Source organism: Vespula pensylvanica, chromosome 4, assembly GCF_014466175.1.
Source record: "Vespula pensylvanica isolate Volc-1 chromosome 4, ASM1446617v1, whole genome shotgun sequence".
NCBI classification, from domain to species: Eukaryota; Metazoa; Arthropoda; class Insecta; order Hymenoptera; family Vespidae; genus Vespula; species Vespula pensylvanica.
In genome coordinates this window covers 3098432-3386789 of record NC_057688.1, presented here as the reverse complement: position 1 = coordinate 3386789, position 288358 = coordinate 3098432, and the positions used below count along the sequence as shown (strand labels likewise).

Here is a 288358-nt window from a genome sequence, read left to right as displayed (position 1 = left end):
ATGAATACTAATTTCAAATTGAGACCGGCTACATTTCAGGGCCCCTCTATTTCTGAACAACGGCAAAACTCAAACTCGGCTTCTTGTCTCTCGTCAATTGTTTTCTTTCGCTTGATGTGAAAAAGAAAGAAGAATATGAAATGAAAGAGACAAGAAAAGTGAGAAATGAATATGCTTAATAATCTCGTTTGTCGATGTCAGTGATAGTTAGTTGGGTTAATCGTTGAGCGATTAATCACTTTTTAAAGTAGTTCAATATTTTACTTTTTTTTTACAAATTGATTAAGTTTATAAATTGTTAGCGACAATATATAATCAGATTTTGAAAAATGTTAAAAATTACCTAATATTAACTAATATTACACTCCAATCGAAATTGATCGTAAATGTATTTAAAAAACTTGGACTAAAAGTCAATTAAAAATAATTTTGTTAAAATCTTTCAATATGCATATGAAGGATGTGAAGAGAATCTGAAAAACTTCATATAATTCTTTGTATTTTCCATAGACCATTTATCTTATTATCGAATCTCCGTTTCTGAGACACCGACTTTGAACGCAACACGTGTAGGACACATGTTTCAGCAAATTCCAAAGATCGAATCGGTGGAAATTTATAGTCTCGACGAAAGCTCACTATCTCCGAGGTCAATGCAAATCGACCGAAAGTACCGCAATGAGTAAGAACGAAATCCAGTAAAATACTAAATTAATGACTACTGTTATCCGAACAAAGCAAGAAGGAATAAGAGAACATTTTACAAGTATTAAAGTATCTAACTACTACACATTTTTATTTGACGGTGAACTTTAGTCGTTAAATTCTTAAAGGATAAGTTTTAAGCCAATTCGTGTTCTGTTTGGCATAGAGAACGTTTTTATCTCTACAATATTCTGTCTTTCTTCTTTTTCTACTTTCTCCAAATCCCAAGATGAATTCTTAAAACATAATCGCAAGAACTTAACATATATGCATACTTTGTAAGTTCGTACAGATTTCAATTAGTAGTTAGACGAGTGAAGGTTATTTATTTTAAGTATTTTAAAGACGAAAGGTACAATTTCGTACGATTTTGGTTAAATGCCCAGGGAAATAATGTAAGTATTTATGTCGTATCGGTACCGTTATACTACTAGCTGTAAAAAATAAAAAAGAGGGGAAAAGAGAATTATAAGCGAATGCAATATGATATCACAAAGGCATATGGTTATCATAATTTCATTATAGTCATGCAGACAGTTGATGACAGTTGATGACATTGAATTTCGTATTTCTTCGTTAACGCTTAACGGTATATGCACACTCAGGAACGAAAATTAGGGACGTGCTGGTTACAATCATCATGTCGAGGTGATCATCGCAAGGTGTTTCGTCGAATTAACGCGAGTAGAAAATGATATAAGAGTGTATATGAGTTACTACATCGGATCACGTTTTTATGTACTCGTAATATATTTTTTATATCTTTATCTTTTCATTTCTGGTTAAGGATTTACAAACTTGGGATAATTAGCAATTAAATTGAAGGGAAAGTTGAAAATTTGAAAGTTGAGAATTTTCTTTGTGATCAAAATTTATTTGTTTCTTTCGTAATTATTGATTAATATCGTTGGAATAGATTTATCGATGACATCGATGACAAGAGTAATTTTAAAAATAAAGAAGAGTTCAAATTCAAATTAAAAAAAAAAAATATTTCTGTTTCAAGCAATGTTACCTTTAAGTTGCGCGTTTGTGGGAGCGCACACAGGCGTAACTAATCCTGCACATACAGAATTTATTCTATCAGACTTCATCGATTCATTTGTCTTGATATATTTCCTACAGTCGGCCGTTCAACTAGACACTTAAACGTAAACAGACACAATGATGGATACGTGATTAGATCAGAAACGTGTTTGTAATTTTTAGATATTGTAACACTTCTGGAGAGAAAAATTTATTATTTATATATTCTACGGAGATTATTTATACTAGAATTTAATTTACATTTTACAAGTTTTTATCTCTTATCTCTATTAAAATTAATTTCATTTCAAATGTTTCTACGTGAAACAAAAAAGAAAGAAAGCTTCTTAAATGTTCTCCCAAGACGAATTGCGTTGAGAATTGTGAGAATATCACTTGGATGCGGTTTAATCGGTCACGCGTACGTTCTCGTAAGTGGATCGAACTTGTTTTCGTGGATTGAATGGTGTTGCCGCCATTGCGGGCTCCGGCCAATTTTCTTGGCATTTGTAAATCATATTTCGAGATGGAAAGACGTAATGGTTATATACCAATTTACTATGTCATTAACAAAATGATCTGTATAAACATATTTGAATGCGTACGTGTATGTATGTATATATGTATGTATATATGCACAATTTGTGTTAGTAATGTCGTGGAAACAGTAATCATTCAAAAAGGAAACGGAATTGGAAAAAGAGAGCTAGAGAAATCTTCAAGTGAACTCTTACATTCCATGGCGATCAGAAAGTAGAGATTAGATAATTCTGATCAGAAATGTGGTGATAAATGCGTTCGTTTCAACGTTGAAGGTGAACGGCCCTTCTACTTCTCCTTCTTTGCCACCATGGTGCCGTTATATTTATGGACTTTTAATTAAGCGAAGACAAGTGAAAGCTTCCAGACGCGTGCAGCTCGCTCGTAATGTTTCCATGTATATATATAAATATACTTGGTTCCGAGTTATCTCGCATGCGGAAGGAACGTTTTGCGACGTCCTTTTTCAAATACTCTTTTTGAACTTTTTTTTATTAATACTCTATTTAGAGGTTCCCCAGTTAAAATAAACACGATCCGTATTTCGAATTTAAATTGTATATTACGATTTTAATTAACCGAGAATAATGTATTCTACGTTTAAAAAAATATCGAGTTTACGACTTTCCAAAATGAATTCGATTAATTTTTTGCACTGACTGCTTTAAGCTTCGACGATTTCATGGATATATTTATCAAATAAAGACACAAATCTCACTGGTAATCGAGGGATCACGAAAGAGTATGTAGAGAAGGGTTAATAAACAAAATGTTATCAAGAAAAAGTCAGGGAACGAAAAGGAGATGAAAGAAAAAGAAGATGAAGAAAAAGATAAAGAAAAAGAGTTAGAGAGAGAGAGAAGGAGAAAAAAAACTCGTCTGGAAACCTGCCGGCTTGTCGGTACCCTCGAGCAGTGCATTGCTAATTATGCAAAATAAATAAAGGCACGTGCACCGCACATTCTTACGCCCTCTCAGGTTCCCTTGTCCGAGCGATCGTCGCGCGCACGCGATTTCGACTCGTAATTACCAATCTCCCACGGTATACGAGAATTCTGTTTCGCTGTGCTACTCTCTTTCTCTCTCCCTTTCTTTCTTTTTCTTTTTCTTTTCCCTCTTTCTCTCTCTCTCTCCCTTTCTTTCTCTTTCTTTTTCTTGTGTTTTATCTTTTTTTATTGTTAGTTTTATACTTTTTTTCAGTTTCGTTTCTTCGCTTACATTACACTTACTTAATTCGCACTCAAAAGGGGCTTCCGTACTTGTTCGGTATTATTGGAAGCACAGACGTTTTATACGCACACGCTCGATTCTCTTTACGAAATGGAAATGCATAAAAAAGCCCAAAAGATTACACCTAGTTCCTTTCTCTCTTTTTTTTCCCTTTGATAATCTCTTGTATAGTAGTTCGAAGTAATTTAATTTTTTTTTTGTATAAGCCATCGATAACATGGAATCCATTTAATTTTATTACGGAACAAGAGAAGTACTGATTCAAAATAAGTACCCAAATGACTTTTAAATCGGATTTTGAATTGTCACGATACTTGATTTCGGAAATCGATTTTTCAGAAAATTCAATGAACTTTTAAATTTCAATCTTAGTTAATTAAAAAGAGAATTCGCGTACACGAGTATAGATTTTTCAACAAATAACTTTTTATGTATTAAACATTATTGCTTCAGAAACATGACTTATGTATAATGTACCACATGAAATTGCATCGTCCTCTTTTAAGTGAAATCGAGAATTGATAATTAAGACGTGCCGATACCGCAAAAAGTAGCGAAAGCGCTTGGTCGGTATCCTATTTTCCTTGCTATTAACACGAATAAAGCTGAGCCTGAATTCGAGTTCTTTCCGAAAAAGGATGTAGGGCAATTCTTGCGAATTGTTCACATAAAATCGAGTAAAAGAAAAATTCGAGTTAATACACGAATATATCTGTGCAGAAAACGGACGTAATGAAATAAGAAATAAGAAAATAAGAAATAAGAAAATAAGAAATAAGAATAAATAAGAAATAAGAAAGTGAACATGCTGAGGAATCACTCAGGGACGAAAAAACGAACTATTATTGTCCGATTTCTGCATTGCATCGTAATTAACACGTACTCTGTTTATTTGATACTATTTACATACTTTGTATTTATTTATAGTTTATTAAACAATAACGTAATAATTAAAAAATAAATTGATTTATGAAAATAATGGAAAACGTAAAGAAAAAAGTCTAATTATTTTATTCAGTCACATTTTTTTCAATTACAAATTTAATATTGATTATATTCTCTTCATCGGAAAATGTATTACCTTCGTTGTTTTAATATTATTGCTTTGATCGATCTTTCGTAAAAGCAGACGTTTCTATTTGACTTCTCTTTCTCTAACCTTGACTAGGTAACGCCCAATCTTCTAGATTTTAATCAACGATACTTATATATCCCGTAGAAATAGCTCAAAAAGTCGAAATTCCAAATTAATTCTCCCATTATAGTACCACTGACCCTGTTATTCGAATGAAAATAGTACAGCAAAATGGTATGTCATTTTGGCGGAAACCGCCCATCCCATGGCACACTCTACGTTTCCACGTAGTTACATCCATTTTTGATGGTTTCGTAATAGTTACGATCTAGTGTCATTATCGAATCTAGCGTCCTTCGAAAAGAAGCGAAATTCGTTTCGAAATCTTCGATTTAAGAAGAAATTATTTACGTATCCTATTCTATTGTCAAACAATCGTTTCAACGATAAATATTTTTCAATTATATTTAAAATTAACAACTTATCCTTATAATTAATTCAGATATCGAAATAAAATCGATCTCTATACGAAAACATGTTTTAGAAATATTATTAATCAACATTATACAACACTATTAATAATCTTCTTCATTGTACAGAAATTATTATATTAACATTTATTTATTTATTCATTCGTTTTTGTTTGACCGCAATAATCATAAAGCTGAAAAGTAGTTGAAACTTGCATACCGATCGTTTTGATTTATCTCATCCAGTATAATCTCTTATAGGTACGGAAGCATGCACGCGCATAAAAGGATTTAACTCGTGCCAGTTAGGTGTAAATTTGCATAAGCCCCGATTCGATCGACGTTCGCCTTTACGAACACCAGAACCAGATTACTCACGTTCAATTAAGCTAAGACAGCGAATGTTCTGCAAGGACGATCTATTTCTCTTATCCTTCTTTCTCATTCTGTCACTCTTCCTTTTTCTTTTTTCTACTTTAACCTAGTTTTCTTTTATTTATAAGTGACGAATTAGATCGCTCGATTAGTAGTTTCTTAAATCGGGTTAATATATATCTTCCACTCTTCTGATTAAATCATCTTTTCAAATATGATCGAGATAAATTAAACTTCTTTCAAGACATCAAAAAGACATAGATATCATAATTACAAAAAGAAAAAAAAAGAGAATATCAGTGCAGATTAATATACATAGATCTATGAATATACATTTACACTGCCTATTCCTTATTCCTCAATCAATAATATATAAATATCGAGATGGAACAATAGTTCTATCAAAATGATAATTGCTTTAAAATTACGATGATCACTGTCGAATGGTCACGGAAACGAAGAGATTTTTATTAAAAGTACTTTTAATAAAAACTTAAGAAGTATCTTTAAAAATCAAATATTTATGACTTTCTTTTTCTTAAAGTAATCTAATTAGAAAAACTTTTTATAATATGCAAAAATTGAGGAAAAGTTCTTTGCAATATACGAAATTAATACGGTAAGGACAAAGAACTTTTAAAGTAAAACCAATGACTTTCAATATATAAAAATGAATGATTATAAAATGTTTATAAGAATTTATTGATTATAAAGAAAGAGTAAGGGAGAATGAGAGAGAATAACGCGCAAGTTACTCGCAACTAAGTCGCAGGTAAAAAAGTGAACGGCGAAGAAGTGCGGCGAGGATGAAAAAAGAAGGGTAAAAAATAACTCGAGGGTGGATGGTGCACGAATTCTCAAAAGCCATCGCCCGATGCACCTGTACCCTGCACGGTTAGGTTCTGCACCTTTCGGTCTTCTTCTTCTTTTTCTTCTTCAATCTTATCTCTCCCTTTCTCTCTCTTATTCGTTTTCCTCTTCCATCGCCACCATATTCTTCTCCTCTTCTTCCTTCTTCGACCTTTTTCACTCGTCTTTTTTTTCTGTGCATTGCAACGCGTCTCAAGTTGCTTCTCCTGCTCCTTCTCCACCTTCTTTCTCCTTCTAAAAGAGAAACAGCTAGAGAGAAAGAGAGAGAGAAAGAGAGAGAGAAAGAGAGAGAGAGAGAGAGAGAGAGAGAGAGAGAGAGAGAGAAAGAGGGAGGGAGAAGCATCCTGCTCGAGGAGACGCGTGCCTGTCGTGCGCTTCTTCCTTCCCCCTACCATTCGGACCTCACTCCAACGATTCCGACTTGCACGCGAGCCAACCCCTCTCCGCATCTTCTTATCTTCCTTCAGGATAAACTTCGAAAGGAGGAAGGAGTTCCAAAGTAAAGTCTGCTTCTTTTATGTAGTTTAGCTTCCTCATACGTTTCCTTCATTATTTGCTCGTACTACTTGAACAATTACTAATCAACTAGTTGTTAATATATTTACATGTTTTTTACATAATTTGTTCAATAGAAATAATATTTATTTATTGCCCTTTATGCCATGTTATTATTGAAAACTTTTTTATTCAATTTTACCTATCGAATTTTAAACAGTTTACGAAAAGAATGGCATTGAAATCACTGAGAGGCCTGTAAGTAGCTTGTTACTCGAACGAGAAATTTTTTATAACTAATAAAACATAAACTTGAAAAATGCGGGATACAAAGTTCGTAAGTTTGGTACTCGCGAGTCGGTGAGAAAGGAGACACGCGGAAAGGAGGAGAAAACGAACGAACTGGACGCGAGGATGGTGGCCCGCGAAGAAGAAGAGGAAGAGGAGAACAAAAAGAGAGAAAGAGAGAGAGAGAAACAGAGAGAAAAGAAAAGGAGTTCGCCGTCAATGTTCGGTTCCCCCGCGGCAGCTTGGCAGCGACTAAATGATTTACCAAACAATAAATCCTTGCGAAGATACGATCGGACGCATCGCGGACTGAGCCTGGGAACGAAAAACGCACCGCGCCTACGTACGTGTGTACGTACGCCAACTCTCGTCTTCCCGATCGATTCTACGATTCGGCGACTCTCCTCTCTTCTTTCGAGTTACAAGTTTCTCAGGGAGCTTCGAATGAAAGTTTCATTCGGTATTTTCTTTGTTTCTTTGATAAGAAACATGATTTAACTTTTAAAGAGTATAAGAGTATAAGAATTTGTATCAATTAAATGATGATCTTATTCATGATTATTAATTATAACTATTTGAATATATTTATGATTATCTGAATGATTCTTATACATTATTTCTTTTTAACTTATAAGAAATAAATAATAATTTCTGCAATTTTATATGTATTAAATTAATATTATATTTTTATTGTTAAATGAGTTAATGACGAATATTATTCTTTTATCTTCTAATAAAATAAGTAATTTAAAAAGTCTGGCTTTTTTCAAAGTAGTTTCTTCATTGTATCAAATGTAAGCAGCGAATGATAATTGCTTCGAGAAGAGTTCGCAAATCGCTGCGAAAGAATTTTAAAGCGACGAAGCGATTGGCCCGAGACGTAATCGAACATTTCGAGAACACGGACTTGCTGAAATTTCGATGAAAAAAGTTTCGTTGGAATCTCTCAAAGATTAATGCCACGTGTTGCGAGAATAAGTATATCTCTTAATGCTTGAACGACTAAAAACTCGTCGGCACGATTCGCGAAGGTGATTTTTGATCGAACATGAGAAAGAAAGAGGCAGGCATTCAATGAATAAAAATAAAGAGTACGACCTGTTACCTACTCTTTGGTAATAAAATATTCTTTTTGATCAGTTTTGCATCATTAATTACGAAACAGAGCATTAAAATCTCCTAAAAAACTCATTACGACATCCTCAATTTTTCAGAATGTAAATTTGTTCTATGAAATGATATAGAAACTATTTTGTAACATATTCTAATTCCTTTCTTCCTTTTTTTTCTCTTTCTTTCACTTTACTTAACAATAGCAATTCATATTCGAATGAAAAATGATTTATGGTCACGTCATGGTAGAATGTTCGACGGAGGAAACGTTCACTCGTGTAACTCACCGAAAGATTTGTTATCTCTATCGCAGTTTGTTAGCATTCAAATTGTTTTATAAATGTTTGATTAAACATTAAAACGTTAATTTTTAAATTGCATTAAGGCGTTATACAGTAGATTTATATTTTTTAATTAATTATCTAATTTCAAAATAGATAATATTATTCTATCGAAAAATCGAATTATTATTATCATGAAAAGAAGGAATTAATTTATCATGTCTTTTTTTTCTTCTTCTACTGTATATCATTGCTGACATTTAAGTAGCATCAATAATGTTGAAAATACCATTACTGTCATCATTATGTCGTTACCATTGATCGTTAACGTACGATCAAATAAAGTATAGCGCAACGAAGATATACACTTATATATCGAGTAGCAATATTTCTTTTAGCATTTGACAACGATAGTCACAAACGATCCGAGAAATTGAATCATGCAAATCATAATAACCTGATTCGATCTATTCCTGATAAGAAACATAAGATAACTACTATAAAAATATACAAGAAAAAAGAATTTGTTTAAAATGCAATAAATAAACGAAAGCCAAAATAAGAATAAAACGAATAAAAAAGTTTTCAAATTCGGAAAGTAAGATAAAAACCTCGTTATTGTTTTTTAAATATTATTTCTAATATTAGATAAATATATTTATAACCCTAATACTTGATATAAATAAATTCGACGTTCCGTGGAAAGGACCAAGTCGTAGTACGACAGTATGTAGTACCTCTTCTCTGTTCGGACAAGATGTCCTGGAGGCACTAAATCAAGTTCATACCGTTTCTCTCGCGTACTCGAACGAGCTGCCCGTACTCGGCACCCTTCTCTTTCCGCGTGTGTACGCGTCAAGATCGCATACGCACCATGCGCACGACTCGAGCCGTCGCACTATATTGCTTGTTTCAGACTCGGATTTCGAGGGTGTATTCGGTCATTATGAAAATCGCGATTCTATGACGATCTCTCGAGGGACAATTATTTTATGGCGTACAACGAACAATTATATTTTTACAAATTGAATAATTTCGTACTAATAACGTTTTTAATTCATCTTAAGCAAAGAAAAATCAACTTTCGATGATAAATTTTTCTATATGAAATAATTTGTTTTTTTAATGAAATGTTAAATTTTTAAAGATTTAACCACACATAGGTGAACAATTTAATGAACGAACAAGACTTCATAGTAAATCATGAATCAGATTTAAAATTTACGAAGAAGCAATCAGAATTAAAAGAAAGAAAAAAATTTAGATTCGAAAAAAAACTTACAGTTGCGTTCTAAATAACGATATGATCACATTCATTACTTCTCGTTAACGAGATAAATGAAACAAAATCAGGTTGTCTCACTACTTGAAATAAAAATTAGTCTGAAGAGGAAATTACGTATCTTGAAAATTTTTGAATCCGTTCCTGTGTGCACCATGCGTCTACTTTGCACTCTGTAGGGTGCACTTCTCTCTCTCTCTCTCTCTCTCTCTCTCTTTCTGGAAGTAGTAGGGTTTCGTTTCATTCTCCCGGAGGCGTCTCTTCCTTGTTGCTTCCCTCAAAGGTCCATGCATCTAACTCCTCCCTTTTTTCTTGCAAACTCCGACGCGTCTCCTTCGTAAGAACCACCTCCACTTCTCTTTCTCTCTCTCTTTCTCTCCATTCATCCAGACGGCGTCGGATATCCCGCTCCCATTTCGTTTTACGTCTTTGTACGTCTTTGTACATAATGCTCTTTGTACGATCGCTGCCTGCAGCCACAGCAGCGCCGTTGCAACGGTGCTGGCGGTGCATCGCCATACATTCCTCCTTCCTTCTCTTTCTTCGTCTTCTTCTTCTCCTCCTTCTTCGCTATCTCCTACCTTTCCATCTCTTCCCTTCCAAAGAGTCGCTCCCTCTCGAAGGAGGATCTCGTTGCGTTCATTGACCTCAGAATGCCGATCATATGAACGCCTCTTAGAGCGTTTCGCGCACGTGGGTGGTTCGAATTCTCGCAAATATTGCCTTCCGAGTAGTGATATAGTTGAAAAGAGAGGATGTGAACTATGAGTAAGGGTTGAGACTGAATGAGTATTTACTGAGTTACGTTTGTGGAATCTTGCAAAGAATAACATCCGTATATATTTTTTGTCTACGAATGCATTTATATAGAATAAAAAAATTAAACCCTTATTTCTTTCTTAATAATTAAACACTAATTATTACTGTATCAATTATTATCAAATATACTGAATTTAACTATTAGTAAGAAACTTTTAAGTCAATGATGTTTTTCGAAAAGTTTCATTAAAATTTATAATGGTTTCTTTACGATCTATGAGCATAAAATTAATCAGATATGTCGTAGAAATGTCTAGACGAATAAAAAAAAGTAACAAACAATAACGTGATTATTGGACAACTGAAGTGTAAAAAGGGATCAGAAACAAGAGCCATTATCGAAGATCTACAATTACTACTTGATATTAAATTGATACGGAAAATTCTTCAACACTTTCTTGAAAAAAGTGAAAAGAAACTGAATGACGAGGCACGTGGGTCAGCTTATAAGATTGTACAAAATAACCTTAATAAGACTACAAACATACAACGTTTACTATATACAGTTAAAACGCATAGATGTTATATCATGAACATATAACGCTCTCAAATTAAATTCTTTAATATCTTTAATTCTCAAATAAAATTTCATCAACTGATTCTAATTTAATTAAATATAAAATTAATTATTACATTTATTTTGTAGATCTATTTATAAAGTAATACTATTTGCACCGGAATGAAACTTTTGTATTCGTCACTAATAAGAGGTAAGGATTGACAAATGATTTCATTTTATCTGGAAAATGTCCTCAATCATCATTTTCTGCAAAGCCTTAGATTTGACGCTGAGCTAAAGAAGGATAGTACGATGACAATGAAGTGGAAAATTCGTGAGCATGCTCGACGGATAAATGGCACGTTCCTTGCAGATTCCATTCTGCCATTCTGGTCCTTTCGAATGAAACGATTCTGAGCTGTGAGATCCAAATTAACTGAAGAGAGAAAGAGAAAGAAAGAGAAAGAGAGAGAGAGAGAGAGAGAGAGAGAAAGAAGGAGAGAGAAAGAGTGAAAGAAAAAGAGAAAAGTAGCGCGTGCGAAAGAGGCAGGTACAGTTTGTGGAGGACGAGCATTGACCATGAAAAGGACAACCGGTTACACGTACCTAAAAGGGAAGTGCCCAGCGCATTTTAATTCAAGCTTAGACTTCGTTAGCACCAAACGACGAACCCAGCACTATCGGGCCGAGGACGCTCTTCTCATCCTCGAGTTTTCATCAAAGCAACGAGCTGCTTACGCTTGGGATTAAAAGACCCGTGCGCCATTACCTTAATCTAGTTTTAATAGTTGTTAATCCTGCGAGGATTTACGGAACAGGATTTTCAGTTAGTCGTTATAGTGTATGCGAGTCGGTGTGTGTACTTCTTTTATACCTAGAGGATACTACAAAGCTATTTGGATTTATGCCTTGTAAAAGAAGTTTCTTTTTGAAAAGAAACATTAATTTTATCCTTGGTCAACGCCTTTAAGAAGAGTAATAATCGATGGTCAACGTAGCTCTTTTTTCGCTACACGGATTTTCTTTTAAATGTGGCGCGTGTACCATTTCGTCGGTGACTTTTCAAAAGAAGGAAATTCCAAACAGAATTTTTCTATTCTAAATATCTCGTAATCCTTCAGGATTGTTAGTAGCAAAAATTGGCCGAATGTTTCTTTCATATACGGAAACGACATGGGGATGTATTAAATGTAAAAATTTATGCGTGCTGTCAATGGGAAATAATAGTGTATTTCTTAGATTCATTGATAATTTCTTTATTCACAATATTTTTTTGACAATTTCTTATTAACAAGAATTATTTAATTATGTGCTTTAAAAGAAAAATTGATGGATTCGTTCATTTTACAAGTTATTGAGTTAACTATTCTTGATAACTGTATTACGTATGCTTTGTTGGATTCTTTTTTCTCTCTTTCTTTCTCTCTCTGTGTCGCTCTTCAAATAACAGACTCAACAAAGGAACTCACTTTCTCATTAAGCTTATTTCCTTATTTTTTTTCTTATCAACTGATTTAATGTTGTGTGTAACGATAGAAAGTTTATTCTTTCATACTTCTCATAAAAATATTTTTACATATGTATGCATAATGAAGTATCGATCTAATTTATTATTCTCGTATAACATTAACATTTCTAAATAATAAAAATTTCATTTGGTTATATAATAACGCATTATTAAATCCATCATGTGTAACGAAACATTTTCTTTTGTATCAACGATCACAATTTTCACGCTCGAAATAGAAATCCTACAATGTACAAGAAAATTAAAAAGAGAAAAAACTTAGTAGGAAAGTCATTGTCGGTTTTCCGTAACGCTTCATATCGACAAAATAAATAAATTAAGAAAGATATTTTCGCGGTTTGGTTGAACAAAAGATTTTTCGACGGTGAAATTGATTGTTTGACGCCTCTCTCGTCGGCTTTTCCAATCCTGGGATAAGAAAGTAATAGTACAATAAAGAAATCCAGTTTGGGGTAGGCGCGACTAATTCCCAGTACCTTGTCTAACGTATAAAGTTGATCATGAATGCTCCACATTGTTAACAAAATTGTTGAGCGAAGAAAAAGTGGATCATTGTTTAGATTTCAAAAGTAACAAGCAAATAAAAGGGGCGTTGTTAGCTGGGATGTGATACTCATTTAAAAGCCTACCCACTTTCCCGAGATGAACCAACTCGGCTACTCAGCACTATCGATTCAAGCGATTTTTTACGCGAAATAATTTTTGATAGACTCCCGTTGTCCTTTGTCAAAGCAACATTGTCTTCTACAAGATCAAAGTCCGACACCTGCACCCTTTTCAATCGTTTTATTAAACATCAATCCCTTTGGCGTGAACTCGCCGCACGAAATAAATCTTTCAATCACTTCTTTATATTTGGTTTTGTTGAAAAATTACTTTCTGAACAAGTTTCTACAAATCTTTGCTTTCTAATAGCTTTGCGGTATTGAAATTGAAAATATCTCATTTCGTAGTAATTCATAATACATTTTAGAACCGTAAAATTACTTCTAACCATATCTACTTCTATTATAAATCAGTGGAAAACCGCAACGCGATAAAAAGAGTGAAAACACGGAAAGAAAATTGCCCATTAAGAGATCATTTGTTCGAATTCAAAAAAGTAAAAAAGAAACTCAGATGCTGTTCGAATGCTGCTCATCCGCAGACCGTATTCTCTGAGCCATTTATCAAGGAAAAAGGAGAGATTCTCGTATCATCTTATACGATGACCACGCCCTTCTTCCGGCACCTCGATCTATCGGGTGCACTCGATTTTTGTAGATACTCGAAATTCGAAACTCCTCTACCTTTGCTTTTCTACTTCGTCTTCTCTTCTACTTTTTCACTTCTTCTTTTTTTTCTACCATCCACTCTCGTCTAGCCTATCCCTTTTAACGACGCCTCGCCACACCCCTTTGTCGGATGCCTCCGAGGTTAGAAGCATGGAAAATGAAAACGGCCTCTGCTTGGAAATCTATTTGCTCGAATATTTCTATGTTCCAACAATTTATTATTATCTTCTTAAGTTAATTTGTAACATTACGTGTTAATCGTATCGTACAAATTTCTATGACAATTTTTTAACGTAATAGTATTCGATATTGAAATAATATTCGTATTCGTTCTTATATCTTATTCTTATATATATATATATATATATATATATATATATATATATTACAATTGATAAGAAATGATAGAGAAACATTTCATTTTAAATAATTATTACGTCCTATATATAGATCAAAAGTAGATACAGCTGTGTACAATACAACAGTATACACAATTATAATTATAGTATTTTATATATGTATTATAACATTTTTAACAGTATTAACTATATTTTAACTGTATTAAAATTATAAAAAGATCAAAGAAATTGTATATACTTATACGCCTAGATAGCAGCAACCCGATGAACAATGCAGCATAGGGGCATCGAGTAGTTTACGGCGCTTAATGTATTCGATGTGTGCATCCAGGCGATGAAAAATGTTTAATTAAGATATTCAAATTGTTCTTCTACTCTCAGTTTTGTTGAATTATTTTCTTTAACGGAGAGTTTAGAATTTCTTCTGATGATAATAACGATAAATTTTACTATAAATTTTTTGAAAATTCCTAGAACGAAGGGAAAAATAAAATAGGAGAGAAGCATAATGAGAAAGAAAGAGAGAAAGATAAATAAAAAGGTGGAACTTATTCGATTTCTCGAAATTGTACCGATAATAGGATAATCAACGTTACGCAATTAACTCAATCGAGTCAGCATATAAATCATATTGAAATAATTCATAGATATCCACATCATTCTTCCTCAGTTGCATTCTTTTTTTCTCTTAAATAATAACGAAGAAAATAAATTTACGATAAGTATATATTATTTGTTATTTCACTGAGAGAAATTCCTAGAAACAAAATAATGCTTGGCATTTTTTCAAACATATATGTAAGACTTGCAATTACCACTTATATTCATACAATACCAAGAATAACATTCTATATAAATTTTATTTTAGGAACATTATACGTGTAATAATTTCACGGGACTCACACATAATATGCAAATATACGTATGTATATTCAGGAAAATCGTTATTAAAATATTTGGCAAAACTAAATTTCATAAAAATGAGATTGCCATTCAAATCTTATTTCAACATAAAATGTCTCGTGCTTAAAAATAAAGAAGAAAGAAGTAATCGTGGAAGGGTCGAGCTCTGAAACGTCTCGATCACGGAGGGCAACGGATCTCGAGTTACTAATTAAGACGCTGGTGGTTCCACGATTGTCTTGGAAACCAAATATCTTTCTCTCCCTACCGTTCGAGTGTTTGCGATTAAATCAGCGCGTCCGATCGAGCGAATTAAGTCCTCCGCGTGGGTGGACCCGACCTGAGAGAAGAACGAGAAAGATGAAGATTCATTCCGATTCGACTTCTCTCTGACTCTCTTTCTTTCTTTGTCTCTCTCACTTTTATAGTAAAGCATGAGCGTCGGCAGTGCCTCAAAGATGCGTGTCTATTATATAATCTCAGTAAATCGAAATATTTATCATTTTTTAAAGCAAATTTGCTTTAAATTATATATCGAATAAGTATTTTTATTTTGAACTCGTGTCAAATGTGTTTAGATATCACATAAGTAAATTGATATATCAATGATCGATGCTAACAATTTCGTATATTTCGTTTCATCGAATTTTTCGTTTCATTTTTTTAAGAATAATCAAAAAATAAAGCATAATGAGTGAATAATCGACTATTGAATCAAGTTTCTGTACCATATGAAACATTCGATATTTATCTGTTTAGACTCAATGATACTACTCTTAACATAGAAATGATTCCAAATTTTTTCTGTTTTTCTTACAACACTATCATCGTGTTTTCTACGATCATTTTCTTTCCTATTGTAGTTATAATATTTTTTCATAAATTTCTTTTCATGTAAATTTTCTGGAGAAAATTTTCGCCGAAGCTTAGAAGTCGACGCCAATGATTTGCACGCGTGTATGCGTGTTTACTCCTTAAGGTACCTTCTACGAGTCTCGTGCACAGGGCCACACGGCAGAGCTTTGTCTTGTAAATGAAGCCTCGCTGATTCGTATCCGGACGTTGATAAATACCCCCGCGGAGTGAGCAGCTCTCTCGCGAGGATTCGCTCTCGAAGTCGAGCTTATCCTTCCTCGGTAAAGTCTTTTCTCTTTCTCTTTTCCACTCCTCCTCCTCTTACTTGTCCATCCTTTCGTACCATCTTCCATTCAGAAAGAAAGGACGAATGATCCTGGTTCTACCGTGACTATCTCTGCGAGAATATCCACGGACAGCATCGTAGAAAAGAACGAGAGAAAAGTAACGGTGAGTAGCAGAGAAAGAAAAAGAAAAGAGGAAGAGAGAGAGAGAGAGAGAGAGAGAAAGAGAGAGAAAGGAACTCGTGGGAAAAGGGCTCGAGCTCGATCCTCGCCACCGATCTTCTTTCGTTCTCTCGTTCTATTCTATAGCGAATGGACTCCCGCCGTCCGTCATTGTTTCTTTCTTGTTTTACACTTGTATCGAAGAAGTTTCCCTTACCGACTTTCGCATGTACTACGTAATATATTACTGCTGCATGATAAAATAATAATGTAGCATCTGTGAAATAACATTTGATGATAAGATAAATTTCTTAAGATTGTAAAACTTAATACATTCCTTTCGTATTTTCATTTTTATTTTATCATGTTACGCAAAATTTAACAATATAAGTAAATTTTCTTTTTTTTTTTAGTTTCACGTGGTTACAAAAGAATTTAAAAGGCGAAATGAATAATTGAAAGTAACTCGTACCTATTCTCGAATACTATAGTATTGTATTGTTAAAAAATTGGTAATAAAAAAGTGGAGGTGGAAATAAATGAAGTTACGTTTCTAAGTAATAATTAACGTTGAGTGAAAGTTTCGTAGTTTCAATTTCGCATAAAATGCAAAATGATGGCAATTCAACGCGGAATTAAGGATAATTAGAAAAAAACGCGCAAACGAAGCATTACAACATCGCGAATATTTAATGGGAACGCTGTAAATACGTTGGAAATATTTTATGCAGTATATCAACATCGTTATATCACAATTTCTGTAGAAGTTCTTTAATTTATTTCATATTTCATTCAATATTCAATTGTCATCCAATAAGACATACTCCAATAGTTTTAACGAATATAACTTTTGCTAATTATCAATACCGATATATTTCATAATTTTTAAATGAATTTTCATTCACTCTATATTGATACGAGACTACTTGTATTTTTTCCGAAATTTTATTAATTACGATTGCAAGCCACCTGGCGAAATCGATCGCCACTGAAAGATAAATATAAACGATACATTGGTAGAAAAAAAGATAATGTATGGAGTTACAATCTTGTACGAACGACTACGGTCCATTTTTATGCAATAACTCACACATTGCAATTGTCGTAATGGATGACTCGTGCACATATTTTAAAAACTTGGCATGTTTAAATGTGAATCAAAGACATTCTATATTTCGCGTGGTAGAACGATTTTAAACATCGTAAGTAAAAGACAAAGAGAAAAACAGAGAGACAGTAAATAAATGAGCGAATTAAAAAAAAATGTAATTACCTTTTCCCATCGTGACACTAGCGAGGTCGCGTTTTTTTTCATGTACTTTTCGATTTTAATGAGTTTCAACGAGTAAACGGATTTCTCTTTTTGTCCTCTCACTCGTAATACCTTCTCTTTTTCCTTCTCTTTGTCTTCTTTCTTATTTTAGTAACAAGACGCAAGATGAAAAGATCGAATCATTTCCATCCATCCCCCATTTTATTTTTCTGAATTCCTTTGCGCAACTCGACCGGTTCGTCGATCATCGATAATGTAGGTACGTTCGTTAAGACCACTACTTGACAACGTCCCAAATTGGCCTGTAATCTCTTCAAGTGTTAAGAATTGAACACGTATAAGTGTATACTTCGTATCGATTCACGTAATATGTCCTCTGCTTTTTTTCCGGCAGAAATCGCCAACAACTTTTACTCGAAACTTCGTGCACGATGTTCAAGAAACAAGAATATGCATAAAGATGCACGTATACGTATATCTTTTACTTTCCAAAAATTTCACCGAAGATAAATCACTTTCGATGTCGCGAATCGTATGATACCGTCACGTCTTGACCCAATTAAATGTCTAATTTCGTCATAATTACTCCGAGTAGTGAAATTTTCTTTGCATTCGTTTATACATTTACAGCAAGAATACTTTAACGTAACATTTTTACAAACGAACCGAAAGAATGAATAACTACCTAGAATCTAAATGCGTTATCCTTTTATGGAACTCGAATGAGTTCAACTCACATAAGTGTAATGAGACTGTAAATGATCGCAAAAGGAGAAAAGACTGTTCTGACAAACGGAAGTTTATCGATGATCGTAGTGATCTATAGTAACGTCGCGTCGTCGAAACGAGATGGGAGAGAAGGTGAAAAAAAGAAGAAGCTAAAGAAGAAGAATATTTGAGAGGGGCGAGAGAGCAGGTTCCTCTCTCGGCGCTTTTAATGGCTTGGCCAATCGGCTTGCACCGGGCACGCGTCCTATAACCGACTTCTTCCTCGTCTCACGTACCTTTCGGCGAGAAGAAACACCAAAACTATACCAGAAAGACACTTCGTCGGAGGAGCAGGTGTATATGAAAACACAGGTGCCTCTTTCGAGCGCGTGTGCGTACGTCTTAAGACTATCGTACGGGTAAGAGAGAAAGAAAGAGAGAGAGAGAGAGAGAGAGAGAGAGAGAGAGAGAGAGAGAGAGAGAGAGAGAAAAAAAGAGACAGAAAGAAAGAGACAAAATAAGAGATAGAACGAGAAAAAAAAGACAGAGGAAATGAGTGAATAAAGAGAGAAGGAGAGAAAGAGAAAGAGGGAGAGAAAAAGAAAAAAGAAAGAGGGAGAAGAAATGTATGTGCCGATCAACTAACGCGTATAGTAACCCTCTTCGCAGGTCCAAGAAAAAAGCTGCATGAATAAAAAATCAGTTTATATAAATACAAACGGAGGTAGAAGAGTAGACTGCGATTCTCTCGCGCGAGAACTTTCGGGAGGGCGGACGCATCTTGGCTCGCGTCCCTCGCCAAGGAGAAAGACTCAGTCGGCTTTGAGTCGTTAGCGTAAAGAAGGCCCCATTAATAGGGTTCGTGCACTTTCGTCGCGTGTGCTTCCAAAGATAATGGCGTCGTCGTCGTTCGATGATACCGTCAATTATGCAATTTCACTCTCTGGGTGTTCGTTCGTTCCACGAATACGTTACATTCTTCCTTCCTCCTACTTTTTCTTTTTATTCTTTCTTTCTCTCTCCACCCCCACCCAAACCATGTTGGCTTTTCTTTTTCTTATTTGTGAACGCATGAAATCGCACCTGCTTTTATCCCGGATCGATCGTCGTTCGATTCACGATTCGAGTGGAACGAAAGGGAGTGAAGTAAAATTCTTTTAATTTTCGTTCGTTGTTTCGTCCAATTTTATCTTTTTTTCTTTTCTTATTCTTTTATTTTCTCCTTTCTTCATCGCGAAGAAAAATTTTCATCTTCGAAAGTTATTCGATTTTTCGTTTATCTGTATCTTTGTTTTTTTTTTTTTGCAATAACGACGATACGTTTTACGTCGAGTCTTTCTCCGCACGGAACGTTCATTTTCTAATTTCTCACGGTTCTCGAGCAGAAGGAGAGAAAAAAACGTTGGGCGAGGAAAGAGTGAACCTAACGAGGTTGTGTCCACCCACTTGGATGGAAAATCTCATCTCAAAAGGTAGCACCATTCTACGCTCTATAGTTAATCGTTTTCCTTCTCATAATAGCGACTTCTCTACCTCTTGATATTCGTTTAGTTTGATATTCGTTCACAGCGTTTTCTTCAAAGAAAAGCTGAAACTCTGCCTAGGGATATGAGGATTATTAACTGATTAATTTCCGACCAACTGCATTTTGTTGCCGTTTCATCAATATTCCATTTACGGAGAGGAAATTGAATCTTCGGCATCTCTTCTTGTACGAACTTTAACCTTCACTTAAAATATTATATGTTTAATAATAATGATTTCGGAATGTATTGATTCATCGTTAAAACATTATTTTGATGTATTGAAAAGTATTCTTTTATTATTACGAATCTTATCATCGATTTCAGTTGTATAAAATATTGTAAAACAATTTCGGATGAACTTTTCATATAAGAAATTCCCGAAGAAATTTTCCCACGGACCAGTCTTGAAAGCAACACGGTATCCTTTCTTTCAAAATCTCTTCGAATATCTATGACGCTCTTTCACGACTATTTGATATCCTCGACTAAAACCGATAATTTTTTAATTGCTCGCTGCTCACCTTCCAAAGACGCCGATGATGGTTTTCTCTTTTGCGGTCACGTTATCCAATAGAACGATCGTATCTATCTAAGAGAACGAAGATCAGCAGGATCTTGAAAACTAAATAAGCACCCTCGGCCATCTCCGATTTTACCAGGTCGATAACTAACCCGTACTTTCAAATTCCGCTCTGGTGATCGCTTTATACTGCTCCGAGTCTTTCCTCGACGATGTTCTAGCCTGCTTCGAATTCATCGTCGGCTTTTCTTAAAGAATAACAGTGTTAGTTTAATCGTGTCTTTTCTCTCAATCAAAAATGTTTCTTCTTTTCACCAAGCGATTGATAACGAATTTGATTAGAATTAAAAATAATTTTATCTTTAATTTTAATGAGATATACTTGAATTAATTTAAAATTAAATATTGCAAATATAGGATATTGAATGATCGTGGAAAATAGTGAGAAAGAATAAAATACGTAATATATCTAATGAATCGCTACTTTTTATTTACAAGCAGACTGTTTTTCGCGATATTCTTACTCCTATTTGGGATTTGGGATATGGTAATTTTACAATATGTAATTATTCACGCTTATACGAAAAATATTTATACAAATAAATATGAATAACTATTATTCATATATTCATATATAAAATTACATGAATAACAGTTATTCATAATCCACTCCACTTAAAAGTATTTACTTTTTTAAAAAATATGTATTGTAAAATGATCGAATGTCTGACGACAGGTTTATACTTTGAATAAAAAAAGATAGGTATGTATCAGCCCCATAGCGTCCCAACTAAGCGTCCCATAAATAGACTTGGTAAAAATAATGTTGTAGATCACGATCTTGTTACTAGACTACGATTCACAAATACATTTGATGATCCATAAACTACGTTAACGTTCAGAATAGAGAAAAAATATATTTTTTGGTTTCACCGACCGATGAATAAATTTTCATTTTCCTTTTGCTTCCTGGCAAGCAGCTCAACCACCCTCTATCCTGTGGATCTCTTTATTCGAAAGATTTCAACGATTCGTGAACCGACGAGGCGTGAATTTTCATGTGCTGACACAATAGCTTAGGGATAAAAATCAGAAGGCATTGGGTGAATGCCGATGGTGAACCCTTTAAAAGCATCATCCTAAGTTCGTAGAAGCATATAGTAACGGGGGTGAGGGATGCGGTTGAGGTGAGAATCGCTCGATCGGACGTGGGTACGACGGTTACCTCGTTCAATAGAAGTAAAGAAAGAGTTGAAGAAGCTGGAAAGCCTGGATCGGGTTGCGTCTCTCATGAAAAAAGGATCTTTCCATGTATCATGCTCTAGATTCTTTCTTTTTCGATCTCTTCAATTCTGTGCTTTTATTGGAAAAGAGAAAATCGATCAAAACGTCGAATTATGCTTGATGAAATTCTTTAAAAGATTTTCGCAATTTCAAATACATAGGTATCTATTCGTGATACGATCTAATTTTTGCACGATTAAGCTTGAATTTGTAAGAATAAAATTTGTTAATCAAAATTTCAATCTTGAATTCATTAATTCTTAAAATTAGTACGTCAATGAATTTTAAATAGAATTAATTTTTTTTTCTATATTCGACGATCAACATAAGATAGATGACAGTTATTCTTGAATTATATTGATATACACTGAATTGGATATTCATACATGATAAAAGTTTTATATGTACAATTTGTTCTGGAAAGAATGCTTATCTCTTCTTTTCATTGCGTGTTCTTTCTCCGTAAGAAAATGCAGTATAAAAAAAAAAATAGAGAGAACGATGCGAAAGAAGAAATCTCTTAAAATAAGAGAAAAATTAGGCTCTATGATAATTTGTTTGTGCGACAGCTGGCACGACGGTTGGTCGAGTCTGGCTCAACGTCGTAACGCAAAGTTTCTCACTCATCAGATAGCGCTACCCAACGTGTCCTCGTAGTTCCAGCACAAAAGCATACAAATTGCCACCTCGTGCAGGACAATACTACAGGACTGGCATCTTTGCTTCCTTCGGGAACCCCCTGCCATCGAATACGAGACCCGAATGCCACCAAACAACCCCGAACGGCCATGGAACATGCGTTTAAGTGCTTTGCTTTGCCATCGATATTATCGGACTACAACGGAAACTTTACTTCATAAAAATTAATATAATTCAGTCAGTTTAGATTATTTGTAATGAATATACTTGATCTTCAAGGAAGCGATACATAAGCAAGCAACTCGTCGAACTGCAGAATCAATCGTAAAAGATTATAAATATAATTGTTAAAATCTATACAGAAAGACTAATAATCATATTTACATTTATGTAGTACCGTAATAGTTGAGAATGTTCGTATACCAAAGTAAGAATATTACGATTTACCGGAGGTCGCCAGCTGTATTTATCGACTAGTATCGATAACACCTTTAGCAAGCATCACGAGACTGGCGAGTTCGGTGAAAGATTTCTTAAAAATACAAATATTATTTTTACCTAAGTTTTCCTAATATTCTGACAAAATCATGCGATAGTTGCTAGTTTTTTTTTATCCAATTACATCAAAAGATTTTTTTTTAGTTACAGAAGGCGAACAAATTCTAATTCGAAAATAAATTTGAGCATCCAACAAAACGATCGTTTTCGAGCGTATCTATCTCGTGAATTTGTGAGTCATTGTCGGCATCAGGGAATCCTTTGAAAAGTCTAAGTCGATCGAAAATATGCACCGCCCTTCGGTAGGGTCGATGAAAGAGCCGAAAGAGTTGTGTCAACAATGTGGATCTCTCGACTTTTGTTACCGGGAAAGGGAATGGAAGAAAAGGAAATAAAATAAAAGAGAAAGAGAGAACTTTGTAAACTGGCCGCTCTTCGTAGGGTTAACAGCTCGAGTCTTAGGACAAAAAGAGTTACTGAACTCTATTCAGTAGAGTACACGCATTTGATTAGTCGAATCGTGATACTTATACAATACAATACAAACACATTATATAGTCTGGATGGATAGACGGATCTTTTATTCTGATCTAAGTTAATTAACATATCACTCTCGCACAACGTTAAGATGACTTAATAATGAAAATAAATTAAGATGGGTAAGATTGTTTGTGAATGAGAAAAAGATAAGAAACCCATAAGTAAGAAGATTACACAAGATACATTCTCGTCTGACCGACCGACGAATAAATGCTTTCTTTTCTTCGGAGCGAATCGATCTAATATTTCGACATCATCGTAATGGAGATGAAATAAAAATAAGAACGGAGAGTAGATAACAAGACAAATATAACTAAATTCGAGCAAATGATCAAACTAATTTAAATAAATTATTGCGTACGTGATTCCTTCTATGAATCGTTTGATTCAACGGAAGAAACGAAGTACTCTCGACGTTTTCTCAAGTATTGAAGTATTAAATATTCATTACAAAGAAAGAGAGAGAGAGAGAAAGAGAGAGAGAGAGAGAGAGAAACAAGATAAATAGGAAAGATCGTTTAGGTCATTTGTACTGTCCACACGATGAAAAGCAACCAGTCATACATAAAGGACCCAGATAATGGAAACCCTCAAGTAAATTCCCTAGCCGCAAAGTACCCAAAAATTGTAACTGTGATCTTCGCTGTCGATTTAGAAGGATATAGAAGGACAGCAACAAGGAACAAGGCCAGCATATTACGTGAACTGACCGCTCGAGCAAAGAAAATGCGAGGTAAGGAAAGTGGGAAGTCAAGGGTCCGTGAAATCGATTTACTGATGTTCGATCGCGTTTTGCGATTTGTTCGGTCGACCAGTGACATCTGTGCTCTTTAAGATTAGAGAGAAAGAGATAAAGAGAACGATTTTTCGCATATGACATTGAATTATCCTCGTTTCTTTCTTTCTATCACAAACTGTCTCTTTCTCATCGTGGTCATTCCCTGGAATCCTTATGGCTTTTAATAGGATTTTGGGGACGAAAGTGGAGCTGCCAGCTGTCTCTCCTTCTCTTCGAGACTACGTACATCGATTCTCTCCTTTCGAACGAAATCTTCTGGTATTTAAAGAACTAACCCTTATGAAAACATTCTTCTCGAGAGTTCGTTTTTTTTTTGTAGTGTTTCATATGATCATATAACATCGGAATGAATGTACTTTGCAGAGATCTGAAGATTGTTTTGAAAAATTGTCGTAAGAAAAGAATATAAGAACATCATGGATTTATTTCTATCTATGGATTTTTTCTATTTATTTTTATCTTTTGAGCTATTGCTTTCTATAAAATATGCATTTAATGAGAAACACGAAATATTTTGTAACTTAATATTGTATATATAAACAATGAATATATAAAATTTCAATACAGTATATTCGTATAATATGGGCGAAATGTAACTTTACAATTTAAAAATAAGTTATAAAAAAGATACGTAAAGAAAGTATCCGTGATTCGATCTCATAGAATCTCAGCTTGGCTTCTTTTTCTTATTTTTTTCTTTTTTTTTTCAGTAACCACGTGCAGTAGATGCAAGGCAGATGCGCCCCCGCAAGCGAACAGCTGTACGATTGTCCATTTCGTTTCCACGTCCACTCGTTCATTCTCCAACGAAGGCTCCCCGAAAGATATGTGGATAAGGATCGACGGATCGAGAAAGAAAGATAGCGGGTGAGATACGGGGATAGATAAGGATAGCTCGACGGATAGAGGTAGCTGGATAGAGGCCGAAAGTGAAGAAGGAACATAAGCCGAAGTCTGAATGTAATTGTTAAAAATAATATATGTTTAACCCGGTATTCTTAAAATGTACTTACGTTAGATTAAACTGTTTCAAATGTTAAAAACAATGTTAGAAAATATCTTTATAAAAAATTGTTTCTAAATAAATTCTTTACATGAATACAACATTCATTAGATACACATCATTTAGTAGATAAATCCTACATTTTCGTGAAGTATCATCTATGATTTTTAAATTGCAATGATCAGAAATATTTTTAAAAAGAAGACTAATAAATATTTTTAATTTCTCTTCTTATTCTTTCATAAGACTCGAAGAAACGAAGTTTTTTAATGTTTCATTTGCGAGAATGATTGGAAGGGAGTTGAAGTTTTTACTAGCCACCTGGTCTGGCTCTCTCTCTTCTTTCTCTCTCTATCTGCGACTCATGGAATGGAGGGTGGTCGAAAGCGAACGAATCACGAAGGTGCCACGCGACCGTTCAGCATCGACAGTCGAAACGTAATAAAAATTGATTGAGAATCTTCCCCCGTCATCGATCCAGAAACATCTGGCCCTCCGAGCTATCGGTAATATGTAATCACTGCCGGCCGATGAACGAGAAGCCCACCGTAAGGCTTTTACCCAATACAACATTACTGTTCTTCTTTTGGTTCCTTTTGGCATCTAGCTTTGAACATACACTATTCTTAGGAGTTCCCTGCTTTGATGATATATTCACAAAATTTATGTTCACGCGTTTCAAGCATATAACAATTAGGTACAATATAAATATAGTAATCATTGACAGTTCCCTAATTGATGTATAAATTAATTATTGATTCGCAATGACAGAGTAAAAAATACAAAATTAATACAAAAATCAAATAAAATTAAGTTATATTTAATAGGTAGATATAATTCAACTTCACAAAAATTTTTTAGCTACTTTGACTATTTATCTATTTACAAATTACTCGAAAACGTTCGACTTGAGTTTTCAGTTCGCTTTATTTTGCATAGCTCGATGCTTTCACAGTAATTCGATAGTTTCTGTCGGAATTGTTCAGCTATGAAAATATTCGAAGGGGGTTACGTAACCCATTCATGCCAAGTGCGGCTTTTATAAGGCAAAACACGGACCCTTTCTGGAAGAAAACGTGTAGCACGTGCTCGAACACTTTCATCCCTTCTTCGACGTCCATCTGACAGCCGTTTTAAATCTTACCCTTAGCCCTATCCTGAACACAAACTTTTCATATATAGTAGAAGATCATGTCTAATGTATGAAAATGAAATGAATTAAATACAATAATTAGAAACCACGATAATTATCTTTTTTTTATTACTTTATTATTTTCTACGAATAAAAATTTTTAAAGACATAATAAATAGTTCTTAGCTCTTTTTGCCTAAAATACGTTAAAAACAAGTTATAATGCAAATAAGTTGTAAATAGTTCAACATTTTGGTCCGCATATTTTCACATCCTATTTGCATAGTAGTAAACGTCTGGCCATAATTCCTTGCTCTCATGATCTTTAATCCATAACAAAATTCTTTCAAAAGTTGTTTCAAAAGAAGAAGCTTATCTTACGAGAAGGATGAAATTTACTCGCTCGTTCACCCACAAACAGTCACTCCCGAAGGTTATCCGTAAAACGGATGCTCGTTCAACGTATGTACGTGCAACGTAAGCAAGTAGATGTAAATATATGTATATGTATATACGACCCACTTCGTTTTTGGTCCTAAATAAATTGTTGGACTTTTAGTCGGTACAAATATTGTCGCATCAATTAAAGCACCCGGTTTTGTCCCATGGGTATGTTCCTCTTTCGACCGTTTTTCCTTTACTTTATGGTCCCTTTCATTTACGAGCATGCGCTACCCTGTTTATATGAATGTGTTTCTATGTACGTGAATTTGTGCGTGTATGTGAATCTGTCACAATTTATACGATGCATTTATGTACATGTGTATATTATGTGTGTGTGTGTGTATAGGTATATGGTAACATCGTTTAAACTCACATCGGCGCCGTGACTTTTCAGACGACAAAATCTGTTTTCCGTCTCCTCACTTGCCTCAAATTTCATCTTCCTCTTCGTTACAAGTCATCCCCGTCGTTTTTCTCATAGATTAGTGCTCTTCCTCCTTTCTGTGCACACATCAAGGGTCCTCTTTCCGAATACTTCCGACGAAAAGGACACTCCCGCTAGTTTTAGTGGTCGCTAGGTAAAAGAAAAAGTGTGTATATACATATTTTTATTCGTTTTTCCACATTTTCTACACTTACTTCCTCCTTCCGGTTTTCTCGACATCCCTTCAAACGATCAGTCGCCATTTCCTATTCCATTAAATTCTCTAATTCCCACGTGACATTGTAAATAGTGAAATAAAATATATTGTTTCAAGATGAATGAAAATAAATTGAAGAAAAATAAAATGATTTAAAGTATTTTAACTTAACAAATGAAAAATATAGGAGTTCGAAACGATCCGGTCGATTCCAGGAAACAGAAGATCAATCAGTAGAATTTCTTTTCGTTGTCGTCGTCGTTGTTATCGGCGTCATCGTCAAATATACGTACATAATTCGATCCAATTATTGGAACGTAAACTATATTTAAGCCGGTGGGCTTCTGTAATGGCGCAAACCGCCGTAGACTGTTTCGATTGATCGAATACTATGGGTTCGCGCGTGGTACCGATCTCACGAAATATCGAACACCGAAAAAAAAAAAAATATAAAGGAAAGAAAAGAAAGAGAAAAAGAGGAAGTTCGAAATGGTATCGAGCAACCCTAGCCACGAGGGATCTCTTGTAATCGTCGAGCTCCACCGCAACGAGATCGCAATGGCCATCGAACTACATCGGAGATTCTCTCCAGAGGCACCTACCTTCATTTCAAAGGGGATGGCCCAGTAATAGCTTCTCGGGATATCGTGATCTCTAAATTTGAGCCCAAAGGCTAACAGGATAGCCATGGTGGTAGGCTGCAAGAGCCTTTTCTGGATTTACGAGCTAAAACGAAGCAAGCACACGAAACTGGTCACGTGGCTCTTCGATCCTTCTCCTCTTCTTCTTCTTCAACCCACCCTCGCAATCCTATCGTTTTCTTTGGCGTCAATAAATTCAAATTATTTCGTCCCTTTTTCGTCTCTCTCTTCTTATTTGTAATTCGTTGCAATCACATAGATATAATGACCTATTCTTAAATTATTAATGATTTTATTTTATTTATTCTTAGCATCTTTTATTATGTGAATATAGTTTTCATTTTTCCTTTTAATCTGTTTTCATTAATCCAAACTAGTTTATAAATCATCGTAAATTTAAGATATCATATGTCGTTTACTTATAATTAATACGTGTATATTTAATTATATATTTGATCATAAATATACTTTAATCTGTCTCTCTTTTTCTCTTTCCTTGCTTCCTTTTTATCGTTAGAAACGTTCCAGTCGTTCTCGACACACCGAAAACAATAATGCGTTAATCTATGGAACTTCATAAACGAGATTTTTTAATTGTTGGATAGCCATTCTTGAATTACGGTGAAATTGAAAATTTGTAAATAAGACGCGCTTCGTCGGTGCCTTTTGACGATTTTCATAAGATTTAGAGCGCAAAGCGTTCACACGTTTCCTCACGTATATAGATTTTTACGACATTATTGGAGGTCTACGCTCCGCCCCCGTGTTTTCCTGTTTTCTTTCCACTCTCTTCTCTTCGAAGCGAGACTTGAAATTCTTTTTTGTTTGTACAAGAAGTCGGAACTTTTTTAAACGCTATCTTTATAGTACGCTTTTTAACACCCCGCGTCCTCGATGATCGATATATCGCTGTGAAAGTGATTGAAAATTCAAAGTACAAAGAAAAGGCGGAAATAAAAGAATGTGGGTCGCACATGGTTAGTTAAAATAATAGATTGCAGAAGTATCATGGATAATTAAAAAAAAAAAAGCGTTCATTAAAAATATATCGTGACACAATTAAAACATTTTCCTTACAATTGAATAGTAACAAAATGTACAAAATATAAATCGCAAGATAGGAAATAGGAAACTTATAAAAAAGGAAGTCTAACTTTTAGAACTATTCCTCGAAAAGGCAATATTATGGGGCACGAGGAAACTACTCTATATCAAAGATTTTCAAAAGGTAATCTACGCGAATGCAATGATATCTTTAGCCCCGATTCGTTCCACGTCTTTAGTACTCAGAGATCGTTTCACCCTTCGGATTTAACGAAACGATCTCCGACGGGTCGGTTCTTTCCGGGCGTCTCGATAGACGATATGATTCGATGCTTACGCCCCGAAATGTGTCCCATAAAGCATCGAAGGTGAAGGCGCTCGTGAAGTATGAGCGTACGAGATGAGGATGGGAGAAGAGCAGAGAGAAGACTTAAAGCGAGTCGGTTGTCAGGAGGGATAACGGTTTTACCTGTGCACCAGTTTTCAGGGTTCACTCGACCTAGTCGGCTCCTCGATCACAGATATTTAGGGCAGGACCTCTCTTTCACCGCGACATCATTCAACGACTTTTCTACCTGCCTCCTCCTCTCCTTGCCACTCTCACTCGCTCTTGTCGGTCCCGAATGAGAGAGGAACCAGCGAGAAAACCCGATCCAGATACAACGGGTGACGAGAGAACACGAGAGCACCTTTGATATCTTTCGCTTTTCCAACAGTCATTGAATCGACTTCATTCTTGAGATTTTAATTTACACTACCTGTGTTTCTTTAAATTAAAATTGTTTATTAGAAGTTACTATTATTCTGCCAAATACCACAATCTTTTACTATAATCTCAATTAATTTTTCTCATTGATTTACTGATTTAGTTAGGACACCCTGTATACATGGATAATCCGCATACATAACTCGCACTTCGCCCATTTTTTCTATACTCGTACCTAAAGCCCATACTATAAATTCGTTACAAGAGCTTAGAGAAAGAGAGTCCGGAGAGGAAAAAACGATCTCTTTCCTCCCCTTATGGGCCGAAATGATTGCGGAGTTAGAATCAAGGCCTAATGCTATTCTATACTAACAATGCACGCGACAACAATGTCCTCTTTTTTCCGACCTGGATTTGTCCCTTTCGAACGAGTTTCATTCTCGACCTGCTACCTGCCAAATGTGAGTACTAGTAACCGTGACCCGTATTTTTTCGGAGGATGAGTACGAGTGCAAGAAAGTGGGAAGAAAAAAGAAAGAGAAAAGAAAAAGAAGCGCTTCGAAAAAGATCGTGGAATGCATAATTATCCTACAATCAATTTTTTCCTCGCCTTTTCTCTTCGCCTTCGAAAGAGATCGCAGTTTGTTTGAAAATTTGCATATATAAACGATCTCAGGTAAATACAAAATTTGCTGTGTAATTTGTATATCATTAATATCCTTAAATCGTATTCTATGAAAAGTTCTTCTTATGAGAATTTAATTCTTTCGCTTGATATAGAAAATCGACGAATATAATAAAGAAGATATATGAGGTTTAATGAACGATATTTTAAAACCTGTTGCAAAATTGCTTTCGTTGAAAAACAAAAGTGCTTTTATCCTTAAAGTCGACTCAATTCGTTCTTGAATTACGATTAATCGCAGAAGAGTTAAAATCTCTTTTATAAAAGATCAGCGGAACAAGGTGATCTTTACTTTATCCGAGATATCCTTACGCGACTTAATTTTCATCAAAATGGTACCTTGAAAAGTTGATGTGAATTAGCTCAATTGAGAAATGGCCAAATAAATTTTCGTCTGGCATACCTTTGTCATTTACTTCGATGTTTTATAATCGTCACGGTTATTTATTATTACACACGAGATTGGTACAACTTCTTTTTGTTAGCACCCGGAAGCGACGGATCGTCAAAATTACGTTCGATCATGTTAATAGCAGGTTCGCGGAGAGAACGGAAAGAAAGTCAAAAAGAATTTCGATCTTCTCCCTCATGGTTCATTCGGGGATAATTGCTTTTGATTTTGTGACAGACAGTTTCAGATCGCCTTTTGCCTTCTGGTATAAACAAGAAAAAGAACGATGAGAAAGTTTCTTTGGCGTTAAAATTCGACAAAAGTACTTCGGCGTTCTTTGAGATAGTCAATGGTTACATTTCCGGAGCTCTTAGCTCGAGAAGTTAGCTATTTAACTTGGATACTTTTAGTGGGAAGACGTGAGTCCTTCAAAAATTCCTCAAGAAGATCCTTGTTCGAATAGAGTAACACTCGATGGCTTTTCACGATCCCTATCTATTTATTTAATAATATCCCATATTTACGTTTAAATTACATTAGTATATATTTCTTACTTTTGCATTAATTGTTTTATATTAATTTAAAGATACTTTTTCTTGAACTTTTTTTTTTTTTGTAATTCTTTACGAAACCTACTTCTATTCAAAGCTTTCTTTTGACCATGCAACTTCATAGATACAGATGTTTCGAATTTTTGGCTAAATCCTTGTATCGGTTACCATGATAAAAATACGGACAGAAAAGAACAATGAAACGCAATGGAACGCGAAAACATTGGTAAAGATATCGCACGCGCTGTTCAATATCCCTAAACAGATTCCTAATTTTCAAAAGGCCCGTTGTTGAACCTTTTGAAGATATCGATTTCAGGGAAACTAGGAAACTAGGAAAAATTCGGTACATGAGCACGTTATTAGTTCGCATGCTGTGTTTATCCTCTGTGGTTTACGCCCGATCGTTTTAGAAAGCGAGACCGACGATTTTTTCTTCAAAACAAAAAAATAGATTTTTCGCTTGATTTTTCACTGTTTCCAAATCCATCGGCATCTGTTAAGTTTTCCTCTAGTTACAAGTAACACGATACGTTTTACTGTTCCCATTGCAAAAAACGGACGTCTTTGTGTTTTTTTTTGTGTCTATAATAAAATATATATAATTAAAGTTATTAATGTCATAACTTAATTGTTTATGATCTGTGCACAGAAACTATCAATTTGTCCAATCTACCAACTATTCATTTTTATAATTATGTATTATCGTAACATTACGTCTTTTACTTTCTGGAAAGAATAACTTTCTTTATTGGAATATGAATGTTATTCCAAAATTTGTATAATAAGATTTCCTAATAATGGAAAAAAAACTCAAAGAGAATTTCTGAAAATTAATATTTTTAGTGATATACCCGATTCCCCTTTCTTCTTTAATCTTTTTTCACTTAGGTGAAAGCGAGTACGAAAAAGACATAAAAATTTTTATTACTTACAGTAGCTAAGTTTCGAAAGCAAAAAATTCGTGCGAAAAAGCATGCCGTTGCCAAAGTCTTTTTTATTTGTTGTTTTGTACTTTACGATCGACGGCCCGCGAAAGAAATATCGCGGCCGCCTTCAAATCGTCGAGATTTTACTTGAGTTCGACCAAGTGAGAGAAACTATAACAAGCATACTCTTAATAAACGACAGATGGTCGAATGCTAATTAGAAAGAGTTTTTTCTTCGTTATTATTTTCCAAACGATCGTCATAAAACGGACAAGTAATTTGTAGTAAGAAATGAAAAATGAAGTCATAAACATGATCGACGTTGTACGCATCTGTTCTCGTACATGTACCTATTCTTTTATTCTTTTTATTTTGTAATATACTTAAATATATCAACTATTTCGTCATACAACAGCAACATTTATCATACAACAGCTTCGATACTTAATATGATTATGAAATCCTATGTTATCTAAAGACGTTGTCGTTTAAAGTTTCCCGATAGGATAATAGCGAAATTTCACATATTTCGCGTCGCAACTTCCACCTGCGAAATTTGCTTAACCGCCGGCAGAAACTCTTATATTTCGATTTAAAATTACACCTTTCTCATAATATATTGAGTATAAACATGTCTTTGCTTCCTTCATTATATCTAATGAGCAATTGTATTCAGTACTAATATTTCACTGATTATTACTGATTTACTAAACTGGCAATCGAAGAAATTCCCAAAAATATTATACAATAATTATATCTAATAAAAAAGAAGAGACATACTTCTACGTTTGACTGACGTGATATATGTTAATATAATTTTATAAAATTGTTGAGTAAATGATAGTCACTACTATTGACGTATATTCTCATTGCCGCTTACAAGGGACGTTGACGTTTGAGTTATACGATACTGCAATCAAGTGTTCGCCAAATAAAGTTCACTGATTGGTAAAAGCATACAATTAGAAGGCATCCCTCCATAATTATTATACATTTTTATGATATAGTATATCGTGATCATATTTGCTGGAATGTAAGAGAATGAAGAATAAAAAAGAAAAAAAAAGATAAGATGAAAATGAAGTCAGAAACCAAGTAGAAGCTTCTCAACCAATTCGCACCTTTCCTTTTGCATTATTCAATAATTATCGGTTCAGACGAGTTGAACGATCAATAAAACTCGATCGAGAAGAAAGAAAGAAGAGAAAAGACATGGAATTGAGAAAGTGGTTTCGTTGCAAATATTGTCGTCTTCGTGAATTGTTAACGAGCTTATTTTCGAAAGGGACCATCTCCGATGAGCTATCATCTTTTCAAATTATAACTTATTGCAAAGGATACTGCGTGATCGGCGTCAATCGACTTTACGTGGAATGCGAGAGTCGAGTAACGAGAAGAGGAGGGAGATACAGAGGAACAGAGAAAGAAAGAAAACCGAGAAAAAAGGGAAAGGAAAAGAAAATGAAAGGAAAAGAATGAAAGAAAAAGAAAGGGAAGAAAAAGGAAGAAAACGAAAGAAGACGGACGTAGAAGACGAAGAGAAGAAAGAAAAAGAAGAGAAAAAGGAAAAAAGAAAACGAAGAGAACGTCAAAAACGAAGAAGAAGCTCCCTGGTAAAATGTTCCTTGCGGCCGGGCACGATCTTGTGGCGAAAATAATGAAAGGGAACCGTGCCTCTTTTCTCTCTCTCTCTCTCTCTCTCTCTCTCTCTCTCTCTCTCTTTCTCTCTCTCTTTTCTCTATCTCTCTCTCTTTTTCTGTCTCCCTCCCTCTCTTTCCCTCTCTCTTTCTTTCGGCTCACTCACACTCTCGTGTTTGGTCTTCTCGAGAACGATTCGATCATGGCCGCGTACGTGCCTGTATTAACGCGTGTATTCGACCACCAAACGGTGGCGTGTGCGCGCGAGCACATTCACTCATACCAACTTGGAAGGCACACGACTCGTCTCGACGTAAACACATTTACACAGACACAAAGATGCACTCGAAGGTGCTCGCGAGCATGCGAGCGTTCGAGCACTCGAAGCAAGTCGCCCAGATAATTTGAAAGCGATCCGATCTTCTTGGGCAGCTGCCTGCCTTACGCGTAAAATATTCAAGAACTGGTCCCCTCTTACTTGCGTTAGTCGGTTTGTTAAGCAAGACGATGACGAAGACTCATCTTAAACTTAGCCGCCGATCGCACTTCTCTCTCTCTCTCTCTCTCTCTCTCTCTCTCTCTCTGTCTCTCTCTCTCTCTCTCTTTCTTTGTTTCTGTCTCTATCTGTCTGTCCATCTGTCTGTCTCTCTCTTCCATCCGATGTTAGTATAAATAAACGAAAATCATCTCACATTCGAGTATCGAGCCTAATACTTCGATCATTTCAACCACTTAAAATCCTCGTCTACGATCGAGATACAAGTAGATACCTTCTACTAATATCAACGATCTTCCTCGACCATGATCCTTGATTACTCGCGTGCGACACCCGGAATCATCGATCTCTTGTTTTTTGTTTCCCTTTCTTCTTTGTTCGTCGTTGTGGCACTTTAATGCGACGAACGAATTGGATCGTTCCTTCGAGGTAGAACGTGTATCAGCATTTTGTAATTACGATGTGGAACCTTAATGGGATCGATTAATCGACGAGCAGAAGAAAAATCTCATTGATTCGGTTATGGTTTTTCCTTTTGGTCTTCTTCGTTCGAAATGAGAGTGATAAAGATGATACGATATTCAAGTTGAGGAAGGTAAAGCTTCGTAACTGGTTGCGGATGAATGCCCGCGAGACGTTTCAAAAGGAACATTTCGAAATATCGTTGAAGTAATATATCGAAGTTGAAAATCTCGGCAGGCTTAACGATCTTTCCGAGAAATCAGCGTCTTTAATAAAAGCCAAGTACGCTTGTACTACATATGAATGACGAAATTAAGGGACTTCGGTTTGTAAAAGTAAAAGTCATTACGTGCTTGCGGCTTCGTCGATGTACATGTAAGAATTAACATATTCGAAAGAAACAAGGAAAAGAGAATTCGGAAAGGAGAAAAGAAAGAACGAAAAGTTCTCAAAGAAAATTTATATCGATCTTAACGATATCCATTTACCAATTTACCTTATCTACTTCATTAATCGTTCCACTGATATTCATTATACTTACAGGAATAATAAAGTTATAAACGATCTCGTAGTATAAAAACGGTAAGATGAGAGAATACGGTCCATAGGCTTCTGAACAAGTAATCCTATGGAATCGATTCATATTAAATTTTTGTAAAAAGAAAACGACGAAGGAAAAGATATCGGAAAGAGCTTCGCTATATTCACGAACAATTCGCTTTCTTCTCACGTTTCTATCAAGAATGCAACGTGGCGACGCGTCTTGTCGAGAACGTGCGAAGATCCGACGGCAAAATGTTTGACGAGGTAGTTTCTACAAGGTCGAATACGATCGAGCACATATTCAATGCGATGTAAAGTGTTCCGCGAAACGTTATGGCATGACAAGAAGGACGACTTAAGGAAGGATGATAGCGTGTCATAGTAGTTTCGTGTACTATGTAACTACGAGTTTTAACTCGCTTTATAAGTATATACAAATAAAACGTAACGAAAGTGAAATATATATAGCATTGAAGATGCGTGATCTTTCATACCGTGAAAAAATTTTTGCAACATTCAGGGGGAAGTATCGTTTATGCAGAACATCACGGTGAAAGGTATAATTCCTCTCACGGAGCGTGGAATCGAAATTCGCTACAACTGTGGCCCTTTCCCTTCCCATTTTCACGGACCACGAATCAGAGTATCTCGAATAATCGTCGTCATTTCTTCGTCTTTTCCTTTCTCTCACTTTCTCTCTTTCTCTCTCTTTCTCTCTCTCTCTCTTTCTCTATTTGCCTGTCTTTCTCATGGATATCCATTGATCCGAGAACTCAAATTTCGATCCCTTTTTCGGCCCTTTCGCGGTCAAGAAGAAAAAAGAGTTGCGGTTCGTCCAGGTGGTACCACCTACGTTAACTCGACAAATAGAATCGTTCGGCGAATTGACGTGCCGAGTCTCGAGAAACCCTTTTGCCTTAGCGGGTCCGACGATGACTGCAACATTTTTGAAACTTTCGATCTCTCCACCACCTTTTTCTCTCCTTCCCTTTTGCGTTTCCTCCGCCGGCTCGCTTTTCGATCTCGAATATCGACGCGCTTTGCATGCGTTTCTCACTACCCTTGTCTTCTTTTTTTGGTTTGAAAGAATACCCATTTGAGTCTTAGGTTATAAATAGTTCTTGGGTTTACACTGTAAACGATTCGACTCTGACTCGGAGAATTTTACAAGGTTTCTTTTCGACATCGGTAAAACTATGTAATATATTATATGATCAAATATAATGGAATACTTAATTATGTTATCATGATACCACAACATTGATATCGATAAAATAGAATAAATAATAAATAAGAAGAAATAATATTTTTAATTGTGTACCCCCAAATGTTGTGATTTTCTTTTCTAAAATAAATAATTTTCCCTTTCTAAATAAGAAATTAAATTTATCATATTTTTAAATTATACTAAATTATTCATTTAAGAGTATATCGTACATACTCTCAAACTGTTACTGCGATTTATCAAAATTTAAACCCAGACACAATTAATATACTCATTGTCTGCGAATACGACAACATAAAATTGGAGCCAAGAAAGTGTCCAGCTGAGCCAAATGGACTTCTCTGAACGGTGATTAAAGAAAAAGCGAATTTGTTTCGCGCCGTAGCCTGACGTTTCTCAGTAGTCTCTCGAAGACGCGCGCTCATTTCTCCCTGGGATTTCGATATCGAAAGCCGACCTCGATCTCTCGCGTTCTTTTATGCCGAGCAAGAGATCGAAAAAGGTAAAGGAAGAGGACGGGGACGAAGAGAAGATTCGGGCACGCCTTCCGCGATACACCGAGAAAAAGAGGATCCGAAAAGGTGGGTAAGAGGGTGGAGGAGAAAGGAGGAGGCTCAGTCATGCCAGTGCACGGTGAAATCAATTGATAATTACCTGAGACGGAAAGAATCCAGTAATTAATCTCGCGGTAGTTCGCATGCGGGACGCGTGATCTGTGCAAAACTCGCCTTTGCTGGATCCTTCTCTCTTTCTCCTCTCTCTCTCTCTCTCTCTTTCCTTTTCTTCCTTTTTTCTTCTCTTTTTTGTCATGGTAATTATTTATTTGATCGCCGCGTGGTGCCCGTAGACGGAGATCGATCGGAAGCACGCAAAAAAGCGCAGGATTCGTGCCATGTTACCGTACAATGTTACAGCACTACGTTACACTCTCAGATAGGCTTCTTTTCCTTTTGCTCACCGATCGATAACAACTTTTCATTATCCCCGTGTCGTATTTTCGAAGCTAATAAATCATACATGATGTTTTCGCCATTCGCCTTATTTTCTTTCATTCTTGATAATTATATCCGATTGATCGACTCATTGATCGTAAGAGAAGAGGCTCGTATTTTAATATTGATAATTCATACTTATGACGAATTGAAATTATTTTCTTTATTTCGCTTTTTTGTATGGGATTTTACGCTTTGCTTGCTGATGGAAGCATTTTTATCATGGTTATTTATATTTTAATGGAATGAAAATTAAAATGGATTAACAGGTTTTAATAAAATCTTAATTTAATTTATAGGCAATTCTATACATTATTAATTCTATATACTTAACAGATATGCCAACATTTAAAAGTAATTGATAACACTTTGCTTATTAAATAGAAATTAATTTTCTTGTATAATTAAAAAGAAGCAATACTTTTCTATTTTGATTGAGATCGAATAAAGGAAAAAGGTCATTTTGGTGCTATTTCATTTTCAATGGTTAGTCCTTTTCACCTGTATTTCAACCTTTAACGAGCCATTTTCGAGACGAGCCGCGGCTATATCCCGGGGTGAACGCGGCTAATTATTCACTGGCGTACCATTTCCTGCTGGAAAGTGGATTACGAGATCTTCCCTGGTGTGACGAGGAACGAAATGGAGAGAAGAACGAAAGAGAGAATGAGAGGGATAGAACGAGTCTGTTCGTTAATACCCATTACATGCTCCCGTAACCGTGTTTGCATACTCGCGAGCTGACTATACCAGCTATCGTTAGATTAACGAGGTGCATTAATTATTTTCACTCGCAGTATCATCTCTGGACACCCCATTGAGACTTCTTCTTCTCCACAGGACTCTTCTCATTCAAAAGGATCTCTTCGAGATCTACTATTTCTTCACGACCTTTGAAACTCGAAACTTGCCGTCTTCGTTCTTTCGAATGAATTTTTTCCGGACGACCGCGTCAAATATACATATATCGACGATTAATTGATTTTTCTTAATCTTTTACCTTTACCAATGGATAGATTATTCTTTTACGGATTTACATAAATAGTTTTTTACAAACATAGAATGTGTCAACTTTATGTATAAAAAAAAGATTAGAGTTTTGAAATTCATTTCTAAGAATTACATTGTCGAATTTATGTATAATTCTCTCTTTTGAGTCGATAGCTAAGAACGAGGCATATGTAAATAAATTAAAATAATTGTCCTTTTTAAAAATATAACTCTTTCCAATAATTTTTAAATATTTATAGCAAGAAACAAAATTTTGTTAGACGAAATTTAGTTGTATATCAAATATTTAAATATCCATGTGATTAAAACATATAACGTATTTCTAATTTTAAACTAAAAACGTTAATCTCTAAACTAAATTAAAAATGTTAATTTCCGAAAGATAATTCAACATTAACGTTTAATATTTAAACTCGGAATAAATTATGCGATTTTTATCGTCGAGCTTCAGTGTCTTTGATCACAAGAGATAAAGTTTATTCGCATCCTGCACATTCGTAAAAAACGAAGCAGGTAAAGGATGTCATTGTAGGACAAAGTAAAAGAAAAGAAAAAAGATGATATAACGGAACAAGGAATAGAAACGGGGATGCTACGAGATAATATAGAATTTCAGAAAGGGATGCAACATCACGCGTAGTAAAAAAAAAGGAAAACTCTTAGGTTTTTTTTTTCTTTCTAAGGTCTCTCCTCGATCGAGATCGTTCGGGGCCAGGTAAGAGGATCTAGAAACGCGAGTTTTGACAGGACGGTGATGCAATGATTTCCCGGTGAAACGAGGCGAGGGAGAACGGAAAAAATCGTGGATGAATAAAGAGAGAAGAAAAAGCGAAAAGAAAGAGTAGCGAGCCAGATGAAAACTTAATACGTTTCCGTTAGAGGCAGCTGAATGGTGGGAGCAGATCGATCTTTGTTTTCCTTGATATCCTCCATCCTCTGTATCCTGGAGGCCTCGATAAAAATCTACGAGACGTTTCTACGTGATCAACTTCGTGGGAGTTGTTCGGCGCATTCTAGTTTTCTATAGCATCATTAATTTTTTTACATTAAAGATACTCTATTAGATATTGTTATAACAATCAAATAAAATTTAGTAAGTTGATAAAATATTTCACCTGCTTTTTAAATAAAATTTTACATCTTTTGGAAAATTGACGGATAAAATAATACATATATTTACATAATAATGATAAATAATTACGTAAAAGAATAAATTACATTTGTGTCGATTTTGCATTTTAATGTCTAAAAGAAGACTTTTCACAGATCTTTTTTAAGAACATCCATAGCATATTTATGCTTAATTATTATTACCAAAAATATGCTCGAACTTATAGGAAATTATAAGTTCCTATTCAGAAATCATCTGCTAAAGAAAGCTCGGAGCATGAGAAAATCTCGGCCGACCTTCCATTTCCATATTTTCTCACGAAAGGAAGTGGCCTTTTACCCGGCTCTTGAACTATTCTATGGGTTTTGTAGACAGCGATTTCAGTATTCACGACGTCTCGTCGTTCACTTTAAGTTTCCAACTCGCGCAAAAGGGGAAACTGCGTATCTCGTCGGACATTGACACGCCGTTGACATTAATCGCCTAATTTTGCGTTTTCCCTTCTTTTTTTTCTCTCTTTCTCTCCTACTTATTGAAAACAGATACAAGCGGAAATTTATTTATCTATGTCCGAATCGTAGCTTTCGATTCGAATGAAAAAGATTATAATAGATACTCAAATTCAACAATTTAAATCTTATAAATAAATTAAAAAATTCTAATTCTTTGTTATATATAATTAAAATGTTCTTTTTGCTTAACAAAATTAAAGTAAATATAATATTTGCGTGAACATGTAAAAATAAATTATACAATATTAATAAAGAAATATACGACCAGATACAAAGCTATTCAAAGTGAATTATGCACAGATAACACAAAAGATTAATATGAATATTAAGAAAATTCAGAATTTTAAAAGATTGTAAAGAAACATTTGGAGCATTTAAAAGGTTAATTTCAAAGATATCTTATAGAAAATATTATTTCAAATTTCAAGTTAAAAAAAAAATTTAAGAAGAGCATAAAACAAATTTGTAGGAAAGAACGCGAGAAGGTAAGAAAGATAGAAGAAGATAGAGGGAGACGATAGAGGACGGAGACGACGCGTGAAAAGCAAACGATCGCGTAGAAAAAGATAAGAGGGAGAGGAAACTGACTTGCGTCTCGACATAAGACGCGTGGCAAGGTGTCGCGACGGAGGAGGCTGAAAGGGGGACGAGAAGAAAAAGATAAGAGTAAAAGAAGTAGAGAGAGAAAGAGAGAAAGAGAAAGAGAGAAAAAAGAGAAAGAGAAAGAGAAAAAAACAGAGAGAGAGAGAGAGAGAGAGAGATGTTCTGCGGTGTTTTGCTTATTCCCAATGCATCCAACAGGAGAAGACGAAGCGCCACGGGCCTTAGCAGGCTGCAACCGACGCGTGTGGGATTTACTAATTTCTGGAAGGACTCGAACGGCACGAGACCTCTGTTCTGCATCCTGCCAAGTATATCCGATCGAATATCGTATGCGGTAGCCGTTCCGTGCACGTATATACGATGTATATACCTTCTAGACATCGCGATATCGTTCGATGCGGGACAAGGCGCCTGTTTTCTTTGTATCTTTCTACTCTTTTCCTTATTATTCGTTTCAACGAATTCGACGATCACCTTTCTAACATTTACCTTACGATAAATAATGTTTTGACTATGTTAGAATACTTGCGATCTATGTGAAAACAAAGGAACTATTGATATATCTTTTACAATCGAATTTGTCTTTTGGAGTCTCGAAAGTGGATATTATTATCTTTTTTTTTTTTAATAAAGTTAAAGCTCAAATTTGATGTTCGAAATCGTATCTTGTTATTGTACTTTTCTCAACTTTAAATTCGTTTGATGCATTTTCGCAAAACAAAGTTATCTAAATGATAAAGAAAAGGAAAAATCGCTTAGAAACAATTCGACGTTGATTTTTCAAGCGGTTTCTTTCGTTGAGAAGTTCCTTTTCCGTGAGATGTTTACATTACGTTTACGAGAGATAGACCGAAGAGATAGAGAAGGCATTTCCTGAGTGCGAGAAGGGGACAGATAAAGATGGGCGAGAAAGAAAAAGAGAAAGAAAGATGAAGAGAGAAGCGCCAACAACGGGTCGATTCAACGAACTACTTGGTTCTCTCTCTTTTTCTCTTTTTCTTCCTTTCTCTCTCGTTTACTGTTTTTTTTTTTTTTACCTTTTCTTGAACAAATATCGGACAGTATCTAAGCCTGTATAGGCGGCAAGTTGCAAGTCTAGGGTAGCGATAGCACGTGCCATCTATCTCCATTGCTCTGTTTCTTGTACACCGGTATTACGTTCTTGCGCCGATTCGCTCGACCGCGTTCTTACACCGTTCTTTGTTTCCCTTTCAATTTTACGATCGCTGCTTGTTCACCCTGTAATATATGTAAATTACTTCAAAACCATATGTCGTTCGATTATATTTATTATATAATTAGAATAACAAAATAGGTATAGTATCCATTTAATTTCAATAAAAAATATATAGCTGTCATTGTAAAATAAGATATTTATTATTTTATAACTTTTAGCGTTACTTTATAGCCCGTTAGTAATTTGGTGATAGTGCCGATTTGAAAAATAATTTGCAAGAATTCCTTTGTGCTTTTCGGAGAGCGATTAAAATAATTTTGAGAGTGAATTACGAGATCGAGCTATCATTTCGAGTTTCGAGAATCCTCGCTTAAAGATAGAATCAAGCAAAGAAGCGTTTACAAAGGAGGCAATTTAAACGCATTCAACACGTAGAAATACGCGTGTTGTAAATGTATCCTAAATACCGTAACTGCGGCCGTCTTAAAACGAAACTTTGAATTCATTTGCGCGCATTATTGGCCGAACGGAAAACAAGCTGATTATTTCGTGGCAAAAGCGCAAAAAGAAGTTCGCCCTCCGATGGCTGTTCTTTTAAAGGATCGCGTTATGCATCTTAACGATCGGGTTCTCGATACGAAGCGATATTTATGGCCTCTACCACGTTGCCGACGCTCGTGCATTATGGTCGGGTGTACGTGCATACAAACCATAACCCATCCAGTATTCCTTCGCCATGGGCGCCGACGTTTTGATACGTACCGACCGAACGAAACCGATGTCTAATTCGACGAAAGCGATAACGATATCATCCATGATTTGCTTCTATGAAATTGACAGTCGATTCATTTCAATGAATAAGTATATTTTTTTAGGAGAAATTTCAAGTAAAAGCGTCTTAACATTATATCGTATCCTACCTCGAATGTTCTCTTACAACGAGATATGTATTACATTATATATTAGTTTGAAAATATTATTAAGTTATAATAATCTTACATATATTAACGAATTAATAGATATTAATCAGATATTGCAATGCGTGATTTTTAAATGATACGTTCTTTCATCGTTTGAAAAAAATTAGAATTGTTTGAATACAGCAACAAAATAAAAAAATTAATTATTTTAAAGAGAAGTATGAAAAAATTTCGAGAAAATTTCGGCTCGTCCTTGACACATGTTCATTCTGTTTCGCTGTGGAAGCGAAAGAACCTCGGAGACTCGGAGAAACGTCAGATTGGGAAACACACAAAAAGATCAATGAAAAAAAAGAAAAGAGAGAGATGGAGAAGTCTCGACGATGTTACGGACCGACGACGATCATCGGTGTGCAAGCTTTTTATGCGACTCCTTCTACTTCTCTGTCGTTTTCATTTCTTTTTTTTTTTTTTTAACCAAGGATTCTCTCGACACGTTCGAACGATTTCAAAAGCGATCGCTTGATTCCAAAGCACTACGCGACGGTATAAATTCCGGACCCCCACGGACGATGATTTTACGGTCGAAAGATCGTACCTACGAGCTTGATTCGATCTTCGCCGGGACGAGAAAACGACAATGCGATCGGTAGAAAAAGTCTTCTGACGCGTTTCAATGCTAAGATTTCTTCTATGATCCTTGCCGCAGAATTCCTATGGGTCGCCTTCTTCCAACGTTATCGATGTTTTCAAATGAATACGATTATAGTTCTACGTATTCGCACTATTTACGAATCATTTGACCCTGTCGATGCGGAAGAAGTAAAATTTGTCTTTCTTTTATGTACGTGTCACTTCTTCTCGACGGTCCTCTCGTAAATTTCAACCTAACTTTCTCGACGACACGAATCGATTTTTGGCAGGTCAAAAATTATTTTCTTTAACTGGAAAGTTTGAAAATATTTACACATTTTTACCAATATCTTGAAATAAAAGTAAAATCACTATAATACAATATTAAAAATGCATTATTTATATCTATTCATTATATGATGTGTGTGTCTATAATGCAATTTATTATTTAATTACAAGAAGATAAAAGTAACCAAACTAAAAGTTATTAATTATTATATTTATTATATTCACGTCAGTTCGTGATAAAAAAGAAATTAATTTTGATAACATATGATAAATTTATGATAACACGTAGATATAATTAATTAGTATTATTATTATTACCATCATCGTTTTCATTTTATTTATTGTTGTTATTAGTATTGTTATTGCTATTATTAAGCAAGTTATCCAAGTTGGCACGCGCTCTCTCGAGACCGCTTTCGTGATTCGTGCAAGTGTTAAGTAGCGCTCGAGCGGCACGGTCACCTGCCTTCACGCTGGAGTGACTTGTAAATCACTCCACCGAAACTGGGGTACGTGCCGCTACAGGACACAAAGAACAAGAAGGAAAAAATTAGGGGAAAAAGAGAGAGCCTTAATCGAAGCAAAACAATGTGGCTCGAGTGAAGAGATTCAATGAAGAAAAGTCAATTCTTTCTTCCGGTCTTTTCGTATCTTATAATCGACAAATTTACGAAGAACAAAAGCGGAAGAAAGAATAAACAAAAATTCTATTTCGATTCTTATTGCATTCTTCTGTTCTAAGATAAAAACGTACATATATGTTCAATTTCATCTCAAACATACATTTATTTTCGAATTCCACTTTAATATTTCTCTTGTCTAACACGTAAGATAAGCTATTAACATAAATTATCAAAGATAAATGAAAGAAGAATCTTAATAAAAATTATTATTTCAATATTACTTTTGATATAATAATTAATGTTAACAACATACAAAGAATGTAATTATATGCCAAAAATGATTTACAGTACATCTTTAAGTTAAAAAAAAAAAAAATGGATTTTCCTGCAGGACCAAATTTCATGAATGTGTTCTGATGATTTCGATAATGGTAATTATAAAAAATAATGACAATCTTGTAGTTACAATGACCAGTAATTTCTTTTCCTCCCGTTTGGGAATTGTTCCTTCGGGATTCTTTTGTCGGTAGACGAAGCTAAAGCACGCGTGCTGCACGTGCCTCTGCGCGAACGTGACTCGACCGGCATTGCGCCTTATATGCGCGTTAACCGTCTTATTTAGTTCGCTTCGAGTCGGCGAGCTCCTTGCAAAACAAAAGCGTCATCCAAGCTCCCCTGGGTATTCGAAGCTCGAAATCTCGTCTCGTCGTGTTCTGACCTAAAAGTTTCTTTAAGCCAGCTCGCATTAAAGACTTCAAAAACAAATATGAATCTAAAAGTTCTTTATTTGAATTGTACTTAGGCTGATCTAAATCTAAATGTAATTTAATTTTTTTAATTTATGGGATAAAAGCAATCAAGAAGTCTTACGATGAAATCAATCAGATGTATTAAATAATATGAATATTATCTATTTTAATTATTCCAATAGGGTTGAGGTATTATGTTAATCTAACGCAAAGACAGAGAAAATTGAGCTTCTCGATCTTGTTAGAGGCGGTGCACAGATATAAAACACTTATTTTAAAATACGTATGTGTTGTAATGGAGATTTATGAAAGAGTAAAAATAATCAAGGGCGCTAGAATTAAAAATTAATTTTCATCCATAGAATATTTTTCTTGTTTCTATTAGGAAGCGAAAGAAACAAAGTTCCGGCTCACTTTCGAAAGGTTGAACTTGAATGATCTCATGTATGCTCATACTCCCTCCTCTCGTTACTCATCTTTGGCCTCTCGGAGAGCTTATAGCCCAGGATATCGGGTTTTGGCCTTTTTTCGTACGGTTACACATCCGATGCTCACCGTATGTCAGGATGGACCACCAGATGGTCCACGATCGTCTGCTTCGCCAGCTCTACCATCTGATGCCAAAACTTTCGCATTGTTTCTCTTGCATCCGAATTAATCCCGAGATAAACTTGTTACTAAGTACCCATTACTTTAATAAAATTATTACAAATATCTAAAAGAATGTTCATTATGATTAAATCTCTGATATTAATTGATCTCAAAAATACAGAAATATAAATAATACATTCAACCAGATTAAATGTTAATTATTGATGATCTATGATGATTTAACACAGATAATAAAATAAAAATAAAAGTTTTGAATATGGATAACTACCTGTTATTCTTGTTATTAGAGATTTATTTAGAATTATTTGGCTTTTGTCATAATTCTAGGAGATTTCAAGGTCAGTCGAGATTAAAGGTGATATTTCCGATTCGCCGTCGGAGATTCTCAATAGCGAACCTAAAAACGAAATTAGAGAGAAGGTCTGTGGATTTTGTGGAGTCGCGTATATTTTACCTGTATAGTCTCAAGCTTGTCTGAAACGAAAGGTGGATGTTCGAGAATTCTACGGAATTCATTCGATCGAGAAGAATTGTGAACACGTAAACTCGTACCAATTCTCCTCTTGATGTCTTGCCAATTTCTTTTTCTATCGAAAAAGACGTTGTTGTTATTGTGTCTCGGTTATTCTTTCTACTCGCAACCACGAGCGACTATCATTAAGGGGTTTAACCCTGTGAAAGATGAAGAAGACGGAAGATGGGCGAGCCGCACCTATTAAAAGGCAGCCAATTTCTATCGTAAGGATAGATAATAATAGCGGAATGGTCTATGGGTTACACCATAAAATCCTCCGTAAACCGCAAGTGGTTTTGTCTTCATCTTTTTCTATTCTTTTTTTTTCTTCTTTCTTTCTTGTTCATTCTTCTTTCTCCTTTTACACTCAAGACACCGATCATAAACGGCATAAATGCCGATCAATAGGTAGACTATCTATTCTTCCTATCTATTCTTTCTTTTGCTATTCTTTTTTTTCTCCTTATACATAAAAAAACTTTGAAAATAGGTATTTGCCTGTAATTCGAGCATACAACGTAACACAATATTATAACTATCAGATAGAAGAATATTATTCTAAATATTTCCTGTATGAAAGTCATCCAATTAAAATAATAAAACATACGTTTTATTAAATATATTTAAAAATGAAACAAAGAAATCTCGTATAAACTACACTTCGACTAATCACCGTCAAAATAACATTGACAATTTTAATTATCGCAGCGTTAATAAATGCCTTCGTTTAAGTACTATATCAACAAGAATAGCTAATTACATCGTTCGACTTAATAAAATCACAAGACGTAATTTTCTTTTTCGTTCTCCATCTTAAATCATTGGATAAAAGTAGCGGCTATTGTTAGTTTACGACAACCTCGATACTCTTGCGGTTGGGCACGTACGACAAAAAAGAAAGAGAAAGAGAAAGAGAGAGACAGACAGAAAGAGAGAGAGGGAGAGAGAGAGGAAGATGGAGAGAGAGAGAGAGGGAGGGACGTACACACGCATAATACTCTCTGACTCTCGATTTCAACGACGAAGGCGAATTCGAAGCGAGTTGATGACGTTGCTGACGACGACGGCAACGACGACAGTAAAGACGACGGGCAGCCATTATTTCTTCGATCTCACGAGACGAGAGAGAAAGAGAGAGAGAGAATTGATAGGTACCAGTTTCGCAGTTCTTCGTGCTCGTATACACGTGCGATGACATGTGGTTGGCGCGCGGCAGACCGCTTACCCCCACTTTACTTTCTTCTTATTTTTTTTTCTTTTGCCACGAAGACGCGTTACCCATATCGCGCGAACGGCCTTACCGCGAGAACCCACTGGCTTCCGGGGCAAAGAACCCATATAAATCGTATTTTGTTGTCGAAAGATGTTCGACTCGATATAAACAGAATTTTTTTTTATATTTTATTTATTTCAAATTTTCTCTATCTTTTTTGATTTTTTTAGAAAAAAATATCAAAATAATTGAAAGAATAAGTAAAAAGATATATAATCAGTATTTACTGTGGATAATAACGCGTTGAACATCATCTTTATAAGTGACATCATCTATATATGTGACAACCCGCATCAGATATACCCTGCAGTAAGGAAAAATTTACTTCTGAAACACTAAAACCATCATTAACCATGATTCCAGAGATCAATACAAAAATGAGATGTTCTTCGAACAACTTCTGCAAATTGTGTATATTTCTATACGATTCTATAGCATAAATACTATGATTATAAGCTACGAAAAAAGTTTATTTTAAATTTTATATCAAAACATTATATAAAAACCGAGTAGACGTATTCATTTTATAGATCTAGTTATGTTATGCTTATTTAATGAATATCATAAAAATGGACTGATCATGAAGCGAGTTATATATTTATATTAAGAGATCTTATCAATTGCAATAAAATGAGTTTTATGATATAATTGGTGATAGGAAATCGATTTTATAGATCTCTAAAGAAGTAAATAATATTTATAGGATGGGCATAAGATAACCATATTTACAAAATGCATATATATATATATATATATATATATATATCTGTTTTTTTTATAAAAGTACAAATTTAGAAAGACTCATTTTGACTTTTTTATTATTGCTATAGCAACGAACTACATGCTTTTTAATTCGTCAGATATTTGATATAGTACATTAATTTCTTTATATTTACTAAAAAATTTGAAGCGTTTTTATAATATAAAAAAATTATTCTATTTCAAAAAATATCAGAATATCTCTCTGATTCATTGTACAGATTTCAACAGTAAATTAAAACGTATGTAGAATAATTATTTGAAGTGAACATTTTATAATTTAAGATTTCATCGACAGTCTCCCGTTTCGTTTCTCTTATTTTCAAAATTAATTAGTTCTGTTGAATAACAGATTTTTTTTGAACAAATATGAATCAGTTTGCGAAACAGAAAAAAGTAGAAAACAGTGACACTTTCCAGAGGGTTGAAAACCCAGCGCGGATTGGCGCCTTGTTCTGATTACATTCACTATCACCTGGCCCTCTTGCAGGTGGTAACGCGTTCCTCGACACCAGGGAATTTATCCCCCTTTTTGATTGTTAGTCAACCACCCGAACAACCGTCTCGCAAGTTTTCCTACCCCCTCTTGTAGATAGATACGTGCGATAACCCCCCTCCCTGTATCCACCCCCGTAATCATTCCCCGACGTGGCCCATCGTCGATAACCACTCGATCTTATCAAATGTAAAAATTATGACAGTCGTCATTCTGAACGCTCGAATTCTCGAACGTTGAAATGTTTCTTTCGTGAATATGCGTTTTGAACGTAGGCGAGTATAATTAATCGATAAATTATTCAGTGCTTTTATTAATCAATTTTTTCTGTTTCTTTCGATACAGACTTCGTAATAGATGTATTTGATAATTTCTGTACGATAGCGCATGGTATTTTAAGTAATAAAATTAAATATATCATTTAAGAGTTTCATAAATACTTATTGTTAACAAAAAAATAGAAATTCATTAAACGTTAATTAAACATGATTTAAGTTTAATTAATATTTATAATTAAATCGTATATCTTTATTGTAAAATATCTATTTCAGTTTTATAAAAACAGAAAAAATCAAAGTCCGAGTACTCGTTGTCCTTCGTTTCTCGGAAGTTCAGTATCTCTCTTAACTTGTTTGATCTACCTTTATCACCGAACACAACTATGACAACGTCCGCTTGCCTGCATGGCGAAAGACTTTTTTTCTTACCCACCCTCGTTTTCCTGGCAATCACTTATGCGGGAGTACGCACCTGGCTACCCTCGTGGCGTGCGTTCTTATCCCTTTGACCACCTTACCTGAATCTGCCTATATCATATTTCTACGCATTTCTAGCTGTCTTTGATTCGTCCGTGACTTGCGTATTTTTCTACAATCACTCTCTACGAATCGCGTTCCATCCGTTTATCCAACTTTTCTTTTTTATATTCTATATAGGACATGTACACATTCAGCACGCTTTCAATTCCTATCGATACAAACATATGCGACTCGATTGTTACGGATATCATTAATAACGTATATTGTCAAATAAATATTTTAATATTAAATATTTCAGTATATCAAAGAAAAAAAATACGTGAACAGACCAACAATTCCCTTTGATACGTTATTTATGATGGTATTTAAGTAAATTATGCCACCATTGTTGCATTATCCTGTACTGTACGATAAAGGATAATAAATATTCTAGAAAAATGTAACACGGGAAACATATTGAAGGCCAAAGTTACAACGACCTAATTAAAGTAATTGGCAGCTGTTCAGAAGCCATTTGCATTTTTTACTCAATTAACGATGCAACTATGCACGATAAGTGTTCTCGAAACTCACTTACTTCACCGAGAAGAATCGTTACATACTCGATCATAATGAAAGAGATTTTATTGAATTCATTGATCGACACCACCTTTGTATCTTCAATCAATCGGCTAACAACGGATGCGAATAATCATTAATAGGGATCTACTTTTTTAAGAGTAGTCTAGCTATGGAAAAAATTTGATTAGCGATTTTGCAAATTTAACAAATCAAGACAACGTTAAATAAAATGATACAGGAAATACAGGAAAGTGATTTTGTATAGGCGATGAATCCAATAGAAATCCATGATATTAAAAATTGAAGCTTACAAAAGATCGAAACGTACAATTGGAAAGCGAAATTTTTGGAAAATTTGCATCTGCCTCGCAACATACGTATGGCCATCAATAATAGCAAACCCTTTTTCACGGGGAAGCTCGATGTCGTTTTGGGAAAAATATTCCATTGAAGAGTGGGGAATCGTGCGTGCGTGTGTGTGCATGCGCGTACGTATTTTCCTTTTTTCCATATCTCATCTCTTCTTCTCTTATTTTCTTCACCCTTTCAGCGTACTTTCAGAGACCTTATTTGAATAAGACATCAAGGCGATCGAGAGAAGTGGCAGCTGGTATGGACCGGTCTTGAATTTTCGCAGTTTTTCCTGAGATTTTTACTCGGCGCAGGTGATGCGGGCACGCGCCCTTTCTCTCTCTCCTCCTTTTGTGAACGCGCGCGCCTCTTGTTCGTCCTTTTCTCGCACGAAATGAACCCTTTCGAGAAGAATCTAGCATGAATTACGAGGATCTCGATCCTGCGAAATGTAAAGGTGAACAAAGAAAGGTGCGAGGGAGGGAAGAAGAGAGAAAGATATTTGGTAAAGTGACAGATGCTGAGATCTATGCTGGGTAGAAAGATGTAGGTACCACCTATGGAGTAAATGTCAAAACAGGATTATCCCTTGGCCCTTCTAATATTTCTACATTTACTAGTTTCGCGCAGTTTGTATGTATCAGCAAACGTTGTCGAGCGCGATCTCTTCAGAAAGAACAATTTATTTGTAGTTTATTAATTTTCCGTGGATATCAGACGTCTCGTGAAACATTCCAAAGATAAAAGCTCGGATGTTTAATTACTGAAACTCGTTTTTCAATCGAAGGATTGAGATATAATGTCTTTGCGATCCACATATCAAACGTGGCTGATCGAAACGTTTATCGTACTTCATTTAAAGAATCTTTAATTAACAGAGTTCTGATAACATTTCACTGTACTTGAAAAAACAGAAAAATTACAAGAAGAGAAATTAAAGTAGAAATTAAAGTAGTCTTTTCACGAATGTGTCTATCGAACCTGTTTATACCATAAGGAAGCAGATATTAATCGTATTTTTTTGTTGAAACTTAGAAATAAAAAAATTCTCACGTAGAGTATGGAAAGGAAAAATATTCGACGTCATTATCCCACGATGAGTTTAGCTATCGAGAATCGAAATCCATGATAGTTTTCGCTTCTTTACAAACGACAAACCGTACCATGCACGATGTAATCGTAATGTAACGTGTCTGTTATTTCCCACGCATTTTCGGTTGCGTGGCACGGCCTGGCACGCATAAAAGTTCACTCCTACATATATCCCATACTTGCTTTGCTCTGTCTCGTTTCAGGACTACCCATCCATTCCAAAAAAAAGATAGAGATAAAAAGAGAGGGAAAAAATGAGAGAAAGAGAAAAAGAAAGGAACTAGAATAAGCTTTGCGTGGGTTCGCAGTGAGTAATTACCGGCTGGTAACACGCAGGACCTCCATGGTGCAATGGCAACGACAACAACGATGCCGCTAACCTAAACCATATGGTGTTTTCTCGCGAAAGAACCTAACGGTTCCAACACGTGACACATTGAACTCTCACGAGATATTGCATTCTGTTTGTTGAAAAAAAAAGAAATTCAATTTTATGCACTGTTGAAAATTATTTCGATTCTATTCTTATTACTGTAGAACTTAAAATATAAAGTCATATATCAGTTATAAATTTAATAAGCATGAATAGCTTAATTATATGTAAGTATTTTATATTTCTCTTAATACATTTAATCGTATCTGGTATAGTATACATCAGCATTAAAATTAACAGAATATCTAGATTTACACGTGCATGAGAAACAAGAATTACAAATGATCAACAAGAATTATAAAGAATTAAGATCAGGAAGCTTAAAGACGATGAATCAGATATCTTGTTCGATAGAGAACAAACTTGTCTCGTCATAATTAATTAAAAGTAAACGGTAGTTTTAGTTATTCAAGACACGACCTTTGACGATGAAGTAAGTACCATAGACAATAAAGCATGACAAGAGGAATGATAGAGAAACGATTAACTTTGATAGAGTAAAATCTCGAGCCGGTTGTTGGATCATCTCTTTCTTTCTCTCTCTTTCTCTTTAAATCTCCTTTCTCTTTTCATTTATGTATCTCCTGGTACGTTCTCGCGAGCTATACGAAGAATCCTCGAGGCGGTAGACTAGAGCTAGACGTCGCTAGACCGGTCCTTAAGAAAAACGCACGCAACGGGTTACGAGTGGGATGGCGTCCGGCTACAAACTGCCACGTTTACTGGGTTAGTGTTGCGCTCCTCGTCGAGTTAAACGTCGCGAGTGGATCTTTCTATCGTTCTCTTCGTCTCTACCACCTGAAACTGCTGCTATTTCTTTATTTTGATCATGCGGGTCCGCCGGCGACATATCGTGACTATATACGTCTGGTACCCACTGGCCTATACCAGCCTATACGGGATACACTGGCCTGGTCTGACAACCTGCTTCGATCCTTTTCCCTTTCTTCTTCCTCTCCCTCTCGATTCGCCGTTCACTATAGTCATCGTATCTTCGCGAAAAGACGACAGAATGCGAATCATTTCGATTTCTACGGTCGATTTCATAAATAATTTTTAAGATATAGGATTCTCTGCTAGAAATTTCTTTCATTTAAATTAAATCAAATTCCAATTATCAAGATAAAGTTACAGTTTTGTAACTTTAAATCTAAACATTTGAAATTATTCAAAAACTAAAGTGAAATGAAAAATTCCAGAAGAATTCCAGCCTATCCAAGTCATGTAAAAGTAAAAATCTAAAGATAACGTAGCGTTATAATTCGATAATTGGAACTAATCTGCGTTGTATTAAATATTCCGCACATATATCAATTTCTACAAATTATTTTGAATCAATGTCCCTAGGTATTGATTAAACTTATCTCGATCTTGGTAAATCTCGGAACTATCTAAGATCCTCCTGTAGATCCGCTTTGAAAGCGGGATAATCGTCGACCGTTATCAGGCGACAACGGAAGAACGCGCGGCATGCAATGTGCTAAAGGGATTAAAAAAAGAAAAATGAAGAAAATGAGAAGAGCTAGCGAAGAGTTAGTGAAGAGGAGAGGGGCGATCTCCAGGGTGGAGTCCAACTAATGACTCGACTACTTTATGCGACAGCCTCATCAGAGAAAAAGAGAGAGAGAGAGAGAGAGAGAGAGAGAGAGAGAGAGAGAGAGAGAAAGAGGGAGAAACCTCTTCGCGGATGATTTTTCGAGGTGGTGCTTGAATGTGGGCATAGGGGCGATCGAACGAGCAATCGTGTCCTACCTTGAAAGCGAGAAGACGACGAAGAAGACAACGATGAGGAGGAAGAAGACAGTGTACTCGCGCGCGCGCGCATTCAAGGCAGGTGCTTGCGTCTCCACTCTTAAAGTCTTTCTCGCTTTAACCATCGGTCGGTTCCTCTCTCTCATCTTTTAATACCAGTCTCTCCTTCGAAAAGAGCTCTGGCGAGCCAAAAGAAGTAAGTACCTTCTACGCATCTGCTCTCTTTCTCTCTCTTTCTTACTGTCGAGGTGTACGCGCGCGCACTCGTGGGAGCAACCGTCGTCGGTAAGAAAAAGAGAGGGAGAATCGAGCCACGCGCCAACCATCCCCACTACATCGTACAGAGAACTTTTTCAGATCTTCTTCGTTCCTCTGTACCTCTTGAGATTCCTCTTTTTACTTTGTTCGGTGACATTCGGACTCTTAACTCTTAAGTCTTACCACAGCTAGTCTTTTATTTCTTTTTCTACTTTATTAAAATATCAGATTAAACTCGATTTAAGACGACGTTGGCCGGTAAGTGCCTCCAACAAGATTTACTGATGTGTCACTCGTTAATCAAATGAAACGTACGATTATTATAATGTATATTTTTGGATACGTAAAGTCGTTAATAAAAAACAAAAATGCAATGAGGAAATAATTTGATATGCTCAATACATAAAATATAATATGAATCTTCGAGAAAATAATTCAAGAATTTCAAACGCGTGTGGGCACACGAAAGCATATAAAAAGTTTAACCGATCAGTTTTATTCCATATATGTACCATATATGTAACATTGATTAATTAAAATATGGAAATATCAAATAAATTTTGATATCGTCTAAAAATCCCAACGAATTCACTCGCAAATTTCCGCTTTCGAATCTTTGTTCTACGTACGAAGGAATCCCTCTTTCAGTTACTCCATTCAAACTTCTCCGTAGTTTTTGATTCCTGCAATTAGAACGACGTGTAGTGGTTAGCTCCGTGAAGGGAGAGTAAGTGAGAGAAAAAGGGAGAGAGAGAGACAGACAGAGAAAAAGAAGCCCACAAAAAGGCCCGGGTTGGCGATCATACGCACAATACCCACCCACTCGGCCGTTATTTTCAATTCCGTCCATTCAGGCTTTCAAACCTTCCCGGCTTTATTATCGATATATACCAGACCCAAGTTCCGTCATTATTATACGCATTGATAAACGATCGCGGGGCCTCGTCACGACGAACAATGAGCTTCCCCTCCAACCCTCTTTGCCAGCCGGATACGACTAGTTCCAAGCTTCTGACCCTCTTTCAAAGCTTGTAGCTAACTTTATGGATTCGCGTTGATCATAATCTTACCTAAATCTAGAGGTAGTCTGACTATTGAAAAACGTGACATTCAGTATCGATCGTTGATCAATGTATTATATTTAAATACCTTGGAGGGTTCGATTTTATAGACTGATCGATCTTTAGAATTTCCTGACATTTCGAATTCAAAGGAACTATCAAGATCTGTTTGAATCTTGTTAATTTATATCGAATCGTGACTACTTGATACTTGAAAAATATGATAAACATAAGAGAACAGGTTCATGTTTAAAACAACATTTAATTTATATTAATTCCATCTCTTTAAATATAAATTTCCGTTGTCAATTATTCGAGAATGTAATATTATATTGAGTATATATAAGAACATACATGAACGTTTCGATGATAAAATATAATATGCGAAATTTATTATCGATAACTTGAATCGATAGTCGGATGTTGGAAGTAAAATGTGAATTCAAAAAAGTTACCTTCAAACTACACGGCGTGATCGTTCTCGATAAAAAGCGACATTATCGTACCAAGACGCAAAATAATTATTCATCGGACGCACGTTAGGCGTAAAGACAGGGGACGGTTTTACGCTATACGTCCAGGTGTACGAAGAATTTTATGGGTTTTTGCCGGGAAACGAAAAAAAGAAGTCATAGGGACAGTTATAAACGTTACGGTGTGAGATCGCGCGAGCCAAGACACCGGAAAATAGCTTGGAACTTGTAGAATCTCTCTTAAAATTCAAAATGCGGGTTTCTACGACTAAAAAAGAATGATCGAGAGGACAGCCTTCGATCGATATTAACAATGCTATACGTTTAAATATGTATTAAGTCAGAACCTTTTGATTATCAATATTTTTAAATTCGCATAATTATCTTCTAGATTTATATTATCTTATCGCGTTTAAATTCTTTTGAAAGAATCGCAAAGGAAACGATATTTTTTGCTAACTCGGTACTTTTGTCACAAAATACTTTTTTCTATTTCTTATCGAATTTTTAAACATTTGTATTAACATGTATAGTAATTCGTTTTATTTTCTAATAATAGTTAGTATATTTTTTCATACTTTTTTCTATCAAACTTGATCAATTACAAACACATATGGAAGATTCTTTTCTTTTTCGTTCGAAAAGTGCTACAAATCGCATGAAATCGTATCCGATTGGTAAGTAAAGATCGATAAGGATCTGTCGCACGGAACAACCTCGTTGGATCAGTAAAAACTTTTCGTTCACACCCAAACGATCGATCGATCTACGTCTTGATTTATAGTATGTGGGATTTATTCGGACTTCTTATAGTTATCGAGAAAATTAACTTCTTAAACGGATCGACCGATTACTCGGTAATTATACCGAATAAAGCTAGTTGGATTCCGGTGATTACTTTTTCATCGAACTTATAAATCATGATACCATGATATACTACGTACCGATTTATAAATATTCACATAAAATATTATAGAACGCGTTATATTCTATATATGAATTGTATTTTATCAAGATAAATTAAAAATTGTATGATCGATAGATAAGTCAGTCTAGTTGAGAATTAAATTTTAATGTTAAAAAGAGGACTGGTTTTAAATGTGATTTTCTACAGCATAAATTACTAAAAATTTAAAGAATATGTAATGTCTATAAATTTTTCTTTCACTATTTTGCTAATCAATATCTCACTATGTCTATATTTCAACGTGGCTTTGAAATATATACTATCTTGAGCCAAAATTGACTAAAAAACACAAGTAAAATTAACCAAAATTCTTGGGTAATCCTAAACCGATCTTCCCAATTTAAATAGTTCTCTAAACTGACTAAGAGAACAACCTTGAAAAACATAGACACAGCGTGTAGCATGTAAACGACCTTCGGAGTATAGAATTTAACCTAGACAATGTTTACTACCCATTGGTACAACGCGAAACGATCTTCTCTCGTTAAATAACTTTCTCGAAGTTTTTTTCCTCACGGCAGGAGACGTCGTCTACCGTTCCTCATGAAAACATATTGCCTGGGCCTACAAAGTAAATAAAGATGGCTTATCGAGAAATGTTTAACGAACAAAGATCTCAATCGTTTTTAAATTCTGAATTCGATTGATCCCTCGCTCGTCTATGTCAGAAAAATTAAAGAACAAAAAATTCACCGAAGAAATCGATTTCGATCGACATAAAACATTTCTTCATTTTCAAGAAAGAAAGTAAGAGAAAAAGCATGTAACATCTTTTCGTAAGATGCGTAAAGTAGTAGTACTGCAAAGATCAAAGGCGGTCTCAGAAAGATAACCAGTCGGAAATAGCGGAAACTTTCACAAGCCTTACGGGTGGGTACAAAAGGAGAGTAACAATGTGCTTGTGTACAATAAAGATACCTTCGATCCACGTTACTGTGGATACTTAACAATATCGTCGCGTATTAACAAGTTTCTTTTTCTTTTTTTAAAAAAACGTTAAAATAAATCAATCGAAAATCTCTCTTTTTTCGTGGTGTCATCGAAAAAAAAGACTCGAAATTTAGTAAGAATATTCGTAAAATCCTCGAAAAATCAGTCCAAATATAGTCTCACTCACCGATTGCATTGCGAAAATCAAAAAGGGTTGTTAAAATGGAACACTCGTTAATGCACGTTCGCTCGTCTCAATTAAAGCGCAATCACGAAAAACCGTTTTTGCCGTCGGCGAACTCAATGGTTGAAAATGGTGGAAAGTGGTTGAGAAGAGAAATAGAGTGGTAGAAGAAGGAAGGGAGGACTGGAAGTACGAAGGACGCCGAACGAGTAGAACGAGACGCCGGAGTTTCGCGTTAATGAGTCTTGGCGCGCGCCACAATATCGTCGAAGCGAATCGTATGGGCGCGTGCGACAGAGAGAAAGAGAGAAAGAAAGAGAGGGAGAGAGAGAGAGAGAAAGAGAAATGGAGTGAAGGAGAGAGATAGAGTAAAAGAGATAGAAAAAAGAGAAAGACAGAGAGAGGCTCGTGGCTCGCCTACCGCGAGAAAGTGAAGAAAGATGGAGAAAGAGAGAGTAAAATAATGAAAGAGAGAGAGAGAGAGAGAGAGAGAGAGGGAGGGAGGGTAGGAGAGAGTAAGAGAGTAAGAGAGAGATAGCTCACACGCACATGCATCGACGAACGGCAGCTGCAACCACGCTGCCACGCGCCCTCCACCCGGTTCTTCGTCGAATACCATTTTACAGGTCCGTTCTCTTCACTCTTTCTCCGTCGATCGTCTCTTCGTACACTCCTGATCTCTCTCTCTCTCTCTCTCTCTCTCTCTCTCTCTCTCTCTTTCTCTCTCTCTCTCTCTCTCTCTTTCTTCTTATACTCGCGAGCCCGCACGATCCTCTCCTTTTTTTCTCCTCTTTTCGAGCTGTCCCGCGCGAGCTCTTCTTCTTCGTCGACCAAAGAACGTCATCTTCCTTGGACGCGGTGACACGCACGCGCACGATCCCCTTCGAATGGATACGTACATACACACAAACACATATGCTGGTATAGTCGCACGCCGAAGAGGACCACCGGACTCGTCACCTGCGCTTTAGCAGACTCCCAACGGTCCTACTGTCCCTATCGACACCTTGCCTAAAATTTGAACTTTTGCTTTGATTGCTCTCGGGCTGATTTTTGCCCAAGCTCGTTTGGATATCTGAGATCGATTTATCTTAATAAACGAGAAGATTCGAAACGATTCAAGGAGGAACTCTCGCGGAAGTTCGTATAAAACTGCGATTAAAAATATTATAAGATATATCAATTACATATCCTACGATAATTATACGTTTAAAATCATTTATAGTAGAAAACCGAAAGATATTGAATACGTCAACATTAAAATTTCCAGCGATTATTCCTTATGCTTAGGATTACAGTTGATCAAACTTGTTCTAATATTTAGGGAAACTCTCACTTTGAGATAACGGGATATATCGTTGAAAAGTGGAACAATGACAAAAGACTCAATATCAATGGAATCCTATTGAATATAAGCGAGGAAAATTCAATATAATATTCTTTAAATACTTCTACAATGAATACAATGTTTCAAAAAATATAGGCACTTTTATTACTCCGATAAAAAAGTATCTTAAAATGAGAGGACTGTTTTCAGCTGTTCTCAGGCAATCAAACTTGAAAAAGACCAAAATAATTCGCGATAGAAAGGGAATGTAACTTTCTCTGAGAAAAGTAACGCGATCGAGCTTTGACATGAATTCTTTTCCCTCTGGTCGTGAATTGTCGCACTAGGACTCCTTGGAAGGCGACTTTCTGAAGGATCGAGATCATCGAGTCGCAAGCATCACGCACGCATGTATGCACGCAAGGGAGCATGCACGCGCGAAGAAAACTTGTACCATCAGGAACCATCTTTGGCCGATACACCTGCACCTGCCCATGGGCCAGGAGCTCGCTTAATGTCACGCGTTACGTCACAGTTTCAGACTTAAACGTGGCCTTCTCCTGCCACCTCTCTACTTCATCCCTCCTCCATCCTGCATTTCTCCCGCTCGTTGAAGAAGAGACACGCGAACGACACGTGTAAATAGTTAACAAGGTGATTCCACCCACGATCTCGAAGCGCGAGAAACAGCATTCGCGTGTCACTTCGATCGTCCTATCTTCTCATTATTCTCGTATTTTCTTCTCTTCGAAAGTTTCATTGATCGTCACAACGGTTGCGAAGATGCGGGTTTCCATCGACAGCAATGGCGAATTACAGACATCGAGGCAGCTGGATCCAACATTGAATCGTTCCTGCTCCTTCGTTTAGTTATGCAATATACTTTTGCGACTCTTTTCGATATTATTCTTCTGAGATATTTATTATTCATCTTGCGTATCAACCATTTGTAATTCTTTATTTCTTTTTTACATATCTTGTTTCATACACAGAGTATTTATAATCTTTATTACTTGCTTTTTGATTTATATAAATGAAACGATAACGCGAATTCATTTGATAATAATGAACGAAAAATGAATATTCTAAAGACTTTTTTATTTACAAGATTCTAAATCTCCATTTTATTCCATTACTCTATAATGTTTTATATCATGGCATATCGTCGAATCCGATACACGAGGCACTTCACCATAAACAGCTATAAATTTCGAGCGAACTTTCCACCTGCCGCTGCGTTTCCAAGTCGAAGTTCCATCGCCGTACGATGAAAGAAAGAGAGAGAAACAAAAAAAGAGAGAAAGAAAGAAAGAAAGGGTTATTCTCTCCTCTTTCTTTTCCTCTCTTCTTCAATTTTTTCACCCATTTTCTACTGTCTCTTCGCGTGCACAAAGCAAATCGTCCGCGGACACGCACCCATCCAATCGTCTTGCCGATTTCAAAGAGACCTCGATAAACAATTTATACGTTTTGTTTAAGAATCACACGGCATTTCGAAATTCTTCTTTTTCCGTGACTCTTTCATCCGTATCTCTAAATTATCTAATATCAAAAATATTTTGTTTCTGAAATTTTGACAAATAAAACAAGGAAACAAAGAAGATAATGAATTGCCGTCAAATTCGTAGCCATTGGCGATAACGTACATTGTAACAGGCCGAGGAAACAAGTGTTTACTCTTAAACGTGACAACATGGAAAAGGATAAAAAAAGAAAAGAGAGAGGAAGATATTTTCGACCGACGGCAGGTACTCGAACGTCAAACACGGAACGCGAACGACCAGCACGGCGCGGCGCACGAAATGAAACCTGAGAGGAAAGCCACAAAATCTTTTGCGGTTCTTGGGTGCCAAAAACCTCGATAATCTCGGCTATTGCGAGGTCCGGACTTCCTCTCAAACGAGCCGTCCTTGTGCAAAAGGGAACCGTCCCTGTCGTGGAAAAAGGAAGAATGAATCCGAATTCGAACGAAACGAGAGGGAAAGCAAAATGGTAAGAAAAAAAGAGAAAGAGAGTGGTAGGAGAAAGAGAAATAAAGAGGGAAATGAAAGAAAGGCGAAGGAAAAAGAAAAAAGAAATTAAAAAGATTTTTAAGATAACGCAAGTGACCACGCGTAAGTGCTGTATGTGTTTTTCTTTCTCTCTCTCTCTCCCTCTCTTCATCTTCCTACTTTTTTTTCATTCTCCTCCTCTATGGTTCCTCGCACCGAAGCGTCGTTAATTACACCTCGACCGACCGTAATTATCCCCCGAGAGATAATGAGTCGATTACCAAAGACGGCGACGGCGACGAGCCGTCGAGCTTCGACTTTACGTTGCCGCTACCACTTCGTCATCGTCCGCCATATTAAACTAGGGACGATTCACTCTTTCGATATGTATGAATTCACAGCTGCGTCATAAATTTAAACTTTTTTATAGCACACTTCGGTAACCTTTCGGAAGATAATTCATTGCAAATATTGATTATTAGAACATATAATACGTTTTTAAAATATAAATCTACTTTGTGAAAGAGAAGAAACGTCTTAATTCGAAATTGGCTACTTTCTGATAAATACCTACGATTTGTTTAATGAAATTATTCCATCACGATTTAAACACATTCTTTCGAATGTTCCGAACATTAACAATTCATATAAGATAATAATGATCACACTGATGTGCTTCCACCCTTCCCATGAATTTCGACACGACCTCCCGTGAGTAGTCCTTAGTCGGCATATTTCGAGAAAAAAGTAAAATTATTGCGAAAGCGTGAAATTGCGCCACCCAATTAGAGGACGGCACACTTGCCGCTGTTCAACCCCTTTGCACGCTTTGATAAGTCATCTTCCGCTTTTCTCATCGTCCAAATTGGAAAACTAGGACTTGTGAAGGAACCAGGACAAAATATTCTCTATGTTAAAATAAATTTAAGAAAAAGAACAATTAAGTTGATCAACATTCGAGTTATTCGTCATACATATAATTAATAAACATTGTTCATTATAACTGAACCTCATCTACACAAAATCTTATTAAATCCGTCTTATTTAATTCAATAAAGATCGAAGATACAATAAAGATCGAAACGCGAAAATTCCGTGTATATTAATGCCTAATGACAGTCTCTATACCATGATAATCTTAACAGATAAATAAAAAGTATTAAAACATGAATATAAGAATAGATGTTGAAGTAAGAATAGTAGGAAAAGAAAGAAAAAATATGAGAGAATGACAAAGCTTGGAGGAATAAAATTCGAATTTCTTCTAAAGATTACCATGACAAAAAACAAGATATAGTTTCCTTTGCAAAACGTTCAACTGATTTACTTTATATTTTTATATTAATTTTATTTTAATATTACTTTTTCGTATTTCCATTTATATCCATCTATATAAAAAAAAATCACTATAAATGAACAGTACGTATAAATTGAAAGACGTGTGTACCTACTCAAGAAACGATGTTTTTTATCTCTATTTCTCTTTCTCATTCTCTTTCGTTCTATCATCCTGTTCCTCCTCCTTTTCTCCTCCTCTTCTTCTTCTCGTCTCTACTTCTCTTGTATACATACGGATCAAGTTTACTCCCCATTCAGTCTCGAAGCACCATTCACCGATCGTAGTCGATTCCTCGAAAATCGACTCGTCCTCTTGCTTGTTGTCTCGTTCTCATAAAAAGAGACTCGTCGTGCTTGCTCGGAAATGAAAGATCATCCAATTCACCTCCTTGATCTCGATCGATTTATCGTACACTTTCTATTCTACGATCGCGTAGAGAATCACTATTCTTGGAATGTAATTGCATAACATAAATTATCTGTTGTTCGAACGATCGAAATTAAAAAAATGATAGAGAAAAATTTAATTATATTTAAATGAAATGATCAATAGGTATAACGTAGGAAAGCCATTGCAAGTATCGAACAATCATAATCATTTACTTTCAATCATTCTGACGACTTATTAATATTCTAATATTTATTATATAAATTGTTTGATTTTAATCATACTGACAGCTTATTAATGTTTTAATATTCGTTATGTAAATTGATAAGATACAGTCTCTATTATTACGTCGATAAAATATGTTAGGCAATATATTATAATGTTTCTATCCACTATAAAGGGTTTATCAGACAAACGCGATATTTAACTAATCGGTTTGTAATCGTCTTGGAAATGAGTCTGAATACGTGCTCGAAGAGTTACAATAAGTAATCAGAATAAAAAATCCGTCGCCCATCTGCTCATTCTTTTTTTCTTATTCCTTCAATAAAAAAAAAGAAAAAAATATATATACAGTAGGGTGATTTTATTCATGTTAAGCAGATAATTTTAATCTGGATAATCCTGCGCATTAGTCGAAAATAAGAAGTATAAATTTTCTCCGAGAAGTTACGCACATTTGGATTTTTCTAAGATCAACAATCATTTATAAATAGCAAGGATATTTTCTTTAAGATTTTATAAACAATTTGTTAAAGAATGTTACTTTTCCCTATTCCACGAATTCAACATTTTGCAAAAAAATTTATAACACTATCTGCCTAATATTTTATATCCTTTAGAAAGAATAAAAGAAAAGAAATACATGAAATGAAAAGGGAGATATAAAAAGAATGAACGAAAAAAAAGATTTTCGTTTTATTGCAAACAAACGAGTAGAGGACGGCAGGGTCAGAGGATGCCAGCTGGGGTCGTAGGTCAGAAGAAAAACAAGGATTCCGCTCGCGCGCGTACGTCCTTGACCGCAAGGTGAGACCTTGACATCGGTGCGATTATCCGACCTCTCAGGGTAGACCACATCATTTTGTGAAAGGAGAGACGGACTGACCCGCGCATGTGAGCACTTATAAAACGTTAAGTCGCCTGTCCCGCCTCTGTTTTTTTTTTTTTAACAGTATGTACTTCATTATTCCAATATCTGATCCTGACATCGACAACGCCAGGGTCAACCTGGTCATCCGCGATCGAACGATCGAGAAAAGATGAAATATTGTTACTGGCTACAGCTCCCTTTCCTTCTCTCTCTCTCTCTCTCTCTTTATTTCTACTTTTTTCTCTTTCTCTATTTTGCCATTATATCGAAGAAGCAAAGAACATAAACGAAGCACTAGTGTCTTATTCGAAAATATTAATTACACGATATTTCCTATCTGATCTTTTCAACGAAGATTCCGTGCACCGTAATGTCAATGTTAAACAGTTTTTAATCTAAGATTAATGACTCTTCATTTCAATTTAACAATGATTTCAACGCTTATTATCATCGCTGAGATATACTTTGTAATCCTTTGTTTTATATCTTATCTTCGAATGTAGTCTTATTCTACAATATTATCGAGACTTTTTCTATAAAAAATAAACTTATTTAAGTACAATCGGTAGAGAGAGAAAGAGAGAGAGAGAGAGCGCGCGAAGAACTATGAAAAGGAAAACAAATAATAGATTAAAAATAAACGGTCAAGAAATTTGCTGGAAATACAAAATATATATCTGATCGCTTAATCCGCAGTACGATAGACATTGAACCTATCGATTTGTCGAAAGAAGATACGTACACTTATGATAGTCTAATTCCGATCTTGACCCTATCACGGGGTCAAGACGTTAAGGCTATTTTCAAGTTATGAACATCTATTCGAGTACTTTATTATCCGCCATAGAGAATTCCTTGCTCGCTACGAGCCCGATGTTAAACCGTTAACGCAAGGTGTTGCCGTACGCACATCTCCGAAAGGAATCTTCATCATTCCTCGTTCGACGATTATTCTCAGCTTTCACGAAACTATTAAACGAAAAGATAAAGCAAGTAGATGGCCGTCGATTTTATAAAAACTCTTTAGAATTTTCATATCATCCATTTATTGACAATAAATTTCATTCAAAAAATATATCGCGAAAAAAATAATGAAGCGATCAAGTAAATATAGGTACATCATATAAAAATCAGATACTTGCACTCTCATTTGTGTAATTTATACGAATACTATATTTTTTCATAACATATATAGAAACAAAATTATTCATAAAAGTAAATTTTTTTCTAACGAAGTCAATCGTCTCTCTTTATCATGTTAATAAAAAATCAGTTTATCGGTGTTGCATGATCATATGACATCAATTAATAATCATCTTGTCTTGATTTGAATTTAATTACATGTCGATATAAAAATAGAAAACATGGAATTCACGTTGATAAAGACTAAAAAATAAAAATATAGAAATCAATATATTTAAATACATAAGTACGTCATTTATCTTCGCTTTGAAATAACTTCGATACGATACGAAGTCGATTCACGAAGTAGCTCTCAAATCTGTGCTAAAGATTTACGTAACGAATGCATGCTGTGGCAATTAATAAGTCGGCCCGAGCTATAACGTTCCACTGTATGTATGTATGCTCGTATATATGTACAATGTACATATACAAATATGTAAAAGAAACTTCTTTTTTCGAATCTTACTGCGGTCCTTTCCGAGCGATTGGGGTTTAATGTATTCAAGGTTCCACAGATTTACTTGGGATACTTGATGCATAAGAACGGCGAGACTTAATTTTTCAACGTCCCATGAGACTCGTAAAGCTACACTTGTTGCTCGAGGAAGAAGAAAGATTCAAAAAGAAGAAAAGAAAAAGGAGAAGAAAATACGATAGACGACGATTGCCACCAAGGTAGTCGGACTTCCCTTAATCTTGACGCCTGTAATTAAGGTTATCTCAAATATCTGAAATTTTTCGGTGGTCCCATCAAAGACACCGTCTTCGGTGACAATTTAGATAACGTCGTCAAAAACCATACCGATTTCTTGCTGGGTAGGTATATTCCTGTCTGAGATTTTTTTCAATTTTTTTTCTTTCCTTTCCTCCCTCTCTCTCCCTCTCTCTTTCTCTCTCTCTTTCTCTCTGTCTCTGTCTTTGTCTCTGTATTTCTCTCTCTCTTTCTTCGGGCACCTTGCAAGGATCCTTTCAACGTCTATTCCAAGGGTCCTTGCTTGTTTTTGGCATTTCAACAAAAAAAGGAACCAACCAACAATGAGCATTTTCAATTCGTCTTCTCCTTTATAATATTCATCCTGTAGAAATTGATACTGTAAACCAAACTACATAGACAGGAAAAAGGAAAATAAAATTTTAGGTGACTTAAAATGCCCGTGAGATATTCGAAAGATTGAAACTATCGTAAGGATTCTCTGTTTCTTTTTCGCCTTCTAGCTATCTCTTTATCTTGCTCTTAGATTAAAGTCAGACGGAGATAAAAGTGTGATGCACGATCATCGTGAATGGGCTCGTTGTTATTCGGGCAGCAAGTACCGCGAGGTATAGAGAAGGCCTTTATATCGTGCTTCTAATGCATAGTTCGATAACAAAGTGCTCGAGTATTGCGAAATCTTATGTACATGTTACGAATAGAACGTTTTAACAAGAGAAAATGTTATGATCCTCTAGTCATAGTTACATTACTTACTTAAATAAATAAGTTAATTATATAAATCACAAAAGAATTCAGAAAATATATATATAAAATTTGATTTCTACATAAATTTCGTAATCAAAAACAATACTATCTTGAATAATATCTTGAATATAAAAGTGAAACTGAATTGCACATACATCGATTAAATCATTTTTTATTTCTCACAAACAATTGCTTACCATTTTAATGTGAAATAATTATTTACGGATATTTCTGTCAATCATAAAATCTGTAGAAAAATAAAGAAGAAACTCTGTATACTCTTGGACTCTACTGAAACCAATTGAAGTATTTACACCATATTTACCAAGTATTCTCTACTACTTCGTCTTCTCGACTCTCACGCGATCTGTTTTTGCGCTAACGAAGAATCCTTGCAAGACCTGGGAACTTCCAAGAATTGGCGTACATACCATCTCAGTTTCGTGCTTATAATTTTATTACACAAATTAACGTACCTCTTGGATATTGCGTCTTGGTGTGAATAATAATGTTGTTATTCCTACTGTGCAAATTACTCTCCTTTTTTTCATTCTTTTTTAAGCAGAAAGGAAGGGTGCGAACTTGCACGCGATGCAGAATACAAGAGAATTCTATTCATACTCGAAAGTTTGAATAATGCTATATCAAATGTCAGGAAGCAATAGCAAAAATTTGTTTAAAATTACATTATGTTTATGTAAATTATGCATTTAATATATGTTAAATTAGGTTATTCATGTTCTGTTAAATTATTATTCATATTAATCATTTTTATAAATAATCATATCGTATAAATACATACGTATTCGTTCAAATAGATCAACTATTATCGCGTATTGGTACCCAGTAGTGGAGATTATTTAACAATTTAAATGAATATCCGTCGTAGTTATCGTGTGAAAACACGAAAAAACGATTATGAGCCATGAGAATAACGCCAATGATTTTGACTTTTATATTCTTGGTGAGAATATTTCTCAGTCGTCTGGGAAGATCCATAAGGGAGAGCGGATTGGCCGGTGCTCGCGCGCTCTCCAATACAACGTTTAGTCTTTTGTGAGACTCCCCTTTGTCCGTTCACATGAAAAATGACGAGCCGAATGATTCTTTCGATCTTTTTTGCCCCGCGGAAAAGAAGAAGCCACGGAATTACGCGCTGGACGAATACCGCGACTTTACTCGATAAATCTTTCAGAAGTAAGAATGTTGCATTGTGTATAGTAATCGAGTTTTGTTCTCGAGCACGCGTTCGACCTTAACGCTGTGATTATACGTCGACGTAAATAGAAGATCGGTAAATTTCGACGCACAAACATTTATTTTCTTTTGCTACGATTTATCGATGTCATTTTTGAACTTTTTAATTCCTCAAAGGTATATTGTATGGAAATTAGAGAAAATTATACGAAACAAAACATTTTTCTCTTTCAGAAAAATAAAAATGATGAAATCCTATTTTCAAAAAGGTGTTAAAAAGCTTTCAAAAAATTATATATATATAATACGTTTCGTAGTAGAACTAAAAATACAATTGGAGTAACCACTATGCATTAACAATATTATTCAAAATTTATGAGGTTCGAAGGGAAGACTACCATCGTTTGTCATTTGCAATATTACGTAGCGCCTGCACCGATCGGACGGCACCTGCTCCTGGCTCGTTAAATGATTCTTTCTTGTTCCTTTTTTCAATGCCATGAAAACTTCGTAAAAATCGGTAGAGTATATGTTACTTTGAAAAATTCTTCGATCATGATTAAAAACAGATGTCCATAGACTAATGAAAAAAAAATAAATAAATTCATAAGATATAGATCCCTTTTAAGAGGCCACCTCTTTGTTCGTGTTTCATGAAAAATAAAATGTAACATCCGACACGAAAGTAGCAAGCAACCTGATAGATCAATAAATCTTTTGAAACGAAGATCGTCGTGCGTAGGCTCGCTCATGCTTTGATCGATTCTCGTTGAACGATGACAACGAAGAAAGATGTCCACGACGTCCATCTTGGAGCACCTGAGCGGAAGATCGTTGCGAAGAGATCAAAGATAAATCGTCGCGAGCACGATGAGACGATGTCGAAGCCGGCAATGTGCCGGCAATGGTACGAGGAATAAGTAGTTAGATAAGTCAAACGGCCGCGTTAACGTGAGTAATAACTATGAGCAATAATGAGTCTGCTAACCCGAAAGAAAGAGAGAGGAATAAATCCACCGCGTGCACGAAAGTACGATAATAATTTTCCGACCATATCCGTGCACACCTGTCCGCCTCATATATGCGTTCATGATGGCCCTCGACAGCCACGATATTAAGAATCGAAATCTTGCGAATCTTCACCGACGTACGCATGATTCTCTTTTATTTATAGAATCTGTTAAGAGAATTCAACGAATTCTTACACTAATTGGAAATTCATTAAAATCATACACGTCTATCTCTTAAAGATGTACGTTCAAGTAATTAATTATTAATTTTTCAATAAACTCTTTTGTATTGTTAGATAAAATTAAAATTTATGTAATTTTAAAAGAAAATTTATTTCATTAAAAATATATTTGTCAGCGCCTTATCAATGTTATCAATAATCTGACTCCATTTCATTAGCATTTAGTCAATTACGGATATCATAAATTTTTCAAGTTAAATATAAATGAATTATATTACTTGATTATATCTGATCACACTATTATAATATAACGAAATACACTTATGTACATAAATAAATGTCCCTTCTGTAAAGATTTAAAAAGAACGATAAAAATAATGGAAGAAAGGAAAGTAATCAACGCGTCTTACAGGATTTGTACGAGAAACACGTTCTTTTGTGGCGCTTCCACGGAAACTATCTCCATATTCCCCCTTTTTCTCTTGTCTTTTCAACTGTCTAATACTACGTTCTTACGCACGCGAAGGAACGCGTGTAGGTGCTAAATTCCCCCCACTCTTTCTCACTCTCTCTCTCTCTTTTTCTTTTTCTCTCTTATTTTCTTAAAAGAAAAAGAGCACTATAGAATGAGAGAGAAGAAGATAGCTCGTGTCTCTGAATCACGGTGGGTGAAGGTAGTGGTGATAAACTCGACAAGGTCGCGTGCACGGTGCATGGAAAACCGCACCGGTGGTTGGCTCGCGTACACGTGATGCATTCAGGATCGTTAATCAAGCCCGGCAACTCGTGCTCGCCGACAAGAGCCCGACGATTCTCTGCGAGAGAAGATCAGAGGAAGAGGAGGAGAGAGAAAAAGAGAGAGAGAGAAAGAGAAACGGGTAATAGAACGCCAATGGAGTCGTAGTCTTTTCGTCGCATTACGCTTAAACGAAGATTATACGTAATTCCTGTCATAACAATTGCAATAAGTTTATTTTTCGCTTGCCACTACTTAGACGTATAAAACTTCTTACCGTGTAATTATACAAAGAAACGTGAATGACACATTAAATGAAACAAAGATCGCACTATTTGTTTACTCCTAATAATGTGACCAAAATGAAATAGTGCTCCGAATTTGATTAGTCCTATAATTGTATCTTCGAACGATATTGATACATCTGGGAAACAATAAGAAGATAAAACGAATTATTTGACGAAGTGATAACTTTATACACAAGTAAAATAATGTTAAACCCAAGACAGACTCATGGGTGATTAATCATTTATTCATATAGACCTTCCAAAGAAAAAAAGGAATACTTTCTCTTTAATTGACCAGCAACTGAATGCCGAACACCTGTTGATGGTAAATATCGTCTCGTTTACGAACCTTGTATAACCACATACATATATCTGTGCTAAAATAAAACGCCTTACCACGAGAGGTTGGTGATATTCGTAGAGTCACCAAATTCTTACATCAGATTCGAAATATGAATATCTTCGACTTACTTGGTGGGTCCAAAGAGTTTGCACGCGTCGGCAATGATGGGATCGAACCTGATACGAGGCAGCAAAAAACGTGTGTATATCGAACCGAAGGGGTTACATACAAAATGCACAGTTCCACCTCGAAAATATCGATTTCCACGTGTTGTCGCGTCTCGTTGCCACCGACTGGCATATGTTCTGTTTGTGCTTGTAAATGTACAGGTACATTCTCTCTCTCTCTCTCTCTCTCTCTCTCTCTCTCTCTCTCTCTCTCTCTCTCTCTCTGTGTTTCTCGAGCATGGGGTTCAAGGGAAAAGAGAGAATTCAAGAGCGTAACGGCGCATGTATTTCGTGTCTGGAGTCATGTGGGGTTATTCCAGTGGGCCGTGTCTGCGCTGTCTAACCCCCTTGATCGACGACAACCACATATGGTGTTTATGTGCGTGCGTACTCTCACGTACGAGATTGTGTGTGAATGCATGCCTTCAGAAATACCAGTAACTATACGTATCTGCATCACGGCCAACGTACGTCGCATATGTTGTCGCAGGTTGTCTGAATACCGACGATATTGACCTCCCTTTTTTATGCTCACGACCTCAGTCATGTTCCACTCTTATTACACTGATTCGAATGAAAATAATTATGTAAGTACCTACGATGTTTTGAATGTACTGCCTTATGAATTGTTTTGACGGTGTAATTTTTGATTTGTTTCTTAACGACGAAGAAAAGAATTGATTTTATATACTGATGAAATTTAATAATAAATTAAAATAAATTTAATAAATATTAATAAATTAAAATAAATGTATAAGTATAAATTGTTTTATAGTAATGTTATAGTAACGTATTATTTTATTGATTTTACTTTATTTACGAAATATTCATAGTTCAAATGCAATTAATCTTGTTTTACAGAAAGTTCTTGTATTTTGTAATTTTACTCAATGTAATATCATACGATATTTTTAATTTCAACATTTAGTTGAAAATAAAGGAGAATCTGAATTTATAAAACTTGTGAAAAATTAATTGAAGGCTTATTTGATATTCGAAAATGTCATGTTGAATGCAATGAAAGAATATTGAATATAGCTTTGTTTAATTAATTTAAAGTTCTTAGGAACATTTACATTCATAACGGGACATTAACCTCCATCTTATCGTTATATTTATCAATCACTATCTCATTATCATCAATATCTTGATAAATATGAAATATACATTGATATACATATATTTACATATATATACGACTAAATCCGAAATGAGATTAACTATAAAATTTATTCATATAAAACGTTCCATGTTACAAAAAATCATGCAAATAATTTATTTTTTGAGAAAAAAACCAGCAATTTATGAAAAAGTTTATTTTGTCATTGTGATAATTATAAGAAATCAAGTAATTTTTTTTATTTAATCTCTATTCTTATTTCCATTCATTTAGGAAATAATTAAAAAGAGTTAGTAATTTTATAGAAGATTTTCACTTTTTAAGACAAATTATTGCAAATAATTTTTATTTTCATCTGCTACATAACAATTTATAAAGTTCTATTAAATTTAAAGACAACTAATTGACGGATATACCAAGTAGGGCAAACGCAAGCGTCTTCAGTTATAGTATGAAAAACAAAAAGAAAAGAAATTGTAACGACTCGTCGGAATCGACCATATTTTATCTGGCCGACTAGGAAGATTTTAATCTCTATGATCACGCATAACAATGACCTAAGAATCTACGTGAGCCTCGGGCGTTAAAACGCCGCTTGCTTTTATATTTCAAAGGCTGGATGCATCATCAGCACTGGCCTAAGTATATTTCGTAACCCTGCACATTGAAAATACAAACAATAACAATTTCATTAAATTTTTCTAATCGAATTAATGTCAATCGATTCTTATTATTTGAAACAAGAATAACTTATCATACATATTTGTGAATACTAATCATATAAAACGATAAGTAAAAATATCAATTTGATTATAGTAACATTATTTCAAAATTTATTATTACCTTTTTCCCACAATAAAAAGTTTAATATGACAAATCTTGAAATTGTTACGAAAATTGAAATGATTTAGAGAAACAAAAATACGAAACAAGAATAAGAACGAATCTGACAGATCGAGAAGAAAATAATCTTCAGGAGCCCAAGAAAGCTTCCATCTGTTAATCCGACACTGCGTTGAACCCGGTGCAAAGGGTAAAACGTAGAAAATTTAACGTGTTCAGAATGGCGGCAGCAGCAATGCATCGCTCATCTCGCCACTCGGACCGGTAGTTAATTTCACGATAATTAACGGCGTGTTGTCAGACATAGTCAGGATACCAATATTCAGGAATATAATTATAGTATAAATTCTTGAGTCAAAGGTTCAAGGTAATAAGGCTATTATGATTGGTCAAGAAAATTTCTGCTCTCTCTTTCCCTTTCTATCTTCTTATATCGTTTTACGTTACTTACAGATTTTTCATCTTTTTATTGATCCTGCATCGTGCGGGGAGTATTAAAATTAACGTAGTTGTGCCACGTCATCTTTTCATGCGTATCGTTGCGTTTACCGCGATTTTACCGTGCTAAAATTGATTCTAATTGTATTCTCGACGACTCACAATCAGTGACTATGTCCGTTGTAAATGTTGAATATGATATCTGGAAACGATTAACTTTTAATTTTACTACATCCTGTTATACCGAGTATTCCAAGATATTTATATATACAATATAATGTCTGCGTTGATCCTTCCCTAATAAAGTGAATATCGTGAGAAGTATAAATAAAATAATTAAGGACACTGTAGGGGTTAAATAAAATACCTAACTTCTGTAATACTACAATGATCTAATAATATTTTTAAATTGTTTTTATACCGACAAAATAATATTGGTATTTGTAACAGTATCGTAATCTTTAAACGACCGTAAAAGATATATTTAAGGTAACACTGGTCAGTAGGACGGTCGTTGACTTCGTTTCTTAGAAAAAGTGGCAGCCTTTGGTTTGTATCCGATTAGGTACTCGCAAAAATACCTGATGTCTAGACTGAGTTTACGAATATAAGTGATTACAGGTAAGAAGAAAGGTTCGGATTATTGTCTACGAATGGCGCCCCGTGGCGTCTTGTAAACGGTCAATCCATTTAAACTGTAAAACTCGCTCCAGGTGACATTGGAATGGAGCGGGAAGTGTAAGAACCAAATACGTCTTCCACACCCCGGGCAGCGTTTTATTGATTTAATGGACACTTTTTATTTCAACTCCTGTGTACTTCGAACAGCGCTGTTTACATCCGAAGAAAATACGATGTACGATGCGCGACGTAAGGCCGGTTCGAGTGTCCTTATTTGTAAGCTCATAAAAACGAAGGAGAGAGTGCTCCTTTTTCTTATATAATCCCAACATATTACTTCTTTACTTCGTGTCTTTTCCGATATATGTATGTATATGGATCCTCATGGACGAATGATTTTCAAATAATCGTATTCACGCTTATTCTACATGGTAATATTTTATCAAAAAAGAAAGGGTCCAAGGTTAAGTCCAACTATCGATCGCTGATTCGATTGTACCAACAAACGCAAAAGATCCATCTCCGTTCGTAACGACCCGTGTCTCTCGTTTTACAAATATAGTTGCCCGCAAGGTCCACGACGATTCTCTTTCCAAAAGATTTACGATTCTGTCGAGCGATTCTTCGCCGCATGAATTCTTGCTGCGCGACAAATTCTTAACCACAGAGACGCAGGTACCGCCATTATTAGCATGGCGCACCGATCCTGTCCTTGGTGCGACAACCTCTTTCGTAGATCACCCTTAGTTCCTTTAAAATATTTGTGAAACCATCATGATCTTTTCCTTTTTCTTCTTTAACCCTTGTCAATTAAAACGATTATCTTTTATAATGTAAAGTGCACAAGATTACACGATGAATAGATCAGAAACAAATTTGAAACGAAAGTTACTTGGATTATGTATGATAGTATGATCATTAAACACCCCTGACTGTACAATACAGTGAATAAACATAAAATTGCGAGAGATAACTAAATGTAAAAGTATATAATCTATTAAATAAAATAAAATCAATTACAATTATCAAGAAACTATTGATTTTGTACGTGATAAAAAAAAATCGGTATCAATGATTAAATAATTTCTTCCGAAATCAGCGACGACAACGTACGGAGTGAGACTTCTATCGTATTTATCACAGGGCAGAGACGCGAGCCCTTCGAAGATCGTCCACTGACCCTTCCTGTGCCCCCGACTTTTTCGACAGGGAGAAACAGAGAGAAAGATAGAGGATAGAGGATAGAGTATATACCTGTTCCTGTTCGCTCACACATTCTCACATACTCACGTACATACACATATCAAGCCAACTGGTCGCACACAACACTCCTCTCTCTTTCTCTCTCGCTCTTTCTTGGCGGAGCACGCGGCCCAGTCGAGCACGCGTACGCTCTCGTATACGATCTCCCACACAAATGAATGTACGCACGTACGCACGCACGCGCAGGCTTCGACTCCGCGAAGATGAGGCCTCGGGAACGGTGGTGGGGCAAGCGAGCCGCCGGATGGAGGTCGGCGTGCGCCACGTTATGGAGAGGGGAGGACGGCTCGCGTCACTCGACTCCCTCCACCCTCCTGGGCCTTAGCTTGCAACCCCACCTCCCTATAAAGTCTTCTATCTCTTTCTTTCTTCCTCTGCGACAACCGCCGTCGGCTTCATCTTACTCTCTCTCTCTCTCTCTCTCTCTCTCTCTCTCTCTCTATCTTCTTTCCTCTCTCCTTCTTTCTGATGCGTCCGCCACGGATCTCTCCACCCTCTCCTCCTTCGTCTACCCCTCCTCCATCTTTTTCTTCTTCATCCTCTTCTTCTGCTTCTCTACAAACGCGTCTCGATCTCTCCTTCTCTCACTCTTTCTCTTTCTTTCTATCTTGTTCGAACCATCTCTCTCTCTCTCTCTCTCTCTCTCTCTCTCTCCTCTCACTCCTTCTCTCTCTTTCCTTCCTCTTGACCCATGGACCAGCTTTTCTTTCTCCCGGTAACTGTTCAAATTTCGATCCTCGAGACACAGACCAGCCGCCAGTGGGGATGTTGGCCCCTTCATACGTACGTCGTCAGTGTCTCTCACGCGATTTTGCGCACTTTGCATCGTCGGCTCCCTTTGGGGTAAAACGTTATTTTATTCCGAAATATAGTTGAGCCTTTTTAATCGGATGACAATGATAATAATATATGTATGCAATGATTGAGTAAGCAATGAAAAATGATGATGTTTTTCTGATGACTAGACCAATTCATTGACATTATATGAATGTTCAAATTTATGAATGAAATGAATAGGATTGATAAATAATCCTGCAATTTTTTTAATTATCAAAGATCGTTATTAATAAACTTGATCAGATTAATAATACAAGCTTACTATTATTGCAAAATATTCATAATTCGTCTCATTACCGGTTCATTATTCAAACTCCATCCACCTCTATCATCAGTATAAATAAGTTAATAAATATATGGAACTTAATAATATAAGACATAAAAAATATTGATCAAACTTTCCTAACGATAAATAGCAAAAAAGGTAAAAGTCTTATCACAGCTTGAATATCGACTAAAGAGATAGTAAAATTGGTGGTAAACCCACGATTATAGAGGAGAGTGTCCACGATCGTACCGATAATTCGAGAAGAGATGAGAATCTCGGTCGTCTCGTAGGGCCTTTGGGGCCAGTGTGGTGGGGGATGCATGGGGTATGAGGCAGTACGGGCTGGTAGGGTGAGGTAGGGGGAAGACGAGGGGTTTAGGGCCCGAGATCGAGTATGGGATCCGGTGGAGGGGATGCGGCGCGTGCCCGTCCTGCCTATATAAGACCCCGAACCCTCCCTGGCAAAGCATTTCGGGAGCCAGGACCGTACTGTGAGCATCGAGGGTGTGGTTTCTTATTCCACGTTAACATTTCTAACGTGAACAGACTCTGTTTATAGCTCCTATATCGATATACTCTTGTCAGTTGAATTTTGATAAGGTGTAAGGATACTAGGCAAATAAAGATAACGAGAGAGATAAAGAGAGAGACAGACAGAGAAAAAAGAGAGAGAGATAAAGAAAAAGAGAGAGAGAGAGAGAAAGAGAGAGAGACAGACAGAAAGAAAGAAGATAGGCGAGCAGAGGAAAACGAGAAATAGAAAGAAAGAGAGACAGATAGATAAGAAGAGGGTTAGACTGTAAGTAGTCGTGGCTCTTTTACGGCAGTACTTGGATACACGTAGAGAAGAGCTCGTTCTTCAAGGTCGGCGGGCACGCGCGAGAACTCCTACTCTCGCGGTGGGGGTATCGGATCAGTGATATGACCTTAGTGGGACTGAAGCAGGAGAACCCGAACGTACTGCCCATCATGCTAAGCGTGCAACAGCAGCATCATCATCACCATGGTTTACATGTATCTACCGCAGGCTCTGTGCAAAATCATCGTGGCAACGTAATTGTCTCAACCAGCAGCATGCCAAATAACGATATAAAGGGCTTGCAGCAGCATGCTTGTAAACGGTCAAAAATTTACGGGCAAGCAACAGGACCGTACGGAGCTGTTCCCCATCAACCGGCTTCGGTGGCGAGACGAAACGCGCGCGAAAGGAATCGCGTAAAACAGGTGAATAACGGATTCGCTACTCTAAGACAACATATACCTCAGAGTGTCGCTCAAGCATTGGGTGGGAGCACGGCTGGAACTCACGGTGGTTCTAGAGCGGGTAGCAAGAAGTTGTCCAAGGTTGAGACACTTAGGATGGCAGTAGAATACATCAGAAGTCTACAACGTCTCTTAGAGGAACATGACAATGGTTCGGACGTTTCTTCCCCGACTGTGTCCGCGTCATCAACCACCTCATCAACCTCACCTGCCGCGTGTAGTCCTACCGGTGGACTCGGTACTGACTCCAATCATCGTGCATCCGAACTCAGACTTTGTGGTAACGACGTGCGACATCACACTAGCCCTCATCACACCTCAGATCTTCACAGACATCAACATATTAGACAAAACCCCAGCCCGACTTTTGTACCAGCACCCTGTTCAGAAGCTTCGAGTTCGCCCACGCCGAGTTTCGTCTCGGAAACATCATCAGCCGGTAGTCAAGGTTATGGAACGTCCTCGGGTAATCTTTATGCTTCTCACCCCGACGATTACGATTACAACGAGCCGATGAGGCCCGAGGACGAAGATCTTCTTGATGTCATCTTCTGTTGGCAGCAGAGTTAATGAGACAACAAACGATTTCCCGATGATACTTCCGTATAGTCCTCGAGGTTGGTGTCGTGACGCGCTTCTTTATTACTCTATATTTTCTTTTATTGCTCGACATACTAACATAAGATTTTACATACTATCTAATATGAAGCCCTACTCAAGTTTATTACTACTCCATATCAAATTTTCTCTCTATTTTTTTCCAATACATCGAAGAGATACTATCAAAATATCAATTTATCGTATAATACAATTTAACATCAGATCTTTTTATTAAACATGCATAGATAATTAATAGATATAAGTATATATAACAGATCATCTTCGAGTCTTCATCGATCATAATGGTTGCACCGTTACGAAAGATCATCGATTCTCTCAGAACTCTCTCCCTCATTGTTAAGGTAACTTCCTCCCTCGCTCGTTTCTACGTTGCGACCATAAATTTTCTTCGTCAGGGGAGAATATTCGCGCTTAAAGAGGAATCTCAAAGAAATTTCTGAGTAGATTTGTGACCTTGCCCTTTCACAATGGTCGCCCGCGACCCCTCGCTGAAACTTGGACCATTCAAATCGCAGACTCCATTCAAAGGAGCACCGCATATACAGTGGAGGAGAGACGCTTTTGTGTTACTACTTCTTTCCCTGTATGTGTTCCCGTGCGTACGAGTTTAGCACGCCATCGTATAAATGTATATACTTGTGTGCGTACGTGCGTTCGTGTACACCAGAGTCGCGTCCTTATTCTGCCATACGTTTTCCCTCCTTCCTCACCTTTTGTCCACGCGCTACCGTTCCCGAGCACGATTCGTTCTACATCAACCTCCTCATGCTACCTCCTTCAACGCATTCAATCTTTCTACTTTTTTTCCTTTTCTATTTTTCTTTTTCTCGCTCTCTTTTTTCCCACCGGAGAAGTCAAAGTTATCTCAACGATTACGAGCGTTCAAATTGATCGGTCACGTAGAAAAATTAATTATCCCTACGTGTTTGAGTTGAGTTCCGAATTAAAAAAAAAAAAAACGCTACATAATGATAAATTTTAGTTAAAAATTCCATGATGTTTATTTCCATGTTCTCCTTACTAAACATTCAGTTTCAGAAGATTCAGTTTTTATCCAGTAATTCCTATTGCAGCGTAACGTATTTGTTTCGAAAAAAAAAAATAAAATATAAGACTTTTCTTTTTTATACTCGAATACGACTCTAATCTTGATGGACGTAACTTTTCCTTTAAATCCCCTCGAATCGCATAACATTCTTTGAGCATTTTCTATTCGAATCCTCTCTCCGCTCTGTCGTCGCTTCTTCTAGCCTTTCGGATCCCCCATTTCAGATTTTCTTTTTCTCGTACCACCTCTCTTTATCTAGGGACGATTTTGTCTCGCGCGCTGCGTTTAACTTGAATGCATCTTCCAGGATATACTAGTCCTCCCCTTTTGTCAGTTTTTAGACCGGTACACCATTCTTTTTCATTTCTTCCCTCCTCTTCTCCCTCTCGCTCACTTCCTCTCTATCTCTATGTCTCCCTATTTCTCTCGTTCCCTCTCTCTTTTCTCTCAGTTTCTCTCTCCCTATCATTCTCTTTTCCTCTCTCTCTTCGATTCTTTCTCTTCTTCCCAAGACCCTTCTTCTAGTAAAACTGCCCTTACCTGAAATCATCCCCTTACTTCTTCTATCCGTATACCTGTGGCTTCTTTTTTTTCTTCAATAAACCTTCTACCTTCAAAATTCTGTTTCGTATCTTTCCGCAATTTCCTTGACGTAGACATCGAAGTAGTATGTTTCGATAAAAACAAACTCTACCGATTATTTTTTTGTATCGTAAGATTATGATATTATTTTACAATAAATCGAACAACGACAAAAACGCTTTAAAAAATTTTTTTATAATTTCATTCAAGATCATTCGGTGCTAATGAAATCTTTATTTTTTTTGTTACAGAAGAAAGAGGAATATATAATCAGTTGGAAAATCTTATCAGACAGAAAAATCGCAATGTACAATACAGAAGATGACAAACGGCGGCTGTTCCAATAACTGTGATCTAGTCATACCTCTCTATTTTATAATTGTATATATCTGATATTAATTTACTTAGAGTCTTGCGCGCGTGTTTCCCTTAAATCAGCGTGGAACTACTTCATTTTTAATTATTTACATAATTAGCACAAAACAATCTTCTAAAGATTGTATAATTATATATAAAATGACGAGACAATATTTTATGTTATTCTAGATGAGAGTATACATGAGAAAGTGAGTGTATGAGTGAGTGAAAAGTAAAGATCAATATTATTGAGATGTATATTGGAGAACGTTGAAAAATTATTTTCAGACATTTTAATGTTGCCATTGTTATCGTGTAGAGCCCTTAAATCCCATCGTTTAAGATTATTGAAGAGTGAATCTATTGAATCGAATCAATAAGAACTATCACCGACATTGAACTGACGGCCGATCAATGAGTATTCTCGAATGGATACTGCATTCCACTGTGCCTTAAAACGCCTTATAATTATTTATAAATACTCGTGCGATTGGTTATTAATTTTCTATTCATTAAAGAAACAAAGTTTTACGAAATATTAACGTCATCAAAAGTATTAGTGTCAAAAGCAAATAAAAAAAAAATAAAATAAACCCGACAATAGAATTTATTCTCAGATTTTATAAAAACAAATCGCACGATAAATTTTTGCGAGATTAATGCTTTGTACATAATTATCGACAGATAATTCGTTAAATATATTACACGATGTTATGCAGAATCTATGTTTTTATTCTTATCTTTATTTCTTATCCTCCTTTTCTTCCTTTAGCAAGTATTAATAACTAATTGTCTATATACAAACCTAACAATTAAAAAGGTAATGTTTAAAATCGAAATATTATTATATATAGATTTTGTTAACGATTTCATATATCATAGAGAATATATAAATAATAAATATTTCAATACTAATGCTTTTTAAATGAAACTTTTCACATTTTCCCAAAGAAATTATTTACTTACGAAATTTGGATATTTCCATAAAGTGACATCAAAGTAACAAAGACTGTTATTTAAGCAATAAAACAATATATCATCGCAAAATATATAAAAATTCTACAATATGTCTTAACTCAAGGACGTTTACAATACATATAATATAAATATAACATGGAACGTCGTTTTATGCGCTTAACGTGTTAGGTATCTGAGATATATTGAAATATGTTGTAGCATCAATATGAAAAAAATAATTACTTTCTCCGATATTGTTTTCTATCAGGAGTTATGATGGTAATAGAAATATATATTCTGTGAAATATAATAAATAAAAAGGAAAAAATATTAGTTTCGTATCGTATCGTCAAGTAAATTGTACAAATATTTTTATGAATATTTGTGATATTTTAATTTTTACCTTTCATAAATTTTAACAATCAGGAGGATTTTGAATGATTAAGTATCCAAGTAGTTTTAAAGAAAAAATAGAAGGAGAATAGATTTACTAGTGAAGTTTTTTTAATTTAAAAGATTATGAAATAGAAAATTATTATGAAATCATAAAATGAATGAATTATGAATAGAAAAATGAACTCCAAATAATTGGAATGGTCTTTGTTAGAACATATACATGATAATTTCAAGAAAATCATGAGAGAAAGAGACAGAGAGAGAGAGAGAGAGAGAAAATAGTCCATTGAAATGACGTGTAATTCTGAAGAAATCAGGAGCTGCTGGACTAGTTTAAAAGTTCCCCCAGGCAATGCTAACTATTAGTATATTGTTATTTTTGAACGATTATTGACGCAACTCAAAGTAACGAAGTTAACATGACACGATTTTGTCCGATACACTTTGCTTGCGGTTTCCGAAATGAAGGAGCCACAACCGAAGCGACGTTCGACAGAGAGATTACTGTGATTTCAGCTGGTTATTTACTCAAAAACCACAAGGACATTGACAGGGATAATGGTGGGATGCTCCGCCCTACAGCACCATATCGTTACACGATTCTTTCGCGGTGGAATGATGTCTCAGGGGCGTATAAGGGTGCTTTTCAAGTTCACAGATACGAACACTTCGCCGAAAGTTTGGAAGCTATCTAATTAGAACAACCACTTTTCCTGGAATCCTTTCCTTTCATCTTTTTCGGTAGAAATCATACGATATCTCTGCATTATAATCAATCAGATCGAGAAAATTTTTACAAGAAAATTATTTCTGCAAGTTCACCTAAAAAATATCTTATTTAGCTCAAAAAATTTTTCTGATGAATAAAATTGTGTACGCGCGTGTATCTGTTATATTATATTAAAAGTACATATATTAAAAAAATTTTCATAATAATATTCCAAATAAAAACTTTACGGTATCATAAAACAGAGTGAAATTCGAGGAACGAGAATGACGCATTAAAAGAGAGAACCAATGAACGATCGAATCGTGGACCTGTCTTACCGGTGCAACGAGTTAACAGGGCGAGCTCTTCGAGGGTGCATTAACTATATGAATGCAGATCCGTCTAACCGGTAAAAGCTTTTGGCAAAGACGAGTAACGACCCTCGGTGTATATCTTGTTGTATGCTCCGTTGCTCTCTTCTCGAGACAACGTCGGTCAAATCGGATTTAAATTCGAAGGTCGTTGTATGGATATTGAATTATTTCTTCCAATGACCTTAACAAAAATTTAAGATATTACATTTTTTTCTTCGTTGGTCATATCACGAATCAGTTTTCGAGGAAATCTGATTTCGAACGAACGATCAAAGGGTTCCGCAAAGCGATAAGAAACAAAATTGCAACTTTTCTTTCATATCTTAATTTTAAGAAACAAATTCTACTGTGATTTGATGTTTCCTGACATTCTACTAATACCTTTATATTAAACCTCTTTTTCTACCATGGAAGGTTGATAATTCTGTGAAAGAACAGACAGTAAATAAGGATATTAAAACCTGCTTTGCGATCTGGAGGACGCAGACTCGGTGTTAATTGCTATATAAACTCTTCCTCCGTGCTCCAACTCTTCTTCTTCTTATTTTTACGAGGATCGTTAATTACCAAGCGAAGATTCTCATCGTTGCTGTCATAATCGATGCTACTCTTTAATGTATTAAACGTCTTCTTCCACTACGATCAACCTTATGGAAGTTAGAAACAATTATCATTGATTAATATTTTATACGTTTCGACTTTCATTAAGGAAATTAACAAATAAATTAAAAACGAATCTCTCATGGTATCAAATGGTAATAATATTTTTATGTTTTTAAATTGTAACATTGAAAAAAACTGTAACGTTGATAATCGAAGTCGATCAGAACGAAGAGAAAACATTGATAAATTTATTACCAACGATATAAAAGTTATTCCCGAAAATGTACGTCATTATCAGTATAACGCGATACTTTTGCGAATACGACTTTCATTTTAAGATACAGAATACGATTCATATGCATCGATGTCTTTTGCTTTCATCGACGCTGTTATTAATCGTTCTTCGGTTATGGGCAATGTAGCCAATTTCACCGAACGTGACTGCCTATTGATTTATGGCGTTTCGCATTTAACAGGTAACTTGTCCATTTATTTTTATCTTGCCCGAGCGGGTAAGTACGGGTCATATGAACGAGATACAATTACAGTTATGTAGGATTAACTCAAATTGCCAAAATATGGATCATATATAAAACCTTAATGTTCGAATACTCGAAGAAAAACGAAAAGGAAGAGAGCGATTAATTAATTAATTAATATTATTTCAAATTCGGAAAATGTTTCTCTGGCAAAGTAATTTTGTAAACGAGCAGGACGAGTCGATTCGTCACTCGTTGGAAACATTCTCCTTTGCATCCGGTCGAATAATTAGTGGCAAGTTCTTTGAGTAGACCGGAGTCCAGCTCGGCGTGGACACGTTGTTCCGTTAGAAAGAGATGTGAGTATGTTAGTAAGAAGCGAAGCGGCTTTAAAAGCTTGACAAGACTTCGAGCATAAAGGATGTCCCCTGTGGTTTCTTCGTTCGTAACCCTTGGAAATAATTAACCGTTTAGAAATTATCCCAACGTTATTATGTTTCTATACTTTTTATCAACTGCTAGAAAAAGAGAACCGGACGTATTTCCACACCGAATAATAAAGATATATGTATCCAATATTCATCATTTTATATAAACATATATGAGAGCATTATGACAATACAGATGTAAATGTACTGATTCCTGTACGAATAAGATTAATTGGCATTGTCTTAAAAAACTATATGAATTAACCATCTCAAAAGAAAATTCGAACTCTATCTATAGCAAAATTATGGACTGATCGAGTGAACGACTAGTAACACGATTATGGGTTTATGGAAACTAATTATGGAGCAAAGAGCTCGACGAAACAAGAGTCAGGATCGTCAATAATCTGCACGCAAGCAAGAAAGAGAAATGAGACGAAATCAAGAGTGTCTTTCTGGTAGTATCCAGAGAAAAGACCGGTCGAATTGCTAAAGGCTACTTGCGATCGGAATCGGTCCAGCTTCCATCGTATCTCACTGTCCCATCTTTTGCGGTCGCACGCTGAATTCTTCCGAAAGACGGGGGGAATCCCGATGCTTCTTCCCTGGGGATAACATTCCCCTTGGCGACCACCCACGATACTCATAGTGTGTATGTGGAATATTGGCTTTATCCATAGCGTCCTTCCTTCCTGCCATTCGGCATCCCCTTCTTTACTCTTTCCTCTTCTTCATCGAACCATCTGATTCGCTGATCCATCCTTGCCGCAGGACTTACAGTCGCTAGCTCCTAGCTAAATAGAATTTAAATGGATTCAAAGTAGAGAGACGGAACGACCGCCCGTGAAGATTCTCGTTCGATCTCGTCATTCAGACGTTCGACGACGTGCAGTGAATCCATGACGTTTGTATCTCACTTTTCTAGAACTGCTCAAAGCTTACCCTATTCTACCTTCCGTCATCCACTTTTTTTCTTACCTTCACGCGATTTCGATGACTTCACCCTTTTCTCGTTCGAATCGACTACGCACACCATCACTGAATTTGGCACCGATTAACCACATTTGGGAAGAACAAGTTTGATGTATCGTTCGTCTCTTCGCTGACTCCAAACTTTTTCTACCTTACTTTCTACCGAAGAATCGACGGAGGAGAATAAGAGGAGATCGTTTAAGTAATTTTTGCAATCGCCTGCAATATCTTGATTTCGATTAATTATTATGAAAGTTCGGATCGAGCGCAGTAATTTTGCTTTTATTAATTACATACCTTAAATAACCACCATTTACTTGATTGTAATCAATGATTATTATACCGGAGACGGTTTCATTTCTCTCGATCGATATTAATAATTCTTCGATCGGACGATTCTACTTTCAAGGGACCAATCGATAAGGTCGAACGACGAAAATGAAAAATTAAGAAACATTGATTCTAATCGAAATCTCGCGATCTGGCTGCAGGCGAGACTACGCTGACTCGGAACACGATAGATGAAATATCTCTAGTACGTTATAAAGATGTTCTTAAGAGAAATATGTAGAGAAAAAAATAGAGATAACAAAAAATGAAAAAGGAACGTCTTGTCCTCGGAGATGTTATCCGTGCTAGCGGTCGATTTCCAGAAGAATTCTAGACTGTCAGGGCCGATGTCAACCGGTTGGCCATCGGTCATCTCCGGAAATTCGATCGCGGTCACCGCGATGCGTCACGCTGTTCTCCAACCGAGAGACAGAAAGTACTACTTTTGTTTCTCGATTCAAAGAAGAATCGGCTGGGTTTAGATCCTGATCTTTACAGACGCGAGTTTTAAATCCTTTTCCATGACGTAAACGAACGAGGGGAGTCGCCCGCAGGATGTCCCTGTTGGCCTAAAATTGGAGTATCCCATCATCTTCCCGATCTTTACTATAGAATTCCAACTTCTTCAGGGAAATAGTTTCCACATAATATGATCGTAAAAATTCAGCAGACCTAAATAAACCTAAGTCGTAAAAGGTTCGCAGAATTCGAAGAATAGATAAGCGTTGAGATTTCTCATCCTTTTTAAGAGCAATATATTTGTAACATTTCACATTTAATTAAATAAATTCGAAATAATTAAAAAACTTTTAATTAAGTAAAATTAAATAAAAGAAAAAAATAAAACAAAATAAGTAAAATTAAATTTAAAAATCTACTTACAATTTCGAAGATTTTTCATTAAACAGATATACTATAATTAACAATTTAAATTATGAAAAAATAAAATGGATATATTATATCGAATAAAATTACTATGTAATATAATCTTTTACATGAATATTCATCATGCGAACTGTTTTGAATTAAGATATTGGTTCTTAAAAATTCGTGCAATTAAAACGCTCTTCGCTCGAGTATAATACATGTACGTACATTAAAAATAAAAATTCGAATGTAGTAGTCGTAGCAGGAAGCATCGTTCAAGCGCTTCGTACGATAATTACGGCATGCCCGTTAAGATTTCATTGTTCCTGAATAATGTATGTTTCCTTTGGGCATCGGCTCTTTATGGACGTCCAAAATTATTCTCGCGGCTCAAGCACAATGATCGACGACACTTGCCCTTACACGGCGACCTAACGAACCGCGAACGCCTTTGGGACTTTAAAACCATCGAGAGAAGGACTATAATGTATGTACGATGCGTATAACACAAGCAGAATCGCTTCGAGCGCCGGTACTCGCTTTCAATCTCTGTTCGAGTAGCTATTCGAACGACTTCAGAACGCTTATACTACTGTACTGCTAAAATAAAAAAAAAGAAAGTGTTATTTTGGGTTCGACCAAATTCTGATGACTTATCTCTTCATTTCTATATACCTGTAGGATTTTTTATACAATACATATACCTGCTTTTGTGGAAGAATATTCATTAAACCGATATATATATATATATAATAAAACGAAAGAGACTATTGTATAAAATGAATACTTCATATGAATAATCAATTAGCATACTTAATGATTTTAGATTCTAATTCGATTTCATATAAATATCAAACGCAATATTTCCCAAGTTTCCAGTTCAAAAAAAATCAAAAACGACTTTTTTCCATACGCGTTGAATATAAATGGTCAGAGGAACCTTTCCCGAGTAATAAATTCTAAAACTGTTTCAAAAAACCGACAGTGAAGAGGTCGTATCTCGTAGGAGAGTTACAAATCGAAGAATACGAGGTCCTTTCGTAAACGAAGCTAAAAGTTTCCGGTGCAAGTTTGGTGTTACGGCATAACACTTCGACATAGTATAACTCCGACAGAGCCATTGTCTGTCAGCTGAGACGTCCGTTCATGGAAGAGCCAGCTTCATTGTTATGACGCCATAGTCCATGAATGGATGGGTATCTCGTTTAACTTCAATTACCGTGGCTCGTCCTTTCATCTCGTTGCTCGTAGTGGGAGAAAAGAGAGAAGAGGAAAGAAGAGAGAGAAACCATTCGCATTATATATCGTCCTTCTCTTTTTCTACATCTCTCTTTGTTGCGGAAAACCCGTCTCTTACGCGTTGAATTACCTGGTCTCGTTAAATTCTCCTTTTGATCGAAAGAACCTTTGGGACTCGTGGAAGTCTATTGGTGCACTGCTGGAGACTGGAAAGAACGAGAGAAGAAAAATCTATCGCTGGATAACGCACTGAGAAAAATAAAAACCCTCTGGATTGTTTCCCCTTCTTTTAGATTTCGTACATAGACGATAAATTCATACATAGTCGTGGAAAAAATCATGCGATTGTCGTGATCGTAAAATATCAAAAACAATAAAAACAGGACAATAAAAATAATCTTTTGTATTTTTCTCCATATCTTGATGGCTTTTTAAGAAAAAATTAATAAAGATCATCGAATCTATTAAAAGTATTGTCAATCGAACGAAAAAAACGAAAAACAATATGCGTATAATACGACGAATAAAGATCTACATAGATCTATTGCATGCTAGCAGCCAATTAGGCTTCCGTGCTTCTTTTCATCAATCTACTTGCTCTTCTTAAGGCGTTCATGAGCTTTCATGTGGATCAACGTGTATATTTAGGCTCGCATTAGGACGTCTCGCCAGGAACGCGCTTACTTATTACCTTCGATCCGACGTTACTTTCGTGATACAACTCATGATCCAAGAATTCTCTTTTTTACTCTTTCCGAAATATCTATCGAATTTTAAAAAAATTTTCTCTAACGATACAATACTTACTCGAACTTTCAAAGAATATTTTCCAATGAAATAAATCTAACAAATATTATATCATTAAATATCTTCTTTAAGACAAAAAGAAAATATTCAAAAAAAAAAGAGAACTACAAAAAAAATTAAATGATCAAAGTAAACGTATCTTGTAGAACAAATCTAGCTATAAGAAAAAAAAGAAAAAAAGAACACGTAGATAAAAGGAATATTTTGAACTTATAAGTAGATCGAGTCGTGGCCGAGGGGAGTCGAAGGATTACGTCACATGCGTACAATCGAGCTCCAGTCCACAGGACTCGATGGAGAATATGATCGTAGAAGAGGAGCGGCTCCGCAAATATTTGTAGTCACTTCCTGCCGATAAATACAAAATCCAAGAGAGAGAGAGAGAGAGAGAGAGAGAGAGAGAGAGAGAGAGCGTGGGAGCTCGAGCACGAGCATACGAGCAAAGCGATCTTTTTTAGGGATCATCCTCTGGAAGGAAGGATCCAGGATGCATGCATAAGAGAAAGAGAGATAGAGAGAAAGAGATACATCGTTCTCCTTGATCTCTCTAGCCCACTTTTTGTCCTACCATCGACGTCGTCCTCCGTCTCGACCTACTCTTCCCTTTTCCTTTTTTCTTTTTTTACGCTTACTTCGATGTACGCATTTTTTGTGACCTCCCAGGAGTTTGCCAGGTGGCCCAAAAGATACGAGCGCGACTTCGTTTAAGATGATTCTTTAACGATCTTCTCTCGGTTTTATATCAACTTCGACCAAGCGTGATTAGGATCGTTTGAAACAGTGAATGAATATAGATGGGAGAATCATTTTTGGCGAAGTCACATCCCCCTAAGTTCCTTTCTTTCTCTCTCTCCTCTCACGTCCGATTGTTGATTGGATCGGCGATTAGAAAGCAATTAGTGTCGGGGTAACGATCTCTACCCGGTTGCATCGTTAGATCCAACGATCGGACCCCCTATGGTGAACTTCGAAAAAGATTCTATTGTTTCGTCTCGAGCATGTTTTTTTCCCACAAAAGTCGACGTTAGGCAACGATAGAGTTGATGACCTAGGGAATCATTAATTTTATAAAGCATAGCGTTGGAAAAACACCTAGTTTATAACGACACTTATATCTTGTATAAGTGCTATATACGGCATCAATAAGGATTAAAATATAGTTTTAGAAGATAAATTGAAGTGGAAAAAAACCAATGTATGTAGGTGCAATAAAGTATGTAAAAATGATGTAGCGTCTGCCAAGTTAATCAAGGAAGCAATAACGTTCCCTATCATCAAGAAGACGTCGTTAATAACGATCAAGAGTATAATTAATTACACTCACCGGCTCCGACGAGAGAACGAGATCTACGACAAGAAGCTCGAAGAACGAAACGCGTGACAAAGGCGACGTATTACGTCATACGAGAAAGAAGAAAAAAATGAATAAGAGAGAAAAAGAAAAATGGAGATCCTTAGTTTCTCAAAGTTTTTTCAGAGTTATTTGGTACGCGTCGATATGCTTCGAAAGTCTCGAGGATGTTATCCTTAGGACGGGGTAGCAAGAAAAACGAGATCGACAAAATCCGATGGGTAGTATCGAGTTTTCATAGGCTCCTAGAAAAATATTATTGCGGTATCCGATTCAAGGAGGCTATACAAAGTAAGGAAAAAGGAAAAGAGAAAGAAAAAGAGAGAAAGAGAATTCATACCGTGCGATTTTCAAGAACGAGAAATGCCTCGGTAGTACTCTTCCTCCTTCATTTTTCCTCACCTCCTCATCGTCGCACTCCTCTCTGAGACTAACTTTGGCTCGTTTGGGTCCCATTCTTCAGCCATTCATCGTAAGGTTTTCTCTGAAGGACAATTCAGGGTACCCTGGGGTCTCACGCCTCGGCATTGACCGACACCATTCAGTTGCTTCGTTCTCTTCTTTCGACAGAGACTCTTTGTCGACCTTCTCGCTCACACCCCGCGTCACGGAGAACGAGAGACATTGATGGTGCCGGAAGGTGGAACGACCTAGCACGCACTCCACAAAAATTCTAACCGATGAAGGAGACCGAGAACGTTGATGACGATCAACGACTCGAACCCGCGGAATTACCGATCTGTTGTCCTCTTTCATTGAATGGAAGCTCGATTTTCTTCGGATACATCCTCCCGTACCACCCTCCTGAGTTTATTCTTTTGCAAGAATTCTGCCCTCGGGCTACTTTTCGTCAAAATCACGCCCTACCTTTGGCCTTACAACAGACCGCAAAACGGTCTTTACGAGATATCGATTGTGTATTTGTGTGTTTGTGTGTATGAGAGAGGGAAAGAGAGGTCAAAAAAGATACCTATCTTTTTCTTTGACCCGTGTCTCTGTGGTCAAGGTGCGATCATAATGATCGTTGGTTCATCTTTTTATGAATTCTGTAAAATGAAAAGCCGATTATGTTGTTAGAAATATTTTATGAGATATCTCTGTAAATGTACTATATATTAACTATTATTTGTTGTTTCATTTTGCGTTTTTCATTGCTATTATAAAATATTAATTATTAATTTCAATGTAATCAATTTTTATATGAATAAAATAAACGATATAGAAAATGATTTTTCACGTTGAGTACATTATGTTTTTTATTCTCATCGACTCAATTTTCATTGTTCCTTTAACGATAACGATATGTTGTCGTAATATCGGGAAGAATTATAACGATGGAAAGACATTTAATGTCAAAGACTTAAAATATCATTGACGTATTATTTTGCAAAGGGCAGCTCTTTGATGAAATATCCTTGATCGGCGATAGGATCGATCGCGAAAGTCATGATCGTTATATAACGATACGACGTCCATTTTCGAAGGCGCAATTAAATCTGAACCTACCAACAATTAGTTATTCTTATCGCAGATCGTTTAACGTGATACAGTTGTCACCGATCGACGAACGCCCCTTTTAATACCTATGATTACTATAGATCTTGCTGACTCTGCTGAAAATAATATTTTCGATGGGCCACCATCCTTATCCACTTGAAAATCTAATTTAAGATATCGTTCATGAGATGGCGATAAACAAAATTAGTGTCTGATAATGATAAAAAGGGAGAAAAAATATATTCTTTAGTTAACATTTATCCAAATTTAAATGATCTTAAACATTCGACGAATCGATTCTTAAATCTTTTTTGAATTTTCTGATTTTTTAAAATACTACCATTTTAAAGTCGGAAGTCGGATCCAAGATTGCGTGTGAATCTCTGTTGCAAGTAACCCCATTTTTTCAGATCAATTGATTCATTCATTTTGACAGAGTATTGGTATAGAGATATAAAAGAAGAAATATAGAGGTATAAAAATATATAAAAAGTCAAGGTATTCGTTATACTCGTACCTACGTTGGTGTTTTCGTGCGAGCACTTTCGTCTAAAAGTACCCGCTCGACTTTCGCTCGAACGGGAGCTCTTTTAAGAACGAAGGAGGAGAATGCGTTAATTATCGATGCGCAAACGGACAGCAATGAGGCGCAACGAGCAGCAATGGACGAGAAGCAACGGTAACAAGCGGCAACGACTCGTCGGAAAGAGCATACCGCTCTCGAATGTTCATCCTGACGTAGTGCCGGAATATAAACCGGACAGGTTTCGGCAGTGCAATTATTATTAAGAGAGGGAGCGAGATGGAAGAAAAAGAAAGAGAGAAAGGCAGAAGCGGAGAGCAAGAAAAAGTCGGAGGATACAGAAGGTGGTCCGCCGCTAGTTCAGAGCAGAACAATTTTTTTGTTGTTTTACAGGAAACGTGTCGACCTTCTTGCCCGTAATTACGTATTTTCATACGTGAAAGAAACAACTTTTACAGAATTATAGTAACATTTGTACATTGACGCAACATTCATACAATGACCGATCGAATTTTTAATATTAATTACGAAACTTTCAATAAATCTTATTCCGGTAGAATAATGTTACAAAATAATACAGTAGTAATCATACATTACTCAAATATTGCTAAAATATACAAAAAAAAAATCATGATATATCTCAACGATTCCGCATATAATATACCGTATTATAATTACAGTAATTAATAATTCAGTAAAAATAGTATAGTTACAACTATTTCTATCTAATATATTATAACAGTAATTAACAATCAAGCCAACAGTGATTAAAATTTAGAACCGTAGTTATGTAAAAGAAATTAATCAAAAACATTTTCGATAGGTCGATCGAATCAAGAAAGACGTTACTCAAAAAGAAGCTAAAAAGGAAAGACATAAAATCGAGATCGTGATGTTTTCCTCGACAGAGGCTGATGATGCTTACATACCTCACAATTTCCCTCTCCCTCAGTAGCGAGCGCACGCGAGAATGGGGCCCACTGGCCCCGTGGCACACGGACCTACAAACGGTGTACGCTCGTTCCCGATCCGCTCGAGCCTGACGAGAATAAACGCCTCTCGTTGCTTCTTCTTCTTCTTTGCCTCCTCCTCCTCCTCCTCCTCCTCCTCGTCGCCCTCGTCCTCGTCCTCGTCCTCGTCCTCGTCCTCCTGCTCTTCATCTTCTTCCTCATCCTCTTTATCTCCTCGCGTTAGTACACACGTCGATGCGCGCGTGCGTGGCAGAATAAACAATAGCCCTCTCAAGAGTCGTATTAGCAGCGTAGCTCGTCGTACACGACTGAAACCAGAGTCCCTTCAAAGGGAGTCGAAATTAAAACCTTTTTCTTTCTTCGTCCTTCTCGTCTTCTTTCTCTGCTTGTTCTTCGACTTCTTCGTTCTCTTTTCAATCCATTCGCCACTCCGATTTCTCTTCGTCTTCGCTACTTTTCGTCCTTGGGAGAACCTAAGGAAGGCGTGCTCGTGATTCGGACCGCCCTGAGTACAAAAGGGATCCATTTACATACGATGATTTATAAACGAAATCGTTCGAGCCAGCTCCAACCGTTATTTCCAACTTGGACTCTTCGATGCTTTTTTTTTATTTATCCAGCTGTTCCTATTTTTAAATAAACTTCACGCTTTTCAATATATGTACGTTTGTTTTTATGTATTTATGTGCATATAATATATATAATATACTAGCATATATATATATATATATGTGTGTGTGTGCGTGCTTGTACATATATGTGGAATATAAATCGCTACCGAATGTTCGCGCGTGCCGACGCACATACGAGATAATAAATTCGTCGTCGTCTCGTCTTCGAGCACTGTGAAATATGCCTTTGTTGTGTTATGAACGATGTATTATTATCGAAGAACGTATTTCACGAAGACCGACATAAAACATGACAGTTATTGCACTCCTATAAAACGCTTTGCTGTTAACGCATTAAGCGTATCTCCTGCCTGCGAAACACGTGAAACATACAACTTCGTTCAACGAGAGTTTCTTTATTAAAAGAGGTAGACATATTTTTGTGCTTGATGAGTTCCGAATGAACTTTAACGAACACGATATCAATTCAGTAATAAAATTCTTCAAATGTGTGCTTTAAAAATACAATTCTTTTTAAAACGTTTCAAAAATATTAGATAGAGAGAGAGAGAGAGAGAGAGAGAGAGAGAGAGAGAGAGAGAGAGAGAGAGAGAGAGAGAGAGAGGGAGAGAGGAAATAATACGTATTGTACACAGAGATCAAATCCCACGAATATGAAAATTTTAATAATATGTAAGTGAACCTAAAAAATAGAATACAAAAAAAACGGGAGAAATACTAATTAACTAATAATAAACTTATACCAAAATTAACGTAATTAGGTTTACATAAAAAGAATTAAAATAGCTTAACTTAACTCAAGTTAAAAAGAAGTTGAATAGAAAGAATATAAAAAATAAAAATCGCGAACCCACCTGTGAATACAAATACATATACACTGACGTTGAGTAACAAGAGAAAGAAATAGAGATGAACAAAAACATAATTCGTACGAAGGGAAGTTTCATTGGCTTATTTGGCGTGGTCAAAAACAGTTCACGAATAAATGCGACAGTTACCGAACATGGCGTACACCAGTTCTTTTTCGTTTTCACCTCTCTCAGCGTTCACCTCTCGATCGTTTTGCGAATACGGCCTTTTATCGGGAGGAAGAGCAAAGCGGAGAGGGAGTCGTAGTACTCTTGGTACCGTTGTAATCGTCGTAAGTACCATCGAGCGTACTCGTTTCGGCATCGGCTTGCCAAGTACGGTAAGGTTTGCTCCTTGTGTTTTTGCGATCATACAAGGAGAACGGCACCAGGCGATGCGCGTGCCATCTCATCTTCTTTTCTTCTTTCTTTCCTCTTTATCCCTCACCTTTCAAGATGCACGTTCCTTTCTCTTACCCTTTCTACTTCGCCACTTTGGCAACTTTCTTTCTTTTTTGCAGATGATAGTTATTTTACTTTGTCTTCTATGAAAGATGACTTCTCTTCTTCCCTCCTAACTTTATTTCTTCTTTCGTGAACTTTCATCTTCTTTCGTGTGTTATCCTCTTTTTCTCTCCGGCAATATCTCTTCTATCATTTCTTCTTTGTATAAAATTTCATTTTGTCTTATGGTTTCTACCACTTTTTCGCAGATCCTATTACCCCTACCATTATCTTCTTTAACTAGAACTTGTTTTTCTTCGTTTCCACTTCCCTCAGGTTATTCTTTAAACTTATTCGTACATCTTTCGCTTTCTTCTCCCCTCTCTTTTTCTTCAACGTATCCTTTTCTTTTTTCGACGATCTTTTGCACGTGCCAAGTGCTGTCCTGCTCTGTAACAATTTATCAATGAGTACACGCCGACTGTTACAGGCAGAACGAAAGTTTGTTCGTGCATCGATCAGTTCCGGCGCACTTGCCTCGATTCGAGTTCTTGCCGTGTCCCATGTTTGCAGGAAGGTAGGGCTCCGAATATGAGAGAACACAGAACTCATTTCGCTCTTGCGGAGATGGTACCATCGTACCATCGTTTCGTACCATATACACCGCTTCTCTACTTCTCCTCTTTATTTCATTCTTTTATGCATACTGAATGAGTAGCAATTATCGAGCAACTTTCTTCCAGCGACTATCCCCTTCTCGACTATATCACTTTTTACGTTAGAAAGCTGCCGCCGTTCTTTACTCATACGTATTTGGGAGTGGGTCGCGTGGCCAATGATTTAAAAAAACCACTTACAAAGTTTCAAACTTCATTTATCTGACTTTCATTTACATAAACAGATCTCTCAATATCCCATATACGTAACAGTTGAACGCTTATAGAATAATTTGCATTATACTTGCAAGACAAACATGACTTTGTTCAATGAGGGCTAATCTGGATGTGTAAAATAAACAAGAAAAGAACTAATAATCAATATTCAAAAAGCTAAACATTAATTGTCCTTATTAGAAGAAATATATATCTTCTAAAAAATGTATACCAATCGTCTCAAAAATATGAAGAATCCTTAATATTATCTATTATCAAAGATAAAGCTACTGATCAATTTTCTCGATTCAAAAATATTTAATCGCGTTTGTCAAACGATGACAGTAGACATAATTCCTTCTTTAAAAAGGATCCAACGTTCGAGATAAAATGTAGCTATTTGCATTTCATGTACGATCACTCGGTTGCATGGCTTATCACAAATCATGATTAATAGAAGTGAAATACACGAATGTAAAGAGCTCAATACTTACGCTTCTCGATCTCACGAGGATCTACGCTTGATGGTATCGAGCCGATGGCCGCGCACGCGCAAGCGTTCACTGGCCACGCGACCGCCACGCTCGACCTTCCATCTCTTCCACTCTTTCGCTCTTTCACTCCGTCTTTCTCTTCTTCTTCTTCTTCTATGCCGCCGGCATGGAATGCAGAGGACTATCTCGTTCCACCTCCACCCTCACCACGAAAAGAATCACCCTCTCTTCTCCCTCTGGTCATCTTTCTCTCCACCTCTCTCCTCATCACTCTGCAACCCTCTTCTCTCTCTCTCTCTCTCTCTCTCTCTCTCTCTCTCTCTCTCACTCTCACTCTCTTACTCACTCTCTTTTTCTTCTCTCTCTCTCTCTCTCTTTCTCTCTGCCTTCCTCTTCCTCTCTCAACCTCTCCGTCGCTCACTCTCTTATACGAACGCAGAAGCGAGTTTTCTTTTTCTTCTTCTTCTGCCGCTCTCTGCCAGAGGCGGCAGCAACGGCAGCAGTAACTTCTTCGAGTTCCCACCGTAGGAAGAAGTGCTTCTTCGTCTCTGTCCGAACGTTCTTTCTCGAACGAACGACGCACTTGAGAGAGGTTTCCTATTTTTGTTTTCCTTTTTTTTTGTTTCTTACCTCATCATCAATTGCGAGAGAGGACTTGAGAAACTGTTACGAAAAACGGGATAGGTTGGTCTATTCAATAGAAAAGGAAAAAAATATAAATAGATCCCAAGTGTCAGAGAAAGGAAAGAAGAATAATGTTCGTTGAGGAAAGAGAGCGAGAGAAATGTTTACTAAAACGTGAAGATCCGTAGTCGTTAAAATTCTTCTTAAATTCCATTTCCGTGTTATATCGAGATTAATAAACGTCTAAATGTGAATTTGAATTATCGGTTTGTTTACTAAGTTCGTAACAATTTGGAATAAACGTTAATTAAAAACTCGTATGTTTATACTACATTGTATCCTAAATATACAAATATCGTTCATTTTATCTCCATGAAAACAATATATACAAAGTATAAACAAGTTACATATATACCTATGTATATTATTTATAATCGACGACATCTTCGAAAGAATAAAGTAATGACTCATAATAAAAATATACTCTGTTACTAGTTTCTCGTGTATATTTAATATGAATGTATATTTAATATGAAATGAGATACTTGGTCATGTTATCAAAAACAGCTTTTAAATCGTCGATAGTAAATATAAATGTTTCATATACGAGTTAGATAATTATAAGAGAATAATACGATTTCCTTGAAAAAGCACTGAACTATAATACCTGTTACGATTTTTCTATCGAACAATGGATTAACCGATAAGAAAAAAAAAATACAGAAGCTCATGAAACTCCTGTGCTTGAAAAAGCTAAAAAAATATATAATCAAACCACGTGCTGTACAAATAAAGTGACATACGGGAATACTATCGTAACGTTTGCATTCCTCGACCATGAAGTAATTCGCTTTCGATATTCCAAGGCATTGGGCGATAACGTGAATCGTTAAAAAATCGTTAAGAAAACGACGCCGGTAGCGCTGACGCCGCGTAGAGAGCAGGAGAGCAAGCGAAGAGCAAGAGGAGAAGAAAAGAAAGAAAGAAGAAGAAGAAGAAGAAGGAAAAAGAGTAAGCAAGAGAAACGCGAATGCAATTTCGTGCGAAATTCCAGCTCGCAGGCTCTCGCGAGAGTGTCCACTCTCTTTTTCCATTGCACTTGGGGTTTCGTAGAGGGGCAAGCACGAGGCCCGTTTGGGTTTTACTCGCCCTCCTCTCTCTCTTTCTCTCTCCTTTCTCTTTCTTTCTTTCTCTTTCTCTCTCAGCCCGCGGTGTATCATTATGGACTCGCGTGCGCTGCCCCCGGTCATTCTCGTCTCATCTCGAGCAAACTCTTATCTCTTTCTTTCTCTTTCTACGGTCTCAACCTTCTTCAGCTTCCCTGCTTCGTTTTCTTCTTCTTCTTCTTCTTCGTCTTCTTCTTCTTCGTCTTCGTCTTCGTCTTCTTTCTGTTCTTCTTCTTCTTTCAGCGTCCGCCATCCCTGTTCAGGTTCGCGTTCGTGGTCGAGATGAGGACGTTTTTTTTCGGCACCCGTGGCGAGCGAACGAGGTAGAAAGCCGATCGACGACGAGGACGACGACGACGACTGCTCGGCAGCTTCAAGTATCAAAGCACTCGCAGCATCGACCGAACGAGAAATCGAGAGCCCGAGTAGCGATCGATGTCTATCGGCTCCGAGGAAGATCTTCGATCCTACGTGGCCGCGTGAGTAATGACGCGCCTCGATCGAACGACGTGTTAACGTACGATACGATCTTAGAAATAATCGAGGGCGTTAACGCTAGCTCTCTATCTCTTTTTTTCTCTTCTTCGTCTTCTTCGTTTATTTTGATTTTTTTTTCGTTATTCATCTTGTTCTTCACTAACTAATGACGCCCTCCAACCAATATGTCCTCTAGATCATGTCCCACGATGCTCGATGTTGTTGGTGTCAAATTGATTGTAGATCGTTTACCAACGTGCTAGATGTCGTTTATCATTTATTAATTGCTCGTGTATTGAATATAGTTATTAGATATACTACAAACCAAACACGTGTTTTATGGTTTGTCGATATCTATATTATATCTATGTCCACGTTTAATCGTTCCATATATTGAATCAAGCATCATTTCTTTCTTACTTTTCTTTAATTGGTAATAATGATAAATCAGCCATGGCATATAACAGATCAATCATTTAGTTACACAATGTTATGTAAGAACAAGGTTTACTTTGTGAGAGACTGAGAGTTTGATTATGGGAATTATATAACAGAGAAGATATTTAATTAATGAATATTATAGCGAATCATGTAATAATAATATGGAATAAATTTATACACAACAAAATTTATTTAAAGTCCATCCTGTGTTCTCCATGACCAGTAATTTAATCAAAGATTATGTTATTTATATAATACGTTCAAATATATCAAAAAAGATATATATATATATTGTAAAATCTTTTTTAATTATAGCCGTACAAGTTAATAATAAATTACAATTTTAACAATAAATTCAACGCAGTATTATTTTTTATATATCATATGCACGAGGAACCATTTTACTTTATTACAAAAGGAACATAAGTAAGCCCTTCTCCCATTAGACAAAAAGATCCTACGAAGTCTCGTGCTCGTTCGAAAAAGGGAGCCAAGAAAAATGATCGAAATAAGAAGTAGGGAAGCAAGGCGAGAGATACGCGTAACTGCAGAAAGCAGATTTTATCTGTAAGCGCGAATAATGGGGCTAGCTCGGCGGCCAATGGAGAAAGGGAGAATTACTATAGTGGAGGGTGAGAGAACAGTGAACGTGGGACGCAGGTCTCTCAAAAGATCCATTTGGATAGAAAATAATGGGAGTCCGTACCGTTCCTTTGTGTATCCTATTTGTTAAATACACGGTTTCGTTCCTCCACCAATTTGAGCTTTCTCTCTTTCTTTCTTACATCAGCCGGGATCCAAACCATCTACGGATTTCTTCACCTTCTTCATGTTTATATAAACCATTATTACTATAATTAATGTTCACTTACATACAATATGATATATCAATAAATATCCGAACTAATTTTAATTACTCTATTGCATCTTATTTTTCCATTAAATGTATTCATCATTGTACAAAAACAAAAATAGAAATAATTGGAAAACTTTACTATTATAATCGAGTAATACTATTAAACTGTATACCTTTCTTTGAAAGAAGAACGATATCGTTTCGATCTTCTACAACTTCGAATCTCTTTGAGTCTAAACTTAAATTTGACAATGAATCACGCCAAGATCGTTCGGCGTAATTACGGTCTATCTTAAATCATGAAGAAAGAATAAAAAAATAGACTCGTTAGTGAAGTCAAAGTGGCGCTAGACAAGTGGGTTTGAAAGACGGAGAATAAAGAGAGAAAGAGAAAGATCCTATTCGATGATACGTCGAACTCGTTCTTCTTTCTCTGTACGTGCGCAGAGGAAAGATGAGAGCACGACTCTACGTTAGTAACACCATCTTGATAATAACATCCCGCTGTTAGACAATTTGACAACGAATTCGTCTTCCAACGCGGCAAGCTATCCAGATTCTATCCTTTTTTTTTCAATAGAGTTTTTTTTGGAGAAAACTGTAATCGAGAAAAACTGCGAGCAAAGAATTTTATGAGCACGATTCGTTAATTCTTTTCATGAAAAGAAAAATAAAACTAAAAAAATAAACATCGAAATTCCTTCTCGAAACGATGGAAAAGTCTTCAACGATTCGAGGACCGAGATTCCAAACAATGAAAGTTTTCTCCTCCTGAGAAAAAAAGAAGATGGAGGGGTAATAGAAAGAGAAAGAAGCCATATCGTAAAAACACTTGAGCAAACGGTAACGAATGTTGCTCCTTCGTACGTCGTTGGTAAGATTTTTGTGAAATTACGAAGCCATAAAATTCGGCTTCTTTACGACGGTTGTTCTTACTGCTGTCGGGCGGCTTCAGACAAAAAAAAGAAACTTCGTTGGGTAGTCGTCGAGAGATTCGAGAAGACGTCCTGCACGCTCGCGTGATATACGATCGACGAGAAACCAAGATGACAATGAAAGTGCTCTTCTTTGACATTCTTACGCGACATATCTATGTGTAAGAGAAAGACTCCGTTTCTCGAACTTCACAACGGTTACGGTTCAAAAGATGGAATTACGGGGTTATAAGCGATCCAAAGTAATTGAGCGTTTATGAGCGATAAAATGACGACGATAATATACGTAATGTTTCATAAAATATATATACAATGTCAATTGGCGGATCTAACGATCGAGAGAAATCATTAACTGCGTGGAAATATCTTTTTTATAAATATTCGAAGAGGGATTTTCGTTGAAAGAAAAGATCAAGAGAAAAAGAAAATAAGCTAGCGGTAACGAATGCAGGTCAGCACGCGATTTGCGTATACTGGTGCAAAATAATATGGTATTGGTGCGATATTTCCGACGAACATTCTTGGTTTCTCTATACCGAGTTGTATGGATCAACACGCAATAGCCTGGAGGAATAATAACTGAGATTTAAATTAATTTCACTAATTAAATCAGTCGTAAACCATAGTTTCGTTTCGCTCCATCGTAGCAGTACCTTCTATTTGATTATTCATATATGAATAAAGCTTTCTACTTCTGGCCGTATAATAAAAGCATTAAAATTAGAATGAAATTATGAAAGATCTCGATTATACTCGCTCCGTTCTCTTAATTATTTCACTGGCTATATTAATTAATGGGCCAAATGTAGCTAAATCCAATTATTCGTCGGCTAAATTATTTCATTAAATTCTTAAGAAAAGTCTAAAACATTCTGAATCAGTCGAAATATGATTGTTCGACCGATAAAGGTATTATAAAAATCGTAAATACCGACGCCTGAATAAGAGCAATAGATTTTCCCTTGCTGTGATCCGGTACAGCAATCATTTAGGGGCAAAAATCTCGGAGCGTTAGAAGCAAGAATAGAAACCTTCCCGACACAAATGTTCACTAAATTTTACAAAAAATGAAATAACAAATTATCCGATTACAATCAATCGCGTAAAGGATTAACGATCCAATCTACATCACTAAATAGATCAATTGTAATTTTATCGTAAACGAAATTTGCTGATTTTCGAAGATCTTATGTCGAAATAAAAATAATGGATCATCATCGGATTGTTATTAGAATACCAAATCAATTAACGGTATATTAGATTATCTATAGAGATGAAAGAACAGGAAAAAGAAAGAAAAAATATCATATCCTTTGTAGGATAAGAGAAGTATCAGCCGCAAACGTCGAACGTCGTGGTCCATCGTGCAGAAACGGCAGGGAGTCCGAATATTCCAAGCGATTATTTCGTTGCCACGTGCCTCGAACTCTCTCTCTCTCTCTCTCTCTCTCTCTCTCTCTCTCTCTCTCTCTGTCTCTCTTTCCTTCTCTCTCCCTGTCTCTCTCTCTCTTTTTCTCTCTCTTTCTCACTCAAACAGAAACTCATACATATAAAAAGAGAGACACACACAGAGTCTCTCGGCATGCGTTCCAACGCGTTTCGTAGCCGTCGTGCGCCGTTCTCGTTATCGGACGAGTCGAGAAGGACGGAAGGAAGGCGCACGGAAGGAGCCAGAAAAGGACGAAACTATCGCGATGCACCTGTCTGTCGCGAAGGCAAGGTGCCGGCCCGAAGGCAACGCTCGACCGAGGGCGATACGAGTGCGTGCGCACACCAAAACCCACCTCGTTGCTCCGCTCGTTCGATCGACTCTGCGATCGACTTCGTTCGCTCTACGCACATCTCGGATAAAGCTACGCCGATAAAACGATCTCCTTTTTTCTTCCTTCTTTTTTGCTTTCGTTCTTCTATACGATAATCCGACCGAATGTCGACGATACATTAACTTATTCGATAAGTTTGATCTTAATAATACCGATACCATTCAAACATCGGACAATTGTATTGTGTGAATTCAATTTTTATATACATATATACTGGTTTTAATAACGTTTGATATATATTGATATGTTATATCCGAAATGGTATACAATTGTTTAAATAGATATATAATAGACTATTATGTATCGTTATGTACGATATCTAAAATAAATATGCAATTTTAAGATATGTAAAATATATAGATGTCAAAAATAAATATTTCTTATATATAAATATATGTTTCTACGTTCATATTACTATATCACAATATATAAACGCATAATTCGAATGTTACAATATATGTATTTATAAAAAATATGAAAATAAGATATACAAATACAGTAACAATTTCTAGTTTATTCCTGTAGGATTATAATAGAAGATAATGTATCTGTGTATGAGATAATATAATATGAAATGATCACAATTTCATAGAAAGATAGTCTACCATTACACCTATTCTTATTCTTTTTTCATATATAGCTTATTATCACTCACCAACAATTATCATTATTTTAATATCTTTGTTGAACTTCGTAACAATAAATGATTCAATAATTCTGGAGTAAATATAACGCATAAAGTTTGCAATCGATTTTTTGCAGATTCGATATATCAAGAGCCACTTTTTATTCTGAATGGAATTCCAAAAGATAATCTCGTATTTAAGTTGAATTAACGATCCAAGTCAAGCACATAAACTGAGTCAAGACAAGATGCTTTTAATTGACAGCTTTCGTTCTCGATTGTCCTTGCGTGGTCGTCCTCGTCGTCGTCGTCATCGCGACAGTGAGCAACTTTCGTGCTTTTCTATAAACAACGCTTGGTTTGTCGGTTCGATGTGCAACGATTTAACCACGATAATGACCAAGCATTAAATTCTTCTCGTGTATGTCACCGATGGCAACTCGCTTAAGGCATCCCTTAATTACATCGAAATTCGGAAGTGATTGGTGGAAAGAGGTGGAAGAAGAGGAGGAGCAAGAGAATCGAAAAAAGAGTATTCAAGCTGGTCCTCTGTGTATAATAAATATGTGCGTATGTGTGCTCGCGCGTATGTGTATCAGAGAAAAAAAGAACGAGAGAGAAAAGAAGCGTGGAGGTATTGAGAAAGAGAAGGAGAGAATGAGAGAGAGAGAAGAATGATTTTTGAGGAGCGGCTCTGGTCATGAAGAGGTCGTGCACCTGCTGTTCGCACGCCACTAACCTCGTCCTTTTCTCTCTTCCTTTGACTGGCCGGATCTCCTTCTCGCTCGTGCTCGTGCACGTGCTACCGAAGTCTCTCTCTTTCTCTCTCTCTTCTCATCTTTATCTTCCTTTCTCCCTCTAATATCTACGTTCGATACCACACACAACCAAACCTATTCGATGTCACTCAGCTAAATAAAAGGAGGAGCGCCGCTGAAATGTCCTTCGATAGTTCTTCTGATCTTGAACTATTATTTGTTTTGTTTCGTGTGCACTGAGACGTGCGTTATGAGAGAAAGTAAGTACACGCCAATTATTTATAACGTCATTATTTTACAAAGATAAAAATAAAGTTTCAAAGTAAATTGGATATGAATTAATGAGACTTTAAGAATAAATCAAAGGTAAATTTGTTATAAAAATCGATGTTTATAAATGGGCGAGAGGAAAGTGAAGTATCGCAGAAGAGGGCAAAAAGATGGCGATCTCTAGACTGAAAGAGGGGGAGTGAAAGGGAAACAAGGCGCGTGCCGCGATTACTCCTTACCCCCACCACTAACCATCACGCTTTTTCTCTTGAACCATACATATATATATATATATATATATATATATATATATGTGTATACATATGGCATATATAAATTTAACACGCAGATACTATCTTTTCCTCTTCGCCATTTTTCTTTATCGATATTTTTGCCTCAAACATAATTTAACTGACGAGAATTTATTCTCTGTATTACATTCTCTACTTCGTTTTGTCGATTCGTGATAAATTATGAAAAATATACTTACCCAAATATGTGATGAGAGGAAAATAATAAAAAATTAAGAAAAATAGAAAACGTACGACAACTTAAAAACGAAGCAACTATAATCATGAGCATTCACGTCTCGACTTATGGATCGAATGCAAGAGAGCCGATGTTGCCACGCACGTAGTATAATCCATGATAGAGACCTCTAACAGTGCAATTTGTGATCTACGATTATTTATGCTCGTCAAAAGTAGTACGAGAAGATTCGACGATCGCTTCGAAAACTTCAATCATCTCTATCCGGATCCACTAGCTCTTCTCCTTTTCTTCCTTCTGCATCGTCCTTCCTCTTTCGTGACTAGCATATTTGCTCTCTCTCTCTCTCTCTCTCTCTCTCTCTCTCTCTTTCTCTACCTCTCGCTCACGCGCACGTGCGTGCGTGCGTGCGTGCGTGCGTGCTTGCGTACAAGCCAGAGCGCGCGCGCGTCTTCGGACTTTTTTCCTGTTTTTACGCACCGCTCGTTTTTTCCCTTCCGAAATATAATTGGCGGTGCGATGCACCTGTCTCTCCCTACCTTCCTCCTCATCCTCCTTTCCTTCCCACTCCTTCTCCGAACAGAATATCGTCGTCCTCCTCTCGCAACTCTTCAAGTGCCGCAACTTCGACGACGCGTGCCATCTCTCCTCCTCAAAATATCGATCGAGACTGAAGTATTCGCGAGCGATCGATTCTTTAAATCGCTCGAACGTTTTCGGTCGAACGTGATCGTGCGGATCGATTATCTTTTCGTTGTACTGCAACTGTCGGATCACTTTTGTCACCTCATTGCCTCGTCTCTTCATCTTTTTCTTACCGTTTTCCATTCCTGGAGTGTCATATCAAACTGACCGAATAGTTAAACATCTCTTATTTTCTTTCTTATTTATCGAGGGATTCTTTCTTCTTGTTCTTTTTTTTTTACTCTTTTTCTCTTTTTCTTTTTCTATTTCTCTCTTTTTTCTGTCTTCGTCTCAATAACTTGTGTATTTTATCTACTCTACTTTATTCTATCTCGTTTATTTCTTTTTCCACCTAATTATTTTACACGAAAGTAGTAGCGCCCTCTTTTATGTAATTAAGATAGAATCATCGTAATTTGCCTTATCTCCGAAATAAGTTCCGCGTAAAAAAGAAAATATAAGTAGGTCCGTCTTTCTTTCTCTCTTTCTCTCTCTCTCTCTCTCTCTCTTTTTTCTTTTTCCTTCAAAAATACACGGTGAAGTTCAAACGAGCACGCGTGAAATACGACGTGATTAAAAATAATCGCGACGATTCATTAGGACGTTCTAACGGATAGTTTGCCAACGGTGAAATCGTGTCTCGGACCGAAATTATGTCTCGACGACGACGAGGAAAAATCGGATCTCTCCGCTCCTTTTTATATGTTCACGATATAACTACGCTTTCGTGAAGAACTGTATCATTTAAAAAATATATAAGAGCTCGAGATGGTTTATCGAACTTCGAATCTCAAGGTGGAGAGCGTTCACGGTGCGAAATAAATCGCAATTAGCAGCAAACAAAATTGCCCTCGTGTAATGAACGATGTCCCAATAATCGACCGTACCAATGGATAACGATCTAATTTGCCATCTGTCGATCTTTTACAGTTCCTAACGACGGAAGTTAGCACAGCTACGCAAGCATCATCCGTATGGATTAATTTCGACAAAAAGACTTTTTCCAAACGCCGTACGGTCAGGTTCAAAGTTCAAACATACGTTCTCCCAAAAGCTTTACGAATCCTTCGAGATCCCAAAGACGTGACCGATCCGTTCGACACATTTCCTAAATCACAAATCAAGCGTTCGTTTTTCTATGAAAAGTTCTTATTCCCAGTCTTCATACCAACCATATGTCGATGTTTTCATGTGAGAACTTTTTCTTCCTTTTTTCATCTTTCTACTCCTATAAAACTAAATACCTCATTAAAACTTGTAATTTGGATTCCGAGAGAAGAACAAGGAAAGTCAAGAAAAGATACCATTTCGAACTTTTAACAAACGACTTCACTCGAGAACACTATCGTCCGATCTAGTTACTATCAAGATCCAGAAGTCAAAGGGAAGCGGTACGCGGTCCAGACAGGGAAAAGAGAAGCTACGTCATTCTTCGAGAATCTTCTTCTTGCCTAAAGAAAAAAAACGGTGCCGTTCTTTTTCTTCAAGAAGCAGCACGGATGCGATATCTATTCTCTAAGCTCATACACACATAAAGCAGACAGAGAGAAAAAGAGGAAGAGAGAGAGAGAGAAAGTTTCCTTTCATTCTAACATGAAAACGAACTCTTCTCCATCTTTCTTCTTCCCTTTTTCCTTCAATCTCTCCTTCCTCACCCTCCGACCCAACAGAGAAAGGTAGAACGAGTATTCTTCTTCTCCTTCGTCTCCTGCCACGACTGTTCTTCGTAGAAAAACGCCAAACTTACGATCGAGCAACGCGTCAGATATGGAGATTTATTTCCCTGATCGGTGAAGACCTACCCTTCCTACCGTCTCTTTTCTTTCTGTCCATCTCTCTCTCTCTCTCTCTCTTCCTCTCTTTCTCATTCTCTTCTATAAACCCTCCAATAGCCAAATATATCTCAGAATGCGACCGTTCATTGTTCGGAATCGATCGTGTCATGCCGATACATCGATTCTTCTCACAAGGGAAACCGTCTCCCTTTTCATCGATCTCGCACGGGCAATGAACATTTTTCTTCCACTTCTTTTTCTTCTTCTGATTTTCGATCCTGTCTCTGTCTCTCTTTCTCTCTCTTTCTCTTTCTCTTTCTTTTCTTTCACCCTACCAAAACTTGCGTTTCTTACGTAACAGAGATTTGCGGTTACGAATATTAAGAGGAAAACGGTAGCTGTTTATCAGTTTTGATAGAAGGCTGATGTTTTTTTTGTATAAATTAAGGAATATACTCGAATTCAAGAAATTTTGTAAAAGTCTGCTCGGAAAAGCGAATAATTTAAAGAGTATAAGTTCTCTTTTGTAAATTAATAACTACCGATATTATACACATAATAAAAAGCAGATATAAACTATTCATTCTTCTTTGCTATTGATTCTAGACAATATTACTAATCTACTTCTAAAAAAGAGTAACTCTACTACATTCTTAATAACTCTCCCGAGCAATAATATCAAAATGGTCGCTAATTCGAAAAAACAGAGTAAAATAGTCGCACGCGTGCATCACGCGTGCTCACAGTATCGCAGTCACACTCGATGTGTTCGATGTATGCAACTGATTATTTCGAAACGCGACCGGTCACAATGTTAATAACAATAATAATATGACATTAAAACTCCTTCTCCACGATTATATCAATGATACCTCGCCTAGCGACTTATTAATTATGTATGCATGCTCGACTAATACAAATGCGTGCACCCATTACTCGTTCAAGCCTGTTCGCTGACTGGCCAAGGCTAATCCGAATTTGCATCCCCCGAAACTTCGACTCGATCCAGAAACCTGACTAGAGTTGCTCCCCTGATTTTCGGTATTCAGGTGGCATATGTCGCCCCTACCAGAACTTACAGTCGAGATACGTACGACCGAACACGAATCGTGATCCGGCATAACTGCACTGATCTTCTACGGTGGTGCTGCGGTTCTCAACTGTATTTATTCTTTCTTTATTTTTATTTTCTTTATATATACTTTATATTCACGAACAACGAGTTACCTAAAAAAGAAAAGAAAATTAAATAACGTAAGTAATAACGAAAGCATGTGTTATACAATTTGAATCGTAGTTCTTTTCAGTTTTTTAAATCGACGTGATAATGATACGTGATAGCAGATAATAATAGACAAATTTGAAACATATTATAAGATATGTATATATTTGATATATTCTTCGATTAGATTGAACTAAAATACGTGAATGAGGAAATAAAAAAAAAAACTAAGTAATTTTAACAATCAACTATTCTTCTTACAAACTTTTTAGGCTGATTTCTGGTTAGGCAGATTGTAAAACATCTAAGAATAGCCGATTTTGTAGATCCATTCTCCTATATAAATTGTATAATTATCCAGAAAATAATCAATTTTTCTTACGATAAAATTACCGAAGCGATACCAATATATCTACAAATTCTGGTTGTTTAAGAAATTTTAAAGAAAAAGAACGATATTAAAAATCATTGAATCAATCGAGAGCCACTGATGTCGCGCGAACACGCATGTGCAGGCACTCGCCCCGAAAGACGGAGGGTTACGTGGCACCCCTTGTGCACGAGCGTACTCGAGGCAGGACTACGAAGGGAGGGGTGAGAAGGAAGGAGCGAAGAAAGAAAGAGAAAGAGAGAGAAGAAGAGAGAGCGCACGCGCTCTCGCATATCTAGAGAAGGCACGAGGGGGATGTAGAGGGAGAGAAATAAAGAGAGAGCAGAGAGAATAAACGTACGTAAGAGTGAGAGAGATAGACTTCGGTGCTACTAAGGGGTCGAAGGCACAAAAGAATAGCGTCGCATGCCACGAGGCACAATCCACCCCTAACATTCTCTCTTCGTGCACCTCTCTTACCGCTTGTGCAAGGTTGCCGTAACCTCTCTCTCCTAACGAAAGAGAAAGAAAAAAAGAAAAAGAGAGAAAGAATCTTTGGAAAAAAGCAATTCAGGAGATAAAGAAAAAGAATGAAGTCGAAAGTTAAAAAAAATTTTTTAATGAATTATAACTTGTTACTAGTTTAATAAAAATTTTCAAGTCCTTAAGAAATTTTGAAAATCAAAAAGGACGTTACAAATTCTTTGTCTTTTTTACTTCTATCAAAATTAAAATAACCAGGTTTGAATCGGTGAGATAAATTTGTGATCGTGGTTCTGTACGTTAGCGACGATTAAAAAGGAGGGTACATAAATTATTCTCAATGCACAGCAAATTATACCAAGTTCACTTACATGTACTTTCTCTCTCTCTCTCTCTCTCTCTCTCTCTCTCTCTCTGTCTCTCTGTCTCTCTCTCTACTTCTACCTCTTTCTTTTTTGCTTTGGTAGGGACGAGAGGGATAATGGGAAGGGACGGTTGAGAATCTCGCGGTCTTGTTTTGCGAGACGATCGTTCCTTTTTTCTCTTTCTTTTCTTTTTTTCCTTTTCTCTCTCTCTCTCTTTCTTTCTTCTTCAATCTTGTTCCTATGCAAATGAAGAAAATTTCCCATCGAAATTATAAACTGTCATCAAGCGATGAAATATACTTCACTTTTCAGTTCCGCAGAAAGAGCATGTCTATTTAACAATAAGTTTCCTCGAAAATAGTATGAATAGATTTCTCGCAAATTCGTTGAAACCTATCGTAGTTTGTCGATCAAATAGAAGAGAAGAAAGGGTTGAAAATCGACAATGATCGTTCAAGGTCTCGTATTCCACAAGTGGTTGAAAACTGGGAGAGAACCACTGCACACGTGGCCGATGGGTGCACGGAGAGAAAGATAGAAAGAGAGAGAGAGAATAGAGAAAGAGAGAAAGAGAGAGAGAGAAAAGAATAGAGAAAGAGAGAAAGAGAGAGAGAGAGAGAGTTGGATGTTGGATGAGTCTTCGGATATTTTGGGGTTGGGCAACAGACAAGAGCACTCTTCGTAGAGGGTGCCCCGGGCTTTTTTGGATCGTGCAACGGAGCGAAGGGAGATAGAGCGGTGATGCAGCTAGAAAGAGAAAGAAAAAGGGAAGTGGATTCGAAGGTAGAGAGAGAGAGAGAGAGAGAGAGAGAGAGAGAGAGACAAGAAGAGAGAAAGAGAGATAGAGGGGAGGGTACATGACGAGGAGGGAGCGAGAGGAAGCAGAAACCATCTGCCCGCATATGTTATGGCCCACGAACGTCGGACTCATATGTGCCTTTGCGTAGAAGAAAGAATCGCTCGTCCAAAACCAGGAACCGACGGCGGTTCCGGCTGGTTTCTAGTTGAGGAAGTAGTGACACACTGAGAATTTCAGGAAACGACTGCTTTCATAATTAAGAAAAAGCCGTGGGGGAGAAAACGCGTGTATGGACACGCGACCGGACGACTACTACTTAAGAATAAGAAAAAGAGAGAAACTGAAATTCGATCTGGCATGGTCAAACGAAAATTTTCTTTTAGAAACGTTTCTAGGTAGATAGGTAGGTAGATATCTATCCTATATGATGTAGATAGCTTCTTTGTTCTCAAAAAATTGGGATCCAGTAGTACGTAGAATCATCGATAGCGACCGTCTACGTTTTTGACAAGGTGGAAGAAAAGAAAAGAAACCTGCTCGTACGGCAGATCCCGTTCGGTAAAAATTGTTCGTGGGGTCAGACAACTTTACCATGAGGATAAGACTGTTTTACAAAGTGTAACTTTCTTATTATGCGAGATGTCTCCAAAAGATTGCATTTACTTTTTTTTATGCACTCTCAAGTCGAAGGCACGTTCAACTTCACTAAAATTTCCATTGTTCACATACATATTTGTATTTTAATTATTTACTATAATTAAATTAATTCAAATTATTTTATAGTAAACTTGTTATCGTTTAGATAAAAAGAATCGAATTTATTTTCCTCTTCGAACTTTATTCGTTTAAAATAAAAGCATATGCGTATTGTTTCAATTAACAGAATAGCAAATCATGTATTGACGTAAATGCAAATAGATCAATAAATTTTCAGGTTTTAACAATATCTGTTATTCATTAGTAATCTTTATATTAAACGTTCTCGAAATATAATTCGTGGGTCGAAAATTGTTGACTCGGTCGATCGATTCAGCGTTACGCAATCTTTTCAGAACCCAGGTGTGAGCCTACGTTTTTCTCACCTGCGTTACACCCAAAAATTCTGCAAGTCAACCGGTAAGTGCATTTCATTAACCGTCCAAGCTATCTCCAAATCAGTGCAGATGACGAATCATTGTCGTTCTCTCTTTCTCTCTATCTCTCTCCCTCCCTGTTTCTCTGTCTTTCTTTCTTTCACATTCTCGTATGAACGTATATTACACAACACTATCCGTACAGCTTTTACCCGAACTGTTTGCAATTTTCGATGAAATACAGATCTCCGCCTTTTTTTCGTATGAGATAATATTGATGAAGAGCCATTCCATGCACATGTGAGAGTTACAAATGTTGAAATTTGCAAGATGTCGAATACACGATAACGAAGAACATTTGCTATAATTGCTTCATTTAATACTAATTAAAATTATATACATGTAATAAAATATATAGTATCTCTCCTTTTCTTGTTCTGTCTCTCTCAAATGTGCTCAACTACGTAACTATCGTTAAAACTTTTTCATTATACAAATTACCATTATAAATAAACTAGAAAACAAAGTGTCGTCTTTATCGTAAGACTCATTGCGACGTACCCTTGAGAGCTACCTCATTTTGACCTCTCGAATGACCGACACGTAGAGTGATTTAAATATAGCGTGTGCCAAACACAGTCAGATGTTTCCTTAATGGCGAGAAACGGTTTCAAGGAAGAACGTCTATGCGTTCCCTTTAAAAGTCTCAAAGGAAGAGGACAACGAGTCGACGATCATCGCATTGTCGTGGAGCAAACGAGATTTTCTTCGGTCCAAACTCGAAGCAACAGTAACAGCAACAGCAACAACAACAGCAGCAGCAGCAGCAGCAGCATCACTATCCGAAAGTGCAGCTGGCAGGAGACTCAGCCATTCGGGCACGCTTCGCTTCATTCGTCTTCTCTTTCTTTCTCTTTCTCTTCTTCTCCCTTTCTCTCTCATTCTAACCTTCTCTCCCCCGTTACCGTTACAAGTCCTTCTCTCGTCTCACGCTCCTCGTTCTATCAATGAGAAACACGAGGTCGTTGGGAAAGAATGGAAGGAGCCAGCCACGCTTCGGCCACGCGACGACAACACTACCCGACTCGAGGTTTAACACCATCTCTTACGTTTACGCCGTAATCTATGTACATGTATGTATACATTAGGGTGGTATACGTTATTTGACCTTTGAAGGAATTTTGATGAGATCACCATTCAGTTCAGTTTGAAACATATAGAAAAATAAAAATCCTATTCTAATTTCGACTCTTTATCTTAATATTAGTTATCTTAATATTAAGAAATTAAGAATATTTGGCGAACAAAGTACTTACTTGGAATACACTCGACATTTGTTACATTTTTTGTGTTCTCTATTTGTTTTAATAAACAATATCTAAAAGTATTTAAAATATCTTTTTTATTTCAATTCGGCACGCTTTAATACTAAATTATAAAACTAATCTTTGAAAATTATAATGAGATAAACTGATGACTGCACTCATCAAAGGCCAAATGACGACTGCCTAGTATACATACATGTATAAGCGGACTCTCTGATATTGATAATACGTTCATCGAATACTCTTGTTTATACCGAAGAACCCACAATGAATCGACTTGTTTACAATCGTTATACAAAAACATTCTCGGATTTTAACGACGAAATAAATCCGACTTCACCTTGAAATACAAGCGTTCTTCTAAGATAAATATAGACAGACATATATATTTTTTCGATTGAGAGTATGTACGCTGAGGAAAAACAATGACTGTTACAAAATTCTGGCACAAATTATATTTTTTTTAATAAGCTTATGGAAGAAAAAATAAAAATGATTCTTGTGAAATCTATTTTAATCAATAATTCTTCTTATGATTAGAAATTCTGAGATATAATTGTGAAAAAAATTTTATAACGATTAGTCGTGTTAATATTTGTAATATTTTAAATAATTTATCACGCTTATAAAAATTTGAATATTGGTTAAAGAAATATACATTTACAAAACCTACATTGAGTTTGCTATTACTATTATCGGCACACGTGTTCGTACATACGAAAAAAAGTAGTCTCTTGTCGGGAACACGTCATTGCGATTTCAACGAACGACGTCGCTGTGGTATCTCCGAGGTTGTAACAAAAAATACATTCCAGATCCGTTGATGATGCGGGTCAGCCTTTCCAAGCAAAGACGTTCGCTAACATTAACGACGACAACAGGACGATACGGTCACGAATATGCCGTCCTTAGACGCTTTTTTATTATTGCTGAAAACACGCGACAGGAAATGCTTTGCATTTTGTCCGTACCTCCATCTAATTCACTGCTGTTCATCATTTTACGCCGAATTAAAAGTGTCATCGGATATTAATAGGTCACTGTTGCATTTCTACAATCAATTTTAAAAAATTCACGATTAAAAATTTAAAGAACGTAAATAAATTACATAAAAAAGAAGGAAATAAACGACGTCTATTGATAAAAATACGCTCTTTTCGCATAAATCCTTTCTAGAAAATTACAAAAAAAATTCGAAATAAGAGAGAAACGAAGGATTGTCAACGATAGTATCGTTTACAGAGTAAAAGTAAAAATTGAATGATCGTGTTCATAAAGAAGAGCCGGATCGATCGAACGAGCAAAAGAGGGGGAGAGAAAGGACGAAGGGTATGAGAGGAGAGCTGGGTGATCGTATAATTTTGCACATTGTAAAGGCTGGCCCTATGTCGAGCGGAGACGATGGAGGAAAGGGGAGTAGAATTACCTTTCGGAATTGAATAGAAACGCACCTACGTAGGCACGTAGGACGAGTTATAGAGAGAACGAGCGAGCGCGTAAGTGCGTGCCAAATCAGGGACGAATCGATCTAGACTGGGGTGAATCTAGTCGTATATAAAAAAGAGAGAAAGAGAAGAGAGAGAGAGAGAGAGAGAGAGAGAGAGAGAAAGGCCTCGATCCAGGCCTTCTCGTTTTTGTTACTCGGATTACATCGCCGTCCCGCTTTCGAATCTCCGAATTGATCTGCGAGTTCGTTATGTTATTGTAACTGGAATTCAATAAAGAAATTCATAAAGTAGAATTCATAGCAATAACATAAAATTATAAAATTCAAAAGCAATAAAATAAATCGACGTACGTACTATAATATTCGAATGTCGACGTTGTTCTGAGATAAATCCAAAAAAAGAACTAATCCGAATGATTTAACAATAAAAAAGAATGGAAAAAGAAAGTTAAAAATAATCGTTAGCACTTCGAAGCAAGCACGCTTTTGTCATCGTATACTCACGCGAAATCGTAATTTGAAGACTTAACGAGATCGCCGTACGTAAATATACGTATACATATATAACGTTTCTCACATGCGCTCGTGCACGATTCGACCCTGCGTTCAAGCGCGATGCGTAACAGAAATGCGTAGGCATTGGTCGTGCACACGTGCACGGGCACGCGTCTTAACAAAGGGCCCGCACCGACCCACCCCCTTTCTACTTTGCCCTCGGCCTCCCTCTCTCTTCTTTCTTACCCTTCTCTACTTCTGCCTGCTTCTGTCCCTGACACTATCCACCGAATGCTACCCAATCGCTTAAACGGCCCAACTTGGGTATACTCGTGCTCCTATTAGCGCTTTTTAAACTCTTAGATTCCCGCGGCGCCTTCCACCGGAGTGTTTCTCAAATATAAAGAGCCAGCACATTAGTATCGACCGAAATAACTCCAAGCTACACTCTATCGATCTTTGACTTTGACTCGAAATCAAAGTCTACAGCAAGAGTAACGCAATGATTTCAATTTTATTCGAGAGCATTCAGCCGTCATAAATCATGATTTTGAAAGGATGATCATTCTAGTATAGTCTAAAATTTTATCAGATTTTATATTTATAGAATATTCAATCTAGAATACGAGATTGGTGATTTCTTCTATATGATCCATCTTTATCTTTTTTTCTTAGCGTCGATAATGAGACTCTACAAAGGATGTAGAAATCTTTGTATTAATCCACGTGAGAAGCGGATATAGTGAGGATGAGACACACGCGACATGCATGGACTCCACGTGGCGCTAGTTAACGGTCTCGAACTGGCGTAAATATGGTGATTTATGAAACGGGTCTGCCCTCTTTTTCGTCTCGTTTCCTAGTTTCTCTCGAATAAAAAAAAAAGGAAAAAGAGAAATTTTAGAACAAATGAAATGTTAAAATACAATTTTTAGATACTTGTGTGTCAACGGTAATTTTCATAAAGAAGTTAAAAAAGAAATAGGAATTCATAAATCGTCGTAAAATAAAAAAATGCTTTCATCCCGAGGAAGATATCTAATTTCTTAAATATAGTCAATGACAAAAGATTTGTATGCACACGCTCCTACGTAATGATTCGAATTAAAGATATTATTCCGTTGATCCGAATTTACGCGTGTGACATAAACGAAATTGTAAATTCCGTTCTCCATCGTGTTTTCTTCGATAAAGCCTTCTGTCCGATACGTAGGTAGGTACTTATATATATTACGGAATTTCGTTATTATCCGACGGTGGCCAGAGTATCGATACGATTATTATATTTGACCGGTTTCGTGGTTTGATAACTCATGCGCATTATTCGACTCGGTCGAGCAGAGTCTCACGAGAAAAGGTGGGCTTTGCGTTCATTGAAACGGAGGTCTCTACGACGAGGGTCGCTTCAAGGTTTTTAACGATTTGCTGGGGATTTCAAAGATCGACGGTGAACTTAATCCCCCGAATACGTGGAGCTATCTTTATCGTGAGACTGCGAGATGTGCTCTCGATTCTACCTTCTCTCGTACAGGGCCGTCTGAATTTCAATCAATTCCTGTTTCTTTATGAACGAAGAATTATTTTATACGTTACTTGTTTATGAATATTTCTTTGTATAAAATTTGCTACGTTGTGTCCTTTTTATGAATGAAACTCGAAGAAATTAGAATTATTTTTTAAATGTTTTTGTTTCGTTTTCATAAAAAGAAAATTGATTAACATAATGTATAAAGAAATTATTTAACGTATACAATTTTTTGACGAGAATTAATAAGGTTTCAACGTAGACGTAGGTATATAAAATTATTTATTATTCTTTCTTTTCATGTGGGAGCCCCTCCAATATGAAATTTTATGTACGATCCTGCCACGAACGGAGATTAAAGGTCCGCAGGAGGGTCCATGGGGCCTCACTCTATATATTTTGTATTATAAATTTGATCAAGCCCCCACTTTCGGTCGCACGGTCGGCTTACGACTCCTTTTCTCTTTAGATTTTAGGTACACACAGAGCAAGAGAGATAGATAGATAGAAGGTAAACTAGATCTAGGTCGAATCAAAGCCCTTCGGTTTGCGAACAGAAGGATAACCCTCGCATCGGGAAATGTTAATGGAGCTGTTTTTTAAATCGTGATTTATAAACGACCAGTCGCAGTTGGGAAAACGCCCGGCTGTTTTCGCGTTATATCCAGATTGGCAGTAAGCAATTCGATGAAAGAGGGTTTCTAATTTAATTCCAAACTTAATCTCGATTGTATCCTTCGAACGGCTCAAAATGGAAGTGTGTAATAAAAATTATCCGATTAGAAAAAAGAGAATAATAAAGAAAAAAAACAAATGAAAAAAAGAGAGATGAAGAGAATGACGAGATATATCTCGTACAAGAGACGTCATTGGACGTCCGTGGAAATGCTCCGCCTCGAAACACGAGACTTCCGCGTCTCTAAAACCGAAATTCGTTCTTCCTGTCCTTTGCTTTTCGTCTCAGAGAGGGAAAGAGAACATCGGTACCAGTTGGTATCGGTTTTTTCTTTTTTTTTTTATATCGCCGATGGTTATATTATAAAGGAAAAATCGTCTCGAGTGAAAGTAGACACGAGAAAGTAGTAATATGATTGCGCGAATGATAATATTTTAGAGCGAGTGAAAAGAGAACGACTTCGTTCTCGATCGATCAATATTTTGGTTGAATACTTACATACGATATACATATATTTACAATTTACACGAATGAAAGCATAAACATATATTCTCACGTGTTTATCTCTTCACGGTCAACATAGCTCTATTTATGTTCTAAATGTCCCTTATGCAAACGAGCAATAACAACGGATTAAGAGCTAATGAAAATGGCAAGGAAAAAGAACCTCTGCTCTTGTATTTCTGATTAATTCTGAGAATGATCGATTGAACGTTAACGAGCAGCGTCTTCGTAGCCTTCTCACCATCGTATCACCATATCTAACGGCAATAAGAAAGTATACAATAAATATTAATTCTGATGTAACAATGAATAGAAAAGGAGAAGCAAAAGAAAATAAGAATTAAATTTTATCCCTTGATATAATAGATATATCTAAATAAATTGATTAATCTATGAAAGTGAATTTATTAACAAATTAAGACAAAAAAAAGCAACGATAGCTAGAAAGGACTGAGAAGAAATTAAATGTTAACAACCAAAGGTAATCAGATTTTAATCTATTTTGGATATAAGAAACAGCCATAAATCTATTCTTTCATTTACTCATCGAAAATTTGCCAGCTAACGAAAGCAAACAATGCATTTCGTAACTAAAGTTCTCTTTCTCTTTCTCCCTTTCTCTTTCTCTTTCTCACTTCCTTCTCTCTTTGTCTCTCTCGTCTCTTTTCTCACCCTCTCGATAAGTCCATCAAGAAGGAGCAATCGACGCAAATGCTTAGTCTCTCAAGGACTTAGACTTTCCTCACGACGTATTTCGTGGTCCCGACAAGTCCATCCTCCATAGCTTTCCTCTTCTAGCATTTTGCTTTGGGTGTCCTATACTCGAAGTTGCGCGCGTGTGTTCGCGCGTGCGCGCACACAAGGGCACAACTGGCGCACGCTCGTTTGCTCTCCTGGCATATGGCGTGCATGGTCCCCCTTTTTCAGTTCCGGGGGAGAAGAAACGAAGGGGGCTGCGGCGCGTGCTCAAAATCCCCACCACCTTTTCCTCTTCTCCCGTGACGCCTTATTCTCTTTTTCTCTCTCTCTCTCTCTCTCTTTATCTCTCTCGCATACACGTCAAACCCGCACAATCTCTCTCTTTCTCTCTTTCCTTCTTCCCCGCACACTGGTAACTCCCCTCCTCACGTTTCACCGTGTCTTCGATGTCGACGTATTTGCCCCATCTCTTTCTCTCTCTTGCTCTCTTACTCTCTCTCTCTCTCTCTCTCTCTCTCTCTCTCTCTCTCTCTCTCTCTCACTCGACGGTGCGGCAAAATGCTGAAACCTAACCCATCTATCGGATGTCCGCGCTCATTCTCAATGCGGACGCCATGCGATGCGTAACGCTTACATCAGATCCGAAGCAAAGACGCGAGAGGTAGCGAACATTACGGATTATCTCGTTAGTTTCGTCAGTATCGTTCATCCCTGTCTCTGAATATACCTCCAAATTCGTGAGATAGTTCGGTACAACCGGTTGGTGGTGCTTGTTCGAAAAACAACGAGAAATTAAGTTCGGTGAAAGGTAGTGGTTAAATTATAAGAAAGAAATTTCTTTTTTACAAGTTGGAAAATACATAGATGTCAAAGAAAAAAGATAACTTTAGAAGGGTGCTTTCTTGGAAATGCTTTTCATGATGTCGACGACCGTCGTGGAGAAGAATAGTCGGTGACCTCATGCTTTACTTAAGTTGTGGCGACCGGCAGCGAGATAATTGGATCTTGAATCGGCCGGTCAACGTCACGTCTTGTTCGTATCCTTCATCTTCCTTATTGATGCCTCGGAAATCCTATTTGTGAGATTAAGCAAGTAAATTCGTGTTTTTCGTGTGATAGTCCTGCGCCAACGAGTAGGATATCAAAAGAAGGAATGTGAAATATCAAATGGTTCGGTTGTTTCTTCATTCAATGTGACCCAAATCCTCGAACATCGAATCGAAGCTTCGTCCGATCGTCTGCCCTGACGATCATCGCCTTTGTTTCCGACGGGAGTGCGCGTTTTATTTATAAGTCCATCAATTAGCTCCGTCCTTGAGAGACATTAGAGTCGATGAGCGGCCGGACGACTTGGGCAACCACGCGATACGACGACTTCACCCTCCGCATGTCGCGCCGACAAACGTTCCTTCTACCTGATCAAAAAGCTTTCCCACGAGGCGTCACGGCTCGTCGATCGAAAGTAACGTTCGTCCCTGCGAGCTGACGACCAAAGAGAAAGAGGGAAGGTACGACGAACGAAACTGTGGAGTGAAGATTAGAACTCGTTGAAAAGACGAAAAAAAATTCACCTCGAAATGACGACCATGGGTGTAACGGTCTTCTGCAATAGAGTTCAAATAAATGGAAATGATCAGGAACAGCTGATGCTACTGCGAACCCTACAGGATAACGAGAGTAATATACTCGGAAATCAGCCTCATTTAATAGTTCCAAAGACTAACAACAACAATAATAACAGTGGTAGTGGTATGGCCACGGTTAACGTTTTACCCCCTTATGATCCATCGAGGTTGAAAAAGCACGGAAAAAACGGTCAACCACCTCCAGTTGCCGTAGCTCGGAGAAATGCCAGAGAAAGGAATCGCGTGAAGCAAGTAAACAATGGTTTCGCTACCCTGAGGCAACACATACCGAATCATATTGCGGCGGGATACGGCGACAGGGGTAAGAAATTGTCCAAGGTCGAAACTCTTCGAATGGCTGTCGAGTACATTCGAGGTCTTCAGAGATTACTCGCAGAAGCTGATGGTGTCGAGTACGATTCAAATTCTGCTTTGGGATCTCAATGTGTCCCCTCGCCTACGAGCAGCGTCGTCTCCTCAAGTCACAATGGTTCTGGCGAGAAACTCACACTTGAGGACGACGTTCTTACGGTTGAGGACGGTGAAGATTGTGAACAATTGGACGAAGACGAGGAGAATTGTAAAACTAAAATAACACTTTCCAGGTAAGTCAAGACATCTCTATTATCGTTTTAATTTGATCGTGATTAATTTTATGACCATTCATCGTCAAAAATTATTTATCATTCAGAAATCGACGTTTGAGATAACACTTTTCAATAAGTGCGAATAGCAAAATATAATAAAAAAAAGCTCTATAATAAATACATGCGATATTCATAAACTTTATTAAGATTTGAAGTGAAAGAAAAGAATATTTTAGAAGAATGAATATAAAATTTGTATCTACACGAAAACGATACTGAAAATGCGATTTGAATATTTTCAGACTATCACCTAATCGAACGGCCATGCCGTCGCCTCATGACTATTATGCGTCTTCCGTGGGCGACGAAGAGAACCTGGAACCCCGAGGTCTCTCGTCGAACGGTGCACAAAATTACTCGCGACTTTCCCCTAATTCCGTGGCCTCGCCACCCTCTGAGTATTATGGACAAAACGAGGAAAATTTGGAACCTAGAATTCTCTCCCCTTACAGCGGTGCCGGTGACAGCGAGGAAGGTGCTACGACCGTTTACGCGGCTAGCCCGGAAGCTTTCTCAGGGGCCCTTTATTATAAACAGGAGATCGCTGAGCCTGGCGAATTTATGGACGTTGTCAGTTGGTGGGAACAGGAACAGGGTCGACTGGTGCATCATACTCAACAGCACGCTCAGAGGTTGGCACACGTGTAACTCGTAAGGTTGGTTGGAATTTTACGAAAACTTTTAGTACTTCACGCTATAAAACATCTCTAAATTTTTGTATACTTCTAAATTTTTGACAGTAGTTTCTAATACCTTAATTCGTTCTAACCAACTAACAGAGATTTTCATATCCTTATTTAAGACGATATCATCCCCCTTGTAAAGAGAAGAAAATTGATACTTAATTTCAAATCATTTAAAAAACAAATTGAACGAACTGATTTCATTGAATCTATTCATTTGAACAATGTAATGAAATCTATCAAAAGTATTCGGTACATCGTCTAACTTCGATATAGTTGAAGAAAGATCTCTGTGAAGCATATGGCAACCGTCCGCTGACTTCTCTCGATCGTAATGCTACCCATATGGCATGCTACCCTATGCAGCTCTTGTCGTCGTTTGGTCGAGCCGAGTGCCGATACGCATGCATACACCACGCATTATATATCTGCTGGCTGCATGGCACGTGGGTTACGCGCGTTTCTTCGGAAACGTTGACTTCTATTTGCGGCATGGGGGCTGCCGGCCACTGGACTTTTTCTCCTTCGATTCTCACGTCGCGACGACGCCGTACGTACGATAACAACGGAAGTATCGACATTTCTTCGTCGTTATTTCTCTTGAACCATGTACGTGTTCTAAACTGAGTTCTATTTTTGAAAATGACCGCTACGTTTGCGTTCTCAGTTTGCAATAAATCTGATAAATTAAGTACAAAGTTGAAACGATTAAATGATAAATTTTATTTTTCGATTATTCTTCGATCTATTGAAGTCTATATTAGCCACTATATATCCTTTCATTAATATGGCGTCATAAATTTACCGAGATCAGTAACAATTAACCTGCCAAGTTCTTTTTTTTCAAATTCCAAGCTCCACGTAATTTATCGTAGTTTACTTTTAATTACCTTTTTATAAAATAATATCCACCAGACGAACTCCATTAAGACCGTGATAAACCGGTTGCTCTTAAAAAATTTTAACGAGTCTGTTACCTTCCCCACGTTCAAAAAGCCCGCGTTACATTGTACAATGTAATAACTGATCCTGGTTATCAAGGGACAAGGAGGTGGATGCCCGCAGGACGAAGATAAGGGAAGAAGAGAGATAGAGAGAGAGAGAGAGAGAGAAAGAGAGAGACCGTGACATTCGAGTGTCACGTCGGCAGGCACTTCGCAAAGTGGTTCGGTGCATAAAGTTTATTTTCGGGCTCGAAGCCGACGAAGCACGTGTTCAAAAGGGAAGCGCCGAACACGAGTTTCCACTTGGTGGCTTCCTCTATCGCGTTCGTCACGTGCGCGCATCATCCTCTTCGCTCTTCTGTCTTAAGAGTAAAAGATAGAAAGAAGAGGCAACTCATGGGACACTTGTAGCCCTTACAAATGGATATCAATGCGACTGAGATCGTATTGAGTACTTTTTCCCCGTTATAAATATTTTAAAACATTATTTTGAAGTTATCTTACCGAATCAACTATATTGACAAGTAGCAAAAACAAAATTAATATCGATATAATTCTATCGGCCAATTAAACTTATTATATTCTAATGGTAATTCAAAGATGTAGATGATCCTATTGCAAAATAAATTTGTATGTTAGATAAATTTACCATACAAAGAATCTATTAGAAAAATTTATCCATTCTATTGCATTAATTTAACCCAAGTTTCGAGAAGAGTAATCATGAAAAACATTCATAAAATCGCGAAATAAAAATATCAAATATCAGCAGCCCAGTAGCAACTATAAAACTGGTAAAAAGGAATTATTTGATCTACCGTCAAACAACTAATGAACGTAATTATTAGTCGGAGTAATTCGGGGAATGAAGAAGCGCCGCGCGGTATCGTAGTTTCAAGTCGAGTTGGAAACTACGAAATAAGAAGTCTCACGCAAGGGAGAGCGAACGCACAAGTAGCAAGTAATTCTCGACAATTATAAAGTGAGGTCATCTACGAAGTTTACGAGATGCGTCGTCGCGGCAAATTAATTTAATAAATTCCTTTCTTGGCTCCCAGTCGTGTAGTTATATATTATATCGCCCTTGGTTCACGCCGCGTGCGGGTGATAGTCTTTCTTTCGGTGTCGTTTCTTCATTTTAAAGACATTTGTATGTATATACGTCTTTTATAATACCCTTAGTATCGTCGCAATTTGAGCCATGCTATCAGTTTACGATGTCCTGCGATATTTCTATCACGATAAAATATAAACGCTTACTTCTTTATTCTTAATATTACATGATCTATGAAATATTTATTATATATTATTTATTGAATCTACGTTTTAGTTCTAAGAATCGTACGATTAATTATTTTTAACGTGAATGTTAAAGAAAGATATGTATATGATAGTTATTAAAATTCCCTATAAAAGTAAATAAATAAAATTGAATTAAGACTAACAAAAATATTCAAAGTATGATAATCGATATAAGTAATAATTTAATAGGTCGAATAATTCAATGTCTTACAAAGTATAAAAATATGCATATGTCGAACGAATTTACAGGCTATGCAAATTTAATGAGAAACACTGTGACGTTTGTTGTATCTTGGCACATGGTTTTGCATAAGGATGCAGAGAACAAAAGAATTTGATGAGCAATTATACCGGCGAAGCCCGCATGTCGACTATCTTATCAATATACATTACCAGCATAGTAATTTTGCTGTGTTAGATTCGGTAGTCAACTGTGATGAGACGATTCTCTATTTTTAAAAAGATACATCGATTTTAGTTAATATCTTATTGACTTCTTTCAGGATTTTTAAAGATTAAAAATTAAAACTACTATTTCAATTTATGGTTTTAATCGATCAAATACTCGAACTATCCATTAGAAAGTTATAACTAACTCTGATTAATACGGTCCAGATCCTAAAGACCCTTGCTTCTCCGATAAAATAAATCACTCCGTCGGCTTCTACGATTTCCAAAGTATCAGTACTTGAAATTATCTTCTTTGTCTTATCGCCTTCTTAGCTGTATCTTAAGCAACGACGAGACGAAACACGCGTGAATCCTGTAAGGATGGAATAAATAAGACCGAAAAAAATGAGATCTATATACCAGACTTATACAAAAAAAACTTAATGTAACATCGATGGCAATAATCTTAATTTTTTATTGTATGCAAATATGTTAATTCGATACCACATGTTTTTTTTTCGAATAGCGAAGCAAAAGAGAAACCGTTAGGCGAAAACAGGGAGAAATGATTTTAAGGACGTCACTACTTACGCGTTGCGAGTACTTTGACACATCTTTTGATGGTTAGGGGAATGAAGAACCCCTCTACACGTTGGGGACAGGCATTGTCCTATCCGCTTATTGTACTCCGTCCTTCTTGATCGAATGGATTCTTATTTACCTGGATTGCAAAGAATTAAATTTAGAAGCGGTTTGGGGTATCTGTCGGACATTCGTAAGGATAGAATTCGTGGGAAAGATGTGTGCTTACGGGGAAGGGAAGGGGGTGGAAATAGGGGAGAAACAGAAATCCTCTTCTTCCTGGGATTCACGTTTCCCTGGTTGACGTTTTAGAATGATGGACTCGGAAAATAGAGGGAAAATGTTCCACTCGTGAAACATAATTCTAAACTCACTACTGTCAAATTGCAAAGGTCTTTGCATCGAAGAAAAATCGAAAAATTCATTGTAAAAGAAAATATATTATTTCAAAGAAAATGTTCAATTAATTTTATAAATATTTGAAATGTTTTATAAATTCAAGTCTCGAAAAGCAAACAAATTTCAGGCGCCATTAAAAATAAGCAGTCGATTAATTCTATTACGAGTACTATTCGGATCTTACCATGAAGATTGTTCCATCTTGAAAGTTATATTTTGAGGTCAAATATAATATTGTTCGTATTGCTCGGGTCGTAAACCAATCCGAAAGTCTGCACCGAGGATAGATTTATTTAAAATAATCTGTAAAAGTAAAGAATTTTATTATGTATAATGTATATTGGTAATATATTGCGTATATCGTCGACGTTTTAAATAGATCATGATCTTTTTCCTCTTCACGATATTATGTATTACAAATCATACTTAACACTTCTCGATAAAATTATATTGTCACACTAATTTTATCGTTATTTTGTTGTTACAGATTACTTTAGTGACAATTAGCAAGAAAAACATTGAGCGTACAGCAATCTAAAGCGACTGATCTCACGAAACCGAAGAAAGGAGAAATCGCCGTGCGATAAAATCTCCATCGGAATAGTATTAGTACTTATCGCCAAAAGTACTTTCGCTCTCGACCACTGCCTAATCAGTCTTTCTTACTCGATTTTTCTTATTTTTTCAAAAAAGCATTCTTGCAGAAATTCATTGCGAACAGAATTGCATCTTAATTAACAGAGAATATCGTCAACAAATTAATTATAATTATCGTTCAAAACGATCAAATTTTAACAAAATTATTCCTAATATAATATTGAGAGACAGACTTTTTCTTACACACTCATACGTATACATACGTAAATGCTTTTTATTGAAGATATTTTATAAAAATATAAACTATGTAAACACTTAAATATTTATAACTATGATAAAGAGTGCCTTAAAAGCGTGAATAACGTTCTGAAACGATCATAATGATCCATGGACCAATGATATTTAAATAATTAAAATATATTATCGATTAATTTCGATTGTGTTGCCTAGTACTCATTTCTATTGGAGTCATTAAATATTCATCTTTTACTTTTTAACAAATATATGTACATTAAATGTTTCTCGTTTGCCACATAAGACTTTCATAAAATAGATTTTGCTTTTATTAATCTATTATGCTGTTAAATTGTGAGAAAGACGATATACAGGTTGTTTTGTTAAAGCTGGTAACACCGAGAAGAGAGTAATTCTACATAACAAAATAAGTGGAAAATGTAAAATAAAATCTTTTCATATGATTATTATATGAATTATTTAAAATATACATTCTACAGAACGCATATTTGTTCTGTTCTAAATAACTTTCTGTGAATGTTTCATAGTATTCTCGATTTTTCCGAAAACAAAAACATAGACAAATTTCATATATTTTTCATTTATTTTTATTCGAGTATAATCACTCTCTACCCAGTTAACTGGAATCATAAATTAACCTGTATATCTAAAAATATCGATGACGAAAAAAATCATTAATGTGCGTTTTTTAAAAAATGCGATACACAATCAAAAAAATTTGTATATAAAAGTGCCTTAATTAAATTGAGGATTAGTCTTGTTAGTCTATAATACTATTTTTTGTACTTGCTATTTTATATGGAATATTTAAAACTGTGTCATTCTATTTATATAAATAATTATATTACGTTGTCCATTGATTATAATGTACAATGTTATATATATATATATATATATATATATATATATAAGATGATATATATTATATATTTTACAACGTATACGAAGGAAAAGTTTAACAGACATTCTAAAATACAAAGAAAGATAAAATCAAAAGTTTTGTACAAATTACAATAATCTTATACGAGAATTATCATTGACATTATTATTCTCTTGACATTAGAAAGTACCAGATGATATGTAAATACAAGTGCCTTAATTAAGTTTTAAGATAAGCTGTTTCATATACATGCGAAAACATTCTTTGTACTTGATAACTTTTATAAAATATTTAAAATACATCTTAATATTTATACAATATTACTTTAGCTGTCTCTTTATATTTCCTTGTAAATGAATATATCAAACACTACTACAAGTAATGTTACTGTTACGTTCTGCTCTGTTATGTTATGCTCTACTTTATTATATTTCATACTCTTTTATTTCTTTCTATGTCTTATACTTCCTCAGTAAAAGTGCGCAATTCTGTTAAATCAATGAACTATCGATATTCCACAACTCTTCGAATCAAATAATGTCGCCTTAACTTGATGTCTTAATTTATAGATTTTCCTCTCGCTGTTTAGAATATGCTTTCTGTTAGTTTGTTTAGCTCTTGAATTCTAATTTCTGTTTAATATCGATCCAATAGAATTCTTCGAACTGTTTAGATGATGACAGGAAGCACCGATCATTATTATAAGGAATCTTCACTTGCAATGATTTAATTCTATGACGCAAGATTCGTTATTCTAATCCAGTCAATCAAATAGTCAGATCATAGATCTGTAAAGTCAATAAAATTTAATATTCTATTCATAATCTGCGCTTGATATTAAATTTTTGATATTTCTAAAGACTTCGTTACTTGATCAAGAAAAGATCACTTTAATTATGCCACTAAACATAACAATATCTCTTATTTCGCTTCGCAAAAAATTTTCTGTATAAGACCTACATCCAAGTTAAGTCCACGTATCAAGAACAAAGACTCGATACTAACCTACACGATGATTACCAAACGTTCCCCTAAATTTTTACCTGTCTTTGATGAATAATCATGTTAAGCCGGAAACGTGTGTAGTACTAGCCACCGGCAGTAATAAAGGGTGGCCATCGATAATTCTGTAATTTCGTGAAATTGCTCTTGGTCGACCACGAAGGGAACGGTTTCTCCTCTCATTTTCTCTCTTTCTATCCTTGTCTCGTCTATTGTATCTTTCTTCTTCCCTTTCCCTTTTTGTTGTTTTTTCATTGGCTTTCGAGGGTTATTTTCTGAACACGTTCTATGCAGGGGGTATTTTGCTACATCATTTCCGCGAGTATTTTTCTATGCTTCGATGACCCAGAAATAAATTGTTAATCGTTTTCTTACCCTTACGAATAACAAATGTTCTCTGTTTTATAAATTCATGGTTAATTCTATTATAGATCTATGCCAGTAGCGACGTTCATGATTCTATTTTTATCAGTCACTTTTTTGCTTCATTTACATAACGTCAGTAAAATTATCGAAAATTTTCCACATTTTCTTTTCCACGTTATCTTAAGCTAATTATGAATTTTGAACACACATTTTATTTATTTCCCAGTATTCGGGATTGTAATGGTAAATACATACTTATAGTACTATCATCAAAAACGTTCATAGAAAGAGCGTTAAAAATAAAACATTTTTTCTTACGCATAAAATTAATTCGATTGTCACATGCCATATAGACGCTTTACACAATATTAATGTATAATTAATACATATATACGAAAATTTAATTGTGTATGGATATAGCACGCATGTTTTTTTGTATAATTTAATATCAATACAATCTTTTGCGAAATAATATACTTAAATAAAAACTAAAACGTAGACAATGATAAATATATTCTATTTCACATGGTAGATTTGATGTTATCGTCGAAGATTTTCCATTATGACGGATCTTTATAATTTAAAACGGATGGAAGAGGTTTAAGGTCAATGTATAAATTCCACAATACAGACAATGAAATGATTATAAAAGCATATAAAGCGGAAAAAGCTAGTCATTATTGAATGCGTATTCAGTGAATGATTTTCGCTAGTAATCAATCGGAATAACAGAAGAGAGAAAAATTATTGGATTAAACCATTTTAATAATTTCGACTTTGTTTGTCAAATAAACAAAATAAAAATATCCGAGTAAAGTGTTTATGTATTGTTGAAGTGTAATTAAAATATCTTAAAAGAAATTTGATAAAGAAAGTTTCATAACATGGAAGTAGTCCCAGTTGCATCGTCTTTTTTATCAATTTTGGGATTTTATCCCTTGGTGACAGTAATCGTCGTTCTAACTATAATTTACCACTATATGGAAACATCACGACTTGTTAAATATGGAAGAAAACTTCCAGGTAATATTCTATTTTTTATAATATATACATGGAAATGATAAGCAAAAAAAAATCTTGCATAGGAGAATACGGTAATCTATTTATAGATGTTATAATAAAAATTTCCACGGAAATGGTTACATATTTGAGCGTAATGTAACTAATGTCTCAGATTTCATTCTAGCGAATAAAATGTACATAATTGGAGTACACTAAGATCATATTTGAAAGTCTTATAACTTAGAAATGAAGCATCCCCGGACTCATATTGATAAAATCTACTTATCCTCTTTACATATGAGAAATCCATTTCTGAAATCTTCTCATGTATTTTAATTATATCCTGTATATATGTATTATATCTTGTATAATATATTTTATATGATATATTTCCTTAGGACCTCCAACTGTTCCGTTTTTTGGAAACGCATTGCTAGTAAGAAATATTCAGCCAAAAGATGTCCTACCAACATTGTTAAAGATGGATATTTACGGACCCACTGTTCGTGCTTTCTTAGGATCGAAGTTATTCGTATTTCTCACGGATCCGCGTGATGTCGAAATCATTCTCAGCAGTCATGTTCACGTAACCAAATCTCCGGAATACAGGTTGGAATACCAAATACAAATCCAAATGAAATATATTATACATATGTTAAATTACTGGCGTGTTTATCGTTGGTACATTTTTATAACTCTATTATAATCTCAATAAATATATAGAAAATTCATTTCATTATCGTGAGAAACATTTCCTGCTATGGAAAAGAAAGAATCGATAATTCCATTGTAATCAAGTTTTATAAAAGAAAGGGTATTCTTTTCAGATTTTTCAAGCCGTGGTTAGGCGATGGTTTATTAATTAGCAACGGTCAAAAATGGTACTCTCACAGGAAAATTATAGCACCCGCATTTCATATTAGTGTATTAAAATCGTTTGTACCATTATTTTACGAGAATAGCTGGACTTTGGTAAAAAGATTACGAGATCAAGTTGGCAAAGAGTTTGATTGTCACGATTATTTGTCGGCAATAACGGTCGATATTTTAATGGAAACCGCTATGGGTGTTAGAGGAATTCAAAAGGAGAAGAACAGTTTCGAATACGCCATGGCTGTAATGAAGTACATATTCTTCTATTATTCCTATTTTTATTTAATGAAGTAATATACCTTTGTTATTTGTATACTTATTCATAACTTCCTTTCCTTTTATACAGAATGTGCAATATTATCCATCTAAGGCAATACAAGTTGTTGTTAAGATTCGACACATACTTCAATTGGACGAAGTATGGGATCGAACAAAAAAAACTTTTGAACATAATTCACGGTCTGACAACACGATTGATAAAACAAAAAAAAGCAGAAATTCTGGATTCACATTCAATGGTATCTACCGAGATATCTCAAACTGATAAAGAAAAAACGGACAAGATTAATAAGAATAAAGATGATAAACCGGAAAAAAAATATACAAAATTGCATTACGTTAAGGATGATCTCGACGAAATCGATGAAAATGATATAGGAGAGAAAAGACGTATGGCTTTCTTGGATCAGATGCTCGAGCTCGCGAGAACGGGTACTAATCTTACCGAAGAGGAAATTAAAGAAGAAGTCGACACCATAATGTTCGAGGTAAAATTGATTGAAAGAGAAAGAGCTCAGAAAATAAAGTCGTCTATCTTATTTTAGGGTCACGATACTACGGCAGCAGGTTCCAGCTTCGTTCTCTGTATCTTGGGAGCTCATCAAGATATTCAAGTAAGTAACTATCAAGTCATAAATAATCATGATACATATTTATACAAATATCCGATTGCAGTAAGGAACCACGTTCTTTGGAAGTCCTTGCTTTATTTTAATGTCTTTAAAAATGCTATTAGGTCTGCTCGCTCTTCACTTTTCTTTATGCCACCGAATACCATTTTTGTACCTGGTACAAATTTCTTCGGATTCTCCAAATAAATGTTCAAAGTATCTTCATCCCATGTACAAGATTTCTTTTTCATATGTTCCGTGTACGAGAATCCAGGCTTGGCTATACAAACGATCAATATCTTTAAAAAAAATCTCGCGATGATTCTTTGATTAAGAATGAATCGGATAATTATACATTTCGTGAGGAATATACGTACTGGCACATGATCTGCCTACGATCCCAAAAAGATTAGGACCTATTTTATGTTTGCCATCTTTATCGAATGTATGACAGGTTGAACAGTATTTCATAAATAATGACTTTCCATTTTCGGCGTTGCCCATTTCAATAGCAATGAAATAATTACGAAAAATGTACAGGTTATCAGTGTATAAGAAAGTATGTTACAAATTAGCCATATCAAATGACTATCGCTTGTATTTCGATATTCATATATCGATTGCTAAGAAATTTGCGATATAATTTTTTCGTTTCATCTACTTTCTTTTGATCATAATCTTTTAATTTTCTTTCACATGTATGAAAAAGAAAACATTTCTTTCAGGAGCAAGTTATGGAAGAATTAAATGAGATATTCAAAGGATCAGATAGACCATGCACATTTCAAGATACTATTGAAATGAAATATTTAGAAAGAGTTATTTTAGAAACCTTGCGACTTTTCCCACCGGTCCCAGCTATAGCGAGAGTTCTTAACGAAGACGTACAACTAGGTAATGTTTAATAATTATTACGTAAATATATTGTTTTATTTATCAATACAATTCTTATCCGTAACATTTTTTTCCCTACAGCCAGCAATAACAATATTTTACCTTCGGGATGTAGAATCATAATACCACCTTATAAAATTCATCGCATGCCAGAATTTTATTCAAATCCGGAGAAATTTAATCCAGATAACTTTTTACCAGAAAAAATGCAACAGAGACATTATTATTCTTTCATACCTTTCAGCGCAGGTCCCAGGTAAGCTGTTAAAATTTATCAGAGTATCTTTCTAGCTTTTGTCTGAATCAGATTTTAAATAACTGTACAATTATTTTAAAGATCCTGCGTGGGACGTAAGTACGCATTATTAAAGCTAAAAGTACTTATATCAACAATTCTAAGAAACTATAAGATTCTAGCCGATGTGTCTGAAGAAGATTTTCAACTACAGGTTGATATTATTTTGAAGAGAACTGATGGTTTCAAAATAAAAATCGAGCCACGCCAAAAAATTGTTCAATAAAGTTGTACTTAAACTACGATCGATATCGCTCATATTATAAATTATTATTTTTCAGTAAAATAATTTTCAAAGGATGTACTCGAGTTAACATTCTTAATTCAGACTTAGAGTAAGAATAGCTTAAAAATATAAGATCAACGTAGACAACAATTGTAACATTAGATCAAAGCAAATAAAAATGATAATTACTACGTTCTCCTCATCTTTGGTGTATTCGGAAAAGTAGTTGAAAAAATAAGAAGTAGTCGACAAAATTAGAAAATTAAATCTATTTCATTCGTGATCTTAACGTATAAATATAGAAGACGTATAATATAGAAGAAATAAGCTAGGAATAAGATAAACGTTCTATCAGGAAGTATGTATAAATGAACGATTGATTCGAATCGTCATATAAAATTATTGGTATAATATATAATTGATGTAATATAATCGATAGAGAGTATAATTATTTCTTGTTTCTAGAGAACGTTGACACATTTATCATTATCGTGTTCACTGCCTTCAGTTTCTGTACACTTATAGTATTGAATATTTATACTAATTACTTTCTCCATCTCTCTCCATTTGAGTTATTTAAGGGAGGATGATACAATTTTGTTTCGTCGCTCCTTCCTCCATTTTAAAAGATCTACGAAAATAAACTGCAAAGCCCATGGAATGACGAAAATGGAATTCATTCCTAACATAGCGTACTGACAAACTCGGTAGCTGTCGGTCCAATCCTTAACAAATCCTGTAATTTATTGTAAAATGTAAATACATTTTGATCTAATCATTATAAAGATGTACCAATAACTAAAAAATGACCAAAAAATTGTGAGAACAACGTACCGATAAAGGGACCTACAAAAATCGAGACGATACCGTTGACAACCGCAAAAATACCATAAGCAGATGCAAATTTGTCGATGCTAATGTCCTCTATGATAACTAACGGTTGAGGAACTAGAAGCCAAGAACGAACCATTCCAATCGCTGCGTTCATTACTAATGCGCCCATCAAGGTATTTTCGAAAATTAAAAATCCTGTAACAAATAAGTCGCTAATAAATTCTATGGAAATTCTTTTCTTGATATAGTTTATGAACGTTTATAAACTATTATTAAATTATTAAATTATAGTTTAGAATTTTACCTGCTTTAGCGAACGACATTGCAATCATGGCAAAGAAAAACAAGTATCTGGCTTTGACATTGACGAAAACGGTGAAAATAGCAAGTAAAATTCTTGAAATCAATTCGGCTGTAGCACCAACCATAACAGCCAAAGCAGCATCGCTTGTATCATATCCATAATTGGTCAACATTAATGGCAGTAGTGAACTAAACGTAAAATCGCTCGTAAAAACGAAACTGATGCCGAAACATAGATTCAAAAACGAGCGATCTTTTATCAGAGACATCTCCAAAAGTTCGGATAACATATTAGACATTGTTCTATAGAAAAGATAAGAAAATAAATAACAGAATAAGAATGACATAAAGTGAGATTGAAAAATAGTGAAAGCGTAAAGCTCACAATGCCTGAACTTCTTCGTGTTGGTCTCCTTTCTTTTGATCGGCCACCTTGGTGATTTTATCCAAACGATTGTGTCTGATATCTGTAAAAGCCCCGACACCACTCGCCAAGTTTGTCAAGCTCGATGCCGAGAGGGCAGAGAATTTTCTAGTCAAAGCTTCCCGTGCCGACAAGGACGACGATCTCAAGCGAGGACCTTCAAGCTCGGAAATCGATGCAACTTTTTTTGCATGATTCTAAAATTAATTTCACAAACAGGTCGAACTTAGTCAATTCATTTTAACCTGATCGAAAGGAAAAGGAAGTTGAGAAAACATAAAAACCTTGTAAGTATCGATTAGCAGAGGAACCTCGTTGGAAGTCTCATCCTTTAAACTACGTAAACTGCATCTCCTGGTCGATACAGACTCTTGATAGACATGAATGGTCGAACGTCGCTTCGATATAGCGAGTTCTTTCGATTTTCTCTCATCAGCCTCGCGAATTCTCTCTGCACGAACCTCCGCCGGATCTCTGGCATGCCACTCGACCGGATGCATCATCGTCATACCGGCGATGCAATTCAAACTGAAAGCACCTGTCAACGCCGCGGTTCCTTCGACGCATAAAGAAATTCACAATTATTGAAAAAGAGACAGAGAAGTAAAATCGTTTCATTCGATAAAACCAATTTCGAATCTTACCATCGTCGATACGATTTATCGATAATTTTAGTTATTATTTTTTTACGAGTAAAAAATAATTAAATTTAATTAAACGTTAAAGAATTTAATAATCTTTTACTTGTTTATATAAGAAACTTTTCTCACGATAAATATCTAATAATGTTTTATTTGTGCATAATAAATCGGTGAATATATAATATATGTGTAATAATATATTTTCTTCATGTGTATTTATGTTAAATAAATTACCTCGAAAACCGTACATTGACATCATTTTTTCAATACAAATGGGATAAGCGATGCCACCCATACCGGTGATCGTTTGAGCCAGGCTCATTACCTGAGACATAAAATTATTTCGATGTAATCTTTTGCTGTAGAATTCTCCCTCCCTCTCTCTCTCTCTCTCTCTCTCTTAAAAAAGAATAACGAAAATATATCGTTAATATCGATGTTTCGAATGTCTCGTTTTCACTCACTCGAGTACGTTTCTTCACGAAGTAAGCGTTGAAATTCGTGTTACATATCGTAATAAGAAGACCTATTCCAATCCCTTGAAGAAAGAATATGAATGCCATTTCGTAGACATTATTAACGAATGCCAATGCGACGTTTGGTATGGAGAAGAACATTGCACCCGCGATTCCAACTGGTCTCATCGAATATTTCTTCAATAATGCATTCGTTAGTAAACCTGTAAATATAAATCAAAGTTAAAATTTCGTTCATTCAATTGTCATGATCTTAATTATATTCTTAAAGATACAACGAATGGATTAACAATTTCTAAACTTTGTTTAATTCCTTGCAAAGAGAAGAAATATATAAAAAATTTTTTTTATTAGACTATCTATATACAAGATCGGAAAAGTTTTTGTAGAAGCAAAACACACAAGCTACTGTTCAGTTCATCATCTTCTCTTATCGCTACTGTTTTGCTTTTTTAGTACAATCTACATTAATTCTTGTGCAAATTGACGGCGTATGCGAACATACTAGCTTTTTCGATTATCCGATATCATCTTATCTTTTCGATTTGTAACTTTCTCGTTATTCTATAAATAATTTTATTTTCATAAAATTTCTTATACATGCATATACGTAATACAATAATCAAAACGACTATATTCGTTGTACAATATACAAGACATGTACAAGCAATATATCACGAAATTATTTCAAGCAATCATAAGAACTAAAATCTTTCCGAGAAAATTTTTTACTGGATCATATATATAAAACAACACAGAAACGTAGACAGAATCGATTAAGGCTTCTTAACAATAATAAAATTCATACGATATGTAGATCAAGGATCAAGTTTACTACAGTTTACACTTCGCTAATGATATGCATATATATGTATTACGAATGAGAACTCGACACACATGTCTAACGACACGTTACAACACTGTTCTGTTTGTAAGCAAATATACTTCGTGTCTCGACGTCTCGCACTTACTATTCTTCATCTTGGCGCCTAATGAAAATCGCAATACAACAGTGCTTAACATAAGAACGCGTCCATATATAAAATTGCAAAGTCATAAAGTTGCAGTTTCATCTTTTTCAAGGACGACGACAATTCTTTTCATAAATTATTGAAATTCAAATATGGAAAATAAAAATCTACGATTATTCTCAAAAGAAACAGAAGAAATCGTATTTTATTGTTTTCGGTATGTTTTCACTGATTTCTCTTTCAAATATCGAGATGCTCAAACTTCTCCATAAAACCCAGACGTATCTTTATGTTATTGCGAACTTCATGTCGTAATACTTGCATTAAAAAAGTACTTGCAATTATCAGATTCCAACTTACTAGAGATGGAGAAAGTGATCATGAAGACGGAATTAAAGAGCGTCATGGCAGTTCCAGTCTGACCAGTAGTCACGAGAAAATCACCGAAAATTATGGCGAAAGACGAAGCCGGTCCGAGTGTCGTCACCTGAAAAAATAATTGATATTATTTGTTAGATGCCTATAATTCAAAGAATCCAAAAATTGATTCCATGGATGTTAACCGCGAAATAATAATGGACCTTGCAAAAAATTTAATATAATTGCAAAATAGAAATCACGAATCATACGAAACATCATTCGGAAACGATTTTGGCTAGTTGTCGCGCCTCTCGTATTATACGTTTGACATTATATAACATTTTGTATCTTTGAATATTTAAGGTAATTTTTGATGTAATTTAATATATTATGTAATTGCTCTAGAAAATAAATCACCGGCAACATTGTACTTCACTGTACAAGTAATACACAAGTTGGATAAAAGTACGTAGACCTGTAATTGCATAAAATACAGGAATTTAAGACACTCCAAAATTCTTTCATTTACAAATGGATTGAATTTAAAATCCAATTTAAATCGCTCTCTAAGCAGTCGTTATTCACATACAAGAACGATGATCATCGCCAAAGCCACCATCCACCCCCAACCACCGTCCGGTGCCAGATCCTCCAATGTAATATCATCGTCCACCTCACAAATAACTTGATCAATTTCCGTCAGATTTCGATCTTTTTTTTCTCTCTCTCCGACGTCATTAGTCGTTAAAGTCGTCATTTCTGTTGTTCTACCGTTCCTCTTTGCTGTTGTCAGCAATTTGTCATTTCACTCTTACGAATTACGAAATATGAGCACAATAGCTCGATAAACTTATTGACACTTGCTTTTATTAATTGTTTCCTCGCAAAAGTTATAATATTTAACGTGATTATTCGAACATTCGATTTTAAATTCAAAATTATTTATGTTTCTTCTTTTCTATATCTCTTTCTCTTCCTTTTTTCTTTTAACGTCCAGTATCGTGTAATATAGTTGCGGTCGTTTCACAAGAAGAGTTTTACGATAATGAGAAAGACAGATTTCTGAGACAGACTTCAACGACTAAACGAGACAAGTAACAAACGATTCAAAAAATTCCGTTATCTGTGTATTCGACGTCACCGTAGTAAATACCCATCATTATCCAAGTCAAGTTTTGAAACCACGGTGATAACGTTGTCACAGCTTAAATTGCAGCTTTTTTGTCTATCACAACTGCAATGTCATTTTGATTTTTGACAAAGTTATAGCAACAAAAGTAAGACAACAGTTTGGAAAACGATGTCACAGTCATTTAGCTGCACAAGTATTTTTCTGTAAAAATGTTGTCACAACCGCATTATGGCAATGACAGAATAACATAAAAAGATAAACACTAAACTAAAAAACGGATAATGTTTCTTATATGTATAATCGATATTCTATGACAAGTAGATTTTAATTTTTAAATTACGTGAAAAAAATAGAAAAAGAATCGAAAAAACATTCTACTTCAACTAATATTGGACCACTAATAACCCGGAAGTTTCTTCTCACTAAACTTAGACCAAATTAAAAAATTAATTCAATTAATCGTTACAAATTATTGCAATTTATAACACACATATAAGTATACTAAAATGGAGACAAATTCCTATGAGAATGCAGTAATTATAGAACTATACACATCTCTGATACATGCTAAATTTAACATAAAACTGATAATTACATATAAATTACAGCTAGATTATAGCTACTTTCTTATAAAATGTACTACTTTTTTTGCATTTGATACTTTGTTGATCTGAGGCTGTTAATTTTTCTGATCGCTGACACAGTGACTTTGTGGCTATTAATATAGCTAAAATATATGTGGTCCATTTGGACTTTTTTATTAGTTTTTACAGCGCTTTTACAGTTAAAAATCCAAGAAAATAGCACTTGTATGTAAATCGCAGTAATTAAAACTGACAGAGTATTATAGAAGCTACATTTTTGTGTCGCAGCTAATATAGGCAGATTATGTTACTTAGTTATTATGAAATATTGCTTATGATCATCTAGACTTATGAGAAGGAACGAAGAAAGACAGAAAGCTTTAAACGGCGCCTTACCATTTTTTCTGCTGAATAAATTGTTTGCCTTGTTCTTTTTTTTTCGAAGTAAAATAGTTTTTTTGTTTAATGAAGATACGATTTAAATACCAGCATAGTTCATCCTTTGCTTCTGAAACTTTGTTAGATAAGAAATTCTTCTTCATAGAAAGTAATATAAATGAAACGACTGAAAATATTATCAGGGTAATATATTTTTCAATAATTATTTAAAGAAACGTATTTGCAGAGACATATCTAGCGTAAATATGGTCTAGAACAAACGCGGAAATTACGCCTTCTTTGAATACGTGTATCATTCCAATTCCACCGTTTCTTTTCTATTTCTCTATTAAATACGATTTTTATTCTGGAGAATACTAGAATATTATTTTTTTCGACTTTTCCCTCCCCTTCCTAATATTGGCGCTCAGAACATGTATTCTATTTGACTTACCCTAAATATATCATCGTGTATTTGATCAATTGTAAACTAAAAATTAAAAGATTTTTAATTTGTAAATTTTATCAGCTATAATCACTGTGCGATGTAAGAAAATTATTAGACCAAAAAAATTTATCAGACTAATAAGATAGAAATCGAATATATATAGTTGCGTTTTGATTCAATGGCTTCTCTTCGTTAATTTCTAAGTCTCGGTCAAGAAAACAACACGTGACAAAACATGAAAATTAGAGTAAAACATATACGTGTTCTAACAATAATTCTTCTACGTGTTCTAACAATAATTCTTACGCGAGAAGAACACATAGCAAAAGTTTCCAAGAAATATATGTCTTCAACTTTTTCAATAATTATGAAAACATGCACTACATAACTGTCATCATAAGTTTGGTATAAATATATAAAAATTAATTAATTTACTCTTTATTGAGACGACTGCCGTATTGTTGCGCCTGACGTATGTCTGTATCTTTATACTTCCATGTCTGCATTGCTCATTTACGAAACAAAATCATAAAAGCAAGTGAAATTCTTGAAATAAAAGATGATCTATTATAAAAAACTGATCTTAAATCTATTGAAGAATATCTTATATGCTTAAAATTAGTTTCGAATACAATTGACAACCTGCAAGGAGAAAAATACTATCTTTATGGATATCTTCTTCCATGTTTAGTCTGTCTTCGACGTAAATTTAAAATTCAAAAAAAAAAATCAGTTATTGTCAATCACTTATTAATGCATTATTTAAAAGTGTTAACGTATTGATCATAAATGATTTTATATTTATTTTGACATTAATGGAAAAAAATAAAGTGATCGTTTTGCTGCAGTTGCATCGGTATAATAATTGCATACCTTTAGGTGCAGCTTCAATATAGTTATATTCGAAGTATGAATAGTATATAAAAAATATATCTTGCACTAATTCGATATTATTTTGACAGAAATTTATATATTTTTAAAAACTGCATTATTAATTACATTGTATTTAACCTTTTGCTTATTAAAGTCGTCCAACATGGAACACTCACTGTACACTAAAGCTATCAAAATTCTGCTGGAATTAAAAACTTAAAATTTGTGTCTATTCATAATATATTTTATTTTAATTTCATATATCTTAAATAAGGAACTAGTAATTTGCATAATTATTAAAGTATCAGATTAACGTTAACATTAATGGTACAGTACATATAGATTAATACATTTAAATAGTATAATACATTTGTGATTCAACTTCATTTTACGTCGTAACGAAAAAATTAATAAGAAAAAAAAATTACAGCTCTATTTTCGCAAGCTATTAATGAATAGATTAATGAATAAATAATAAATTATAAACGAAATTGTAAAGCGTGCCTTGATGATTAAAAATCGACGTTAATGACAAATAGGTAAGATATCGATAAAAGTGACGAAGATAGATATTTTGTTTGCCGTAAAACCATATAAATGGATCTTGCGGTTGATTCATATTCTCTTAGAGATTATTGGCTGTGATACAACATAGTATATTACCACTGTCAATCCGATGCTACGGAATAATATCGTCTTTCCTATTATACTCTGTAATATTATTAATACGGTCGTATCATCATCGATAAATAGGTGTTTCCAGATATTCCCAATAAATCAAATATTAAAACACATTACGTTTCGTAATGCAACTCAACTATATTAAAGAAAATGACCAAGCTATTTCCATTTATATTAATATCATTATATGATCCATTAATATCCAATTATATACCAAACAAGAAATTGTTTAAAATGTCAAAAGGCATCTTATCGATGAAATAATCATAGATATATACATATATACTTAAACATAGATATATACATACATACATGTAGACAGCACAAAAGAGCGACAGAAATTATTTAAATTTTTATGTTAATAAATTCAACAGAATTCGTACTCGTAACCTTCTCCGACGTATATGTATTATACATATCTCTATTTGATTTCAACGTTACATATGTACATGCACATTCCTGACGAACATCTTAATACTCTTGTTCGACTGTAGGTATAATTGTATATACGAGTATATTTTATTCCGTCCAGGTCTTATACGCAACCTCATAAAACCACCTTTCCCTTGTTAGTGCCGGTAGGTGTAGCAAACGAGTTTTTCGGCCGCATTTATCGAATTATTTTATTCGACTTCCCATTCGGAAGTCTTTGCGTGGCAGGATTGTAACATTTCATTACGTATATACATATACGAATAAATTTCACCTTCAACATATGTTAATTACATAAAATAAAGTGAAATGATAATCAAAAAAGAAATTATACGAATAAGCGAGAAATCAAATATAAGAAAAATTCACACTAGAACTATCAACATATTTTTACTATATTCGTCAATTTGTGTAAAACAATTTATTCTTTATTATTTTTAATTTATTTAATTTTACAGTAATAAAAATAGCTTTTAACTTATATCTTTATCTTGATTATGACTTTAGTGATTATAAAATAAGAAATCTGAAATCTATCATTTTTACGGATTTGATAGTTTTAATCTTAACAGCATCATTATGTCAATCAGTTGAACCTATTCGGCAGGCGAACTTCTGCACAGGAAATTTAAATTTATGCTAACAATCGCACGATATGAAATTATGCGAAAGACAAACGCGAGTCGAATACGAATATACAGGACGAAAGAAAAATGAAAGAAATAGTAGAGAAGCGAGATAGCCAGTGATTAGAAACGCCTGCTGGTTCGCTGTTCGTTCTTTTCATTATCGTGATCCTTCCGCTGTTTGTGCGTCGTGCGTCGTGCGTCGTGTGTAAAACATAGCGGAAAGAAGGTCGACCAGTAGTGGACGACACACTAGAAATAGTCGGACATACGATAAATGTTATCAAGTCTCGCTGTCGGCCGTAGAGAGAGCAGATGAAGTTATTTTACTCACAGGATAACTCGTGATCCTTATAGCGAAGCAAGAATCAACGTTCTCGTGTATAATATATATATATATATATATATATATATATATATATATATATATAATGCAAATATTTGTCGTTCAAAAGACAAGTGCATCGGTGTATCTTCATGGATATCTACGTACGTAAAATGAAAAATATTTTAATCGTTGAATCGATACTGCTAATTACAAGATAACAACCATTCGTACCGATAACAAGAAGTGAATTTGTAATAACAGTTGGGATTCGTAATAACAGTGGATGGAAACGATTGCGTATTATATATAATTTATTGTAGTTTGAATGAATTTTATAAGATATTCTTTATTGTCAGGAAAATATAACCTTCCTGAATAATCTGATTTCTCGATAATGATAGACAATAATCTCAATTTATCGATTAAATAAAGAAATATACAGTGATTATCGAAGATACCTTCTTCACAAACGATAAATGGCTTGATGAATCATGTCGTTTCAAAAGATTTCTTAAGATGGAGCATCTACAGTCTGTTGGATTGGTTACGTATAAACGAATGTTTTAACGAATTATCTTTTCCTTTGAGTGGTATATGCTAAAACAGAGATAAAAACGATAAGTGAAGCAAAGCAACGAACAAATAAATGGACGAATGGACGGACCATGTTACGATTTATGCGGTAGGTGCTAATCGGATATTAACAAAGAAAATATCGATAAAAGAAGTGAGAGAAAATCGATAGATTAAGTATATCGAGCAATCAACGATTGTTAAATAAAGTGATAGTTATCATCAGTAGTGACTGTTTCGCTCGTTTATGTGATCAAAAGCAGAAATCTTCTACCACACTGAATCTTCAATCGTAATACGTGCCAAGTTAATTTCAGTCCAATTCGTAATCACGATCGAACGTGCGCGTTTCAGAAATCCTCTCTCGCTGAAAATGAAGAACTCGCATGAGGATACAAAGAAAAAGGCACCGGATGGTGGTTGGGGCTGGTTCGTTTGCCTAGGTAGTAGTTTAATCTCGGTAAGTTCGAATTTTTTTTACATCAGATCAAAATCATCTAATTTTCTTCGATTTTTCATACACACTCATGCGTATGTACATGCGTCTAATTAACAAAGAAATATGAATATATTCATGAACATGTCATGAATATATTCTTTGTTATCTAAGAAATATGAATATATTCATATTTCTTTGTTAATTAATACAAAATTGTAGTATATATTAATTTAATAATATACGGTTAGCTCTCCTTGAGATCATTGGATCCATCTTTTGGTCTTCTCTTCCAAGATCTTTTGGAAGATCTCCATATTGAATCTACTGGAACGTCAATGATAATGAGCATACTTGATGCTATCGTCAATTTTTCAGGTAATCATTCGGTTTTCATTCATTGTTTTATATTGCTTCGTAATATCTGAATGTTCTGCGTTGAATGTTTTTATATTAATATAAAAAGTTGAAAGACCTATTTCAATCATCGATTCGTACAAATGAAACAATTTCTCCCTCTTTTTCGTAGGTCTCTTTGTTGGACCATTGTTGAAGAAATATTCTTACAGAAAAGTCGCATTCTTTGGTTCACTACTGAGTTGCACAGGTCTTATGTTGACTTCCAGGGCGGACAGCATGTTTTATTTGATATGTACTTATAGTATTTTAGGAGGTAAATAATTATGCTTTCGCATACATTAAATAATGATTACAACTATTTATTATATAATGTTAATAATTTGAAAAGTGATTTAAATCACATATTCGTTAACTTTTTCAAATAGAAACAATGAATTTCAAAAAAATTACAATTTTTCTATGGTCTTCGATATATGTATGACAATATATATCATAGTAGCAATTTATCGCGTTACGACAGGCTTTGGTACAGGAATCGCGATCGCATCCGCCTTTGTAGCCTTGAACACTTTCTTCGACAAGAAACGCGGACAAGCGGTGGGCTTCTCAATGGCTGGAACAACCTTGGCAATGATGTTGGTACCGCAAGTCCGTAAAATGATTCATGTAACGATCACTAATCCACACAGATATATAATTACTCGATAAAATATGTATCTTTTTTATTACAGCTCGTTCACGTACTTCTAAGATCCTACGGATTTCGTGGAACAATGTTAATTATAAGTGCATGGGCACTTCATTCGGTAGTCGGTGCCTGTCTTTTGAAGTCTTTGGAAACTCGAAAAGAAGTCTCAAAACCTAAAGTAATGTACAAATTTTATCTTGAAATCCATCGATCATTATGACGTGAAAATATTTATCTCAAAAAAACATGTTATCCATTTCGAAATAACATGTCAAAAAAGATTACTGTACGACTGATACTTGTGAAAATATAATGACGTTTGTTTATCAAACGATTTATATAGAAAATCACAGAGCCAAAGGAGAAGGATGCTTTGCTGCAAAAATATTCAATGTCTCTACGTAAAGTGACGAATGATACGAGTCATGAAACGGACGGTAGAAAAAGAAGCGAAACGAAGAACGATTCAAAAATCATCGAGGTCGAGGACGATGAGAATGATAAAAAAACAACGTGCTTTGGCAAATTAAAGAAAACTTTCGACTTGGATCTTCTCAAAGATACGGTCTATCTGAACGTAATTATAGGTACTAGCCTCTATTACGTGGCAGAATCAAATTTCAAGTTGATGACTCCATTTTTCCTCTCGAGCATCGGTTAGTATCGCCTAGCAAAAGAATTCATGAGCGGTATCGTAGCAAGGGACGTTGGTGGTCCGTCGATCGATCGATCTAACGCTCTTCAAAGATTTACTTAAATCTTGAAAAAGTCGACGCAGCTCGAGTTTTATTTTTATAAAAAAAAAACGAAAGTAAAAAAAATTGATTGAAGCTTTTATTTTTGATTATATTGTTGAAAACTTTGCGAACTTGTAAAGGATCAAATCGACCATCTAATGAAACCTAAGCCTCGCTACGGCACTACTTAGAATTTAGCTAGACTCCTCGAGATACTTGACGATCGATAGGAATGACCAAGGCGGAAGTCGCTTTTTGTTTATCCCTCACTGCTTTTACGGACATCCTCGCACGTCTGACGTTACCAACGATCTTCGATAAGTTTGGCTTGAAGAAGAGATCGATATTTTGGATTTGTTCGGTCATGGTTGGTTTTGGACGTTCCGGTAAGCTCTTTCATTAATATCAATAGTCTTAATGTCATAACAGACTCATTCAAAATATCACTAATTATCTCTTCTACATCCATCTTTTTTCAGTATTGGCCGAGCGAACAAAAGGAACGACCTTGATAGTGATATTCATAATAATAGGATTTTTGCGTGGAGCTACTTTGGTCAATTTAAACCTCAGTATCTCCGAATGTTGCTCTCTAAAGAAACTCCCAAGTGCTTTTGGAATATTTATGGTCTCGAAGGGTATATTCGTTGTTGCTATGAGTCCACTTATTGGTAAGTAATTGCAAGTTATTCTGAACAATTTTCGTCATTATTTGTACGAATGTTCGTGTGAGTCATAGGAAGGATAATCAATATTAGAAGAAAATGTTTTTATGTTAATGCAGGATATATACGAGACTACACACAGAGCTACAGAATATGCATTCACGTAATGACGAGCCTGATCATTCTGACTTTTGTCTCGTGGACTGTTGAGTTCTCATATTTCGGCCTACGTAAAAGGAAACGCGACTTGATTGAAGAAACACATAAAAGTACAATAGAATAACGAGTTGTTATTTTTTTTAACGAGAGCGAAGTATTTATATGAGCGCTCATGCAGATTTAAAAGATCCATCTTGGATGATAGAATGATCGATCTTGTACAGTAATTCAAGTATTAATCCAATTTGCGATATATAATACTTTTATTTATACGCTATTGACTAGTAGTTTTACGTTTTATGACTCCATATATATTAAATGATAGAAATGCACTTAAACACGATCATGGATTTTAATTATTTCTTTCCCACTCCTCAATGCTCCTTCAAGTTCATTCATATTTTTTTGTATTAAAATGGAAGCGATAGTATCAATAAGGAGACATTTAATCACTATGTAGATTATTTTATTATTTGTCTTTCCGGTATCACTATTGACGAGATTAGGCGTATGTAAATTAAACCGAGAATAGCGTTAGATCATTCCATCACCATTCTCTCAACTCTATAATGGTGCACAATTACGGATTCTAAGAATTTATACGTATTATGTCTTATCATTAATTTAACATTACATCAGAGATCTATTATCATTCTTATGATCTCTTTTATCATTGCGGGAATACCACATACAATAGATGATCTCTTTATATCGATTCTAACGAATGATGGAAAATATTTACTTTTTAACTTATATTACAAATAATAAAAATTGTGCGCGATCATTGACATTTCTTTAATATTTTATTACTTTTTCCCTGCACGTGTTAGTTATACATTTCAAATGCTATCGATCATTCACCACCAAGCCAATTCATATGCAATTGATTAGGTTCATCCTAATAGGTTTTCAACAATATCTTCTCTTTAATATTTTTTAATAAAAGAAATAATTAATTTTCTATTCGAATTTATTACGATATAAGATGAATATATCTTGCACAAGGACTTTCTGATTACTTGCTTTATGATAAATCGATATTATAACAGATGCTCCGAAATAATGAATTCTAAATATTTGCTAATCAGATATTTTCGGTTCGGCATGATTATTTCGAATTTACAAAACTCAAAAATCCGTCGATAAGAAAGAGAAGTTGAAACCGCTTTGGAAGTAAGAATAAAGGAGGCGTCTCGAGCGTAACATAAAAGGGACAGCACACTCTGGAATACATTTTCCGAAGCCGGTTTCAATCGTGTCATCGTTGACTCACGAGAGTTAGTCTCGAAACGATTGCAGTTCGTGTTGAAACGTACCGTAACGTAATCGTCTTTATTTCTTCCACGTGATCATTGAAGCATGGAAGTATATAAACTGGAAAAATACCAAGAGGAAAAAAGACACTGAACGAACAACATGAATTTTTCTAATAATTAAATGGTATCGTTTATTCGACGATTTAGTTCATTTCTATGAAATGTTTAATTATTATTTGTGTTACATTAACATGAACGAACAATCATGGGCAAAACGAGCAAAAAGACATTAATTATTTATGAAATAACAATGTAAAAAAAAGAAATAATGAATAGACGCTCATGCTCGTTATTTATAACTAGCAAACAGTTCGCGTAAGAACGATGCGCTCATAAATATTCAATACTTCTATTACACGGACGTTGGTATATTGCAAGAAACGATAATTATTCTTAATAATATGAAAAATTCAAATACAAGTAAACAGGAAATGAAACCATTCAATCGATCGATCGATCAAAAAATCGATTTTCTCTCGAAGAAAATCAACCATTTTCGTACTGTTAATGTGATAGAATGAAATAATTATGCAGTATCATACTTTTCAGATTAATCGATAAGCAATGGTTTTTAATTGCACATATCACGTAGCGAAAACAAAATTTAAAATTAGAAAAAAAATATTAAGTTAACACGGAACGATAAGACTATTATCTATCATTAACCAGAACTAGATCGAATATATACTATGAATGTACGTAAGAGAGTAGAAGCAATTCAGCCGATTAAAGTGTCCATTAAGATGTGCTCCGTCTTATTTCTACTCCGATTATCTAACGTTAAAGTATTATCAACTATATAGTGTCGACACGCTGAAATTTGAGTTTTAAAAAGGATACTATAAAAATGACTCATATTTTATTTATTACACTAACTATAAAAGGAATTACCAATTCTTGCGAATTAAAATTAATTATACTATATAACATGTAAAACGATACGCCTGTTTAAAAAAAAAAAACAAAAATATTACGAAGATATAAAATCTTCAATAAACCATACAAAATTAAAAAATTCTCTTTGCAGATGTGTTAAAATTCTGCTGCTAGAACGGAACAATTTTTTAAAATCTTACCCAGTCCTTTTTGTCGTTCAAATGGCACATGGTACCGAAATCGTTGAAATAATATATATCAATAGACAGTCAGGTATAGGTAAGCATGAATAATATTTGCATGTACGTGTGGGAAGACTGATTAACTTTTTTTCTTTCTTAGTCTCTCTATCTTTCTCGTTCTATCTTCATGTTCCTATCAAAAAATCCATCTGGTATCTTATCTCTCTTTTTCTCTCTCCTCTCTCTCTCTCTCTCTCTCTTTCTTTCTCTCTATCTCTCCATCCTGATTTGTATACTGATCAATTTTATAAAAGCTACAGTCTGCAGATTACTCGAAGACGAGCCTTCAAAGAGAGACGATAGAAAGAATTTACTCGTGAAAAATTTCGAAACTGATCGGTAAAATCGATATCATGACTCGTTGTGAGGCTGACAGAGGCTGGGCTTGGATGATAGTTCTTGGAGTCACCATTATTAATGTAAGTCCGTGCCTTATCTCCCATATTCCTCAATTTGAAGTGCATCTCAAAATATCTAAGAAGTTGATAAGAGTATATATGTATTTTACATTAGTTATGTCTATTTTAATGTATTATTTTGTTTTTTTTTTTTTTTTACCATTCCTACTTTCTATCGGAATTCTCTCGTTATTCGTCTAATTATCTTTTATGGCCTACGATATGCTAATGTGATACACGATAATCGATTAATTTTCTCTTCTCTTTTTTCAGTTTAATAGAATTATGTATTTAAATTTAATATTGTATATTAAAAAGTCCTTTATTCATTTTTCAAGTTGATAAACATTTGAAAAATGATAGAAAATATATGATTCAATTGTTTCATGTAATTAATTATTCAATCGTCAGTTTTCTTTGTCTCATTTGATAACGCGGATAAGTTCGGAATTACAAAACTTTTGTAGACAATCGTAGATATGTCACATTCTTAAGAAAAAATAAATTTTCATATCTTTGCGATATGATATCTATTCTTAAATCCTAACAACGTTGTATACTATACTTAATAACAAGCGACGAGTACCAACGATATAGAAGAGTCTCAATATTACGAGTGGAGGTATTCATTTTTTAAAAAATGAACGATTATACACGACAATAATTTGTTTGTTTCATTTTATAGCTGTCTGTACTGCCTATTCAACAATGTTACGGTCTTATTTTTGGAAAGCGTTTCACGAGTCTCGGTATCAGCGCGACGCAAACATCCTTGATACTTCATTTAAACGGTACGATATGCTGCAGCCTGGGCTTGATAAGTGGACCGATGATGAAGAAATTCTCATTTCGCAAAGTCGCTTTTTTTGGTAGTTTCACAGTCGTCATTGGAATATGTACTACGGCGTTCGCTCTCTCTCTTCCTACCATCATTGTAGGCTATTGCGTTATTATCGGTAATTGAACAAAACAAAAATAACATCTTTTTTTAATAAAAATATCATACCTATCTATGTACATAATTTTTTTGTTTTGCATAATCTTTTTGTCGTTTGTTTTGAATTAGGAATCGGACAAGGAATCAACTATCCAGCAACGAGTTTAGCATTAAACACATATTTTAGAAAAAAACGTAACATAGCAATGGGACTTTGCGTTACCTTGACCGGTCTTGGTCCTATTCTAATGCCACTTTTAATAGTGAAGCTTTTAGATGCATACGCTACTACGGGAACTTTATTAATTTTCGCTGGAATCGCTGCGAATTCTTTCGTGGGTGTTTGCTTGTTAAGACCGTTCGTAAATAAGGACAAAATAACAACTGAGGTAATTCAATGTCTACACCTTAATACTTTACTATCTGTATTTTATCGATAAAACAGAAGATATGTATTTGTCGGCAGTAAAACTTACACGATAAGTGTCAAACAGTATTGTCATTTATATAATAATATTGAACATTATTTCGATAGGACTATGATGTGAAAAATACTACGGTGTCAAATGAAAATGAAAGTGATGTCGAAAAATATGTTGTCGAGTGCCAGTTATTGAACAACCAAGAACAGATTAAAAAACAAGAAAATTTGGAGAAGTTTTTTAAAGAAGCCAAGACAAAAAAGAAACGTAGCTTTTTTCAAAAGATCTCGGCTAATCTGGATCTCATGCTTTTACAAGATCTACGTTATATTTTAGTGGTGATAGGTAAAAAAAGAAGAAAAGATGTATGAGATAATTATTTCATTTGAAATAATAAAAAGTAAAAGCTTTTTCTCCTTGAAAATAGGTATGGGCATATCCTTGGTAGCTGAGACGAACTTCAATGCGTTGATGCCTTTCGTTCTCGAAAAAGTATCAGGATTAGAAATAAAAGAGATTGCGACTATAATGTCTATCCAAGCTGCTTTTGATATCGCTGGACGCCTTTGTATTCCTCTACTCGCACAAAAAGCCCAATGGACTCCAAGATATCTTTACGTGATATCTTTGATAGGATCTACATTCGGAAGGATGAGTATGTACAACAACGTAAAATATTTGGAAATGAGATAGAGAAGAAATCAGGCTGAAAAATGCAGTATTTCTTGGGGTGGGTTGATTTCAGTTATTTCAAAAATTGAGCGTAACAATCCGATTTTTATTTTGGAAAAATTCATCCTCATTCTTGCTTTTTAATTTCGTTTAGTCTTCAACGATTTTATCTCTCTTAAGTAGTCATATTGGAAAATTAGTAACATTATAAAGAATAGTAAGAAAAGTTCGTTTCCTTTTTCTTTTCGAAATAATTCAATAATAATATTTTTACAGTTCTTTGTATTTGGGGTGATGATTACCTTGTCGTAATCCTAGTTGCTGTTATCGTAGGAGTAGCAAAGGGTACAAAGGCTGTCTTTCAAGCTCTAATCATACCAGATTACGTTCCATTAGAAAGATTACCAGCAGCATCTGGTATTCAAATGGTTTGCAATGGCATTTTGTCTATTAGTCTGGGACCGATCATAGGTAAAGATTTAATAATAATATTAATTATTATCCAAAAAGCTTTAAATATAATAAATATTTTTTTATTTATTCGTAATGTTTCTAGGCATGGTGCATGATTTAACTGGTAGTTATATTGGTTCTTTGCATTTCACTTCCGCGATGAGTATGTTTTGCGTATTTTTGTGGCTGCTTGGAGGTCTTTGGTCTCCTCTTGGTAACCGTGTGAAAGTAAAAAAGAATGGGGACACGCCGAATGAGAAATGTTCGTCGGAAAATCAGAATGAAAGTCCGGATATTCGATGATATATTCAGTTTTATTCTATAAATTTAAAAAAAGTATTTCTTATAAAATCAAAAAATTCACAAAAATTCCTCACTTCTTGTTCGTCATCTCTTCACTACGAATATGTGAGGCACTTCACTAGAAAAGTATCTATATATTTATATATATATAGCGTGTTAGAAAAAATAATTCAATATAATATTAAAATAGAAGTTTTTACAAAATCTTTTTAATTGAAAAGAAAAGTTTTAAAAATCGTCATTTTATAACGAAAAATTTTAGTTCTTTGCTATAAATATATCTTAAAAATTCGATTTATCTAATTCTTATTAATGATATATAATATTCGCGGAGGCGATCATCTCTAATTCTAATAAGTAGATATTCATAAAAAAATCAGGCTAAAAGCATGAATAACTCAGAGATTTAACATAGTTATCCAGATTTAAATTCCGTTTCAAATCACCCAGAGATCTAACTATTCTCGCAAATCCCATATATTTATACTATAATAAGAATTACAAAATCCTTATTAAACAGTACGAAAAAGACTAAGAAGTTTCGTCTTTGCAATAATACATGTGTGATAATCAAAGGAAAATGTATAAAATAGTATTCGTAAACATTAGAATAAGAACATTAGATAAGATAAATCTTGGTAATCCTTTATTTGTTACATAGGATATCCAGGAAAAAGTTACTGTCATTACCAGAACCGAAAATTCATCAAAGTCAATTTTTCTATTCATATTGATTGCATTTTTTATTCAGCTTGATGGATGTATCTTTCAAGTTCTCTTTTTTAGCACTGTATGTGGTATTTCCGCTGACAGATGTTAATGCTTAAAACGACTGATATGCAAATATTCCTAAGTATTCCTAGTTTTTAAAATAATATTTTATTTATCATTGCAAAAATGAAACAGTACTGATAGAAGAAATTATAAGGATCCTTCGATATGCATTCAATTATCAAGATGTATTTTGTTTATTTACTGCCTATCGAAGCCTCGTTATATAAGCATGCAAGAATAAATTCAAACATACAAGAATATATAATAAACGATCGTTTTGTTGAAGATTCCTGATGGAATTTTCACTCATCAAAATGTTTTTCTCTCAAAAGAATTCGACAAATTCCATACAGGATTATTTGTTGTTTTATTGGTTTTATAGACATATAAATCATCTTCCTATAAGACTATTTCTATATATGTATATATTTACTGATAATAAAATCTATTATATACAAATACTCCTTATAAAGATATATATATATATATATATATATATATATATATTCCATAACTTAAAATAATCATTTTAACTTAATCGCGAATATGTATCCGTTATCAGGTGAATACACTCTATCTCGAATTGCTTTTAATTTAAGCAAACTGACTCAAAGTTTTAACATTATATATGTGACAGTTCTGAAACGTATTCAAAAAAATTATTTAAATTATATTTTAAAATGTTTATTCTTATTTTTTTAAAAATGGAAATATTGTAGAAAATATGAAAGAATATTGTTGAAAATATTGGAGATACGCAAATAATTAACTCAGTAACAATAGCATTATAGGATTAGCGTTATATCATTAATATGTTAACTGCCACACTAATTTTGTACGTTTTACTTTAAGAATATTTTTCATTATTACAAACATATAATGGTGAATTATTACATACTATAATTAAATAAAACTGTACTGTTATCAATAATGTGTTTAGTTCACTGATAGTCCCATAATCGTATTATGTACTTGTATAAAATTGTACAAAATGGTAGTAAAATAATGTTAAGCTACACTGGTGAACCTCATTTATGAAAATATTATAATAAAGAAAAGATAACTTAAAGGAAACAATTTTTGACAATATTTGCTAACAAATATTAAAAATTCGGAAAAGAATAGCAATGAAAAAAAAAACAAGCTTGGATAAATAAATGCATTTGAGTCATTATAAATAATACATAATAATAATTTTTGATTGCATTTTTCTAGAAATTGCAAAATGATACAAATATCGGTAATGTTAAATGTCAAAATCCTTTTTTGAAGAACGTTATGATTTATAATGCATTCGATAAAGGAAAGCAAAAATCTATACTATAATGCTGAGAAAAAGAGTTTCTCAGAAATAGATATAATTAATTCTGAAAAATCTTTGATATCTCAAATTAGTGTCTATTCGTTTAAATTTTTGTTTTCGTTCACATCATAGAAAAGAAAATTAAAAACTTTAACAATACTGACTCACCTACAAAATAACCACATTAAGAAAAGTACTTCATAGAATCTTCATAACTCTAATCAGATCGTTACACGTGCCATTATCGAGATTACCTGTTGCAGTAGAACTTTAACAGTTGGTCAGTGGAATGATTTACCTTATCTTGTGCTATTTACCTGTTATCGGTTGGATACAAGACATGACAAATTATACTATTATGCTTCACTATCTAAACATTACCACGTATTTAACAACCATTTCCTGGATTATACAGAATTACTTTAAAAAGAGAAAAAAGAAGAAAAGAAATGAAATAAAAGAAGGCATCGGAGAATGTCAACAGTCCTTAAACTAAGCAAAAGTACTTTTCTCTGATATTTCTCGAATGTAATTTTAATTATGATACTTTCAAGAATGTAATTTTAATTAATTAACATATTCGATATTAGGTATGAAATCATTTAGAATAGATCGACTAATTACTGCAACTAAACATACAAAATAAATCTATTATCCATCAAGGATGTAATGAAATCAAATTGATTATTTCCTTTTTTGTTTTATAGAATTGATTTGTCGAACTTGTAACTAAGATTTTAATAAATAATTTAATTTTAAACATCTTAAGATTAAACGATTTTCCCTATTTTACGAAAATTAATTATAATTCCGTATTCCTTATTACGTAATTTCTATATCTGATTAAGCTACTATGTTCCTAAATTAATGCTTTCATATATATCTTAAATTTGTAAAAATACTGTTATAAAAATAATAAGAAATAATCATATTATAATTATTGTGTACCATCGTTTACACTAATGTAAATCATGCTAAATTATTTTAATTAATATTTATCTTCAGTATACGAATTTCACTTTCTACATCAATTTATAAAACAAATTATAAAACTTTCCAAATATTTATTATACATTATTATCTCAAGTATTCGATACAATACGTTATCTTATAGTGGTAGAATGTCACGTGTACGATTTAAAAGAATTATAAAATAAAATGTAACATCGATACTCTAGTATTTTGATTATTTAATTGTATATATATATATATATAAATATGAAATAAACTAAGATATACACAATAAGAAATCTTTCTTCATTAATATTCCTATCTTAAAACATTGATTCATCATTCAGGAAAACAAGTTTACCATTCATAATGTCCACTGAAGACACTAATTATAAACTATTATTGTATTTATCTACCGTCCGGCATTATTTCTGAAGGTCATTTATTGATAATCTACAGAGAATGACGGAACATATTCCGTGTCGAGATTAGATTAAATTCATACTTATCTCATAGCAATGAGCTGGTAATATTGATCGCTTGGCTGCGAAGCGTGTTACATATAGTTGCAAAACGATGCATGAACCGAGATCCATGTATTATAAATAAGTTCTTCTACGTCGACGCAATAGTTGTCAGAAGAAATGAAAGGTCTGAAGAAAAGAGAAACAAGTTAGGAAAAAGGAAACCAAAATTAAATCGACAAAAGATTTGAAAAATCTCGATCAGAATAACGAAATCAGAAAGTCAGAATAAGGAAAAGTCATAAAACACGTGCGTGAAGAACGAGGATAGTACTGAGGATGGATCATTTTTTTATTTCTATCTGATAACTTCATTGAAATAAGATCGAATAGTGAAAATTTAGTAAAAATGACTACGCTCGTACCACCGGACGGAGGCTATGGTTGGGTAATCGTCATGGCCTACGCACTTAACAGCGTAAGTTTTAATCCTGACTTTCAAGTTCAACTAGAATGTTGAATTATCAAGGCCTCTTTTTAGGTTGCCATGATACCTATCATACAAGGTTCGGGTCTAGTATTTAAAGATTTGTTTCCATTGTTAAACATCAATGCTACACAAAGCAGCACTATCATTAGCACCAACATGGCATTTGGCATGATATTAGGTTTAATCAATGGTCCACTTTTACGAAATTTTGGATATAGAAAAGTGGCCATAGTTGGTTCTCTGTTATATTCCATCGGTATAATACTAACAACGTTCTCAACAACCTTTACTCTCATCATGATCACCTACGGTTTAATAGCATGTACGTAATTCTTTATTTCTCTTTGTGCTTCTTCAAAGATATACTTCTCATAATCTTGTTTCATTTGTGTTTTAAGCTGTCGGACTGACACTTTCAGGATCGGCCTTTTCTCTCGCACTCAACACCTACTTTACAACGAAGAGAGGACGTGCAACCGGCTGGGCCATCACTATTATGGGACTAGGTTCGATCTTTATGCCACCCGTGACAACTTTTTTGCTCAATTATTACGGGTCCCAGGTAGTTTAGGTTTTTATCTCGATCAATTGTTCAACGTTTTTATCTCTATTATTCATCAACAGCATTTCAGATAACAGTGTAGAACATCGTAGAAATTTTGATTGTTATAAACTGTTTGAAATTATTATTTGTACTCGTCATTGAATTAATCTAAGATTTAATGTGATATAAACTGTACTCTTAACTAATATTTATGAGAAATCATGCACTTAAATTCCACATCATGACAGTTATCAACAGTACAGTCGCAAGTTTTTCTAACAATAATGAGTTTTGATTTTTTTGATTTGACTGGTAGCAGTGTTTCCATTCAAATATAAAGTAATATTTTCAAAATAGGGCACGCTATTGATATTTGGTTCCTACTCTCTACATGCGATAATAGGCGCCTTGATGTTACACCCTATAAAATGGCACATGAAAAAGCAATCAGACGTTGAAGATCAGGATAAGCAGATGATTATCGAGAACATAGAAAAAGAACAGTCTATTGGTAATTATTCATTTGCTTTCATTTTTAATGGAAACAATCGATAAAAAATATTCTAATTGCAATGAACATGATTTGATCATTTAAATTTTGCTCTTTTGTGATGTTAGATACGCCAAAGGAAGTTTCGGAAGACGAAGATATTTTTCATGACGCGCCGCTAATGGAAGAACAACAGAAGCATAGAAGACTAACTGTATCAAGTATTAATCATGATGTCGAAGGTGTTAGCATCTATGGTTTCGAAACTCCATTATCACTGCAACTTTCAGAGACGGCGAGAAGTTTGTAAACCAAATATTATTTACTCATTTTGTTCAATTTGACCATTCCAGAATAATATGGTTACATTATCTTTTTCTTTAAGCCATTTCGCAAGAGATGAGTCTGGATGGTTGGGCATGGATTAATAATTACGAATCAAGTAATCAAACACGTTCCAAGCAAGATTATCGCTGGTGGAATTCAGGTAAATTTCATTACTTCTTAATCTAAAATCCTACACAACAATCTATAATGCAATTATTTATAATCTTTGCTATTTTATTTCAGCTAAAAGCATAAACACTATCAATCTCGACAGTAGTCTAAAAATTTTTGATGAGGAGCCAGCTTACCAACCTCTACGAAAGAATTTTAGTTTCAGTAGCACAAATAAAATATCGAAAGCAAAAAGTTGCCAAAGTATGCCGGGAGATAATCACATTCTACCAAACAATAACGAGATAATGATAAATGATTCAAATGTGGAGAATCAAAACGATGATATCTGTGAAAAGTAAGTTAAATGTGAATAAAAAACCCAAAAGTTTTATTTATCTTATAGCAAACTTTTTTAACGCTATTACTATATATTGTAGTTTATAACGTAACAATGATATGTCAACAGACAAAAAAAGAAATCGAGATTCGTGCGAATTCTACGATGGGTGGTGGCCTTTTACGATCTCGATCTTCTACGAGATCCTATATATGTCAATATAATGTTGGGCATGTCAATTGCCATTTTCGCGGAAATTAATTTTTCTTTATTGACTCCCTTCATTCTGGGTGACCGAGGTTTATTGACAGATGAAATTGCAATTACAATGAGCGTCATTGCTTCGGTTGATCTAATTTTCCGAAGTGTTGCTCCATATCTTGGAGAATGGCTTCATCTAACACCGAGACCAATGTATACTATCAGTTTGATCTTTCTTATTATTAGCAGAACAGGTACAATATTTTTAATAATCTAATATGATATAACAAATGATCTTATTATTCACGTAATACACCTTTCAAAATTTTGATTATTCATATTTTTTTATTATAACGCAGGTTTAATATTTACCCATTCATTTAAACAAGTGATAGTTGTTGCTGTAGGTTTAGGAATTGCCAAAGGAATTAGATCAGTTTATATGTCATTGATCATACCAAGCTATGTACCGATTAGCCGACTACCATATGCTTCTGCGATACAGATGATGGTAAATGGATTCATCATGATAAGTGCTGGACCATGTTTAGGTATAGTTTAAAATATCGTTGAATCTCTTTGTATTCAATTTTCTCGGGAAAATATATTTTTGCCGTTATGATTAAGTAGAAAGCGTAAAAAAGTGACGAATTATTTGTACCGTAGGTGTAATTAGAGACGCAATAGGAAGTTACACGCCCTGCATCGTCATAATTAATAGTATGACGGCCTTGACCGTCACTCTATGGCTGACGGAGCTGATCGTCTTGCGAAGAACAAAACTGCGATTGAAACAGAAGCAACAGGGTCTCATTGAGCAAAATACTTAGAAATTTAATACAATCGTTTCTAATGTACATTCGGTCATATTCGTTGTAAATAAATTAATGTAAATTTTAATTTAACATCGGGATATTGTTTTGGCGATTTTCTCAAGCTCTTTTACGTTTTTCAACGAGGAAATAAAAGACGATCTTGGAATGACCTTAATTAAGGTCGTGTCCTTGTTCTATCCCCTTTTACTAAAGAAATAGATCTAATTACGAGCAAAAAATGAAGAAATGAGATGCCATGTACAAACAATAGATAGTTTTTCCCACGTTTATTCGGAACGAATTCTCACAATACAAAGACGGCAAACGTGTGATTTTTCTATCGGAATCAAAAAACAGAGGTTGAAACATCGTGGAAAAGTATAAAATGTCCCTTGTATTTAAATAAGATCGTATAAATTTAAAATAAAAACGAAACTTTTTACATCCAAGTAAATACTTTTTCATTCTACTTTAAAGATTTTCTCGAAACTCTAATAATCGTGAAGGAGTCAGTCAAATGTGAAAGTTCTTTTTTTAGAATTATAAGTGATTCTGAAATAATCGTTCATTGTGCAATTAAACTGAATTATAACATATAATTAGTAATGAATCTTTAATAATTTGCCATTTAAAATAAATCTTCATACTGACCTAGCAAGTAGCTTCTAAATTTTCCAATACGGCAGTAAAATCACGCACAGACATACGTTCATGCGTTCCAAATATGTCCGGATACAGTATTTTCTCCTTTCACCATACGATTCAGAAAAGCCGATGTCAAGTCAATTTCATGATATGCATTTATGTGCCGCACGCACGGCTGATATATTTAGTTGCAATCACCTGAATCACCTTTTGGCTAGCATCCAGATTTTCGAAATCGGCGAAAGTGACTTTCCGAAGTAAAACGCAATCGTTTTGAAAATCGAGTCACATCGCGAGTAGAAAACAGTTGGCTTAAGGTGAATAGTGAAGAATCAATCGAGTTTCGAGGTTTTTTGTTGAATATAGAATTCTTCTTTGTCTTTCTTATTTTCTAAATATTAAATAGATACAGCCTTGGAGAATATATACGAATAGGATTATACAAAAAAAAATATATAATATAATGATGAAAATCCTAAATGACTTTATTGGATGAAAATTCAATGACCCTGAGAAAAAATCTCTAACCGACAAACGAATGAAAGAAATCTGATGTAGTGTGATGAATAAATATTGAACATAGAAATAAAATCCCTACTGTTATTTTCGCAAGTCCTGGCGTTGGATATTTTATACATATGGAAGATAAATAACTAATGCATATTACCATATGAGCTGATAGAAAATAACAAAACACGTTGTGTTTTGTATCCTCATATCATCAATCACTATCAGTCACGCGTTCGTTTAACACTACTTTTTAAATTAATTAGTTATCGATGTCCCTTTAATTAAATATCTCGCACATGAGAAATTGTGATTTGTCCATTTATCTTGAGTTGACGCCTGACCGACTTCTTTTTCTTCGCATTGAACGGAAAATCTTGATAAATAAAAACGCTCTTCGGCGATCGCAAATATTACTTATCTATGCGCTATACGAAGTTATATCAGCGACAAAACAAGAACACGAAAAGTCTTTATACAATCGAAAGTCTTTTATCTAGTCATCGCCTAGCCCGTGAAACCTAAAATAAGAAAAAAAGAATAAGCTAATTGCTATAAGAATAATAATAATTATTATATATATGTATATATATATATATATATATATATATATATTGAATCAAGCATAAAATTAACTTTAAGGGAATCAAAAAATCGTAGTAAAAGCAAATAATACAAACAAAAAAAGTACCTTGGAATGTCCGGCGTAGAGGATAGGCGCCACTATTGACTCATCGTCATTGTTCTCGTCTTCATTTTGGCCTAACGAGGCAAACTCTTCGTGTTCCATTATTCCCCATAAAGGAAGGGTTTCCGGACCCGTAGAAGCCACAGCTAAATTATTTACAGCCTGTGGTAGGACTTGATAAGCTCTCTCTATCTTCTCGAACTCGTCCTGCTTATTCTCGATACTCTTCGAATAGACTACGCTCCCTTTCTTCGAGCTCTTCGTGCTCGATTTATTTTCCTCCTCGCGACGCTCGGTTGCAACGGTCGTAGTTGTCTGAGGAGTCACGACATAGACTCGTTCCTTATCGACCGTCGAAATCGACACTGGAAAACTTTTCCAAGAACTTTCTTGTTTCTTCGTGGTCGCGTTCGACTTATTTTCGTTTACATTCGACGTATTAAATTCCGTTTTAGTTGTTGGATTTTCAACGTGTATAGCCTTAAAAAAAAGAAATATTCTCTCGGTTGATCATTCACAATATAACTGCTTTAATTTCTCTCCTTTATTTTTCATAGTAATAGTAAATCAATAATATCACCTGTATCCTAGATTCCTCGAATGAATTAGGTCCCTCATCCTCAATATCGTTAAAACTGAATCCAGCCAATGCAAAAGATCTTACATTTCCTTCATGATCGTTCAAATCGTCCACATGTACGCCAGATTCCGTTGTCGTGAAATATTCATTAGGTATTTTTTTCGATGGTTGCAGATAAGGACGGGAACTGGGTAAGATCGTGCTAAAAGTGGTTCCTCGAGAATATTCCTAATTATAAATCCAAACAAGTTTTGATTTAAATATTTACAAAAAAAATTAATTTAATTTTTTAATATTTTCATTTCCATAGATGTAACACAATATGTACATACCTGTATCGTCCAATTGTCGATATTCTTTTGTAATCTATGAACGTCTATCGAATTGTTAACCTTCTTCGTACTAATATTAAAGACAGCTTCAGTCGTCGTCGTCGCAACTTTCGTCGTATGATCATCCAAAATATTCAAATTGCTAGAAACTGTCACCGTTTCTGGAAGACTTATCACCTTACTCTCGCTTCTAGACTCTTGACTGACATAATTATCACGATTCGATACGTCCACGAAAGATACTGTCCGTTGTTGATTTACTTTCACATTATCTTTATCGTCATAGGATGAATGGAAAGGTAACGGAGTATATTGAGACGTGTAAGGAATTATTACCTGTACCTAAAACAAAATCAAAAATGACATTAATTTTATTAAATTCAATGTCTGTATTAACAGCAAATTATTGACTTTTTCATTGTACCTGTTTATTTCTCTTTCCTCCATACTGCTGTAAACTATGATCTTCCCTATTTGTATCTTTGTTTTTTCCTAAATTATCTAATAAAGTTTCATCTTGCGTCGTCCTCATGGTCGTCGACAAAACGACTGACCAAGAATCAGTTAATTGTCCTTGTGGCGCTACGAATAAAGTATCAAAATTCTGCAAACCTCCCGCAGTCAAAGTAGTCGGTTTAGTATTTCTCCATGTTTGCTCATTAATTTTGTCAATTCCGAACAAGTCTTTGATCACATTACTTTCTGTTGAATAATTCAAAAAACTATCGTTACTACCACCCAATGATCCTAATCGATTAATTTCTTGTTGTACTTGGAAAGAATTCGATCTCGATTCATAATCCAAGGTTGCCTTAGATTTTTGTTCTCCATCAAGATCAATGAAGGTAGCAGGAGAGGATGATATCGAGGGCGAATCCGTACGACTTTCACTCGTCTTCGTTAAATCCGTCAATGGCGATTCTTCGAAATATATTGGATTTTCTACATTAGTACCTGACGCATGGGAATCTTTCACTGTACCGATACTAGATGATATATCACCATTATATGTTTGCTGTCCCGATCCTGCATTTCCAAATGCATAATGATCATTTCCTATTACAGATGGGAGAACAGTCTGATCGGTTCTTTGAAAATCCAATCCAGAAGAATCAACGAATTGTTGATTGTTCCCGAAACTTGTATGCTCGAAATTACCGGATGTATTGGGTTCTGTAAACTGGTTTATCTTGGATTCATCGAAATTTTGTTTAATCGACGTTGCATCATTTTCTTTATTAAAATTTGGGTGAACCACGGATCCTTGTTGATTCTCATGAGAAGCACTAGAAAAAGAGTCTATTTGAACTCCACCATATCCTTGATTACCAAATTCATTATGACTTAATCTTGAACCAGATACTTGATGACTTTCGAAAATAGTTTGTCCTTCTTGAGGAATTCCTAAATTTCTATCACCGGAGTTGTTCGTTTGATCGTTCGATGTTCCCAAAGGTAACGATGGACTTGTTTCAATAACAGTCGATATGGGTACCTCGTGATGTAGTAAATTTCCTTTAGTAGGATAATTCGATTGTGAAGGATAATCAAATATTTCTGCTTTGAACAGAGGAGGCATGGGACCTGGATACAAATGTGGATTCGGTAGAGGTCCGATCGGTGGAATTTCTCCGTTTTGTAAAGGTGGTGCGTAAAAGAAATCTGGTATTTTGACTTCTTGAGATGCCGCAGCAACGAGTCCGTGATTACTCGGTGGAAGATATTCTCCACCCACGACTCCGATATGTCCATCTTGATTGCTTGGAGGAAGGTAAGCTCCTCCATGATTCATGGGTAACCAAGGAACTTTATTGCACGGATTACAATTCTTGTTTTTGGCTTGTGGATTTAGATTGTTGTAAATATCTGCAGGAGATGGCGGTTGAGGCAATGGTGGTCTGTCAAAGACAGGTGGTGGTAGTACATTGTAAACTTGAGGCGTTGCTAGTGGCAGTCCAGATGGTTGCCCCGATGGTGGTAATGGTGGCACGTGTGATTGAATAAACTTTGGCGGATGGAGCGTTTCAGGAGGTAGAGGTAGAGGTGTTTCCGCGGTAGTACCACTAGTAAACGGATTTAACCAACTTATGAACTTTGAAAAATAACCAAGAGATTCAGCAGGATGTGGATTAACAGTTCGTCCAGTCCTTCCTCCGGGAAATACACGTGATGGCAACTGTGGTAGCGGCGGTGGGATCAGAAATTCGCTCAAGGCGTATCTTTGGTTTCGTTGTACCGAATTTGGAACGCCTCGATCATTGCCCGCCAATGAAAGTGTACCAACGACACATGTCAACAATACTAAGAACATCGGGGCCTAGAAAGAAAGCGTTCAAATAAAATTTTAAGCGTCCTTATTCTTACTGTATGCTTATAAAATACGTGACACCTGCATGAGAATCTCTTGTATGCATTTTGCAATTTGAAACGCATCGATCTTCCTATATCTCAAAAGTGGATCTCATTCTACGATGTAACGCTTACAACATGATTGCGAAAATGGCCTGCGTTACTATGCAAGATAAAGTAATACGATTCAATATATATACACGATGTATTTCGCATAACACTTGGTTCTCTTGAAATTTATGAAAGTTCGTTCGTACGTTTACACGTCAAAAAATTATGTATGAGTATATCTCGTAGCAGTCAATGGCACAACGTAGTATACGAGTATAGTCGCCATAAGTGGGTCATTCCGTGAGAATCATTTCGAACCTTCATAGAACATGTGTGCCGTACGCGGAACTAGACAACTCTTCCTACTCACAGATACATCTTTTACAAATCGATAATTATAATTTTGCAAAATGTAATCAATGTTTTAAAAGAATAACTCTTTCAAACAATTCCTCGAATATTATTTCATTTTTAGGATCCTTTCGTACAACGAGCGTTCATAATTGCTTTAGACTAAACATGTGACACATCATACAATTGATTTAATATTGTATTAACGTATACCTATACATTTATCTTAATATGATTAATTATTTCTATACTTTCTACTTTAAGTCAATGTATTATATCTTTATCCAGTATCATCGCATACTTTTCTCTTACTTGCATTCATATCTCATACATAAATAAATAAATTAAATCTGAAAACCAAGATGTACTTCCTGAGATCCCCAATTCCCATCCTTTCGCCTATTCGCACACTACTTCCTTCGCTTCTATTCGCGCGGAAAAGAAGTACGTGCACGAATGATCTCGCAGCAAAGGCTACGAGGAAAACGAATCTCTCTGCTACGTATGAATGTATGTATGCATGTGTATGTGTATGTATTCGATGTGTAGATCGAGAACGAGTCGATTCGTGGCCGGGGCTTGGAAACTTTCTCACACAACGCAGATTGAATGGCTCTCTTGGCGAGCTTCACGTGCCATTTACGTGCCAAGAGAGCTCACACACGCTCCGTGCGAGAGAGAACGAGAGTAGTCGTGCGCGCGCGCGCACTTTGACACACAGAGACTAAGACTTTTGAGTCGTAGAAACCGGAAGCGACATAGGAAAGTGAAGGAAACAGATAAATGAGGATTAGATCTGATTGTATGTATGTACGATAACTGCGCCCTCCCTCGTAGGGACACCGCTTATATGTTTACACAATGCAAATGCAAATTTGGATAGGAACGGCTTTATTCCCTTTTCTTTTTTTTATCGTTTTAAAAGCAATTTCAACTTACAATGGCTTAAAAGAGAATCGCACGTTATGGTATCGCGATTTCAATGTGCTAAGTACAAGATTTCACTGATTCGTTCCGCTTGACCCAACTTGTTCCTTCCTCATCTGTTTTTTTCTTTGAACGTCGAATATCTGATTTAAATGAACATTTCAATGAAAACTTCTACGTTCTTGAATGAAATGAAACGAACACTTCTGTGACTTTTAATTTAATATTCTTAATTGCTTTTTGAACTTAATCGAAAAAAAAATAAATTGAAGAAAAGACGAATTACATTTTATCGTTTTGTAGATTTCATTCGGAAAAGATGAAAGTGCACGACAATTCGAATGTTCGACATCAACGAATTCAAGAAACAAGTTGTCATGAAGAAGTTAAATGAAAAAATCTTATTTCAATCGAGGATGAAATCGTGATCGAGTATCGCGAAACACTTGGAGATCTCGCCGGAGAGAAGCTCGTGATATTCACGGAGGCCAAGAAGTTTTGTATTTGTGTTTGTGTAGACGTGCGCGCGAGTCGACAATGTAGGTAAGTGGACTGTGGGGATTATGAGAGTCGACCTACGGGGAGAAAAGACGATGTAACGTGAGTGTATGTAATCTGTGTGACGCGCGACCTTACGTGTGTGTATACGTGTGACCACGTGTATCTCTCATCGTTGCGCGCCAAACATGAAAGTCTTGTGCGGTTCGACCGACGTTAATCGAGAAATACCGCTGATAATAACTATGATATCGTTAACATAACCATTTACGTTTCTTATCTTATTAAATGATATATTATTTATTATATCTTTTTCTTCGTTTCGTTTCAAAACTATTTCTTGAACTATTATTTTACAAGTAATTTTCTTGTTAAAGGACGTTAGTCGATGTTCTCAAACGAAATTACTATCTCATTTGGAAGACTTTATCGCTTCTCTCGATAATCTATATCATAAAACGTTAATACTGCGTATCTAAAAACTCATAAATTTATCCTTGGCGTTGATACTTTAATGAACGTAGTCGAAGAACAATTTTGCATTAATAATCTATAAGTTGCAATGAAACTAACGAACCGAACACTTTTCTCGTACTTCGTATATTAATAAAGGTATTTAATGAAAGTATTCTCTTTGATCTTGAACGCTCTTCTAAATCGAAATATAAAAGTGAACTACCTTGCGAGTACAATAATTACGATGAAGATCCGAAATTTCATCGCGCGAGTAACGTGGGAAGCCGTGAGTGAAAATCAGATCTCTATAGAAAAGACAAGAACGGTCTAACGGTTCTTTAACGAAATGACGCGAACTAAAGAAGACAATTACAAGCAAGTACAGATGAGAGCGCGAGGGGAGAGTTAACTATTATCTTTTTCCTCGCTCGATGCTCTATTTCGACGTATGTCGGTGAGTGAAACGGCACATGTCATCTCCTTGCTTCGAGAAAAACGAAAATCGTTTTAACTACGATGATCTCCACTAGTTTATCGAGTCTAATGACAGGCCGCAAGGCTTGGTGAAACGTATGAAAATGTAACGAAGCGCGTGTACTCTTCGTATTTCCTTCTTGAAAACTGTTGCTTGTATTTCAGAGAAAGATAATGAATATAATTATCAAGAGAAGGAATTATTTATTTCGACAAATTGGTAAAATATTAAATTCTAATGGTTGCAATGATTGAGAATAAAGAGAAAGCAATGTATCAAAACACGATCGAAACAATGATTACGTTATAATTCTTTTATTGTGCATATATTTGAGCTTTATATTCAAAAAATATATGAAACCAAAATAAAAAGATGGATATCCGGCAAAGATTTTAACGGCGTTATTAAACATGTTCCTATGTTTGGAAATTTTATTTGCCCATCGATAACAGAGTTGGATGAATTGTGCAAACGAAAAATGACACATTTCGGTCCTTAGCAAAAGATAATACCTTTCTAAAAGAAAAAAGAAAAAAAAGGAAGAAACTTGTTATCTTCTTTATACTTCCGACTGGAGAAAATGTTTTGCTATCGATGAATTTAATTTAAATTGAAATATTAATTGTTCTTATCTCGACACCTATCGAATACGTATACCAAGATAAAATCTATTTCAATTCATAAAAACATTCTGAACATATAACAAAAAGATTTGAGATAATTGAAAACAAAACAAAAAACACTCACGCGACGAATGTCCATCTCTCTCTCTCTCTCTCTCTCTCTCTCTCTCTCTCTCTCTCTCTCTCTCCTTCTACCTCTCAGGACCTTCTTCTTCTCAGCATATCACACCTCAACGAAAAACGAAATGACGAAAGAAGATACTTCTTCTTCGAAGAATTATTCTTTAACTCGCGACGAAGAAGCAAAAGAAAAAAGTGAAAATGAATAAGAATATACGGTTCTTTGTATAAAAAGTGAGTCAGAGTCCCATCATAAGTATTCAACACATTGTACCGAGTATCGACGCGAGACGAGATACGAGTGACGCTACAACGAGAGCGGAGAAACGACGGGAAAAGAAGGACTACTACGGATGGAAGAGCACCATGGAGGAGGACGACTGACTGAGGAACACTTTGGAGAGGGAGGCGAATGGGAAAAAGAGAGAAGAAAGGTGTGCACTTGACCAGGGTCAAAGAGAGAGTCCATTGGAGTCTCTTATGTACGAGTGACTTATATACATTCGCTCTTCTCCCCTCATTCCTCTCATCTTTTCCTCCCTCTTATTCTTCTTTTCTAACCTTCGTATCAGCAACGTTTCATCTCGTCATCGACCACCTACAGATACCATTCTTGCTAGCATAATCAATAGCTTTTCCAATGGTTTTGTACCTGACATCTTTACCTGCTGAACCCTTACTAAAATACCGAGTAAAAACCGAAGAAAGATTTTACCTGTTCTCTAAGAAATATTTCTGAGTAACGTTTCGAATATTTGGAAAACAAAATTTTCTTAGTAGATTTTAGCAATATGAAGATAATACAATTCAGTGGAAAAATAGAAAACACATTATATTTTCCGAGTAAATTTAAAAAATAAATCTTAACATTTATTGCATTTGTCAGTATGATATTAAAAAAGAAAGAAATTCGTACAAAATATACACGTGTATTTTTGTGACCTCTTAGTAGAATAATTCGACGTAAGAATAATCCTCGAAAGGCTTCTACGAAAAATCACAGTTTAAGGACGTTTGACCTGCTCAAAAAAGATTTACTGGCTGATAACTTTCGCTTTTGAAATAGTGTCCTTTTTTAATACAATGCTCGTGTAACCGTAAATCTGAATATTTTCGACAACCCATAGAATATAAATTTTAACTGTTTAAATCGTAAGGTGGTCGATATATACTTCTGCTAAAGAAAAATAAAAGAGATAACTAGAAACAATAACTAAACAAATAGTTACGAGTTACATGAATTAAAAGCCTCTTACGTCTACGCATTTAATGAAAATCTATCGAAAGTATACAAATAATTTCTATTCTTGAGACATCTTTAATTACATCAACGAAGTTCCTCTTCCTCGAACAAGAGCCTTGAAATCTTCGAATTACCATCATTCGTCTTCGTCGTCGGTGAAACGTACAACGATCCAGAAAGCTGAGACTTAACGCAACTTTACGTACGAGGGGGAAATCGAGGGTGAATCCGCGGAATACAAAATCGCCAGAAAGCGACGAGAAAGTCTAACCGGGTTTAATGCTCTACGCGCGTAACATTGGCACGTTCCAGACTCCGCGTTGTTTGTCGATCGAGTCTGCATATACGAGAATCTTTCCGCAATCACGTCGTGTTTGTGCACCCGACTAAATGGGTTACTAGGATCCTTGAAGAGTCTCGATGTCACGAGACACAAGCTAAGAAGATTCAAGGACTTATAATGAGTTTTGTATCTTTTCAAACGTTTACAACGATACTATTATCTTATTTACAATGTTGTTTATATTTTCTTTTAACAGTTTCTTTTTTTTTTTCTTACTTTTGAAAAAAATAGTAAAACTTTCCGTATCTGAACGGAATAAATAAAGTTCATTATCAGAACAGCGTGATATTCGTACGTTCTACTATCCAAACAGAATATTTCTTAGTAACAGATGTCATCTTCTATTACAAATACATATTTGTATATAAATGTACACATTTTATATATAATAAACAAAAACGTATGATATAAATGCAAACGTTTTTTATATTTTTTATATATTATACATACATATATGTATACTTTCTTCTATTCGATAGAACATGTTTGGATAGGAAAGGTCGATGAGTAACGCACATTTTAATTTTCAAATTAATTGTTCTTAAAATTATCAGTGAATGAATCTCACCTTTTAATTGTGATATCTTCGTGTTCATTCATATCTTCGGTAGTATTCTTAAAAAAATATTTCGTTTAGATATGTATTACTCGATATTTTCAAGCATCTCAAAGACGCATTATCTATGCGACCTCAATCATACCTATTTAAATAACATGCATCGTCATAAATATTTCACCACATGAAGAAAGAAACAGAACTTGCGAAATTATAATAGTAATTGATCGTCGGTGGCACAGGTACGTGATCGAAAGTCGTCTCATCGTAGTTTTTAACTAAAGCACGGATTAAATCTAGTTGTCTAACAACGAGACTTTCTTTTTTATGACGACAAATTTCGCCCATGGTCGTTATCTCTTCTTTCTCTTAGAATTCAATCTACTTTGTTAGCAATGTACCAATGATCAAATAGCACGAAATCGAAATAAATCAAGATAAGTGATAAAGCAAATAAAATATGCGATATATAAACCGAAAGGAATGAAATCAGTGTAGTATTTTCCACATTGAGCTGCAACGATCGTAATAATTAGAAATACAAATGGAAATACATAATACGTTTCTCATTATTTTTAAAACTTTCTTGCTAAATCTTCTGATATTTGAATCAGTGAAAGCTGAAATTGAGCCAATTGTATGTAGTGGATCTGGAAGGTTTGCTTTAAATGATATCAGTTGTCAATACTACTACGAGTGTTTTGAGGATCTACCTACCATATTCAAATGTCCCGATGACACAGTATTCGATCATATTAGAAAAACATGTGTATTGCCAACAGAATATGCTTGCGATATGCTTCCAAAGACGACAACCAATCCATATAAGTGTTTAACTTCAGGTCGATTCCCTATCGACGATCCAACTTGTCAAAAATATTACTTGTGTTACTGGAGTGCAAAAGGATATCTAAAGAAAATATTAAAATGTCCAAATCAGACAATTTTCGATCCTATAAGAAAATTATGTGTTTTGCGCACAACTTATACTTGCAGTGAATCTACTACTAAATTAAATTGAAATATTATTTCAGAAAATAATTTCAATATATAATATAATATATAATACAATATATGTTGATTTTAAAAATATAATTGAATTTGAAAAGTTTAATCACAATAAATTATCACCCATCAATATCTTGCCATCAGATATTTGTTTTTATTATATTATTACAATAAAACTTTTAACTATTAATACTAAAATATTAGAACACATAGATTAAATAAAATTAAATTTGATATTTAATATAATTTTAATCCAATTTTATACAAAATAAATCCCATAATAGTACCAATATCACCATCCATTTTAATCTCACCGATTCTTCCTTCACCACTTACATCACCGAAACAGCTGATAAGCAACTACAATAAGCAATATCGATAGCATATTGAAAATCAATATGAAATATAAAATTGTCAAGTAAATCAAATAAGCTTATAGATGTTTTCAAAAGCATTGCAACGAAAGAGACATGATCTTTTCAAATTCGACGTTGTGCTTAGATTTTTCAATTATATCGGACTTCGTGGCTTTCAGCGAATATATTATAAGACTGATTTTAATTACTAGTCTTCTTTTTGAATTTTTCGAGTCAGTATTCTATTCTGTAATTCTTTCAGTTAACAATAAACCTATCCCGCATTTTAGAATTTTATGCCACCAGATTCTAATCCTGTCTTCGATTTAATATGATTTTTAAAATAGACTTTCATGTATATAAAAAAAGAAATATTGACTACAATTGCTTTGCCATCTGATGATTTGGAAAAGATAATTTAACGGATTTGGAAAAGATATTTTAATATCAACACTAGCAGTATCTAAATTGTATCTTTAATCTTCATACCGTCGATTAATTTTCTTCAACTGAATTAGAATCACGTATTGCTTCTATCTACCAACGCAAATAACCGGAAAAGTTACAATAAAATTATATTTTCTTTCAAGTAAGTATTGTAAATCTAATTGATAAGGACATGTTATTTTGTGTAACTGAATAAACGTTAGCAGAATGTCCGCAACGGTTTATACGTAAGTGGAAAGTGCACGGAAGAAAGTTATGATACGCAATGAGCCGGACAGACTCTTACCCAATCTACTGGTGAAAGGATACATTTTTCGTCCGCATCTTTCTTTGCCAGCCTTTAGTTTAAACCGTGTCGCTACGAGAAATGCCATGAACGTGAAATATATACATTTTCTGTGCGAATAATTCTTAGATTAATAACTCCATACTGGAAGAAATAATAAAATCCAAAGTGTGAAATCGTTAAAAATGTGGTTCTTGGTTATTTGTTTGTTTATAACATTGTTCGTCAAAATAATAATTGACCAAAAGCAGTCAGGAAATTCTCCACCAGGTAATTCTACAAAAAATAAATATGTTATCCAAGAAATGGATCATAGAATAAACGTAACTAAAATAATTAAACCTCTTAGGTCCACCAGGATTACCAATAATCGGAAATATATTGGACATTAAACGTTTAATGAAGAAAACTAAATTCCAAGCTCATGTTTGGTGTTATTTAGCAAAAATGTACGGACCGATAGTGCATTTACGACTTGGATTCGGCTATACGTTTATAATTATTTCTGGACGGGAAGCTGTCATCGAGATGCTCAGTCGAGCAGAATTTGATGGCAGACCAAATAACTTAGAAATTCAATTGAGAACCGGAGGTGAACCCAGAGGATTAATCTTTACGGATGGAAAACGTTGGTCAGAGCATAGAAGGTAATATTTATTTTAAAACAATGTTTCATTAACTTGTAAATCTCTGCAATTAATATAGATTTACAATAAAAACCCTGAAACGTCTTGGTTTCGATAAAACAAACATGGAAGATATGATACTGGAGGATACTGTTACTTTGTTAAAAATAATCGAAGAATTAGCAGAAAAAGGACCAATAACAAATATATACGATCTCGTTTCGATCGCCGTTATAGCCAGCTTTTGGTTTCTTGTTACAGGATCGAAGTAAGAATTTAATTTTAAACAAATACCTACATTTTGTTAGACTTTCCTCATTGTATATTCTTTAGATTTCAATTGGATCAAAAAGATCCCAAATTGATGGAAGCTATTGCGATATCAAACGAAAATGCAAAACGTTCCACTACGATCGGTGGTATAATAAATCAACTGCCTTTTCTCAGATATATTTTACCACGTTTAACGGGATATACACAGTTGCAAGAGCGGCAAAATCGACTGTGGCTATACTTCAAAGTAATACAATAAAAGATCTTGTAATACCTATAATTTTATAAATTAATTCGTAGAGTAGATACATACATAAAAAATTTTTTTATCGTAGAAAATAATAATGGAACACAAAGAGACTGAAATACAGAATGAACCAACGAACTTAATCGACATTTATCTAAAAGAGATGCAAACACGATGCTCCAATTTATCTTCATCATCAGAATTCAACGGTAAAAGCGTTATTTGTTATTAAAATGTGGTATTAAACTCAATATATATCCCTATTAATACTTTAACATTTATAATCTGATTATCATGTACAATTATATTATACTATAAAAACGATATTAATTGTTTATAGATGAAAATTTAATCGCACTTATCAGAGATCTTTTCATTGCCTCAATCGAGACGACCACCAGTACCACTGGTTTCGTGTTCGCGTATCTTTCCGTAAATCAATATATACAAAAAAAGATACATGATGAATTGGATGAAGTTCTCGGCAAGGATATTTCACCTCGTCTCGTACATAAAAACCGGTATTTGATTATTTTCTATTAAAATCCTCGTACTTGAGTTTAACATAAAAACAAATAAAATTATAATAATCTTATTCAAAGAGAGAGAAATAGAATGGTCTATCATTATTATATCAATGTATTCGATGAATAATAATCAAGAGAACTAAGTGATCTAGAACATAATAGAAATCTAGGCGATACATCCATAATTATGAGTTATTGTTTTCGTTAATGTCTCTCAGACTTCCATATCTACAAGCAACTCTGGCGGAAGTAGCGAGAATGGGGAACGTAGCAGCAACTTCAGTGCCTCATCGAGCTATGAACGATACAACTTTGTTAGGATACAATATAAAAAAGAATTCCATTTTGTTAGCGAATTTAATGAGCGTTCATATGGATGAGAATCACTGGGGCGATCCAAAAACGTTTCGTCCTGAAAGATTCATCAACGAAAAAGGAGAATATTACGACGATCCTTGGCTAATGTCATTTGGATTAGGTATTTCATAATAGGAACGTTATTTATAAATTTATCTCCTATTATATTTCCACTCTATATTCTAATTCTTTTTTGCAGGTCACAGAAGATGTCCAGGTGAGATTCTGGCGAAAAATTTTCTCTTCTTGATAATCGCTTGCATGCTGCAAAGATTCCATTTCGCCATAGCACCAGGATATCCGGAACCAAATTTATTAGGTATCGATGGCTTTACTATCTCACCACCACCAATAAATCTCCTAATTACGAAACGAATATAATAATCATGAAAGACTAATGAAAAGAAACTATAAGAAAGTTTAAGACAACTAAAAATGGCAAAGGAAGAAAACGATTTTAAATAAAAAGACTGATTCATAACAGGGCGTATACGTTTATAGTTCGTTAAATCTTCGCTAAAAATCATTATCTATTCATATCTATCAATCGACTTATGAATTCGTTATATTTTCTCAATCCTGTAAGCGATGTACACGCAATCGAAAAAGGAATCAGTTAAAGAAGAATCGAACAATGGAAATTACCTTTATTACTTCTTTAAATACAAGAATTCTTTCAGATAATTTTGACAGTCTATTTACATTCGACAGGCAAGTAGTAAGTTCTTGTATTTACAGAAAACGTTCGCCGTTTTATAAAAACACGACGAGCTTTCTCTTTTCCTCCATTACAACCAGTGATACTTGTTCCTACGAATATTTGGAGTCAACGTGATGAAGATAAATTTAGATTTTTACTTCTACAACTTAACTTTCATTTTGCAACTTCTACTCAATGCTCGCATTTTCTTGTAATTCGATAAATTCATAACAGCTGAAAAATGAATTAAATCCTTGGAAGACGATATCGTCTTTCAGTCGACGAAGTCATTATATCGTATCAACGCGATACTTCGTTTGCAGCATGTAAATCGAAGATTCCTTAATTTTTAATATCGAAATAGCAAAATATCAATATTTATCGAACGAATTCAAACGTTCAGCGCAATAAAAGCGCGTAGAAAAAGTGGATAAAACTACAAATTGTAAATGACCTTCTAAATTACATTGGGAAGATAAGGTACTGAAATAAATTAGCTGCACCTTCATTTACGATTAACATCGTTTAGAAGAATGAACAATTCTATCGCTTTTCTTAAATGAATCTAACTTCAACATAACTTCGCTGCGTAATAATAATACGTCTAGGACATATGCAGAAAATACATAAAAGATCTACATGCAATTAACCTATCTAGAGTTTCCTGTGGTCCACATAAACATCTTTTTCTTTATCTACAGGTAATAATATCAATAATGTATACTCACAATATATAACAACGAATATCAACATTTTTAGGGACATCGCTATGCGTCCTATCCCCATTTGCAAGTGTTTCAATTGCACAAACGTCCGTAACATTTTCAATGTATCCATTTCTAATTGTAAAAAGTAATATAGATTCAAAGAAATATAGATTCAAAAATCATTCTTCTTATGTACATTTGTCATGTAGGGAACCTATTGATAACATTTAACTTTTGCCTTTTTTTTAAGATCATTCACAGCCCCGTGATCAGTTGCATTGTCGCCTTGTTATCTCTTTCCCAATTGGCAAAAAGTGCAATCTAATATACTAAATAGCGATAGAAAGGGAGAGACAGAAGGATATACAGAATGAGAGAATGTGGGATACGTTTCGTCTAAGACGTAAATCGTATCTTCCCGTGTCAAATGAAGACAATTATCGATCGTCTTGCCGATCGACGCTATTATCCTACGTTAATCCTCCAACGACTCTCTCCAGTCGTTTCTTCTTCGTCGATCAAAAAACATAATAAGATTCTAGGTCCGTGTTACGGCCGTTATTCCAGACTAGATGAAATCCACCAGAAAAAAGCTTCAGGATGAAAGCACTAAACCCAGACGAGCGAACACCATCTCCTTTCGTAGTCGTGTAATCTCCCAATATACATCGTGTACTTCAACAAAAACAAAAAATTAATTTCGGCCTATCGCGTCTGAGCCTAAGAATAATTGCAATTCTCATGAAACTATCGACATAAGGTAAAACATGATTCTATTATATAACTTACCCGAACTTTTAACAAGACCTCGTTCTACGTAACGTAGATAATTGAGAAAATCGCAAACCGCTATGATCTAAACATTCAAAGAAACATCGACGATTAAGTAATATTTTACGGTATATAAAATCTAAGTACTTTTCATAAAATAGAAGACACTTACTCGATTGCGACAAATTTGAGAGATACAATACCACTGATTCTCCTGATCGCCCAGTCTCATACGATAGTGACATTGTCGTGGTGCTTCGAGAAGAGCACATTTTCTAAAAAGACAGTGACGAATAAAATGAAATAATTACCAAAAGGATCAAAGAGTTATAGATTGATAAAATAAGAAAACTTACTTAGGAAAGGCAAGTTTGGTCTTATCGCTGACAGCTTCGATAAAAATGATTCCATCGAGAACAGCCTGTCGAACTCTCGCACCGAGTTCTTTATTAGGAAAATCCAAACAGAGGTCGATATCCTCTTTGAACACTCTGGCAACAAATGGATCGCTCTTATCGACGCAAGGATTTGCTTTCCACCTGAGAAATTCTGTGTGAACTCTAGGATCTACCTCCAATCCTAGATCTTTACACTCCTTGTCTCTATCCTTTTCGCGATCTTTCTTCCAATCCCTAGCCAAGGCTTCTCTGTCACTTGGTAAAGATGGCCTTTGTTCCTTCACTGGAGATTCCGGTGGTGAGTTTTCTCGGCCATATTTAAGATTGAAATGCGAGGGCGACCTTGTGTAAAAAGTTCAATAAATGTTAATATAATTCGCTTCTCCATGTGTTTATTACGCTATCGATAAGATAATCATAAAAGAATTATACCTTCGATGTTTCTTAGCAAAAAGACCTTGCTGACATTCATCACCCAAGCTCAAACGACATCTCGTGTCAATCTGAGGATGCAAATGTGGATTTGGCCTGGCTGGAGTCGAAGTTAAGACTAAAGTCTTTAAGGCCGTCACTTCAGCCGCTAGGACCTCGGCTTTCATTCGACTCTCCTCCAGAAGACGTTCTGCCGTCGCTTGCCGCACGTTCGCCTCGCGCACCATATTGTGCGCTTCCTAAAAATGAATTATCCTTCGAGCTCGATTTCATATCCTTCTTTCCCTCTCTCTCCCTCTCTCTCTCTCTCTCTCTTTCTCTCTTTTAATCTGCGAATCTCGATTCTCGACACGACGTACTTGAAATAGACTGGCGGTGAGTTCCTCCAATTCGGCCTCAACGTCCTGTCGGATTCTCGAAAGCCTTGCCACCTCTTCATCCTTCAATTTCAATTCCTCGTGAGCTCTCTTCAACTCCTCCTGCAGCTTCGCCACAGCGTGTTCTTTTACTTCTGCCACAGCTCTGCCCCATTGTGCAGTCGTAGGAGAGGGAGGATCATTAGGATCCTTTGTTAAAGAAGTTTCTTGCTTCACTCGAGAGTCAGCCTGCATCAACAAAATATTTCCATTATTAATTTTAAGGATAATAGCTTCACAAAGTATTTTTAATTGTTTCCTTTTCATAAGTTTGTAACAATTGTTTTGATGTAAATTTTATTCTTTTAATACTTTCAACATTTCAGTTTATTAAATTTACCTGCGAATCCTTCGCAGTAGACGACGTCTCTAATGATACACAAACGTTCTCTTGCTTATTCACTGTGTCTCCCATAACATCGTCTGTCTTCTCTTCACCCAACCTAATATCCAAATTAGTCATAGTTTGAATTGCAGGTACCTGAATTTCCGACTTGTACGCATGCGTGTTTAAAACAGCCTCGCTAGGCTTCTTCTCGTTCATCGTCATCGGACTTCGATGCCTCGTTAAAACACTATGTATCTTGTCGTTGTATGCGAAGAGCGAGTTCGATTTGGCTAAACTAGAACTAAATAAAAAAGCAAATCCAATTAAGACGATCGATCATAAATCGATGGATGAACAACATCTATATTTTTCTCGCTCGGTAAATTAAAATTTACGAGGTGATAATCGTAAAAAAAAAAACGTGAAAATGTTATTAACTATAATTCGCCTACCTGCTGTTGAGAAACTTGTCATCTTCATCAAAAAGACTTGTAGGTTCCTCCTCCTCATCCTCGCGCTTGGTCGCATATCCAAAGAGATCCGTCGCAGCTCTTGCAAGATCGGACTTGAGAATTGGATGAGGTGCATGTAAAGTCGAGCCAATCGTGCAATCGGCTTCATCTGGATAGAGTTCATCTTCGTCGGTGGTATACTCCTCGTCGCCAGTAGTGCCAGTACTTCCGGCTCTTCGGTGCTTCGTTGTCAATGGTCGATAGGCATACTCGTTCGAGGAGGCGGACACCGATTCGTTAGATTCCATCGATTCCGGCTGCTGTTGCTCCTGTACCGCCTTCATGGCGCCTGGATATTACTTTGTCTCTATTCGATCTGCAACTTTACTAAAATAGCACAACCATTATTTATCCTTGCGATAAGCTTAGAGTTTCTTATTTCAATCATCATTAAGCTTTATCGACGATAACATAATACGATAAGTGCTCGACGAATTTGATATCAATTTAATTATTCGCATCGATGATCGAATTTCCTTTTGCAATAAGAGAGGATCTATTTATTTCTCGAAGAATGGATTATTGCTTTGAGAAGAAGTAATATCCTAAATTGATGTTTTTAACGACGATGACTCGATACGTCGAAGAAATAATTCATCATTCGTGACAGGACGTTGAGGGCGTAACGCGTCGCGTGACACGGATCCACGAAATCAACAGAGACTGGACGTATCCGGCTCGACTATTGCATACCAGCGTGCTATGCACAATGATGCACCGTACTATCATCGACCTAAATATTTTGAAACTTTCTCGAACCATCTCTGTCAATATGTAATATAATTTGCCTTCTTAATTGTAGATCTACGTATTTAACAGAAAAAGGAATTAACTCGCACGATCGTGATAATATCCCATATTTAGTTTCGATAATTTTCCAAAATTCGTGACGAGCTAATATTGAAAAATATATAATGTAAAATGTGCTGAGTACAGATTCGAACGTACGAACGTACTACTTTATCCAACGTTTTCAATGAAAACCTTCGCATTTGCACTAATCAGCGTAAACGGATACCATGACCGAGATATTTCTTGATCGTCCGCGCGAATTGAGTCGAGCCGAGTCGAGAGACTCGAAGTGGAAACCTCGATCTTTCGTTCCCTTTGGCGAGATCTCTTGCGCTTCTTCTTTGCGATCTACCAACAAACAATGTAGCCAGAGCAAGTGATGTCGCTTGCGTCACGTCAGTCGCTCAGTCGCATTGCATAAACGGTACTTGGGAATCGGCCGGTCATCGCATTCCTTCCCCCACACTCTACTCCAAATTAAGTCAATTAAGAAACCAGGCGCAGTTAATTTTCTCCTATCTCTCTCTTTCTCTTCATCGTCCTCAATGTCCTATAATTGCCTGTACATTTTTACGTTCTACGAGTTAAAGCAAAAGAAAAAAATCAACTGATTTTCATCCGTGAAATTAGTACCAGTTCTATTTTATAGCAAAAATTAATTTCATATACTATTTATAAGTGAACGAAGAGCGTTATAAAATAACAAGAGGAAGCTTAAAATAAGGACACAGCTTAATCGAGTTTTTCTCCGTCGGTTTTAACTCGCAACGATGAATACCGCGCGTTTAGATTGTTACGCTTGATGCTCAAGGCGGATCTGATAAATTCGTTCTATTTCTTCCATTTCTTGGCGTTGATTTAACGACGGTGCTAATCGATCCTTGCTCGTTGTTGGCACCGTCTCGCTGGTGAAAGGTTTACCTTCTTAAATAGCTTATCGGTGATACCGACAGAAATTTCGTTCCTAGCTCGTAGCCGCAATGACGTAGGCGTTACTGTGTCCAGAACTGTCACGACAATCGTTCTGTTATTATCGATTATCGCATCTCTATTTTCACTTCGTGGATTTTAATCGAGCTAATTGCATCTCAGCAGAAAAGCAAGTAACAGCCGCTTTCTCGATGTGAGCTTTGATCTTTATTTATTCTCACGATTAAATCACATTGAGAGTTAGAAGAAATTTATATAAATCAATCGCAAGAGATCTCATTAACTTTTAATCATAGATCCTTGCAATTAACTCGATACATTCTTTTCTTTCTCTTTATAACATTACTAAGAAAAGAATTTTCACTTCTGCAGAATTAATGATAACCTAAAAACATTTCCGGTTATTGAATTCTTTGTTTCTTGTGAAACAGTCAGGTATCAAAGTACGATGTTTGCATTAGACAGACTCAATGTTTTTTCGCCGACGTGTCGTTTTAAACAAAAGAACTATAATACAAAGCTCAGCGATCGTTACGAAGTGAAAAAATTAACTTGATATCATTTTCTACGAAGACTTTGCTCGATTCATTTGTTCGCAAGCAAAATGTCATGTACGAAAGGCAAAGATTAAGTCATCGTTGAGTGCACGCGAAGATTGAACTGAAACGAAGAAAATTTCATTTTGACCGAACAAACGATGAGCTCTTAGTTGCCGAGATTCATTCATTTGAAATACCTTTACGCTTCGTGAAGCGACCAACGCAAAGATGCATTCGAATGCATTTCCTGATAAGAATTCAATTATTTTAATCGAAACAGTTACGTCAAACTATGTTAATAGATATTTTTGAAACGGTACATTTTATCCTTCTTACAGTGCATTATTTCTAACGGTACACGATGCTAAAAAGTTAACTATTGATTTTAACATATGTATTTACATATTAAAGCAATCGCGTAAAATGAACGATTTCTACATCTAAACTCGTCCACCTAAAATACTCGTTGCTTGAAAAAAAAGAAAAAAAAATAAAAGAAAAGAAAACTTTTCAGTTTATATCGACGTTATCGCGATAGCTCAAGCGAAAACCAGCATCGGTACTGTAATATATATATATATATATATATATATATATATATATATATACGAGCTGATTATCTCACGTTTACCACGAATTTTTCAATCGGGGAGAATCTTTCTACGTTGGAAATTCACTCGCACGATGAGCGGAAAAGAAGACGAGCGGGAAGCGTGGAAAAGAGCGGAGGTGTTTCGAATCGCAAGAGTCTGTATATGTATATCCTTGGCTTCGTCAAATGGGACGTTCACGCGAACATTGCGTCACGGTTCACATCGCGATCGCACGCTGGAAAGCGGCGAATGGTACGGCCGGGTACACCGTATTTGTAATGACGCTGCGGCATACCACTGACGCTCCATTCACGCCCATACACTAGCAGATGATAAAGCCCAGTTTCTCCTGCTCTCTCTGACAAAGGAATCCCGCCAAACGCTAATTTGCTTTCGAGCATCCCGTCTCGAGCACCACTTGACTCTCGCCAGCGTGATATGCTGATGCCGAACCCTCGACTCTTGCTCCACTTCATAACGCTGACTTTAGATCGGTTTCTATGAATTTAAAGTTTTCCAAGAAAGCTATATATTGGATTTTGATCTTTGCTTCGCTTGTGATATTTACATTTTCCGATAAATAATATTACTTTTTACAATCGATCTATTCTTGCCAGTAATAATCTTCCGTTGTTAGATACGATACAGTTTTGAAATACGAAACGTCTGATTTAGTGATCCGGAGAAAGAGTCCGGAATACGATTTGCAGTTAAAATCTCTAGATCTAAAAATTATAGCAACAACAACGTGACGTTGTTTATGTTTGGAAAAATAAACAAATGAAGAATTCTTGTGGACCTTGATCGACATAATATAGTACTTAAAATATATTCAGAATTGCTGTAATATATTCAGAATCGAACCATCATAGCATGAGAGAAACGAATTATTTCCCTGAATATTTTTCAAATAGATAAACTTACAGCCTACACAAAACGAGAACTTCGGACGAGCCACTCCAAAAATATCTTTCTTATTTCTCCTTTCTCTTCCTCGACGAATATATATGCATATGTATGTCCCCACCTCTATCGACCTTCGATGCTTTCTTCTGAGAATTTCTATTCTCGGTAACCTCGTCATATTCTTAACTCGAATCTATATAGACATATCGTTATAACTTTGTTAACTTCGTTCTTCGATATACGTCGATGATCTTTCACGTACAGAGTTTTCTCATCTACGTTGTTCGAAACATCATGTCATTATCTACGCTTTCATCGAAGCACAAATTATCATCGTAACCATACACACCGCGTTATAACTCCCATTTTCCTTCGTGGAACAATAAAAGCTTACGAGTATGTGTCACGTTTGGTTCTTGCTTTTACCACGCATATAAATTGAACCTGACTTGCATATATATAAAACGGAACGTCGTTTTGTCTGTTTTTATTCGGATAAAAATTAATCGATTTATCCTTGACGCTAGGAAGGTATCCGTTCGATCAACGTTTCAAATTTAACACTTGACGTCATGGACATTAAGATTTGAAACAGCAGTATTAAATGTTACAATAAAAAATATATTGATCTTCTAAAACATAATTCACATAAAGCAACATGAATTTATATAAATTACATTTCATAAGTTTTCACTGGCTTTGTTATAACACGTACGAACTCGTTCCATACATCGCTCTCATTCCACGTTACTTTCTACGAATAATTGGATCACTCGACTATGTGTGTGTAGAAATAAATTAACTTCGCTGTCTTTAACAAGATCTTGACTAGTATCGACGGAAGCTCGTACGAATAAAGTTCTCACAATATACGGCCCTGGCCTTGCACTCTCTCACGGTTAGTATACGCTAGTTTATATCTCCTATACTGAAAGACCGTTTAAATTATCTGTACTCAGACGATGTTAAAAAAAATTATACAAAATTTTACATAAGTATCTACTGTGCATTTAAAAAGCATTCATTACCAAATTAATTAATAATATATTATCCGTATATTTCTTGAAGATATAAATATATATATATATATATATATATATATATATATCAAAGGAGAAAAACATATTTTTAAAAAATATTCCGTGAATTGAAATAAAAGTAGACAAAGCAATTGCGGATAATAAAGCCTGCTCCTCCGACGTTAACAAATACGCCGTGAATCCTTTTTGTGTCAAGAGAAATTTGACCGTAGCCCGCCGAGCAATTATAATTAGAAGATTACCGCAACTCTATTCATTAGTAGGTACTTTTCGACTGAAAGCAAGGACTTCCACTTCGCTGTACCTCCTCCTACTCTTCGAGATGACGTTCCAGAAGAGCTAACGAGCACAGTTTCGAGCTCGTGCACTCGCTCGGGCCGACAAGTGAGCATACACAGTATGAAGTATACCTGTACGAGCTACGGCACCAAAGGAAGAGAAAGTAAGTACACGAATATTCCGCGCTCTTTTCTCTATTGTTTCTCTCCATTCGAACTTATCTCACAACCCGTCGCTCGCAGCATGCGTAATCCTTGAATCATCCAATGAGATTTCGAGAGATGGAATACACCGATAACGAACGTCCCCAAACAACATCGGGAAAGTTTTAAAACGACTTATTGCCAATTAGGTAGCATGCTTTTTCTCTCTCTTTTTCTTTTTATCCACGAGAACAATTTCACAATATCGTCACTGTCTACTAATAAAATTTTTGTTTTCAAACGATACCTGTCGACTCTCGATTTGGATGATAAACGAATAAGACATTTTTCGGTGAAAGGACCAAACCAATGGCGACCACTCAATGACTGATTTGATTCGTATTTTAATATAAACTCACGATATGATAGATAATCCGCCTACGAGGACGGCTCGCCGCAGACTGACCATACGTTCTCTTTCCACTTGGCCCATTGTCAGCTAGCGATCTTTACTACCCCTTCCACGATGCATTCTCATAGACTCTCTTCATCCACCTGCTTCTCCGCAAGAACGACAGGGCTGCAGAATGTTAGTACGCTAACATCCTTTATATTATTTTGAATTCTGACTAGAATATAATTACGAACTCGAAAAAATATATTTTACTTATTATTATACCTTATTTACATTGCAATGAAATAATAGTAATTCCTAATTAAATATGAAACATAAAATTAGTTATTAATAATATGAAACTTTATAAACGAGTGATAATGACTTTTTTATTGACGAGACACGTATTTACGCGTGTATCAATAAAAACAATACAAATTTCAATTTTTCAAAACACAAATAATTAATCAACGTTCCATAAGTAATATATTCAGGTTCTGTATTTAACAATATTTTTTTTCAAAATGTAAACCCAATTCTAATTGGGGAAATATGCCTTGATTTCCACCAAGCACTCCAAAGCTATAAATTCGTACGATAATCTCCAAATCTATTAATACGTCGGCTTATGTATCCCCTCATCGTTCTTATCTAAGCTCTCCACCTAATACGACTGATTCGTACCAGACGGTATCGATAGAGTAAACCGAAAATTAATGAATGATAAATTTTACACACATATTAATTCGATACTCTCGTTCGAACTCGTTTTTTCGACTCATTGAAAAACAACGAGGGCACTTTTCACCGTCTCTCTTATACCATATCATATTCTATGGGAACAATTGGCCTCTATCGAACGTACTCAACAGTCATTCCTACGGTTACTATAGAACCGGTAATAGAGCCAAACGGGGTGACACGTTAATCGTGTCGTCCGTAATTCAACTTAATAAGTCTCAATGAGATAAACGTGACCCTTGTTATAATTTTATGACCGGCCTATTATTACCAGTCTAATAACGTCATTCGTCATTTCTCTATTGTGAATCGTATTCGTCTTGTTGAGAGAAAACTACGAAAAAAAAAAGTTTTTCTTACTTAGGTCGTAATATATACAATTACGACGTACAAACGCAATATATTATTTATAATTAGATGTAATATGTATATAATATATAAAACACACATATGTGTATGTATATGTACTATAATAAAATATACCCACATTCATTTACACACACGTTCGTTTTATTTTATTAATTATAGTAATTCCTACTATTACTATATGTGTGTGTGTGTACATATATAATGTATTCTAACAGGGCATTACGAGAAAGATGAATATTCGCTCATTAAAGGGGTCCTTCAAACACTCCTAATGCGAATTTTTCAGCTCGCTTGCGTCCCTGAGATACACGGCGAACGTGAGAAAGGTTTCTCCGTACATCCTGCTTACACTTTGTGAGCACATGAAATTCCTATATCTGCAGCCCTGCAATTCCACGGAGGTTCTCTCTTATGGTGTATGCACTCGCACACCATCGAACTCTACCTATCGCCTACCGCAGGTATCAAATAGACTGGTGTAAGTAGCGTAGGTAGAATATTACGCACACTCTCTTACAAATTACATACGAAAAGGCTCGCACGCATTCGTGTGAATCTGTGGTTTTCTACTGGGTGTACGACAAAAAAGTAATGGGTGAAGTCAAGATCCTTTAGGGGAATAATATCAATCGAGAATGTAATACTAACTTATATGACATTAAGAACATATATGTCTTTAAACGTTTCGTCCTTCTACATCATTCACCATTTTCCTCTCATCAATTTCCATCAGACTATACGACTGACAAGGAAACCGGATCTGATACATTGTTACTCGACTCAACACGCCTTGTTCTGTTTTAATATACGATCGTAGGGAATCGCGAATAGATAATACGAAGTAGATAAATAGATATCTTATGCATAACGGTACCATTTAATTTGCCAAATATGATCTTTCCTCCGTCAAAAATAATCAAAGTATCTTTTAATATCCGTTATTTTTTCACGTTAAACGAAAAGTAAGATGTTATACATATTAGCATATAACCAAATATCGAAATCTCAAACATTATGTAAGTTAATTAAAAATCATCCGATAACGCGAAACTTCTATCCAAGGAAATTTCGTAAAATTTGCCGTTATAAATATAATATCATATATAAAACTCGTTAATGATGACATCTTAACTTATTTGTATCAATGATAAAGTAAAAAAAAATAAAGAAAAAATGTTTTCTTTTCATTTTCGTATGATAAAAGCAATATGCGTTTCTATTTGGTAGAAACTGGATCGAATGTTCGAAACCGAATCGAATATTCAAAGATGCTTCGAGTACCACATCCTCCAGCTTTCCCTATCAATCGACTCTCTGCCATTAAGGCGATTCATCGTGAAGTTGTTCACATGCACGAAGTCCCATGAAGCGTTTCCGTGAAGGAGAAGCATCGTTGGCTTCCCTCTTGCAACCGCAATCGTATGATTCTACCAACGATTTAGATCGGTTCAATCCGTTCGAGAACGATGACCAAGAACGTTAACGTAATCGGAGCTTATCTCTACGACTCTAAAACCTTATAAATCCTCCTCAAGCGATACGATTCTCGTTCGAATCACCCAAGGGAGTGAGATCTAGAACAATTTTCATATCTTTCAGTATTGTTATTTATTGTTATTTGTAGGAAAAGAAAACGATACTTCATACGGAAAATCTTCAACGAAGTAAGTATCTTTACTAATCATGTGTCCAGAATAATTATCAAGATAAAAATTCATCATGCTCGTCGGTATAAATGTGAAAAGTGTAACTTTCAAATCTTGAATAAAGCATCAAATGCGTATAAATCATATCGTAGAAATTATTACGGTGTTCATGTTTTTGAAATAATGTTATTTTTCTTCTAAAGGAATACGAACAGTAAGATCATTCTTATATCTGCATAGAATGTTGAAAGATAGGAAGATAAAAAGCTATATAAAAAAGAAAATTATATGTTATATATAACTATTTATAATACAAATTCAAATGCAGTTATTATCAATCGCTGATATAATTAATTCTTTGCAAACGTAATATTGGTAGCTTTAAATTGTAATAATTTCTGAAAGAAAACGAAGTAGGAAATGATTTTTACGTATTTTATGTAAAGGAAGCTATCCTGGAGATATTTAAATTTATCCAAATGGGAAACTACTTGATTTGAAATGGGACTCAAATGATATTCCTTGTCAAAGTTAAAAAACTTTGGAAATTGTTTATGTTTCATTAAATATTTTTTATACATTACATATAATAACCTTATTAAAAACTATTGTTTCTTAATGAGAATGAATGCTTTTTATTATAGAAAAGAAGACAGTGAGAGAACAGGATCATCTTGACATCACGAAAAAAGAAACATTTTTCAATGATATCAAAAGAAATCTTTAAAAAATTCAACTTTATATGTTCTTTACAAATATTTTTGTATTCCATCTTATTCATTTTAAAAAACAATAGAAATTTAATAGATATCGCTATGGGAAAATTTATTTTTTATCAAAATGTTATAAAAGTCCGACAAAATTATCGAGCCAAAAATTATTGGAATTAGTAAGCTTCATGGGACTCGACTGCCGATCCATACGCATACACGTACACTATTATAATCGCACTCTTTATTTTGGTAACAAAACAACATCCGGCATGCTTTTAAGAATAAGATGTCGTCGTTCAACACAAGGCTTCAACGGTACCCCCGCATTCGCCGAACATCCGGCGCTATCAATATTCTTTTGCTATTAATATTCTTTTATTTATAATAATTAAATTTTAGTCAGAGCACTAGATTATCACTATTTTATATTACCATCGACAATTTCCGCTTCTATGTCTATGTACATAAAAATGTGTTTTACATATAAAAAATAAAAAATCGAAAAATGGAAAAATTCATGAAAATATTACGTACATGGCTGCATTGAAAAGCTAATGTTCTAAAAACTTTTTAAAGCGTTTTACATTAAAATGCTTAAATACTTATCGCTTAAACATATGTAACTAGGATTTACGTCATTCGTATTAACCCTGAAAATGTTTAATTAATCGTATCAATGACAATAAGGCATTATTGTATTTAAGAAAAATTCGAAAGTACATGAGAAATTCATGCGAATTTTGCATAATTTTTTGTACAACGCACGTTTCACGAATTTATCACAGATAAGGTGTATTGAATAACATTATAATCCTTTCATAATATTTCAAGACTAAAGAGATTTGAGAAATCTGAAGCCTGCGAATTTTTTCGACAGCACAATCGCGTATGAAAAACTCATGTACGACACGTGAGAAGATACAAAATGTATGGGAAACGATAGTCGACTATTTGCGTGCGATTTCGTCATTTTAGCCTTCTCGTTTCGACAACTTCGACCCGAGTTAGATTAAATAAAAACTTGAAAGACGACGGCATTGATATCATAAACATACGATCGTGCTCATTCTTTAACGTTTAACTATGAGAATGTACTTGTTGAAATAGTAAAAAAGTGAACGTATGATTATATAACGATCATCTTATTTATTTCTAGAACTATTAAAATAAAAATCCTGTATTACCATAATCCTTTATATTACCATAAAAAATAATAATGCTTTTACATACTTTTACAAGAAATTGTGGTAAATAATATTTAGATATTTAATATTAATAAATTATTAATAACAAAGCAAGACTCATATTTCTGTCTCTCATAAATTTCGTTTATATTACTGAGAAAATATGTTCATATAAAGATATGTGTAATGCAATACGTATCAAGATATAAGTTTAATCATCAGGTCATAGGGCAATTTAGAAGAATTGAAGAAAAAGCTGTCTGAGTAACGTGATTACAAACGTTATCAAAATCTATTTAAAACAAGATACGTATGCCGGAAAGAGTAATGAAATTCTACAAGAGCGAAAGAGAACGAGAGAGAGAGAGGAGATAGGTGTACCAGGTACGACGGTACGAACGTAAATGAGACTCAAGGTTAGTACCCATTGAGCCACAAGAATGCAGGAACGCAACGAAGAAAGCATACTTTCATACATAACAACGAAGATAAAAAAAATTCAATATTATGATTCTCACTTATAATAAAATAATTTACTTCACAGTATTATAATCTTTCGTTGTTATAATTTCCAAGAGCCATTATCACGTTCTAGACAGTGTTTCATGAATAAATATAAAAATACTAATAATCTCGTCGTAACAAACAAAAAGTTACTGACATAAAACACTTTCTAAAGTAAATTTACGAAAAGATGTAAAAGTTATTACAGTAAGACGTTTCACCGTAATAAAGAATGATAGGACGCTTGAATAAAATAATTGTAGCGAAAATTATCCCTCAATAACAGACTATAGTATATAAAATAAATAACAAATGTATATCTATATGTAAATGTATGAATATATATGTATCTGCACGGAATTGCACGTGACAATAAACATCGACATCGGCTAGACCGACAATGAGAACGAGAACGATGTGAATAAAGGGTTCTCCAAAATCGAAAAAAAAGAAGAAAAAGAATGATTCACGATTTCAGTATGATAAATGATTATTTTACGACCTCTTTTTTTTTACCTTTCTTTGAATCTATTTCAAAAGGAATTATCATGGTCCCGTTGATTATATACACGCATACGTACTTACATACACATCTGTTACTGTATAGAAAAAGGCAGGACGTAATCCTGAACAGTATCCCGGGGATCCGGAGGGCCGTAAGCGGGTAGACACGCGCATGCACACGCGTACGCACGCTCTCACGTTCCTCCCAGGCCGTGACCCGACTGCGCACGAGCCGCGGAGAATTCCATCGTGAAAAGGGCTTCGCGTGTTACAAGCACATACTGACGACTTACGTACAAACACAGAGAACCGTGCATACACGTATTAAAGAAGAAATAGACATATATACATATACGTACATACATGCTATTAGTCGAGTGAAAGAAGGTAATTGCCCGACAAACAAAGCCCAGCCAAGACAATACACACGTCTCGACATCCAAAATAGTTTTCTTCCCTTTTAACGAGCTCCTTCCCATTGCTGTCCCCCAGTTGGAAGTGTAATCTTTGGATCTTTTATATGAGAGAAAACACGCTATTGCAAGTATACGAAACGAAACACAAGATACATTCGTTTATAAACGTCGACGGTTTTCTTTCATTTTCAATATTATTTTTTCTTCGTCACTCCGATTACATCGCATCCTCGTAATATAAGAATCATAGAACGTGCTGACGCAACGATAGAGAACAAAAATATCCGTTAAAATCATTTCATGCACGCGTATACGTTTGTTAATTATACGACGAAGATTTCTACATTGTAATCGTGGGAATATTGTGGACAAGATTATGATAAATGTCGTTTCGATATATCCTCTTGAATAATTCATACGCAACGTCGTTTTTCTTATCAACTTCTAAGGAATATCAATTAACGAAAGTATAAAATATACGCGTAAGCATTTTTATTTTTATTTTTATAAATGAAGAAGAAAACAAAACGATATTCGTGAAAAAAAAACGATTTTTTAAATAAGTCTACCTAATGATCGTAATGTTTACGCACGAGTGAAGATAAACGCGGTTCTTCCATGAATGGTGTACATACGCAAAATAAGAGAAACAGAAGGAGAGAGAAAGGAAGGGAGTACCGGGAGGGGTCTTTGCCACGATGACCAAGTATTTTTATGTGAACGTAGGGATACTATCGGGGCTTTATGAGTTACGAGTACGGGAAGTTCTCCACTTACTAACACATAGACAACAAGAGCGGCAGCAACGACCGTGGAACCTGTCGTACCGGTTTCCAACTGGATTCCGCTCTGTCGTGCGCATTGACGGCATAAAGAATCTCGTGAACGGTGTATTCCTCGATCCTGACCGATCGAGATCCAATCGAGAGTAGATCAACTACCGATCCTCCCACTTTAAACCCTACTTCTTTAGTCTAATTATTGATTACTTTGACTTTTATTCGAACTCGGATCACAAAAGACGATTCTAATTAACCGAGCTTGCTCTCATTAAGTTTAATTTACTACGCTCCGATTCATTAGTTTTTCCTCACATTTTTTCCTTCTTTCCTTCGTGACTCCCACGAAAAAACTCGTTCCAAGATATTTTTTAACATGATTTTCATTCGGCAACATCCAATTACCGTAATATTCAAAGGATTAATTATAAAAGCACCGGTGCGAGTCATTAACTATTATTATCAGCGCCTCCATTAGCTCGATTTTATGTAATAAGCCGATAAACAAAAGCGTCTCCGATCATCCCGCTCCAATACTTTTATCGACGCGACATATACATACATACATATATGTATATGCATATATATAGATAGATATATGTGTGTACGTGCGTGTGTACGTACATCTAAACGTATATACTTATTATGTTCTTCCTCTTCTGTTACATACATGTGAACATGATATTGTTCTAATTTTTCTGAAATCATTCATTCTTTTTCATCATCGTTGAAAGAATGACGTTGAATTTTTTTTAATATACCATGGAATATCGATTCCATATGCGTAAACAAATGGCTGACACATAAATCTGAAAAACACAGTAAAAAGGTCATTATTGTACTATATCTTATTTTCATTAATTTCCTTCTATTTAAACTTCCTTTGATCGTTGTTCTTTGCATGGTGTTACTACATTGTAATTGCCGTCGAAAAGAAGTCTTTTTAATCCCGTTCAATTCTCGTCCATTACACTACGCATGTGTTAATAATTTCCACATTCAAATAAAAGAAAAGTGATACGTTGAGCAATATTTTTTGTTCGCAATATATAAAAAGAAAAATAATAAATGTGCTAACTCGTAAGATAGTATATCATGTTTACGTTCTGTCTTCGTATTCCATATAACATGGATCAAGAGTATTCATTTAAATATCGTGACTATGCATAACATTTTTAAAAGTCAAACTATTAGCGCAAATAAAAATTCGCTTGTGAAAGAATAATCGTTGCAAATTGAACAACAGAGAACATAAAGTTTTACCGCTCGAAAAAACAAAGTGTGTTCTCTCGTTTTAATTAAAATCTTATCGGCGAACGTACATTAAAATTTATGTCTTAAGTAAACGATCGATCAACGACTTACAAAGGCGTGAGTATGTGCGTATATCATATTCGTGTAACATATGTGTACATACGCTTGTTATGAAGACGGAAATTCACTTTCGACTGCTGGAAAATTTACCGAGCTCTGGAGAAAGTCCTGATTATCTCGAAGAATTTATTTCCTGATAAGGTGTAGAATTAATATAAAAAAAAAAAACAGCGGGATTGAGCAAGGTTAATGAACGTTTATATATAAAACGTATCATTATTAATACGTTACGGAATTATCGATTACCATTATTCGATTTTGTAGATTTTATTAAAAATATTTTTAATATTCGTTCATAACATTTAATGGATTCCAATTACCATCCGTAACAAACATAAAAAATTATGAAATAAAAAGAATTTAAGAAACATGAGATGCCTCGCGAAACGATAAAATCATTGAATCGAAATTAGAATAGAAGAAAATTTTAACAAACTGAAGCATGTACTATTTATGTAGGTCATCATAGCTAATTTCATACCAAATCATATGATACGTTCATGGCTCGGAACTTACAACCTTATGATTTCTCTTTCGCGTACGATAACATTCACTTTGCTCGAAGTGAAAGTCGAATTATTCTGCAGTATGATATAGAAGGTGTTCCGATGACATCTTCGCAAGCGATTGACGATAAAGAATAGCGTTCGTTTCAACAGTAAAAAATAAAATAATATTTTAATGATGTTGAAACGAAGCTATGAAACAAATATAAAAGAAAAATACGAATAGATATATCGGCAAGTCAAAAGCACGTATCGAATTTTATTATCTATCATTAATTTAAGAACTACACGAATAGAGATTACTTAATGTAATTATATATTAAACGATAAAATATATACCTACAATGTTATTTGAAAAAAGTGTAAAAAGCAAAATCGATAGATGAGAAAATCGAAAAACTAAAAAGAATATTAATAGGATACGATACTACGCTTTATTTCAATAATTATCAATATTTAACGAATCATAATAATTAATAAAAGATATATTATGTAATTACCTGCACATTTAATCAATCAATAAAAAATCAAGTATCTATAGACCGTTGATAGACTATTTTCGAACGGTCCTCTCAGGATCGTTTCTAATTCGCTCTATTACCCATCGTAATTTTTATTTTAAAGCGAGTAGACGGATTGTACTTTCTCTCGTCCTAAAAATCCTCTCAATCGGTCGATCCGTGCTTGTCGCGATTTCTCGCGCTCGAATCAAAGGACAAACGATGCAACTCATTGTCAGTGAAAATCGTTTCGAAAAACGTTATACGACGCACGACTGAATTAATTATCTTCTTGCCATTTCGATATTCACAGCTCGTACCACTGTCTCTTTCTCTCTTTCTCTTTCTCTCTCTCTCTCTCTCTCTCTCTCTCTCTCTCTCTCTCTCTCTCTCTCTCTCTTGTTAACGAACTCGCTGCATCGTCGTTTCAAAGAAGAACGATAAATTTATTTCCATGGAATCTCACTTCGCTTCTGTCATTAATCAATGACACACCGAAATAACTTTCGTCGGCGAAATAACTTCCCGCCTTTTTTGTTTTTCTTTTTCTGAATTTCTAAAAAAGGACGATTGAAGTATCTGTACGACAAATAAATACGTATACGTACTTACGTATGTACGTAGATCGCTTTCGTGCGATTAGAAAGCACGGAGAAATCTCTCGATCCTCGCAACAATCGTGATTACACTTGAAACGTCCTTTTTTTAATACGATTTAAAAGTCGCAATTTAAATCAACAATATGTTGCAAAAACAACGATTGATGAAGTCTCCTAGAGTGCAAGGACCTCTCCTATCTTTTATATATATATATATACATATACATATAAATATAAATACGTATGTATTTATGTATATATGTATACCACTGTATATACTGTTATAACGGGATCAAGCATCTCCCACTTTATTTTTCACACGACGCCTCTGGTTATGAGGCGCCTCCGTGATTTACTGTTTACCAAGCAGCGGTTGCTGCTCCCTTTGTAAAAATAGAATTTTATTCTCGATAAGGTAAAGGCCGTCCTACGCATCCTCATTCCTTTGAAACACGTTAAAAAAGAAACAGAGAGAGAGAGAGAGAGAGAGAGAGAGAGAGAGAGAGAGAGAGAGAGAGAAATAAAATAGAAGGAAATAACGCGCTGAGACTTTCAAACGAGAAATTTTCTGTATTCGATTATCGTTCAAAACAGCTCTTTCTCTTACTTGACGATTTCTTTCTACGATTAAAGATTACGATGCTTTCGAATCGAAGGAATCTAACACTCAAGCCTGATAAAAGATCAACACGAGCCTGTTTTAAAAAATATCCTCTACGAATGTTTATTTCAAGTCGGCATACGATGACGTATATACGATACCTCACATATCGAATTTTAACGTTTCAGATTTTGGCTTTGTGATTAATTATAACGTTAGATGTTACGTCTAAGAAAAGCAACGTTTGCTATTTTAAAGATTATAATTCAAGACGAAATCCTAATTCAAGTTGAGATATCAATGAGAACTTGTAAAATAATAATAGCTCAAACTGTGTAAATTTACACAGCGTCAAGGATTCAGAATAATCCTCCGTTTGTTGCATTAAGCTTTCCCTGTGACGTTGAAATAGACACAATAGAATATATGACTACAGCTATTGGTAGAATTTTACGATCAGATAACAACGTTCGATTTTCTCTTCTCATTGTTAGAGATAAAATACAACTCTTCTGTAGAAAAAAATTTGGGAACTTTTTATCGATGCTAATTATTTTAGAAAGCCAGGCAATTATCGAGGTCAAGGAGTAAATTAACGTGTCCTGAAGAAGAATGACAAAGTCACAAAATTAAAGAAATCATTACTTTTAATAGATGACCCATTCTTTCCAATTAGTTTCTTATCACTCTACATTCATTTATTTGTATCCGTTGTTCCTAAAATATCCATTACGTAAAGTCTATATATCCTTTCCAATTTTCCACAATAAGTAAGATATTTGAATTTCTTTAAAAATAAAAAAAAATTAATTCAAGATACTTTAAATGAATGAAAGTTGGTTACTCAAGAGCATTTCAAGGCGAATATGTGAAAAAATCATTGAAGTATAAAAAGAGCATTAAAATGTTAGAAATCGAGATCGATATACAGAATAAACGATATTTCACGAGAGATAGATAGATATATACATACATACATACATACGTTTCGTTCCGTCTGAACGCTTCGGTCAAGGACTTGAAAAAGATCGGCGTAAATATATAATATAAATCGAAAAGTATTCGCAATTCGTCCGTTTACTCTCTCCGACTTGACGACCGTCTTATTTATTCGTATTCGTAATATGCGAAGAATGCTTGGCACGTTGATCGAGCGGAATAAAAAGATCGATGGACGAACTCGTATTGAAACCGAGTGTAGTCGTTCAACCACTCGAATTGAATTGTCATCCCCTTCTATGCAAAACCTTCCGGTTCTCGATCCACGAGAGATTAGAAAGCTTCTTATACGGAAGTGCCTCGTGACACGATTTAACGGAGGAAAGATGCGAACGAGAGGAACGCGTTACACGATCGATATTCTTTATTTCTTCAGAAAAAGTCGGAGAAGCAATGTCACGCTCGAACATGTGAAATCATTATGACTTTAAACAACACGTTCCTTTAAAACGAATGCAGCGAGAAAGAAAGAACTCAAACATTTTCTCTTTCTCTTTATCGCTTTCTCTCTCTCTCTCTCTCTCTCTCTCTCTCTCTCTCTCTCTCTCTCTCTCTCTCTTTCTCTTTTCAAACTATATATCGCGATCAATATGTCAAATTTCACGAAATTTTGTGAAAAATTCGCGTATATAACTTATCCAGGATATGCGATAAACATCTATCATTTCGTAGCTATTAAACACGAGATAAATCAAACGTGAGAGAAAGGAAATCATTGTAATGTACGAAAAGAAGGAACATAGTGATATATTAGGATATTCATTGATATTCCAAAAGTAACGACGCATTGCTCAAGACAGTAAGCTTCTTTGAGTCGTAACGGAGACCTACTTCGAATGAATAAATACGATTTATTTTCATTTTTTCATTTACGAAACTCGTATCCGATAGCGAATGTTTTCCTTTTTTCTTTTATTTTTCTTTTTTTTTCTAATGATAATCGTATTTTACGCATGCCCAGGATCTTGATACTATCGCGAGAACACATCATCATCTTTCGTGTGTGTTTACGCTCGCAAAAAAAAAAAATAAGAAAATCCCGACAAAACATTCACAAAACTTACAGAACTAAACGATCGCATAAAGGTCGCACAGAATTACTTATTAACTTATACGTACATATTAAAGATTATCTTACAATTTAAGGGACGTAATGGTAAGTAAAAGCTAAGAAAAATGTCGCACAGCATCCGTCAGTTTTGATTCATCAAGACGAAAGCTAGTATCAGTATCGATCGGAAAGTACGTTTCTAATAATGGGAGCGACCAGAAGACTTACGAGAAGATGTTCGTGATCCTTGCGGCATTGGCGTGGCTGCTACGCTGTAAATATACAGATTGCTGACTTGCGTCCTCGTTATTGGATCTTGGGAAAGATTTCTGACACCAGCACTCGCGTACGTCAACCAAACGAAAGCAAAGAAACACAAGCAAACTCACATTCGCCATCCGCGACACGGGCCACGGACCACGACTGAGGCCTATCGCAAGCTCTCATAGCCGCGAGACGCCTGCAGCGCTCCTAGCGAGAGAATTTGAAACTATATATTAACAAATCGATAATCAGTCGATAATACAAGCGTTTTACTTTCTAAATCGATTTAACAAGTGTTTTATTTTGAAAATACGAAAAATACAATATTTTCAAGATTTTTTAACATTTTTTAACAAATTAATACTGAAATATTTTAAAAACAAACGTGAGAGCATCGTAAGATTGACTTTATTAACATATCCAATAGATATTGACACAAAAACATTGTAATTATTTAAACCTGCAAAAATTTAATATCAATCGGAAACTTTACGTTACAAACTTTTTCATTGTCTGAAGTAATCTTTTATGAAATAATTGTGGTGCTTGGGGTGCAAACAGAAAATCCAAATGAGTAAATTTTTTAAATGGTATCTTATAATTATCCACGAGGTATTTCAATTCCTTCGATAATTTAAGAACATCCTAGACAAAAAAATAAAATGAACAATAAAGAAACGTTTTTTTATCACATCTAAATACAAATTACCTACCGTAACATCCGACAAAAAATCATTTTCGGCGTAATATAATACCATAGGTACCGAAATTTTAGATGTGTCATAATCAGGTGGTTCTGTGCTATTATAAACTTTTAGATTTTGCTCCGATCCGTAATCGTATTGTCGAAATTTTCCAGAAAATATCTCTTGATTATAATGATTTATTACCTTGTACGACGTACCAGCAGGGGTATGACCAAAAATTACAGGTAGTAATGTCTAAAATAAAGTAAAAGGTATGTTTCTACATATGTTTAACGAAATAAATACTGTTACAACTTACATCGTTAAATTGAGATTTATCGAATCCACTAAGCATGTTTAATACTATACTGCACACTTTATGTGCTATTGCACCACTATTGCAAAAATATCTTGAAAGAAACATTACTGCATTGTTTAATGGAAATACCTCACCTTCACCGAAGTAATGTAACATCATCTGTAGAAACATTTAATTTTTGTAAAATATATATAAATATATATATATATATATATATTTATATACATCAATATATTTCAAATAGATAAAAATTAATACTGTGTACCGACAAATTAGATGTAATAGGAGTTATAATATTTATAGGACTATTTAAATGATTCATGTAAGCAACTGGAGCAAGACTAAACATTAACTGAACTCTACTAGCAATGTTTGGTCTTAGAATGGACATTATATAAAATCCTGTTGATCCCATAGAATGACCAATATAAGTTACATTATTTTTTGTTAATCTTGTAATGTATGATATCATTGCTGGTATATCATATATACCATGTTCGTGAACACTGAAATAAAAAATTATACAAAATACAATGTATAAATCTAAAATTTAAAAAGAAAAATATTATTTTCATTAAATATGTAGAAATCAATAAAATGCACGATATCTTTCGATAGTAAAGCATAAAAGTAAATATATACCTAAATTCCCAAAATTTAGAATCTGACGTTGACAAATACTTGTGTGCTTTTGAATAAATGTTACCGCGATAATTACCAAGCCATACGTCATACCCATGATCAGCTAATACAAAAGCTAAAACAAAACGCATATGTTTTAAATAAATGAGAACAATTCTTCGATGAACTATAACAGCTTCTTGCGTGTATACACCATTTACATCGAAGAATGTTGAAATAATAAATACCTATTTATGACCTATTATATTATATAAATTAATTACAAAATAGACTTCATGTCGAAACTAATCAGACAACTCACTTAAAATTACGAACAACACATCTTCATATTCATCGAAATGAATGTTTCATAAAAGTTCAGTAAAATTTTAAGATTTTTCGTTAATCTTCAATTTGTTATTATTTATAATAAAATGAGAACAATCTTTTAAATCAAACACAGCTTTGGAAAATATCATAATTCATGTAGAACTTTACAAACAAAATTAAAAAATTTCACTTCTATCAAAACACTTTTCACGATGATTATGGAATCAGTATAGTAAAAATATTAATATAATAGATTATCATAATTTGTAGCTATTTATATACGTATAATACTGAAAAATGAAAAATAAAGATTTAATAATATAAAAATAAAACACATGATACATATATAAAGGTATACCAAGAGAATTCTTTGGACCGGTGAATACCCAATGAGCAGAACTACAAAATAAACCGTGTTGCAACAAAACGGGGGATGATTTAGATTTGCCCGGAATTCGATGTAGCGTCAAAAAATAACCATCCTCTGTCGATATATAATGTGCCTCAGAAGGATAACCATATCTTCGTATTATGTGCCCCTAAAAAAATTAACTTAAATGTTAGACTAAATATTATAAGGATTTAGATAAAAAAATACATATTTCTGTGGAATCAAAGAATTAATCTAGAAGATTTAAATTTAATATAAGAAAATAATAAATATCTCATTAATATAAGGGTCATGATTAGAAAAAAATAAATCTATAAAAAAATAAGAGGCGATGTTAAGCTATTATGTAAACGATAAAATCGGCTTTTATCTTCGCCGATTACTTAAGGAATATTTCAAGAATAAAAGAACTATATTAAGAAAATTATTCTAGGAACTACTGTAAAAACTATGTTACTACAAGGAAAAATAAAAATAGAAAATGATTGGCAGAAACAAAAACAAAATTTACACTTACAGTGTTGAGATCAATGTCCGGATTATATTTTCCATTAGTTGCATAACGATCGTTAGATAAAATCTTGTTAAACATATTGAAATTTTGTAGTATATTATTCTTCTTAAATGCGGTCGAATTAACAAAAATGTGAATAAAGAGAAAATGTAAAAAGATTATTCTCATTTTGCTAAAATATCTTCTATAGTGTTTCTTATTTCGTTTTAACACATAAAAGTTTTATAAAACCGTCGAAAGATCTTTTACTACCGTACGACTAACATTTCGCACGACAAATGCTCAACTATTACATTTATACAGAACCAGAACTTTTATAAATGCGTCATCGTAATGCTTCACAGAAAAAAAAAATGTATTCTTTACAATTATCAAATCCTAATCATAATAAATTATAAAATTATGGCGTATATTACGGATTATCATCAAATATCAGACACGTACCATGTAATATAATATTGACAAGAAGAGAACAATGAACACAGACGTGCCCATACTCGAGTTCTACCACGAAAAATGTTGGTATCGTTTAACAAACGTGCTCTGTCTTAAATTTTATACACGTCAGAAGATCTTCTTTCTAATTTATAATTTTATAATTTTTATATTAAAGATACACATGCCAAGCGTTTACGTAAACGTTTAAAAGGTAAGATTAAAATATTAAATAATATTGCTATTTTTTGTCAAGTTTATCTTTATATTCAAAAAAATAGCGGCATCTTATACGTTGCTAGAAGAAAGACTACTATTTTTTGCTATCTCTATAATAATAGAGATATATTTTTATTATTTTATCACTAATTGAATCATTTTCTTTATTATATTATATTATGTTATATGGTAGGGAAATAGAAAAGCGAAATAAAATAAATAATACCCAGAGACAGAGACAATTTATCATTGATTATCAACGTTATCATGTTTACGATAAAATTATGTTATGAAAAATATTGAAATAAGTTATTGAAAAAAAGATATTGAAAAAAAAGGAAAATTTGTATATATCTATCAATGCTATAAATTTTATCAATATTTATACTCTAGCTTTTAATGTTTTTAATATTCTACTATAAACTAATTTCGGGGCTTCTATAGCCCACATGAAGTCCAAATGATTAAAATTTTTATATGGTATTTTGTACATATCAACGACGTTTTTTAATTCCATTGATAACTGAAAAACATCCTAAAAACGTTAAAAAGTTATTATAAAAACAATACATTAATGAAAATCTATTGTAATGAAATATTACGTACCACAACATCAACAAGCAAATCGTTTTCGGCATAATATATTGCGATAGGTACTGAAATTTTAGATATATTATAATCAGGTGGTTCAATACTATTATAAATTTTTAAATTTTTCAGCAGGCCGTAATCAAATTGTCGAAACTTTCCAGAATTTACTTCTTGCATATAATGTATCACTGCTTTAGTTGAAGATCCAGCTGGCGCATGACCCAAAATTACAGGTAATAACGTCTAAAAATGAACCAAATATTTATATTAGCAAAATATTTTTCAATTTATTTAATAATAAAAATAACTAACAGTGTTCATTTGAGGTTTATCAAATCCAGCAATTAAAAAAATTATGTTACTACATATCGAAGTTCCCAAAGAAGTCAGATCGCAACCAAATTTAGCAAGAAAGTTTATTAAATTACTATGTGGAAGAAACTCATTTTGGCCTAGGAAACGTGCGAGAAACTACAAAGAAAACAAAAAAAAATTTTATTTTCGTAAAATATATTTCTCAATAAATTATGAATGTAACAAAATTAATAGATATTACCTGCAAATTACGAGAAAAAGGCGCTAAAAATCGAATAGGACTTTTCATATGAGTCACGTAAATAGCTGGCCCAAGACTAAACGCCATTTGGACTTTATTAGCAATGTCTTGTCTCATAATTGACATTACGTAAAGTGCTGTTGTTCCCATAGAATGACCAATGTATGTCAAATTACTTTGTTTTAGATTTGTAATATGTGATATCATTGCTGGTAGGTCATATATACCCATTTCATGCCAACTAACTTACAAAAATATTCTATGAAATATTTACGCAAAATGAGAATTCTTTAACAGGAAAGTATTGTTTCAAAAAAATACCTAAAATTCCAAAATCTCGGATCTTTCGTCGATAAACTTTTGTGTGCTCTTGAATACGTATTACCGCGAAAATTACCAAGCCATACATCATACCCCTCATCGGCTAATAAATAGGCTATACAATAAAGTAAAAATGACATGTAAATAATTATTCAACAAAATTTAACAGAAGTTATAATTCGATCTTTAAATGTTTATAATCCAAAGAAAAATAAAATTATATATATACCAAGACCCTTCTTTGGGCCAGCAATAACCCAATCAGCAGAACTTGTTAATAAGCCATGTTGTATTAATATAGGATGTGATCCGGATTTTCCCGAAATTCGATGAAGCGTCAAAAGATAACCATCTTCAGTTATTACAACATGTGTTTCAGAAGAATAACCGTATTTCTTTATCAACTTGTCCTGAAATAATCAGCAAAGAGTTTAGATTATAAATATAATCAATATTATAGTGATTATTTATAATTTCGTCGAATGTCTTCTTATCGAATAACTCTTAATGTTTTTTTTTTTTTTGAAAAAAGAAACTAGATAATTTATTAAATATCCTACAATTAAGATCTAGTACAATACAAACAAACTGTAGCTATTATAACGATCTATTACTGCAAATGAATGATTTAAAATGTATTCTTATTTTATTTAATAAATAAGATGATTAAATTCACTTCTACATCTAGATCATTAACTTATAAATCATTTATCATTTACTCGCTTATTATAAGTAAGAATTAAATTTACAAGTAGTAAAAATAAAAAATTATTAAAAACAACAATCAAAAAATATAGAGATCACGAAATGTTATTAATTTCAATAGACTTACCGTACTAAGATTGATATCCGGATTCAATTCTGTATTAAACTGAATGTAATTATCGAACATATATTTCTCCATTTGTTCGTCGTTTATAGAAACCATCTCCAAGCATACGATCATCTTGACAAGAGTGTAGATGTTGAAAAAATATACAAAAATCTTCCTCATCTTGATAACAATATATTGCTTACTTTTTTCTTCATATAAATCAATCAAGAAATATCAATATATTCTTTGTTTTTGCTCGTTCGAAGCTGTTACACCACCCGTGACAAATATATTACTGTCGTATTAATCTCCATTAAGAATATTTATAGATATGAAGTCATATTCAGTCAAAGAAAGACAAAGAGAGGGAAACTCTATACAAGGAAAAATATATTAAGCCCTTACTATCGTTATCAAAAACTCTTTTTAAAGATCTTTAAATCTAGTTATAATATTATTAAAAAAAAAAATAGTAATTTTCGCTGCAATAAATTTCATAGAAATATTTTGTGTTTTTTAATAAATTATAATTTAAGCAAAAAGAGAGTAAAAACAATATTTATAAATCAAAACTAATAATCAATATATTGAATCTTGTTAAATTAGTTCGCATAAAAAATATTTATTAAATTAGTTGATATTTCTGTAAAGTATAATTTCAAGTATAAAATTAAATTTATTTATTTTGTATTTTAAATTTTGTATATTTATTTTGTGCTTTAATTGTAAATTTTTTATTTGTATAGGGCATCTATAATTAATAATTTATAATTAATAAGTATCTATAATTAATAATCTTTATTTTATACATATAATTACAAGATACTTCTAAAATTTATTATTTATCGTGCGATTATTACTACATTATCAAATTAGAAGATTTTATTTCCAATAAAGTAAAAGCTGTCATACGATATAATGACGTTTCTTTTTACCATATTATGTATTGTAATATACTTATACCAACTGTAGACGTTTCAGATTCACAATATCGTATAGCTTTGATTTTAAATCTATTAAAATGTAAGGTTGGAGATTAATATTACAAAATATTCTTTTTTTCGAAAATAAATATTCGACGGATCAAAAATCATATACGAAATGTAGAGGAGACTTAGATTATAATCCGCATTAAGATACTATCCTATTCTCGCATCAACATGAGATAAAATACATTTGTATAACTATTTTGCTAACTATTAAACTATATAACATTAAAAGAAATATTAACAACATTTTCTAAAATCTGATTTCGAAGAGATTCGTGTTAGACAAATCGGAGAGAATATTATCAATAGTCGTGACTTTTAAAATCAAACACGATTATTGAGATAAAGAAGCGATTTGTGAATCATACTAATATATAATCAGTGAAATCAAAACAATTATAATCCGTAGCAGGTGTTACATTTCGATATCTACTATCTTAAACTTCACACATTTATTTTTACAATATAGTTATAGTATCACGTTGAACAGTTTATTGTTATTATCTAAAGCCTTTATTCGATTCCATAATATTCATATGTACTTAAATTTTTTACGATAATCCTGTGAATTCTAAAAAACAAAGAAAATTTTGAATTATTTTGAATTATCGAAACTATGTAATCGGATATTTTGAAACAGATGAAAAAAAAAATATAGATAGAATCAGAGCAAGATAAACATATTTCATTCCACTTGAATGTTTGAAAAATAAAAATAAAAAGATCAGCTGAAAAGATCACTTAGATGATCAAACAATAGAAGAAATATTTTATTGAACATGTCATTTGTTATAGTAATATCATAAAACACTCTAATCGCTACAATGAAGAGTGAACTTCCTGATAGAAATATTAGCGTATATGAATAAATAAAAAAATAGAATTTGCCAATATTTGCATTCTATACATATCTAATAAAACGTAAATAAAATTTCATTAGTTTCATTGTTACGAAATGTTTACTACCTCTCTTAGAAAAAAGGAGAGACATCGATCGAAACATTGAAGATCGATCGATATATATTTTTCTATTCGATTAGTTATATTTTTTTCAATTAGGTTCAAATGAAAATTTAAAATCTTTACATATAAACATGTATATTATCGATTAGTAATATAGACTGTCTATGCATATTTAATATTTACTTTAATTTTTATATTATTATATTAATTCTGCATATTTTCTAATATTTTCAATAATATTAGTAAGTTGATTATTACAGTATATCATCAAAATTTTGATAGAAAAAAATAAAAGCATAAATCTTTGGAGTATCTATTAATATATATGCAAAAAATTTCTTTTTTACATTCTTTATACTCTAGCTATCTTTCATTGTATTTAATATTTTATAATAAACTAACTCTGGGGCTTCTATAGCCCACAAAAAATCCAGATGATTAAACTGTATATAAGGTATCTTGTACAGATTAATAACATTACTTAACTTTCTTGACAATCTAAGGACATCCTAAAAATAGAAAGAAAATAGATATAAATATAATATGTTTATAAGTATAATAAGTTATTCATAATGTTATTAAATATTACTTACTGTAACACTAGCACACCAATCATTGCTGGCATAATATAATACCATAGGTACTGAAATATTAGATGTATCATAATCAGGTGGTTCTACACTATTATAAATTTTTAGATTTTGTTCTGGACCATAATCAAATTGCTGAAACTTCCCAGATTGTATTTCTTGTGCATAATGCACTATTGTTTTAGTTGAAGCACCAGCTGGCTCATGTCCAAAAATTACAGGTATTAATGTCTAAAACGTAATGAAAGATACATAAATGTGTTTTAATTTGTTCAATACTAATAATTTATAAACATTTCTACATACATAATTGAATTGAGATTTATCAAATCCAAAAAGGGCAAATAATATATTACTGCATATTTCATGTTCCAAGATATTAATATCACAACCATATTTGGCAAAATATTCTATTAACTTATTATGTGGGAGAAATTCATCTTTACCTAGAATATCTATAATCAACTGTAATTAAAAGAAGGAATATTTATTAGTTTATGAAATATCAAAAAATCTTAGTACATTCTCAATTTTAAGAAGGTAGCAAATTACCTTTAAATCATGTGCAAAAGGAGCTAACAAACGCAAAGGACTTTTCATGTGTTCCATGTAAGCAACTGGTGCAAGACTAAACATCATTTGAACCCTGCTAGCAATATCTGGTATCAGAGTAGACATTACATAAAATGTTGTTGTTCCCATAGAATGACCAATGTATGTCAAGTTGCTTTGTTTCAGATTTGTAATATATGATATCATTGCTGGTAGATCATATATACCCATTTCATGCCAACTAATACAAAAACACTATATAAAATATTCCTGTTGTATTGTCTGTATGTCAATATGTCTGTTGTATTATACTATTAAAAAAATATATATAATGATATACCTAAAATCCCAAAATCTTGAATCTTTTATTGATAAATTTTTATGTGCTCTTGAATAAGTATTACCACGAAAATTACCAAGCCATACATCATATCCATGATCAGCTAATATAAAAGCTATAAAATAAAATAAGAAAATTTTTTATATAAATACACATTTTATGAAAAATTGTTACTTTATTTTGTACGAATAAAAATGATTTTTATATAAAATTGAAAATATACCAAGACTCTTTTTTGGGCCAGAAAGTACCCAATCAGCAGAACTTGATAATAAACCATGTTGTACCAATACTGGATGTGATTTGAATTTTCCCGGAATTCGATGAAGTGTCAAAAGATAGCCATCCTCCGTAGATATGATATGTGCTTCGGAAGAATAACCTTCTTTTTGTATAATTTGCGGCTGAAAGACATCGATAAGAAATATAATGTATATGTTATGACAATTAATTGTACAATGAAGTAAATATTAAATTTAAAATGTATATTTCTATAAAGAAATATATGTATTGAGTTCGATTTGGATAACAAGATTTGAATTTAGTACAATACAAGCGACATCTACTTAGGACAAGAGATTATCTTTTTAAAAAATCAACACACGAATAAAAAACGTTTGAATATGATTCATAGTATGTTTTTATATGAATGATAAAATTTCTTCTTTATTCTGTACTAATAAATCATTTACTATGTATCCACCATTTATTATGTATTAACAAAAAAGTATTTACAAAAAGAGAAAAAAAGAATGCACTTAAATATCGTCAATAACGTCGACATAAATCGTACCAATCATAAACAAGTATAAATCGATTTATATATTGTTTCTTCAATAATCAAATTTATACTTGACAAAAATAAAAAGCCATTTCTACTTACGGTATTAAGATCGACGTATGGATTGTATGTTTCATTATTAGAAATATGATGATTGTTTGATATAAATTTTTCAATCATTTGAATATCCGGAAAAAGCACCAGAGATGTAACCTCAAACATTGAAGCGCAAATGGTGAAAACATATAGAAAAGTCGTATTCATTTTAACTAGAATATGGTAATATTTCTTGACTTTCTTAGTCGGATAATTCGCAGTAAATGCTTAAATGTCACACTTGTTTTGATCAGCAATGTTTATAAATACGACGCCATAAAGTTTTTAGATAAAGGTGTTATCCATTTACTGTATAATCTCAAACAATTATTAACGAGTAATACGTAAAATTTTATCACTGAAAGAGAAACAAATACGTATATGTTTTACTCTTGCTATAATAAATTTATATAATTTTCTAAACGTTCTTTGTTCTATTATATACGTATATCTAGTCGCATAGTATATATTTACATCACAAAGCTTTTATGCGCAAGACCGGTAAGTTAATTTCCCCCGTATTACCTATATGCATCTTTTTGAAAATGTTACTACAAAACCTCGACAAGAATTTGTTATTTTTATTATTATGTTTATTAAAAAATAATTATATTTTAATAATTTATAATTACATTTTAATAATTAATAATAATATATAATTTCTCTACATATTCTATCATCAATAATAAGGTAAAAAAAAAAACGCCTAATATAAATATCAAATATAGTTCATATGCAAATATTTTTGTACTTATAAAAAAACATTACATCAAGTCACTTATAGGAATAAAACAGAGAATATCAAAGCAGCTGAGATAAGAAATTATAGTAATAAATATCATTTAATGGTTATAAAAATAGTAATTAAATGAAACTTTTTTACAAAGAAAAAGTCTGATACTGGATGTGATTAATTTGAAGTACGTAGTTTATTATCATTTATGTATTCATAAGACTTTTAATTGGATTGTAAGTGATTCTAACCTATCTATAAATGTAGCTAACCATAAAAAGAAATGAAAAAGAATATGTATTTACACCAAGTTCTATTTTAACATTTATCAAAACTAAAGATTTAATTGTAAAATTTTCTAATGAAAACGTTATAACTAAATTTTCAGTTAGATCTAATGAGGTATAGCATAAACTACATTAAACAGATAAAAGGAAAAATAGAAATCGGATTTTAAAGCATGTATATTATAAATATGTCTGAAAAGTAAATGTGTGAATTTTACAAATATTATTCACTTATTCATTTCAATATTTTACTTAAAAGAATACATAATAATATAAATTTATATAAATATCAAAATAATACTTTTATTGAAATTTAATTAATTTTTATTTTCCAAAAATGAAGTTCTCTATCACTACCTGCACAAATATATGGATATTTATAATGCCAAGACAAACCTCCTACAATTTTAACTTTCCCATGTAATATGACTTGTTTTAACTTAAAGTTACTAACTTTTAATAGATTATCAGGTCTGCCAATACTAGCTACAATATGTTCATAACTAGGAGAGAATTTGATTAATAAACCACCTTCAATATAAAGTGTTCCAGATTCTAGTGGTCGACTAAAATCATAAATATATTTAATATATTATGTATGATTAAGAAATATGAATGTTATGATCCAGAGATAATAAATTGTAGAACTAAATTCTTACCTTGGTCTAGATACATCCCATAAGAGTAATTCTCCAGCTGCTAAAGATACAACTTTTAATGGATTAGAACACCAATCTGCAGAGGATAAAGGAAGTACTCCTGCATCAAGTGAAATAATTGCTTGTTGATTTCTAACATTGTACATATGAATCAATCCATTTTTTTCTGCAACTAACAACTTTCCAGATTCTTCACTATGCCAGCATACACTCATACCAGGTGATGTTAAATGAAATGTTGAAATACACTTTTGATCTTCTTTAACAGCCCAAAGCTTGCAAGTATGATCATCAGATGTTGATGCTAATAATTCACCCTCAGGTTCATAGGAAATTGAATTTATATAATCTATATGGCCTTCTAAAATCTTAAATAATATAATTTACTTTATAAAGCCTGACTTATGACTTGTTATTATTATTATTATTATTACTACTATTATTATTATTATTACTATTACTATTATTATAATTATTATTTTCTAAGAAAATGTACCTCATATATATTAACATCATTTAAATTACTATTATACATTCGTATTCTAAAATCTGTACCAGCAACACAAAATGTAAGAATTTTAGGAACAACACTTAAGGTTGTTTCTGGACTCCATGCAATAGCATTTGGTCTAGTGTCATGATGAAAGGTTCTAATTAAATTATAAGCTATGTCTTCCACAGTATCATCTTCATCCTATAAAATTTAATAAATGTGTTAACATATATTTAATATAATAGAATTTAACTACTAATGTATCAAGAATTATAATTTTAGTTATAATTTTAATTATAATTTAAGTTAAAAATACTCTCTCGAAGTTATAATACAACATATAATACATTAAATTTATGTACTTTATATCAAAAGTTGATTTACCTGAAATTTGATTGTACCAATTATGACTTCTTCTTTTAAACCAATACAAATCAGTTGCTGGGACCATTCGTAAGGAGAAAATTCTACACAATAGATTTGTCCTGATAAATTTAATTTAATTGTAGGAGGTGTACTCAATGTTTCATCCATTTCTTATCATTAATTATAAAATGCTATACATGCATCAAAATTGAGCGGCATAACCTTAAAAGCATACGCAAGGAAAAACCTCGTGGCTTTTGAACAATGGTTGTTTATAATCTGTAGAAACGTATTCTATTCTTTTCTAAGCGGGATATAATCATAGAAAAAGTATAATGCAGGTTGATATAAAGTTAGCAATTCATATTTTTGTCCAAAAATTTTCACATACACGATATATTACCAACATTTGTTTATACATTTAATAAATAATTCTTAGAAATTAAAATACTTTTTTTATACGTAGATATTTAAATTCATTTAAAACTATAACAAGTAGTAGAATACAATCTTAAACATGATTTTCATCTTACATTACATGGACAATGTTATTATACAAAAATAAATAAATAGTAGCTGTAACGTGATTGGCTACTGACTTAACACGTTCACGCAGGCGCGTACCACCAGTGGCTCACGGTCGAGTCCTCCATTGGGCGGCGTGTGCCATCGATGACTCATGCTCGAGTCTTCCATACACTTCAATCTTCTGTAGAGTGAGCGTACCACCAAAAATGTAATTCGTTTAGTAATTAGAAAAAATTGCTATATAGTTGAAAATTTTAATAATGAAAATTCAACGTATATTAATTGAAAAAGCAGGATGAAGAAAAGCAAGAATATAAGCGCCGCCCTACGGAGAAAAACGAAAGAAGAACGCCGGCGTGAACGTGTTAAACCACGATTAGAAGATTAATTAAAAGCACAAAATAATTATGTATGTTACAGTGTACTATATTAGTCTTCTGCATTATTTATTTTCAACCTAGCGATACATTCATTTAATTGTAATAAGTTTTATAAATTTGATAACGAAAATAAAATTACTAGGAGGTTAAATTTAATTAATATATTTAGGTTATGATATTATGATATTTTGTAGTACGTAGATAATGAGTATATATAATTGTGAAAAAATAAAAATCCTAGATGACATTGATATTTATTTAGAATATATCTTGTCATTATATGAAAAATATGTATTTCCTAAAATCGGATCTTGATACATATGTGTATAAAAATGCTAAAAATACATTGTAATTTTTTTTATACATCTGTTGATACTTTTTATAAGTTTTAAAGTTTATATCTACTAATCCGTTTTTGGAACTAACAGATTTAAATCAGCATTTGTCAATGATGATCCTAAAAACTTTTCTTCACCACCACGCACAGATAAATTTGTTGTAATAATATTAGTTTTTCTTTCATCCATCATTGCAGCTTGTAACCAATTTGAACTGTTACATTTTGTACAGCTATGTAGAGGTAGTTTTTCAAGACTAACTGTTCTGTTACCACAATCTGAACATTTAAAGAATCTTTTAATAGCATTTATTACACGAAGTGGATGTTTTTGTTTTTTACAAAAATCTGAACTTGAAAATGCAGTGTATTTACATATTAAACATCTTACAGCTTTGCACTCTATTTTAAAGGTTGATAACATCTTTTTTTCCATTTTTTCTGTCATTTCTAATTTATTGAAATATTTTTCTTGTTCTTCTTCATATGATTTTTCTATGAGATCTACATGCATAGATTTAGTTTCCATTAATTCCTTAAAATTATTTGGTAAAGAATTAGACTTTTTTGATTCTTGTGTTTCTTCCATGTGTTCAATAATTTCTCTTGTACGTTTGGTACCTTTTTTTTCTGCCTTTTCCAAGTTTATTTTATTTGGATTTTTGGGCTTAATTATACCATTCTGTTGAACCCATTTAATTGCATTTCTTTTTGCAATATCAATTTGTCTTTTAGTAATTGGTTGAGAAAAATCAATTTTACCATTATTACAACCTATACCTAAACGTGGTGTTGATAATAAAGATATTCCTGTATTTATCATTTTCTTTTCTTTATTTTCTGTAATAGTAAGATTTCCATTTTCAATACTTGTGGATTGTGAAGATGATGGTACTAATTCCATCTTTAATTGTTTATTACTATTCCAAACTTTTAATTTATTTATTTTTTCATGATCTTTTGCTTTTTGATTAGATTGTAAATCTACAGAAATGATACCTTTTTTTATTTCTGTGTTATTTTTAATAGATTTAGATTTATCATAATCCACTTCAGAAAGAAGAGCTAAACGTTTTTGATCATGCGTACGTAATTTGACACTTTCCTGTGCACGAATTGGAGTAAATGGTTGCATACCATTACTATTGAAAAATCGTGAAGTTTGTTGAGATTTACTTTTAGGAAGATCTGATGAAAATCCACGAACATTATTGTTTGATCCTAAATCTGCTCGTTTAGAACATTTTTTATATTCTTGTTTGACATGATATACACAAAATTCACATCGATTAATATTTACAATAGCAGTACATGGTTCTCCATTTTTCTTTGTTGACTTGCATTTTCCCATATCTTTTGATTTTCCAATGATCAACATTTTTTGAGGAGTATCAATAGACAATGTTGCTTGATCAATTTGATCCTTAGATTCCATAATATTTGGATTTAGAATACCAATTACAGTACCAAGAGTAGTTTTCCAAAATGTTTTATAAGCAGCACTAAATAAAAAAATAGAAACTGTTGCCATGTTTTCAGATAAATCAGTAATTTTCCATATACTATATGATGAACCTTTTTGTGAAGTTTTAGTAGGTGATTTGTTAATTAATACTCCAGCTATTACCCAATCATTAGACAATGTACCTGATATTATACATGTTTTAATTTTTGAGACTGTTATAGCTGATTTACCGTTCATTTGTTCTCTCATTTGTTTAAAAGATATAAGTGGATTAACAATTCTTATTCCAAAAAAAGGATCGCAATGAACATTATTTTGCACAGGTGATAAATTTGTAATATTATTGTTTGATGTAATACTTTTAACAGCAAGCGATCTACTATCTTTTTCATATGGGGTACAAGTATCTTTCTTTTTTACTTCATCTTTCTTTAATAAAAGTTTTATATTACGTCCATATTCAGAATACTTTTGTTCCTCAAAATAACGTTTGTCTTCATCATCTGAAGAATCAATATTGTCACCGAAAAGTTCGTCAATATTTTCAGTATTATTTGGCTTCGGATTACTAGCGTTGCACTTACTATTATCTACTTTGTCAATACATGCATTATTAGATATAGAATCCAAAAAATTATAGTCCATTTCTTTAATAGTTTTAGTTTTTGTAGATCCATTTTCTTCTACATCACTGTTTGATAAAAGATCACTCAAAATATTAGCTCCATCAGAATCATTATCACTATCCATATTTGAAATCGATAAATTTCTAATAAAATATAAACATTAAGGTTATTCACCACTTTTTGCTCGTAGCCTATGAGACTTTAGCGACAGGTATGGCAAAATATGAACTACAAGACAACAAGAAAACATTGTTCCCATGAGTCCCCATCGGTATATAAGTTATATAGGTTATATTCCTGTAATACATAATATACATCAAAGTCAATTAAACGTTTGTTTATTTTTCTTGATATTGCATGTATTTATCTATCTGGAAATCAAGATTTAATTTTATTGAAATATAAAATTAAAATCATTTTATAATATTATTAATGTTTAAATATTAGATTATTGTGCTTTGTTTATATCACATATTGTTTAAACAGCTATAAAATTAGTAAATTAATCTTTTAATCTAAAACATTTGGAAAGAGAAGGCTTTAATGTTTATTATAGAAAAGTACAATTTCTTAAAGATCTCGAGAAAAACAACCAAATTAAATGACAAAAAAGAACAGAGATCTTTGTGAGATATTGCCAAGTAAATTGCTTATATTGTATCTTGTTTTTTTAAATATGTTCTTTCTTCTTTTATCTTATAAATCACCATTATCATAAAATATAGGATATACATAATTTATTTGTATATTCTACATTATGTATGATAATGTAGGATCTACAGAAGCTATATATATAATTATATTCTTCTATTTTTCTTCTTGTAATTATTCTCATTTTTATATTATTATATTATGTATTATTATATCATATAACATTTTTAATAATAGAATATATAAAGAACTACTCCTACTGAAGAAACCAAGAAGAACAATGTTTAGAGTTTTATTTCATAGATAGTGTGGAAATGAACAAATATTCTAAATTATATAATATAATATCTAGATATATAGGTAATCATTAATTATTATATTGATCAAATAATTAACAAAATCTTAATTTCAATCGTAAATTTATATACTTCGTAGTTGTTCCTGGAATTCTACTATATCCAATCTATTTATTTGTAAAAGTATTAGCAATGTAAAGTGTTAGTACTTTAATATTTAATTAGAGTTAAATTAAAGGTATTTTAAAAATAAATTGAAATATGCAGCCATTTGCTTGGTAATACTTGCGTTACATGATCTATAATTACATTTCAATATATCTGCATTTGAAACTTTATCTTTAAAATGAGTCCTTGTTCATCAAAATTGTTTAAGTACTAATCTGTATCTTATTGTTACATTATAAATTTATATTGTAACATTAAAAAATCAGGGATGATACACAGCCTTAATGTATTAAGTCTTAATATATAACAGTACTATATAAATAATTAATTGTAGTTTTATTAACACGGAAATATAACTACAAGTTAATTTGTCAAATAATATCATTTTCTTTATTTATAATTCTGCAAAAAAACTTATATAAATATAGTTGACACTTTTTATATTATATACTAATATAGATATAAATAATAATAAATAATGTCATTAGAAACAATAATAACTATAATAACAATAATAACGTAGTAAATAATAATGTAATATTTGCAGAACTCAATGTGAAATATAAATAAAATTGTATAATATTTTTTTCAGTAAAATTCATATTTTACAGAAAATTTAACAGAAGGCCTCAACAATTTCAGACACATGTAAGTTTTATATAATATATTAATCTATTCTGATGTATAGTATAAAGCAGTTTATTTGCTTGCAAATATAATACGTTTATTCTTGCTTAAAGTGTGTATGGTAATATACACACACACACACATATAATATATGTATACATTATATATATATATATATATATATATATATATATATATCATGTATGTGACCTAAATTGGTATTACTTCTGTTTAAATCTTTCTGCATAAACAACACGCATGTGCAAACACATATACATACATATATATGTATATGTATATGACAAATTTATATACTGCTCTTCCATTTTTTATATGGCTTGCAGAATATACTGTAATTTCCAGTATATTGTACTCTCATATTATGAATTGTACTCTCATATTACAAGCGTCATCTTGCACATATCCGATTATCTTTAACATTGTATAATATTTAAATGGAATAATGTAGGAAATAATACTTGAAATTAGATTCTATGTATATGGAATTCTAAATAAGAATTGTATATTTTATAAGGAAGGCAATCAACACAATCCACCTTCATAGTCATCAGAATCTTCTTTTGTATCTAAAGTTTGTAGAGTTGTATTAGATTTTTCATCTTCTATTTTATTTGGTATTTGTTCCATTGTATCATTAGATACAGTAGCAGTAGCAACAGTAGTATCGGCAACAGTGACAGCAGCAGCAGCAGCAGTAGTAGCAATATCATTTTCTTTCTATAAAATGAATAAACATAAACATATTATGAATGTATATTTAAAAAAAAATGATATATATTCGTCTTATATACTTACAGAATTGACTTCAGCTTCAACTGTAGCCTGCCCAGTTAATTTGGTAGCATTAGGTGATACATATGACTCTGCTGCATTTGCCCTAATACCTACGGGTGGTACAGCATATACTTGTTGTGGTAGAGGTAAACCTCGAGCAAGTTTTGCATATTCAACATCCATGTGTTTAATAAAAGGACTGTTTAGTGCAGATCTAGCTGCATCTGCATCTTCATTATCATATGCTTGTAAAAGCATTTCCAAAGTTTGAACCTATTTAATAAGTTAATGATATTATTAATGCTAAAGACAATCAGTAGAGAGCAATTTATATAATATATTTATTTTTAAAAATACCTCAGGTGCATCACAATAATTGCCCCATTCTTTAAATGCCTTTTCTGCTGCAACTTGATCACCACGTGCTAGTTGTACTAATACTAATGCTACTGCCAGACGGCCAACTGATGGTATATGATCTATTTGTTGATGCATTCCTATTTCTCTGCGAATGGCATCTGCAGCTTGATCATACATTTGCAGTTTTACCAAAAGCCTTCCTACTTTGCTCATATATTCTGCTGCTTGTCTAGGACTATCTTCACCCTTTAATCAAAAGATTTTTTTATATAACCCATATTATATATTATCATATGCAATAAATAATTTATACCATCAGAATATCTGCTGCACGTTTAAACAATTCTAAAGCTTGTTCTGGCTGTGTAGATTCTATCATTTTTCCTGCTTTATCAAGTACTGTAGCACCTGATTCAGGTGAACCATGTTGTTGGTACAAAGAACAAGAACTATGTGCAAGTTTTGATACTTCTGAAAGATTGCCCATTTCCTTGCAAATTAATAAACTTTGTTCTATACTCCTGAAAACATATCTTGATGACTTCAAATACAAGATAATATCAATACTTTTCTTTATAATAAACAACAACTTAATATATATAACAATAAATACTTACTTTGCCGCATGAAACCATCTATAATATGATTCAGGATAATAAATATAATCAAATATATGATAAGATTAATTAATTTTACTACAACATATATATATGATGGTATTGATTTATCAAAGGATACGCTCTATTTTGTTTATAACAATCAGAAGCTTTCATTAAACAATCTCTACATTGTTGATATGATTTAGCAATTCGAAAACAAGTAGCTAAAATAAATTAAAATTGATATATATTATTAAGATACATCATTTGTAAAAGTGATAAAATATTTTACCTGCATGTGTATATTCATCAGCAGCAAAATCGAAATCAGGCTTCCATTTCAATAAAGAAGTTTTTAAGCTGTAACAATAATAACAAGACAAACATTTTTTATTTCATGTTAAAAATTAAGTTCCTCATATTATTTCTTTCCTTGTTCAATAATAATACCTTTTCTCAGCTTGCCGTATGTGAGCATTGCCTTCTTCGATCTTTGACATTTTTCTCCAAATGGTGTAAGTTGGTAATTACCCTTCTCTTCAATAAATCCTTTTGTTAAGGAATGAAATAGTGTTCGATTCCAATATCACTTGTGACAGGTACTTCTTGTCAAGGCACTGTGCACTCTTTTTATTCCATAAAATTGATATTCTTAGTTAGAGCAAATGTAAAACAAGATTTTTCGTACTGAATGTAATTATCAACGCGAGATGGCGTTGTCCAATACAAATACGATTGTTTTTATTGGTCCTGTCTACAAACTTGGTAAATAAAAATATGATACATAAATGAAAGACTTATCGCGATTAATCGAATTAATTATTATATTTATATAATCATAAGTTATAAAATATATTTTTTTTTGTTTTGACAATAAATGAAAATGTTGATAGATGACATCTGGCGGCGGATTATAGAATGTCTATACTACATTCATAATCCATTCTATTTACTTTTTTTTAGTTTCGATTTTATGATCGAATTTTTGTGATTGTTTACTACAATGGCCCTTAGCGGAAAACAGCGGGAAAGCAATAGGGCAGTACATTGTAAAACCTTATTTTTCGTTGGAAGTATTACATTTCGGAAGAAATAAAAGCGTGCATGTACATACATAACATTAAATATTGAAGGTAAATGCAATATTCAGACATTACTTTAAATTTATACTTTTCTATGTATAATGATATATAACCTATACGAAATGTGTATTACTTTGTTTGATAATATACATATGTAAATATATGTTGATAAGTTGTTAAATAAACACTAAATACACGTTATCTTTTTATAATTAAAATATGTATTATATAATATTTATTTTACTATATTATTTTCATTTAGAAGAAACAATTTTCTTAGTACATTCAGCTTATTCACTTTTTATTCTTTATTTTCTTTACTTAGGCTTTTATACAAAATAATTAAATGGCTGAACGATTAGAAGATTTAAACCTTCCAAATGCAGTTGTTACTAGAATTATAAAGGAAGCTTTACCAGATGGAGTTACTATAGGAAAAGATGCAAGAACTGCTATTGCTAAAGCTTCATCAATTTTTATTTTATATTTAACATCGTCAGCAAACATAATAGCCAAAAAAGCAAATCGTAAAACTATTAGTGGCACAGATGTTATACAAGCAATGGCAGATATAGATTTTGATCAGTTTGTAGATCCTTTGCAAGAATCTTTAGAAAATTTTAAAAGAACTCAAAAAGAAAAGAAAGATGCTACAACAAAGAAAAAGCAGATCAAGAAAGATGAAGATGAAATAGTTGAAGATGAAGATACTGGAAAGGAAATTACAACTTTATAACATAGTTGAGAGTAACTTTTTGTATTAATACTTCTTGATAATATAAAATCAATCGCAAAAGTGCAGTTTTTTTTTTATATTATATATTTATTATTATAACCATTATATATAATAATTATCAAATATACAAGTATGATGTTTACTTTTCCATAGATATATTTATTCTTTTATCTTGTGAAGAAGGATAAAAGTATCACTTACATTTTATAATAACAATAATTTTTGTACATATTTGTTTACTACATCATAATGATATAATTTCATATATCATTTTTTCTTATCATACAATTGAATAGATTAATTTTGTACATAACCAACTTATATTTCAATATTATAAGAAATATTTACAATTACTATGATAATTATTAGTTGTTTATAAAAATGTCATACAAATATGGGTTTACAAATATTTTACTCTACATATCTCTTGCCGTTTTTATTAGAATAAATCAAATTTCGAAATTAACTTAGATTACTCATCTTTGATTTAAATATTCAATATCATTTATATAGTATGTAGAAATAAAGTTATATTACTACAGAATCACATTTAATATAAAACTTGAAAATTGTAGCAGATTAAAATGTCTACCCAAAATCTTAATCTATTTAATTTTCATTGTACTTGGCTTAAATGCAAAATTATTTTTTATTCTACAACCTTTATAGATTACTTAGAAAATTTGATTAGCATATTTATTCTTATTATAGAAATGTGATGTATACTGAGGACTGATATGTTATAGTAATATTTTATATATAAAATCTAGCTCTTTAATTTTAGTATGGTCTCTTCAAACCAAATATATAATTTTTGTATTACTTAATTATATGCGAGAAGTTTTTTTAAATAATATCCAAATTTTATTTTTTTTTATTATTAAAATATTACTTTTTATAACAAACAGTAGAATAAAATTATGATATCTACTTTTTTCAATATTTGCTTTATATAATCTATTTCCAGAAGTTTTTCAATTGAATAATATACATAAACTATTATATTGCATATATTTAGATCATGCCTAACAATAAAATCTATAAACAACATAATTGAAGGGACCATTTTATTTAGTAATATTTAATAATATTTCAATAATAGAAAAATTATAAATCTTTAACTTTCACTTGGGTAATATTTATATCATTTTGGCAAATTTCACTCATCTTAATTATTTATACTTTAAGTCATTAGAAAAACATGTATACGAATATGTAGTATTCTTATTTTTTTATTATGACTATAGATGCTTTTATAAAAGAAACATTTTTATAAAGTTTATGCTAGATTGTATATGTGATCTAATTTATTAATTAAATTAACGAAGTTTATAGAGAAATATGAAATGCATAATAAATAAATGGTCACATCTAAACACAACGATAAACATCAGTTATTAGTAAAAATGCTGTATATATGTAATATATCTTCTTTTTATTACGTGTATATTACGTACTGTATCTTAAAAATAACCAGTAACTGGTACTCTAATCTTTTAAAAAAGGCATCTCATGGCTTATGGCTTTAAAAATTTTCATCTTGCGTTCTATAATACTTCGGCACATGGGACATTCCGATGAAACCATATTTGCACAATTTGAGCAACAACATAAATGTCCACATGGTAGAAAAATTACTTCACACTATAAAAATCAAGAACAATAAAAGTAATGATATGATAATAAATTATTTTTATGTATTTACTTATATTGTTGTAAAAAGAGATAAAAGTATTACAAAAATTAACAATATTTATCTAATAAAAAATATCTATTAAACTCACCTGTAAATCAAGACAAACGACACATTCAGCAGTATTAATACTTTTTACAATATCAAGTTCGGGTTGATTATAACTAGTAGAAGCTTCCTCAGGTGGTGCAGAAGGCAATATTGGTGAATTATCTTCATTTGTTTTTATTTCAGCCAAATAATTTTCAGCAGCCATTTTTATAGCAGTGCGATCCCGTTCATTTGTTATACCAATCTGCAAAGTTATATATTTTTAGCTGTATATAAATAATTAAAAATGCATTTAAATTATTAAATTAACTATTTAAAAAATTTATGCTAATAAATGTTACGAACAGCTTGTAATTGTTCATCATTAATGTTTGGTAGTAAAGATGGTAATGTAGCTAAAAAAGGTAGGCAGTGTAGTGCTCCTGCAATTGCAACATGCCGCACTAACGTAGGTTCTAACATCTCTAATAAACCCTGAGGACGAGTTTCCATTAACGAATGGTACTGCATTAACCAAAATTGACTGCTTCTTCTCAAATCCTTCAAAATAAATATAAAATTAAAGAAAAATAAAATAAGTCAAATTGATACTAAATAAAATAAAAATAAAGCAGGTAATTACACTACTAGATCGTTTTTGTTCAATATGATTAATGGTTTCCAGAAGTTGATCTCTTCTATTTTTTTGTTGTTCTAATAAACTGATAAGAATAGCACTTAATGCTACTCTTCGTTCAGCAATTTCATTCTGCAAATTCATAATATTTTATGAATAAAGAAAAAGAAAGTCTATTATAAAATATAATTGACTGAATTTTCTTACAAGTTGTTGGTTTATTTCAAATTTTCTTCTTTCTAGTTCTATATTAGTTAATGCAGCTAACTGTGATTGGACCAAATTCACTTGTTGCATAATACTCCAAGATCGTGCATCACTGCGTTCTAATAAAGCTGCTACTGCAACTTTTTGTAACACTTCATCTTGACGTATTTTGTCAATAAGATCTTGTCTACTTTTTTCTTGACTTTGTACAATTTGTGCAAGATGATCATTCTGCCTTACTTCTCTGCAATTTTAAAATTGTAACAATTGAAAAATATTTATTGAAATTATTTAGTGAAATACTAACAAAGATAATAATGATTGTGCAGTATAATTTTTGTAGTTCGTATGTTCTTCCAATTTTCTTGTCCTATATAATTCTTCTTCCAATAATTCTTCCATTGCCACTAAAAACAAAAATATTTATATATATATATATTTTATATATTTTAATTATTTTAATTATTATATATACGAAATTTACAGAGAGTATCCTTTGTACGAAATAAGAACTGTTCTGAATGACAAGATGATAATAATTGCATTTCTTCTTGTGCTTCTCGTTCTAATAGTTCAGCTTGAGTTTGTCTTTCTTCTTCACTATTTCTCAGAAATTCTTTTATTACATTATCAGCTTCTTTTTCAGCTAAAAATGAGTGAATATTATCGTTGAATTACGAATAAATGTTAGATAATATGAATTATGCTTAAATTAGATAAAGAATTGTTATAATTTCGTAGTTGTCTTTATTAATAAATTTGAAAATAACAACAAAATTGATATACCATTAGAAATGTAGGAAAGCAGACGTGCTCTATTAATATCTCTTTCTTTTTGTACTTTTTCTAATTTGTGTTCTAACTGAGTTTGTTGTAGTGCCAAGTCTTTTAACAGCTGAAATTAAGAATGCACAGTGCATTTAATTATAAAGTTTTGCCTTATATTTAAGATAATGAATTTAACCATTAATGTCAAACACATAGATCTGAAATACCTTCTGTTTATGTGACTTTAACATAGATTGAACCTCAATTTCATATTCTTTCTGTTGTTTTATATTTCTTTCTACTTCTAATAATGCAAATTGACGCTGCTCCTGTAAAATAAATAATCTTATAGTATAAATTTTATGTAGAAATAAATAAACATGTATTACTTGAATAAAATTCAAAGAATTAATTGTAAAATTGTAGAAACTTATTATTTTACGAATGAAATAAAAATAGTTATGTTAAATTATAATAAACAATAAAAAGCAATGATACTGATACAAAATATTTTGAAACATAAAAATAGCTATGCATGCCTTTGCTTTTTCTAACTGCTGCAATGTTTCCTAAAAACAGAAATAAGAACATTATGACATGCATTACAACACCAAAAGGCAAGCTGTCAACATGCAATACCTGCACATCGCTATTCTTATCATAGTATATTGCTTGTACATTTTCAGAGCTTGTCTCTCTGGACAAGTCATTATCTGAAACTGAATCTTCAGGGGAATATTCAATTCCAGATTCATTTGCTAAAAATGCAATGATTACAATAGTACCCCCACTCAAAATATCTTCAGGTGGATAAGATAATTTTAATCCATCAATATTTAAACTTGTTATTAATTGTAGATAACCCAGAGATTTAGGAAGTTTTTGAAGAGGTTTATTGTAACTAATATCCAAAGTAATAAGATGCTGAAGTTTACCAATTACTTCTGGTAATTGTTTCAAATTATTTCTTGATACATTTAAGATAATTAATTTATTTAAATGTGCTATTTCGTTGGGTAGTTTGCTTATATTATTTTCTTGTAGATATAATTCCTAAAGTATAAAGAAATGATTTGTTATGTATATATCAAATAAATTATATATCTATATCTCTTTTTATACAGTATTTTTTTGATATAGTTTATAATTATACGGTTGCAAAAATACACTAATTAGTTTGCAGAAAATGTTATAAAAATCATGCATATTTTTTTGAAAAAATATTTTTTTTATATAATTCACTACATAAAATGAGATCTAGATATACTTTGTATCTATATTTAAATGAAATATAATGTAATATAATATATATGTGGTTATACCTTGAGTGAAACAAGACACATAATGTCAGGAGGCAAGGTACTAAATTGATTTCCATGAAGATCTAAGACAGTAAGCAAAGATAGATCATTCAAGGTACCTCCACCCGAAAGAGAAGATAACTTATTACGATACATCCATAAGATTTTCTTCCTAAAGACTTTGCACAACGAATAAATCCCAGGTGGCACATGTTTTAGGGCACATTCAGAGATATCAAAAACAGGTTCTGGATTTTCCCTTGCCTATCATATGTTAATAAATAGAATAATTATCATAATGCATATAACATTACTATGAAATTTATTTGAACTTGAATATTTTTTAAAAAAAGCTACAAAAAGAAACAACAATAAAAATCAATCATAAAATTATTGTTCTATTGGTATCATAATTAACATTCAATGTCAATACCATAGTAACAACATCATGATTATTTTTAGTTAGACAGAACAAAGTCATGCATCAAGTCAGTGTTATTGACATCATATTTTATATTGGGAGCTGGCTGGTGAATCCTTTGACCATCAACCCCCATCTTTAGTTCAAATACATTACTATCTACTAATATATTTTATGTAGTTTGAAAAATAATTATAATAAAAGAATCAAATCGATCACGATAATTTACGTTATCGTATAATGAGAATGAGTACGTTAATCGTTAACCTCCAATTATAATGAACACATACCAGATACAACTTATGCTCAAGACGAGCTTTGTAATCCATATTAACTTTGCTCCCATGTTTATTTATCAGAGACATCATTAGTCCTATGTGTCATGACAGCGATATGTGGCATATATAATTTACATTGTCATCGGTTTGCCTTCGATCGTCGTGATGCGATTTCGTTTGCTTTAGCGAAGCACGAACGGAGACACGTATCATCTGTCAAAGCATTCTTCTTATTCACGGTACAACTACGTATATTGCGTCTCTCGCGAACAAGTACGTTAATTGGCAATGTAGTCATTTGCTGTTTGAGTTAAGGGAACACGCACGGAACACCTCCCAGTCAGACATCGAACTAACGCTCGCTATACTTATTATATCTAACCAGACCAATCGCGTACGTGCTGCACAATGTACAGTTGCAGAAAACGTGTTTTACTATTTGTCAATGATGCGCCGATAATATTGTCATTCTTCATTGTAACGTTAATTTCTAATTCTAAAGGATGCATTCGTTAAGAAAGTCATCGAGGCTTGAAATAAAAATATGTCGAGTTTATTTTCGTATTATTTATTTTTACATTTATATTTTATTTTCTAATAATGACATTAGCGATAGCTTTTTTTTCTTTTATATTTTTTCCTTTATACACACAAAGATTCTAACAATTGCACAACAAATGTATCATTTGTTATAAATTTTTATGATAGAGATAAGTTTTCGTGTTCTTCTTATATAACGAGATAATCGATACACAATAATAATTACGATACTAACGCGCTAAAAAAATATTCACAGATGGAAATAACAAATGCTAATAAGCGGTGGACAACGTTTTTAACAATTCTGCGAATATTCTTTCTGTCGTAATCGATATTCCGTGGGTGTGAGCATTCCTCTGAAACAATATGTGTATAAAGTATATCGTATATATACATATAGGTCAAACGAGCATTTATTTATTATTAATAAACTGCTTCTTACTGAAATATTACTTTAACGTCGTCGATTATTTTGACATTTCATTCTTCATAGATAGAATGATTAAAAATTAGATCATACAAATTTCAAATATTAAAAAAAAAAAAAAGACAATTCTAGAAATAATTTTATTAACACCTTAAAACTGTGTCGAAAGAAACGTTGACTCCTTTGTCACACATTCGTTTGTAGAGATGCCAGCAATCCTTCTCTTTGCGTGTTTGAAGTTGAGGCTCCATTTCTATCGGTATTGCGTCTGTGTTTTTTTCTTTCAAAGAAATCTCCGTGTTCGGATTGACCTTTCAATAGAGAAATACAGTAAATTATATAATACGTAACTCTTTTTCGATATATTATTTATGATTAGAATCATACACACACACACACACACACATATATATACTGAATTGTCTTACTTTTGGAAGTAAAAATTTTGCAGCCATCATTGTTCGACGCGCGACTAACTGATCGTCCGTTGCTATTGCTTCATTATCCTTTTTGATCTCTACCATCGTTGTTTTTTTATCAAGAACACTGTAAAAATATTACGATATATCAGAATTTTTAAATTACTAGTAATCATATCGTTTATTCAATCTATTTATAGTATTATCATCTATTCATATGGTATTATATCAACTAGTCAAGAATAGTAGAAGAAATTCGATTATTATCGAAGATACCTTTCAATATCGAAAAAAAATTTATTATAAATTTACATTGTAAATTATTCACAGAAAGTGGAATAAAATGAGAGTGGTCGTACCAGTATGTTATAGCTCTTTTGATAATGTTATATGTATATCGTATCGATCCAGCTCTTTTTTTTTTCTCGACTATCGTAAATCATGGAGTAATCAAAGCGTATTTCGTGACCTTTATGAAATATTAAAATGCGGATATCGTCGAAGAACCAACTTCATTATGATAGAACCTACGCGTCTCTTCTATATACACTTTGTTGAAAGAAGGTGTATGCTCGACTTGTAATTGTGCTTTTGCTTTACTTATAAATAATAATCTAAATAGGCGTAATATTAACGAAGTATGTGATAACGGATAGATTAATTTTAGAGGTCATATTTTTGTGGCTTTTCCAATGAATTTGCTTTTTACTTAACACGACGATTTTTATAGAACAAATCCATAGTAATATGTATTTTTTTGTTTCCTTAGAGAAAACAGAAAGACTTACGCTAAGGTTGAAGTATTGCGTATTCTATGTGGCTTCTTTTTCATATCATCCATATTTCCGATTGGTACGGCTAGACTTCGCATGTCATGCTCCATCAAAGGAACGCATAAAGACTCGCTTTCATCTTGGACAAACGATAGCATCGGTAAAGCCGTTTTGATTTCGTTCGGCTTCCAAAGAATCGATTCCTTGCTCGTTCCGTATTCTTCAAGGTTTTCGGAATCTTTCATCACGATGAAACGATTTTGAGAGAGGCTATTTTTTGTTTTTACACAACCAAACTGTGCTTTTTCCAAAGTGGTATCCTCGTCGAAGGAATCTTTTTGAAAAGAAACTACGAGATGCGTTATTTATTCGTTGAACATTGGTTTCTTGTTATTGTCTAGTCAAATTTATTGAACATCCTTTACGATTAGAGAATATTACATTTTTAAAAATTATTTTGTATATTGCAATATTTTTGAAGATATTGTCATATTGAAATCGTATTAGAAATTCATTTGCACATTGATAAATCTGTTATACGATTTTCTGAACAATCGTTTAAAGTAACGGAAGAATGAAGACCGATATAACGAGCTAAATTAAAGTTTGAAAAAATATTTATCGTTGTTCTTATATCTATGAAAGTACGCTTGGAATGTTAAGAAGTCCAACACGTTTTTCGGTTTTATTAGTTCGTTTAAAACTCAAATAAAGTAATTATTGTAAGTTGATTGCGCGTCGAGTTTCAATGAGATATTTTGCTCCATGAAGGGAGGTCCTTGAGGGTTAATAGGGTTGAGAAGAAGTTTGGTCGATTTAACATGTTCAATCGATTATAAGGATAGCACGAAGAAGATAGACAACGCTTTATGAAGACCTTTTTGATAACCGTTAGAAATGGCATAATAGACAAGTACATACTGCAGTTTTCTATGCTTATATAACAAAAGTCTTCGGTCGTAACAGCATGAATTCATTTTATTCGAAGAAAATATATCAGTTTATCGCGTCTATCTAACATTGATCGATTGAAAACTCTTAATTTGTTTGAAACTACACGATTCGAAAGTTTACTCCTAGAAAATATTTCAACGGTTCTATTAAAAATATCGATCGAGGCGTTGCATGAAAATTTTTCATTTATGATCAGTTTGATTCATGCACGATATCTAAGCACAACGAACCAGCGAAAAGATAATTTATGGAATGTGTGCGTCGCGTGTCTCGCACCCTTTGTAATTTGTTCCTTTAATTATCGTTGTACGCCTCACCTCATTGTTACGCCTACGTACGGTTCATCGAATTCCTACTCGGCTTTTATCAGTTTATTATGCGAATTTTATTACGCGTTCATTATACGCATCACTTCAAAATTTGAAAAAGAGGTACGATATATAATAGATTAATACAAAATATGTTATGCAGTTGGAAATTTACGATATTTCAAATTATTTTAATCATATTCTTTCTACATATTGTCCAATATTTTCCATTCATTTTCACGTTCGAATCTTCGAACTTACCTGATTTCACAGGTTTCCTGATATTTCCTGGGATCGGCGTTGTCGAAGTTTTTATGATCGGCGCTGTAGTTAATTTTTCTCGTAACTGACTGATCAATTTAGCCTCGTTTGGTGAATTTTCGAGATCACTGTCGCTTTCGGTCGAACTGATTAAGGAAACCATGGTAATGATATCGTTTGATTTCCCATCGCAATCTTTCGTAGATATTCTACATCGACCTCGTGAACCATTACATTGTTCGTCTTTGCAAGCGGATCCAACGCTGTGTTGACGTTTCTTTATATTTTTTAAACGTTTTTTTATCGGAGCTGATCTTATTGGTCGTGCATAGGACGGCTGACAATAATTGGGATAGTTAAATTATTGTAAGAAAATTAATTACTAGCATCTCAAAAAACTCTTTAATATATTACCTTCGATAGAATTTCTTTTTTTTTGTCGGTAACAACCTCTTCCTCATTAATTTTTCCTTTATCACTAATTTCGTTTGAACCTTTTTGAACTTTTCCAGAATCACAGGTCGTATCTATGACGATATTTACTTGAATACGAGATGAACTTCGGCCTTGTAAAGGTGCAGAGCTACTTCTTGACTTTCGATTAGGCCTTTGATCGTTTATACTTTTTATCGCATTTTGTGGCCCACTCTTAGCTTCGTTCTGTTTGATTTCCATTGTTCTTTTACACGAAGAGCTTCTTTCGATCGAACTTAATCTCGATGGAATATCGGTATCGTTCGATATTCTCGAGACAGCAGTTTTATCTGTTTCCGTGTATAGAAATGCTCTATTCGTACCGCTTTGAAAATTGGCACGTTTTTGTTTCGCCGAGGATACTTCGTTTTGTGTTTTTAAAATGTTTAATGTGTTAGTTTCGGATTTTAATGTTGGTAATTTTATGTTATCGTCTTTCTCGATACACACTTCTTTTTCATTTTCAACAGATTGATCCGCTGAAACCTGAAAGAAAATATTTATACAAGAAGATTTATTGTTAACAGGATCATGTTGAAGTTATACCTCGATTGTTCCTTCTAGTGTCTTGTTAGTGTTGTTTTCTACATACTTTATCCTCTCGATCGGTCCTGAATAACAAACATCATTTTGAAACTTCACCGAAGAAGTTTCAACAACTTTAAAATTGTCCTCGATCACTTTCGTTTTTTTTGGTCTTTTTGTTTCTTTGATGTCCTTGTTCAAATCCGTTCTACTTTCAAGAGAATCCGTACGCTTCGTTATTTGAATTTCATATGAATTATCGTTACGAGAAATATCCGAATTATTGCGATCGGGAATAAGCTGTCTATCTTTCGTCGATTGAAGAATTTTGCTTTTGGAGATAGGTGTCTGTGGTTCCGAAATAGTAGTATAATTCGACGATTCAGAATCGCATCGTTCTTCGACGACACCATGCGCCAAAAATATATCGATATTGGCTTTATTTTCTTCGCGATGTTTCCAGGCAAGTCTTAGTCTTTCCGTTAACTCTTGCCTCGAGTAAAGTATTGATGACTTCTCTTCATTTACAATCATATTCCTGTTCTGAGATTTTTTCAAGGCTGACTTCGACTTACCGGTAATTTGTCGTGCAACGACTTCGACATGGTCGATGCTGTCATTCTCGCGATGTCGTTCGCCCCAAGCTATACGTACCTGCAAGATTCAATAGAATTTTTTAATAACAAAACGAAAATAGAAGGAATTCGATTCGTAAATTAAAATTGTTTACTCAGTACGATTAACACAGATAACAATATAAAATGTTCTATTTAGAACAGAATGAACTAATACTATTAAAGATTAAATCAATAAAGGACCTTCGGTCTTAAAGATCCTGATCTCGAATTAACGCGATTTTTTCCAAATCCAATAGGATCGCCATGAATCTTCGGTGATTTCTCATCGTCCGACGTTTTTTGTCGTCTTATTTGCCATCGTCGTGGTGTAGGCGATTGTAACGAGAGTTGACGAACTCGGGCAACCGATCTACGAGTCTCTGACATTTGTATATTTCTCTGAATAAAAGTATGATTAATGTCTTCAAATGTTTCCATTCGATGCGATGGAAAAGTAACGAAGAATATTTTTCCTATATATTTACAACATGATATATCTATACCTTTGATAATTCGAACAATTATGATTTTCCAAAATAATTGTTGGTAGAATATTTCTTCATATGTGTTAGTAACGGTACGACGAGTGAAAACTCTTCTCTCATGCGAATGAACGAAAATATGATCGGATCATTCGCATCGTGTTCACAGCACGATCGAATGCCGACTGACGAGTCTCATCCATTGCCCTCTACTATGATCGTTTACAACTACTACCTTACTCGTGATTCAGTACAGAATTTCTACCACCCTCTCACCGAAAGGAAAAGGAGGGTGGTCGAACAGTACGTTGCTTTTTTGTACTTCGTGCAGCTGGTCACGTTATATCCACAACGGCAATTACCTTGAACTCCTCTATACCTTCAACGAATTTTCCGTTGAGGTATTCGAACTCAAGAATCGATCCGTGTTTCATGATTCACGAACTCGCAACTCGAGTTTGAGTTTCTTACGATTAGTTGAGAAACTCGGTATAAGCAGTTTTTGCTTTTTCTTTTCTCGCGATCATTGTACTTAACAACTTTTTAAAGCGAAAATCGATTTCATATCTATCTCGTTGCCACTATCATTATATTTTTATCGATATTTTTGAATATTATATTTTAGATATTATAGTTTTTAGGATACTTCAGATTTTATTATAGTGGAAATAGATTGATGATATAAGATCACGAAAAAATATCGTTTACTTAAAGAGAAATCTTCGTTATAAATTTGTATTAATCTTTCGAACTCGATCGACATCGTACGAATTTAAATTAGTCCTTCATTAATATATCACCTCGAAGGTGCAATACCTCTTTTCTTCTACTGTCTGCGTGCTATATACAATCCTCGAAATCACTAATAGAACACTCGAAGGTCTACCGGTCATCCGGGATTATTGATCAAAACTACTTCGTGATCTGGCAGCTTGTTGTCTGTAGTTGCCATGACATCAACCCATCATACGAATTTACTTTTCTCTTCTGTCTTTCTGACTGTTACTGACACTATCCCATGCTTTCGATTAATATGGCAGTTTGTTTGAAATCGAAGCTTTAAGCATTATATTGAATGTACACAGAGTTAGTAGGACAACATTTCAGTATCAGTTGAAATATTCTAAAAGTTTTCATAATGCTTTATAGTATTTGCTTAAATATTAACGATAAAAAATGATTTTTTTTATTATTCATTAAAAATAGAACTTTCTCACTATTTAACACAAATTAATAGAATGATTCTATTAATTTTTATTTGTATATAAGCTTTTATATACAATATCACCTATACATATAAATGAACGAAAGATTTACTTCTTTTGAATGAAATATATATAGCATACAAACTGTGTCGATAATACAGTTAGGGAGGAATAAGTCACTATTCGAGAAGATTGGTATTAATATTTAACTGTCCTCTAGCGTCTAAACTTTGTATCAGATTTTCCAAATACTAGCGCTATCTAGTATGAATGTGAAATGAGACGACGAATGTGGAGAAGTGTTATGTGTGATTTATTATTTATATTACGTATTTAGAAGTTGTATACAATACATAAAAAGAGTATGCTTAATGTATTGATATTTTTATATTATATTAATTTTGAAATCAGTGTGAAATAGTTCCTCACGTATAAACTACATCTTTATAAATTGTAAGTTTTCGCTATATTCTTTATTACGTACATGCTAGAAATTTACCGCCTATTTGTTTGATTATTAATTATTATTTTTCATATAAAGTTTATTCTTATAAACAAATAGTATTTTAAGCAAATATTTTTTTATGTACTCTATTGATTATTTTAAAAATAGTACATTAATTATGACAAAGAAATCATTTTTAGTAATTCTTATGTTATTCTGATCTGTTTCTCATAGAGAAAGTATATAATTAAATATTCCTAATATCGTTATTCTTATAGGTTCAACTTATTTTAAAGAGAAATGATGTTATAACAATATTATATCAAATATTTATAGAAATGGCGGATCAGGATTCATTTGAAGATCAATTCAATAATACTATATCTTTTATTACAAGTGAAATTGACGCCGAATCTCCTATATCGCAATTAAAGATATCCTTTATCAAAACTTAAAAAATTTGATTATCTCATACGAAATAAGAATTAATGTTTATGTTTTCCTTTATTTTTTATATTTTATTGGTTATACGAGGCACTGGAGAGTGCAAATCCAACGTTTCAGATAGAGGAATGGCAGCAATTGTTAGAGAAATCTTGGTCTACTTGCAAGCGAGAGTTGTTAGATCAGAATGTTTTCAGTCAAACTTTACCTATGGTTCATTCTATCCTATGTCGAGTAATTTTTAATTTACATGAACTATATTTCATTCATATTGAAAATATTCATACATTTAGCTTATGTAACAATAGAATAATAAATTTATACTTAACAGATTTTAAAACAAATTGATATACTTTTGACAAATACTACAGTATCAAACATTTTGAATAATATAAAAGATAAATTACTTAATTGTGAAGGTATATTGCATTTTTATCAAAAATGTGTGGAATATGTATCTAGCTTTGGAAAGGTTTCCATTGAATATGTTAAATCACTCTCTGATATTTTACCATCTTCTATAAAACTAGTTTTTGAACATTGCAAGACAAGGTAATTTATTGATATAGTAGTATATTGTTTACTTAACTAATTTATTATTATATATATATTTTTTAATTTTAATTTTTTTTAATTTTATTTTTTTTTTAATTTTATACATTTTGTTACACTAAAATTATTATTTTTTAGTTCACATATTTATGGAAATTTTTTTAAAGATTTATCTAAGGAATTAATGAGTCTTTTCCAAAAAGCAAATGGAATTCTTAAGATATTTTTGACTATTTTAGAAGATGTCATTATTTTTGATGTGAATATAGAACCTGAGATGGGATCATTACTAAATGGTACATAATTTTATAGGGTATATGTTTTTTAATATATAATTTAACTCAGCATTTTGCTTCTTGATTAATCACTGTTTGCTTATTTTATCATATAGTAATAAAATTACTTGGTGCTATTGCTGCAAGTTCATATGGTTTAGACTTAAAAACTTTTGTGGGAACAACAACATCTTTTGCTAAATTAGCTATAATTTATTGCAATGACATCAAAACAACATCTCCAGAAAATGTCATTACATCATTTCAACAAATTACACAGGAAGCTAATATTTTATATTCCACAATTTTGGTATTAGTATTATCATTTCTTTTTATTATCATTTGAACTGTAATTGTGAAAGTTTATTTATGCCTACTTTATAATTAGGATCCAAACAATAAAAAGGAAGAACGGACATTGAAAGGAGCTAGTATAATTTTAAATATCATCACTAAATTGACTTCATCTTACTGCAAATATTTAAGTAATGATATTCTCTTTACATTAGTTGAACTTTTATTGCATCTACATAGGTATATCATTGTTTTAATTTTCTTTTGATTTATAAAACAATATATTGCTGTAGAAGATAATGCAAAGAATGTGCATTGTTTAATTTAGGTATACTGCTTTCTTAATGGACAGCATAGCAGTTGATATGTTGAACAATAATATATCATCAGGAACAAATCTTCTTCTAAATATTCTTTTGAAAAATAGCAACTTTAACCAAGTTTGTTAATTTCCTAAATTTTATTATTTATTGTTAGATAAATAAATTTTTTTATATTTATTTTTATATCAAACTATTTTAGATTTACTTTCAATATAGACTAAAAAAGGATGTTGATAAATTAGGTTTCCATTTATTAACACTTGCAATTTTGAAAGCAATAAACGCTATTCCGTATGATAAATATTGCAAGTGGATCTTAGAAACACAATCAATACTCGACATAATGTTCACAAATTTTGATTGTTGTAAGTGATTATCTTTTCTTACGAATAAGTCAATAGTAATTTAGATTATTTTTATAAATTCGTATAACTTTCGTTCTATAATAACGCATTTTTTTTTACGAAGTACAAGAAGAACTTTGTATCGGAGAATTGCAGCTCTCAGGCAATTACAACTTCGAAGAAAAAGCAGGACCGATCGATCTTTATGCAGCAACTTTGGTGTCGATTTGCAATCTCATTATTTCCATGCCTTGTGAAAATTTCCATATTGTTGAAAAGATATTACTAAAAAATCTTTTGTGCGGATTTTTTTGGAGTTCTTTACTTAGTTCTGACGTTTGGTATTGCATAGGACGGTTAGTTAATCATTTTCTCAATTATACTCAATCATTATTTATAATTTGGAACACATCATTATTTTTTTTTTTTTCAGATATAGCTCACCGCATTTATGTAGTTCTCACGTGAAATATTTAATGCACATATATGCCGTATTGGCCGAACGTCGCAATGCTTTTGAAGTGTGCGTTTTAAAAAATTTAATTAGTAGACTTTATACTTTATTGCCTGAAAATGAAAAGCATTCTGTAGTGATCGAATTAAGTGATATAGATGCGTGTTTATGGTCATCTTTTTCACGATTGTTACCGTATAAAACGCGTATGATTATATGCGAACGCTTAGCTTTTAGCGTTACGAACATTTCAAATGTAGTCGATAATTTTTTACAACAGCCTAGTGCCAGACATTGGTTTCAATTGGTAAATATAATTTGGAAATTTTAATGGTAAATTGTTTGATATCAAATATGAATTTGTGCTCTTATTTATATTATTTTTATATTAGATGAAATTAATACCAGCAGTGAGCAAATTTTGCAATATAACGGAAAAAGAAATGATCGATGTTATATCCAAATTATGGAATTTTATCACAAATATCATTGAAGGATGCGATCACAGATATTCATTTATATTATCTGATTTTTCCATAAATGTACTTGATGGTACTCAACACGACTTTTTTTACCATGATTCTGTATGTATAGTTCTATTCTCGTATTCGAAGAACAGGGATAAACATCGATCTATATAATTTTTTTTTTTTAGATTTTAAATGCTATAGCTAATTTATCTTTGCACGCATTACCTCATGCAAAAATAAAGATAGCGTATTATTTAGAAGATTTAGCTATGATATTTAAGAACGATCAACCTAAAGTGATCAATGGGTTCGCAGAGTTAAATTGTACATTGCTAGAGGATGAAAATCCGTGGGTATGTCAAGAAATGCTCGAGAGTTTCGATCGTTTGGCACATACGTGTCCTAACGAAGAACTTGTGGCAAAGGTTGCAAATGCGATTTCCAGAAAATCAACGATTTGCGATTCCGTGCCTGCATATTTATCTTACACGCAATATTATAAATTGCAAGATATTTTAAATGTTAAATCGTATTTGTTGTGTTTAATCAAAGATTCTATGAACGACGATACGAAACATATATGTATGGTTTTCAAAGATTCTAAAAAGGATGTAAAAATACCAAGGATAGAAACAGAGAAAATGAAATATGAAAATATGTCGAAAGAATTGAACGAACGTATAAATAAGATATGCAATGAATTAGAAAGTATTATAAAACGAAAAAATGATATTAATGATGCTACTTTACGAAATTTGCGAGCTGTGCTCACAATGCTTACTGAATAATTTGTTAGAATAAGTCATATATAGATAATCAAATTGTAAATAGGTTACAAACATTTAAAACCTGTGTTTTATTATTAGCAGTTAAGAAATTGCAAGATTGGATAGCATTTGATATAATATTATACTATGCGTAAGAATAAGAATTAGACTTTTCTATTGATTATTTAATGCATAATAAAATTTATATTTTTGATATATATATATATATGTATATGTATGTATAATATAGCATCATGGTATTATTTAATACTGATATTTTGAGTTCATTCACAGATGCAGGAGGACATACTACTTGTGTATATATTCAAGATACGCACATAAGACCATTTACATGTCATTTACATCTGATTGCTAGGTAAAGAGACTGATTTGTAAACAATTAATAACACATCTGTTTAACAATTATAATATCGAATTTATTGTGTTATTTATGTTTTCATGGTGCTTTGACATTTTATATAAAATAAGAGTGAATCTTAAATGACAATTTTACATATTACTAAATACATCAAGTAATGGCTTAATAAGCAAATACATTACATTTTGATTATTTAATAATAATAGTCTCTACTATGACGAGACGACTTTAACCCTTAACTCCACCCTTAGTGTGCCTCTGTAACAAGATAAATGGAAGTAAAATTTTATTTTTAATCAACGTATTTTTGTTTGTAAATCTTGCTATAAATACGTCAATAATAATTTTTTCATTTCGTAGGATTTTACATACCGTCAGAGGTTCCTTCTCTCTCTTGTTTACAATTTTGCAATACGGTTTAGCAAATACTCCGCAGCTTTGTTTGCATACGCAATCCTCTTCAATTTCGGTATTGACAAGTCCATTCAGAATTTTTCTGGCAGCTACTTGAATGAACTGTTTCTTTTGATTAGGTTTCGCTTCCAAGAAATTGTTTGAACTAAATGCAGCTCCACCGGACTGTAAGTAATGATTATTAATCAAGTGGATCATTAAATAAAATAAAAGAATACTATAGAATGTATACTTACGGATATGGCGAAGTCTGCACAGACATCATTGGTCGATAGAACCATGTTATTTCTAAGTTCGTTATTTCCTTCCAAAGGTTTCTTCTTGCTGTCAGAGAAAGTATAAACACTGTCATAATCATAACCGACAATATTCTTTTGTGGCTTTCCAGAAACCAGAGTGTCATTCGGGAACCATACGTGGTAGTATGTCAATCCGAGATCATGATATATTTTTTGTCCAAGAAGTAAGCGCAATTGCTGTAACTGTTTAAGATTTTTGTTTTTATTAAATATCGATAGAATCGAGTGGAACGTCGTTAAAGGGGTCGAATGGATTCTAAAAAAAATAAACTTACTGAAATAGGCAGAGGACTCTTTTCGCATGGACTAGCGATAACACCGACAACAGCTTTAGCTGCTTCTGGTCTGAATGGATAATTTATTGCTTGTTCATAAGCACCGGTTAATTTAAAAGTACCAAATTCAACGTCATATCTTTGTTTAAGATATTTCAATGTTAATTCTATGTTTCCTTGAGTAGCATCCTGAAAGTTATAATATGAGAGGAACATGAGTGACTGTATTGTCATGGACAACTTATCGATATGTTTTATGTTACATGAATTTAATTAGATTACTTGTAGTTTTAGGATTGGATTTTTTCCTTCGAATTTAATGTTCTTTACTTCACCCACGATGTTTGTGCTACCATCGGTTGTGTAATGGCGTGGCCAGCTTATGTGTTCGCCAAAGCCAACGAGACCGATATGAGTGTCACTATAAATGCATTTCAATTATTATTACTGTATTTTTTTTTTTAATTTCTTATAATTAAAAATTAAATTTATAATATAATACGCACGTTATGCCTTGTTGTTTCAGCTCTTCTCTTAATTCTGTCATAAGTGGTGCGATCATATCCTTGAAGATTTTCTCATTTTGCTTATCCTCTTCTACTATGAAAATAATATCGGCTTCTTTCTTCGGTATTTTTACGTTGAAGGAATCGCCGACAGAAATTGAATTTGTGCCAACTGTGCAATTTACTAAAGCAACAATACTTTGATTTATTTTCAATCGATTTTGTTTGTCATTAATAAGAAAAAAATAGATATTTTCGTTGAATTAATTTATGATAGAGAAATATAATAAAGAATAAGAAATACCGCAACTAGAAGGAATGCTTATGCCAAGGACATTGTGTTCGTAACAAACAGTATAGTACACAAATGCCATCAAACAAGCTCCTTTTTCAGGAGTGCTGGTACTAACGGCCTGATCACAAGCCTCCTGATACTGAGTCGGATTTATATAGTTGAAGCAGGAACTAAAATATTAAAATATATGTAATAAAAATATGATACATCTTTCCTTTGATTCTAACATGAACAATTAAGATAAATATCTTAAGATAAATAACCATCAGGTACCTTAATGACGAAGAAGAACTGGTGAAGTATTCGGAACAAAGTGGAGCGTGTGCGCTAGCTTTAACAGCAGTAGCTGCTGGGCAATCTTCTTTCAATTTATAAGCATTTCCGAATTCTGTTGCATCTTCAGTAATCTGAAAATGTTATGGGACTCATATGCGTTATTCCATAAATAAATATATCATTAGCAATAGAATTAAAAATATCATAAAAGTACTTTTCCAGATGGCAAATTATAATCATCGTATGGTTCGTTGTTGCCATCACCAAGAAGTCCACGTAATTTGCTAAGGTAAAAGCCAGAGACTCGAACTGTACAGATCATAGGTGCTTTTCTACTACAAATTACGTGTACACCATAAGCAGATTTCACATTTATTGTTGGTATTGTTAGGAAGGCCTGTAAATTCTTCGTACTGGCAGGATAATCCGCTGGTTTGTTATTTACTAATATCTGTCGATATATTTATTTTATAAGTTTTTTTTTTTTTTTATAAATAATGTAATAAAAGCGATCAGTAGCTATCTTTCAGGCTTAAATCTTTTAATTATATACTTACGTTTCCATTATTCTTTAGCGTGATACTTTCTTTAGGTTCGGTAACAGTTACACTGACTAGAACTCCGTTCTTTAAATTCGCAATAACGGAGAAGTTTCCATCTTGCATATCCTGTACTAAAATATAGTTGCATGTTCCAGGCAATGTGAAATGGTTTCCATCGAATGTAAAAATGTGTCCTCCATCAGTGACAGTTCCTGTCTTACTGAATGGTGGCACGATGTCGGTTAGATGCAAAGTAGGCCTGAATAAAGATCATCATAAAACAATACAATTTTGGAACAGAAAGGTACGAACACATACAGCAGAAAATTACGAGAATCAATCTTGGGCATACCTGTACGTGTAGTAAATATCAAGAGGTGTTGGTAATTCAGCGTTGCGCAAATGATTCAAGACTGAAACCCTCAAGGTAGAAATACCAGGTAACTTAGCTAAAATACCAAAATCGGTTACTACTTCCGTGGTGAAAATATTCTGAATATTATTGAAGAGCGAATGAGTCTCCAACAGATCGATTAAGGACTTAAGTGCATCAAGGGCTTTCGTATAAATAGTATTAAGTTGTGCAGTATTGTCAGGCTGCAAAAGCAAAACATAATAATTTTCATCGTAAAGAAAATTTTTTAGGATTTCGTAAGAAATCGTATTACAATGATATGTACCTTTTGTCGTTTGATAATCGCCATTATGTAATCGCACGTTGAACCGAAGAAGTCTTGTAATTCTTTCGTTGGTAACATTGCCTTTATTATTTTGCAAAGTTCTTCAATAGGGCTTGTAAATGCCTCCGGTACTTCGAAGTTTATTATCTGATTATATTTTTCTTTTACAATTTCATAAACGGGTAAAGCCTTTGCTTGGTTAATGAGCAAAGTTATAAATTCATTGGTATCCTTCTTGACTTGATCAAGTGCTTTGAATATAATTTTGGCAATATCTTGAACAAGTTCTGTTCCAATAACAGCCAATTCTTTTATTTCTTTTTGATGATTATTAATAATATTTAAAATAGCTTTCAAATAAGTTGTAGCTAAGTTAGCAACCGCATCTAACACCTTCATGCATGCTTCGAAGATTTTATTATAGGATTCTTGTATTTGAGGGTATATTGCTTTCACTGATTCAGTAAGTGTGGAAATAACTGCGTTGTATTGCTTCGAGAGCTCGTTTAATTGTTCCATAAGTTGTTTAATAATATTATTGATCGCAGTAATAATTGATCCAAAGTGTTTGTTCCTGTTATAATTGCACAGTTTATACAATGATATTATTTAAAGAAATGCTTACACGTTAGTTGTAGAATTACTTACAAAGTCACTTGGATCTCTTGGATAATTTGGTCAGCATGAAGTTCGTTTTTAAATTTAGTTAATTCGGTAGAGTAATAGTCCAAAAGTACTTGTACATTTGGTTGAGCTTTCTTGGCGTGTTCTAGTAGATCCCTGAGCTCAGTTACAGTTTCCTTAGCCAAATCGGTAGCAACTTCTTTCACTCGTTTTGCTATATTAAGAATGTGATTTCGAATGTGATCCTATATGCAAATGAAAATATAGTTGCAGTTAATATAGATATAATATATAGCAGAGTACACAAATATATTTGTACATAAATATTGTATATTACCGCTAGATATTCTAGATTATCCTTGTTAAATTCAAAATCAGGTTTCAAAAATTTGTTTTCATCAAGATGCACTAAGATGTGGAACAAGTTTTTCTTTTTACCATTTTGGTAAAAATCAGAATGAACTTCAGCAAGTTGTCCGAGTACAACACGGCCATTAGCAGTCAATTTGTCATTAGGGTTGCCTGCACAAATATGATTATTTTTTATGTATTTTTTAAAGTAGATTATTAAAAATATATATCGTTTAATCCTAACTTACTCTTTTCATATTCTACAAATTTGAAATTATTGAAATCGTTTGCTTCAAAACTAATAATATAAGGCTTGCCGTCGAGAATATTAGTTTCTACTTCTATTTTCTGCAAGTTTTTAGTAAATTCCATTTTTGCATCCGATCTAATGATCTCTTTGTTCGGAGAAGTTATCAAGAGATGAACTTCATTGAGATTAGCAGAGAATAATTGTATCAAACTCTTTGGTTTCTGATTTACATCCGTGTATGAAAAAATAGAACCAGCTCCAATTTCATTTTCTGATAGTGTCAAATGTGTTTTATGTTCGATCTTGAGTTGTTGACCTTTACTGAGTACTTGGAAGGATCCAGTTAGATTATAACCCTTCGGAATTGGTAGACGTAACACTTTAGCTACAATATTGATTTTTTGCGCTTTTTTTGCGAAAACATCAATATCCACATTAGCATCCAATAGATTTTGGTCGCTACTATGCAGTTTACCTTTTACTACCATGTCCTGAGAAGAATACGGAAAATATTATCTAGGTCTTCGTAAAAACTTAATTTATTATAATAATTATACCTTTGTCTGTGACGGATATGTAAATTTGGCTTCACCATTAAGAGATAAACTAGTTTTTTCAATGTTTACGTCGCCGTTAATAGATAAGCTTGTTTTTTCCGTAGGTCTATTTTTTCTATCTAAGAAGGAAGAAATTTCTAATTTGTACAGTCCAGTTTGCTTAGTTTTAGGAAGATCCAAGCTTGCAACAAGTGCTAGTTCGCGACTGGGTAAAGTTAGAACAGCAGCTGTAATTATAAAAGAAAGTTATATTTTTTTTTACAAATAATAATGTTCACAAATGCGATAAATGAATATTTTAAAAATCTTATCGGACATATGTTATAAACAAAACATATTCTTACCAGCTTCTTTGGGGTGAACGTACAGTTGATAAGTGTATTGAGATTTATCTTTAGTGGAGTGCATATATAAACTGGCTGTATGATCAAACTTATCATTTAGATATTGAGTACTAATTTGTAATCCAAATTCGGCAGGTATGTTGAACTTTCTCAAGTTGAATTCAACCGTTTGTTGTTGCTTGAAATAAGATTTCTCTGAGAAAAAATGAATCATTAAATTATACAATGTTATATACAAAAATACGATTGTTCATGACGATAGTAAAATAACTATGGTTTAACTATTCAATTTCAATAGTTGAATTTAAAGATTTAATTATGTATGTCATCGAACTATCGTTTTAATGATTCTGAAATACTCACTATCGGTATCCAAAGTGGCTTGAAGTTTAAAATGTGCACAGTCTTTACTTTGCTCGCAGTAACTATTGAATACGTGTACTTCTTTATTAGTAAGTTTGACTTCTCCAACAATTGCGGATGGTCCGAAATTTGCATTTAAAATCATAGCTATTCCAACTTCACCATCAGTTTCGTGTGTCAATTGTTGACGAGTGTATTTGAAAGAAGAACTTCTTGTATTTTCGCCGATTTTTAAGCTACCATTACCCTCTACAATAATTTTGCCTTCTTCCTGGCGTTTTTTGTAATTTGTACTGCGGACATAAAAAAATCTTAGATATGTCAGATTGTCTGTAGCATAATTTCATGAATTTTTAGAAGTATGTTCTTATATTACTTTTGTTATAAATAATAATGATAATAGGCAATCTGATCTTTTGTTATGAATAATAATAATAGGCAATACCTTCCGGTTACTAAATTTTTGCCGTCACTAGTGACAGTGATGATAATCCTTCTTCCAGTCTTAGCAGTCGGCTTATTAGCTATCTCAGCATGAATCTTACGTTCTTTTAGTTTATCGCTGTCAAAGTTGATGTTAATAAAAAAATTATCAACACTTTCTAAGTTGATTCGCGCATCAGCGATAACAAATCCTACCGGTGTTTTTACTTTCCATTCGCCTAAAAATCAAAGAATAAACATTGAAGAATAAATTGATAAAGCAATCGAAAACTCAAATTGATAATTTCAATCACCTGTATAATCAGTGTCACCAACTTTCTGGAACTTAGATAATACTTCTGTCACACCGTGTGGGCTGGTTAAAATAAAGTGAAACATCGGTGCTATCTTGTCTTTTTGAATTTCAGTGCTCAATGTATATTTAGTATTATCCAATTGTAAGGTGGCATCGGTTTGTCTATAGTTGTCTGGTTTTCTCTAAAAAATCAATATAGCAAGATTGTTATTATAATGTTGTGATATATTCATGATATGTTCTTACAATTTATTTAAAATACCTTGTGACTAAGATGAAGATCGATATTCTGCAGTTTTTCCATAGTCGTCGTAGCTTTAGCGTTTATATCAATCGTTGATAGATCAGAAGCATACGCACTGTCAAAAGATAATGTTCCACCTTTGTCACCATAATACAATTTCATTGAGGCAGAACCTTTTCCCATATCATCGGAGATGACAGTATTCAAAGTATTTTCAACAATTAAAGGTGAGAATTGAAGAGCAGTCAACTTGATCTTGCTAACACCTTCATTGCTATTATCACCGTATGTATATTTCCCATATATATCGAGTACAATATTTTTATCGTTGTTGTATGTAAGATCATCAATACTTGAATACTCCAAAAATCTATCGTTTTTAAGAAATGAAAATTTATAATGGTATTTAATATTTTTTAAATTCTCAAACGGAAGTTTCATTTCTGCCTGAATATCGAAGGTGACAGGTTTGTCTACCTTATTACCATAAACGTAATTCCCATTAACCTGTAAATTATTATTACAAAATCATTTAAATGTATAATTTAAATTATACTTAATTTCAAAAGATAGAATTATACAATAAAATAACATGCGAGCTGACTGACGTACCATAAGATCAATGTCATTTCCAAGAGATGATTGGACTTTACATGCGACGTCATTCTCACCATAATCACTGGATATTCCAAAAACGAAAGGTTTGGGTGGAAGCGATCCCGATAGTTTGAAGTAAAATTCTGCGCTTTTTTTATCCGTATTTTCGATAGGAAGATTCTTCCTGTTTATATCAATCACTACATCACGTCCATCAAAATTGATGAATTTCCCTTGCGCATTGCTATTGAAAGTTAACAAGTTAAAATTGAAATCTTTAACGTCCATGTCGCAGATAAACTTCCGCGAATCGCCGCCTTTTGTGACATAATCTGTTATTTCAAATTGCATTTTAATATCGTAATTGTTTCCTTTCTTGACGGATTCTCGTTTATTGGAAAATACTATATATCGTCCATTTGGTAGAAGGGTATCAGCTTCGATCGTTAATTGACCATTGTATAGTGTACCTTTTAATTCACCTTTTGCGTTTAATTCTAGTTTGGATGAGAGAATTTCAAGTATATTCTTTGTGTCAATCGATGTCCTTGTTATGTCAGACACAGATGACAATTTGATGCGTTTATTCGCATCTTTGCTCGCATCATACAACAATTCAACGTTAAGTGCGTATTGTGATTCAGAAATGGTCAAGTCTCCGTGACCCTCGATCTTACGATTGTACTTAGGAATATCGATCGTAATACGTCCATTTCCTTTGCCATTTTGATAGTTTAATTGTCCTACAGCGTTCACATAATTTTTAACATTAAAATTCAAGTTTCCATTGAGATTTGGACCACTATGACTTTTTAGAGCGAAGTCTAGATATTTATTCCCACCAACCTTAACGATAGCTTGTGAATTAAAGTTATCTGAATTTGTTTCGATACCAGTATCAACTGTAACAACTTTGCCGTTTAAATTGAGATTGCCATTCAGTTGTAAATTAATATGGGATCTACTTATGTCGTGAACGACGACACCATTAACCTCATATTTACCACCTGGCGATAGTTTAAGAGAGTTCTTGAATTCGCTTTTCTTTCTTGGCTCGAGAACAGTGCGCTTCGACTTCAATTCAATTTTATTCTCCAGAAGTTCAATCTCTAATTCGACTTCGTAGTCGCCATCTTTGACCATATTGATCTTCGCGCCCAGTTCGGAACCAAATTGGAATTTTTCGTATTTTATTTCGAGATCTCCGTCGATCGATGTGTCGGTTAATTTACCTTCTAGTTTTAAAAGTGCATTCATAGCAGGGTATGTTATTTTATTCGATCCAGATAAAACATAATCAGATGGAGTCAATTTGTACACAGCGCTTTGGGTCAAAGTGAAACGATTGGTTTCAGAGTTTGGATCAGCACCGTGAATAAAAACGAATTTATGTTCAAATTCATGTGGTTGCCTTTTGTATTCCCATATAGCATTAAATCCAATATTTGGATCTCTGGAGGGCACAGCTGACAATTTAATTAAATAATTTCTTTCACCTAGTCTATTACCATCTAATTTTAAGGCTAAATTCTCATCCCCATAACCAAGTTTTACATCGACGATCGCCTTGTTAGTTGTGGAAACTGCGAATCCGTCAAGACCAACTATCTTTTTGCCACCACCCGTGACGACAACATTTTCAAACGTGTACTTTTTGCCATCTTCATGATCGGTGACACTTACGACACCATCGATATTATATAATTGACCACCATGTCCGCCTTTAACCCCCATCTTCGTACCTGACAATTTTTCGATATGTTCCGGTACCTTATATTCCAATACAGGCTTATACTTGTTGCCATTTGCGAGAAGTCCAACACGGAGGGAATATTCGATAAGATCATTGTGAACGACAATCGAGAATGTACGTTCCTCAGGTTTGTTTTTCAGGATAACTAAAGCCGAAGCCTTTTTGAGAGGTAAATTGAGATCTGCCTTGATGTATTTATCCGGTTGAAAACCACCTTCCAAGAGTACAGAAATACGTCTGTTCGTTTTGCTGTTGGGTGTGTCCAATAAGATTTCCAAAGAACGAGCATCCGGAACATTTTTGTTATAATAAATTTTAAAATGATAACTCTTTACATCATTGTTTTTAATAGATAAGCCAAATTTAGTGGGTCCACTCAATGGATAGAAGGGTTTCGTTGGAATGGATTCAATGTCATTGTATGGGAGTTGAATGTATCCACATACGGTCAGACCAAAAAGAGAGGCCAGTTGATCGAAACAATCAGAATATTCCTTGCCTTTGTCAAATTTAGGAGGAACGAGATTTTCACCTTTCGGTCCGGATGTAAATAGAATTTCGCTAGATACACTGATAAGCTCTTGTGTCTTTTTAGGTATACCAAAGTTAACGTCCAAGCCAGAACCATCGAGTACTTTGATGGATACGTCCGATGCTGTATCGGTATGGAGAGTGGAAACGAGAATTACGCCAGAATTCCTATCCAATGCCTCAAGCATCATACTACCAGTGACTCTGATCGAAGCACTTGGCTCAAGAGCAAGTCGAACAGCTGCGTTTTCTCGATTCTGTAAGATGGACGCGATATCAAATTTTCCTTTAGCTTTCATATGAACGACACTCGTTCCGGTTACACCCAGAGAAAGTGGGATACCCAAACCAGTTGGATAGACCAGTTCGGCATCCAGGAAGTGAAGATGATTCTTGAAATTATAATCAAAGTCCTTAACTAGATCAAATCCTTTTTGAAGACTGTCAAAAATCTTATCGATAAGATTCTCCGCTGTGAATTTCTGAGGATCATCCTGATAACTCAAGTATGCTAGTTCGACGCCAAATAATTTCAAAGATAAGTCTACGCTAAGATTTTCATCGACCTCGGTATTGCGTAGGCGTACGTTCTTCGCAAATCTGTCGAGTTCTCCCTGTTTTACTTCACGTCTCCTACGTTTTAATTCTTCGAAACGTTTGTATATGTAATCCTCTATTTTGAAGGCAGTATCGATGACTTCCTTGGGAGTCTTTGTATTAATCGAATATTTAGTGAATTGCCCTTTCGGTCCGAAGTAATGTTCTATAAGTCTATCAAGATTTTCTACACGTGTATCGAGTTCAAGGAAATTGAAGGATTGTCCAAATATTTCAGCAGTGAGATTCAAACTTGTCGAACGCGGAATGAAACTATTTTGACTGTAGATCACGTTACTTTCGGCGGAGGAACCAATGCCGAAAGCCTCGACATTATAGGACAGTTCGTTGTTGAAAGAGAATTTACGGAAGTCTTCTGGGAATTTAGTGCGTGGTTTGATATGATGCAAGAGTTTTTTAGCAGCTTCCTTGTTAGGATCCGTGGATGCTCTCAGATTGCGGAGATGACTGGTGATGAAAGATCCGACCTGATTGACGGTTTCCTTGTCTAATAATTCGTTTAGTTTATCGGCAACGTGTGGACAGGCGCAATTGACCAACGACAGATATGTCTTTATTCTAATTTCACTGTCCTCATCACGGTCATTCAATACATTGAAAACGGTATTCTTCCATTTCATCGAACAAGTAGTAGGCAAAGCTTCGATAGCAGCAACACGTACTCGATTACGTACTTGTTTGTCAGCAGCGATGTTCGCTAATTTCTGTAGGGTGGCATCGTCCAGGTACTGCGTATTCCCGAGTGCCTTCAAAGCAGAAATCACTTGGTTCTCTTGTGTTCTGCTCTTTGTCCTTCCGTTTCCTACTTTTTCACGAATCTTATGGATGGCTGTTTTTACCTCCGGAACATTGTCACAGGAATGATCTTTGCAGTGTTTGCCAATTACTTGTCCAATTCCAAGGTAACCAATTCGAGGTAAATCGGGCTGATTTAAAAGAGACGTTATGGCCGTGACAGCTGGAAGGTTCACGTGTCGAATCAACGGGAGACTAGCATAGAAGACGTAATTCTGTAGATTGCTCAGCTCATGATTCTTTATAAGCTCTACGGCCACTTCGGCTGCTTCGCCAGTACCAGCGCGGAAAAGGGCATCCAGCAAGATCTTTTTGTCAGAAACTTTATTAAAACCTGCACCAGCACTGACCTTGTGATATACCGAAAGAATGTCCTTCTTATTGCTCAATCGAAGTACTTTGACAAGTTCAGCAAATTTTCCGGCTGCCTTCGCTTGAACAACATCGGTTTCTTCCTTCGATACGGCTTTGAGAGCATTGCTAATTGTATCTGCTGATGATTTCGCGACCGGATGTGGAACTTCGAAAATCAAAGACTTAGAAACGGATACGGGAGCAGATGGATTGTCACCTTTCTCGCCTTTAAACGTTAAAGTTGTCTCAACAATGGTTTTTGCTCCAGCTTCTCCATTGCTAAATGGTCTGTATTTGTAACTTTCCGTAGATGTTGCCTTATTTAAGATACCCTGCTTATAGCGTTGTTCAATCTTCTGTTGAGAAGCGAGCAAAGGCGTAGATTTGATACCAGCTGACGTATCGAATACAGACGTGATGAGTCCTTGTCTGATGTTTTCGCGATAGGAGCATTGTGAAAGATCCTTGAATTTTTGTACGAGCAAGGAGTCACCCTCTTTTTGGAAAGTGAATTCCGTCAAACAGTTGCCAAATATATCAGTCTATGTAGAAAAACATAAAAAATAAATAAGAACTTAGGATTGATAGTCTGAAATTTGTCTTTAACGGGTCGTTAAAATGAGCTTTGTTTTATTCTCTCTTCTGCAGGCATACATGCAAGCTAATAGGACCCTATCCATGGGTCGACTCGATCCCTTTTTTAAGTCGATCAATCAAACGATGTTATTATATTATATGGTCACTTAGTATGTATTATTATCAGAAGTTAATGCAATTCATGATCATCAGGATAAATTAAATAAGCTGATAATTGCATCTTCGTCTACCATGCAATGCAGAGTAATAGTCAGTAATTTTGATTTATCCTTGAACTAACGACTCTTGTCAATTGAACATTAAGGTTATTGACAGGAGGAGATTTCTTACAGAGTATATGTAAATAAATGAACAAATATGCTATATATTAATTGATAAAGATTTATGTGTACCTCGTGGTGAACGGTAGAACCGTATTCCAGTTGAACAGCTGATTGGAACAAAGAGGCAACGGCTCTCTTGATGTTTAAAGATGCTTGAGAATCATCAGGCTCCGCACAAACATCAGGATCAATGTGACCGTGATGGTAGCTAAACTGAAGAGCGTACTTCTGAATGTCCGACAAGGGCGCTGGCTGAAAAATATAATTATAGGTACTTTGAATATTCTGCGTTTTAAAATGTGAGTAAATAAATAAATAGATTTTGTTGTTTAGGCAGATTGTATCGTTAAAAATTTGGAGGACACTTACAGCATCATTCAAGTGTACATCCTTCAGTTGTAACTGTAGAACACAGTCTGGTTTTGCAGTCAATTCAACAATGGCCTTCAAGTTAAGAGTAGCATCGCCTTGAGAATCCGTTACAGATGTTACAGACTTTCCTTCCAAACGATATATATAGGTATGTCCTTCTTGATACACTTTTGCATATTGTCCTGCAATTATTTATTAATATTATAAACTTGCGCAGTTCTCTATGCCTGCTATTATCATTTTTAAATTTTACAACTCACCTCCGTGACAACCTAGATTGCATTTTTCTGAAACAAATTAAATTTTAAGCATTATATCGCTGCGTGAGGGAAAAGAAATTTCTATGTACGGACTTTAATATATGGAAGTATTACGGAATTATAATCTGTACAAACATAGTGTTCGACTAGCTCTACCATCGAAATCATGTGGAAATGTTTACGTTGATAGAGGGTCACTGAACTAATTCAAATCGTATAGGAAACGTTTGCGAAGCTGTTGTATTGCGAAGAGTCATAAATTTAATCCCTAATGAGTAAGGGGCGTTCTCCCCACTTTCTCAGCTTTATGTCCCGTCGTTTTTCTTTTGCTTTGTTCTGCGACTTGCGATTACGTGTGTGGCATGATAATTTTATTTAATTGTTTATAGAATCGGGGACTATTGGAAAGCCATGCCGTTTGTAGAACTTCATATAAGTAGTCGAATAGAAATCCGCTCACTGGTTAGGAAAAATTGCAAAGTGAAGCGATTTAAGCATTAAAAATGAAGAAAAATAAAGCATGAAATAAAAAAATTTAATAGCAACATTGATCAACGTCAAAGTCCTAATAAGTCAAAGTCTTAATAATTTAATTCTCCAAATAACATTTTAATTACACCTCGTTTCTTTTTTATTCAGAACGATTTCAATATGATTTACTCCTTTTTCGTGATAACAACGTAAGGACAACTTTGATAAAAAGCGAATACGCGTGATTCGTTGTTTCATCGAAAAATAGCTAACATAGGGTCGATACGGTTCATCGATGTTCGCAGAATGTTATGTTTTTTAAAAACAAGATAGGGAAGAGATAAAAGAGCGCTAAGTACGTTCTCTCGTATTCTATAAAAGTTTTTCGTGTTTATGATTGATTAAAACTCGATTAAAGCTATTCTTGTATTCGAGTGAACGTGATGCACATCGTTTTCTTAATTAAGCAGAGATCAACATAGAGAGATCGTTATTTCTTTTCAATTTCTTATTTGTAAGATTAAAAATTGCTTTCTTCCATGATTCAGTGATAATCGCTGTTGACTTATACCGCGACCCAAAAGTGATATGCTCAATAGTATCTTCTTTATCCGTATTACTCAACGAAGTCTTGTCTTTGTAAACAACTAAATATATTAGAGGAAAATAATCTATTTATTTGCGGCGAATTTTATATAAAGATTATTAATCTTTTATAAATTTATACAGTACGTTTATAGAGCAGTTCATATTGGATCTTTATGAATAAAAATTATAATAATTTTATAAATGTTATCCGCAAAAAATCTATTTTTGCAAAATAATATAATATATAATCGAGGTGAATGATAAAATTTGTAATATTATGTCGCATTTCCTTAAACTTTTTTCTTATCCAAAGCGAAAAATTGAATTTTATCATATGAATGATAAAAAATTTATAACGACTGCAATGATAAATTAAAAATACTTGATAAAGTTGAACTATGATCATCTTTTCTTTTCTTTTTTATATGTGGCGTATGCGTTAATTCGCAGCAACAAACTGAATGCAAATGTTACAAAATTTTTACATCTTTTGATATTACCATATTTGTCGAGATCGTTTGTGTTATCATTCAGTAGTGAGAGCGAAAAAGTTATCTATTTATTACCCAGTGTAAAAATTTTGCTTACACGAATTATTCACATATTCCTCGCATAATTATCTTATCGTAGAGAAATAAAAGAAAAGAAAAGCTACCGAAATTAGATGAAATTATTACGTTAAGGTGACAATCGCTAGTCGGAGAGGCAGAACAAATTTTTTTTTATTTCTCAAAATTTCACGTATCATAAATCTGTCATTAAAGAATAAGAATTGTAATATATCATATAGTTGAAAAACGGTAACGGGGTTACACATCTCTACGAAGTAATAAAAAGATTATTGGGAATTGACGATGGTAGGATGATAGCAGGGACATCAGATCAATTTACCAAACGTCCGGTTTAACCCTGGGGTCGTGTAATCACTTGAATGGTACAGACATCGTACTATGCAGTGATATGTTGTTAGCGTATGTACAATTTACCACTTTTTTAATTACCATAAAAATTACTTCCCGAAAGAGTAAGGAACAAATTTCAAGGCCCTTCTTAGAAATTCTCAACTTTCGGAATTGTTTGATTTAATAAAGTCTTAATAGTTATATATTTACGAATAATTATTAAGATTCGAGGCGATGAGTGATCATTAATTTTTGACTTTTTTTTGCCCTGTAATTTATTATATTACTCAAAATATCAGTATTATATAATTCTATCATCAACTAGATTGATTCTTCATTTCGACATCTTGCTAAAATAATCTTTAACCTTGATATAACGCGTAACCTTTATGATTCATTAAATCTTGCCACCGACACTGATAATCGTTGACGTGAATTGATATTAGAAAACGATGGATAACGTTCTCATATTATAACTTAGTATCTGATAACATATAATCCACTTAATTTTTTTTTCTTTTTTTTTTTTTTTAATACTTTTTTCACATACTTGTACGAATAATTTCACATATTTGTAGAAATACGAACTATAGCTATGAAAATCATATTAAATTTATCAAAAAAGTATTCTTATTGTTAATTATATCAAAATGCTAAGTAACATCTCCACGTGGTACCATTCACGCATTTATCATAGGGTAAATATTTATCTTCTACATTATAGTAGAAAAATACAAAAATTGTACTTTTCAACTATATCGCGGCATTTACAGTTAGTCACAAGAATATTCGTGTATTCCTTGAAATTAAATAACTTGTGTTAGATTAAACTGAGTGTTCTAAAATTATGAGTTTTACGATATAATGACGATATAATAGCGATCTCATAAATCTTTAAATGATCATAATTCCCTTTATATAGAATTAATCGGATATATCCGAAGCAACGATAACTTTGATTCGAAAATTTAGTTAAAAGTTATGTCTATGGAATATTACAGTAATGTAAAAGAAAAGGAAAAGCAAAAAGAAAAGTAAAAAAAAGAAAGAAGAAAGAAGAGGAAGTTACTGAACTCGCTAGAAAATGATCTTAAATGATTTTAACATTAATAGGATCGATATTAACGAAATGGACCGAGGAAGATCCTCGTAAAAGACGATTTTATGTTAGGGGTAGACTTACTTGCCGAAGCCGATATAACGGATAAAAGGACGAAACCAAGGATGAGGAAGGCTCTTAGAAGCCGAGGTGGATGCCCCATGATGTTGTTGCCGTTCGACTCGTTCGGCTTCCGGACCTTTCGTATAGTCCAGCACGAAATCGCCGAGAGACACGAAGCGGCCACGAGAGCACACCACAAAAGCTTCGGTACTTTTCTTCGTGCGTGCTTTTATGCTCTCGTACCTTCTACCATATACCTCCCCGTCTTTCCGCCCTCTCTTCCCCTTCTTCTCGGGGGCAGTGAGTTAACACGTCTAACCTTCGTATATACCCTCTATTCATTTACTCGCTGTCGAATAAGATAACGATGACGAAGAAGAATAAGGAGGAAAAGGAGGAGGGAAGAGGAAAGAGAAAAAGACAGTGTAAAGGAGAAAGAGGAGTGAGGGAAGACGTTCCTAAGAAAGCAAAGCGATCATTTTAAACGTTATTTACAGGAACGAAGTCTCGGTCAGGGTAATAAGCACTTCGTTTCTTGTGTCAACTTGGGCAAGATTGCTCGTGATTTTCTAACGAGAAAATAATTTTTGCGGATCGATGACCTTATTGCGTTCGTACGCACCTTTCTCGGAATATATTGATTCTATGAGAAATTAGTTTTTCAAACAAATACTCGAAATAATATCAAAATTATCGAAACGCAATCCTACCTAACAGATTCGTTTATCTAATATATTTTATAGTCATGCCATTGATTTACCCGAGGAGATAAATAATTGCATTTCGTTATTTTACTTTTTCTAACTTTATAATCTTAATGGACTTTCATGTTACCTTTATATAAGAAAGCTATCACCGAATGAAAAAGTTAGTTAATATATTTAATATTTCTGAGTAAAGAACTACATTTGAACTTTCGTAATCTGAAGTACTGTAACTTGAAAAAAACTTTTAATTGAAATTTTGTTTTCCAATCTTTCAATTTAAGATGAAGAATACATAGTTATTTTTTCCTTGGCTTTCCTAATTCGTACTTCTATCGATTTTCCAAGTGTTTCTTGTTATAAAAGTTTTAGTGTACATAAACATTGTTCAAACATATAAAATCGCATTTCGTGTAACGAAGTGTTGATTTTTTTTAAAAGAATAAATAATATAAATCAATATTATCTAATTTAATCTGTAGTATTTATAATTAGAAGGTTGTTAGTTGTTTCTCCGGTAAACATGGCAAGTGTAAAAATTGACATTTGAATAGGAACAAAGTTCAGAAGCAGACTGTACATAATAAGAAAATCTTCTAAATTTATTCTACGTTAAAGTAGCTGCATGTTGATATCGTTGTTCAAACGCAAGCTATCTTGCTTTGCGGAACAGCGGACTGGAGTTTGACCGGTCACCTCCCTCTTCTATATAGATCTGAGGAAAAGTAAATATCTATCTTTCCATTCCGTTGTTCTTAAATAAATATGCATATATCTTTCGTACATTCAACTACTGGTATCTTATTCTTTACACAATTATTTAATCGTATTCTTTACACAATTCCAAATTGATTCTAATGACATGATAGAATAATTTATATTGTTTCCATTTATAATTCCCGCTTACAGAAAATAATTTATACATTTAAATTACAGATTTTTTAATATCGCTTAAAAAAAAACAATCAAATTAATAATCACTCGATATTTTCAATACTATTGAAAGATAAATGTTCGAGAAGTTTCAACCGAATTGCTATAATGTATATATAATAATAAAAAAATTGTTCTAAAAAATTGAATATCATTCATTAAATCGGAAATGTTAATTAAAAATAAACATTTTATCACATGGAAGATGTTTTTTTTCGTAAAATACATATTCAATATTGAAGAAAATATTAAAATAGAAGAAGAAACGATCGAAGCGACTCTCTTGCCGTATTCTGTAGGCAATAAGTATCATCAGTTTCTAGGTCGGTAACTGAAAAATTGTAACGTAAAAATCGATGAATTACATGCGATAAAATGTATTTTGTGTTTGTATTTGCGAATATTCCAACATTTTTTAATTACTAATGCTATTCATAAATAAATATATTCTTTAAGAAGTATCAGTAATATAGACAAACAGTATTATTAACAGTCAAATGATAGATTATGAGAATTTAAGTTTTTTCGAGTACTTTTTTTTAGTTTATATTAGAATAGAAATATTTTAATGTAATTAACGAAGTTACTTTTTATGTTTTCAAGTGTGAATTATTAAATGAAGCATAATTAATTTTGTTTAGAGTATCATAGACTTATTTTTTAATATGCCTATGTAAGTTAGATGAATTTTTTTGAATGTTGAATGATTAGTTCTATTTTTTTTTTCGGCACGACTAAACATAACTATGTGATTCATATGATATAAACGTTATCTATATGCCACAGGGTAAAGCTTTTTTATATTCATTGATGAACTACGTCAATATGTTCATATTATTTACTTATTATACGAACGTACGTATTACAATTTTAGTTTGAAATTATTTAACTATACAATTCAGAAAATTAGATTCTGTCAACCATTTAAATAATGTTGAAATATTACTACAATAATACATGAGAAAAATATGTATAAAAATAATTTTGTATTGACACTAATTAAAAAACTGATAAAAATTATATTATCAAAGTCAGCAATCAATTGCGTGAATTTAATGTTTTTATAATCATTAGTCTTTTTCTACATCAAAATAGTATATAAAAAGTAAACAGATAACAGAATTTCGGACATTTATTGTATTTATGTCGCTTCCAATGTTACCATCAATAGAAACAGATAGTAGCGCCATAGTGTCATCGGTTGGAAGCAAGATTAAACATGGACGGAACATGAAAGATGCATAGTGAAAATTTAAAAAATATTTTTTACATTGTTTTAATCTAAAAAACATACCTTTTGAATAATTGAAAGGTGAAATAATTAAATCGTGCATCGTTTTTTTTTTTTTTTGATAACTGAAAATTGTTATTCACAGAGTATGCTATTTATATAAAAGTGTGCATTCCTTGATTGCATTGGTGCATGAAAAAATACAGGAGTAATGCGGAAATATAGGATCGACGATTTCAGTCCGAGTTCCAAGGTTCTCTCTGCACGATTCGCCTCTTCCTATTTTATCCGTATTAAATATTGAGCACGATCCAGTAGATTGATTTTAAATAGTTATACAAACTGTACGATGGTTGTGCCACAAAACCGATAAAATTTGTAGTGGGAGGTAGTAGCGAAGCAGATGGTAAGGTCAACGTTGGGACATCTTCTTCGAAGAGGGAGCGCTACGATCTCTTGGCATCGGCTGAGCTGGGTCATGGCTGCGAAGATTCTACTCTATTGTTTCTTTCTTTTACAATATGCGCAACAAGAACGCAAATGTCTACGTATATACACAGAAAAGATTGAGCAAAAATATATATTTGTGACATTAAGAAGGTAAAATATTAAGACTTGTGAAATGAACTGCGTTCATCGATCAAATATGATTTTTTTTCACAAATTATCAATGCCGATGCACCTGTCCTCAACGAAGGATCAAAATTTCGCCAAGTCATAAATGGAACAGCTGAATTTTCGTAGAATCATCGATCATACCTTGAAACATGCGGAAGAGCTTCAACCCTCGGATCAAGTGCACCTGTCGCGTGTTGTTTCAAAATATAGCCACAAAATAATAGGACCTTTTTTGTCAAAGGCGCCAGGTATCTATCAACGAAAAAAATATTAAAGAAAGGAAAACAAAAGCTATAGTTTATTTATCCTTCTCGTTTACTGATTCTCTCTTGGTTATGGCCGTTTTATCTCTATCTCGTATCCGACATTTTTACTATGAGGAATGAGAGTACTATATAACCGTATTCCTCTATTTCATCATTCTCCCATTTCAAAGCTGGAGGAAAATATGTAGTACCGAACGCATCTACGATTCCTTGCTTTCTGGACGAGATAGTAGTGTGCGACCTTACCACGATGTTTGAGTATAGCGATGCATATCACCGCTCCCACCCCTTGACCCCTCTCGTCGTATTTTACCGCGTGACACCCCCAGTCTCGCCCTTTCACCCTACCATACATAGTCCTGCGCTCGCGCCTACCTCCGACCCAGAAAGCTCATCGTAAGGCCGCCTCATCCCTACAGTGGAGGTGGTGCTAGCGATGGTGAGTGCTGGTGGTAGTTGGCGGATGGACAAAACCGACACCCCACGAATGTGTGTGTGCGCGCGCGTACCAACTCCCCTCTCACCTGGCTGTTCGTTGCGCTCGTTGCGCTCGTTCATGGCCCGTCAGTCTATCGGTAGCCTGCGTACCAGTTGTGTCGCGGTGCTCGTGTAACGACGTCGTTATTATCTTTACTTATATATATATATATATGTATAGATATATATATATACACATAGAAATATATAAATAGATATATATATATATACATATACATATACATACATATACCCTTTGGCGTTCCGTTGGCTCGTTTTTATAACGACTCGCCTTACTATACTCTCGAACGTCCCGTTTTTACGTCCACGCGCGTTCACATCGGAAGGAAGTATCAGTACCCACGCCTACATTATCATCGTTTGTCTTGTTCGTTCTGATCGTCGTTACCAGTAAGCCCACCACCTACCCCATTTGGAAAGTTGCGCGCGCGTCCTCATCTCGCGCTTTTCTGCTTTTATGCACGAAACGTCCTCCTCCTTCTCCTCTACGTCGTCGGCATCGTCGTCGTCGTCGTCGTCATCGTCGTCGTCGTCGTCGTCGTCGTCGTCGTCGTCGTCGTTGACGGAGTGGCAGAGAGAAAGAGAGAGAGAGAGAGAGGCCTGTGAAAATCTGGTTAATAAAAATAAAAAAATTTGGATACCGTATGTGCTCGCACGCAAAGAAGATCGTCGTTAATCGAGGTAGAACAAACGAAAGGTGTTCTTCGAATGTGAACGGAAGTTGCAACGTCACCAGAGAGAGTAATGATCGGCAAATGATCGGTGGTGTCGAACGCTGAGAAATACAACGGTAGATCAATTTATTTGCTCTTCTTTTTGACACATCAAATAGTTTTTTAAGTTAAGTCAAAAGGAGAGGAGAAACATAGAGTTGCACACACCGTGCGCGTGTGTTCGTATGTGCGGTGTGTATCGATTGCTCGAAAATAGACGCGTGGGAACACCTGCAGGCTACGTAGACATTCGCGAGCCCTCTCGTCCATCCATCTCGTCTCTCTCTTTCTCTCTTGGACATCGCTAACCTCTCCCGTCTCCGTCTTGCCTTCTCGCTCTATCTTAAAGACCCTTAGAGCGAACGCGTGACAGGTGCATCGGTGACGACGGTGGCAGTAGCACCGCGACTTGCTTGGCCCTCGGCCGTCGTTGTTATCGTTGGTGGTGGTTGCGGTGGAGGTGGTGGTGCAGGTGGTGCTAGTGCTGGTGCCGTCGTTGTTTCGTTTGGTGGAGGAGATCGACTGTTGGTAGTGTTGGCAGTGGTGGTAGTGCTAGTGGAGGTGGACATAGTAGTGGTGGTGGCGGCGGCATCAGCGGCGACGGAGGAGGAGGAGGAGGAAGAAGAAATAGAAGAAGAAGAAAAAGAGGAAGAAGAGGATAAGGCAAAGAAAGAAACGCATCGTAAGAAGCGGAAGAAGAAGTGAACGAAGGGGAATTAGAAAGAAAAGGAAGTGGAGGAAGCGGAAGTGGGCGGCAGTGAAGGAGGACGAGGAGGAGGAGGAGGAGGCGGTGGTGGTGGAGGTGGGAGAGGGGGAGGTGGCAAAAGGGCCGATTTTTTCTCCTCGAAAGTTTACTTCCACCGATACGTCCTGGAGGCGCCCGTCGTCTTCGCCGGTTCAACCATAACGCCTCCCGCTTTAAAACGCCCGAGACGGGATACGGTGGACTCCTCACCGCCACCCGCTCGTACCGCAGCTTCCGGTAAACCCGGACCGTCCGGCAAATTAGCTTGCACGATGGACGCGCCGCTCTCTCAGAGCATGGACTCCGTCAACACGGTGGCCACCGGTGAGGACGAGGTACGTATATGTATGACTTTTCTACCGCATGCACATATATGCCTATATTTATATATATCATACACATTCTCTAGTATTCATTGGACAGCGGCGATGCTAGTTCTCGCTCACTCGACGGAAGCAAAGCAACGCTTCCTCCGCGCCTTTCGTGTGCTCGTGCGCGAGCGCTCAAGCGACCCTTCGCTCGACTCGCGCTCTTGTCCTCTCCCCGTTTCTTCGTCTCTCGAGCACGCGCGAACTGACACACACATTCTCTCTCTCTCTCTCTTCCTCTCTCCCCTCTTCTTCACCCCCTCTCCCATCTTTCTCTCTTCGTTCCACCTTGCACGCGCCGTCGACTACCTCCTCCCCCTTATTTTCTTTACTCAGCGCAGACGCGTTGGTAACATGTGTAGGTGTGCGCACGCGCATACATATATAGACGTATACACATACTATTACGAAGATAGGGTATCGCGCGTTCCCGTCACGCGTGTACCTTCGAGAAAAGGAAAGAGAGAGAGGGATAGAGAGAATTCGATCGCAAAGGTACGTCAGTGTGCCGCAGGTGACTCGTTTCCACCGAGCTCGCGCTCGCTCGATCGGTTGCCTGGCCGCCACCATCGTCTGCCTCTCTGCTTGCTTGCTTGTCGGCCTGTCTGCTTGCCTGCTTGCCTGTTTGCCTGCCTGCCTGCCTGCCTGCCTGCCTACCTCCTGGCTGACTGGCCACCTCTCCTGCCACCGACTTCCTTCCTCTCGCGCAGCCAAGCAGGCGACCGAGCGGGCGGGCACCTGAGAGAGAGCACGACGCGCCACGCCATACCACGCTTGTTATTGATTTTTCTGCTAGGCGAGTGCCGGCGAGCGCAAAGGCGCCGAACTACGTTATAATCTATACGTAGTATGTATTCCGTATGTACAATATATATGTACAACGTCCTACATACGGATGTATGTACCCTACACTTACGTATGTAGCTTACTTACGTGCCATATCATATGGACGAGAATTACGCTCCGTTTGACGCGCGTGAGAACGTACATACGCGTATGGTTTCTATGGTATAGATATATATATATTATACATATATAGATATATATCATACATATATGGGTTTATACACCTACGTATCTATACATAATATACAGAGAAAGCAAAGGAAAATATCGAACCAAATTGTACACCTTATCGTACTATCGAACATTGTGTTATTCTCTTCGTGTCGCGTGGCTTTCTATAATCTACAAACTATGGAGGTATCATTTCCTTTTTTTCTTTCTGTCACCGAAATTGAAAACAAATTTCTTATCTAATAAACCGAAACAATTCGCTCCCTACAAGTAACTCGTTATCATCGAGTAATAATTCTATTCTTTGACAATAATCGTCTCGGTTGTGCGTGAAACCGTGACGCCGTTTTATTCATCTCTCCGTAACGGAACGATCGAAAAAGGGAACGATTCGTTATATTCTTCCGATCGAGAAGCACTTTAAAAACGATGATTCTTAGTTTTACGAGACGTTCGCCGATTTCGCACGCTCGTTCGAGCGACACGAGCTCTCTCTCTTTCTCTCTCTTCCTCTCTTCGCTCCTTTTTCAACTTGCTTTTTTGCGCGGTAAAACTTTTTTGGACGCAACCGCGCTTCGTATATTACGGGAAATTAGCGCTTTGGAAAACTTTCTATAGAAAAGAGTTACGCGATTTGCTAACAACAGCAGTGATAATGATGTCTACGTTTCGATACGAAATCGTTTTTCCTTTGGTCCTTCGAATTTCGAGACTATCAATTTGAAAGGAGTGTAAAAGTATTCAGGCTTTTTCAAATTAAGCTACGCCAAGTGAATAATCATTAGTAAATTATTCATCGTCTTGTCGCATTATCGAAATTCGTTCGGTGTAGTTTTTTAACGTGGAATTTCTCGTAGAAGTAACATTTTTTACGAGCTTTGAATTTGCTAGTAGAATGGTGAAATCGATAAAGTCGAATGCAATCTGGTCATAAATAGAAAAGAAAGAAAAAAACCGATAAGGAGAGTAGGAATAATATGATTTACTGAATTAGAATAAATTCTTTCGTATTTGTAAGTACATAAATAATATAAATGAGTAAGGACAAAGCATATGTGATATTATACATATAATATTATATAGAAATCATAAATCATTTAAATACTATAATTATAATTTGTAATTACAAAGTATGACAAAAGTATAACATACAAGTATAATATAATGTAAGATAGTAATAATTAGAGCGAGAGTGAAGGCAATAGAAAAGAAGATATAATAGTTCAGTATTTGTACTCTTGTTTAATAATTCCACACGTCGATCGATCAATATTTATGATAGGAGCGTAAAGAGATCATCTGTATGACCACTCACTTCGTCTCTCGTAATCGTCGAGGTGATCATGCGATAAAGAAAATCGAGATTTTCTTGGCCATCCGGATTCCATGGGTTTTGTCGTCGTAGTCATAGTCATCGTCATAGTCATAGCCGTAGTTATATTCAAGTATTGAGAATCGCGATCGATCGATCGCGAGAACAGCTTTAGGAGTGGCCATTTCGAGCGAACGAACGAGCTAAACGAAGACGAGAAGCCTCCCTCGTTAGCCAAAGCGAATGGTATTACATTACATTTGTCTTTATATTTGTTTCGTCGAGGCTAATGCGGAATCTTCCTCCACCACGAGGATGAAAATTATTTGGTCGATAATATCGAACTAGCTACGGTGTGAGCACGAGAGAACTTTTATTTTTTTTCGACGCGCGACGACTTCTTTTTGTTTTCTTTTTAAATCTGTATCAATTAAAATAATCAAAATAAAATAATTTTCTTATACCCTATGCTCTCAATTATTTACTTTCGATAGACAGTTGGGTCCATGGATAATGAATAAAGGCAAAAAAAAATACAACTATTGTATTTTTTTATATGGCACTTACAAATAATTCGGTATGGTATATATAAAATGGAATTATAAAAGGATTATGTATTGATTAGATTAATATTGTAAATGCAGAAAGCTGAAAATGTTAATGAATATGGACGGTTTTTTAATTATTATTTCTGGTTTACTATTGATGTATGTAAAACTATAATGTATATAAATAATAGTGTATTGTACTTATATAACAGTTTCGACTTTTTTGCGTAGCGTAGAAAAGATGAGGCATGGACACGCGTCGGTAGGAAGTCAGATCTTTCGCGCCGTTGTTACTGGCGGGAAACTTTGTGCCGCGAGGAAAATTTAATTCTCACGGTACTGCAAATAACAACGCGTTTGTTGCAAGATGTGCCGGTAGCGACAACACCGTGGAAGTTTTTATCTTTTTTCTATTTCACACGACTCTGCTTCGTTACTATCTTCTTTCTTTGACTCTCATTTTTCCTTTCTCTCGTATAAAATCGAGAACGAATGTCGGAAAAATATAAACGTCAGGTTTGATTAACAGATTGAAAATCGATGCAGAACATGTGTTTGATTAGAATTTTTTTTTGCGATAACATTCGATGTAAAAATCATGAAAAAATCATAATCCAAACGAAGGTACTTAAATACTGGACGATTATTAATTGCTTGAATATAATGACGAATTTTTATATAAATGCATGCAAAGTATAGTCATTTACAAAATATTTGAGCACTTTTTGAAATGGAATAATTTGTTTTAGACTAAAGAAAATATGTTCTGAATTTTTTAATAGATATGGAGCAGTTAGTGTATAATAATTAAGTCTAGATTTAAAACGAAATTTATCTGTTTTAGTAGTCATGCAAAATACTAAGTTCAAGTTTTTTATCAAATGTTTTTATAAAAATTACGTAAATATATTTCATTAATTCCATTATCTTTTATATATCCTACAGAGTTTTTCGTGGTCAAATGATAAATTTTATAATATAATTCATATTTTATAGATCTCTTAGTTAAATTCAGTTAAAATTAGTTAAATTCGTTCTAGGATTTATTAATTTTCAAGATATTTACAAGATACAAATAAGACAAATACATCTACAACATGCATATATTTCTTTTTTCATAAAAATGTATTTCTATAAAATATTTTATATAAAATATTTTATATGCATTTTGCAGATCTCTTAATATAAATTTTTTTCGTATTTATACTCTGGTACAGCAAAAGAATATTTAAAAAAATCTTTTACATATTTCATATTACGTACTAATTGTTTCATTTTATTAAAAAAGTTTATTAAAAAAATCCAGAATGCTTTGTTTGAAAAAATACTATTCTATTCCACAAAATATCTGAATATTTTTCTGAATGATTATACGTAGGTAAATAATTTTAATTCATCGTTGCATAAAGAACCTTAACGAAATCGAATTAGGGAGAACATCGGTATAAATTCGAATGCTTCTCTCTGGAGGTTCCCGTTTTAATGAAGAGAGGAAATTTAATTTCAAGCCTACAGTCATTTTTATTGTAATACACGGAAGAGTGCGAAAACGTTTATTAAAATTAATATCATGCGTGGTTCGAGTTTATGAACGAAAGAGGTGTCGATATTTTCATTGATCGATTCAAACGTACGTAATTCGAAATTTCCACGTTTGCACGTAGATATTTATTATATAGATAACTAACTACACGTTATACGCACGCGTATTTGTATTGTGACAGCCTATCTCCAAATATAATGCGATCATAATTAATCCCGCCGTACGGCAACTCGTTAATTGGATTCGCGTATATAGCGAAATTCGTTCGTGGTAGCACGTGCTAACCGTCACATTATATTCTATTTATCGTGCGAAGTTTGCCATCGAATTAATCGCAAGATCAACGAATCAATATTTTACATAACTTGATGAATTGATCGTGAGTTAATTTCTCCGAAACTCCGGTTTCGTATTTTTCTTTGAAGATTCGCAGAAAAATTGAAATGCTTGATTCTTCGTACTTTATTCGTACCCAAACAATTCTATTCGCAATAGGCTCTATGTAACAGGAGTTTTCACTTGGCCAAGTAAACCACGTAATAGGTCGTTGACTTCTTCAGTCGGACGCGATCGTGTGCCACATTATTTTTTTTTGCTTTTTCACTCGACAATAACGCGAAAAGTGTTTTCACATTTTTAATCTTCTTTTATTTTCTTTTTTTTTTCATTTAAAATGTATTATCTCGAGACGAAAAAATCTGAAGGGTCGTAAAAGCTTCTCCTTGTTGAATTTAACGAGATTCTTTTTTTCTCGTTTTTTGTCGAATCTATTATAGCGAGCAAAAAGATAACGCTGCTTTAATATAGCGTTTATATGTTATAATCGTGTTACCCACTGAGTATTACTCGATTAACCAACGTATGTTCTTTTCAAGATAGGGATAGAACGAAAAAGAGTGAGTGAGAGAAAGAGAGAGAGAATATGTTGCAGATCGATCGCCCTATCGTGCTCGGTCATCTAAGTATGGAAACGATACCCCTTCTTCTTCTTCTTCTTCTTCTTCTTCTTCTTCTTCTTCTTCTTCTTTATCGTTACCATACTCCGTGGTATCGTACGTGAGTACATAAATTAATCTTGAATTTCGAGATTATTTCATTAGTAAGTCTAAGACGTTTTTCGCTTGACGAATTTCAAATTATTCTTGCAAACGATGGACTAATGTCGATTCATCGTAATTCGTCATTTCGAGAGGGTAGGAAGAAATTTGTTCGACAAGTTTCATTTTAATCATTCAAGCGTAATATCATTTGTCATGGTCAGACGAATATCGATCTCATCTATATGAGAATTGAAGAATGATTCGCATCGCGCTATTCGTAACGAAGAAACGAAAGGAAAGTCGAGATGTCTTGGAACGAGAGATTAAATCGAGCTCGAAATTAGTGGTAAGAACGAACGAACTAGCGAGCGAGTGAGCGAAATTCCCGTACGGATATCTCGGTTTGAGAGGAGAGAGAAAAGAAATTGAGGACGAAGAAATCGCATCCATGAGTCGAACTGAAACGCTTAGCGCGTGCTCAAGCAGCGCGCCGATCCGTCTTTGCTGCGAGAGAAACCGCGCGCTCGTCGAGCTTCGCAAGAGGGTTAGGCCTCGTTAGATCTTCAGAGAGCGAAGACACTTCTTCGGATGGATTGAAAGGAAGAAAAAGAAGAAAAGGGAGAGAAACACTAGATGAAACTTTTGCTTTAAGGAATACGTTCATTGAATTTACAATTTCTATTTTCCACCAGCTATACTTGCCGCATCTATCTTTGATTCTGTCCTTTCAAATGTTCATAGGATTTTACTGGGGAAAAAGGTGTTAAGATTTGTAACTGGGCGTGGAAATCAGACTTTGTTGAATATTCAAAAAGGTCGTTAAGTACCACGGTAGATCGATTCGATCTTGTGTGAGACGTGAACATTTTAAGAAAGAGAGAGAGAGAATAAGAGAGAATCGCATTAGATTTCAACGGGTAGCAAGCGCCTTAAGATCAGGGATGCAAATCCGGTGGCATTAAGATTGAAGAATGTTTGGAGCTCGTCTTCGTCGGTCGTTTCCACCGTACTATTCATTTTCCTCAAGTAATTCAGCATTAATGGCTGAGAACTTCTCCTTACGGCTAAGAAAAATTAATCCTAGAAAGCGTACGACGAGGGATTTGGACAAAGTACGGAATGGTTGACTTTTCGAAATGGTATGAATGCCATATTAATTTTTACCATTTTCGAGTTTTTCTTTTGCGAATAAGGACACTCGGCTTACATATATTGGGTTTCCTTGACTTTCCATCTAAAGAGAATCGTTCCCTGAAGCTTCTAGCGAACGAGCGAACGAGCGAACGAGCGAACGAACGAACGAACGAACGAACGAACGAACGAACGAACGAACGAACGAACGAACGAACGAACGTACATAAGACAAGAGCGAGTACGAAAAGATAGCATGGAAATCCTAAAGGGAATAAAGCCGTATAAATATTTAACGTTTCACCAGATGGAACTTCAAAGTGGAAAGTACTATCGCGTGAATATGGTAGTAGCGTGTACTATTTGTAGGAGCATATTTTAGTCGTTTCAATAGATTCGGTGTCTCGCTATCAAAAAGACACTCGACAGAAGAATTAAAAAAAAAAGGAATAGAGAGAAAGAGAGAGAAGTTTGAATTGTCGAAGGCACTCTTCACTACTAATCACCTTTTCAATTAACGTGTATTTATATCTACTTGTCCTCATAAAAAAGAAGTTCTACTTTTTCGAAAGGTTCAGAAATATTTATGCAAACTCGATCGATTCGTTTCTCTTTTCTTTTTTCCTTTTTTTACGCTTAACGAAAGCTTTCAAAGTAAAATTTTCTTCTACGACTGGATCTAATGTTCCCTTTTCTTCAACTACCACGATATATTCAGCCTATACACGTTACGTAGCAACGATATGTACAACGATTGACGCCGACGGTCAAATGGAAGCTATGAAAATCGATGCTCGCAGCGCACACGTAGCTTATACGTTCTGTGAACTTTATAGACGACAAGAGTCGTAGGAATGAAATTAAAAAGAACAGGAAAAAAGAGAAATAATGATAGAGCGAGAGACGGAGAACAAAATTGGATTATCCGATTCACACCAGAATTCAAATATCTTCTCTCGCGTTTCCTATTTCTACTTATACAAGTTTGTTTATACATATGTGCGTAGCAGATTAGCTCGCACATCTAGTATCCTATCGCATCGAATTTTGTAGCAAGTCGAGAGAACGAATAACGATTGTATAACAATAGACAATGGGGGCTGGGACTTCAGCGGGCGCGGGCATTGTGGTAGAGCGGATGTTGTATAACGGTTAGCCAGCGAAGAGGAACAAGACGGGAGTAGCAAACCGTAAAAGCCACGAAAGTCCGACTTCTCTCCATTTCTCTCTCTCTCTCTCTCTCTCTCTCTCTCTCTCTCTCTCTCTCTCTCTCTCTCTCGTCTATTTCTTGTATATTTACGCTGCTCGGACGATTCGAAATAAAATCGAATGACTGGTCATATTTAATTTTCAAATATCCTGCTAGGAATTCTCGTAGAAAAGTTCTGTTTTTATTTTTCTTTTGAAAGGATCACTCTCCTTTTCTTTTTCTTTTCGAAAGTCCACTCGTTGAACCTTAAAACGTGAAAGTAGATTTTTTTTTAGTATCAGTGCAACGAATGTGATTTTACAATCAGAAAGTTTGAGGTTGTTTCTTGTTTGCTCATGAAAATACAACGGAAGAAAATGTCGGAGTAACTTTGCGACTAAATCGAAACGACTAAAATGACACCGTTCCTTTGGTAACGACTCCATAACTCCGATGCGGCCTCGAACGCGATCATTTTCCGCGAAGCGTCATTCGCACAGGAAACACTCGTCCGACCGGAACAAATGACAGCGTCCTAACAGTGTCGCGTCTGGCGCATAAGTTGACCGTACCAATGAAAAATCCCACTGACCTAACTCGAGAGAAATATTTGCGTTTACTATAGGTACTACGTCTGCTTATTTCCCTGCTTGCTTTTAAACGAGCAACTTGCTTGTTATACCTCGTGTAAATGTACAAAGCAGTAAACTAAGTTTGAAGTTAACGCGTAAATCGGAATGTACTTTTCGTGCAAGATCTGTACTCATAACAATACGGTAAAATAATAATAGTAATATATTTTTAAATAAAAGAAAAAAAATGTTTTTGTATGCTTTAATTAATTAATCGATCATGGGTATTACGCCTTATGTACGATAATCAACATTATTCGAAAGTGTGCGTATCAAAAAGCTGGAAATTATTTGCCGCGAGCGAGATTCTGTTTCGCCATTAGCGGAATCAAAATAATCATATTATTTGAGCTGGTACAATCGATTTGTATTTTTACTAATTTTCTCATAAAGATTTTCATTAATTTTCAAATATGAGAGAATGCGCGTTGAGTACAAATAAAAGAATAATCCATAACATTTTCTATTGTTTCTACTAGAGAGATTTTATTGGGCTAATGCAAGGTTCTTATAGATTTCAAATGGATCATGTATTCTCTCCTCATGTACTCTCGAGAACTTTCAATGGTAGAAATGCATCGATTTTGCGGCTTTTGCTATACAATACGAACTAAAGAGTAAGAGAGAAAGAGAGAGATAGCGGACGTAATCGCTCTGTAACCTGGCATTCAAAGGTTCGCTTTGTAGGCTACCGAGAGAATGGAGAGGGCTCGTCCCTTGATCCACCAGATCGATATCACGTCGACGGAAGCTGCGCGTATCATCATGAACCGGATACGATCAACATAAAGTATTCCCATCGCGGAATGATGGTCTAACCTTGGAGCATAAAGACTCTCTTACTACTGTCTATGCACGGACTATGTATCTTCGTAGATGCACGCTCGCTGGACGAATCAGCTTTTGCAAGAAAAAGAGGTCGCCCCCGAATCCTCCTTTTTTTGTCCCCTTCCCCTTCACATCCTTCCTTCCTTTCTCCGTAATCTCTTTCGCTCCTCGTTGCAACCGCTCTTTCACCACTGTTTTTCTGGTACACGTCGTTCGACTTCGATGCTCTTTGTTCTTTCTACTATTTTTTGTTTTTATTCATTCTCTCTCTCTCTTTCTCTTTTATTCGACATTTATATCTCTCTTACCACTCTAATTCCGCCATGAGATCATTCGCGTTCATTGTCCTGGCAATGTAGAAAGTGTCTTTATCGAATATTCGTCACTTTTTTTTTACAAAAAACAAGACAGGAGGAAAGTAAGTAATAACTGATTCGAATACGATCTTAAAAATTTATTACAATTCGCTGACAATTCAATACTTTCTCTTCGATTTCTGCCTGTTCATTGTTTCTTTTCTTTAACTCAATGTGTATAGATATATTAATTGTCCTTTGATAAGATACATTATACATAATTTTCGCGATGTCATTTTCGAGGTAACGTTTCACCGATGATTATTATGATCTATTTTTGTTTTTCCATCGAATATTTCCTTCCATTGAAAATTGTTATTGGACTATTCGTTTGATTATATTACGTATCACTTCATTGTCGTGTGATTAGATATGTGTTTATACGTTATATGCTATCGTGTCTTATAAAACATGTGAAACGTTCGACTTGTGGTTACACTTCCGCAGTTGATCGAGGTATATTTTGTAAAACGAGAGTTGACATACGACCCATGATTTGTAAAACCGACATTTTAGCTGTTGGGTCGTAATACTCACTTCCGACATGTCATTGACCAAGCTAGAGATGCGGTCAAAGTTCCATCTATATAGGACGCAAAAATGTTTAATGGCGTTGTGAACATTTCTATTTTTTTTTCTTCCTTTTTTTAACACTACCGACGTACAATGAGATCCATCTTTCATTTGTGTTTCATCCTTTATCTTTCCTATATGTGTGTACGCTTATATGCATACATATGGTATATATTTCTCTCTGTACCTATTTACAGAGATTCCCAACGAATGAGGTCTGAAACGCAGCTTTCCGAGATTGAACGACGATACGTCATTGTGAAATTCCTCTCCATTATCCTGAAACCGAATTGAGGTTATGCGAACTGGTCCAGTTTTAGCGTTCTTGTTTCGCGAAACATTTCCGCTGATTCAACGAAGAAAGTTACGGCCGTTATTAATTCGATGATTCGTTGAAAAACGGAAGAGTAGTATTTATGTTTGATTCGATTTAGCACAATTTCTTATGTAAAGGTTGCATTGGAAATGAATTTTGTTATCGAAAAGCGTATATCGTCTTTACAAATAGCTCCCTATAGGTAAATTCAAATAATATATCCTTGCGTTCTCTCGTTCTCATTGCAATTGCATTCAAGTGTGTGATATTTCGGTTGATTTATAAATTGCACAGGTGATTTCTGAGAAAGATTAAATCGATACATCGGTATGAGGATAGTCGAATATTCCAAATTAATAGCTATTCGGAAATGCTTGATTACTACCAGCATTCATATTATGTTACTAACTAGTCGAACTGATATCCATTAACTTATGTTTTGTATGCCTGTGTACGTTAGTCTTACACGATCGTGGCAATGCGCCATTGAAATCAGTATTTAGATTAGCATTAAAGCTTTTATAAGTATTTATTTAGTGTTTGTTGGATTACTCTACGACTGGAATAAATATTTATCATACGCTGAATAAATCCTTTTAATCTCCATTTCGGTAGTAGTTATAATTAATGTTTTAGTCATATGAAATTGTTGGATTAACGTCGGTTTCACACACACACGAGTATGATATATTCATATAAATCGTAAATATCTTCATCTTTTCCTATTTTTATATATTTCAGTAAAAGATTTTTGCAAATAAAAAGGAACAAACGAACTAAAGGAGAACTTAAATAAAAATTCAAACGTTTGTTCTTCGAGAGAGTTTCAAAACATTCGCATGAAATTGTACCAACGTTCTTGCATCGACCTCGGTCATTTATACGACACACTAGAGTTCCTATCTATGTAATAAAGTGTTTCCGGACATATGTTACGACAGTGCATTTTCGATCTATTTCAATGTGCCAATACCAATGTGCGTATTTTATTTTCTTTTTTGAACAATTGCACAGCGATGTGTCATAACATACACTCACACATATACACATATATTTATCTATACGTACTAGTAGAAATTATCAGAAAATTAAATTCTAACAAAAAGAACGGATATCTTAATCTCCGTTTTTCATTTGGAAATGATGAGCAGGCGCTCGAGTTCTAATGGCGATATATTTAAAAAAGCATCGTAAAAGGTACTCTTATGTGACCCATCAAACACCACGCAGGTCAGCAACCTGAAACGAGTTTGACGCTGCTTTATTTGCTTTATTGATTGTCTCTTCCTTTAGCCATACGTGGCATCGCGCTGAAAGTCGTAAAAAATTCTTTTTCCACGCGTACATTGAATCATGATTGCTTAGTTTTAAAAAACACAGTTGCAACAAGAGAGTGGCGAGTAGAGAAATGATATGCATTTATTTATTTTCTCTTTCTCTCTTTCTTTCTTTCTTTCTCCCACCTAGTCACATCTGCCAGGTATTTTAACCGGTTTTTCCCTTTTTCGGTGCGTTCGCGCATTTTTCTCTGAAGGGGCAGCAGCATACCTTCCCTTGTTCGATATCGATTACTATTTACCTCACGGTCTATCGAAGTTACTTTCCGAAAGGGAAAGGAAAGAAGAAAAAAAAATGGCCGACCGTTCGTTCGTCATGTTCCTTTCCATTTCTATGTAAAAATAAAACATCACGCAAATAGATAACCGTTATAACACGTTACGGACGCGTTAACGAACGCTCTTTGAAATGAAAAGGGATCGTCTTTAGTACAAGACAGATGTACGAGACTCAACGCGCTTAGAATTCTCTGCATTTCAAGCGCGCATTAAAAGGACGTTCGTTCGCTTTCGTTCCTTACCATTTGCGCACATCTAATTTGTATTCGATTCATGCACCGTAATATAGAGAATAGATTTTTGGATTAAAATATTAAACTTTTAACGAAACTTTTAACGAACCCTTATTAATTCACTCTATTAATCAACTCTATATATATTTATTCATTATTATATTTAATCGAACGTTAGAAAAGTATAATGTTTTTTATAATATATTCACACTCTCTTTCGTGATTAAATAATATTATTTACTTAGTTATTCGCTGGAATTTGCTTGCAAATATCCGTAAAACTGCGCTATCAGCCGTTTTTCTTTTTTTAATAGCTCTTCTACTTCAGGGAACAATTATGATGCACGGTTTGATGGATACCGTATATATAAATATGAGCACACGTTATATATATATACACGCCGTTTACTCGCGCGCGCACACATATATGTACACATATGTTAACCATTTGCATGAGTGAGTGCAACGTGTTATACACCACACATCAATGATTCGTGTTCGCGAGCATAGAATTTTACACGCACGCTTAAATTTGGCAAGAACGCACTCGACTTGGCAACCTTGCTAACAAGTTAGTATACAGACAAAATCCGTAATTGTAGTTCAGTAAACGTCCGCACTTATAATGTAGAGTGCGCCATGTTACTACTACTTTATACAGTAGGATATGTCGGTAATTCAGGATAGAGTGATAAAGACAGATTGCAATGATAACCTCTTTCTTTAATGTTTTTTATATATATATTTATATTATTCTATTTAATTGCGTAAAATAAATTTATTAGGGGTGATAATGCAAAGCTATTAATCTAACGATAATAATTTTTTCATTGTTTTCACTATCATAGATTAATATTGCAATCTTCACATTTTGTCGATTTGGTAAGGTAATTTCTTTTCACGCGAATATTATTTTCCTTTTTTTTTTGCAATCGATTTATAGTCACAAGTTCTTTAAATATTTTACGAGCACGATGGGAAACGTAACGTTTTACATTCTGCAAGCAATAAAAGTGTCGCCTTTAAAATATTAAAGGTAAAGAAGGTGAGGTAACGTCGAACGCTCGAGAAAAAGTTGCTTGAATTTCATTTAATAGTCTATTGGATACTAGAGAATCTGTAGTTAGTGATTAAACGCGCGTGTATATGCAAGGATCGATGAAAGAGAGAGAGAGAGAAGAAGAAGAAGAAGAAGAAGAAGAGAGATGGAGAGAGGAGTATATTCTATGCCGGTTATATTCGCATCGAGGAGAGTACGCATGCGCGAGCGTTTCTGTCGTAGAGCGCATAGCTCGCGTATGGTAAAACATTTGAACGACGCAGATAAGCCCGCTTTTGTTCTACGTTTATTCAACTTCGTTTTACATTTTGTAACGTAAAGGAAACAACGAAGAAGAGGATGGAATGTGTATCTACTTTTTACATTGTATACTTATAAAGATCATATATTTTTTTTCTTAAAGCATTCTTTAACACAGTTGTTTTTGTCTCACGTAACCTAACATCACAATACTGTATATAACGTATAGAATATACTGTATATACTCCATTTGAGAAAGCGTATCCTTCAGCCGTAACGATTTTTAAAAAACGTCTAATAAGAGTCTAAGATACCTCGTCATATCGACCGATATGCCTTGCTTTACTCTTTGGATATAATTTGACTCCTATTATCCTACTAGAAAATCCTGTAATCCCGTTATATCTAAGGTCTCACCAGACCTTATGAATCATCCTTCGTAAGAGAGGGAAAGAAGGGAGAAAAAAAGAGGGAGCGTTCAAAGCTAGGTATATGTACGATCCATAAAATGAATATTGATCGTTTTATTCTTCTATCGATAAAAGAATTTTTGACAATTGAAGTTTTCGAACGATCGTTCACTCGTATTAATGTCTTCCTAATTATTGATTTGGAACGTATTCTCTTTAGAGTCAATTGAAAGAAAGAAATTTTTGAAACAGTCAGTACCAGCCCCACTTTCCACTTGAAAGTCGACCACATTCACACGTACGCGACTCGTTATCCGCAAACAAGCGAACCGAGTCACCCTCTCACGTTCTTCTTCTGATCTCTCTCTCTCTCTTTCTCTCTTTCTGACCCTCTTTCTATTACTGCTCTCAACTTCCGCCCTTTCTTCGTCGTCAATATCTCTCGGACAGTTGACTCACGACTCGACTCCATGGCACCCTTCCTGCTTTGATATCACCCTCTCGTTTTCTCTTTCCTAAACCCGAAGAAAATCACGATTCGCCATCCAAAATCGTTTAAGCTCTCAGATATATGGCTGAAGAAAAGATGGCGGCGAAGGTTATCCAATAGCAGTGTCGTTTCGAAAGATTCAAAGGAATCGGTCCAGTCTCGTTGAATTATTCTCGCGAGACTCGTGTAATTAAAAATAGATGTCTATATTGATGGTAATTGCAAAACTATTGTTTACCGATACACATGCGTAATAAATGAATACGTAAGAAAAAAAACGAAATAGATATGGGCACGTATGTGTGTGTGTACACACATATATATATATATATATGTACATCCGTTCAACGAATGTACAAAGAAAAGACATAAGAAATTCTGAACATTGGCTCGCGTATACATATGTTAGTCTCTCTCTACGCAGAAGGCTGAAATCATTTCACAGCGTATGAATAAGTGATTCGCATGCGGTGCTTGCTTCTTTCGTTCCGGGCGTTGCACAGACACGACGGCGCCAGTATACCTGCCACCCCCTGCCCGATCCCTCTTCACCTACTACTCATACTTCGTTTTCCTTCCCTTTCTCTTTATTACCATCCCACATCCCTACCTCTTTCTACTGTACGCTTTCACTCGGTTGATACTTTTGCCCCACCTAACCTTCTTCTTCTTGTCCGCTTTATGCCCTCTTCAGTGGGTTCTGGTTAAACTCAAACTTTTCAATCCCCGTCGTCTTATGCGCCCCGTTTGAGATTCGTTATTGAGCCCACTAGAATCCGCGAAATTTAAACTTCCACCTAAGAGCCTTCCCCCCTTTTCTCTTTCTCTTCTTTCTATTTTTGCTTTTTTTTGTTTTTTTTTTCGTTATTCTTTTTTTTTCACTTTTTCCCTTTCTATCTTGGAAATGTCGACGACGACGAGAACAGAAAGTACGACGGTTTCGTCGCGTGTCGTGCCGAGGAAAATAGGTGAACTTTGAACGATTTCTTTCCATTGGTTGTATGTGAAATAGGGTCGCGAGATCGTGATAATCATCTCTACGTAATGTATAACGCTCGTTATGTGTCGTTATAGCTTCGACGTATTCCAGTAACTAAGCTACTTTATCTAATGACTCATATCTCAATATTGGAAAGAGGGAAGAAAAATGTAAGGTTGTTGTTTGGATTTATTTCTAAATTTCTATTTTTTTTTATCTATTTAGTAGAGTATATATAAATTGTACAAATATCTCGAATTTGACTTTTTACGATCTTTTGATACAGACTGTCCATCTCTTCTTTCCTTAGGTCTAAAATCCTCCGTTAAAGGGTATCTCTTTAATCTTCTTTATCGTGCTTTTCATCTTTTTTTTCAGGTGCGCACGCTGTTCGTGAGCGGCTTACCGATGGACGCCAAGCCTCGAGAACTGTACCTGCTGTTCAGAGCATACGAGGTCAGCACACGAATTACCACAATTTCTTTTTCTTTTTCTTTTCTTTTTTCTCTTCCTTCCCTTTGTCTTCTTTCTTGCACCCTCTCCCCTTTTATTATTCATCATAATACGGGGTCGGTGCGAGAAAGAACTTAATCGTCTTTTATTTTTCATTTAGACTTACGATTAGGTCAGAAATAAACTTTATAGGAGTTATTGAAGGTCGATAATAAAAGCTTCCATACGTTCCATATGTTGCATGGACGAGTAATAGAAAAGTTGTAATAGAATCGATTATAGTTATTCATTCTTATTTCCTCGATTCGTTCAGCGAAGGGAGAACGAGCGATATAGTGAGTACTTTTTATTTTATTTCAGGGTTATGAGGGATCGTTGCTGAAGGTTACGAGTAAAAATGGAAAGACGGCGTCGGTAAGTGAAATATTTTTGATTTAAAGAAATACAAATTTAGTTTATTTTTAAGAAATAGATTCAAAAATTTAGGCAACAAAAGAAATTGTTTAACATAGAAATTACACAAATGGATAATCATTATTCGATCGTACAATAAGTTTTCTAAAAGAATTGAGAAAAATTTTATTTCGTAACCAGATGCACTGGTACTGAATGAAGAAAACTTGTATTTCCCTATGGTAACATGGTCGGAAATAAAATAGCAGGGATATCGAAATAAGGAAGTTACGGACGTAGCGGGGGCCATCTTACGAGGCATCGATCCGAGTTCCATTTTCGTTCGAAACTCCTGAAATATTTATCGGTCGGCAGACATATGAAGGTTGTAATGGAATAGATCGTGGTTTTACAGAAGAATTGTTACGTCAATTGCAATATAATTACGTTTCTTTTTATTATCGGTTTTTACGATGATACTTCAAACGTTAGCTACTATTAATACAATTGATATTCTTTTAACTAATTTCGAGAATGAACGATATGTTGAACGATAATTCGGATTTATCACGAGATCAATGTAAATTCTAACACGCACGCGAGCAACTCATCCTTATAGTTGGTATTAGAATTCTTTAAGTTCATCGATCCGAAACATACGATATACATGTATATAATATACGTATACACGTGCATAGATGAAGATGCCGATATAAAATACAATAGTTCGTACGATCCCCAAGAGTATCAAGAGATATAACGTGAAAAGTAGGACAACGGACCATAGAGAGCTCAGGAACGTCCGTCTTACGTTCATCATAATTTATTATTTGTCAGACTTGGAATACTTAAAGGATATACTTATGAAAAGCTTTGTCTTTCGAGGTTGACTATGTCTCAGAAGGAATTTCTTAAGTTGCATCCGTCAGTTCGAGTAGAATATACGGTTCTTACGAAACTTTTGTACTGTTTTTCGTTCGCTCAGAAAAGAGCCTCGGTAAAGTTAAAATTAACAATATTCGTAAGACATACACTTGACCATTTACCTTTATCTGTAGCTACTTTGAAAATTTGTGGAATATTAAAATAATCTTTTTCATTAAACGTATCATGAATAATGAAATGATTCCATCACGATTATGGATATCCAAAAGAAAATTTTTATTGATTGATGAAAAATAAGATCGTTGAGAGTCGAAGTTATCAATAATAAATTTATAAATTTAGCGTGATTCATGATTTTGGATATAAATAAGGGCTTACTTACAATTTCAGCCGGTGGGCTTCGTGACTTTCCATACGAGGGCTGGTGCGGAGGCGGCCAAGCAAGATCTACAGGTAAGAGTCTGGTTGTATTAAAAATGCTTTCGATAAATAAATAGGATTCAAGGAGTCGGAAAATATCTTTAAGGAAATTGCCTATCTATCTTTCGTGTGTATGTGTTTATATATATATATATATATATATATATATATATATATATACACACACACACACACACACAAACATAAGATTAGATGAAACGTGCCGTGGAATGTTAGAACTTCGTTATATCCATCTATATACCCTAATATATTTACACACATGTACACACACATACACACACGTATATTGTTTGACTATGCCGTCCATTTGGCACGGATTAACGTTATTTAGTTCTTATTCGTTATATCCTCCACTTATCCGTCCCCCTGCCCCTTTCATTATCCAAGCATTAGCTTCTTTCACCTGGGAAAAACTGCAGTATCGTTGTTTTCTATATCACCACGTACGAAAATCAATAAATTTTCCTTTTTTCTTTTTTTCTTTTCATAATAACGCTGACCGTAACGTGTTCTACTTTATTTTTTTCTTTTTTTTTAGAATCGTTTTCGTTGCATAAATATTCATAGTTCACGTAATCGCAATATTCGTTAGTAGAATTAACGAAAGAACTCGGCGGTTTTCTTCAATTTTTATCTATGAAATAAAATTTTTACATATTTATTTTTATGTAATCTTTTTAAATGAAAGTAGAGATTACAGTGGTTTGATAACGTTAGTTGTGGCGTTGTAGTTATTAAACTAATTTCGTATTTTACAAACTAATTATATAGATGGGAAGTAGCGGTAGATAGGTAGGTACTTGTAAGCGTTTTTCATTTCATAAATATATTCCTTTTTTAAAGACCACTGATTTGCGTTTGAATCGCGCCCGTTGTTCCTCTAAGTACCCCCTTTGCAGTAATTGCGAGCATCAGTTTCTCCGAAGTAGGTTAGAACGTTGAACGATGCTTAAACATCATGATAATCGTTTGAAGGGTATATAACCGGAGAGGGAAAATCGGAACAAAGTTCAATATTTAATTCTCGTTACATCGAAGCAAACGGATTTATCGTATAATATTAATGAACATCGTTCGAAATTGAATTCGATAGGAGGATTCGTTTTTATTTTTGCGGTACCATTCCCTTTCCCATCTCTCCCGAAAAATGCATCTGAGGCATAAATGTTATTTGCGAGATAGAATTGACGTCAGCATTCCTAATATTAACTTTGACCCGTTAACGAACGGACCGTGTCACGTTTTGAAAGCCTTCGAATATCGCTTGCGCTAGCGATAGAGCTTTTTGATATATGTATGTACGTCGATTTGGTATCTTATAAAATGACGTTGCGATATGTGGTAAATAAGGTGAAGGGGAGGAGTCGTACGATCTTTGACTGTATACATTATATATACATATATAGGTGTACGCGTATATGTATATATTTTTATCTAGTAGACACTGCAACTGAGCTCACGCTATATTGCAAGTATGCAACAATAACAGCAACAATAATGACAAAGACAATGACAACGATAACAAAGACAATGGTTTTTGAGAAACATCCTCTTGTCGGATGGACACATCTCGCTCTGTATCCATTTTATCGTAGAACGGACTGAGGAACGATCCACTTTGTTAAAACACGTACGCACATGCGTGCTCCTATGCTAAATTCTTTTGAACTCTATTACCCTTCGTGATTGGCACTACCTGTAGATGCATTATTTTCCGATTCATCGTCGCCAAACGTAAAATATCTATTCACCGCGAATGAAAATATGAGAATAATAAAAATATCAACGAGTTTTTCAGGATATTTCTATTTGAACGCGTTCGTAGGGCAAATAGGGTTGGACATGAAAATGTAATGCGATGGCGACGATGGAAAAGAAGACGTTGCTGAAATGTTCGAAAAAGCCTGACCCCTTTTCTCTCTCTTTCTTTACCTCTATCTATCTTTCTCTGTCTTTTTCTACCTCCACACATATCACGACCCAGCTCTGTACGTGTGCTCCCGGTTTACTAATTTAGGGAATCTATTTCCAGCAGGGGGTTAGATTCGATCCTGATATGCCACAAACCATACGTTTGGAATTTGCAAAAAGTAACACAAAGGTTAGCAAACCCAAGCAACCAGCCGCTGCAGCAGCCACCTCGCACCCTGCTCTGATGCACCCTCTAACTGGACGTAAGTATGCACCGCCACTCATTCACTCGCTGACACACGACTCACCTATTCTACTCACCCACTGCACCGATTGTATAAACTTTATATATATATATATATATATATATATATTTTGTCCTATTGTTTTATTTTCCTTTTCATCTGTTTTACGTCCCTCATACGAGTATATACCTATCAATAATAATAATAATAATAATATAATAATGTGGCCATTTATTATCACTGACTCATTTTACGAGCTCATGAATAGGAAGTAAGGCAATCACAAAAAAAAGAATTAGAAAGTATTAAAATTAATTTTCTATAAAAATGATCCAAGAGAGTTCTTAACCACGCTATTAAGATCAGGGAATAAAGAAAGAAGGGGAGAAAGCGAAGAACGAACTCGAGCGTTTATCAAGCGGGTTTTGCGGGTATCGTTCTATCGTACCATGCGCGGTTCTACGCGAAGCGTTGTTTTATCGATCGGTACTTCGAAACATGGCAACTCTAAGCCATCAACAATTTCAGTGAAATTACTCACCGTCACGATTGATTTAATCGTCCTCGTCGAAAATTTATTGTCCAGGGTATGGACGTGTCACAGATGTGAAAGCGCGTCGCTTCGATCCGGCATTCGTGGAAATCTTGACGTCTTTTTTACATATATGTAACGTAGATACATATACCATACTTTCCAAGAAGTTCGCAAAATCTTTACTATAAATCAAATTAAGAAATAAAAATAGTTGCTCCGAATTAATTCGAGATAGATACATAAAATTGTTACTGAACGATATATTTTCATACGATCATTTTAAGGTTCGTTTAGTATCGATTATAATTTATATTGTCTATAAATTTCTTGAGTACATCGGAGTATCTATTATTAAACAATATGAATGATCTGCAACGTTTCTCGTGATTATTTTAAGATTTATTTGGTATTAATCGTACTTTATAACATTATCAATTTGTTTGGATAGATCGATACGTTATTAAATATAAATTATAAGTTATGTTAATGAAAAACAACAATCTTCTCTAATAACCAATTCTATTCCAGACATAGGAAGCCCATTTTTCCCTGGTGGTCCTGAACTATGGCATCATCCATTGGCGTATTCAACAGCTGGAGAATTACCAGGCGCTCTACAACATGCAACGCTGGTGCATCCAGCGTTACACCCTCAGGTCCCCGTACGTTCCTATCTTTGACTATCAGCAGACAAAGCTCTGGAGCCGCCGACGAGCGCCCCGATGCACGTTAGTGATACACATGATCGTTATACTCGATTACTGAATCATGCGGTGTCCAAATAAGATAGAGATAAAAGATACGTGAAGTTATGTCGAGATCAATTTCATCGACGTGACTCAACGACGACGACGATGATGACTACGACGAGCACGACGTAGCTCGGTTTTTCTATCTCGGATCTCTCTGCTTCGATCGTCTGAATTATTTATTTGCTCGATGGACGTGCTTTTATACTCGCGTAGATGTTTTGACGTTATATCTAATACATATGTCTAGATCGAACGAATTGACCAAAGACAGTTCGCGATCTAGAGACGATTTTTATGGAACGTGGGAAAGAATATACGGTTAGGCGACTGGATTAGGAAATAAAGTAGATATATATCCATTTCTGGATATATTTAAAAGTTGGCTAAATATTAATAAATTTTAGATTCCAATTAATTAGAATTTTCTTTTTCGATCTCTCTGATGGCACAAGTAACACGTAAAGATATATTCCAATGTTTCTTAATTTCAGGCTCCTATGTCTTTACCACATCCGACGACTTTAACATCAATACACGCATCGCTGCCACACTTCTTACCATCACCGGCATTGGCGTCACCCGTTGGATCGCCGTCATCACAGCCGAATATCGCAGTTAGCAACGCTCCGTGCTCCACCCTGTTTGTCGCTAATCTCGGTCAATTTGTGTCCGAACACGAGCTTAAGGATATCTTCAGCAGGTCAGAAAGTTTTGATATATCTACGACGTTTAACAGATTAAAGATGGATTAAATGCTTTAAGCATTTTTACATTTATCACGAACGATTGTTCATGATAATTATAACAGTTTTGCGACTGCCCCTCGTTTTGCTTCGAATGTTAATTAGAAATCGGATTCTCTTTTCGTTTAGAGTACGTTTGATTGACATCGAATAATCAATCTCAATGGCATCGATGTTTAATTTTCAAAGTTGACAGTGCGCGATAAAATATCTTACATCGTCCATCATTTTGACACGATCGCAAATCAAAGACAAGCAATTCGGAGAACGAAAGAATCTTATCTTTTATCGCACCAACAATCGTTTCACAATGGTAACCATTTGGAATCTCATCATAGGACTCGAAAATTCCAGTATAGGTTTCCATGCACCCAACCAACTGCCCTTTCTCTCTTTCTCTTTCTCTTTTTCTCTTTCTTCTCTGTCTCTGTTTCTTTTTTTCTTCTATGCATCACACGCGTGCACCGGCTTTGTATTGGCCGAGAACAATAATAACATTTTGCACAATTATCACCAGCAACCACGAGCAATTAACTACCCCTAAGCCCGTAAACCTCCCAAAACCCTTTTAGCAGCAAAAAACCTCTGTACAACTAACAAAAGCACGTTTTATCTTATTTATGCACAGTTTCCCTGGTTTCTCCCGGCTTCGTATGCACACGAAGGGAGGGTCACCGGTGGCCTTCGTCGAATATCAAGACGTACGCTACGCGGCACAGGCGATGTCCACTCTCCAGGGATCCCTTCTCCTCTCCTCCGACCGAGGAGCGATAAGAATCGAATATGCAAAATCAAAAATGGCCGAGGTGGGCTTTACAAATCTCTGGATCGAAGTAGGTTTCATTTTGTCTATGATACACAACCGGCTAACTCTTTGTCTATATTTCTGTATCTCTCTCTCTCTCTCTCTCTCTCTCTCTCTCTCTCTCTCTCTTTCTCTCTCTCTCTTCCTCTTTCATTCTCTTTCTCTCGTGAAATATTCGACGAACGCGCAAAGTTTTGCTCACTGGTACATACATACATATACGATGCTAAGCCACTCGGAATCTTTCCAACCCTCTCCGTCAATTTTAAACCACATAAACGCACGCCCGATGTTCTTTACGCTTGATTACCTGCTCCTGCACCGATTCTACTTCCATCATTGTAGTAATGAACGTAGAAGGACAATCTATATCTGTACAGTGCACAACGATCGAGGTCTACATCGTACATCGGTTTTACTGAAGGGATCACGAGCACAACATTGCGTTTTGGTCGTTTTTGGATCGTTATCCGACATAATTGGCCGCGGTGGATTATAGAGTCCATTATCTATTTTTTTCTTTTTCTTTTTTCTGTTTTTTTTATCTTCCGTTTCACACCTTACATCTCTCGATTTTATTAGCGTTAGCCTTATTCAAGTTTTCTTTCTTCAATTTTTGCGTTCTCGAATTTGCTTTTCGCGAAAAAAAATCGCTGATCTTACTACACTCATATTTATTAAAACTTTTTTCTCTCCCTCTTTCACTTTTTCTGTGTGTGTGTGTATATATATATATATATATATATATATATATATATATATATATATATTGCGCTGAAATAGTGCTTTGGTGGGACGGGTTTTGTTTCTCTGTCTCTGCACGATTTCGTTTTTAAACAATGCAATGCTTGCGTTTACAGTGATACGTTAAGTCGGTTAATCGGAATAATCGCTTCTAAAGTATCCTGTAAATGTTAAGTTTCACATTTGGCTCGATCTCGACAATTCTGTTAAAAATAATGTTCTTTTCGTTTTAGTATATTCTTTCCAATTAGTATGACTCATATCCGAGATAAAAACATTATCAGATAGTGTTTCAATTAAAATTTTCTGTTTAATAAAAAGATTAGGAAATGTTGCAAAAGAATTTTCATTTATTTTCTATGAAAAAAAAATTAATACAGCGCATTTGAAATAACATCCCATAAATTTTCTGACGTAACTCGTTCTTTACAGCAACTTTATTATTATTTATCTGTTTAATTTAACAACGAGCAGACAAGGTAGAGATATTTTCCATGCTAGGGAATAATAACATAGCGACGCGTTCTGTTAACTTTGAAAATTAATTTCTTTTAACGTTTTCGTTTATTTTTTTGTATCTTCGTTCACCTAGTTTTTCTTGAACAGAGTGATAAAACAATTTCGATTTAATATACAGTAGATATCCTTTGTATGATAAACAAAGGGCGTTATACGAAGGGCGATTTAAAAATATTTAATCAAAGATTACTTTGACATTTTTAATATGAGAAGGATAAGTTTATTTATAAATAATCGTTGCAATTGTCTAAGAGATTCTAATTATTTCTCTTTCTTTTCTCAGGGATCAAAGAGAGAAGAAAACGGGCAACCTTAAGATCGACATTAATGGGATATAAGAAGAAAAGCAAGAGAAAAACGGCATATTCTTACGGAGAAGGGAAAAAAAGCGCTGGCGTTCATAATGAATTGGAAGATTTCGCTATGGCACAACAACACGATGACAAACAACAGGAAACACAGCACAACAAAAACAAAAAGAACAACGACAATTGGATATATATCGGGCGTAAAAAATTTCCAATTTAATATGGAAAATGAAAATATAGATAGGGGCGCGTATTAACGTATCGTAAAGAGTAACGTAACACACGCACATACACATACATCTACAAATACATGCGAAATAAAACAGGTATTTACACGTACATACAGAGAAGAAGTAAAAGAAAAATGGAGAGATACGAAAATATGAATCACGAGGACGGGGTGAGGAGAGTCGTTCCACCTTGATCCGTGCAGCACCAATAGATAAATTTTGTAATTTATTCGGCGCAATGGCGTTGGTTCGCGTCTCGCCGGGGGCCCAATAATCGTGTATTCCTAGGTATACATAATATTTTTAAAGAATTTATCTTACCGATTCGTAGCCGTGCGTTTTTCCCTATATATATATTTCTTTTTATTATTATTATTATTATTTTCGCTGAATTATACATCAGATGGGATGGACGACGACGAAGTGAAAGAGGAGAGTGAGAAAAAGAATAAAGTCATGCTGCGTGAGATGAGGAGAAAATGTGTGCGAGGAAGAGAAAGAGAAAGAGAAAGAAAATGAGAATAAAACGGAAAGACGAAAGTCGAAAAAAATGAAGGAAGATAACAGTCGACGATAGAAACAAATACGATACGAAGGATCCGCATATCGAGGAGTATGTAATTGAAGCTAATTAAAGCTAATTATTAAAGCGCAAAACCACGCTTGTGCATAGCCTTGTTGTCGAAAGACGATCGGTTCGTATTATAAATAATGTAAAGAAGACAAAGATGACACTTACAAAGATAAAAAAAGAAGAATAACGGAGATATCACACCGAAGAGCACATATAATTTATTTGCACGTCGCGCACAGAAGATCGAGTAAGATTCTCCTTAGGAGATAATTCGTGCCTCAAAACGCCGGCGATGACGTCTCGACGTTCATCATAAAAAAAAAAAAAACGGAAAAGAAAGAAGAACGCAACGAGCGTGCGCGCGCTGTCGTCTTGACGAGAAAAAGAAAGAAATTGCGATAAAGAGAGACGTATGAGAAAAAGAAGAAAAAACAAATAGAATAATTATATTATCCAATAATAACATTAATATATACTAATAATAATAATAATAATAATAATTATAATAATAATTATAATAATTATAATAATTATAATAGTAATAATACTAATAATAATAATAATCAAGCGCTCGCGCAAGTAACGCTATCCTTCGCAGCTTTTTACTTGAGACTATAAGAATTAACAAGGAAGAAAAAAAAGAAAGAACAAAAAATAGGTTTTATACAAGATGGCTATCGTCGCCATTGAACAAACGATCTCTGTAAATAACGGTCGGTTATTTGATTTTTAAGACGAACGACGAAGGAACGCTTTCGGTCGATGCTTTCGAGATGACTAATTAGCGCGCGCGCACACGAACGCAAACATACATCTTTTATGGACGATGTTGATGAAGAGAGATAAACGAAAAAATAAGAGGAGCAAGCGTCGAAGGCTCGTAGATGAAGTTACGTATTTATTATACAAAGAGGAAGACGAGTTATGTACATCAAGCTTAATACCAAAGGTGCCCTAAGATGCGTGTATTTATGTTTTATTATCGGTGGGTTGCGAAGGTGCGAGCCATATGCGTTGCATGAATATGTATCTTGTTGATAGATGTGCATCTATTCACATAGAATGGATAAAACGAAAGAACGTGGGTGTTCAGGTGGGATGTTTAAGAGGATGATGTTGGTAAGGGAAGGGAAGGGTGTGATAGAAAAGAAAATATAAAAAAATAGAAGAAAAAGGACGAAAGATTTAGTATGGTTTAGCGAAAAGGATTAGAAGGGAGAGAAAGATGAGGGAAGGGAGGGATAAGAGAGAGAAAAAAGAGGGAGAAAAATTATAAAAAAATCGAACGAGTATTAAGTGATAACCTTATTCATATACATAACGAATGTGAACATATCATAGGATTAGGCGATTAGGCAAGGGCAAAGAAAAAACGTGAGAAACGTTATTAAACGATCTGTTGTCGTGATGTATCGGAGAAGGAAAAAAAAGAAAAAGAGGAAAAAAAAACGAGAGAAGAGAAAGCAGACAGAACAGGTGTTTTGCCATGCGTGCTAGATAAAAAATAAACAGCGGCCAACTCGGCACGTAATTTGTCCAAGTGCCTTCCCGTTGGTCGAGTCATGCTTTAATCGTAAACTGTAGATAAAAGAGAAAAAAAAGAATCTCTCGTCCGGATGTTAAACGTCTGAAAAAAAAGACTAAAAATTCAATGTTTATGCCTCTAGCGCTGTTTTTTCTTTCTTTCTTCTTTTTATATATACATATATGTGTATGTATGTATGTGTATATATGTGTATATATATATATATATATATATACATATATATATATATATATATATATATATATCATCCACCGGATTTAGGACGGTTTTAAGGCAAAATTTTCCGCGTCTCCCTCGGGTCTGTTAATGGCGTTAATGCCGTATCGAAGATGTCGAGTAAAAACCTTAAACGCGCTGTTGTTAGAATTAAATCGATAATCGAATAAAGCCGAGTTAGATGAAAAAGAATAAAATAACAATAAAGCTCGTGTCATTGCCTTATGTATATAGGTACACATTTCATGCAGAAATTAAATGGTTGTCGAATAATTGCATTTTAGAGATTTTAAAGATAGTCCATGTTTTAAATCGCAAATTGTCGGAATAGTTCTTACTATATATGTCAATATCTTTGGCTTTCATCGATAAAGGACAAAAACGGAAAAATCCATAAGAAAAAGATCAATAAGATTTCTATTGATCATCATCCATACATCAAAATGCCGATGTGTGACACCCAGTCGCAATTTTTGCATTTTAAAACTCGACGCTGACAGGATATGAAGGGAGATGGATGGATAAATAAAGAAAGATTAAATAATTAATTAAACAAAGTCGTTATTGAAGGAAGAAAGGATCTTTTCGCGACGTTCACGATATTTTACTTTTTTTATTCTTTTTTTCTTTTTTAAATAACATAAACTCGTAATAAGAGAATAGCGCTAGAGTTTCGTGGATTTATGAAAACTGTAATTGGTTTCACATCCTTTTTGTAATATCGATGAGAAATGTTTTCAAATAATTTCGGTAGATCGATCACGATCGTCTCGCCTCTCGTTTTCCATTTTCCATGATAAGGAAAGAGAGAGAAAGTATTTATGTTCCATCGCGATAGACACATATCCTTAGCCGTCCTAATATCGCACTCGTGTAATAAACTCACTGAATATCGGTGGAGTCTGGATAGGACAGAACAATCAATGCGTTCGTAATTATTTTTAATAGACTATAAACTATGAATCGAAAGTATAAAGAGCGTTCGCCGAGTATTTCTCGGCAGAATAACGTTCATTAATTAAGCCCGATATATTAAATGTTTCCGCGTACGTTCGGGATGTCCAGCGCGCGCAAAAATCGCTGAGAATCGACCGTTCAACTTTGCCGACGTAATTGGGTGAAAAAAATAATATAGAAGAGAAACTATGAAAACAAAAAGAAAAAGTAAAAAGAAAAAAGAAAAGTAAAATGAAAGAAAGAGAAACGTGTGGGGACTTTTCATATAAGTCGGGACAATTGATCGCGCAGTGAACGTTCGTATAGTATTTTATCGTTCTTTCAGAGAGATTGAATAATCTCTTGCGTAGATGAAAAAGAAATAGAAAATAAAAAAATAGGAAAAGAAGTAGGAAAAAGAAGAAGCACATCTGTTGATACATTTGTTCGTTGATCCGAGGACGGATCGATGAATTTACATTTACAATTAGACGACAAATTATAGTGCTGATATTATTGATTATGATAATATCAAATAAATATGAAATATACACACACATACACATACATACATATATACACATACATATAGAGCGGGACCGAATTATCGTTTCAGGGAAAACGACGGCCGAAAGTATCATATCGTGTGGAAAGTGATAAGAGTACGTTGCAAATGGTATGCAGGGTCGTTATACTGTCACGCAGATATATATATATATATATATATATATATATATTTCCTAATTTCGGATTAGATTAAAAAAGCCCAAATTACAAGAAAACGCGAGCGACCGTTTTGAGCAATTTTGAGCAAAAATTTTACAATAAAGGGGAAAGCAAGTCCACGTACGAAAGTAACAGAAAATAAAAAGAATTTTCAATGAGAAAAACAAAACAAATAAGTAAATCAAACGAGATAGAACGTCATGGATATTCAAAATTGCAGTCAACATCAACGTACAAGATATCGATATACGAGTTATATTATTTTTAAATCATTCCATGAGGACATTTTCGATTCCGCGTTATTTGATTGAGGTTGTGCATCAAGGCATTCTCAAAGCGTATTTTAAACTTACAAGTTCGATCCGTCCTTTTTTGTACGGTTTCTTTTCTTTATCCTACTTCAATAAATGCCGATATTTTAATATGATTCAGTATGCTTCTTGGTTCGATATATTCCAAACGAAAAGATCAGTGTACCTCGTGGAATCGAAATTTTATTGGCAAATTCCTATCGAACGTAAAGAAAAAAATAAATTACTTCTTTTTTAGCAAAGTCGCGGGCATAAAATATCACGAACACATGATAGGTTACAATGCTACAATATGCAAATTATAGTACGTAATAGAGCTTATCGCAACTTGATTAAGAATTTCACCTTAAAAAAGTTAATGCACGTGATACGAAACACGAGTCGTGCTGTTCTTATTTTATTGGGATTCTTTAGCGAGAAAACCCATAGTATTTAGTTTATTATTATTTGCAACAACAATGTGAAGGTTCGATATTTATTGTGTGTTAATTATTTATTTATATTCTTTATCTTTACATGGTGTTTTACGTGATACGTTTTTAAAAAATTTAAGTCGTTAAATTTGATTATAGTTATCGATATACGTAAATTATTACTATTCATGTGGTTTTATTATAGATTGATATATATTCTGACGTGTCTACGTTTACGTCGTATATTTCTTTTTTTATTTTTCTTGTAACTTAGCCGAGCAGCGATATTTCGAATCGACCGTGAGTGATTAAATCGAAAAGAATAGAAACGTTTTTTAATTTATTTTATATCTCGAATATCGTTGAAAAATGAGTTTTAATGCTATTATTAACTTATTTATGTATTATATTATATTAAAGCGAATTCGAATGCAGTCGCTCAAAGGCTGCTTTCGAAATTTGTACTTACGTTTAGAAATGGTAACGATTAAAAAGGGTAATGCTTGTTAGACGTTATTTTCAAAAGTAATAGAACAGTTTTTGAAGCTGTGAGCCAAACGAGGCCTTACATCCCATATCGAGGTTCCAGGGAAAATTATTAACATTAACGAGCTGAACGTTGAATAATCTTGGAGTTCTTCGAACTTCAATTTTTCTTTACTCCGGTTCTTTTTTTTTTATTTTGTTCTCTCCCTCATTTTCGTGTTTTATTAATCATTTTTACCAAAGAGCTCGCTTTATAGTTAGGAAAGTACGTACAATGAAACGAAGCAATGATATATTTATTATGGCATATTTTCTTCGGTAGAACGAACTCGGTCAAATCATTGTACACATATATCCCTCGCATAATTATTTATTCGAAATTCGAGATTAGATTTCTCATAATTAATTCAACGTCGTTTAAAGAGCGATTGCTTGACGAAATATTTGAATGAAATATAATAGAAATCGGTGAGAAGATCAGTGTGCAAACAATGCCAAATAACTTAGTCAATTGAAACCAAAAGCCTCATAGGAAAACTCGTTAATTAATTTATCGTCATTGAAATTCTTTTTTGCCTTGGGAGATACACGATTCGGTGCACGAATTCGTTTCGTCAAGAAAAGAACGGTTCTCTTTTCGAGTCCGTTTTCGAAAGTAAAGAGTTACTTCGATTATCACTTTCCCTTGTTCATTTTTTTTTTACTGTACGAACGCGATTGCTCGAGCGTTGTCGCTCGAAAAGCTATATTTGAAAAAAGATGTAGAAAAAAGAAAGAAAAAAAAAGAGGAAAAAGAAAAAAAAATATCAATATAGGAATAAAACGTACATAGACCGATGATCGCGATATACATATCTATGATCCGACAAACGAGCTTTGCCCGTGCTCTGCATGCAAATCATCAAGAAAATGATATATGTAGGTACCATACATATACATATCTCGACGTCTCGTGTGATTAGCGAAATTCTCTAGTTTCCCCGATTGGCCTTTTCGACGAGGGAAATCGACGAGACCCAATCGACGAGAACGGTGTAGATACGAAAGTATAATATATATCTGTTCTCTTCTTTGCTTTTTGTAGAGTTTCTATCACCGTAGTTTGATAAAATATTTCGACAAAGGAGGAATCATCGGGTTCGGTGAAATATAGTGCGAATTCATTCCGTGTAATTGTAACTGGTTTTCTGTATTTTAGATTGTAAGGGAACGTACTCGTTGTCGGCGATCGACGACGGATCGTTAGGTTGAATTTTAAAGTGCTTTACAAGTGAACTAACTCATATCAGTAGATAGTACTGCTAGTATGTAATTCTCTAGGGAGTAGCGTTTACGCGTAAATAAGAATATTAGAATAATATATATATATATATATATATATATATATATATATATGTATATATATGTATATATATATATTAAAAGTGAATATATATATATACACAAACATATGTATATGTATATACACGTTACGAAAATAGAAAAAGACGCAGAGAGAGAGAGAGAGAGAGAGAGAGAGAGAGAGAGAGAGAGAGAGAGAGAGAGAGAAAATATATAAAAGAAAAAAGAAAAATACACACATATACAAACACAAACTCGCGTATAACGAAGAGAAAAATATGTACATTGTCTATCAGATATTTTGTACCGTAATAAGGAAACAAAGAAAAATAAAAAGGAGAAGGAAAGGGAAAAAGAAAATAACAAGATTACAAAGATAATGAAAGAACGATGCAAGTAGGAGAGGAAAGAGGAACTATTCTAACGACTCCATTACTTTTTTTTTCTTTTGTACAATTTATTGCAATATCATTATGGTGTAAATTACGTTAACATAAAAAATTTTCGTAAAAAATTTACGTAAGCACAATTGCTATGCGAAAATATAGATATGCGAAAATAAGATAAATAAATTCGATAGAAAGCGTGTAAAAAGTTCACACATACAGACACATATACAGACATACACATACACACATACAACATACAACACAGATATAAACGTACACATATTATGCGATAAAGATTTTTCGCAATGATGTGGATCGGTATCGCTGGAAAGAGATAAATGATGCGTGGGTTCGCACCAATGAAATGTATTTTCCATAAAAGCAGTTCACAAAAAAACGTTTGTTATCGCATCGATCTCGAGTGATAGTCGATCTGTTAATACGATTATATGATATGAGACGATTACGAGATAACATCGTCTTATGCAGGACGTTTACCTTTCGCGACGATTTTTGTCAACGTTCAATGTCGTTCATCATAAGCCAAAAGCCTTCAGAAAAAAATATATGAACGAAGGAGCATAAGAAGTAAAAAATGAGAAACGAGAAACAAAGAAAATAGAAAATTACAAAATGGAACGTCTCGTGTTATACATTGAAGATCGTCTTACAAAATCCTCTGCTTTTCTTGCTACAGGCTATCGACCAAGATGTGTTGAAATGCGATGGAAAGGGTTGTGTTTGAAAAGGTTGAATGGTCGTGAATAAAAGAAAAGCAGAAAAAAGAAAACGCGTGAGATCGTTCTAGTTTGCACTTGTGTATATCCTCGAAGAAGTTTTAAAGAAAATAAAAGAGGATAAAAAGTAGAAACCTCGGGTACTCGAGGTTATCTACCCTCGAGTTAGTCGAGATCGAGCTTCGAAAGAATATATTCTTAACCAAAGATTAGCAACGTATGTATATCCTTCCAAAGATTATAAGAGCGAGAGGAAAGAGAAAGAGAGAAATAACGAAGAAGAATAACATAAAAGTGAAGAAAAGTCGAAGTGATAAATGTTGAAAGGAAGATAACTTAGAACACAAAAGTTTTATCTGTTACAATCGAAGAAAGAAATCTCGATCGTTTATCGTTTCATCGATCGTGAGTGTCGATCCCAACGAAATTCATCGATTAATTCGAAATAAAAAAAGCACCTTTCTTTTCCTTTTTTTTTCTTTTTTTTTTAGGTAAGGATCAGTAAAAAGTAGCGGGAGGAAAAAACTCGCGATTAACGATTTAGAAAAAAATTTTGTCTTTGGCTCGGTGAATAACAAATTGCTAGATAATAAATAAAAATTGGATAATAGTTTGATAGTCGATCGGCAACGATTAGATCTTTCCAAAGTTTTATACAAAATTATAGATACACCCTTTTGAGATTCAAAATACGCATCTAGTTTGCGATATTTTAAACTCAAGAAGAACGCGAGCCTTATAGCTAAGTTTTTAAGTTTTTCGAAATCTACGAACCGAGCTTAACAAGCGAGATAAGTCATTAATACATATCGTTATATTAACGAAGATAAAAAGTCGAGTCATATTAGCTCGTTTATAAAGACACGAGCATTTAGGCGGACCGAATATTGAAAAAAAAAAAAATGCTGACACGTAAATTTTTTTTTTCTTTACTTTTTCCTAATGTAAGAATCTACGAAGAAAATTTTATCATATATATTATATTGATTACTGTGAAACTATATAGTATGGTGGTTGTGCGTAGTTCAACGTATTTAGAAAAAGAAACTAGCCTTTTGGAGATTAAATCAGAAAGAAGCATTTAATTGCTTGGGGTTCAATCGACGAAACAGATATCAGTATTATTCTTACACTATTCCGTCGAGATCCGTCGTGTTCTTATTTGAACAACTACAGTGAAACTCATCGAAACGATCTAACAAGGCAGAAACAACAAAAAACACAACGTCCAGGAGTGTCGTCGTATATCACGAATGTTCAATGATGTTCGTCTATCATTCCAAGGGC

The 288358-nt window shown here is 34.2% G+C and overlaps 22 protein-coding genes across 36 annotated transcripts; 10 read left to right on the top strand and 12 right to left on the bottom strand.

Moving 5' to 3' along the window:
- Nucleotides 1-76425: 76425 nt before the first annotated feature.
- Nucleotides 76426-80401, top strand: LOC122628329 (achaete-scute complex protein T5-like). Of its 2 annotated transcripts, none has more exons than XM_043810536.1 (2): nucleotides 76426-77817; nucleotides 79706-80401. In XM_043810536.1, exon 1 carries the CDS (start codon nucleotides 76859-76861, stop codon nucleotides 77768-77770), a length of 912 nt encoding a protein of 303 aa, XP_043666471.1. In that variant the 5' UTR covers nucleotides 76426-76858; the 3' UTR covers nucleotides 77771-77817; nucleotides 79706-80401. The 2 variants fall into 2 exon arrangements, with proteins under 2 accessions (XP_043666471.1, XP_043666470.1); XM_043810535.1 differs by having other exon boundaries at nucleotides 79703-80401.
- A 37605-nt stretch (nucleotides 80402-118006) lies between these two features.
- LOC122628401 lies at nucleotides 118007-127807 on the top strand. 2 transcript variants are annotated; one of them, XM_043810669.1, is made up of 3 exons: nucleotides 118007-119737; nucleotides 120022-120435; nucleotides 127712-127807. In XM_043810669.1, the coding sequence occupies exons 1-2, from the start codon at nucleotides 119085-119087 to the stop codon at nucleotides 120425-120427; spliced, it is 1059 nt and encodes a 352-aa protein (XP_043666604.1). In that variant the 5' UTR covers nucleotides 118007-119084; the 3' UTR covers nucleotides 120428-120435; nucleotides 127712-127807. The 2 variants fall into 2 exon arrangements, with proteins under 2 accessions (XP_043666604.1, XP_043666603.1); XM_043810668.1 differs by lacking the exon at nucleotides 127712-127807 and adding an exon at nucleotides 124567-125479.
- A 44-nt stretch (nucleotides 127808-127851) lies between these two features.
- On the top strand, nucleotides 127852-131554 carry LOC122628400 (cytochrome P450 4g15-like). The gene is made up of 8 exons (XM_043810667.1): nucleotides 127852-128202; nucleotides 128580-128790; nucleotides 129009-129305; nucleotides 129401-129821; nucleotides 129879-129947; nucleotides 130670-130838; nucleotides 130920-131094; nucleotides 131176-131554. The coding sequence occupies exons 1-8, from the start codon at nucleotides 128064-128066 to the stop codon at nucleotides 131357-131359; spliced, it is 1665 nt and encodes a 554-aa protein (XP_043666602.1). The 5' UTR covers nucleotides 127852-128063; the 3' UTR covers nucleotides 131360-131554.
- LOC122628402 (cytochrome c-like) lies at nucleotides 129789-130514 on the bottom strand. The gene is made up of 2 exons (XM_043810670.1): nucleotides 130322-130514; nucleotides 129789-130224 (listed from the first exon to the last, which is right to left on the bottom strand). The coding sequence occupies exons 1-2, from the start codon at nucleotides 130446-130448 to the stop codon at nucleotides 130040-130042; spliced, it is 312 nt and encodes a 103-aa protein (XP_043666605.1). The 5' UTR covers nucleotides 130449-130514; the 3' UTR covers nucleotides 129789-130039.
- On the bottom strand, nucleotides 130914-136458 carry LOC122628399 (monocarboxylate transporter 9-like). 2 transcript variants are annotated; one of them, XM_043810664.1, is made up of 9 exons: nucleotides 135958-136458; nucleotides 135369-135495; nucleotides 134026-134240; nucleotides 133796-133886; nucleotides 133205-133476; nucleotides 132882-133117; nucleotides 132498-132799; nucleotides 132194-132388; nucleotides 130914-132095 (listed from the first exon to the last, which is right to left on the bottom strand). In XM_043810664.1, the coding sequence occupies exons 1-9, from the start codon at nucleotides 136123-136125 to the stop codon at nucleotides 131932-131934; spliced, it is 1770 nt and encodes a 589-aa protein (XP_043666599.1). In that variant the 5' UTR covers nucleotides 136126-136458; the 3' UTR covers nucleotides 130914-131931. The 2 variants fall into 2 exon arrangements, with proteins under 2 accessions (XP_043666599.1, XP_043666601.1); XM_043810666.1 differs by lacking the exon at nucleotides 135958-136458 and adding an exon at nucleotides 135786-135907.
- Nucleotides 136459-140732: 4274 nt separating this feature from the next.
- On the top strand, nucleotides 140733-144811 carry LOC122628799 (monocarboxylate transporter 14-like). Of its 2 annotated transcripts, XM_043811445.1 has the most exons (11): nucleotides 140733-140908; nucleotides 140943-141011; nucleotides 141778-141883; nucleotides 142111-142237; nucleotides 142389-142532; nucleotides 142740-142867; nucleotides 142951-143085; nucleotides 143251-143563; nucleotides 143875-144030; nucleotides 144124-144315; nucleotides 144429-144811. In XM_043811445.1, exons 3-11 carry the CDS (start codon nucleotides 141797-141799, stop codon nucleotides 144590-144592), a joined length of 1446 nt encoding a protein of 481 aa, XP_043667380.1. In that variant the 5' UTR covers nucleotides 140733-140908; nucleotides 140943-141011; nucleotides 141778-141796; the 3' UTR covers nucleotides 144593-144811. The 2 variants fall into 2 exon arrangements, with proteins under 2 accessions (XP_043667380.1, XP_043667379.1); XM_043811444.1 differs by lacking the exon at nucleotides 140733-140908 and having other exon boundaries at nucleotides 140944-141532.
- Nucleotides 144812-145769: 958 nt separating this feature from the next.
- LOC122628577 lies at nucleotides 145770-157072 on the top strand. Its single transcript, XM_043810993.1, has 19 exons — nucleotides 145770-146714; nucleotides 146812-147321; nucleotides 147986-148256; nucleotides 148367-148626; nucleotides 148773-149004; nucleotides 149087-149314; nucleotides 149608-149802; nucleotides 149888-150084; nucleotides 152077-152101; nucleotides 153918-154057; nucleotides 154121-154391; nucleotides 154468-154631; nucleotides 154971-155124; nucleotides 155223-155405; nucleotides 155489-155590; nucleotides 155674-155899; nucleotides 156011-156336; nucleotides 156442-156633; nucleotides 156749-157072. The coding sequence occupies exons 2-19, from the start codon at nucleotides 147256-147258 to the stop codon at nucleotides 156910-156912; spliced, it is 3396 nt and encodes a 1131-aa protein (XP_043666928.1). The 5' UTR covers nucleotides 145770-146714; nucleotides 146812-147255; the 3' UTR covers nucleotides 156913-157072.
- A 931-nt stretch (nucleotides 157073-158003) lies between these two features.
- On the bottom strand, nucleotides 158004-165545 carry LOC122628795. Of its 3 annotated transcripts, none has more exons than XM_043811435.1 (6): nucleotides 165504-165545; nucleotides 160074-161966; nucleotides 159650-159991; nucleotides 159318-159545; nucleotides 158741-159217; nucleotides 158004-158570 (listed from the first exon to the last, which is right to left on the bottom strand). In XM_043811435.1, the coding sequence occupies exons 1-6, from the start codon at nucleotides 165516-165518 to the stop codon at nucleotides 158550-158552; spliced, it is 2976 nt and encodes a 991-aa protein (XP_043667370.1). In that variant the 5' UTR covers nucleotides 165519-165545; the 3' UTR covers nucleotides 158004-158549. The 3 variants fall into 3 exon arrangements, with proteins under 3 accessions (XP_043667370.1, XP_043667371.1, XP_043667372.1); XM_043811436.1 differs by lacking the exon at nucleotides 165504-165545 and adding an exon at nucleotides 163340-163479; XM_043811437.1 differs by lacking the exon at nucleotides 165504-165545 and adding an exon at nucleotides 162769-163054.
- Nucleotides 165546-168126: 2581 nt separating this feature from the next.
- On the top strand, nucleotides 168127-168792 carry LOC122628800. The gene has a single exon (XM_043811446.1). The coding sequence runs from the start codon at nucleotides 168186-168188 to the stop codon at nucleotides 168660-168662; it is 477 nt and encodes a 158-aa protein (XP_043667381.1). The 5' UTR covers nucleotides 168127-168185; the 3' UTR covers nucleotides 168663-168792.
- Nucleotides 168793-168913: 121 nt separating this feature from the next.
- LOC122628798 (methyl farnesoate epoxidase-like) lies at nucleotides 168914-172167 on the top strand. The gene is made up of 8 exons (XM_043811443.1): nucleotides 168914-170008; nucleotides 170088-170385; nucleotides 170444-170632; nucleotides 170698-170884; nucleotides 170973-171093; nucleotides 171225-171405; nucleotides 171630-171889; nucleotides 171968-172167. The coding sequence occupies exons 1-8, from the start codon at nucleotides 169924-169926 to the stop codon at nucleotides 172147-172149; spliced, it is 1503 nt and encodes a 500-aa protein (XP_043667378.1). The 5' UTR covers nucleotides 168914-169923; the 3' UTR covers nucleotides 172150-172167.
- Nucleotides 172168-172398: 231 nt separating this feature from the next.
- LOC122628796 (guanine nucleotide exchange factor for Rab-3A-like) lies at nucleotides 172399-194559 on the bottom strand. 5 transcript variants are annotated; one of them, XM_043811438.1, is made up of 9 exons: nucleotides 194363-194559; nucleotides 175973-176359; nucleotides 175533-175821; nucleotides 175136-175381; nucleotides 174777-175015; nucleotides 174303-174686; nucleotides 174119-174221; nucleotides 173965-174031; nucleotides 172399-173850 (listed from the first exon to the last, which is right to left on the bottom strand). In XM_043811438.1, the coding sequence occupies exons 2-9, from the start codon at nucleotides 176314-176316 to the stop codon at nucleotides 173771-173773; spliced, it is 1752 nt and encodes a 583-aa protein (XP_043667373.1). In that variant the 5' UTR covers nucleotides 176317-176359; nucleotides 194363-194559; the 3' UTR covers nucleotides 172399-173770. The 5 variants fall into 5 exon arrangements, with proteins under 5 accessions (XP_043667373.1, XP_043667375.1, XP_043667374.1 ...); XM_043811440.1 differs by lacking the exon at nucleotides 194363-194559 and adding an exon at nucleotides 181674-181848; XM_043811439.1 differs by lacking the exon at nucleotides 194363-194559 and adding an exon at nucleotides 181562-181714.
- Nucleotides 194560-194799: 240 nt separating this feature from the next.
- On the bottom strand, nucleotides 194800-198234 carry LOC122628505 (lipase 3-like). The gene is made up of 7 exons (XM_043810876.1): nucleotides 197263-198234; nucleotides 196713-196893; nucleotides 196046-196160; nucleotides 195669-195909; nucleotides 195404-195562; nucleotides 195112-195339; nucleotides 194800-195043 (listed from the first exon to the last, which is right to left on the bottom strand). The coding sequence occupies exons 1-7, from the start codon at nucleotides 197425-197427 to the stop codon at nucleotides 194888-194890; spliced, it is 1245 nt and encodes a 414-aa protein (XP_043666811.1). The 5' UTR covers nucleotides 197428-198234; the 3' UTR covers nucleotides 194800-194887.
- A 5-nt stretch (nucleotides 198235-198239) lies between these two features.
- On the bottom strand, nucleotides 198240-204974 carry LOC122628576. Its single transcript, XM_043810991.1, has 14 exons — nucleotides 204513-204974; nucleotides 203853-204033; nucleotides 203630-203744; nucleotides 203290-203530; nucleotides 203044-203202; nucleotides 202741-202968; nucleotides 202510-202656; nucleotides 200214-200429; nucleotides 199611-199791; nucleotides 199382-199496; nucleotides 199061-199301; nucleotides 198817-198975; nucleotides 198520-198747; nucleotides 198240-198448 (listed from the first exon to the last, which is right to left on the bottom strand). Exons 1-14 carry the CDS (start codon nucleotides 204672-204674, stop codon nucleotides 198296-198298), a joined length of 2526 nt encoding a protein of 841 aa, XP_043666926.1. The 5' UTR covers nucleotides 204675-204974; the 3' UTR covers nucleotides 198240-198295.
- A 771-nt stretch (nucleotides 204975-205745) lies between these two features.
- Nucleotides 205746-207764, bottom strand: LOC122628612 (nucleoporin Nup37). Its single transcript, XM_043811052.1, has 4 exons — nucleotides 207063-207764; nucleotides 206682-206879; nucleotides 206186-206553; nucleotides 205746-206092 (listed from the first exon to the last, which is right to left on the bottom strand). The coding sequence occupies exons 1-4, from the start codon at nucleotides 207210-207212 to the stop codon at nucleotides 205840-205842; spliced, it is 969 nt and encodes a 322-aa protein (XP_043666987.1). The 5' UTR covers nucleotides 207213-207764; the 3' UTR covers nucleotides 205746-205839.
- Nucleotides 207765-208234: 470 nt separating this feature from the next.
- Nucleotides 208235-210713, bottom strand: LOC122628474 (protein MCM10 homolog). The gene has a single exon (XM_043810826.1). The coding sequence runs from the start codon at nucleotides 210502-210504 to the stop codon at nucleotides 208357-208359; it is 2148 nt and encodes a 715-aa protein (XP_043666761.1). The 5' UTR covers nucleotides 210505-210713; the 3' UTR covers nucleotides 208235-208356.
- A 1809-nt stretch (nucleotides 210714-212522) lies between these two features.
- On the bottom strand, nucleotides 212523-214531 carry LOC122628475 (gamma-soluble NSF attachment protein-like). Of its 2 annotated transcripts, XM_043810827.1 has the most exons (8): nucleotides 214327-214531; nucleotides 214169-214236; nucleotides 214016-214100; nucleotides 213895-213912; nucleotides 213591-213798; nucleotides 213275-213523; nucleotides 212939-213190; nucleotides 212523-212860 (listed from the first exon to the last, which is right to left on the bottom strand). In XM_043810827.1, the coding sequence occupies exons 1-8, from the start codon at nucleotides 214374-214376 to the stop codon at nucleotides 212666-212668; spliced, it is 1125 nt and encodes a 374-aa protein (XP_043666762.1). In that variant the 5' UTR covers nucleotides 214377-214531; the 3' UTR covers nucleotides 212523-212665. The 2 variants fall into 2 exon arrangements, with proteins under 2 accessions (XP_043666762.1, XP_043666763.1); XM_043810828.1 differs by lacking the exon at nucleotides 214327-214531 and having other exon boundaries at nucleotides 213591-213818; nucleotides 214169-214226.
- Nucleotides 214532-214847: 316 nt separating this feature from the next.
- On the top strand, nucleotides 214848-215846 carry LOC122628455 (DNA polymerase epsilon subunit 3). The gene is made up of 2 exons (XM_043810787.1): nucleotides 214848-215009; nucleotides 215284-215846. Exon 2 carries the CDS (start codon nucleotides 215305-215307, stop codon nucleotides 215692-215694), a length of 390 nt encoding a protein of 129 aa, XP_043666722.1. The 5' UTR covers nucleotides 214848-215009; nucleotides 215284-215304; the 3' UTR covers nucleotides 215695-215846.
- Nucleotides 215847-216910: 1064 nt separating this feature from the next.
- On the bottom strand, nucleotides 216911-221366 carry LOC122628454 (E3 ubiquitin-protein ligase LRSAM1-like). 2 transcript variants are annotated; one of them, XM_043810785.1, is made up of 13 exons: nucleotides 221042-221366; nucleotides 220352-220594; nucleotides 219669-220082; nucleotides 219569-219598; nucleotides 219257-219358; nucleotides 219048-219156; nucleotides 218746-218907; nucleotides 218569-218668; nucleotides 218262-218505; nucleotides 218061-218186; nucleotides 217784-217978; nucleotides 217479-217682; nucleotides 216911-217338 (listed from the first exon to the last, which is right to left on the bottom strand). In XM_043810785.1, exons 1-13 carry the CDS (start codon nucleotides 221117-221119, stop codon nucleotides 217183-217185), a joined length of 2163 nt encoding a protein of 720 aa, XP_043666720.1. In that variant the 5' UTR covers nucleotides 221120-221366; the 3' UTR covers nucleotides 216911-217182. The 2 variants fall into 2 exon arrangements, with proteins under 2 accessions (XP_043666720.1, XP_043666721.1); XM_043810786.1 differs by lacking the exon at nucleotides 219569-219598.
- Nucleotides 221367-221563: 197 nt separating this feature from the next.
- LOC122628453 lies at nucleotides 221564-227021 on the bottom strand. Its single transcript, XM_043810783.1, has 9 exons — nucleotides 226831-227021; nucleotides 226529-226726; nucleotides 225732-226364; nucleotides 225126-225671; nucleotides 224712-225048; nucleotides 223204-223537; nucleotides 222425-222542; nucleotides 222147-222307; nucleotides 221564-221925 (listed from the first exon to the last, which is right to left on the bottom strand). Exons 2-9 carry the CDS (start codon nucleotides 226712-226714, stop codon nucleotides 221865-221867), a joined length of 2376 nt encoding a protein of 791 aa, XP_043666718.1. The 5' UTR covers nucleotides 226715-226726; nucleotides 226831-227021; the 3' UTR covers nucleotides 221564-221864.
- A 1263-nt stretch (nucleotides 227022-228284) lies between these two features.
- On the top strand, nucleotides 228285-233065 carry LOC122628802 (uncharacterized protein C1orf112 homolog). 2 transcript variants are annotated; one of them, XM_043811449.1, is made up of 13 exons: nucleotides 228285-228467; nucleotides 228796-228893; nucleotides 228991-229137; nucleotides 229235-229455; nucleotides 229594-229751; nucleotides 229847-230040; nucleotides 230119-230264; nucleotides 230353-230464; nucleotides 230547-230712; nucleotides 230816-231047; nucleotides 231125-231452; nucleotides 231538-231729; nucleotides 231801-233065. In XM_043811449.1, exons 2-13 carry the CDS (start codon nucleotides 228798-228800, stop codon nucleotides 232401-232403), a joined length of 2595 nt encoding a protein of 864 aa, XP_043667384.1. In that variant the 5' UTR covers nucleotides 228285-228467; nucleotides 228796-228797; the 3' UTR covers nucleotides 232404-233065. The 2 variants fall into 2 exon arrangements, with proteins under 2 accessions (XP_043667384.1, XP_043667385.1); XM_043811450.1 differs by having other exon boundaries at nucleotides 228738-228893.
- Nucleotides 232798-249064, bottom strand: LOC122628801 (apolipophorins). Its single transcript, XM_043811448.1, has 26 exons — nucleotides 248865-249064; nucleotides 245721-245747; nucleotides 245458-245642; nucleotides 245158-245340; nucleotides 240133-244710; nucleotides 239539-240027; nucleotides 239275-239458; nucleotides 238983-239199; nucleotides 238538-238830; nucleotides 238175-238369; nucleotides 237831-238057; nucleotides 237272-237764; nucleotides 237010-237194; nucleotides 236697-236917; nucleotides 236049-236622; nucleotides 235721-235965; nucleotides 235384-235627; nucleotides 235041-235277; nucleotides 234824-234957; nucleotides 234560-234720; nucleotides 234256-234439; nucleotides 234032-234170; nucleotides 233750-233938; nucleotides 233412-233657; nucleotides 233134-233340; nucleotides 232798-233019 (listed from the first exon to the last, which is right to left on the bottom strand). The coding sequence occupies exons 1-26, from the start codon at nucleotides 248941-248943 to the stop codon at nucleotides 232990-232992; spliced, it is 10146 nt and encodes a 3381-aa protein (XP_043667383.1). The 5' UTR covers nucleotides 248944-249064; the 3' UTR covers nucleotides 232798-232989.
- A 5535-nt stretch (nucleotides 249065-254599) lies between these two features.
- Nucleotides 254600-283821, top strand: LOC122628346 (protein couch potato-like). 2 transcript variants are annotated; one of them, XM_043810563.1, is made up of 9 exons: nucleotides 254600-254886; nucleotides 270811-270888; nucleotides 271246-271299; nucleotides 272554-272616; nucleotides 274637-274778; nucleotides 275824-275957; nucleotides 276539-276747; nucleotides 277419-277623; nucleotides 279142-283821. In XM_043810563.1, exons 1-9 carry the CDS (start codon nucleotides 254824-254826, stop codon nucleotides 279172-279174), a joined length of 981 nt encoding a protein of 326 aa, XP_043666498.1. In that variant the 5' UTR covers nucleotides 254600-254823; the 3' UTR covers nucleotides 279175-283821. The 2 variants fall into 2 exon arrangements, with proteins under 2 accessions (XP_043666498.1, XP_043666499.1); XM_043810564.1 differs by lacking the exon at nucleotides 254600-254886 and adding an exon at nucleotides 270370-270602.
- The last annotated feature ends 4537 nt before the right edge of the window (nucleotides 283822-288358 follow it).

What these genes read in the sequence shown, in the direction of transcription:
- LOC122628329 (XM_043810536.1), top strand. Translation starts at nt 76,859, where the DNA reads ATGACCTTAGTGGGACTGAAGCAGGAGAACCCGAACGTACTGCCCATC.
- LOC122628401 (XM_043810669.1), top strand. Translation starts at nt 119,085, where the DNA reads ATGACGACCATGGGTGTAACGGTCTTCTGCAATAGAGTTCAAATAAAT. An exon ending in ACTAAAATAACACTTTCCAG is followed by an intron (nt 119,738 to 120,021) that starts GTAAGTCAAGAC and finishes GAATATTTTCAG; the next exon opens with ACTATCACCTAATCGAACGG.
- LOC122628400 (XM_043810667.1), top strand. Translation starts at nt 128,064, where the DNA reads ATGGAAGTAGTCCCAGTTGCATCGTCTTTTTTATCAATTTTGGGATTT. An exon ending in ATATGGAAGAAAACTTCCAG is followed by an intron (nt 128,203 to 128,579) that starts GTAATATTCTAT and finishes ATATTTCCTTAG; the next exon opens with GACCTCCAACTGTTCCGTTT. An exon ending in TCGACACCATAATGTTCGAG is followed by an intron (nt 129,822 to 129,878) that starts GTAAAATTGATT and finishes ATCTTATTTTAG; the next exon opens with GGTCACGATACTACGGCAGC.
- LOC122628402 (XM_043810670.1), bottom strand. Translation starts at nt 130,448, where the DNA reads ATGGGCAACGCCGAAAATGGAAAGTCATTATTTATGAAATACTGTTCA. An exon ending in CGTAGGCAGATCATGTGCCA is followed by an intron (nt 130,225 to 130,321) that starts GTACGTATATTC and finishes TCGTTTGTATAG; the next exon opens with CCAAGCCTGGATTCTCGTAC.
- LOC122628399 (XM_043810664.1), bottom strand. Translation starts at nt 136,125, where the DNA reads ATGACGACTTTAACGACTAATGACGTCGGAGAGAGAGAAAAAAAAGAT. An exon ending in TGGCGATGATCATCGTTCTT is followed by an intron (nt 135,496 to 135,957) that starts GTATGTGAATAA and finishes TTATTTTTTCAG; the next exon opens with GTGACGACACTCGGACCGGC. An exon ending in GATCACTTTCTCCATCTCTA is followed by an intron (nt 134,241 to 135,368) that starts GTAAGTTGGAAT and finishes TTATATTTACAG; the next exon opens with GTTTACTAACGAATGCATTA.
- LOC122628799 (XM_043811444.1), top strand. An exon ending in TAGGTAGTAGTTTAATCTCG is followed by an intron (nt 141,884 to 142,110) that starts GTAAGTTCGAAT and finishes ATATACGGTTAG; the next exon opens with CTCTCCTTGAGATCATTGGA. An exon ending in ATTTTTCCTCTCGAGCATCG is followed by an intron (nt 143,564 to 143,874) that starts GTTAGTATCGCC and finishes GACGATCGATAG; the next exon opens with GAATGACCAAGGCGGAAGTC.
- LOC122628577 (XM_043810993.1), top strand. Translation starts at nt 147,256, where the DNA reads ATGACTCGTTGTGAGGCTGACAGAGGCTGGGCTTGGATGATAGTTCTT. An exon ending in GCAAAATGATACAAATATCG is followed by an intron (nt 152,102 to 153,917) that starts GTAATGTTAAAT and finishes GATAGTACTGAG; the next exon opens with GATGGATCATTTTTTTATTT. An exon ending in CACCTACGGTTTAATAGCAT is followed by an intron (nt 154,392 to 154,467) that starts GTACGTAATTCT and finishes TTGTGTTTTAAG; the next exon opens with CTGTCGGACTGACACTTTCA.
- LOC122628795 (XM_043811435.1), bottom strand. An exon ending in TCGACAATTGGACGATACAG is followed by an intron (nt 159,546 to 159,649) that starts GTATGTACATAT and finishes ATTTATAATTAG; the next exon opens with GAATATTCTCGAGGAACCAC. An exon ending in TCTACGCCGGACATTCCAAG is followed by an intron (nt 158,571 to 158,740) that starts GTACTTTTTTTG and finishes TTCTTATTTTAG; the next exon opens with GTTTCACGGGCTAGGCGATG.
- LOC122628800 (XM_043811446.1), top strand. Translation starts at nt 168,186, where the DNA reads ATGGAAATACATAATACGTTTCTCATTATTTTTAAAACTTTCTTGCTA.
- LOC122628798 (XM_043811443.1), top strand. Translation starts at nt 169,924, where the DNA reads ATGTGGTTCTTGGTTATTTGTTTGTTTATAACATTGTTCGTCAAAATA. An exon ending in GTCAGGAAATTCTCCACCAG is followed by an intron (nt 170,009 to 170,087) that starts GTAATTCTACAA and finishes TAAACCTCTTAG; the next exon opens with GTCCACCAGGATTACCAATA. An exon ending in TTCATCATCAGAATTCAACG is followed by an intron (nt 171,094 to 171,224) that starts GTAAAAGCGTTA and finishes AATTGTTTATAG; the next exon opens with ATGAAAATTTAATCGCACTT.
- LOC122628796 (XM_043811438.1), bottom strand. Translation starts at nt 176,316, where the DNA reads ATGAAGGCGGTACAGGAGCAACAGCAGCCGGAATCGATGGAATCTAAC. An exon ending in GACAAGTTTCTCAACAGCAG is followed by an intron (nt 175,822 to 175,972) that starts GTAGGCGAATTA and finishes TTTTTTATTTAG; the next exon opens with TTCTAGTTTAGCCAAATCGA. An exon ending in CTCAAATTTGTCGCAATCGA is followed by an intron (nt 174,032 to 174,118) that starts GTAAGTGTCTTC and finishes TTGAATGTTTAG; the next exon opens with ATCATAGCGGTTTGCGATTT.
- LOC122628505 (XM_043810876.1), bottom strand. Translation starts at nt 197,427, where the DNA reads ATGAGAATAATCTTTTTACATTTTCTCTTTATTCACATTTTTGTTAAT. An exon ending in TCTAAATTTTGGGAATTTAG is followed by an intron (nt 195,910 to 196,045) that starts GTATATATTTAC and finishes TTTTTATTTCAG; the next exon opens with TGTTCACGAACATGGTATAT. An exon ending in ATAAATCTCAATTTAACGAT is followed by an intron (nt 195,340 to 195,403) that starts GTAAGTTGTAAC and finishes ACTTTATTTTAG; the next exon opens with ACATTACTACCTGTAATTTT.
- LOC122628576 (XM_043810991.1), bottom strand. Translation starts at nt 204,674, where the DNA reads ATGAATACGACTTTTCTATATGTTTTCACCATTTGCGCTTCAATGTTT. An exon ending in CATACGTCGATCTTAATACC is followed by an intron (nt 204,034 to 204,512) that starts GTAAGTAGAAAT and finishes GATGTCTTTCAG; the next exon opens with CCGCAAATTATACAAAAAGA. An exon ending in CCGAGATTTTGGAATTTTAG is followed by an intron (nt 199,302 to 199,381) that starts GTATTTTTTTGA and finishes TTTGTAAGTTAG; the next exon opens with TTGGCATGAAATGGGTATAT.
- LOC122628612 (XM_043811052.1), bottom strand. Translation starts at nt 207,212, where the DNA reads ATGGATGAAACATTGAGTACACCTCCTACAATTAAATTAAATTTATCA. An exon ending in TTGGTACAATCAAATTTCAG is followed by an intron (nt 206,880 to 207,062) that starts GTAAATCAACTT and finishes TAAATTTTATAG; the next exon opens with GATGAAGATGATACTGTGGA. An exon ending in ATGATGTTAATATATATGAG is followed by an intron (nt 206,554 to 206,681) that starts GTACATTTTCTT and finishes ATATTATTTAAG; the next exon opens with ATTTTAGAAGGCCATATAGA.
- LOC122628474 (XM_043810826.1), bottom strand. Translation starts at nt 210,504, where the DNA reads ATGGATAGTGATAATGATTCTGATGGAGCTAATATTTTGAGTGATCTT.
- LOC122628475 (XM_043810827.1), bottom strand. Translation starts at nt 214,376, where the DNA reads ATGTCAAAGATCGAAGAAGGCAATGCTCACATACGGCAAGCTGAGAAA. An exon ending in ATACGGCAAGCTGAGAAAAG is followed by an intron (nt 214,237 to 214,326) that starts GTATTATTATTG and finishes TTATTGTTACAG; the next exon opens with CTTAAAAACTTCTTTATTGA. An exon ending in GTGCAGCAGATATTCTGATG is followed by an intron (nt 213,524 to 213,590) that starts GTATAAATTATT and finishes TTTTGATTAAAG; the next exon opens with GGTGAAGATAGTCCTAGACA.
- LOC122628455 (XM_043810787.1), top strand. Translation starts at nt 215,305, where the DNA reads ATGGCTGAACGATTAGAAGATTTAAACCTTCCAAATGCAGTTGTTACT.
- LOC122628454 (XM_043810785.1), bottom strand. Translation starts at nt 221,119, where the DNA reads ATGATGTCTCTGATAAATAAACATGGGAGCAAAGTTAATATGGATTAC. An exon ending in TAAAGTCACATAAACAGAAG is followed by an intron (nt 219,157 to 219,256) that starts GTATTTCAGATC and finishes TCTTAATTTCAG; the next exon opens with CTGTTAAAAGACTTGGCACT. An exon ending in TCGTTTGTCTTGATTTACAG is followed by an intron (nt 217,339 to 217,478) that starts GTGAGTTTAATA and finishes TGATTTTTATAG; the next exon opens with TGTGAAGTAATTTTTCTACC.
- LOC122628453 (XM_043810783.1), bottom strand. Translation starts at nt 226,714, where the DNA reads ATGTCAGAGACTCGTAGATCGGTTGCCCGAGTTCGTCAACTCTCGTTA. An exon ending in CAAAATTTTTACTTCCAAAA is followed by an intron (nt 222,308 to 222,424) that starts GTAAGACAATTC and finishes CTCTATTGAAAG; the next exon opens with GTCAATCCGAACACGGAGAT. An exon ending in TCTTTCGACACAGTTTTAAG is followed by an intron (nt 221,926 to 222,146) that starts GTGTTAATAAAA and finishes ATATTGTTTCAG; the next exon opens with AGGAATGCTCACACCCACGG.
- LOC122628802 (XM_043811449.1), top strand. Translation starts at nt 228,798, where the DNA reads ATGGCGGATCAGGATTCATTTGAAGATCAATTCAATAATACTATATCT. An exon ending in TTTGAACATTGCAAGACAAG is followed by an intron (nt 229,456 to 229,593) that starts GTAATTTATTGA and finishes ATTATTTTTTAG; the next exon opens with TTCACATATTTATGGAAATT. An exon ending in CCAGACATTGGTTTCAATTG is followed by an intron (nt 231,453 to 231,537) that starts GTAAATATAATT and finishes TTTTTATATTAG; the next exon opens with ATGAAATTAATACCAGCAGT.
- LOC122628801 (XM_043811448.1), bottom strand. Translation starts at nt 248,943, where the DNA reads ATGGGGCATCCACCTCGGCTTCTAAGAGCCTTCCTCATCCTTGGTTTC. An exon ending in CAATCTAGGTTGTCACGGAG is followed by an intron (nt 245,643 to 245,720) that starts GTGAGTTGTAAA and finishes AAATAATTGCAG; the next exon opens with GACAATATGCAAAAGTGTAT. An exon ending in GTTCTACCGTTCACCACGAG is followed by an intron (nt 244,711 to 245,157) that starts GTACACATAAAT and finishes TTTTCTACATAG; the next exon opens with ACTGATATATTTGGCAACTG.
- LOC122628346 (XM_043810563.1), top strand. Translation starts at nt 254,824, where the DNA reads ATGGACGCGCCGCTCTCTCAGAGCATGGACTCCGTCAACACGGTGGCC. An exon ending in CGGCCAAGCAAGATCTACAG is followed by an intron (nt 272,617 to 274,636) that starts GTAAGAGTCTGG and finishes ATCTATTTCCAG; the next exon opens with CAGGGGGTTAGATTCGATCC. An exon ending in CGTTACACCCTCAGGTCCCC is followed by an intron (nt 275,958 to 276,538) that starts GTACGTTCCTAT and finishes TCTTAATTTCAG; the next exon opens with GCTCCTATGTCTTTACCACA.